The following is a 288,358-nucleotide window of genomic DNA, read 5'->3' as shown; positions in this document are numbered from 1 at the left end:
TTCAATGATGCAGAAAGGAGTGTCTGGGACTTTTCAACCATGTTGAAATACATAATTGTAAACATTTTTTACAAATTAAATAGTTTTGGTTTAAGATGTGGTTAAAGATTTACTTAACCTTTTTTCCAGGTCTTGCTGTGTGTCAATACTGTTATCACCTTTGGTCTTCATATGGGATAATCAAATGAAACAATGCTTTGTTAATTAATCAAAAATATCATCATTACGGACTAAATATTTGTAATACATAATGTATTGTATTGAAATATCGTCCTGAATAAGCATTAAATATTTGCACTGTACTTTAAGCAAGCAACATTTAACTATTAGAAATGTAAATTACAAAATATCAGAATTAACAAGATTGTTGGCGCTTTTTACATGTATGTTCATTGCATTTAATTTCAACACCATACACTACACATACTTGTGACTCTTAAATTGTAGATTGTAAGCAATACACTTCATAAAATATAAACAAGTCTAAATTGAAAACAACGTTCAAACCTATGATTGCGTTGGATAAAAACCGCAATTTCTATACGTGAGCATGTAAAACAAATTTCTTAGTAGAGGGGTCTAAATACAGTACAAACAACATTTTCCAAAAGACCAAAAAAGTGAAAAAGTATATTTTAACAAAACGCATTTGACTAACAGGTCGAACAACTGATGTTCTTAAACCCTGCTGACTGCCATTGGCGATTGCCAAATAAATTGATCACCAGATGTAAAAAATGGATCTTACATCTAACACTTCATACAATATACATTTCAAAAATAAAGACAGCAAAGTATCGTAAGTGATTTACATACAAACAATATTTAATCACGACAAGTAAGAGACATTCTCGTAATTTCATCCTTATTACAGCGTTGTTTAACCCCGCCACATTCTTTATGTGCCTGTCCCAAGTCAGGAGCCTGTAGTTCAGTGGTTATCGTTGGTTCATGTCTATCATATTTGTTTTTTCATAAATTGTTTTGTTATAAATTAGGCCGTTAGTTTTATCAATTGAATTGTTTCATATTTTTCATGTCGGGGCCTTTTATAGCCGACTATACGGTATGGGTTTTTCTCATTGTTGAAGGCCGTACGGTTGCCTATAATTGCTTACTCCACTGCATTTGAACTTTGTTAGATAGTTGTCTCCTTGGCAATCATACCACATCTCCTTATTTTTATATTGGGTTATCTTTAACGGTTAAGTTTCGTCTTTAAAAACTTTTACTTTATAAAGATGATGCAAATCACTGCATAATTCCGTCATTATAGTTTGGTTAATCGGTTGATAGCGTATATACTTTTATTGAAATAAAGGAAAACTGCATTTAAATATTTGTCTGCTTCATCTAGAAATTGGTAGTAGGAGTTGGACGAGAACAAAAAATTACAATCAATTTTTCTTTTGTGAAAATTTAATTTTATGTAGCAGCAGTAGAGAAGCATATTTTTTCTGTGAAGTGTTATTTGGACTGTTGATCTTTGAAGTGTTATTTGGACCGTTGTTTATTTTTTATCGAATTTCATGTTGTTTTACTCCCCCCTTCTTGTCATACCTCTTTCTTTCGAAGCAAATGTAGTAACAAAAAAACCTGTTGTAGATTTGTTTATTTAATCCTGAATCTAATAACATTCTTATTTTTAAAGTTACAGGCGGTTGCTAAGTTCTACTTTTCACATACACAGATTTCAATAATAGCACGTAGAAACAAATGCAAGTGTTTTGCATTGTCAAATATCATTTATAATTTTAAATGAATGTTGCTTTTATGATAAATTATTGTTTTTCACAGCTGTTATTATTGTTAGGGATATATCAAACCAAAATATTCGGTGAAAATATCAATTTTCCATGCTTTTAATACCATTTTATAATCGTGTTTTATCTTGTTTAAATGAATAGAAGATTTATTTAGAAGACAGTTTTAAACACGTTAAGTTATAAATTTCTTCTCTTTGTTATCCTGTTTACATTAAGATCAAACCCCGATATTTAGCATGTACATAAAATGTTACATTTCATTTCAATATAATTTATTTACGTTAGTATATATATATAATTGAAATTTAAAACTGAATGGCGTGTTAATGATGGACCTTTGCTCCCTTACCAGACTTTGTATATCTTAGTTCACTCCGTTTTTTTTTGTGGTTCTAGTTGCTAAATCTTCAGTTGTCTGTGTAGTGTTTCGTTGTCTTTTGAATGTTTTTTTGATGGGGTTCGTGTTGCTCAATCTTCAGTTTTCTGTGTAGTGTTTCGTTGTCTTTTGGACGTTTTTTTGGTGGGGTTCGTGTTGCTCAATCTTCAGATTTCTGTGTGGTGTTTCGTTGTCTTTTGGACGTTTTTTTGGTGGGGTTCGTGTTGCCCAATCTTCAGTTTTCTGTGTAGTGTTTCGTTGTCTTTTGGACGTTTTTTTGGTGGGGTTCGTGTTGCTCAATCTTCAGTTTTCTGTGTAGTGTTTCGTGGTCTTTTGGACGGTTTTTTGGTGGTGTTCGTGTTGCTCAATCTTCAGTTTTCTGTGTAGTGTTTCGTTGTCTTTTGGACGCTTTTTTGGTGGGGTTCGTGATGCTCAATCTTCAGTTTTCTGTGTAGTGTTTTGTTGTCTTTTTTCTTTTGACCATGATGTTGTCTACATTTCTTCTGACTTACAACGTTTTTATTGCCCCCTTGGTATCTTTTCTCCAATGTTTTAGAGTTCGGCTCAAAGTGTTGACACATTCTCACCGTAAAGACTATGATGTTTCATCGATGAAGATTGTTTGTTGACTAGCACGAGGGTTCATCGTTGAAGACTATATGATGACTGGTCGTGAGAGTTCATCGTTGAAGGCTGTATATGATGACTTGCCGTGTAGGTTCATTGTTGAAGGCTGTATATGATGACTAGCCATGAGGGTTCATCGTTGAAGGCTATATGGTAACTAGCTGTGTAGGTTCATTGAAGACTATGATTATTGTTCGTCAAGATTCATTGATGAAGGCTATATGATAACTAGCTGTGTAGGTTCATTGAAGACTGTGATTATTGTTCGTCAAGGTTCATCGTTGAAGGCTGTTTATGATAACTGGCCGATAAGGTTTATCGTTGAAGGCTATATGATGATTTGCCGTAAGGGTTCATCGTTGAAGACTATATGATGACTGGCCGTAAGGGTTCATCGTTGAGGGCTATATGATGACTGACCATAAGGGTTCATCGTTGAAGGCTATATGATGACTGGTCGTTAGGGTTCATCGTTGAAGGCTATATGATGACTGGCCGTTAGGGTTCGTCGTTGAAGGCTATATGATGACTGGCCGTAAGGGTTCATCGTTGAAGGCTATATGACGACTGGCAGTTAGGGTTCATCGTTAAAGGCTATATGATGACTGGCTGTTAGGGTTCATCGTTGAATGCCGTATAATGACTGGACGTAAGGGTTCATCGTTAAATGATATATGATGACTGGTCCCGAGGGTTCATCGTTGAAGGCTGTATGATGACTAGCCTTGAGGTTTCATCGTTGAAGGCTATATGATGACTGGTCGATTGTGAACAAAGACTTGTACCTTATTTGCAATCAAATCTCTTCATTCCATATTCAGTTTTCATTTAACAACGATCATACTCACTTTTTCTATTTAATCCGTTTCATGTAAAAGTGTAGATTTCTGTTTTTTTTTTAAATCTTAAGTGTGGATCGCTGCAAAGTTTTGATTGTTGAACATGACCAAATAAGTAAATTACATTTTGGCGTTAATTTATCTCATTTGCATACATCTTTAAGTTGTTATTATGATAAGTGTTTAATTTTAATTCATATTAAGGAATGAAAAACACTTCTATTCTAGTATTAATGCATACAATCACTCCTTTCTTTCAAGTATAGATACTCGAATACTTAAAGTACATTCACATGTCAGCTACTGCTGCGTGAAAATTAAATGAAAATAGAAAAGATAATTTCCAAAATATGTTGTAAGTAGTAGGTATAGATTAAAATCACAAGGATACTACTTAGTAAAATGTCGATAGAACTTACGATTGATTGTTTTGTTACATAACTTTAATGTCAGACGGTAAAATATTGTATTCTATTACGTAATTTCTGTTGTTTAAATGACCGATTTACCATTTATTTTTTTCTTTTTCAGTTGAATGGATTGCGTGATTACCCTCATGATTACCCCCTTAAAATTTGTATCTTCCCTCTTTTTTTGCAATATTTTTCATGTAACACCTGCTTTAAAGGTTTGCTAGTAAAATGGTTTGTTAGTTGTTTCTAATTTGGAAAATCATTTATGTCGGGACATTAATAGATGACTATAAGCTATGTGTTTTGATCATTGTTGAAGGCCGTGCGATGACCTATAAATGCTAAAAAAATCACATGTTTTGGACTGTTGTATAGTTGATTCATTGGCAATAATACCACATCTCCTTATATTATATATAGGAGTTATTGGTGATGGGGGAAATTTGTTTGGCCTGATTTTTTTTTATCGTTATCGTTATGTTAGCTTTGCATATTGCATCCCAACAAGAAACTTGAAATTTATTTGCAGGCATTTAGAAAATAATCTTCTCAAGTCTCATTTAAAAACATGGGTAATCTCACAAATAATTTTTCCGACACAAACGTTCATTTGTTGTATTGAGTTATCAATACTCTTTCAAGTGTTTGACCATTTTGTTGTCAACATTTCTATGGTAAAAAATAGTATCTTCATCGTCTTATCTAGGTCCAGATAAATACCTTTTCTTGTGGATTTCTTCTTTTGTTAAATTTTATTTTTAAATGGTCAAACATGGAAAATGTTGCATTTTCAAGTATATCGGTACCCTTTGATTGAAAGCTGATTTGTTTATCTTTTATGTAGTTGGTTTATTCTTTTGGTTTAAGTTCTGTCATATTTGTATTTTCGTAAATTGTTTTGTAATAAATTAGGCCGTTTTTGTTCTCGTTTGAATTGTTTCACATTTTCCAAGTCAGTGCCCTTTATAGCCGACTATACAGTTTGGGTTTTTCTCATTGTTGAAGGCCGTACGGTGTCCTTTAATTGATAATATCCACTTCATTCGAAATCTGGTGGATAGTTGTCTCATTGGCAACCATACCACATCTTCTAATTTATATAGTTTACCAGCCACGTGTCCGAAAGTTGAGGAGAGTGAGACAAATGAAATATTATTCACCGCCATAAGATGAAGAATTAAGCTTTTTGTAGATCCTATAATATAATACTCAGTATCAGCATATAAAAACTTATCTGAAAAGTATGAACAGTGTGACATTCTGCTCTTAAAATCAATCAGATTAAATTTAAACATCGGATAACATAAGGTCATTGTCCGGTACAACATAATGATTGTTAATTTAAATGGCGTAAAATAAAATAAAAACGTGTTCCATTTAAAAGTAATATACTAGTATGATATTAATGCTGCAAAATATGGACATGTATTATGTGATTGTAAAATAGAACACGTTATGTCTGGTCTTATTTTTAATGAATAAATTGAAAAATATACCTATAGCAATTTAAATATGACATTATTCATTACAATAAATTGATAACAGGAATTTATGTGTAAACCAACTAACATTTGACATTCAAAAGTTACAATTTGTGAGCGTTATAATAGCATAGCAAAATCACAGGTATTATCTTAATTCGATTTAACATTTAAATGATTTAAAATTTAACTTTTCAGTGTATTTTAAAATCAAACAATTATACTTTAAATATCAAATATAATATAGAGAATAATTCAGCAGCGTCTTGCATTAAAAAAATGTTAATTCACTTTGGTAAAAGCAAAGTCTCGTTAGTTTGTTCATGTTTTGAATGTTTTAAACCACAACGAAATATTTTGTTTTTGATTTCGTGATATGATAAAAATTTATCATGTGTACTTCATAATAATAGTGCTAATATCCACGTCATTTGATCACTGGTGGATAGTTGTCTCATTGGCAATCCTACTACATCTCTTTAAAATTATTTTGAAAATATTTTATGCATACTCAGGACGACAAAATATTAGCAATTAATATCGAATAAGGTTGGTCGACTGGAAAGCATGGCGGGAAATTTAGACTGAAACTCGGAAAAAGAGGGTTTATTGGAGAGGGCAAGATATTTTTTTTTAATATTGAATAAGATTTATCTTTATGAAGACACGCTTTCTTAAAATTGATAGCAGGATTAAAATATTGATTCAAAATAATATAGAAAATGTTTCTTGCACAAAATTGACATGGAAGGAAACAGTGAAAATTTAATGGTTTTAAATAATAATGAGCAATCGGATACTGGGAAAAGTTATCTGGTTAAAAGGTCTTCCTTAATATTTCCTCAATTGACAAAACATATTGTATAATTCCCTAGGAAGATCGTATAAGTGGATAGAAGTATCGTCTGACATACATCAAAGGTTTAGTAATACAGGTCAAGTTCACTTATAGTATTAAACCACAATACGATCCACAATTATTTTAAAAAATAGTCACGTTGTAGTTTTTATTTTTAGACATCAACATATTCATACCGTACTATTCAGGCTTTCTTAGAAATTCAAATAATATCTTTTTGAATTGTTCAATGTAATATAATTACGGTTGTTTCTTTCGCTACAATTTAAATATTTTTTGGGGAAATTTTTAAAACCATTATTAATAACACTCTTTGATATTCGTTTTTTAAATGATTATGTTTATACATTGAAATAATGACACTTTGATAAACGTTATTATGCATTTTTATAAGGACTGATAATTTGGTATTTGTTTCAATAATTTAACTTGAATTAAAAAATTCGGAAGATACAGTTTAGTCTGTCTCATATGTTGACTTACATCTAGAAATTGACAGTAAAGGTTGGCTCAGAACTTTAGAACAAGAGAGATGATACCAGCATTGCCTTCATATGGAGTTAATATCTCCAAGTTGATACAATATTACACGCTTGCGTTATTTGTTTTGATTTCTTTGAAAGAGGATTACTGCTTACAAAGAAGCCATTGAACCAAGGGTTCACAATACCGTCCTTATTTTCTTAGTTGTGACATCTCCGAATTTGTACTTACCGTGAACAACGTGACGGGTGCCAAATATGTAACACTTTACTTACTCTTCCTGAGCACTTGTGATCACCCTATGTTTTGGTTGGTTCTTGTTGATAAGTCTTTGGTTTTCTATGCAGTGTTTTGTAGGATGCTGGTTCTTTTCGTCTTTGTTTTGTTTCATTTTTATCGTATTGTCTGTTTTTCTTTGACTAATGATTTTTGGTTGTCAATTTGATATGTTCTGCTGCTTTTGATGTATGTTCTCAATATTGATAGTTTGGTATACGTCTTGATGCATGTTCTCAATATTGATAGTTTGGTATACGTCTTAATGCATTTATCTCATAAATAATTGTCTTGTACGGTTTTATGTATTTTTCGCAGTACTGAGAGTTTGGTTTAACTTTTATATATTTATATAAATTAATTAATGATAATTTCTGTATTGATAGTTTAGTATTCTTTTGAATTTATCTCAGAGATATTCATCTACCATTAGATTCAGTTTGATAAAAAATATGGCAAAATCTTCCCATTTCATCGAAGACAACAGATATATTATCTTTTTTATTCGTGATGTCAACCAGATCGTAAATTATATCAACCAAAATAAGGTAATCGTTGTTGGATTATATGAACGGAGGCTGCATTGATGACATCAGTAAAAGGAATATGTGTCCACAGAATACCATGTCCAGATCACACTACCACATGTCCATGCTAGTCCAGATCACACTATCACATGTCCATGCTAATCAAGATCACACTACCACATGTCCATGCTACTTAAGATCACACTACCACATGTCCATACTAGTCCAGATCACACTACCACATGTCCATACTAGTCCAGATCACACTACCACATGTCCATGCTAGTCCAGATCACACTACCACATGTCCATGCTAGTCCAGATCACACTACCACATGTCCATGCTCAGTTGAATCAAGTCTGGGTCTAAATTATAATTTCAAAGTTTAAAACTAAATGAAAAAGTGTACTAAGTTCCAAGTTGATATGACATCAACTTCATGGTAAAATAATTTAAACTAAAACCTGATAGTGGAAGGACTGATTGAGACACAGACCGAAAATCATAACGCCCCACTACGATGATCGTAGACAGGACATTAAAAAAGATCTAACAATAACTCTAATATATAAATGGGAAACATATGGGGTTGTCGTTTGTTGCTGTATATCATATTTGTTTTTAGTTTACTGTTTTGAACATGCATCAGGCCGTTAGTTTTTTCGTTTGAATGGCTTAACATTTGTCATTTAGGGACCTTTTATAGCTTACTATTGGTTTTGCTCATCGTTGAAGGCCGTACGGTGACATATAATTGTCAACTTTTATGTCATTTGGCCTCTGGTGGAGCGTTGTCCCATGGCAATCATATCACATCTTCTTATTTTCATATATAAACTAAATGGATTTCGAGTTGCTTTTCATAGTGTGCATTATAGTTTACATCTAATCTGTATTTAAATATTGATTTTATCTGTTTAAACTTTCAAATGTTTCCTTACCTGCTATAAAAATATTTCCCTATTTAGAAGTAAACGCCTTCGCAACACGATATAATTGTGTAAGAAGATAACTATAAAAGGGTAAACAGTCTAAAAATAGTAACATATAGTCAAAAATAACACTTTACTGTAATATGATATTTTATTTTCGTATTTCGTTGTTAGTCTGGTTTTTTTCTTCTTCATTAGTTAATTCTTATTTATTTCCATTTTACTTGTTTTTAAGTGAACCATTGATCTTGTATAAAATTCTATTTGAATCTATCTTGTGTTTAAGAACTGACATGTTCTACTCTTACTCTCATATTTTCGTCTACATGTACATAGAAAACTGCTTATTAAAAGTAAGCGTAGGTCTCTGGTTGTGTATAAAAAAACCGATGGTATATAATCAAGATAAGTCTTTAATGAATTCTTTTGAAAAGATGCACAACTTATTATTTTCCAGGGAGTGAGAGCTTCTAATTTTCGTGTGCATACTTGATGGCTTGTTGTCTAGGTATATTTTATATCGGTATTTTTGAAAGTACAATAACTAAACAGCTGTAAATATATTTGTCATTTCTTCATCCATCCTGCCTTTCATTTTACTTACTAATTGTCGTATAATTATCATATAAAAATCGATCGACGGCTTACCTTCCTTCTGGTATTATTGTCAAAGCTTTAACTAGCTAACACAGACCATAGAATAAAAAACGGTAATATTTACAGGTTATCGTGCGACCTTCAGCGAAAAGAAACGACCCAAATGTACAAGACATTCATAATTCTCATGTTCAAAATGACTGAGTATGAGATAGCTAAATGCTTAACTTTAAATTAAACTGTCAACACAAGGTCAAAGAAAAACTCGAAAAATAAAAAAACTTTAGATTTTGGCAGGCACAAATAAACAATCCTTGACAATGGAGTAACAAAACTCTGAATATAAGTAGTTGGTATCCATTTGCTATAATTGTTTTCGTAGATTTTTAATAGTTAATTTTCTCTTTCAAAATATTCCACGTTGTTATCCCTGGATCTATGGGCTCGCTCGTTGTTGAATGTCTCATGTATTATCTATGGTTTATAGTTCTGACTCTCTTGGCAATCATCTCCTTACTTTTTTACACATCAGATCTTACTTGTACAACATATAAGACATGTAAAGAAAACAGCAAGCGGCACAACATACCGACCTAATGTACTCGTAGTAATTGAAGACTAGATCGAATTCCAAATAAATGTGAAGAATAAGTTCTTTCGTCTTGACTAAAAGTTCGAATAGACTTCGGGAGCAACCATTGGATTCTCGGGGAAAGGGATTTTTACCAAAAGTCATTTTGTTTTATCCAGAACAGAAAACATTCTTTATTTATTTAATTTTCGGTGGAAATCTTTTTCATTTCTTTTTTTAAATCCCCTCCATCCCTCCCCCGCCCCTATTGTTTGCTCCCTTACTGTAAAACATCATTAATAACATTAGCTGATCAAGTCAATAACACAAGACATATCAGTAAAACATACATTGCATATATGCGCAAGGTATAAAAGGTGACATGTGGTGTATACATCATTGAAGCTGAAACCAAACGACAAACTTAATCAAAATATATCTAGAGGGCAACAGATAATTGGTAATTGGTATCTCTTAGTTTTGTTTTGTCAGCGTATGGGTTCTTTTTTTAATTTCCCTTGGAGTTCGATATTTTGTTATTACATATTTACACCTTGTCAGTTTTATTTAATCCTTCGGCAAAGTGTTTGGCTGCTGTTACATTGTTTGTATAGTTTTAAGTGATATATTTTTATGAGCTGCATTTTTGCATATTTTGATTTCATGATTTCATTTTTAGATTGTTTCACCTTTATTATGACATTTTATATATTCCAATAATATTTGCGGCTAATTCATTCATTGTCTTGCCTTTTTTTTACCAAAAGCTTTAAATCTTGTCTTATCATCGTAACGTAACGTCTATGATGTACAATAAACTTTTCAGCGATGACATTAGAATAATGTAATCGGTTATTTATTATTCGAATTTCGGTTTGAGCGTTCCAGGTGAAAGTAACTACAAAAAGCGTTTCGGACGCAACGAATTAATAACGTATTATTTTTATAAAATAAATTGGTTAGATACCTCTGCTGGTCTGATAGTCTCTTTGTGTATTAGTAACCAAGTAGTCAGTGCTTCGCCACTAATATGATTTATAACAAACATTTCTAAAATTTTCCGTTTATAGATGAAATTAAAGAAAAAAGTAGGTTCGAACTCTTTCCTTAGATGGTTTTGGCTATTATTTTAAGGTCCCTTTTGATGAGATAGCTTCTCAAATACTTGTATCGTGGGCATTCAAATTTTTGGTTTAAGCGTTTGTGATGAAGGTTAATCCAGATTTCGGACGCACCAAATTTACAACGATAGTTCTATTTATGCAAATATTTCCTTTTTTCCCCGAAGTGTTAAAGCTATTAAGTATTTATCCAGAATGTTCTTGACACCTACTTTAACCCTACGTGCAATTTTGTTTAACCAAAATTTCAATTGCGGTTGCTAAGTTCTGAACAAAGGGTATAAACAAGTAATCAATAGTAATAAAAGACCTTTTGATACCTTCAATTGTCATCATTTGTCAATTTATATTTTTTATCTGAAATGTTTTATTTTCCTCCTGGTGTTATGTGAATATTTGTTAAATAAAAACAGAAATAATTTCCTTTGAAAAGTATTTTTGTAAACATGTGTTTCAGCCTTGAATGAGATATGGTTTAATTTCCTTATTATTCTCCGTATTGTAAGAACTGTTGTTGTTTGCATGTAATATAAAACGTGTTCGTTAACGTTACGACTCTGCTAAATTAAGACTACAAGAACTATTTCTTAGTAGTCAACAATCTCTATAGCCTTATAAGGTGGGTACAAGGTATGGGTTTTGCTCATTGTTACAGACCAAATGGTGACCTGTAGTCATTGTCCTATTGTCTTTGGTGAATAACTGTCATTGATTATTATACCACATCCCTTTATTTCCTAATAGAAAATGTGCTTGTATCCTTTGTTTTTCTATTGTATGTATACATACAGACATATATCGGAATGAAAAAAACCAACAGAATCGCATTTATTCAAATAGACTGAGACTAGCAGAGTCAAAAAGGTAAGTTTCTCCTGTGATGCATATCTATATGCTGTCATAACATTCCAAGCTCTTATTCTGTGCCAGTTATGTCTTTGTATATTCCAAGGGCGACCTGAAAATGGTGGATTAAACCAGGTTTTATAGCTAGCTAAACCTCTTACTTGTATGGCAGTCGCGTAAAAGATGTGATCTTTAGAATAAATACGTTATAACTGCACAAATTTAAGACTAAACACCTTAAGCACGGGAAAACTTTTTTTCAATCTTCACAGTGACACAGCTCCCTACAATTCTAATCCTTAACTTTATAATAAGTTAATGTATTCTATACCATGTAATTTATTCACATAATGGTAAATATATTTTTCAATGGTTACAGTCTGTATAACATGGTATAGGAACATCTAATACATACGTAACTGTAGGTACATTTAACTGAGGATGGTATTACAAACATCCGATTAATAATTAAGGTACAAACGGGTTGATGTAAAAACAAATATATGTGATAATCAAAATATGTACGTATGATAATTGTTATCATATCACGAAATCAAAAACTAAATGTTTCGATGTGGTTTGCAATATCCAACAAACGAAAAAAACCAAATGAGTCTGCTGTACTTTACAAAGTGACTTTACGAATTTTAAAATTAAAGAAATTTCAAAAGTATTCTCCATTACCTTACAGATAGTTATGTAAAGTACAATTGTATGAATTTGAGATTAAATATTTTAAGGCACACTGAAACGTCGATTTTTTAAAATCATTACAGTGTTTAGAAACTACGTTTGTCATCAACCACTAAATGGTTTAGAATCTTTCCAAGTGATGATGGGAAAATTAAACTTGCCTTTTATTATGCATTTCAATATGATTTATGTGCGTATTAGTCTGATAGAGTAATACAAATATGTACTGTCCAACACTTTGTGGAGAAGATAGTATCTTTTGAAGGTCAAATGGAAGATAGTTTACACTTGAAATCCTTTTACCGATTTATTGTCACTTCTTTATAATAAAAGAGTAAACGATCAATGTCATATTTTAATGTCTATGGGATACATTTTAAATTTCTTCATTTTAAAAAAGCAGACATAAAATGGTCTACTGAATCATCACAGATTGAAATTTCCTTTTATTTAGCAGCATTTGTAAACCTAATTGAGATTTTTTACGTATGAATAATATGTAAGTTATGTATTAGATTCAAGGGAACAAGCTTTAATTTTATTTTACGCAATTGAATTTAAAACTTAGTATGTTGTACCGGACAGTGACTCTCTTTTAATCCTGTGTTTTTATTTGTCCGACTGATATTGCATTGGTTCGAAATGATTATCTGAACTTCTATAAAAAATAGAAGAAAACTACGCCATGAAAAATAGCAACATCTTTTTCTAGAACGTAATAAAGCGTATGTTAAGTGTATAGGGTGACAAGTCTGGGATGTATGGAGCATATGTACGAAGAATAAAACAAAATGTACTCAAGTTGAAGAACTACTATTGAAAAAGATAACGCTGATATGTACATGTTTGATATGTGTTTCAAATCAAACATACAAACAAAATATCCTTTCGATGGCAACAATTGACGGAGAGTTCCATCCTATATACATTTCAAACAAATGTACAAACGTAAACCCATATACTAGTACCCTCTATTTCCACACGAATACGTAACTGCAGAGTAGGTTTCTTGAAAGCAACAATATTTAAAATGTGCGGAAAGTGAGCCATTTTTAGTCATGGAATGTTAGTTTTCATCAACTAAATTTGAAGGCGAAATGCCTAAAAAATGTAAGAAACATTTTTTAAACCAAGAGTTCAAAGTGGTGAAGTTAAAATCATCCCGTTAAAAATTTTACGGACGCCATGACGAGTTGGTTGACCGTTATGGGACATCTGTTTCACAGATGACGACGGATATGTTCCAATTTTCATAACCACAATCCCGTCTCGTTTACCCAAATGTGACCTATCGAATTGACTTATCACCGGGTTTGTACTTGCATGATCAACACGACAAGTGCTTTTGGTGGGGTTCGTGTTGCTCAGTCAATAGGTTTCTATGCTGTGTTTTGTATACTATTGTTTGTCTTTTTGGTCTTTTTCGTATTTTGCTATGTCGTTGTCAGTATATTTTCGACTTATGAGTTCTTATTTCCCTTTGGTATCTTTAATCTCTCTTTTATACATATCACGTCATTTTTTCCAGGCTGATCAATGGGTTGCGTTCAATATAGTAGCCGGCAGTAAAGCCGCTATGTCCTACTGAGATTTCTATCTATGTTGACAGATATGCTTCGTAGGTAGCCTATAAAAATGGCGTCGATAGCAATATAAATCCGGCGCCATTTTGGAATCCCTAGATAACACGATTTTTGTTGGCTTTCTATATCATTTGAGCGGCTAGTCTAGTTATGCGTTCAGTGGTCAAAATCTACGTAGCCCCATGTATAGAGGCTTCGATATTGAACGCAACCCCCTTGACTGAGAACATTTAACTATGAGTGCGCTGATTTCTTTAGCTTTGATATACCAGGGAAAGTAAACTTTTTAAAAAGTCATTACTAAGAAAACATTTAACAAGAATTTGACGAAGCCTAGAATATAAGGTCGTCATTTTACAATTTTTTCACTGAATCGTATAGGACCTAAGAAGACGGAGAAATACCAAGGGAGCAATATATAACAATAAATCGAATAAAAACAGACAAACATACAGCAAAAACAACGACAAAAAGAAATCAAAACACTACACAGAAAACTAAAGATTTAGCAACTCGAACCCCACCCAAAAAGGGGAAGTGCACTCTACTGATCCATCACTTGACTTATTGCAAGTTAACACTGTGACAAGTCGCCTATGATGATGTAACAATCGAGGAAAGAATATTAACGCCGGTTCGACAAAACTCCGATGTTTGCTATGTATCTCCCTGTGACTTTTGCTACTTGGTATGTTTTTCGAACCGCATCATCGGTGATGCATTTTCAAGCATTTTGCTCTAAATGTAAAACACACTTTCATCGTTTATTTAAAACGGATGTTTGATTTTAAAGCAACACGTTTCTTCAGTTCCACCGGTTTTATAAGTTATATTTTATTCATTTTCAATTTTTTTTTCTAAATATCAATGGAAAAAAATCAATGCACATTAACGTGACCTTGATGAGGTAAATACAAATTGCATGAGAAATAACTAATCTGAAGTTATGTGCATCTCTTTAACCTGAAGTGTAAACACGGCATGACAATTTAGGAAAAGGTACGAGTTGGCGCCTTTGTTTAAAAGTCATGCGTTTGTTATGATTATATGTTGCACTTATGTATAAAAACAATTTATGTCTAAAACCTTACCACATATCATGGAATTAAGTTGTTCACATGCATAAATTTCTTACAAAGGTCTAAATATTGGGTAATGTGGCATTTTTCATCATGTATACGCCATTATTTCCTTACAGTTGAACTTTATACTAAAATTGTGTACGACCCTACCTATTCTTTGAGCCTCGATAATTCTTTTTGACCGCTATTCAATTTTATTTCCATATGTAAAATTTCCAAGTCGTGTCTCTATGAGACGAAACACGGGTTTCATATCTTGGAACGAGTATGTAAATAAAACGAAATATCTTATAGGCCACACCAATTTGATGTCTAGTTCTTCTGACAAAAGCTCTAAAAATATGGGTTACTTCATAGAAAAACAAGGGACAACAGATGCTCTAATGCATATATATTTGAATTATTGGTGCCTGTACCATACCAGTAGTTCTCGTCCCACTGTGGTTTTGATAATTTTGGTTATTTTTTTTCAAGTAAGCTTTGAGAGAATTTTTATTTAAATATATATATTTATTTAGGACGCATAGCAGATGCAGTTTTAAAGAGGATTATGTTAGTTATGTAAATGACACATGTTGAATAAATTTAGAATAATTGTATGTATCCCCAAAAAATGCCCCAGGAAGATATTCGATAGAATATATATAAAAAAAGAAGATGTGGTATGATTGCCAATGAGACAACTCTCAACAAGAGACCAAATGACACAGAAATTAACAACTATAGGTCACCGTACGGCCTTCAACAATGAGCAAAGCCCATACCGCACAGTCAGCTATAAAAGGCCCCGAAATGACAATGTAAAACAATTCAAACGAGAAAACTAACGGACTAATTTATGTACAAAAAATGAACGAAAAACAAATATGTAACACATAAACAAACGACAACCACTGAATTACAGGCTCCTGACTTGGGACAGGCACATACATACAGAATGTGGCGGGGTTAAACATGTAATCGGGATCCCAACTTCCCCCCCTAACCTTGGACAGTGGTGTAACAGTAGTTGTTTCATTATAAGGTTATGATTGTTTATTGGCTGCTTGACATCCAGTTAGAACTATTTATCTATATTTAGGATAAAAAAAGTTGATGGGTTGAATATTTTTTGCTTTGTACTAAAACAACACCCTGAGTCAGATAGTTAAATTGCTTTACATGTAGATCCCAATGTATTAAAATATTCCCTTAAAATACCTGTCACCCCATTCACACGCATTATTCTGACTGAGCAAAATACGCTTTGCTTTTGCTCCTTAAAGCTTCAATGCATTTAAAACCCTTTAGCTTAACTAGAAGTGGTTGAACTAATTACACACCTCTAATTATTATGAGCATGCAATTGCAATGCCATATCCTTTGTCTCGTGTGAACTCTTTAAATCACCCCTAACAAAAGATGACTTCTCCTTGCATGCCAAAAGACTAACAAGTGGATATGGGGTTTCATCAAAATCAAATACTTCTTTACTTTTTTAAAAAGTTCATTGGAATTTACAATTTATTTCATTCAATAACAAGGATAGGGGATGACGGTGGTTCTAACAAATATTGATGTGTTTGCGGTCATCGAACGAAATAATTTCAATATTTGCATAATAGAGCAGGTCTTCAAAGGTAAAACGAGAAGCATTTCAGATAACTGTGTGTTAAATAACTACTTTACAAATCGTTTTATCTTACGTTCGTTTGATTGAAGCATTATACATGTATGCAACAGAAAAGCGTCTATTTGAAAAAAAAATCAAGGAGAAACTAATTTTGGAGCGGCATGCGGGCAAAAAATATGCGGAAGAGGTAGTTATTTTTTTTTTTATTGAAAAGTCAATTTCTCCAAAACAGGAGCGGGAAAATCCAAAGAACTAGGAATCAATTTGGTGTGGACTACTGAATAAATAACATCTCTCCAAAAGAGACGGTTTGTGAACCAGCTCTCTGTTTACAAGTGCAACCTCAACCCCGGTCTGTTGACTCCATTTCCTTTTAATCAGTCTACATTGCAGTGCTTGTATATTTTGAATTGTGTTAAATCCCTAAATAACACAAATTGTCACAATTATTATGAAACAAAAATGTTCATGTAGCTATTTTTTATAAGGAGCTAAGTGTTTATAAATTACCGACAACGTCGTGTGTACATTTTATCGTTTGTAACATAATTGATTCAATCAGTTTACTGTGTTTTCAATGTTGTGAGGATCGCCTGCACTTTCTATTCGGGATCGTATTTGTCTAGTGTTCAATTTGCCATAAAAACAACATAATTAAATACCATCGGGACCATGTTAAAACAGACAACACCGCGACAACAAAACATGAGAGAAAAACGAACAACAACCCAGAAAATGCTAAACAGAATACTTAAGACTGAACAGCATAAACACCACCAAATTGTTCATATGTCTGTATTTTTCTTCGATTTTGCAATAGTTAAGACAGTTTTTTATTACCAGCAATGATTGTTCATCTTTAAATTTATTCAAATATACATTGAGTTCTGTATTTTTGGTGTTTTGATTCAGTATAGGCCGATAATAGATGATATATAAAGAAACAAAGAATGTTTTCTGATTTTTATTTAAGATTCTACAAGCTACATAGTAGATACATGTAAAACAACATAGTTGCTACTGGTAAAACAATTACATTTCTTATTTATAAACTAGAACAAGCTGCATAGCAGTTACAGTTAGAGTATGGCCACGTGGTAATATGTTTTCATCATTACTATATAACGATATTTGTCCACGCTTCTCGTCTGTTCAATAGCTATCGATATTAACGTATAGTTGTACATGGTTTAGCAAGCACATAAATACTTTCATAGTGTTCTTTACTCCGAGTCGATCTATTCTCGGCTCTGTAACATCTCGGTTTTGTATTGTCTCTGAAGAAATACTCTATATTGACATACACATTTCGCACACTGTCTTTTCTGGAGGAACAAAGCGATTTCATAATGCTTTGGTGGCATTTGTTCACTTAATTTTCTACTGGTGTTCATCCGGATGCATCCCCAAAGATCCTCACTGCTTTTTTGTGTAGCTTTACATCAAACTCAGGTTCTGTTAATCTAATGACTTCACCGTCACAGTTCAGGTAGAAATCTTTTTGGAGTGTTTTCTTATTTTCAGAAACTGTAGCATTCAGCAATCGGACTTTATAACTAGAGACTTCGTGTTGGCTTACAAATTTGTAATCATACTAAAAAATTAAATATAAATTACTTAATCATTTTTCAACATTTATTCTTAAAAGAGAAAGCAAATGAAATGATTTCCGTTTGTTTAACACGTGTTTCTGGAATAATCTGCATCAGATGTGAGTTTGGAAAGCCAAAAAATACAAAACGTTGTTGAAAAAAAATACTTTGCACGTATAATGTCAACATAAATGCATGCACTGGTAATTTGAATACCAAATGTATCCATTTCATGTAGTGTTTTGTAGATTACTGTTTGTCTTATCGTCGTTTTCTTGTTGTTTATTTTTTGCCATGATTTTGTCAATCACTCTTCGATTGATGAGATTGATTCTCCCTGTAGTATCGTCCTTTAAATCATACCAACAGCCACTTGTTAATTGATTTTTGTTTTAGATTAAACATATCAAGAGTACTATTCGTTTACTTTTCTACATTGGCTAGAGGTATAGGGGGAGGGTTGAGATCTCATAAACATGTTTAACCCCGCCGCATTTTTGCGCCTGTCCCAAGTCAGGAGCCTCTAGCCTTTGTTAGTCTTGTATTATTTTTAATTTTAGTTTCTTGTGTACAATTTTGAGTTTAGTATGGCGTTCATTATCACTGAACTAGTATATATATTTGTTTAGGGGCCAGCTGAAGGACGCCTCCGGGTGCGGGAATTTCTCGCTGCATTGAAGACCTGTTGGTGACCTTCTGCTGTTGTCTGTTCTATGGTCGGGTTGTTGTCTCTTTGACACATTCCCCATTTCCATTCTCAATTTTACTTCTAACTTTTAATAGTTATTCTATGATGTTATACTTCTTTTATTAAAATGAAATTTATAATGTGTTCTTTGTTCAATTCTAAGATTAAAATTGATTATGAATAGTTTTAAAATTGATACCTTTATTCAAGTACTTACACAATCGGGTTTTTCGTTTTTCACTTTGGTTAGCTGTGACACGTGTTCTGACAATGTGCATTTATGAGTGGTGTACACCATAAGTGAATCCTGTCCGAAACGTGGAGTCATTCTTCCTGATTTTTCTTTCATCATAACGGCTTGTGTATCTACTGCATACACACGTCCTTCCTCTTTTTCACATTCTGGAAAGCAATCAAGTATTTATTAAATGATTTGAAACTGCCTTTGTTCAAATTAAACTGAAAAAGTATAACGGGAAGTGTTTTACACAAAATCTATGAATTTCAAGGAATTAATTTTTTTAAGAAAACCCCGTAGTTAAATGGTTGTTTTAATTTTAACTTTAGTTTGATATTAAAAAGTTATTTGTTTTAAATAATCAATCATATAATTAGTTCTATAGTTTCATAGACATACCTTGGACATCTGAACTGTCAAGTACACCTGATGTGGATTTAGTTCGTTGTATTTTTGATTTACATGAAGGTATCATGAAGCCATTTGGAAGGGATATTTGTTTTCCCAATCCTCTAATTCTTTTTGACGTTTTTTCCTTGTTAGCTGAATAATATTCTATCTCCACATCGATTTCCCTTCTCTTTAACATAGAAGCCACAGGGACAACTGTTGAAAAAATAATATATATTGTACAAATTTTATAATCGATAAACTAAACATATGTAAAAACTATTGACAGAAATTTTGGCACTTTTATTTTATTATGATATACCGATGTGTGTATACAGAGACATATAAAACGACTGTATTATATATCTCTGGCGTATATACGCTCATTATAGGTATCCCATTTTTGGCCTTTTCAAAATTGATTTACATTTCTCCTAAACCTTTGCAAAAATTTTATTTTTTATCTAAACTTTAATACAGGAACATTTTCTGCGGTCAAATATTCATAATGATTAAATCAGTATTTAAATTTTCAAAATATACACACCATTATATCTTAACGGTCCCATCCACCGAAACTTTTCACAGTCGTGCATCATATCACCAAACAGTCCAAATCCAAGAATGAGTGCCGAATATGACAAAAGTTTGCCTCCTTCGTGAACACTACACACGTTGGACTCGACGTTGCCACCAAGTAAGATATGCAGAACAGCAGTGCGTGCACATTTAGTCCCATGAAGATATTGAACAATCACGTTACCGGAGCCTGCTGGAATGATGCCAATTGGAAGTGATGCTGACACAATGTCAGTATTGTGACAATTTGCATTCACATTTTTGTCCCGTTGAACACGTGCAATCAGTCCATTCATACACTCACAGTATGAACCATCACCTCCTACTGTTACTATACTATAATTAAAAATGACGTTTATTTCCCACAAGCAACAAGAAATAGTCATGTTACACATATATTATTAATGCTTCGCTTAGTAAAGGTTGTGTAACAATATTTAATAAACATATCAAATAAATGACTATCTGGGTTTTGTTTTTTTTACATGGGATTACGTTTTTTTTATAAGTTTAATGGTATTTACAAGTTTTTATCTTAAACTTATTATTCAAACTTTATTTTGAAAAGATAGAAACATTTTAGAATGTATTTTATCGTCGGTTCAAGTAGATAATCATTAGCTTTTATCAATGAGATGGTAAAAGTAATTTAACCTACCCGTCAATATTCGAAAGGTTGTAGTTTTTCAGGATATCCGTAGGCTCTTTTTGTTTACTAGTTACTGTAATAAAAAAGAAATAAACACTATAGTATTAATTGATTGTTTTTCACCCGCACCCTTTGTAAAACAATGTTAGTCGATTACAATATTAACCTGTTAAATTTGGTTTTACCGAACATAAATGTTTACAGCAAGATATGATTTAAAATGTATGTATTTTTTAAACAAAGGAAGACATTTAACTGTAAATTTTTGCTCAATAATGCATCTAATTATAAGTATTCGGTAAACAGGAAGTTGAAGAGTATAGCATGCTAACATAAAGCCTTTATTCTTAGTTCTTGGGAAAAATGCGACCACAATTTAATGGGATGGGAAACACGGATGGACGGACAAATTTGAACCAGTATACTCCCACTTTTGGAGCGGGAATATAATTGAATCAATTCAAAATTAGTTAAATATTCAAACTAAAAATGTGAAAAAAATAAAATTAACAGAAGTACAAAAAATGTTTCCCCGAAAAATAATTGACTTACCAATGACATCAGCTTTCACGTCACACAGTTGGAATAAAGGAGCTGCAATTTTTTTGTATATTTTTATTCCTTTCTTCTTCCCACTATTTGGGTTGACGATTACTAGAAGCCGCCTCGGACGATCTTAAATGGAAGATTGGAATGATAAGACATTTGAATAAAAGTGATCCAGTATCAGTGCATACGAAATGCTTAAATATCAGCGAGTGTCTATTGTGAAACCAAATAGGTCATATTTATTTATAATCTGTAGAATCCATAGATACCAGTTTAGAAATGATGTTTTTTTTTTCATCAGTAAAGATCAGTTAAATATTTAAAACAGTTTATATATACATCATACAAACATTTTACAAATGTAATGTACAAATAAATAGAATACAAAATAATACAAAAAATATTTAACTTTTGATTTGAATAAAAAAGTAATTAAAATAAATACCTTTTAATGTGTGTTCGATATCACTGTGCAATATTTGTGCATCCTCCTCATCTCCATGAAGGGTCAACGTTTTCATTTTTAGGGTCATATTTGTCTTCTTTATCACATAATGCACAGTTAAATTTGTTCGTTCCAACACAGTCTTTAACAGATAACGTATCTCTATTGACGCTGTAAATAAACAAAAACAAGTCGTTTTTTTAACTGTTCTTTAAAAGAAGGAAATATGCAAAAAAAACATAGTTGTGGATCAACACAGTATACCGTTTCTCTTGAAATTCATAAAAAGAAATACGAAATAAATTAAATAGCTACCATTCGTGCAACAGTGTACAATATAAAAACACTTGCGCACTACTTCGTTAAAGTAATATCAATAGTTGTGAAAGTTTGTTTCGTACCAAGTAAATTATTTTCTTCGCTTGCAACAGTCATCACACCTCCTTCCAAACTAACATTGACACGGTTGTCGTTTAAGAAAAGCATTTTATATTTTTGTATGTGTTTTATCAAAGTTAAACTCATTGAATGATCGTTGTATAGTCGACTTCTCTTATATATATATATATATAGTATGTCATCTACGAAATAACAGGAGTGATAACCGGAAAAAATAATCACTTGAATAACGATCGTTATATCCCCATATGCTGCTTTAACTTCTTTTGATTGGCGTTTAAAAATTTAAATATCGATCTGTTTATTGTTGATGAGATTGAAGTAGGTTCAAGTGTTATCTATTGCAAGACTACTTTACCTTTTATCTTTGATACTTTATAATAATGCACATTATTAAAGAATTTTTCTACGCAAATCAACATCAAAATCTAAAATATTTATAATTTGTTATTATAAATTAAGTTTTTTCAGAGGCAAGTGTCTGGCGATCTGAAATCTGTTTCACACTTGTAGATTACTACCACTGTGTCAGACCCATTACTGGAAGGTTATGAGTCCCAGAGTATACCATGACATACCATCCTCACAGTGCTAAGGGCTTTGACTCTGTAATAATTAAAATGCTACATTTTGACTGTAAATTATTATTTGTATATGATTTCAACTTCCTAAGGCTTGGGTGACCTTAGACATCTTTTGCTGTTCTGTTTTAGTCCGTTTACTTTTTTGTGATTTTAAAACGTATTTTATTTTTCTTCTTTAATTTTTAGTCTTGAGTGTACCTGATGAAGCTTATATCAGAAAAAAGTACTTTGCACATGGAAATTTATATTGTATGAAAAAACTATTGTTCTATGTAAAACATAGTAAAAGTTTGAAGCGACAGTCTTTCTTTTTTTATTTTATGTACCGTTGTATCGTAAATGTACTTAATGGTTCTATTAATTACAAAATATTCTTTCAAAACGTTAATTTCAAGAATAAGGGTAGGCGATTTTGATAAATTTTATTCGTTATCAAGTAAAATTAAAGGTAATATCCATCTGCATTTAGTCATTGATAAAGTCGAGAATGTACCTAATTCATTTGCATGTGAGTTTTATCAGGCATGTTACTGTATTATCCAAAGAAAAGGAAGTTTTAAATAACTTGACTGTAGTTTTTCTGATTTGAGAACAATGGAGTTCAAAATATGACCCATTTCGTGGAAAATACTTACTGTACTTTTTGTATTAAAATTACATTTTCGATTATTCATCTTTTGTCTCCTTGTAGTTCTTCTACGGGGAATTTATTGCCATTTTTTTTTATATAGATGAAATGATAGAAGTAAATAACTACATACAGGTAGATTTTTTTTCAACCCTGATTATTCATCAGAAAAATGTAGATGTAGAAAATCAGGTGTTTTGAAAGTATTTATTGTTTTTCTTATATATAACCACATACGTATAAGTGGTTTATTACAGGTAAGAGAAGAAAGCGACGTTGTTACTTCCATTAAATTCCATTCGAGTTATATTACACGAATTATCTGGGTATTTGGTCGAATCAGATGTCTGCAACACGTATTATCAAAACATATAAATGTCTTTTTCACTTCATCGGTTTGGAAAACGGGTATATTTTTGAAATTGCTCATACATATTAAACAGATAAAACTTAAAACTATCTTAGGTTTAATACAGTAAAATGAATTAGTTTTTAGATTTTTTTGTCCAATTCTTTAGTAATAATTAGTTTAGATGTACTCTGATTCTCTTAATGAATCATCACAAAACTATGAACTACCTGTTATTGAATATTGACAAATGTTCAAATGTTGGTTGTGTATGCATATCTTGATAATATCTATTTTTGGAATGTTCAATTTACCTTTCTATACTGACCTTTTTTACAAAACTAACCCGTTTTTCGAGACGTAAAAAGACGTTGGAATAATGTCACTGAGACTTATTATTTATAACTCATGAATATTAGAAATCATACAATGAAAATGTTTGATGAATACATTATGCAACCTTTTACATATAAAAAAGAACCTTAAAAAAACGACAGCATGAATTACTAAATTTTATAAAAAAAGTAAAGTATTTTGATTTTATTTTAAATAATGCAAGGTTAAAACTAGTGCTCTCTCAGTCCTTTTGCAATTCATTTTCATACCAAATTTTGCAATGCCTCTCGATTGTTGTCTGCCTATCAATTTACGGATTCTTGTGAAACATTCATGTAATGTAATATTATAATGAGTTCTATTTTAACAAGTTACTTTACGAAACAAAAGATGAAGTTTTTTTAAATCATGTTTTTTTTTCTTATGAAGTATAAAATTAACCTTACTCCAGTGAATAAGAAACGCAATCCTCCAATAGTTTCAATTATTTTAGTGGTTTGAATGCAACAAATAACTTAATATTCCCATTAGGACATTTAATCGTTTGTGTTGGAAAATATGTTTTTTCTCGTCTTCCTGTTTGTCTCTAGGATTGTTCATGTATCAATGACATTATTAATACACAAGCAACTAGAATAAAATCTTAAAAATAAATAAACAACACCAGTGAGAGGATACCAAAGGAGCAGTCGAAAAATATGGACAGGAAAATGACAGGAAAGACATAAAGACAAAATATAGCCAACAAAACATTACACCGAAAACTTAGGATTGAGCGACACGAACTAATAGAGAATGCGCGAATGAGTAAAGACGTGTTAACAACTCTACTGATAAATTGGCATATATGAATGTAAAATATACATAATAGAATCCCAAACTTGGCAGAAAATTAAAATGATGTGTTCAGAATTAAGCTGTCAGAGAAACATTCTGAAAGAACGATCAATCGGTCAATCGGACAGGTAAAAAGACGGTGACAATATGGCCACCTCCATGAACATAAACAAAGAGGAAGTAAATAACAGTTTAGTCGCATGTTTACAACCAATTCTTCCTTCACAAACACTAGTAACTCCAACCACACACCAAAAAAAGCGGGAAACCGAAAAGTCCCATTCAACTTTCTGCCACACAAAAACAGGTATTTCGACTTAGACGATGTCGTAATTCCATTGGAGACCTTAGTGAACTTTGTTGCAAAAGAGGCGCATCAAAACTGGGGAAGTCTTGGAGACTCTTAGAAGCCCGGATGTCCTAAATCAAGTCATACCTATAATATCAAATAAAATAAGTGAATCAATCTCGTTCTTGATTGATGACAAAATTCAAACTAGTATTGATAAACATATCCAATCACTAAATGAAAAAGTACAAGACCAGAAAAAGATAAATGATAAAAATACCAAAATATATCTGTATTCAATTCATAAAAAATTAGTGAGATACAGTCTTATGTTTACCAAAAGGCAATAACTGCAGAGGAACAAAATACAGAAATCGGTTTACTATATCAAAAAGTTACAAAATTAGAAGAGAGGATTTTAAAATCAGGAACATTACTCCAGGAGAACAAGTTTAAGATTTAATAAAATATCTGATCAGTAGATGAATGAGGCTGTACACATCATCTATTCAATACAGATGAGTTGGTTTTAAATGTATGCAACAACAAACTCGAGCTTAATCTACATTTAAATGATATAAGTTGCTCTTAAACAATTGGAAAGGCTAGGTATGGAAAATCCCAGGTTATTGTCAGTTTCGTGTGGTATCGCGTGCATTACAAAGTATATAGCAATTCAAAACAAAGCATTTATAGCAGAACCTGAATGCATCTTTATCACGGACAATCTTACGCCTTACAGCACTGATTTGATAACTAGACTTGCGGATAATTCTAACTTTACAATTAAAACTACGAATAGCTTCTTTTCCTCGATATTGACATCACCGAATTTAAATTGTCACCGAATTTTAACTTGCACTAATCATCACGAAGGAGCTTCTTCCTCTCAAGGAGCACCTTGCTCACTATTTAGTAGCTGTGTGGTGTTTTGTAGACTGTTGTTTCTTTTTATGTCATTTTTCTTTTGTAGGATAATATAAAAGAAAGGCGGAAGATACATAGAGGGCATTTAAAAGTCGATAAGAAACTTACAACACAAGTGCTCAAAAAAACGAAACACGACGAAAAGAATAAATAACAAGTTCAAAAACAATGCATAGAAAACTAAAGATTGAGCAACACGAACTCTATTACAATCGGGGTGATATCCGGTGCTCTGGAAGGATGAGCACATTCAGCTCAACATATGTGACACGCTTTATGTTTCTCATGGTAAATACAATTTCTTCGATAAGTCTCATTTGTTGATGTGGCATTCGAAGAAAAGAAGACATGTTTTTCCATTCTCAATTTTATTGTCTTCGATTTTCGAATTATTTTTTGTCCACTTGGTAAAATGTGCTTTTTTCCCTAGTAAGTTACACCTCTCTAGCAGGGAAACACAACCCTTGGAAATTGATATGTCGAAAGTGTAAAGTGATGTTAGGAATATTTGTAGAAACCATAAATCAAATACTGAAATTCAGAAATTATTGCGAGGTTTTCATTATTGCGAAAATTCGACTGGATCATTATGTCAAGAATAAGAACTCGAAATTCTGAAATCCGACACATATATATTTGTATGCAGCTTTTCCTGAAATCGCAATAATTATTCGCACATTTTGGTATGTCATGTCGAAATTGCAACAATTTCTGAATTTACAGTATTTGAAAGTAATAAACAGTAACTGCGCGTCCTCTCAAATATCTACTTGGTGTTTTAATACCTTTTATAGTTGTTGTTTTTAGTTGTCTGTTGATCTGATGAGAAACGTCTTTTCAATTGAGTTTATAAAATTGAGAATGGAAATGGGGAATATGTCAAAGAGACAACAACCCGACCAAAGAGCAGAAAAAAGCCGAAGGCCAACAATGGGTCTTCAACACAGCGAGAAAATCCCGCACCAAGAGGCGGGCTTCAGCTGGCCCCTAAATAAAAATGTGTACTAATTCAGTGAAAATGGACGTCATACTAAACTCCAAAACATATAAATGAACTAAAATTTAAAAAAAACCTACAAGACTAACAAAGGCCAGAGGCTCCTGACTTGGGACAGGCGCAAAAATGCGGCGGGGATAAATATGTTTTGTGAGATCTCAACCCTGCCCCTATACCTCTAGCCAATGTAGAATAAACAAACACATAGCAATACGCACAGTAAAACTCAGTTTAAAAGAAGTCCGAGTCCGATGTCAGAAAAGGTAACAAAAGAAACTAAGCAAAATGACAATGATACATAAACTAACAAAGGACTACTAGCAGTTACTGACATGCCAGCTCCAGACTTCAATCAAACTGATTGAAAGATTATTTCGTCATCATATGAAAATCTTATTTGCTTTCTTGATTTTTTGTTTCAAGTGTACCTGATGAGGCTTATATGTACTATGTGCACGGAAAGCTATGTTGCATAGAAAAGAGTACAATTTTATTTGATTCTATGCATGATGGTAAATAAACTGAATATTCAGTACAAAATATTCAAAACGGGATTTCAAACATTAGGGTCAGCGATTACGATAAACTTGATTCATTTTACGAAAACTGAAGATAACATGCAACTGCATTTAGTCATTTATAAAATCGAAAAATCACCTAACTTATCTATATACGTGCTGAATTATCAATAGAGAAGGTAGCTTTAAATGATGAGGATATCCCATCGACTGCAGTTTCGGACAATCGAGAACAATGAAATGCAAACTATGACCCATTACCTAGAAAGTACTTAGTAAACCCTTTGTATTTTAGTAACATCCAATTCATCTGTTGACTACTTGCAATTCTTATTTTGGGAAAAGGGGGAGGGGGGGGGGAGTGTTATATTAACCATGCATTGTAAAACTAACCTGACACGTTAAATGATGTAGTAAATAACTACTAAGGTACAGAAAAAAATAAACAGGTTAATTGTGTTAAAGTAGTGAAAAGTGACGATTTATCGTATACAAAATACTAAGTATACCTTTTGTATATTCAAGTTACATTTGTTACATTCTATTCACCTGTTGACTTCTTACAATTCTTCTACGGGGGTTCATTGACATTTTCATATTAATCATATATCGTAAAATTGACATAAACTGATCAAAGGGTAGTAGTAAACTAATATCAAAATACTGAAAATTACATAGTATGATTTTGTTAAAGCAGTGATAAGTGAAGGTGTATTGTGTACAAAATCAGTTGTTTTTGAAAGTATCTATTGTTTATTAGATAACCACATACATATATGTGGTTGATTACAGGTGAGCGTAGAAAACGACGTTATTTCCATTAAATTCCAATCGAATTATATTACACGATATTTGGGTATTTGGTTGCGTCTGCCGTCTACCACATATATCAAGAAAACTATTAATGCCATTTTCTCTTCAACGGGTAGAAAACCGGGTATATTGTTGCAATTACTCATTTATATTGAAGAGATAAATCATAAAAATATCTGAGGTTTTATATTGCAGTTTTTTATAATTTAAAATTACTTAGTTATAATTAGTGTCATGCCTTCAATGAATCATTATAAAAGAAAGGCAAAAGATACCAAGACGGTATTCAAACTCATGAGTCGAAAATAAACTGACAATGCCATGGCAAAAAAAAACAGAAATCGACAAACAATAGTACACAAAACACAACATATAAACTAAAGACTGCACAACACGAACCCCACCAAAAACCAGAGGTGATCTCGAGTGCTCCTAATACAATTGTGAATAACCTGCTGCAAAATATTGTTCAGTGTTTAATGGTCGTTGTTACTTTTCTTGAAAGTAATTGTAAAGCGTGTTTTTATTTTCAATTTTATTTTTCTATACTTCTACCCTTTAATGTAAGAAGATAAACAAATAACAGTAGACAAGATATATAAAGACATTGGAATTATGTAACTAAAATGATATTCATCGTAGATAACTCATAAATATCATAAACCATTCTTTGAAAGCATTTAATGAATGCACTGAACATCTTAATACACATAAACTTCACAATAAAGATTTTTAAATCATAAAAAGTAAATTAGTTTAATTTCACTTATCAAAAATTTAAAAACGTATGCTCTAACAGAACTTTTGCAATGGTAAGTCTTTTGTAATAAATATTCCCATGGAAACAGAAAATTGATTACAAAATAAGTTTTTTTTATTAATAAGGCATTTTGAAGGATGAATAAAATTTTGCTTTTAAATCCTGTTATTTCTTTTCGCGTTAAAAATAAATTTAAACGTTATTCCATTTAATCTGAATCACAAGCCTCCAATGGCTTGAATTATTTCAGCGGTTTTCGATACAGCAAATAACTTGACATAATAGTTATTTTTTAAAGGACACTTTTAAATCGGAAAAGATGGTGTTACGTCGTCTTCCTGTTTATCTAGGATTGTTTAAGTATCACTGAAATTATTATTTTACAATCACCACAGTTTTTTTAAGGGTTCATGTTGCTCAGTCTTTAGTTTTCTATGTTGTGTTTTGTGTACTATTGTTTGTTTGTTTTTTTTTCGTTTTTAGCCATGGCATTGTCCGTTAATGTTCGACTTATGAGTTTGAATGTCCCTTTGGAATCCTTCACCTCTCCTTCAAAAGCGACTAAAATGAATTTATTTTTCAATGCTAGTGAGAAGATCACAAAGGAGCAGTCGAACTAGGATAGACAGAACCATGGTAGAAAAAAAAGTATAGCCAACAAAGCATACACAAAAATCTTAATATTGAGCGACACGAACCTTAATCAGGATACATTTCACCAATTTGTCCTAAAAACATGATTTGACGGTTAAAATACATTAAGCGACATGACTTGAATATATCATTGTAAATATTTAAACGAACTTTATGTTTCTATTTCGTACAAAATATTCTTTTTCAAGCATACGGGTCGTCACTTATGATACATTCGATTTATTATAGAAAAAAAGTATATATGTGCAACTGCATTTAGTTAAAGATAAAATCGAGAATGCACCTATCTTTTCAACATATATGTTTTATCAGGCGTTCTTCTGAGTTATTCAAAGATATGGTGTTTTGAAAGAAACTATTGTTTTTGTATAACCACATATATTTTATATGTGAGGATGGAAATATACGTTATACTTTCATTGAATTACAATCGAATTATATTACACGGATTATTCGGGTATTGATCGAGTCAATTGTTTGACACACGCATTATCAAAAATATAAATGTAATTTTCTTTTCATCATTTAGAAAAACGGTTATATAGAGGCTGACTTCATACAGGAACTTCTTAAGAAGAAAGATAAGAAGTTAGCAATATCCTTTAACTTTACGTTCCGCTATATAGACGATGTTCTCTCACTAAATAATACAAAATTTGGTGACTATGTTGAACGAATCTATCCCATCGAACTAGAGATAAAGGATACTATAGATACAGTTACGTCTGCCTCATATCTTGACTTACATCTAGAAATTAACAATGAGGGTCGGTTGAAAACAAAACTTTACGACAAAAGAGATGATTTCAGCTTCCCAATTGTGAACTTTCCATTTCTATGTAGCAACATTCCAGCAGCGCCTGCATACGGAGTATATATCTCCCAATTGATACGATATTCCCGGGCTTGTATTTCCTATCATGATTTCCTTGATAGAGGATTGCTGCTCACAAGGAAGCTATTAAACCAAGAGCTCCAAAAGGTGAAGTTGAAGTCATCCCTTCGTAAATTTTACGGACGCCATCACGAGTTGGTTGACCGTTATGGAACAACCGTTTCACAGATGATATCGGATATGTTCCTTATGTCGTAACTACAATACCCTTCCCTTTTCACGAATGTGACCTACCGAATTTGACTATTTACCGGATTTGTAATAACATAAGCAACACGACGGGTGCAACATGTGGAGCAGGATCTGCTTACCCTTCCGGAGCACCTGAGATCACCCCCAATTTTTGGTGGGGTTCGTGTTACCTAGTCTTTAGTTTTCTATGTTGTGTCATCTGTACTATTATTTTTCTGTTTGTCTTTTTATTTTTGGCTATTGCGGTTTCAGTTTATTTTCAATCTATGAGTTTGACTGTCCCTCTGGTATCTTTCGTCCCTCTTTTATATTGTTGCAGTTGCTCATATATATTAAACGGTTTAATATCGTATGTTGTATTAGTTTTATATTTTTGTATCATTTTCCTCAGTAATAACGAGTGTGGGTGTACTATGATACCCTTAATGAATCATCACAAAACTTTGAATGCTGTAGAATGTTGTCCATTGTTTAATTTGTGGTCGTTGTTACTAATTTATATATCAGTAGTAAACGTAAAACGTACTTTATTTTTCAATACTTATACGGATATTGTTTGATTTAAAAAGCTGGAAAAAATTGGAGCAAATCTCTGATTCCTTGTCCAGTTTGACTATACTTTAGGTCCTTTTTATTTGGCCATTTCTTAAACGTTTATAGAAGGTTTGGATTTTCAAATATTTCGACCTCGAACATCACTTGGGAGACATTTATTGTCGAAATTCGTATCTGGTGCAGTAAAAGTGGTACACTTAATGTTATGATATTAAACTACCTTTTTTAACAAAGCTGAAAATTGGACTAGACGTATTCCCTCAGTTTTTGTTTATACCTTGATTTGTACCTTCTTAATTGATTTATGAGATTGCCTCTAATTTATAAAGACATTGGAATTTGATAAGTGATAGCTTATGCATATCGGAAATCATAAAATAAAACATTTGGTGGATACATTATGTGCTCTATTACAAATCAACAATGATATAACAACATATAAACTAACAACTTTTAAATCATTAAAACAGTAAATGTTTTCATCACGCTTAGCCACGGTTAAAACTAGTTCTCTAACAGTACTTTCGCAAAGATAGTCTTTTTTCACTTATGTCAACTCATGTTAGGACATCATAAGACACCTCTCGTGTATACCTAACTTTACGACCAACTTTAATAGATGTCCTAAGTTAGGACCACTTTGTGAAACCCACTTAGGACTAAGATCTGTCGTAAGACCATCCTAAGACAGCTTTATGAAACTGGCCCCAGTATGGTAGTCTGAAATGTAATTTTATCGAGAGTGTACTATTCCAAAATGTGACATTTTGATTGAGTTTGAATTCGCACGCCGGGTGAGTAATGCATAGCAGGAGAAGCTTACCCCTTCGACGCACCCGTTCTAGGTCTTTTTGGAGTTCATGCGATTCCTTTCAACACATAACGCCAATACGAAAATTTCAAAAGATTCAACAGATGCGTTCATTCAAACACACGACACGACGGATTTTATTGTATACCGTACCATATACAGACTGCGCAGCCATCAAATTCACTCAACAGTCTACAATAATGTGCGACAAAATAAAAAATACTGTGTAGTAAAACAAAACATATCCACACAACAGTCTCCTATACTGTGCGGCAAATCAACATAAATCCACGCAACATTCTACAATACTGTGCGGCAAAACAACACAACACCTCTCAACAGTCTACAATTCTTTGCATAAAAAAGACAAATCCATTCAGCAACAGTCTCCTACACTGTGCGAAAAAAACTCAACGCAACAGCCTCCAATACTGTGCGGGAAACGAGACAAATATTCGCAATAGTCTCCAACACTGCGGCTAAATAAAACAAATGCACGCATCAGTCACAAAAACTGCATGGCAAAAGAGACAAATCCACGCACCAGTGTCCAATACTGTGCGGAAAACCAAGACTAATCCACACAACAACATTATTATATACAGTGTGTACTTAACAAGACAAACAGTCTCCAATACTGTTCGATAAAACGAGACAAAACAACGCAAAAGTCTTAGTACTGTGCGGTAAAACAAGACAATTTCAATCAAGGCGAATCTATGCAACAGTCTCCAATAATGTGCGACAAAACAAGACAAATCCACATATCAGTTTTCTATACTGTGCGACAAAACAAGGCAAATCCGCGCAGCAGTCTCCAATACTTTGCAGACAAAAAAAAAGACACATCGCCGCAACAGTCTCCAAAATTGTGCGATAACTCAATGCAAATCTACGCAACTGTCTCTTACACTGTGCAGACAAAAAACCATGCAACACTTCACAGTAAATGTAGGGTAAATAATTCAAAATATCACTAACACAACTACAATTCCGAACTTCATTTTGAATCTTTCTTAATTCCAGCAGAAATCAAGACACTGTTATATTGAAATGAAAATTAAAAAATAAATATGTGCATATAGTTCAAGAGTGACTTTCGATTAGAGAATTGATTTGAAATATTTAGTGAGAGGACATCATCTATAAACCGGAGCGTGAAGTTAAAGGATAATGCCAGCTTCTTTTCATTCTTCTCAATTGTTTGAAGTCTGTCTCATACATCTGAATGATATAAGGTCCCCTTTAACTTCACGTTCCGCTATATAGATGATGTCCTCTCACTTGATAATTCAAAGTTTGGTTACTATGATGAACGCATCTATTCAATCGAAATAAAGGATACAACTTTACATATCTTGAATTACATCTGTAACGGGAGTGGTGAATATAGTGATCCTAATGTGTCTCTATATACAGTACTCCCGAAGCAATATCGTCACTTGTTTCTAGGATATTTGATTAATTACGCAATCTCTTAAATGAATACTCTTTATAAATGGGTGTAATGAAAATTCATATTTGTGATAGACGTTCTGTATCAGTAGTCGCTAGTTGTTCTTGTTATTTTCTAATGTCTGATGTCTAGTTGGCGTCGTAAGTGACGTAATTGTCCGGGCTATCCACGCGACGTCGGGGATGACTGTATTTATACAACGGTTAGACCCGGCCGGGGTCGGGACACATGAATTACCCGACGGAACGTTAAACATGAGGAATAAGTTATCCGAGCTAATACATGTAATAAGGATAATACGTTGGTACATAATAAGCAATTGTAGGGAAGTAAAATAGAAACGTCCCCCTCCATTAAGACCTAATGTGCACCAGCCAATGTATATAAGTCCTCATGAGAGGACATTTAACATCGAATACTAGTAACAATCAATTTTACATTTTAAAATATTACGATAACTCTCTCAATAAAAGAAAAAAATCACTTCTTTCTTATTAAAGTAAAATCATATCATGAAAAGAAATTAAAAGAACACAAGTTTCCTGTTAATAACAATGACAATTGACTGTCAAACAACCTACTCTTGGAAGGCATCACAAATACACTGTAACGGCTCAGTGATCCTGTCCGCGATAAGTCTTTCCCTTCATTTAATCTCCAATAGGTGTGTGCAGAGCTCTCTGTTTTCGGACTCCGCTCTACTCCATAGCTCACTGTTTTCGGACTCAACTTTCCTCCTGAGATCTGTTTTCGGACTCAGCTTTCCTCCTGAGCTCTCTGTTTTTGGACTCGATTTCGCTACTAAGCTCAGTTTTCTGACTCAGCTTTCCTCTTGAGCTCTCTATTTTCGGATTCAGCTTTCCTCTATAGCTCTCTGTTTTCGGACTCAGCTTTCTTCCTGAGCTCTCTGTTTTCGCACTCGGCTTTCCTCCTGAGCTCTCTGTTTTCGGACTCAGCTTTCCTCCTGAGCTCTCTGTTTTTGGACTCGGTTTTGCTCCTGAACTCTGTTTTCGGACTCAGCTTTCCTCCTGAGTTATCAGTTTTCGGAGTCAGCTTTCTTTCTGAGCTCTATTTTCGGACTCAGCTCTTCTCCATAGCCTTGTTTTCGGACTCGGTTTTCCTCCTGAGCTCTCTGATTTCTGACTCCGCTTCCCTCCTGAGCTCTCTGTTTCTGGACTCAGCTTTCCCTTTGAGCTCCTTCCTTAGCTCCTCTAGCGGGAATTTTGTGGCCTCTCTTTTGTCTCCTGGACTTTTTCAGAAAAATAAAACAAACTCAAATGTTACTCTAGTTTTGGTAGTGTCTATGGTATGATCTAGATCGCGCGGGTTTTTTTGTCTCGCCAACGACTGCGAGACATAGGGATTACTATCCAGCGGCGATGGCGTAAACTATTTGTATAAAGCTTTATATTTCAAAAGGCAGAAGAACTAGATGTTTCATACCTTGTATGAAGATGCCTTATGTTACAAAGTTTCCGTCTGTCATAGTCCTAAGTCAGGCACCTGTTGTTCAGTGGTTGTCGTTTGTTGATGTGGTTTATATGTGTTTCTCGTTTTTTATATAGATTATTTTTGGGGTCCTTTATAGCTTGCTGTTCGGTGTGAGCCAAGGCTCCGTGTTGTAGACCGTACTTTGACCTATAATTGTTTACTTTTACAAATTGTGACTTGGATGGAGAGTTGTCTCATTGGCACTCATACTACATCTCCTTATATCTATAGACCGTTGGTTTTCCTGTTTGAATGGTTTGGAATTTTATGCGACTGTCATACAAGTGAGAAGTTTAGCTAGCTATAAAACCAGGTTTAATCCACCATTTTCTACATAAGAAAATACCTGTACCAAGTCAGGAATATGACAGTTGTTTTCCATTCGTTTGATGTGTTTGAGCTTTTGATTTTGCCATTTGATTAGGTACTTTCCGTTTTGAATTTTCCTCGGAGTTCAGTATTTTTGTGATTTTACTTTTTACACTAGTCATTTTGGGGCCCTTTATAGCTTTTTGTTCTGTATGAGCCAAGGCTCCGTGTTGAAGGCTGTACTTTGACCTATAATGGTTTACTGTTACAAATTGTGTCTTGGATGGAGAGTTGTCTCATTGGCACTCATACCACATCTTCTTATATATATTAACTTAGACCTTATTTTCATGGTTAAGCGACTGCTTGAAACAAATTTAGAGTTTTTGTCATGTGAAGTATTCACTTATAATGAGTTATGGACTATCTATCTTTGGTATATGGGTTACCTGCAAGGTCTACATATCCATCAGATAGGGTTTACCTGACATTGGCCTCATTTCATGGATCAGTGATCAAAGTTACGTTTTTGTGGTAAAGTCCGTATCTCAGATACTATAAGCAATAGGTCAACTATATTTGGTGTGTGGAATGACTGCAAGGTGTACATGTCTATCTGGCAGGTTTCGTCTGATCTTGACCATTTTTCATGGTTCATTGGACACTGTTAATTTTTTCCGATTTGTCCTATTTCTCAGATACTATAAGCAATAGGGTCATTATTATTGAGAATGATATGATATTAAGGTGTCCATGTCTGTCTGACCTTGACCTCGTTTTCATGGTTCATTGTTGAGTTTCATAGATTTTTCTGTATACTATAAGCATATTTGGTGTACAGAGTGATTGTTGGGTGAACATGTTGTGTTGCAGGTCACATCTGACCTTGACTGACCTCATTTAAATGGTTCATTGGTCAATGATCAATTTTCGTATTAAGGCCACACCAAATTAATGTCTAGTTCTTTGGACACTTTCCGTAAAAAAGGGTAGCGAGAGAGCGAAATTTTTTAATTTTTTGGCAGGCGAAAGTTTTTTTTTACTAGCGAGCGATATTATTTTTGAAATATTAAAAAAAAAATCTATGAAAAGCATTTTATGCAAGCGAGCGATCAGAAATTTACACAGTTTTGGTGCTTCATGATTTTATATATCTCATATCCTACTTTTCATATTACCGTACTTTGCTTCTTAATATGTTCTCAGATACCCTGTTGCTGTTGAATCGTTTCACAACATTTCTAGTACAAAAATGGTTAACAAGTAGCAAAGCGTAGACAACTTCATGTAGTCTGCTCAAATAAAGATCCAGCTGAACATGAAATAGTACAACAACATTGAACAGGTAGACATCCATTTTTGATGACAGTTATAATTGATGCATTATAAAAATAAGGAGATGTATGATTGCTAATGCAACAACAATCTTCCCAAGTTCAAATGAAATTGATATTTACAGTTATAGGCAACCATACAGCCTTCAAGAATGAGAAAATCCATACCGTATAGTCGGCTATAAAAGGTCCCGACATTTAAAATATGAAACAATTCATTTGAGAAAACTAACAGCCTAATTCATAACAAAACAATTTACGAAAAACAAATTTGACAGACATAAACCAACAACAAGTGAACTACAGGCTCCTGATTTGGGACAGGCACATATAGAATGTTATGGTTTTTTTTCAAATAAACGTATACAAAGCATATATGCATGTATAAAGCTTTTATATACAACTATACATATTAGTGTATACAACAAGATGAAAATTATTAAGGACTGTCTTTCGAAAACTACATCAATTTATACTGCTACGTATTCAAATGCATCACACCAGATGCTATATATATATATATACTAATTAAACAAAAGAAACATCTCAATACATTCCACGTAATAGTCATGCTTTGCTGAAGAATTTAAAATGATTAATCGATTGTTGGTTGCTTAACATCCAATGGCAAAAATGTCATGCATGTTCAGGACGAGAAAAAATTAACAATAAACACAATGGGTAGGTCCTGCAACAGAGGCGGTCCGGGACAAAGGTCAGTGAAATTTGGACCACTACGGGAAAATGAGGGTAAATTGTACATTGGACAGGGACAGAAATTCAACCTTGCAACAGGCCACCAACTAACCCCTCAGAGTTGCAGCAAGGGTTTTTAATGCGCAAAGAGTTTTGCACTCTCCTTACACAAGGCATCAGATTTAACATCCCAATTTTTACCGGACGTGACTGTGCACTTATAAATCCCGCACAGCCATACGAATGCCCCACTCTGGCGAGGGTTTCACTTCCAGTCTGAGGAAGACCTATGGTGACCATATTTCTATTCCACAGTCACCCTAAGGGAAAAGAAGAATTTTATAGCAATCAGATATTTATGTATATGGGGATATTGCTCTGTGTTGAAGGCCGTACTGTGAACTTTACTGGTTACAAACCTCAACAAATTTGGTTTCTGGTGGAAGTTTGTCTCATTGACAATCATACAAACTCTTATTTTAAGAAGATTTTGTAAATTGTTAAGTTGGATTGATGTGTTATATTCAATTACCAAAAACACTTTCTTGTCAAATTCCATGCTTTATAACTCTGTAATGATACTTGAAAATGTAAAAAAAGTTTCAAGGGAAAAAACTTTTATTATAAAAGATATAAAAAAAGTAAAAAAATATAATAGTATCATCGCGGTGCCATTCCAATGCATGTACCGCCATCTTCGGAATTCTCTCCTCATGCATGTTATATTGTCATCATTCAAATCTTCCAATTCGGAGGTGTTGGTGCTTTGTGGAAATTGTGCCAAATTATGGTCTTGCACGGAGCACTTTAAACATATCGGTAAAAGAATTGTCCAAAATCACATAATTTCCACTGCTGTGTTTGATAGTAAGGCCGTTGCCTGCGTTACCACTGTAATTACACATATTACACAGGCACTCGTGTCTTACGTTGAGAATATATATCATATTTCATTTGTCCATAATACAAAAGAAACGTTGTGAATGTTAGATCTAGATCGTTTCTGATGTCAATTTCCGTGTCTGTATGGCGTTATTTTAAAACGCACAACTGATTAAAATTTTGGTTATATAAATTTAGAGACGGACGCGCGCGGCTCCGTACTGTACGCGGGTTTTTTTTTTAAAAATACTTTTTTCTCGTCGGCCTTTCACAACACGCGGGAAATCCGACGAACGAGGTATTAATTTAGCGTGGCCTTAGGTCTATTTCTCAGATACTATAAGCAATAGTCTAACTATGTTCGGTGTATGGTATGAAATTTTTGTTGTTGTTGTTATTAGCCTTCATTAAAGGCTATAGTCCCGGGATGTTTCTGTATTCCTCTAGGTCTTGGTAACATGAGGATTTTGAAAATTTTACAGCCGTTTCCGAAGTGGTTACTGTGTAAATGTATATGGTGGTGAATTTTTCTTTTTCAAATGGAATTCGCTTATCCAGCAGTAGAATACATGCTTTGAAAGAAGGCGTTCGTCAGGCTATGATAGGTGTGTAAATACGTAGCCGCGTCCGATCTAAACTACATCGTAAAATGTCTCGTCTCATTATCAACATTGCAGAATTTTTTATCTTTTTGATATATTGTTAATTTTTTCTCGTTTTCAATATGCATGAACTGTTTGCTACTGAAACTTAAGTACATTAATCTAACAAAGAGTTCACATTGACCTCATTTTGTATCTAACAATATCACAACAAATAAAACAAGTCTCGCTCCTTTTTGAGTTTATGTAATTTCCTCAGGTTTTTTTTTAATTTTTACCTTGATTTGTAATAGGTTTATTGGATTTTAACATCGGTAAACAGCGGTTGCCTCTAATTTATTGATCGATATATATAAATCAGAGCAAATCGATCTGAATAGTCCAAGCGAAGTCCGATGTGTATTTCCGAATTTTTTTTTAAAGCAAAATTACAGAACCTATCAAAGAGAAAGCTAAATGTATAGTTAAACATGGGGAGCTATTTATCCAAAAGGGTTCTTCGGATATGAAACCTTCCAAGGCAGAGGCAACAGTTGTTTAACGATGTTCACACTTTCTTGGTAATGTTAGCATGTTTCAAAATGTTGGAAATTTGTATAGCATAAATCGGTCATCCATTTTAGAGCATGCAACTCGTAAACCGTATGTGGTAATAGTGACCTAGGGTCTTTTAATTTTGATGTCCTTGGTCCACCAAAAGGAAATTAGGTCAAGGTAATGTTCTAATTTTTAACCTTTGCTTGTGATTGCTACTGATAAAAATCCGTTATAGATATCAGCAAAAGATGTTAAATATATTTTTAGTTGTGACATGTCTCAAAAGATTTATTCGAAATTATACGGTGTCATTAAATAGGTTTTTATCTCTTGGAAGTCTAAATTCTAAAATAAGATGTAAAATAATATAACTTATTAACAACATAATGAAAGTGGGGCTCAACACATTGGCCTGTCCTCAAGCACCTATGATTTACCATACATAGAAAAGACCTATGGTATTTTGGTATGAGGTCTTTTTTGTTTTATGACTCCGAGAAATGAAACCTATTTTGTAAATAGTTGTTTACTTTTGTTTTATATATCATATTTTTAGACAAGTGAATTTAATTTACCGAATTTGAAAGGAGACAAGTTCGTCTGGAATAAGTGAGATACATATTTCATAGTGATAGGAACTGAAGAAATTCTAAATCTCTATGCCACTTCCAAAATTTGTCAATGTATTGGAGTGCAAACAGTATTTTAAAATAACTGCAATCTAAAAGGGTGTAAAATATACCTACAGGATCGATCAAATGTAAATATTTGTAAGTTATGGAACATCAATACTAATTATACAGTTTGAATTTACTATATATTAAGCTGTCTATCTGGATGTACGCAATTTGGATACTAATCTGAGAAGATATGACTCTAAAAAAAAAATCTAATCTAAAATTCGATTTATGGATAAACATTATTTACTAGCTTGTGGTTGAACACCTTACAACAAAGAAAAAAAATCAAAATGTGTTTTATGCTGAAATTAAAGTCATCTATACGTATACAAGTTATTTCGTTTAATCCTATATTACATTCTTGTTAATTTTAGGTGATATAACTGCTTAGATATTTTAACATTTGACCGGACCTTATACACGTCATACAAAGGAATTGCCATATTTTTAGATTTGTGTTAGTAATTTCGCTATAAATTCGACATTTAATCCGAGTTCAAATCAAGATGAAATGGTTTAAAACCTTAAACTAACAAAAACAGCTAACAAAACAAATTTTTATTTTTTTCTGTAACATATTTTCATTATTCGGTTAATGTTTCACGTTTTGTAAGAAATTTGGTGTTTTTCTCTCTAAATGTGTTCTCAAAAGATATATTTTCCCACTTTTTGGTAAAAAATACAAAAATATAATGTATTTCTGAAATCATTAACATGAGTGTCTTTCTGTTGACTGTTACCTTGTGAAATAACATATTAATAATTCGACTCAACGAGGTGTAGTACAAAGCTGGTTTCATAATTATATCCCATCAACATATTTTTTGTCAGCAAATTTATGAAATGTTTCCGCCGAGGTTTCCGATTGAACGTCAAACGAAATCCATCCATCTATCCATCCAATGATCTATGGATATCTCGAACGCGTATGCATATGCATATGTGTCCTCTTATACAAAACATACACAGCAATGAATGCAATTGATATTACCTCCTAGACACTTATTTATTGTCTGCAGTTACTTTTTAAAAAAACTTTTAAAATTATTTTAAATTGACCTCAACAAAAACGCAAAAACATTTCTGGTTACAGGTCATTAAGATTGAGCCATCAATGCCAAACAATAACCACAATTATCCAGTGAAAGTCAAACTATGGAATGATAAATGTAAGCTAGCAAAACAAATAACGGAAAAGGAGACAATTATACTCGTAAACCTTATGGCAGAAAAATACAACTCGATAAATAACTTGGATTCAATGATTAAATTTAATACAGATGATTATGTTATATATAATAAGGAGATGTGGTATGACTATAAAACCATACCGTATAGCAAGCTATAAAAGGCCCCGACATAAAACAAAATGAAAAACTATGTTCAAACTAGAAAACCAACGGCCTGATTTATGTACAAAACAAATATAATAGATAGTTGTTTTCCATTTTGTTGGTTGATAAAATCTAACGCTTCATTTTGTCGATTTTTATGGACCCCCCCCCTTTTTGAATTTACATTGGAGTTCGGTATTATTGCTATACTTGTATGCAACAACAAACAATATTTAACTGAATTATAGCTCTTGACTTGGGACAGGCACTTACAGACTGTGGCGGGGTTAAACACGTATATAGATGCCGTAACCTGGGACAGTAATGTAACAGCAAAATATAAAAACAAACTATTAAAATCAGTTGACAAGGGTTTGACTCATCAGATCGATACAACGCAAAAACAAAATCATTAAAAACAAGTACAATTGTCTAATTCGGTAGGTCATAATCCATTATTTCTAGTTCGATGGGATAGATTCGTTCAACATAGATAAGATCATGTGAAGAATGTTGAGACAAAATCAGAATTTGTTAAGAAGAATTCAGAATGTTAAGAACATGTTGAGACAAAGAAAGACAATATTAATACTTTTCAAAATGTAAAAATAAAATTCACACACATTTTGGTCAATTCAGAATCTAGTGACTTTGTAGTGGTTATGTTCATAAAAGCTTTTCTGTTACCTTTGAAGCGTATGTGTTTTGTATTTGTTTTACGTCTCTTCCGGCTATTCCGTAATGGTGTATCATGCACTTCGTTGTCTATTTTTGTGTTTAAACTTTTGGTTTTGTCCTAACAATTTTAGTCTGCCCGAGGCTGTTGCCAGATTTCCCAACCACAGATATTTTATCATTATCAAAATAGTAAATAACGGTAATGTTTTCTGGATTATGTGTCGGGAAGAACACACCTTTCTAAATTCATTAATTGCCTGGCCACCCTCACCTTAAGCGTAAAAGTAGGCTTTATAAAAAATATATCTTTCATAGGCAGTTCTCTATCAATGTTCATCTGCTTTCCATGCTTTCTTTTCTACTATTTGTTTATTCTCGTACCATTTAGGCCGTGTACATATCAGAAAAAAATGCTATCATGTTCTCTGTTAGAGTTGTCTCGCCTTGGTTGTGTATTTCAGATACAATAATTTTTTTAATTCTGTGTATAGGTGATGTGGTATTGCGCATGCGAGTTAAGCGTGTGTTTTTTTGTTCTGCAAAATGTATATATAAACCTTGTTGCCTCGAGCATTCTTGATTTGCCAATCACTTCCCCCAAGGATGACTTTGGAATAGAAATATGGTCACTCTTGGTTTTCTTCCGACAGGCAGTAAAACCCTTGCCAAAGTGGGGCGTCCGTTTTGCTGTGCGGGATCGTCCGGTCAGAAGGGGACGTTAATCCAAATGCCTCGTGTAACGAGAGTGCCACGCTCTCTGCACGTTACGAACACTTGCAACAACTATTTAGGGGGTTCGTAGGTGGGCTGTTGCAAGGCACAATTCTAGTGGCAGTCTAAATTTCCACGACTTTCATCCCGGACGGCCTCTATTGTATTGTATAGGACCTACCTATTGTATTATTGTTAATTTGTTCTCGTCCTGAACGTGCATGAACTATTTGCCACTGGACGTTAAGCAACAAACAATCAATCAACTTATCAGGAACCTTATCACCCGTTGTGTTTAGTTATATCATAAGAAGTTGCGTTTCCTATCATGATTTCCTTGACAGAGTATTGCTGCTTACTAGGAAATAATCCAAGAATTGACTAGTGTATGTAAATACGGTCATCCCTAGGACTTCTCCCGTTCAAGCAGTAAAGACCCTTCTTACGTTGGCCGTCCGTTTGGTGGTGCGGGATGTATGAATTCGCAGCCACATCCGGTCGAAATTGGACTTTCGTATAAAGAGAGCGCGTAGCCTTTTGCACGTTAAAGAACCCATGTAACAACTATATGAGGGTCGTAGATGGCATGTTGCAAGGCAAAATTTCTGTCCCTAACCACCATACCCTAATTTTCTAGTGGCAGTCTAAATTTCCCCGACTTTCATCCCGGATTGTTAATTTGTTCTCGTCCTGAACGTGCATGAACTAATTGCCACTGGACGTTAAGCAACAAACAATCAATCAACTTATCAGGAACCCCATCACCCGTTCTGTTTAGTTATATCATAAGAAGTTGATTTCCTTCCACCATTCCCCAATTCTCTAGTACGCGGCAGTTCAAATGTTCCGTCCTTGATCCCGGTTAGTACCTACCAATTGTTTTAATTGTTAATTTGTGCATGAAATAGTTGCCAATGGATGTATAGTAAACAACAATCAATCAATCTTACCAGGAAACTAAAATTTATTTGAATATTATCTTATTTGACAACTAGTAAATATGTTTGGAAGACCGTATATTGACCTCCATATATATTTTGTGTTGACATGGTATGATAATTCTATATGTTCGAGTTAACTGTTGTTATGTTCTAAAAATGGCGCCTTGGTAACATTGTCGTATTTCAACGAAAACGTTCTGGACATAGCAAAACGTTTCAAACTGTGATAAATACGTGCTTATAGAAAGTAGTACATAAACCATGTCGACAACAAATGAAATTGATAGTGTCGATGAAAACATTCTATTTCTCTCCTAAAAAAACCCATTCATAACATTGTTTTAAATCTCAAGTCAAATCAAATATGGAATAAAATAATTTACTACTTGAAAGCATTTATATCTCTCTTGAAAACACAAGTTATACCTCAATCGATTCGTTAATTGAAATAGAAATCGTAATGTTTCAATTTATCCCGCGTGATTACGAATATAACCCTCAGGTGATTTTAATGCTACAACAAAATTGATAAATTACTTTCTTATTCCAAACTTGTTGAATATGTAAATGCTTTTGATGATGATGAGACTATGAACTACATTATGATTTCCAAAATATTGTTCAAACGGGAGAGGCAAAGGCTATCAAAATAATTACGGGCATAAATTGATTGATTTCTGCTAAAGATTTAATTTGTATATATGCAATGGTACGTTACCTGGTAATGATTTTGAAATTGGGAAGCCAGCATGCAAAAATGTCTCTTTTGTAGATTATTTTATCATATCGTCTTCTTTTTTTCCACACGTCAAATCTTTTGACGTGATGGATTTTAACCCACTATTTTCTGATGTTCATTGTTGTACTTTTTACAAAAAATAGCCACGATATCAATCTAACACAAATATAACTGAGAAGAAAGAAAACATGCAATGGTTAAATTCAAAGCAGAACTAATTTATTCAATCTATTGGAAAGGAAAAATATGTTGCAAATATTACCGAATTGTTGCAAAATTATCAAGATCTTCCCACTCAAATAGGGGTTAATGAGATTGTAGATAAAATTAGGGAAATATTAGTTAATTATGCTTCAAAAATTGTTTACAAGGCCAAATCGAAAAAAACAACGAGACAGTGAAATCTTCTTTAAATAGGACTGTCGTTAAAGAAGAAAAAAATTCAACATTTTTATTTATATAAAAATAAGAAGGTGTGGTACAAATGCCAATGAGACAACTTTCCACTCGAGTTCAAATGACGTGGATATAAGCAATTTGCTAGTTTAATATTACAAGAAATTATCAAAAAAAAATAAAAGTCAATACGACTGCGAGTTTTGCAAAAAACATAATGTTCCCACTAACAAAAAACATGTATCATTCGTTTATATTACTACAAATGAATGGCAAATATCCGTGGATATTTGTTCAATATCAAATATGCCTGAGATGCACTTGTACTCTTCATAAGTACACGTACCGTGCGCACAGAAACCTCTACAATACGTGTATATAAACACGTGCAGCAATACCATTTATATTTTGATTTGGATTCGCTTTCCTATGTTGGGCCATTTTTTGTATACTTCTGGGTTTGTTTTTTTGTTACAAATAACTGTTTTTGCTTAATACTAAAAGATGAAAACTTTTCATATTTTATTTTCTGAAAAAGTACTGTATAATCAAAAGTGTTTGTGATTATTGTACTCTTTAACGTTTGACGTCTTTCCAATAGTGTATTATACTATGTTACTTGAAAGAATATTCATTACAAGATTATATTTAATTTGCCATAAATTTGTTCATGTTACGTAAGACTTTTGCCCTCAATCAACAACAGAGTTAAAATTCGATTGTACTTGCAGTCTTTGTTTGTTTTGTAATTGATAGCATTTGTCGCTTTTCCAGATTAAGTCCAAAATAATTCAAGCTTTAATAGTTTTATATAGAATACTTCTAAAAAAAAAGCAAACTTTTAATTGAACTAGATCCGAGAAATTAGATATGTAAGGACAGGTATTTTTAACCGCAATTTCTTCTTACCACATTTGAAAAAGTTTCATTGATGTGGAAAACAAACACATATCAAGTTAAGTTGAATATTAATTCAAAACCAAGTCAAGGCACAATTGATTATAAGAACTATGAAACGTCAATTATTGAAATATGTGTATTCATGAACAGTAATATGTTTTGACTCAATTCAAACGTAGGTTGAGTTAGGTGGAAAGTTGAATATCATCATTAGATTAATCGCATTAATTTAGAAAAAAAGTTACTGAAAGGATTGCTGCATTCGTTGATTTGCATCTCCTGCATAAAAGGTGTAAAGGCTATCTTTAGATTCATGTTCTTGCAACCAATCGCAAGTCATATATATTGGCTTGGTTATCCAATGTAGAAAAGAAATCTAAAAGTACAGAGTATAAAAACACACATTTGTGAGATGTTATGAGAAGTAAGGTTTGCGCATATTTTTTCTCGTCTGAACATGTTAACAGCAATAGTAATAGAAAATATTTTGAAAAGTCAAATATAATCGAAACAATAAATTATCTTCTTTTATAAGGTATTGTCCATAGATGATGATTTTTAGTTTAACAATTCAAGCGTTTTTGTTTATTTTCTTAAAACACAAACATGATCATCAAGGCAGGATATACAAATAAGTCGAATGACTGAAACTGTAGATTGAATGTTTATTGGGGCTGTTGCCCTGTAATAATAACTTGAATTTTTTTTAATTTTTTTTTTCCTTGAAATAATAAACTAAAATTGAGAATGGAAATGGGGAATGTGTCAAAGAGACAACAACCCGACCATAGAGCAGACAACTATCTATTTAGTCTTAGATGCATGATTTTTTATATTAGTTAATTGTTTTTGGCTATGAACTAGCTGTCAGTAACTTCGAGTACTCTCAGATCTGTACTTAGTGTCTTTTTGTTGTTGGGATGTACAAGTACCCGGTCACGTCCACGTGTTTTTGTTATATGTATTTCTATTTGTATCCATCTGATGAGTTAAGCCTTTTTCGACTGATTTTTATAGTTCGTTCTTATGTTGTACTGTTACACCACTGTCCCAGGTTAGGGGACGGTTGGGATCCTGCTAACACGTTTACCCCCGCCACATTCTGTATGTATGTGCCTGTCCCAAGTCAGGAGCCTGTAATTCAGTGGTTGTCGTTTGTTGCTGTGTTACATATTTGTTTTTCGTTCATTTTTTGTATATTAATTAGGCCGTTAGTTTTCTCGTTTGAATTGTTTTACATTTGTGATTTCGGGGTTTTTTATAGCTGACTATGCGGTTTGGGTTTTGCTCAAAGTTAAAGGCCGTACGGTGACCTATAGCTGTTTAATTTCTGTGTCATTTGGTCTATTGTGGAGAGTTGTCTCAATGGCAATCATACCACATCTTCTTTTTTTATATATACCAAATTGCTTATATCCATGTCATTAGAACTCTAGTGAATAGTTGTGTTATTGGCAATCATACCACATCTTCTTTTCTTTTAAATAATTCCGGTGGTATGACATATTTTGATGATTGATTATTAGAGGGCCACAATATATATTGAAATAAAAATAGACTACACAAAACATTACCATCTCGAAGCATATGTACACTATGTAATGTGCTCAATCCATAAACAAATACAAATATACAATAAACCATGTACATGTATTGTACTGTAAAGTAGAGAATTAATGTAGTACTACATGTAACTTAACAAGTAATTACATCTAGCATTATGTTTGTTATTCAATGATGCAGAAAGGAGTGTCTGGGACTTTTCAAATTCTCTGACAACCATGTTGAAATACATAATTGTAATCAATCTTTTGCCATACTTACATGACTTAGTATTAAATAGTTTTGGTTGAAGATGTGGTTAATGATTTACTTAACCTTTATTCCAGGTCTTGCTGTGTGTCAATACTGTTATCACCTTTGGTCTTCATAGAGGATTATCAAATGAAATAATGCTTTGTTAATTAGACAAAAAATATCAATCATTACGGACTAAAATATTTGTAATACATAATGTATTTGCTAAGTCATGAACATATTGTTTCAATATGTGATGTGTGGAAATATCGTCCTGAATAAGCATGAAATATTTGCACTGTAGTTTAAGCAAGCAACATTTAACTATTGAAAATTAGAAATGTAAATTACAAAATATCAGAATTAACAAGATTGTTGGCGCTTTTTACATGTACATGTATATTCATTGCATTTAATTTCAACAGCAACTTACCCATACTTGTGACTCTTAAATTGTAAATTGTAAGCAATACACTTCATAAAATATACATTTCAAAAATAAAGACAGCAAAGTATCGTAAGTGATTTACATACAAACAATATTTAATCACGACAAGTAATAGACATTCTCGTAATTTAATCCTTATTACAGCGTTGTTTAACCCCGCCACATTCTTTATATGCCTGTCCCAAGTCAGGAACCTGTAGTTCAGTGGTTGTCGTTGGCTCATGTCTATCAAATTTGGTTTTTCATAAATTGTTTTGTTATAGATTAGGCCGTTAGTTTTATCAATTGAATTGTTTCATATTTTTCATGTCGGGGCCTTTTATAGCCGACTATACGGTATGGGTTTTTCTCATTGTTGAAGGCCGTACGGTTGCCTATAATTGCTTACTCCACTGCATTTGAACTTTGTTAGATAGTTGTCTCCTTGGCACTCATACCACATCTCCTTATTTTTATATTGGTTTATCTTTAACGGTTAAGTTTCGTCTTTAGAAACTTTTACTTTATAAAGACGATGTCCATCACTGCATAATTCCGTCATTATAGTTTGGTTAATCGGTTGATAGCGTATATAACTTTATTGAAATGAAAGAAAACTGCATTTAAATATTTGTCTGCTTCATCTAGAAATTGGCAGTAGGAGTTGGACAAGAACAAAAAATTATTTAATTTTATGTAGCAGCATTAGAGAAGCATATTTTTTCTTTGAAGTGTTATTTGGACTGTTGTTCTGTGAAGTGTTATTTGGACCGTTGTTTTTCTTTCTTCGGATGTTATGCTATTTTACTCCCCCTTCTTGACATACCTCTTTCTTTCGAACCAAATGTAGTAACAAAATAAAACTGTTGTAGGCTTGTTTATATAATCCTGAATCTAATAACATGCTTATTTAAGATTTTTAAAGGTACAGACGGTTGCTAATTTCTACTTTTCACATAAACAGATTTCAATAATACGTAGAAACAAATGCAAGTGTTTTGCATTGTCAAATATCATTTATAATTTTAAATGAATGTTGCTTTTATGATAAATTATAGTATTCCCAGCTGTTGTTATGTTATTATTGTTAGGGATATATCAAGCCAAAATATTCGGTGGAAATATCAATTTTCTATGTGTTTAATACCATTTTGTAATCGTGTTTTATCTCGTTTAAATGAATAGAAGATTTATTTAGAGGACAGTTTTAAACACGTTAAGTTTTAAATTTCTTCTCTTTGTTATCCTCGTATTCCATCTTGTTTACATTAAGATCAAACCCCGATATTTAATATATATATATAATGGAAATTTAAAACTGAATGGCGTGTTAATGATGGACGTTTGCTGTCTTACCAGGCTTTGTGTATCTTAGTTCACCCCGGTTTGTTTAGTGGTTCGTGTAGCTCAATCTTCAGTTTTATGTGTAGTGTTTTGTTGTCGTTTTACCGTTTTTTCGTGGGGTTCGTGATGCTCGATCTTCAGTTTTCTGTGTAGTGTTTTGTTGCCGTTTGACCGTTTTTTCGTGGGGTTCGTGATGCTTAATCTTCAGTTTTCTGTGTAGTGTTTTGTTGTCGTTTGACCGTTTTTTCGCGGGGTTCGTGATGCTCAATCTTCAGTTTCCTGTGTAGTGTTCTGTTGTCGTTTGAACGGTTTTTCGTGGGGTTAATGATACTCGATCTTCAGTTTCCTGTGTAGTGTTTTGTTGTCGTTTGAACGTTTTTTTGTGGGGTTCGTGATGCTCAATCTTCAGTTTTCTGTGTAGTGTTTTGTTGTCTTTTGACCGTTTTTTGTGGGGTTCGTGATGCTCAATCTTCAGATTTCTGTGTAGTGTTTTGTAGTGTTTTGACCGTTTTTTGTGGGGTTCGTGATGCTCAATCTTCAGTTTTCTGTGTAGTGTTTTGTTGTTTTTGGAAGTTTTTCTTTTGATCATATTGTTGTCTATATTTCTTCTGACTTACAACTTTTTTATTGCCTCTTGGTATCTATTCTCCGATGTTTTAGAGTTCGGATCAGAGTGTTGGCACATTCTCACCGTAAAATACAATGATGGTTCCTCAGTGAAGATTGTTTGATGACTAGCCATGATGGTTCATTGTTGAAGGCTAGATGATGATTGGTCGTGAGAGTTCATCGTTGAAGGCTTTATGATAACTAGCTGTGTATGTTCATTGAAGACTGTGATTATTGTTCGTAAAGGTTCATCGTTGAAGGCTGTTTATGATGACTGGCCGCTAAGGTTTATCGTTGAAGGCTATATGATGATTTGCTGTAAGGATTCATCGCTGAAGGCTATATGATGACTGGCCGTAAGGGTTCAATCTAATTAAAATATAGAACTCGGATTTCGTTAAGTAGTATAACGAAATCCGAGTTCTATATTTCAATTGGATTGGTAAGGGTTCATCTTTGACGTCGTTGAAGGCTATATGATAACTGGCCGTAAGGGTTCATCGTTGAAGGCTATATGACTACTGGCCGTTAGAGTTCATCGTTAAAGGCTATATGATGACTGGCCTTTAGGATTCATCGTTGAAGGCCGTATAATGACTGGACGTAAGGGTTCATCGTTAAATACTACATATGATGAGTGGTCTTTAGGGTTCATCGTTGAAGGCTGTATGATGACTAGCCTTGAGGGTTCATCGTTGAAGGCTATATGATGACTGGTCGATTGTGAACAAAGACTTGTACCTTATTTGCAATCAAATCTCTTCATTCTATATTCAGTTTTCATTTAACAACGATCATACTCACTTTTTCTATTTAATCCGTTTCATGTAAAAGTGTAGATGTCTGTTTTTCAAAAATTTTTAAGTGTGGATCGCTGCAAAGTTTTGATTGTTGAACATGACCAAATAAGTAAATTACATTTTGGCGTTTATTTACCTCATTTGCATACATACATCTTTTACATGTTTTCTCCTCTTTGGTCGGGTTGTTGTCTCTTTGACACATTCCCTATTTCCATTCTCAATTTTATCTTTAAGTTGTTATTATGATAAGTGTTTAATTCATATTAAGGAATGAAAAACACTTCTATTCTAGTATTAATGCATAAAATCGCTCCTTTCTTTTAAGTATAGATACTCGAATACTTAAAGTACATTCACATGTCAGCTACTGCTGCGTGAGAATTAAATGAAAATAGAAAAGATAATTTCCAAAAAATGTTGTAAGTAGTGGGTATAGATTAAAATCACAAGGATACTACTTGGTAAAATGTCGATAGAACTTACGATTGTCTTGTTACATAACTTTAATGTCAGACGGTAAAATATTCTATTCTATTACGTAATTTCTGTTGTTTATTAGTGACCGATTTACCAACTTTTTTTCTCTTTTTCAGTTGAATGGAATGCGTGATTACCCTTATGATTACCCCCTTAAAATTTGTTTCTTCTCTCTTTTTTTGCATAATTATTCATGTAACTTATTGACCTGGCACACCTGCTTTAAAGGTTTGCTAGTAAAATGGTTTGTTAGTTGTTTCTAATTTGGAAAATCATTTATGTCGGGACATTAATAGATGACTATACGCTATGTGTTTTGGTCATTGTTGAAGGCCGTGCGATGACCTATAAATGCTAACAAAATCACATTTTTTTACTCTGTTGGATAGTTGTCTCATTGGCAATAATACCCCATTTCCTTATATTATATATAGGATTTATTGGTGATGGGAGAAATTTGTTAAGCCTAATTTTTTATCGTTATCGTTATGTTAGCTTTGCATATTGCATCCCAACAAGAAACTTGAAAATTGTATGCAGGCATTTAGAAAATAATCTTCTCAAGTCTCATGGTTGATCTCACAAATAATTTTCCCGACACAAACGTTCATTTGTTGTATTGAGTTATCAATACTCTTTCAAGTGTTTGACCATTTTGTTATCAATATTTCTATGGTAAAAAATAGTATCTTCATCGTCTAATCTAGGTCCAGATAATTACCTTTTCTTGCGGATCTCTTCTTTTGTTAAATTTTATTTTTAAAGGGTCAAACATGGAAAATGTTGCGTTGTCAAGTATATCGGTACCCTTTGATTGAAAGCTGATTTGTTTATCTTTTATATAGTTGGTTTATTCATGTGGTTTAAGTTTTGTCATATTTGTATTTTCGTAAATTGTTTTGTAATAAATTATGCCGTTTGTTTTCTCGTTTGAATTGTTTCACATTTTTCAAGTCGGTGCCCTTTATAGCCGGCTATACAGTTTGGGTCTTTCTCATTGTTGAAGGCAGTACGGTGTCCTTTAATTGATAATATCCACTTCATTCGAAATCTGGTGGATAGTTGACTCATTGGCAACCATACCACATCTTCTTATTCTATATAGTTTACCAGCCACGTGTCCGATAGTTGAGGAGAGTGAGACAAATGAAGTACTATTTACCACCATAAGATGAAGAATTAAGCTTTTTGTAGATCCTATAATATAATACTCAGTATCAACATATAAAAACTTATCTTAAAAGTATGAACAGCGTGACATTCTAATCTTAAAATCAATCAGATTAAATCTAAACATCGGATAACATAAGGTCATTGTCCGGTAAAACATAATGATTGTAAATTTTAATGGCGTAAAATAAAATAAAAACGTGTTCCATTCATAAGTAATATATGATATTAATGTTGCAAAATATGGACATGTATTATGTGATTGTAAAATAGAACACGTTATGTCTGGTCTTATTTTTAATGAATAAATTGAAAAATACACCTATAGCAATTTAAATATGACATTATTTATTACAATAAATTGATAACAGGAATTTATGTGTAAACCATCTAACATTTGACATTCAAAAGTTACAAATTTCTGAGCGTTATAATAGCAAAGCAAAATCACAGGTATTATCTTAATTCGATTTAACATTTTAATGATTTAAAATTTAACTTTTCAGTGTATCTTAAAATTTTAAAGGTACAATTCTTACTTCTAAAATTAAACAATTATACTTTAATATCAAATAGAATATAGAGAATAATTATGTAGTTTCTTGCATTAAAAAAATGTTAATTCACTTTGGTAAAGTCTCGTTAGTTTGTTCATGTTTTGAATGTTTTAAACCACAACGAAATATTTTGTTTTTGATTTCGTGATATGATAAAAATCTATCATATGTACTTCATAATAATAGTGCTAATATCCACGTCTTTTGATCACTGGTGGATAGTTGTCTCATTGGCAATCCTACTACATCTCTTTAAAATTATTTTGAAAATACCTTTATCACATATATTTTGTGCAGTATCCTGTTTTCACCTTAAATAATGAATCATTTGTTTTAACCAATGGTGGGATAAATAATTATTATGTAAAGTCCAGTGGCAAATATTTTATGCATACTCAGGACGACAAAATATTAGCAATTAATATCGAATAAGGTTGGTCGACTGGAAAGCATGGCGGGAAATTTAGACTGAAACTCGGAAAAAGAGGGTATATTGGAGAGGGCAAGATATTTTTTTTAATATTGAATAATATTTATCTTTATGAAGACACGCTTTCTTAAAATTGATTGCAGGTTAAAATATTGATTCAAAATAATATAGAAAATGTTACTTGCACAAAATTGTCATGGAAGGAAACAGTGAAAATTTAATGGTTTTAAATAATAATGAGCAATCGGATATTGGGAAATTCATCTGGTTAAAAGGTCTTCCATAATATTTCCTCAATTGACAAAACATATTGTATAATCCCCTAGGAAGATCGTATAAGTGGATAGAAGTATCGTCTGACATACATCAAAGGTTTAGTAATACAGGTCAAGTTCACTTATAGTATCAAACCACAATTATTTTAAAAAAATAGTCACGTTGTAGTTTTTATTTTTAGACGTCAACATACTCATACCGTTCTATTCAGGCTTTCTTCGAAATTTAAATAATATCTTTTTAAATTGTTCAATGGAAGAAAATTACGGTCGTTGCTTTCGCTTTATTTTTGTTATTTTTTGGGGAAATTTCTTGAACGAATATTTACAGCACTTTTTGATGTTCATCACTGTTTTAATGATTATGTAAATTTATACATTGAAATAATGATACTTTGATAAACGTTATGATGCATTTTTATAAGGACTGATAATGTTTCAATAATTTAATTTGAATTAAAAGATACGAAAGATACAGTTAAGTCTGTCTCATATGTTGACTTACATCTAGAAATTGACAGTAAAGTTCGGCTCAGAACTAAACTTTAGAATAATAGAGATGATACCAGCATTGCCTTCATATGGAGTTAATATCTCCAAGTTGATACACTATTACACGCTTGCGTTATTTGTTTTGATTTCTTTGATATAGTTTTACTGCTTACAATGAAGCCATTGAACCAAGGGTTCCTAGTGGTAAAGTTTAAGTAATCCCTATGAAAGTTTAACAGAGTCATCACGATTTGGTTGACTGTTATGGAATATCTATGTCACAGATGACCACGGATATGTTCAAATTGTCGTAGCCATAATCCAGTCCTCATTTCATCTCAGAATTTGTACTGACCGTGAGCAACACGACGGGTGCCAAATGTGGAGTAGGATCTGCTTTCCCTTCCGAAGCGCCCAAGTTTACCCCGGTTTTTTGTTTGTTTGAGTTTCTCAGTCTATGGGTTTCTATACAGTGTTAAGTAGAATGTTGGTTCTTTTCGTTTTCATTGTTATATTTTTATCGTATTGTCTGTTTTTCTTTGACTATTGATTTTTGGTTGTCCCTTTGGTATCTTCTGCCTGCTTTTAATATAAATAATAATAAGATGTGGATGATTGCCAATGAGAAAACTCTCCACCAGAGACCAAGTGACATAGAAGGTTACAACTATAGGTCACCGTACGGCCTTCAATAATGAGCAAAACCCATACTGCATAGTTCGCTATAAAAGGCCCCGAAACGACAAATGTAATGTAAAACAATTCAAACGAGAAAAATAACGGCCTGATTTATGTACAAAACAATGAACGATAAACACATATGATATAAAGCAACAAACGACAGCAACTAAATTACAGGCTTCTGACTTGGGACAATCACATACATAATGTGGCGGGATTAAACATGTTTGATGCATATATATTCTCAATAATGATAGTTTGGTATACGTCCTAAATAATTTATCTCACTAATAATTGTTTTTCACGTTTTTATGTATTTTTCGCAGTAATGGTTAATTTTCTATATATTTTGTTCATTAATGATAGTTAATTATACAGTTTACTATCATTTGTGTTGTCTCACTAATGATAGTATGTTATATCTTTTTATCCATTTTTGTTAGTAATAACAGTTTTGTATACGTTTTTTTTTTTGTATTTCTCTCAGTAATAATAAGTTTTCTTTTTATTTTTTTTCTCAGAGGTATACATCTACCATTAGATTCAGTTTGATTTTTAAAAAATGTCAAAATCTTCCCTTTTCATCGAAGAAGACAACAGATATATTATCTTTTTCGTTATGTCAACTAAATCGTTAATTAAATCAACCAAAATAAAGTAATCGTTGTTGGATTATATGAAACGGAGAATGCATTTATGACATCAAGAAAAAGAATATGTGCCCACAGAACACTATGTCAAGATCACATTTCCACGCTCAGTTGAATCAAGTCTGTGTCTAAATCAAAATTTCAAAGTTCAAAACATAATGAAAAAGTGCACTAAGTTCCATGTTGATATGACATCAACTTCATGGTAAAATACTTTAAACTTAAACCTGATAGTGGACGGACTGATTGAGACACAGACCGGAAAACATAATGCCCCACTACGATCGAAGACTGGACATTAAAAAAGATATAACAATAACTCTAATATATAAATGGGAAACATATGGAGTTGTCGCTTGTTGCTGCTATATCATATTAGTTTTTCGTTTACTGTTTTGTACATAAATCATGCCGTTAGTTTTATCGTTTGAATGGTTTAACATTTGTCATTTCGGGACCTTTTACAGCTAACTATGGGTTTTGCATATCGTTGAAAGCCGTACGGTGACCTATTATTGTTAACTTTTACGTCATTTGGCCTCTGGTGGAGCGTTGTCTCATTGCAATCATACCGCATCATAGTTTACATCTCTGAATTTAAATATAGATTTTATTGGTTTACACTTTTAAATGTTTCCTTACCTACTATACAAATATTTCCCTATTTAGAAGTAAACGCCTTCGTAACATGATATAATTGCGTATGAAGATAACTATAAAAGGGTAAACAGTCTAAAAATAGTAACATATAGTCAAAAATAGCACTTTACTGTAATATGATATTGTATTTTCGTATTTCGTTGTTGGTCTGATTTTTATCTTCTTCGTTGGTTCCTATTTATTTCCATTTTACTGGTTATATATCATGAAAACTTGTTTTTTAGTGAACCATTGCTCTTGTGTTTAATCCTTATGTTTAAGAACTGACCTGTTCTACTCTTACTCTCATATTTTCGTCCACATGTACATAGAAAACTGCTTATTAAAAGTAAGCGTAGGTCTCTGGTTGTGTATAAAAGAAGATGGTATATAATCAAGATAAGTCTTTAATAAATTCTTTTGAAAAGATGCACAACTTATTATTTTCCAGGGAGTGGGAGCTTCTAATTTTCGTGTGCATACTTGATGGGTTGTTGTCTAGGTATATTTTATATCGGTATTTTTGAAAGTACAATAACTAAGCAGCTGTAAATATATTTGTCGTTTCTTCATCCATCCTACCTTTCATTTTTACTTACTAATTGTCATATAAAAATCAATCGACGGCTTACCTTCCTTCTGGTATTATTGTCAAAGCTTTAACTAGCTAACACAGACCATAGAATAAAAACGGTAATATTTACAGGTTATCGTGCGACCTTCAGCGAAAAGAAACGACCCAAATGTACATGACATTCATAATTCTCAAGTTCAAAATGACTGGAGTTAACAGCTAACTGCCAAATTTTGAATTAAACAGTACAACAGAAGGGCAACGAAAACCCCGAAAAGCTAAAAGACCTTAGATTTTGACAGGCACAAAACAATGGAATAACACAATTCTGTATATAAGTCGTGAGTTTCCGTTTGCCATAACTGTTTTTCGTTAATCGTTATTTTCTCTTTTAAATTATTTCACGTTGCTACCTATGGTTTCTCTCGTAGATTGCCGCACGGTGCCGATAGTTGTTCACATCATTGTCATATTACCTTATGTACTCGTAGTAAATTCCAAATATATGTGATGAATAAATTTTTCACGGGACTAAAAGTTCGAAGGGACTTCGGGAGCTACCATTCTCGGAGAAAGGGATTTTTACCCAAATTCATTTTTGTTTTACCGAGAAGAGAAAATATTTTTTTTTATTTTATTAAATTTCGTTGCAATTTTTTTTTCATTCTTTTTTTCATTTTTCTAAGCAAACTTGCTTTTTAATTCCCTGACCCCCACCCCATAAAAAAACTTCCCTTGTTTAATTTACCTTGTAATCGGTATTTGTATACGCCCGTTTACGGGACTTATTATGGTATACCGTTGTCCGTCCGTCTGTCCGTCCGTCCGTCCGTCCGTCTGTCCGTCCGTCGTCAACATGTAGGACAATAACTCAAAAACGCTTTAACCAATTTGCATGATCTTTGGTGGTTTGTTTATATCTATTGACGTAAGCTTCCTTTTGATTTTTATAAATTTCAGATTTTACGTTTCCGAGTTATGGGGTTTTATTCATTAAAAAGGGGAATTTTCCAGTTTTCGGACAATAAGTCAAAAATACTTTGAGCAGTTTTCATGAAACTTTGGTGAATTGTTTATATCTGTTGACGTAAGCTGCTTTTCTATGTTTATAAATTTTAGATTTTACGTTTCCGAGTTATGGGATTTTATTCATAAAAAGGGGTGATTTTTCCAGTTTTCAGACAATAACTCAAAAGTGCTTTGAACAGTTTTCATAAAACTTTGGTGACTTGTTTATATCTAATATAATAATCTCCTTTTTGTTTTTTTATTTTATAAATTTCTGATATGACATTGAGGAGTTATGGAACTTTATTCGTTGAAAAAGCGACGGGCGTATTATGCGCTCATGGCGCTGCTCTTTATTGTAATTACTACATGTTTTTACAACTAATCTGTTATATAATGGTATTATATAATACTTCCATGGTTATATCAAATCATTTGACTGCTGTAACATTGTTTGTATAATTTGAGTAATACCTTTTTATTACATGATGTTTGTGCACATTTTAATTTCATTTTTAGATTGGTTCACCTTACATATGTCTGTTTCTGGTACTATATATATTTCGCTGATATTTACGGCTAATTCAATACTTGTCATTCATTTACCAAAAATTTAAAATCGAGTTTTATCTTCGTAATATAATGTCTATGATGTACAATATTTTTTCAGTGACGACATAAGAATAATTCTAATCGATTATTTATGATTTGAATTTTGGTTAGAACGTTCCTGATGAAAGTAAATGCAAAAAAAAAACACGCCAAATTAAAAACGTGTTATTTTTTATAAACTAGCAGTGGGTATATACTGCTGCTGGTCGGCTAGTCCCCTTGGGTATCATAAGTCCGGTAGAAAGTGCTAGTAGTCGCAACTGACATGATTTTAACATACAGTTTTTAAATTTTCCGTTGATAAATTAAGAAATTACTAAAAAAAATAAGGTTCCAACTCTGTCAGGTAAAGTTGACTTCAGATGGTATTGGCTATTATTTTTAAGACCCTTTCGTTCAGATAGCTCCTCGAGTACTTATACATCGTCGGCTTTCAAATATTATGTTTGAGCTTTTCTGAAGAAGGTAAATCCAGAAAAGTCCTTCGAACGCACCAAATTTATAATGTTAGTTCTCTTTAGCAAATATTTCCTTTTTTCCCCGAAGTGTTAAAGCTATTATGTATTTATCCAGAATGCTCTTGACACCTACTCAACCCTACGTGCAATTTTGATAAACCCACATTTCAACTGCGGTTGCTAAGGTCTGAACAAAGGGTTGTAAATACATGATCAGTAGTAATAAACCACCTTTTGAGACTCTCAGTTGTCATTTATAGATTTATATTTAATGAAAAATAATTTATTTTCTTTCTGTTGTTATGTGAATGTTTGAACAAAACAGAAATAATTTCCTTTGAAAAGTATTTTTGTAAACATGTGTTCAGCCTTGACTGAGATATGGTTAAAATTTCCTTATTATTCTTCATATTTTAAGAACTATTTTTGTTTGCATGTAATATAAAACGTGTTCGTTGCGACTCTATTTCTTAGTAGTCAATAATCTCTATAGCCTTATAAGGTGGATACTAAGTATGGGTTTTGCTCATTGTCGCAGACCAAATGGTGACCTGTAGTCATTGTCCTTTTGTCTTTGGTGAATAACTGTGTAATTGGTAATTATACCACATCTTTTTATTTCCTATGTATATAACAGACATATATTGGAGTAAAAACATCAGAATCACATTTATTCAAATTAGACTGAGACTAGCAGAGTCAAAACGATAAGCTTCTACTGTGATGCATATTAATATGCTGTTATAAAATTTCAAGCTCTTATTCTGAGTATTCCTGTACCAGTTAGGTCTTTGTATATTTCAAAGGCATACTGAAATTTTCACTGATATTACAAAATCGGAGCACTTGAGATCATACCCGGTTTTTGGTGGGGTTCGTGTTGCTCATTCTTAGGTTTCTATGTTATGTTCTGTGTACTGTTGTTTGTCTTTTGGTCTTTTTCTTTTTTTGCCAGGGCGTTGTCAGTTTTTTTCGACTTATGTGTTTAAATGTCCCTTTGGTATCTTTCGCCTATCTTTTATAGTTAAGTTTGATCGACAGTAGCGAGCTTCAGTGACGATGGCGACCATTGCACTTGTCAAATGATTACTCTTTCGTTTTTAGATGACTAAAGACTTGTTGGGAAACATTCCGTTTTCTTCATCAAGTATTTTAATGGAATGTACCTATACCATATTCTCAAACATTGTTAAATTCCAAATCTGTGTAATACGTTCAATACAATATCAATGGTTAAAGGTTTATACGGTGTTAATCGACGAAGGAAGACATAATGTTTTAGTAGTATTTCTTCTTATTGTTCTTGTCCCCATACCTCCTTGTCCGGACCAAAACCTTCTTATCTTTTCATATATATATATATGATATTTGGCATGCTTACCATAATCCGGTGTATCGTGTGTCATCTAGACCTTCGTGTGACCTTGAATTTTGACCGCAAGGTCAAAATGATTAAATTTTGGGGACATTTTTCTGTTTGGGTCATAACTTTGATATCCTTTGACATATAGTTCTGAGCTTTTCACATGGGCGCATCACCTCAAGACGGTTGTCGCATAATTACTTTTGGCTTCAATGTCATATTCTTCATTGCCACGGCAAGACCTTTCAGTGCACAAAATTTGATCCTGGGACTATGCCTCGACCCATTCATAAAATGAATTGTTATATATCTCAGAAATGGCCAATATCCCTAACCCTAAACCTTATATTGAGGTTTAGACGTATTTGTGTATTCGTGTACCATATAAAGGTAGTACATCGAAGAAGTTGCTGTATAATTTAGGAATATAAATAAAATTTACATTTTCATACTACTGATTACTTATTTGGTATAAACAAACTAAGTATATGCGCTTCACATATTGAAGTGATACTGTGGTTAATAGATGTAATCCTGTATTCTGATTGGAGGATTACGTGTTCCCATTACAATTAATTTTCAAGTGTTTCAAATGTTTCATTCTTTCATCACAAGTGTTTATATCAAATACAAAGGACACCGCAATATGATTCTACTTGTGTTGTTAAGTCAAAGTTATTAACAGCCAACCTTATTTTTTTAACTTATTAAACAGCTTTTATGGTACAAACTCCAAACGAACAACCGTCTCATGCTTTAGATGAATTAAACGTTCCTTATATGATGCTGGTCATATATTAAGTGAAATACAATTAAAATCACTTTTGTTTAAACAGATAATACTACGTCAATGAGTTATGCATACATTTAGCAATTTACCATCACAAAGTCATGCTAAAAACCGGAAGATATTTTGTACATGTATCGCAAGTAAGGGTTTCCTCATCTTACAGACTATCTGGTTATTTATTTGCAAAACGTAAATGCATACCATAGCTGAATGTCTTAGGATAATATCCTATAGAGTGGCAAAAATATTGTGCAAAAGAAACAAAAAACGACGCTGCTTGCACCTTCAAAACTGGCGAATTTATAGTCCTCTAAAATAAAATTGTCAGTCGGTAAATAAAGGACATATGATATTTTGATTGAAAAAAATAGCTTAGGTGAATTAACTCTACACAAAATATAAAAAAAAAACTCTACACAAAATCACTATGTGCTCTTGCCAAAACCAAAATCAAAGGAGCAGCGTTCTCACTGTAATTTCCAAAATCAAAGGAGCAGCGGTTTAACTGTAATTTCCAAAATCAAAGGAGCAGCGGTTTCACTGTAATTTTCCATTTTAAAGTCACAGAAGGACAATCGGACACACAACTTGAAAGCTCACATCTCACTACAAAGACGGCCTTTAGTACCAGTATGCAGATTCTTTCCTACATGTCAATAGTACTTTATCTATAGAGAGCAGGATACAGATGCGGAGTAATTATAACAAACTACTGACTACAAACGGCAAATCTTACAAACACTGTCATTCGACAATCCAATTGCAAAATGCATTAAAGAATTAATACAAGCATTAGGCCAACACAAGGGGCTCATCAAGATATTCGTTAGATTATTTGGCAGGAACTGATGCATGAATAGACAAATATGCAAATAATTTAAATGGATTCCCTTACAATTTGGAAAACATGTCTTACAGAGAAGAGAAAAAAGGACAGAAATGCACGTAAAAGGTAAAATAACAAAAATACTGAACTCAAAGGAAAATTCAAAATGGAAAGTCCTTTATAAAATGGCAAAATCAAAAGCTCAGACACATCAAAGTAATGGAAAACAACTGTCATATTCCTGACTTGGTACAGGCATTTCCTTATGTAGAAAATGGTTGATTAAATCTAGTTTTATAGCTAGCGAAACTTCTCACTTGTATGACAGTCGTGTAAAAGATGTGATCTGAAGATTAAATACGCTATAACTGCACACGACTAAACACCTAAAGCACGGAAAACTCTTTTTCAACCTTCACACAGCTCCCCGAAATTGTAATACCCGACTTTATAATAAGTTAATGTATGTTTTACCATCTAATTCATTCACATAATGGTAAAGATATGTTTCGATGGTTACTGTCTGTATAACATGATATAGGAACATCCAATACAAAGGTAACTGTTGGTACATATGATATAGGAACATTCAATACAAAGGTAGCTGTAGATACATTTAACTGAGAAAGTATACATGATATAGGAACATCCAATACAAAGGTAACTGTAGTTACATTTAAATGAGGAAGTATACATGATATAGTAACATCCAATACAAAGGTAACTGTTGTTACATATAACTGAGGATGTATACATGATATAGGAACATCCAATACAAAGGTAGCTGTAGATACATTTAACTGAGGATGTATATGTGATATAGGAACATCCAATACAAAGGTAACTGTAGATACATTTAACTGAGGATGTATACATGATATAGGAACATCAAATACAAAGGTAACTGTAGATACATTTAACTGAGGATGTATACATGATATAGGAACATCCAATACAAAGGTAGCTGTAGATACATTTAACTGAGGATGCATACATGATATAGGAACATCCAATACAAAGGTAACTGTAGTTACATTCAACTGAGGATGTATACATGATATAGGAACATCCAATACAAAGGTAGCTGTAGATACATTTAACTGAGGATGTATACATGATATAGTAACATCCAATACAAAGGTAACTGTAGTTACATTTAACTGAGGATGTATACATGATATAGGAACATCCAATACAAAGGTAACTGTAGTTACAATCAACTGAGGAAGTATACATGATATAGGAACATCCAATACAAAGGTAGCTGTAGTTACATTTAACTGAGGATGTATACATGATATAGGAACATCCAATACAAAGGTAACTGTAGTTACATTCAACTGAGGAAGTATACATGATATAGGAACATCCAATACAAAGGTAGCTGTAGATACATTTAACTGAGGATGTATACATGATATAGGAACATCCAATACAAAGGTAACTGTAGTTACATTTAACTGAGGATGTATACATGATATAGGAACATCCAATACAAAGGTAACTGTAGATACTTTTCACTGAGGAAGTATACATGATATAGGAACATCCAATACAAAGGTAACTGTAGTTACATTCAACTGAGGAAGTATACATGATATAGGAACATCCAATACAAAGGTAACTGTAGTTACATTCAACTGAGGATGTATACATGATATAGTAACATCCAATACAAAGGTAACTGTAGTTACATTCAACTGAGGATGTATACATGATATAGTAACATCCAATACAAAGGTAGCTGTAGATACATTTAACTGAGGATGTATACATGATATAGGAACATCCAATACAAAGGTAACTGTAGTTACATTCAACTGAGGAAGTATACATGATATAGGAACATTCAATACAAAGGTAACTGTAGTCACATTCAACAGAGGAAGTATACATGATATAGGAACATCCAATACAAAGGTAACTGTAGTTACATTTAACTGAGGAAGTATACATGATATAGGAACATCCAATACAAAGGTAACTGTAGTTACATTCAACTGAGGAAGTATACATGACATAGGAACATCCAATACAAAGGTAACTGTAGGTACATTTAACTTGGGATGGAATCAATAACATCTGAGTAATAATTGAGGTGAATACTGGTTGCTGTAAAAACAAATATATGTGATAATCAAATTATATACGTATGATAAATTTTATCATATCACGAAATCATAAACTTAGTGTTGCGATGTGGTTTGCAATATCCAACAAACAAACGAAAACAAATGAGTCTGCTGTACTTTTCAAAGTGACTTTACAAATTTTAAAATTCAAGAAATTAATCTCCATTATCTTACAGATTATTATGTAAAGTACAATTGTATGAATTTAAGTGTGAATATTTTATCATCCAAAATTTTGAGACACACTGAAACGTCGATTTTTTTTTAACATTACACTGTTAAGAAAATAGGTTTGTCATCAACCACGAAATGTTTCAGAATCTTTCCGTAAGATTATGCGGAAATTAATATTGTCTTTTATTATGCATTTCCATATGATTTATGTACGTATTAATCTGAGTAATATAAATGTGTACTGTCCAACACTTTGTTGAGAACAAAGTATCTTTTGAAGGTCAAATTGAAGATAGTTTACACTTTAATCCTTTTAACGATTTATTGTAACTTCTTTATAATAAAAGGGTAAATGATAAATGTCATATTTTAATGGTTATGGGATACATTTTCAATTTCCTCCTTTAAAAAAATAGTCATAAAATGGTCTACTGAATGATTACAGATTAAATTTCTCTTATATTTAACAGCATTTGAAAACCTAAATTAGATTTTTTACGTATGAATAATATGTAAGTTATGTATTAGACTTCAAGGGAACACGGTTTTATCTTATTTTACGCAATCCGCATTTAAAACTAGTATGTTGTACCGGACAGCGACCTAACCTATATAATGTAATCCTATGTTTTTATTTGTCCGACTGATTTTGCATTGGTTCGAAATGATTACCATAATTTCTATAAAAGATAGAAGGAAACTTCCCCATGAAAAATAGCAACGTCTTTCTCTAGAACGTAATAAAACGTAACTATGTTTAGTTCATAGGGAGACAAAGTCTGAGATATATGAAGAATATGAACGAAAATAAACAACGCAGAAGAATATAACAAATTTTTATTTAAGTTGAAAAATGACTATTGAAAAAGAGAAGGCTGGTAAGTATAAGCCTGATAAGTATTTCAAATCAAACTTACAGACAAAATATCCCTTCAAAAACCACTAAATATAAAGCGATTCGATGGCAACAATTGACGGGGAGTTCCATCCTATGTACATTTTAAACAAATGTATAAACGTAAACCCATATATCCTCCATTTTCCACATGAATACGAAACTGCAGAGTAGATTTCTTGAAAGCAACCACATTTAATTTGATTTTTGGTGTTTTAACGCCACTTTTAAGCACCGCTTTTGGGCTATTTCGTGGCGGCCAGTTTTTATTGGTGGAGGAAGCCGGAGTGCCCGGAGAAAACCACCGACCTTCGGTAGGAAAAGCAACCACATTTAAAATGTGCGGAAGATAGGCCGTTTTTAGTACTGGATTGTTAGTTTTCATCAACTAGATTGAGGGCAAAAAGCTTAAAAAATGTAAAAAAACATTTATTAAACCAAGATTTTCCAAGTGGTGAAGTTGAAATATTTCCTTCAAAAATTTTACGGACGCCATCACGAGTTGGTTGACCGTTATGGAATATCTGGTGCACAGACGACGACGGATATGTTCCAATTTTCATAACCCCAATCCCGGTGTCTTTTACCCGAATGTGACCTTCCGAATTAGGCTTATCACAGGGTTTGTTACTACATGATCAACACGACGGGTGATTTTGGTTGGGTTTGTTTTATTCAGTCTTTAGTTTTCTATGTTGCGTATTTGTATACTGTTGTTTGTCATTTGGTCCTTTTCGTATTTTTCCATGCCGTTGTCAGTTTATTTTCGACTAATGAGTTCGAATGTCCCTTTGGTATCTTTCGCCTCTCTTTTACACATATCACGTCATTACTCTTAAGTTGATAACTGGGTTGCGTTCAATATTGTAGCAGGTAGTAAAGCCGCTATGTAGTCATTACTACAAAAAGCATTTAAGGTAGATTAGCTGTATACCGCCATCTTGGATGGTAAAATAGCAGTTTACAATTGGTCTAGTTCTTTGCATAAATCTGCAAATTTTAGACAGATTGGCTATTATGTGTTTAGACTGTTTATTGGAATAAAGAAAAATAAGTGATTTATTGCATTATTCAGACTGATTTAACAAATACCAAATATTTGTGTTTGTATGAATCAAATTGTAAACTTGACCATTTAAAGGGAGATAACTCAAATATTATTTATTTTATAAAGGAATGATAGAGAATTTTTTTATTTTTACTTGTAGCAAGAAAACAAGGTCGGTGACACCATTTTTTTTTTTTATTTTCTTAAATCATATTTTAAAACCTATCTTCTTATATTTTATTTCAAAATTCTATCTCATAGATTTCTTTTTATTCACAAATAAGAGTTTTTTCATGAACAATCTATTCAAATTTTGGCCATTTTGCATGACTTGTAGTTTGAAAAATTGCACGGTCACACATACTTTTTATTATGTTTTTGAAAAAAGCATGGAAAAATCTACATTTTTGCAAAGTATTAGAAAATTTTATCTGAGGCAATATATACCAATGATCCACCTTGACAAGGATTTGACGAAGCCTAGAATGTAAAGTCGTCACTTCACAATTTTTTTTTATTGAATCAATCACTGAGTCGTATAAAGGTCCTAGAAAGAGAGAAAAGATACAAAGGGAGCAATTAAAGGTCCTAGAAAGATGGAGAAGATACCAAAGGAGCAATGAAAGGTCCTAGGAAGAGAGAGAAGATACCAAGGGAGTAATTAAAGGTCCGAGGAAGAGGGAGAAGATACCAAGGGAGCAATCAAAGGTCCTAGGAAGAGGGAGAAGATACCAAGGGAGCAATCAAAGTTCCTAGGAAGAGGGAGAAGATACCAAGGGAGCAATCAAAGGTCCTAGGAAGAGGGAGAAGATACCAAGGGAGCAATCAAAGGTCCTAGGAAGAGGGAGAAGATACCAAGAGAGCAATCAAAGGCCCTAGGAAGAGGGAGAAGATACCAAGGGAGCAATCAAAGGTCCTAGGAAGAGGGAGAAGATACCAAGGGAGCAATCAAAGGTCCTAGGAAGAGGGAGAAGATATCAAGGGAGCAATCAAAGGTCCTAGGAAGAGGGAGAAGATACCAAGGGAGCAATCAAAGGTCCTAGGGAATAAGGGAGAAGATACCAAGGGAGCAATCAAAGGTCCTAGGAAGGGGGAGAAGATACCAAGAGAGCAATCAAAGGTCCTAGGAAGAGGGAGAAGATACCAAGAGAGCAATCAAAGGCCCTAGGAAGAGAGAGAAGATACCAAGGGAGCAATCAAAGGTCCTAGGAAGAGGGAGAAGATGACAAGGGAGCAATCAAAGGCCCTAGGAAGAGGGAGAAGATACCAAGAGAGCAATCAAATGTCCTTGGAAGAGGTAGAAGATACCAAGGGAGCTATTAAAGGTCCTAGAAAGAGGGAGAAGAAATTAAGGGAGCAATCAAAGGTCCTAGGAAGAGGGAGAAGATACCAAGGGAGCAATCAAAGGTCCTAGGAAGAGGGAGAAGATACCAAGGGAGCAATCAAAGGTCATAGGAAGAGAAAGAAGATACCAAGGGAGCAATCAAAGGTCCTAGGAAGAGAGAGAAGATACAAAGGGAGAAATCAAAGGTCCTTGGAAGAGAGAGAAGATACCAAGGGAGCAATTAAAGGTCCTAGGAAGAGGGAGAAGATACCAAGGGAGCAATCAAAGGTCCTAGGAAGTGGGAGAATATACCAAGGGAGCAATCAAAGGTCATAGGAAGAGGGAGAATATACCAAGGGAGCGATAAAAGGTCCTAGGAAGAGGGAGAAGATACCAAGGGAGCAATCAAAGGTCCTAGGAAGAAGGAGAAGAAATTAAGGGAGCAATCAAAGGTCATAGGAAGAGAGAGAAGATACCAAGGGAGCAATCAAAGGTCCTAGGAAGAGGGAGAAGATACCAAGGGAGCAATCAAAGGTCACAGGAAGAGAAAGAAGATACCAAGGGAGCAATCAAAGGTCATAGGGAAGAAGGAAAAGGATACCGATGCAGCAATCAATAACAAAAAGTCGAAAAAAAACTGACAACACCACGGCAAAAAAGAAAAACAACAAAAAGACAACAAAACACAGAAAACTAAAGATTTAGCAACTCGAACCCAAGCCAAAAAGGGAGAAGTTGCACTCGGTTGTTCCTTCATTTTACTCATTGCAAGTAAAACACTGTGACAAGTCGCCTATGATGATATCATGATTCCTACCCGTACACCTTATATAGAGTCTTAATCGTCATGATAAGACGAATTTTTACCTAGCTCCGTTCATATCATTAATTGTTTAATACATTAAAAACGCTTAAGATCAAAACCCTCAACTAATATATTATATTCTAAACTGCCACTACCAGTCCTTTACAGGGCACCGTAGGCGTCATGCCTCCCCTCATATAAATTGAAACTTTTGCCGTGGAAATGCAAGAAAATATTTTTCAAAAATAACGTATTAACATTTAGATTTTATCTTTTTTACTCTCTCTCTTTTTTGGTAGGAGAACATAGTTCGTCCTATTTATATGGTACCCTTGTATCATATATAACTACTACCTCGAAGAAATTGCAAAGGTTTCAGGAATGAAAATCAAATTCACTTTTTTTGTTCTATACTGTTTACTTACAAGTCGCCTATGATGATGTCACAATCGCGGAAAGACTATTGACGTCTATTCGACTAAACTCCGGTGTATGCCATGTATCTGCCTGTGACCTTTGCTATTCGTTTTGTTTTTGGAACCGTATGATCGGTGATGCATTTTGAAGTATTTAGCCCTCAATGTAAATCTCACTTTCATCGCCATACACGGTCCACCAGTTTTATAAGTTATGTTTTGTTTAATTTCAATATTTTTAGATATCAATGGAAAAAATCAATGTACATTAACTTGACCGTATAAGGTAAATACAAATTGTATGAAAACTAACGAATCTGAAGTTGTGTGCATCTATTTAACCTGAAGTGTCAAAATGGCATGACGATTTAGGAAAAGGTTCGCGTTAACCCCTTTGTTTTGAAATAATGCATTTTTTTCAGGATTATATGTCGCACTTAAGTATAAACAAAACAAAAAACTCCTTTTAAGTCTAAAACCTTACCACTTTTCTATGAAAATTCATGAAAAATCATATCGTGGAATTGAGTTGTTCACGTGCACAAATTTCTTGCAAAAGTCAAAATAAGATTTGTAGCATTTTTCACCATTTATATGCCTTTATTTTCTTACAGTTGAACTTTGTACTAAAATTGTGTGTTACCCTACATTGTCTTTTATCCCCTGATTATTCATTTTGACTCCTATTCAATTACATTTACATTAGTAAAATTTCCATGTCGTGTCTCTATGAAACGAAGCACGGGGATAATATCTTAAAACAAATAGGTAAATATAACGAAATATCTTATGAATAAATAGTATCTCTCCAAACGAGACGGTTTGTGAACCAGCTCCCAGTTTATGAGTGCAACCTTAACCCCAGTCTGTTGACACCATTTCATTTTCATCAGTCTACAGTGAAGTGTTTGTATATTTTGAATTGTTTTAAAACCCTAAATAACACATATTGTCACAATTATTATGAAACAAAAATGTTCAGGCAGCTAATTTTTTGTAAGGAGCTAAATGTTCATTAACTACTTACAACGTCGTGTGTACATTTTATTAAAATTGAGAATGGAAATGGGGAATGTGTCAAAGAGACAACAACCCGACCATAGAGCAGACAACAGCCGAAGGCTACAAATGGGTCTTCAATGCAGCGAGAAACTCCCGCACCCGGAGGCGTCCTTCAGCTGGCCCCTAAACAAATATGTATACTAGTTCAGTGATAATTGACGTCATACTAAACTCCAAATTATACACAAGAAACTAAAATTAAAAATGATACAAGACTAACAAAGGCCAGAGGCTCCTGACTTGGGACAGGCGCAAAAATGCGGCGGGGTTAAACATGTTTTTTGAGATCTCAACCCTCCCCCTATACATCTAGCCAATGTAGAAAAAACAAACGTACAACAGTACGCACAGTAAAACTCAGTTTAAGAGAAGTCCGAGTCCGATGTCAGAAAAGGAAACAAAAGAAAATAAACAAAATGACAATAATACATAAATAACAACAGACTACTAGCAGTTACTGACCTGCCAGCTCTAGACCTCAATTAAACTGATTGAAAGATTATGTCTTCATCATATGAATATCAGGCACAATCCCTCCTGTTAGGGGTTTAGTATTATACCATCATAAAATATATGAGAAGAACATAACCCGTGTCATGCCAACAACTGGTTTTAGTATTAATATGTTTAATTTCGATGCAAAGACCCTATAAGTGAATCAATATTAAAGCCAAAATATGCAATCTTTAATGACCTGACAACAGTATCGTAACTATATCCCTTCTTAATAAGTCTGTTTAAAGGTTTTGTTAGCTTTTGAGGTGAATACTGACATTTTTTGTTTGTAACATGATTAGTTAAATCAGTTTTCTGTGTTTTTAATGTTGTGATCATCGCCTGCTCGTTCTATTCGGGTTTGATTTTCTTTACTGTTCAATTTGCAATAAGACAACATTATTAAATACCACAGACACCATGTTAAAGCAGACAACACCGTGAGAACCAAAAACGAGAGAAAAACTAACAACAATCCACAGAACACTACACAGAAAACTTAACAACATAAATACCACCAAATTGTTCATATGTATATATTTTTTTATCTTCGATTTTGCAATAGTTCAGACAGTTTTTATTACAAGCAATGATTGTTCATCTTATTTGTTATAGTCTGATAATATATAATATATAAAGAAAACAAAAACAAAATTCTGATATTTATTAAAGATTCTACAAGCTAAATAGTAGATATATGTAGAACAAATTGCAAAACATAGTTGTAACTAGTAAACCAATAACATTTCTTATTTATAAACTAGACCAAGCTGCATAGCAGTTACAGTTAGAGTATGGCCACCTGGTCATATGTTTTCATCATTATCATGTATCGATATTTGTTCACGCTTCTTGTCCGTTTTATAGCTATCGATATCAGCGTATAGTTGTACATAGTTTATCATGCACATCAATACTCTCATAGTGTTCTTCAGTTGATCTCCTCTCGATTCTGTATTTTCTCTACAGAAAAGCGCTATATTGACATACACATTTCCTTCGAGGCTTTCGCACACTGTCTCTTCTGAAGGTACACAGCTGAATCTTTACAGATTTCATAATGCTTTGGTGGCATTTGTTCACTGAATGTTCTACTGATGTTCATCCGGAAGCATCCCCAAAGATTCTTACTGCTTTTTTGTGTAGCTTTACATCAAACTCAGGTTCTGTCAATCGAATGACTTCACCATCACAGTTCAGGTAGAAATCTTTTTGGAGTGTTTTCTTATTTTCAGAAACTGTAGCATTCAGCAATCGGACTTTATAACTAGAAACTTCGTGCTTGCTTACAAATTTGTAATCATACTGAAAAAATTAAAAGTAAATTAATTAATCATTTTTCAACTCGATATATTTACCATTATTACTGACAAATTATGATATATATGAAAACTTTGTTTTATTCTGAAAGCCAAAAATATAAAACGATGTTGAAAAAACATACTTTGCACGTTTAATGTCAACCAAAATTCATGCACTGGAAGTTTGAAGGCAAAATGTATCCTTTTACATAGTGTTTTGTAGATTGTTGTGTGTTTTTTTTTTCTAACCCGTGTTATCTTGTTGTTTATTTTTAGCCATGATTTGTCGGCCTCTTTTTGACTTATGAATATTGATTCCCACTATGGTATCGTCCACCATTTCTTTAAATCATATCAACAACCACTAGTTAATTGATTTTTGTTTTAGATTGAACATATTAAGAGTTCTGCCTCTAACTTGATAGTTATTTTAGGCAGTTATACTTCTTTTGATCAACTATGAAATGTAATTCATAATGTCTTCATCGTTCAATTCTTCAAAAATATAAATTAATTGTGAAAAGTGTTAAAATTGACAAAATTATTTAAGTACTTACACAATCGGGTTGTTCGTTTTTCACTTTAGTTAGCTGTGACACATGGTCTGACAATGTGCATTTATGGGTGGTGTACACCATAAGTGAATCCTGTCCGAAACGTGGAGTCATTCTTCCTGATTTTTCTTTCATCATAACGGCATGTGTATCTACTGCATACACACGTCCTTCCTCTTTTTCACATTCTGTAAAGCAATCAAGTATTTAATAAATAATTTGAAATTACATGTATTTAGATTAAACTTAAAAAGTTTAACGTGAAGTGTTTTAAATAAAATTTATGATTTTCAAGGAATTATTGTTTTAAGAGCAATATTAAGAAAACCCTGTAGAAAGTGATTGACAATGTTTTAAATTTAACTTTAGTTTGATATTCAGAAATTATTTGTTTTAAATAATCAATCATATAATAAGTACTATAGTTTCATAGACATACCTTGGACATCTGAACTGTCGAGTACACCTGGTGTGGATTTAGTTCGTTGTATTTTTGATTTACATGAAGGTATCATGAAGCCATTTGGAAGGGATATTTGTTTTCCAAATCCTCTAATTCTTTTTGTCGCTTTATCCTTGTTAGCTGAATAATATTCTATCTCAACATCAATTTCTCTCCTCTTTAACATTGAAGCCACAGGGACAACTGTTTAAAAAAATATATATATTGTACAAGTTTTTCAACCGGTAAACTAAACACATATAAAAATCATTGATAACGAGAGTTGGTATTAAAAAACATATTTTTATTTGTGAAATTTTAGTAGCTTTTTGATATTATGATATACGAAATACCAATGTGTGTATCACATTTTTGGCTTTCAATTTTGCTTAACCTTTCTCTTAAACGCTTGCAAAAAATGACTATTTTTTAATTGAACTTTAAGATAGGAGCTTTTTCTGTTGTCAAATATTTCTCAACTGAATAAATCAGTATTTTAATTCTCGACATATTGTACATACCATTGTATCTTAACGGTCCCATCCACCGAAACTTCTCACAGTCATGCATCATATCTCCAAATAGTCCAAATCCAAGAATCAGTGCCGAATATGACAAAAGTTTGCCTCCTTCATGAACACTACAAACGTTTGACTCGACGTTGCCACCAAGTAAGATATGCAAAACAGCAGTGCTTGGACATTTAGTCCCATGAAGATATTGAACAATCACGTTACCGGAGCCTGCTGGAATGATGCCAATTGGAAGTGATGCTGACACAATATCAGTATTGTGACAATTTACTTTCACATTGTTGTCCCGTTGAACACGTGCAATTAGTCCATTCATACACTCACAGTATAAACCATCACCACCTACTGTTACTATACTATAATTAAAAATGACGTAAAAATAAATTACAAGTTCATTTACCACAAGCAACAATGAAAAGTTGTGTTACACATATATTATTAATGCATCGCTGAGTAAAGGCTGTGAAACAATATTTAATAAAAAAAATAATTAAATGACTATCTGGGTTTTCTTTTACATTGGATTACGTTTTTTTTTTATTTTATTTTAATGGTGTTTACAAGTTTTTATATTATTTGTTTTAATCCAAAATTTTATTTTGAATCGATAGAAAATTTTATTGTCGTATATAATCATTAGCTTTTATCAATGAGATGTTAAAAGTACTTAACCTACCCGTCAATATTCGAAAGGTTGTAGTTCTTCAGGATATCCGTAGGCTCTTTTTGTTTTCTAGTTACTGCAATAAAAAATAAATAAACACTGTAGTAGTAATTGATTGTTTTTCACCCGCACTCCTTGTAAAACAATGTTAGTCGATTCTACACTTAACCTGTACGATCCTTGTTTTTGTTTTACTGAACATAAATTTTTATAAATTATACAGCAAGATATAAAGTAAAATATATGCTTTTTTGGAACAAAGGAAAGAAATTGAACTGTGAGATTTTGCTCTATAATGCACCCTGCTTTTAAAATTTTGATCCTGGTATCTATGATGAGTTTATCTATAAGTATTCAGTAAACGAGACACAGTATAACATGCTAACATAAAGCTTGATTCAAAATTTTAGAAAGTCTTGATGTGTAGTTCTTAAGAAAAATGCAACCAAAATTTTGAACCACTATACCCACTTTCGGAGTGAGAATATAATTCAATTAATTGAAAATAAGTTCAATAATCAAACAAAGAATATGAAAACATAATTTACAAGTAAAACAAAAATGTTTCCAAATAAAATAACTTACCAATGACATCAGCTTTCACGTCACAGAGTTGAAATAAAGGAGCTGCAATTTTTTGGTATATTTTTAAACCTTTCTTCTTGCCACTATTTGGGTTGACGATTACCAGAAGCCGCCTTGGACGATCTTAAATGGAAGAATGAAATGATAAAACATTTGAATAATCCAGTATGAGTTCATACGAAATGCTTAAATATCAGCGATTGTCTATTGTCATATTTATTTATAATCTGTAGAATCCATGCATATCACTTATGAAATGATATTTCTTTTGTCAGTAAAGATCAATTAAATATCTAAAACAGTTAATATCTACATTAGAAACACATTTTACAAATGTAATGTACAACTAAATGGAATACAATATAATACAAAAAATATTATATTTTGATTTGAAAGAAACCATAGTTAAAATAAATACCTTTTAATGTGTATTCGATATCCCTGTGCAAAATTTGTGCATCCTCTTCATCTCCATGAAGGACCAACGTTTTCACTTTAAGGTTCATATTTTTCTTCTTTATCACATAATGTACAGTTAGATTTGTACGTTCCAACACAGCCTTTAGCAGATAACGTACCTCTATAGACGCTGTAAATAAAAGAAAATAAGTTGTTATTTTCAGCTGTTCTTCAATAGAAGGAAAGATGCAAAAACATAGTTGAGGATAAATACCCGTAATATAGTATGCAGTTTCTCTTGAAATTCAGAAAAAGAAGTAACTTAAATAGATACCATTCGTGCAACAGTGCACAATATAAAAGCTATTAAAAGAACATACACTTGCGCATTACTTCGTTAAAGTAATATCAATAATTGTGAAAGTTTGTTTCGTACCAAGTAAATTATTTTCTTCGCTTGCAACAGTCATCACACCTCCTTCCAAACTCACATTGACACGGTTGTTGTTTAAGTAAAGCATTTTATATTTTTGTATGTGTTTTAACAAAGTTTAATTCATTGAATGATTGTTGTACGAGTCTTCTCTTATATAGTATGTCAGCTACGTAAACAGGTGAAAACCTCTGTTTTATAAATAGAACACTGGGAAAACTGACCTTGGAAGACAGCCTACTACGAAATAACAGGAGTGATAACCGGAAAAAAATGATCATGTGACTTACGATAGGTATATCCCCATTTGCTGCTTTATCTTCTTTTGATTGGCGTTTAAAAATTTGAATATCGATCTGTTTATTGTAATTACTGTAAGTTATTCATGACCATGAATGGAAATTGTTGATGAAATTGTTGTAACCTGAAGTGTTAAACTTTGCACGACTACTTTTCTGATACTTAATGATAATGCAAATTATTAAAATAAACCGAAATATTTATACTATTTTTTTAAATTAAGGTTTTTTCAGAAACAAGTGTCTGGCGATCGGAAATCTGTATCGCACTTGTAGGTTACTACCAGTGTGTCAGAACCACTACTGGTATACTATCAGTCCCCGAGGATACCATCCTCCCAGTGGTAAGTGATTCGGCTCTGGAATAATTAAAATGCTGCATTTTAACTGTAAATTGTCAGTAGTATATGACTGCACTCGAACAATGATTGTAACTTCCTCTTTCAAGGTTGACCTTAAACATTTTTCGCTGTTCTGTTTTAGTCCGTTTACTTTTTTGTGATTTCAAAACGTTTATTTAATTTTTTCCTTTAATTTTGAGTTGAGTGTACTTGATTAAGTTATTCCAGAGGCAAGTTCTGTGCACATGGAAATTTATATTGTGATGGAAAAAAAACCAATTGTGCTATGTAAAATATAATAAAAGATTGAAGCGACAGTCTTTATTTTTTATGTTATGTACCATCGTATCGTAAATGAACTTCACGGTTCTTTTGATTATAAAATATTCTTTCAAAACGTTAATTTCAAGAATAAGGATAGGCGATTTTGATAAAGTTTATTCATAATCAAGTAAAATCGTAGATAATATTCAACTGCATTTAGTCATTGATAAGGTCGAGAATGTACTTAACTAATTTGTATGTGTGTTTTATCAGACGTGTTACTGTATTATCAAAAGAAAGGGAAATTTTAATGTCTTAAATACAGTTTCTCATATTTATGATCAATGTAATTCAAAGTATAACCCATTTCGTAGAAAAATACTTATTGTACCTTTTGTATTCAAATTACATTTTTGATTCATCATTTGACTACTTGTAAATCTTCTATGGGGGATTTATTGACATTTTTTATATAAATGAAATGATAGAAGTAAATTACAACATACAGGTAAATCTTGCTAACATCGAATATTCATCAGAAGAATGCAGATGTAGAAAATAAGGTGTTTTGAAATTATTTATTGTTTTTCCTATATATATCCACATACATAGAAGTTGTTTATTACAGGTAAGAGAAGAAAGCGACGTTACTTTCATTAAATTCCATTCGAGTTATATTACACGAATTGTCTGGATATTTGGTCGAATCTGATGTCTGCCACACGTATTATCAAAACATATAAATGTCATTTTCTCTTCACCGGTTAGGGACCGGGTATATTTTTGAAATTACTCATACATATTGAACAGCTAAACTTAAAACTATCTTACGTTGAATACAGTAAAATGTATTAGTTTTTAGATTTTTGTATCAAGTTCCTTAGTGATAATTAGTCTGGATGTACTCTCTTCATGAATCATCACAAAACTATGAACTACCTGTTGTTGATTATTGACAAATATTCAAGTGTTGGTCGATAATGCTTGATAATAAACGTAAAGCGTACTCTATTTTTTTAATGTTCAATTCACTTTTCTATACTTACATTTTTTACAAAAATAAACCATTTTGCAAGACCTATAAAGACTTTGGAATTAAGTGACTAAATAGAGATTTATCATTGATAGCACATGAATATCAGAAATCATACAATGAAAATGTTTAAAGAATACATTGCGCTATCTACTACATAGCAACTTTAATATGAATACATTAATTACAAAATTTGAACAAAAATAAGAAAATATAAAATTAAGAAGATGTGGTATGATTGCAAATGAGACAATTCTCCTCCACTAGATACCAAATGACGTAGAAGTCAACAACTATAGGTCACCGTTCGGTCTTCAATTAAGTATTTTAATTTCATTTTTAATGTTGTAAGGTTTAAACTAGTGCTCTAACAGTACTTTTGCTATTCATTTTCAAATAATTACATTAGATGTTTGTTTCTTTATAATACGTTATTCTGATTGGCTAACTGCAATCTCACGTTATTCCTTAATCAACTTCATTACACAATGAAATTTATCATTCATGATGACACGAGGTCCCACAATAAAGTGCACAGGTAAATTAATTAAAAACTTGATAAAAATCGTGTTTTCATGATCCTAGCTAAAAAATGTAATTATAAGTATTGAGTGCTTCTTTTTGTAACTTCATAGTGTTGTAAAAGCGTTGACCGTGCGCACATTTTTAGAATGAAGCGCTTCCGCGCTTCATACAAAATGTACTTCGGTCAACGCTTTTACACCCCAATGAAGTTACAAAAAGAAGCATTCAATTCTTAAACCAAATTTTGGAATGCCTCGCGATTGTGGTCTGCCAATCAAAATTATGGTTCCTTGTGAAACATTCATGTAATGTAATATTATAATCAGTTCTGTCTTAAATAAGTTACTTTACGAAACAAAAGATGAAGTATTTTAAAATCCTATTTTTTTTTTTTTCTTTAAAATTAAAAATGATTCTTAATCCAGTGAATCAGAAACATAATCCGCCAATAGTTTCGATTATTTTAGTGGTTTGGATACATCAAATAATTTGACGTAATATCCCCATTAGGACACTTTAAATCCATACATGTCGGAACAAATGTTTTTTTTTTCGTCTTCCTGTTTGTCTCTAGGATTGTACATGTTCAAAGACATTATTAATACACAAGCAACTAGAATAGCAAAATGGTAGAAAAGACAAAAAGACTAAATATAGCCAACAAACCTTTACACCGAATTCTTGGGCGACATGAACTACAATCGAGATTTAAAATCCGTATCTCAATTTTCAAAAGCGATCATGAGTTGACAGCATTACATAAATCAAGTGATCTGACCGAATGGCAAAATTGAGGGAAATTAATTTAAAAAAGATCTACTTTGATAGCAATATGAAAAAAACTAAGATGAAAAGGCAATCAAAATGTACAAAGAAAACGAGAGTTTATTCTTTAATAGAAGAATAACTGACCGACAAATATCATTCTTAACTGACTTAAGACTGAGTATTAGGAACCCAACCGGAAACCAGAGCTGTTTATAGTGCTCACTAAGATTAAGTTATTTCTACTCGACTAGTAACAGCCGTCGTGATACTTATGACAAGTGAATTAGAGGCGACACAAGTTTACCTATGTTTAAATCTCATAAATCAATTAAAAAGATACAAATCAATCAGGGTAAACGTCTTCAAAAGGCCTTTTCTTTTTGACTTTGAAAAGGTTCTGTTTGAGTTATGTTGCGTTAGAGTTCATAAACAGGTTGACCAGTAGAGGTGCTCAATAAATATTCCCGTTTGAATACTGACTGTTTGTTGGAATATAAATCCACGTTACTCAACAAATATGTTGAAACAGTGCTGAGTAGTCTTGGTAAGCTATATAAGGTCCATAAACTTTCGTAGAGATAACTCTAATTTTACGATTAAAAACTACGAGTAGGTTCTTTTCGTCGATATTGACATCACCGAATGCAACTTGTCAACGAATTTTAACTTGCACTGATCATCACAAAGGAGCTACTTCTTCTTCTTCAGGACCACCTGGGATCATCCCCAGGTTTTGGTGGAGTTTGTGGTGATCAATCTTTATTAACTGTGTAGTGGTTTGTAGAATGTTGTTTGTCTTTTCTTCATTTTTATTTTTTTAACTTTGACAATATAAAAGGGAGGCTGAAGATACCTATATGACCATCAAATCTCATAAGTCGATGAGAAACTTACAAGGCCATGGTAAAGAGCCAATGACGACAAAAGACAAACAATACATAGAAAAGTAATACATTAGTAATCTGAGGTGTTCAACATATGGAACCAGTTATGTTGCTCATGGTAAGTACGGTTACGGCGGTGTGTATCATACGGTGATGTCACATTCGAGGAAATGAGGACGTCTGTTTTTTTATCGATTTTTGGTTTTTGATTGTCCCCTTGGTATATTCTGTTTCTTTTTGCCCTAGTAAGTAGCACCTTTCTAGCAGGGAAACACAACCATTGGAAACTGATTTGTCGGATGTGTCAAGTCATGTAAGGATTATTGTAGAAAAGGAGAAACCCGTAAACCGTAAATGAGATATTTGAAAGTAATGTACTGATATCAGCTGAAATATGCTGGTATAAACAGCCACACATTGGTGTATAAATCAATTTGAATCCACTATCATCCAAATGAATCGAGACTAAATGAAACAAGTTTGACATTTTTTCTATGATTTAACATCCGACATTTGGTTCCAACGTTATAAAAAGTAACACTTGTCGAAGTAAGGACTGTGACAAATATTATTTACGATTAGGCATGCGTTATACTAAAGTCTGACATTTTGGTATTGTTGCTCACGTTAAATGCCTTATATTAGTGAGCCAAGCCAGCCCCTTTGATTTTAATTGGAGTATACCATTTAAAAAAAGAAAATATTTAAATACGAGAAAATTTTACCATGGTCTAAATAGCTGTTTTGTTTAAGTCTTTTTTGTTTGTATACTCTCAAAACATTTTACTTTATTTGCTATCTAAATGTTTAGTCTTAAGTGTACCTGATGAGGCTGACACCAAACATTATATGCGCACAGAAATCTATGTTGCATAGAAAATAATACAAGTGCTTGATGTTAAAATTACTAGAAGGTTGTAGTGAAACAATATGCTACTTTTCGACAGTCTCTCTTTTATCTTATTCTATATTTCATGGTACATTTGTAAATGAACTTAATATGTTCCCATACAGTACAAAATATTCAACGCGTGATGATTTCTAGAATTAGGGTCAGCGATTACGATAAACTTGATTAATTTTAAGAAAACTTTAGATACCATGCAACTGCATTTAGTCATTTATAAAATCGAAAAAATCACCTAACTTATCTTTGTACGTGCTGGATTATCAATAGAAAGGTTTCATTAATGAATTTATCCCATCGACTATAATTTCTTACAATTGACAACAATGTAATGCAAAATATGACCCATTACGTAGGAAATACTAAATATACCTTTTGTGTTCAAGTTACATTCTACCTGTAGTCCACTTGCAATTATTCTATGGGGAAAGGGGGGAGGGTCATTGACATTTTTATATCAACCATGTATTGCATAAAAAAAGAACCTGACACATTAAAGGTAGTATTAAATAATTTTTAAGGTACAGAAAAAATAAACAGGTAAACTGTGTTAAAGTAGTGATAAGTGACGATTTATCGTGTACAAAATACTTAGTATACCTTTTGTATTCAAGTTACATTTGTTACATTCTATTCACCTGTTGACTACTTGCAATTCTTCTACGGGGGTTCATTGACATTTTCATATTAATCATATATCGTAAAACTGACCTAAACTGATCAAAGGGTAGTCGTAAACTAATATCAAAATACTGAAAAATTACACAGTATGATTTTGTTAAAGTACTGATAAGTGAAGGTGTATTGTGTACAAAATCAGTTGTTTTGAAAGTATCTATTGTTTATTAGATAACCACGTATGTGGTTTATTACATGTGAGAGTAGAAAACGACGTTATTTCCATTAAATTCCAATTGAATTATATTACACGAATTATTTGGGTATTTGGTTGCGTCTGCCGTCTACCACGGGTATCAAGAAAACTATTAATGCCATTTTCTCTTTAACGGTTAGGAAACCGGGTATAGTGTTGCAATTACTCATATATATTGAACAGTTAAATCATAAAAATATTTGAGGTTTTATATTGCAGTTTTTATAATTTGTATAAAATTACTTAGTTATAATTAGTGTCATTTCTTTAATGAATCATCATAAAAGAGAGGCAAGAGATGCAAAGGGATATTCATACTCATGAGTCGAAGAAAATAAAATGACAATGCCATGGCAAAACACAGAAAACGACGGAAAGACATACAACAGTACACAAAACACAACATATAAACTAAAGACTGAACAACACGAACCCCACCAAAACCAGGGGTGATCTCGAGAGCACCTAATTAAATTGTGAATTAGCTGCTGTAAATTGTTGTACAGTGTATTTTTGAAAGTAATTGTAAAGCGTACTCTGTGTTTTTATTTTCAATTTTATTTTTCTTTACTTACCCTTTAATTTAAGAAGCTAAACAAATACTAGTAGACAAGAGGTTTAAAGACATTGGAATTATGTAACTAAAATGATATTCATCGTCGATACCTCATGAATATAAAAAATCACACTATGAAAGCATTTAAAGAATGCATTAATCCTAATACACATAAACTTCACAATGATAATTTTTAAATCATAAAAAGTGAATAAGTTTAATTTCACTTATCAAAGTTTAAAATGTATGCTCTAACAGAACTTTTGCAATAATAAGTATTTTTTAATTGATATTCCTATGGAAACAGAAAATTGATTACAAAATCTGTTTTTTATTCATAAGGCGCTTTACGAAAAATAAATTAAATGTTGCTTTTAAATCCTGTAAATTCTTTGCATGTTAAAAATAAACTTATGCGTTATTCCATTGAATCTGAATCACAAGCCTCCAATTGCTTCAATTATTTCAGCGGTTTTCGATACAGCAAATAACTTGACATAATAGCTATTTTTTAAAAGGACACTTTTAAATCGGAAAAGATGGTGTTACGTCGTCTTCCTGTTTATCTAGGATTGTTTAAGTATCACTGAAATTATTATTTCACAAGCGACTAAAATAAATTCGTCAATGCAAGTGAGAAGATCACAAAGGAGCAGTCGAACTAGGATAGACAGAACCATGGTAGAAAAAATAAAGTATAGCAAACAAAGCATACACAAAAATCTAAAGATTGAGCGACACGAACCTTAATCAGGATACATTTTATCAATTCGTCCAAAATCATGATTTGACGGTTTTATTACATTAAGCGACTTGACTTTTAGACAATCGCTCTTTTATATAATTGTATATATCATTGTAAATATTCAAACGAACTTTATGTTTCTTTTTCGTACAAAATATTCTTTTTCAAGCATACGGGTAGCCAATTATGATACATTCGATTTATTATAAGAAAAAAAGTAGACATGTACAACTGCATTTAATTAAAGATAAAATCGAGAATGCACCTATCTTTACAACATATATGTTTTATCAGGCGTGCTATTGAGTTATTTAAAGATATTGTAGCTTAAATAACTTGAAAAAATGGGGGTATCCACTTAAATGTGATTTCTGATAATCGAGAACAACGAAATGCAAAATATTACCCATTTCGTAGAAATTACTAACTGTACCTTTTGAATTCAAGTTACACTCAATTAATATATTGACTACTTGGAGTTACTATACGGGTATTTATTCACATTTTTATATTAATGCTGACTTGTCTTGATTAAATGGTAATAGTAAATTACTATACAAATTGAAAAATACGGTACATTCTGTTGAAGCAGTGAACCGTGAATACTCATCATGTAGAAAATACGGTGTTTTGAAAGAAACTGTTGTTTTTGTATAACCACATAAATTGTATAGGTGAGGGTGGACATAGACGTTGCACTTTTATTGAATTCCAATCGAATTATATTACACGGATTATTTTGGTATTGATCGTGTCTTTTGTCTGGCACACGTATTATAAAAACTTTAAATGTCATTTTCTTTTCATCAGTAAGAAAAACGGTTATATTGTTGCAGTTGCTAATATATATTGAACGGATAAAACAAAACTATCTGAGGATTAATATCGTATGTTGTATGAGATTTATATTTTTGTATCATTTTCCTTTGTTATAAGGAGTCTGGGTGTACTATGACGCCCTTAATGAATCTCCACAAAACTTTGAATTACATGCTGTAGAATGTTGTCCATTGTTTAATTTGTGGTCGGTGTTGCTAATTTATATATCAATATCTTATTAATAAACGTTAAACGTACTTCATTTTGAATTTTTGATTTACTCTCAATACTTATACGGATATTGTTGGATTGGAAAATTTGGAAAAAAATTGGAGCAAATCTCTGATTCCTTGTCCAGTTTGACTATACTTTAGGTCCTTTTTATTTGACCATTTCTTCAATATTTATATCAGGTTTGGATTTTCAAATATTTTGACCTCGAACATCACTTAGGAGACATTTATTGTCGAAATGCGTATCTGATGCAGTAAAAGTGGTACAGTTAATGTTATGGTAATTATCTTTTTTACAAAGCTGAAAATTGGACCATACGTATTCCCACAGTTTTTGTGTATACCTTGATTTGTACCTTCTTAATTGATTTATGAGATTCGAACATCGGTAAATTAAAACGACGGGTGTCACATTTGGAGCGGTCTGCTTACATTTTCGGAGCACCTGAGATCACCCCCAGTTTTTGGTGAGGTTCGTGTTGCTTAGTCTTCGGTTTTCTGTGTTGTGTCATCTGTACTGTTGTTTGTCTGTTTGTCTGTTTGTTTTTGGCCATGGCGTAGTCGGTTTGTTTTCGATCTGTGAGTTTGACTGTCCCTCTGGTATCTTTCGTCCCTCTTCTATTGCCTCTAATTTATAAAGACATTGGAATTTGATAAGTGATAGCTTATGCATATCAAAAATCATAAAATAAAACATTTGGTGGATACATTATGTGCTCTATTACAAATCAACTATGATATAACAACATTTAAACTACCAACTTTTAAATCATTAAAACAGTAAATGTTTCATCACGCTTAGCCACGGTTAAAACTAGTTCTCTAACAGAACTTTCGCAAAGATAGTCATTTTTTTTATTTATATCATATCTTAAATGAAACAGAATATTATTACAATGCAAAATCTGTATTAATTAGTTATTTTACAAAATACATTTGTAAATTCTGTCCAAAAAGATAAATTATAAAACAACTTTTATTCGCTATTGCAATAAATCTGAAACACAAGACTCCAATGCCTTGAATAATTTCAGTGGTAAAAATAAAACATGTGACTTGACACAGTATCCCTATCAGGGCACTTAAAAGACATTCATGTCGGAAAAGATGGTTTTTCTTTGTCTTCTTGTTTTTCTATAGGATTGTTCATGCATCACTAAATTATTATTAAATAAGCAACTCAATTAAATTTTAAGATATAAATGAACCAAAATACTAACGAGGAGATAACAAATAAATAGTTGAACAAGAATAAAGCATTGGTAGAAAAAAAACGAGAAATAGCGATCAAAAGAAACACACGAGAGATAACAAAGGAACAGTCGAACAATAATAAACAGTGCTGTGGTAGAAACGATAAAACCCAAATCAATATTAAGGAATCTGGAGTATAATTGTCAAAGCATTAGCAAAAAAACCAACATTATTTTATAAAGCGATCTGACTAGAAACCGTATAGAATTGCAGAAGTAAAATAGTTGTAGCACATCGTTTTTTAATAAAAGGAATCGATCAATAGAAATATACTTTGATACGAACATATAAATATCACGGTGGAAAGAAAACCAAATGTTATAAAGAAAAACTTTATGATTATGTAAAAGAATTACTTGAAAAAACAAATGACATTTCAACACAAAAAATGTTTAGACTGAATATTTGGGAAACAATCGTGATACCTCTGAAAAGGTAAGCAGTTCATATCCCACTAGTAACAACCGTCTTGTTTCTCATGACAAGTTAATTAAAGGCCACAGCGGTTAAGCAATGTTCAAATCATCTCATGGCTCCACTTGTAGATACAAGTTAAGATATAAGCAAAACATCGTATGAACTCAAATAATAGCGAGACCGGGCACGTCGACAGGTTTGGCAACTCGTAAAATGCATGCATATCGGCAAATCTAAGAATAACCTTCTGCAAAATAATGACCAGTGATGAATGTTTATCGTTGTTGCTATCTTTTATATAAATATTTTGAGTATAAAAGTATAGAGTACTCTGAGTTTGACTGTTTAATGTTAGTTTCTATGTTTACCCCTTTTCGAAATGAAAAAATTGGCAGGACACATATGCACATGGGAATTGTGTTTACTAAAAGGAATTTTTAAATAAATATATGGTCGTCAGATGGAGCTGAACTCATTATTTTTATTAACGCATTTGTATACGTTGAGAATTCATCAATTTGTATGTTATAAATCAATATTCTAGTTGAAACATTTTGACACCGTCTATGAAATAATTAAACTAACTTTAGTATCAACCCAGTTGTACTGAATCGTTTGCTGTGATTGATTACCTTTACAGAATTTACCGTCATCAGAAAAAATAAAAGCCAGGTTTTGAAACAGAGATGTATAAATATATATATATTGGAAATCATTCAAACGTGCTGTGAAAAGAATGGACAAAACTACTGGAGATCAATGTTGCATGTCGTCTTAGTATTTTTGAATATAAGTAGGGAGATGTGCGGTATACGTCAATGTTCTCAAAAAAGTTTTTTGTTTGCTGTTTTAGCATAAGCTGTTTCAGACCGTTAGTTTTTTTCCAGGTATTTGCTCATTTTTGAAAGCCTAACTCTGACCTACAATCGGTTTTATCCTCGCCCCTTGGTTTCAGATTAGTAGTTGTCATTGACAATCAGATCACTCCTCCTTACTTTTATATTAGTTCACAGACATTATTTTATTTCATACTTTTAAAAAAAATTACAGTAATTTTGCAACAATATTGATCAATTATCTAAACAATTTCCCGTGAAAAAAGAAGAGTTATTACAAAATAAATTGTCACCGTTAGTTATTTTAGGAAACATAAGATACAATCAATATTTTTTAAATCCTGTTAATTTATTTTGAAGTACAAAAATAGCTTCAATACGTTAAAATAAGCCTCCAATGGTAAGAATTATTTCAGCGGTTTAAAACAGCAAAATACATTCATGTCGGAAAAGATGGTTTGAATTTACCTTCCTGCTTGACTAGGATACATGTATCATTGTGTTGATCATTAACAAACAAATAAAAGTGACCGCCGCCGTAGTAAGTAAAATCAAGCTAATAATGCTGAAAGATAAAAAAAAAAAACAAGTACGAAGATAATACAAGACCAGTCGACGAAGAATTCACAAAATAAGGAAAAACAAAACGTAATTCAGCAAACAAAACATTACATAGAAATCTTCCGATTGAGATACACGAAACCCATTAACATTTATATAGGAGTTGGTTCTCTAACTCATAATTTTGGCCCTACAAGTTAAAAAAATTCACTGTGATAATGTAGTGAAAACTTGATTAAAACATATGATAAAATATACAATTGTTTCAGTTAAAACATATTTTCACCAATTGCGTCATTTGTGACGTAATTGTGACGTCATAAGAAAGGGGAGTTTCGTAAAAACCTGATTTTTTAGCAGAATTCTGCAAAATTTATGACAGTTTTCTGAAAAATTAACAGTGGCGCTACCCTTCGGCTCCTAATATATTTGCTGAAATATTCTTTTTATACCATATTCTTACTTTTCAATAAATATTCCAATGAGCGAGGGTAGGCGCCACATACAAAATCATGAAAAAAGGTTGGAAAATTGATAAATTTCTAAAAAAAAGGACAAAAATTAAATCTATTCCTATTCCGGCTAATGTATTTATAAATATGAAGCAGATATACAATTTTCGTTTTATACTTTTAAATATCATACATTTAGCAATGCATATCCATTATGTTTACTTTAATAATTGAAGTTAAAAAAACCTTTACAGGGCCGTTTTGGGGGCGATTAACGAGAAAACACATCAAACGAATTGACAAGCCCACTCGAAGCCTGACTCTAAATTTCAATAAGACCAGATTTGTAGTTCGGAGCGGGGATATAAAAACCGAAATCAGCAAATGACAGCTAATAACCAAAAATACACAAAAACTTAAGATTGGGCATTTTTGCTAATAGATATAAGAAGATGTGGTATGAGTGCCAATGAGACAACTCTCCATCCAAATCACAATTTATAAAAGTAAACCATTTTAGGTCAAAGTACGGTCTTCAACACGGAGCCTTAGCTCACACCGCACAGCAAGCTATAAAGGGCCCAAAATATTACTAGTGTAAAACCATTCAAACGGGAAACCAACGGCCTAATCTATAAAAAAAACGAGAAACAAGAAACACAATTGCAGCGGGTTTAAACGTTTTAATGGTACCAAATCTTCACCCTTATCTGAAACAATAGTGTAACATCACAACATAGAAAGACACACTATAAAATATCAATTGAAATTGCTTAACTCAATCAAAAGACATATTAACACAAGTGAACATACACTGAACGAATAAATTTGATATGATACAATGTAAATACAAAATCAATAAAAAAAGGGATGAATAATTAAAGTAACAGTATTATACCGCTGTGAAATGTTAAACAATTTCAGAAAAACAACAATAACCTTAAACAAAAATCCGCCATTAACAATAATATTATACACAGGTAAATGAAAATAATTTTGTTGTTAGGTATACAGTTTAAAAGGAGAAAGGAAATATTTTCACAAAATAAATAATTTTGATATTCATTGTTCGAAGAAGTGAAAATTTATAGTACTACCAAACACTTATCAAAGCTGGTATATAGACCAGATATAACCCTGAATAATTAAACATTAAATTACAAAAAAGAATTACAAATAGTATCAACAGGTCAAGTTAATAACCCCACAAAATACTGAAATGATCTTTAGGGTGAAGAGATTCTTCCCAACCAGTGACTCCCGTCGTAACAAGTAAAATAGAGCTAATAATCGGTGGAATTTGAAGAAACATTTACACCATGGCGTTGTCAATTTATTTTCGACTTATGAGTTTGAATGCCCCTTTGGTATCCTTCCCATCTCTTTTACGATGATTTTGTTCTGTATAGAGAGCATAAAAATTGTCTACTAACGATAAAATGGTGCGGGGCATGACCCTTTACGGAAAATATATGGTGTACTGTAACGATATTGTCATGAAAATTAAGAATATATATGGGATATGAACAGTTTCAAAATATTTAACAATTAATGATATGCAGGAGAGGGGTATGTCCCGTGGATAATACATATTCTGAACTAGAAATATCAAATCAGACTATACATGTTTTAAGGGTCGGAATATGAACCATTTTTGAACAATGAGCAAAACCCATACCGCATAGTCAGCTACAAAAGGCCCCGAAGTGACAAATGTAAAACATTTAAAAAAGAAAACTAAAGGCCTTATTTATTTACAAAATAATGAACGAAATACAAATATGTTACACAGCAACAAACGACAACCATTGAATTACAGGCTCATGACTTGGCACAGGCACATTTAAGTCATTTACAAAAGTGCAAGTCACATTGTTGTTGTAAATATTAACTTAAAACTACATTGTATCATTTGTGTAGTACTAATGGTATTCCACGACGTTAACCAGATTATATATGCCTTAGCTTAAACTGTCATCATAATATAAAAGTCTTCCATTTTGAAATTTCAAAAGTGATAGTCTGTTGTGACGTTTTTGATTTTAACGAACGTAATCTATGTATTACTTAAAACCTTTACTAAATTCTTCCACAGATATAAAGATTTGGTTTTGAAGTTTGGTTGTACCTGTAGAAAACTTATTTCAAACAGGATTGCACATCCTCATTTTTACGGTAATATTGTTTACCGTGCCCGGAAATTTAGAAACGATCCTGGTAAACTTATCAATCCTTTAAATAAACTTATTCTAAAAGGTTACCAATTCAACACTGTAATTAGATCATAAAATATCGTTTTTATTGGTATTAATATTGATTTTGTTATCAGTAAATTAAAAGCAAACTAAATAATATTGTTAAATACATGTACACATTCATGGATCTACAATCTGTCGATACCTGTATCTTGGCATTGCACAAGGTCATGTTTTTCTCTGACTGTTTATGACGTCTTTACACTAAATCCATTGGATGTTGGATGTGTACGGATTGATAATTTAGTCTTAGATGCATGAATTTTTTTTATTAGTTGTTAGTGGCTTTGAACTAACTGTCAGTAACTGCGAGTACTCTCAGATCTGTACTTAGTGTCTTTTTGTTGTTTTGGATGTACAAGTACCCGGCCACGTCCACTTGTTTTTGTAGTATTTGTATTTTTATCCATCTGATGAGTTAAGCCTCTTTCAACTGATTTTTATAGTTCGTTCTTATGTTGTACTGTTACACCACCGTCCCCGGTTAGGGGAAGGGTTGGGATCCCGCTAACATGTTTAACCCCGCCACATTCTGTATGTATGTGCCTGTCCCAAGTCAGGAGCCTGTAGTTCAGTGGTTGTCGTTTGTTTATGTGTTACATATTTGGTTTTCGTTCATTTTTTGTACATAAATTAGGCCGTTAGTTTTCTCGTTTGAAATTTTTTACATTGTCATTTCGGGGCCTTTTATAGATGACTGTGCGGTATGGGCTTTGCTCATTGTTGAAGGCCGTACGGTGACCTATAGTTGTTAATTTCTGTGTCATTTGGTCTCTTTCGGAGAGTTGTCTCATTGGCAATCATACCACATCTTCTTTTTTATAAGGAGGCGCCAGAATACTATGGCGAGGTGTATTTCCAAAGCATTAATTGAATTATGTATATATTAATACTCTAAAACATGTGCACATCATACTATGAATAACATTAACGGTACCAATTGTTCTGCACAAGATGTGCATTTCGACAATTCTTGTCTCATCAATGATGCTTAAGGTTAAAATTTTGAAAATCCATAAACTAATACAAACGTTGAAGAGTTGGGAAACAAAAAAGAACCTAACGTATAGCGAAATCGGGACATTAAATCTGATTTATGTGTTTTACTTTTTGATCTTAAGGAAATGTGGTATTATATTGAATGTCATAGTTTATAAGCTGCAAATATGCAATAATTTAGATATAATTTACCAATTTTAAAAGTCAAATACAATGAAACCAATAAAGGTGACGGTACATTTTCAGGGCTTATTTTGGCCCTTTTTATCCACCAAAACTATTTACGATACCATCATTAATTAACCATTTTCGTCTTGAATGCCCGAGTTTCGACTTTTATTATCACTTCAATGGTGTTTTAGTCTTCGCGCTTTGATCATTTTCTCAGTTACTCTTAAAGGTCAACCAAGGTTTTGTATATAATATTCGTGTTCGGTATACAAGTAATTGTCCGTCTGACGGGAGTTAACTGATCTTGACCTCTTTTTAATGTTTAATTATCAACGTTTAGTTTAGCGCTTAGGTCAGTACTGTTTGTAAAAGGTCAATATGACGTCTTTTAAATTGTCTTATTGAGTAATTGTCTGTCTGACAGAGGCCACACAACATTGACCTTAATTCATGGTTAGATTTGTATACTATGTGCTATATATTATCTTTACATATCTATGGGACAAACAATCAAGATTTTGTGTAATTTCACCGACGTTTTTGGTACGTATGCTTCCGTTCATGGTTCAATGATCCAAGGTTTGTTTTCTTGGTTAGTATATATTTTTTTAATCATGCTATTCCTTCATTTTTTTATTATATATTTACTCTTTTTAATGGATTTATGACATTTGGACACCGGTACACTACTGTTGTCTCTAATTGAGGTCAGATACAATGATTAGTACGTCAGTTTAAGATGCTTGAATTTTTGATTGACAACATATTTGTTACGTTTCGAGGACGTGTTTTTCAACAGACTGTCGGAATTCCAATGGGAACCAATTGTGCCCCTCTTCTTGCCGACTTGTTTCTTTATTATTATGAGGCTGACTGCAGGAACTTCTTAGGAAGAAAGATAAGAAGTTAGCAATGTCCTTTAACTTTACGTTTCGCTATATAGATGATGTTCTCTCACTAAATAATACAAAATTTGGTGACTATGTTGAACGAATCTATCCCATCGAACTAAAGATAAAGGATACTACAGATACAGTTAAGTCTGCCTCATATCTTGACTTACATCTAGAAATTGACAATGAGGGTCGGTTGAAAACAAAACTTTACGACAAAAGAGATGATTTCAGCTTCCGAATTGTGAACTTTCCATTTCTATGTAGCAACATTCCAGCAGCGCCTGCATACGGAGTATATATCTCCCAATTGATACGATATTCCCGGGCTTGTATTTCCTATCATGATTTCTTTGATAGAGGATTGCTGCTCACAAGGAAGCTATTAAACCAAGAGTTCCAAATGGTGAAGTTGAAATCATCCCTTCGTAAATTTTACGGACGCCATCACGAATTGGTTGACCGTTATGGAATAACCGTTTCACAGATAATAGCGGATATGTTCCTTATGTCGTAACTACAATACCCTTCCCTTTTCACTAATGTGACTTACCGAATTAGACTATTTACCGGATTTGTAATAACATAAGCAACACGACGAGTGCTACATGTGGAGCAGGATCTGCTTACCCTTTCGGGGCACCTGAGATCACCCCAGTTTTTGGTGGGGTTCGTGTTGCTTAGTCAATTTTCTATGTTGTGTCATCTGTACTATTATTTGTCTGTTTGTCTTTTTATTTTTGTGCATGGCGTTGTCAGTTTGTTTTCGATCTATGAGTTTGACTGTCCCTCTGGTATCTTTCGTCCCTCTTTTAAGTTTGTCTAGAGAAGCAAATGCATGGTGTAAATGTCTTCCTTAAAGGGGTCAACTGATCGTGACCTCAACCTTATTTCCTTGGTCCGACATTTATATTAAGTTTGTTGATAATATGAGCTATATATATATTATCTTTTGATATCTGTGGGTCAAACAATTAAGATTTTTTGAAATTTCTCCAACTATTTTGGTACGTATGATATATGTCAAGTCGGTCATGCTTACTGATGACATACCACTACTTATCCTATTTTAATGGGTTTCCTTTTTTATTGAAAAAATGAAATTAAATAAAAAAATATTTCATTAATAAGTACTATCGTGAGTCTTTACCAAATATATCTAAGGTGCAGAAAAAATAAAAAAATATTCCATCGGGTTATCGTAATGGTGTGCATTTTTCATAGCTTAGATTGCAACCACAGCCTTTACGTCAGTTAAATTATGAAATTTAAGTAATGTAGTAGTACATATCTTTATTATCACATTTTATGAATAGACAATCCGAAAAGTGTTTTTTTTTTTTGTTGCTTTTCGTGACATATTTCCCGGCGGTTTCTCGGTGATAATGTGGAAATGAAATTAATATAATATCTACCTAAATACTAGAACTATTCATGTTTAGTAATGGTTGAGTTAACTATACGACAACTAACAATGACATTAAAGAAATTGAGTAATGAATATTATTTTATGTTATCAGATACCGTTTACATTCATGAATAAAAAGTAAATAAATCACAAATCATCTGTGGTTTATAATTACATGCTGTACCGGTTTCTCTGCCATTATATTTGTAAAACTTTATATTCGATATTTATTGATCTTGTAAAGGAATAATTGAGATTGCCTAGTGATACAGCTAACATCACAGTTGATAATTTTAAATTAGTGTGACACGACAAAGCGGATACTGTACGTATTATACAATCAGAATATAGAATATAACAACTATCTCATTCATACATAATACTTTCCTGAAATTAATCCAAAAAGTATTAATTGAACCTTTAAATAATAATTTGATACGAGTTAATGTAGAACAATTAATTTTTTCGAGTTATTTATGATCGTGATTTTCTACGAACAAACAAATTAACACAGAAAGAGTAAAGAATACAGTCCCAATAGAGGCTAATGCACGAAGGTCAGTTGAAAAGACAAACGACCAGGTCACATGAATGACTTAACAGAAATGATGCATGTATATTCTCATGAAAGTTCAAGAGAATAAGTCAAATTGGTCATAAAAGCAAATGTATTTGATAATTTCTGCAATTTACAGATTTCAACATTTTGGAGCTATGAAATGACAGTAAATTTAGTACAATTTTTTGAAATCCTGGGTGTTTTGTTCATATATTTTGCGAAAAGAGTATTAGGGTGTCATCCGCAATGATATTTTCATCTATAATTCTGGCGAAATAATACTTTGGTTAACGTGTGTGCTGTATGTTAATAAATCCAAAATGCACGTGAATAAGGCAACTGGCTACAAACAGACAATTCTGCCATATGACACCCTTTAACAACAAGGGAAAAAAAAGCTCCTTTACCAAAAAATAAAAATTGATTGAATTATAATTCGATGCTTTCATCCTCTTTCTTTTTTTGGCAAACAATTAGTAAAACGCATGCAGTGTAAATTTCAATAAGATGAGTTTGTTTGTGTATAAACATACAAACATGGGATCGAAACACGCGGAATCTGAATTTTATTACTTCAAATACTGTGTGTAGATATAATATTTCATGTAGTTTGTCAGTTTAAATTATTATTTTAAGGACCCTGAGGAAGATTATTTGTAACTAATGATATAATCCTCTTTAATTAATTATTTCATTTATTTTTTTAAACTGGTAAAGATCAGGTGCTCGACTGGTACAACAGGGGGAACTGAACGATTTTGACTAACCATGAGGTTGGCTGTATAGCTTTGCTTCATACGAGTTCAAACATAAATACGTGGTCTAGCAGGGGGCACAATAGTCCCATTGAGTTACTCACTCTCCGTTGGAAAAGCAATCAGTCAAACAAAAGGTCTATGTATGGTATAGTTATAAAAGAAAAACCAATAAACAATAAAAGCTGTATGCAGAAAATGACGGCAAAATATTCGACCTAAAAGGTTTGTAAAGGGTTGTGAAAAAAGGAATATAAAGTCCAAATGACGAAACGACAGAAAGACTATTGTTTTATAAGTGTTCGTCAAGTCTCAGTTCATGTGATACTCTATGTTTATACTAAATATTTAATTTCTGGAAAGATATAAAAATGTACACTATGAATTGGTCAAATTGATATTATTCCCTAAAATCCAATACTAACAACCCATGTCAAAGAATAAAAAGGTCTAAATATTTTTTAACGCTTATTTATTAGTTTTTTGTTCGGTTAATGTCGCTCAGTCTTTAGTCTTTTATGAAGTGCTTTGTGAACTGTTGTTTGGCTTTTCGTCGTTTTACTTTTCACAAAGTTGTTGTCATTTTACCTCCGATTTATGAGTCTTTATTCTCACTTTGGTATATTCTGTCTCTTATATTGTTTTGTTTTGGTGTTTTACATTATATTTAAGTGGTTGTGCTTGTGATCGTTTCTATTTCTTTATTTTGTTTTGTAACCACTTTGCAACATTTATTTTTATCAATTTAGTGAGCTATGTCCTTTAAAGAATTTGGTGCTGATTGCAAATCTTTGGATGATGTTCATACTTTGTCGAAACCTGGACGATTTACAGCTTTACATAAAGTAAAAACAACTGTATATTACTGAATACATGTCGTGCACCTGATAATTTGGTACATGTATGACTGTGTAAGTGGGTTACTGTCTCATTTACATACCCATATCATCTTATTGTATTCATAATTGTGTTATCATTTATACCCACCTGGGTGATTATCAAATTACATGCTACCACCTCCACTGTTTTGCAAATGTTTTTAATAAAATGTTAAAACGTCACTTAATAATTTTTGTACGTTTATGATTGGTCAAGCTTACATATTTCTGACGACAAACATCTGCTCATCCTATGAAACGGTACACCTAGTGGCTGTTTAAAACATTTATCATCTTTTTTTTTTTTAAATTGTTGTTATAATTTGTGATTTTATTAAATCTGTTTAAAGTGGTATAAATTGTTCCATAACTTGTACTTTAAAACCCAAATTAAAATAGTTCGTCTCATTAATTTATACTAATGACTGCTCTCGGATATTAAGACATTTATTTTGCAAATGAAGATAATGATATAGTAATAGGTTTTGATGTAAATGTATGCGACTAAAACTTTTCTTTCTATATCTATAAAATCCCTGTCTATAATTTTTAAGGTCTTTCCACTCCGTTAGGAAAGACCTTATTGTTTTTCTAATGTTTTTTTTTCTTTTTCTTTTTTTTCTTCCAACATTTTTTTGACATGCCCTCCCATCGTTTCTATTAAAGTTATCAAGACCAAATTTGAACCACCGATAGACCTCATCATGAAGTAATACCAGATGACCTTGTTAAGGATTTCATCATCCCCTTTAGAAGTTATCTCCCTTTTATTGGTTTTTTTTCAACATGGCCCCCTCGTTGTTTTTAAGAATATCATGACCTTATTTGTATTATAGGTAGATCTCATTATGATGTATTACCATATGAGGCTGCGTAGGATTTCATTAACTCCTTTGAGAGTTGCATCCCCTTGAAGCAATTTCTTTTATTTGCATTTTTCTGAAGAAAACGATAAGAGTTTGCTGCATTCATACTGTGTATAAAATGTTCCTCTCGACGAGCTCTACATTTTATTTATTAAGCTCAAAACTGTCCGACCATCTGTTCAAAAGTTACGACGAGATAATTCTTAAAAGTATAGTATTGTGTGTAGATTTTTTTAAAGGTAACAGATATCAACCTACTATAAATTGGAAAAATTATCAGTATTTTAAGACCTTCAATTTGAGGTCAATGTCAGGTCATGATGAAATTTTACCTTGACCTTCAAAGTGTACTATGACCTTGACCTTGAAACATTTGAGAGGTCAAGTTGTCCTGAGTTGAATGGTGGTAGTCCTATGTCTCTACGACTTCCGGTTCTCAAGTTTGGTATTGCATTATATATTTGATGATTCATTGTGACCTTGATGAACTTCGGAATTGTCCCAATTTTTTTATTACAATGTTGTCCTTCAACTACAGATCATTTATCATTTAACAGATTTGAGATATCTATTGTCGTTTTAGAGGTAATGCAGTTTGGAATTATGCAAGCGGAGGCATGTATCAACAACAACAGTTTTCCACCTGAAATTTTCAGAAATTGATGAGTTTAACATGGTAATTACCAAAAACTTTCAATGATAAACTCCAAAAAAAAAATCAATTTGAAATTTTCATCTTTTACATTGACTTTGTAAGTTTCATAAGTTCTATTTATATAATTGATATTGCATCAAATTTGGCTCTTTGCCAAATGCAGTCATAATGTATAACAAATTGAACGTCTAAATGAGCTCTACTCAAAAATGAAAATTTCAAACCCCTTTTTCATCCCAGTGGGAAGGGTGGAGTCATTTAGTGCAAAAAATTCAAACTTCTCAGATGGTTAGGTTGTCGCATATCAAATGAAAGTCCATAAAGCGCACATTTCAAATATCAAATTGACGTCCCCAAAAAATGGGTTGGGTGGGGTCATTGAGTGCAAAACATAAATTTTCTTTAAAGATAAGGTCGTCGTATATCAAATGAAAGGTCATAACGTGTAAATTTTAAATATCAAACTCCTGTTCTCCAAAACCTAGTTGGATGGGGTTATTAAGTGCAAAAATCAAACTTTCTAGAAGATGGCGTTGTCGCATATCAAATTAAAGATCATCAATTCTACATTACATATATTATACTTCCGAACTCGAAAATTAGACGGATGGGGTCATTAAGTGTAAAAAGCGAAAAGTTTCAGAAGGTTATGCTTGACGTATATCTAATGAAAGGTTGTAAAAAGTACATTACGAAAACATCTCTTTTACAGGAAAGACCTTTCAATTGTTATACAAACAATTGAGATACTAGTTTCTCCTTGATATTGCTCAACCATTTAAAAACTCTAATGTCCAATATTCGGGCCATAATCAATGAAAATGTAATGAAGGACTATTTATGTTTCAATTTTAAGACACTTCACCTTCCGTTTATAACTTACCTTGACATATCATGGATCAAAATAGCATAACTGAACTGTAAATATAATTTAAGTGTCATCCTTTAAACTTCTATTTTAAGATTTTTTTAATAAGATAGAAGAAAAAACGTACTTTTATTTGTACTCCGAGAATCAATATCGAGTATGTTATTAGGTATTTACTGGTTCCAGTATTAGGTAGACGCAATTTTAAATCTGTTTGTTTGTTTACATGTCCAAGAAGAAGAAAAAATATCTTTTGTTATTCATCGAATCTAATCTAGATTTCAATTATTTTAAAGAAATTACAATTTTCATTCAAGTATTGAATAAATATATATATACCTTAAGAGCTATTTGGAAAAATGATAGATCGAAGAGGACTGACAGTTGACAATATCATGACTAAAATGAAAAATTTTAAAAAAACCCACAATATATTGCGGAAAAGGTTGAGATACACGAAACCCACCAAATCAGTAGTCCGGGAGCTGACTTATCGTACCCCTGAATTCTTTGTCTTGATGGTTGTTTTCAGTGGTTGTTTAAAATGTAGGCATGACATTTTGTTTTCAACCTTGGATTGTCTGAAATTGTATAACAAAATACGGAATTCTTACGTTAATTCAAAAAGGGGAAATCCATAAAATCTGATAAAATGAAATGTTATCAACCAACGAAACGAGTGAAAAACAACTTTCATATTCCTGACTGGGTACTGGCAATTTCCTAAGAAAATGGTGGGTTAAACCTGGTTTTATAGCTAGCTAAACCTTCCATTTGTATGCCAGTTGTTTATAGTTCCTGAAATGATAACAATGATCCCCAAAACTTTTCTCCACTTTCTTATTGACTGTTGTAGATAAAGATTAATTCATGAACGCGCTAAGAACACAGCAACGCGTTTTGTCGTGATTTACAGCAACAGATTTGAGTATAAAATAGGCTACTTCTGGTTAATATTATGTCACTTCCGATTAACCTTTTAAAAGGTCAAATGTCTTCCAACCAAATGCAAAAGACCTAATGGTTTTAAAATGAACCAGTATGAAATTTTAGAAAAGGTCAAAATCTAGAACGTCAAATTGACCTCAATTTCAAGGTCATAGGTCAGTGATCTCAAATCAAAAGATCCTAGATTATTAACTTGTATGGTTAAGGAGTAATACTGATTCAAATACATAAGGGGAGACACTCCTATAAAGGGTGACCAAAACACTTCGACTTAAAGGGTTGAAGTTGCGCCATATCGTGAACAATTATTTGGCAAAAACATCATATCATGAACATGACCTTGACCTTTGACCTTGACCTCAATTTCCTCCAAATGGAATAAGGACTTCATATCAAAAGACTTTAGGCCTCTATAACTTATGATGTATGAATGTATTCAACATATCACTTATGTTAAATTTTCAAAGGAAAATAACTCCTATAAGATGTGATCGGATCACTTCGGTTAAACTTAATCAAAACATTCTTAAGAGTAAACAAACAATTTGGTAAAAAAGTTTGTTGATATCTTTTATGGTTTCAGAGAAATAAAGATAACAAGAAAAAGGAGACGCAGGGAGATAACTTCCATAAGAATAACTGTTCGGTTACACAGGGTGAATGGGGAAATCCACATCACTGTACGACATCATTGGCTAAATATCCTTTCGATATGTCTTAAAACAAAAAAGCATCTCAGACGGCAGAAGTAAAAATAAATAAAAACCAATTGTTCAGAAAAGAATTGAAGGTCTTTCCACCCCGACTTCGATAATAAAGAATTAAATTTTAAAAAAGAAAATGTCATTTCTGGTTCATATAATTTGTTACTTCAAACTGATTTTAAGAATATAAGATTTCTAGTTACTTTTTCATTGAATTAGTATGAAATAGGCTACTTCCGGTTAATATTATGTCACTTCCGATTAACCTTTTAAACGGTCAAATGTCTTCCAACCAAATGCAAAAGACCTAATGATTTTAAAATGAACCAGTATGAATTTTTAGCAAAGGTCAAAATCTAGAACGTGAAATTGACCTTTGACCTTGACCTCAATTTCAAAGTTATTGGTCAGTGATCTCAAATCAAAAGATCCCAGCTCGTTCACTTGTATGGTTGAGGAGTAATACTGATTTCAAATACATAAGGGGAGAGAACTCTTATAAGGAGTAACCAAAACATTTCGACTTAAATGGGTTGAAGTTGTGCCCTATCGTAAACAATTATTTGGCAAACACATCATATCATTAACTGTTACGGTTTCTTTTGAATAAAGATAACAAGCAAAATTCAAAAATTAAGAACATGACCTTGACCTTTGACCTTGACCTCAATTTCCTCCAAATGGATCAAGGACTTCATATCAAAAGATTTTAGGCGTCTATGACTTATGCTGTATGAATTTATTCAACATATATCTTATGTTTAATTTTCAAAGGGAAATAACTCCCATAAAATGTGATCGAATCACTTCGGTTAAACTTAACCAAAAACTTTTTAAGAGTAGACAAACAATTTGATATCTTTTACGGTTTCAGAGAAATAAAGATAACAAGAAAAGTGGAAAGACCTAATAACCTTAAAAAATATGTTCATACGTATTTCTTACTCTTCAGTAAACACTTTCTTTACATTAAACGTATTAAATTTTTATCATCTTTAACGATATGTGATTTGGTTTTCATCTTTTAATGGATTTTATGCAGATTTACGTTTCATTTATATTCTTATTCTAAATGTAAAAAAAGGTTGAATGGATAGCATGCTGACTTAAATAAAGTCTAGCCATTCTAATAAAACGAATTTTACACATGGCACGACACGTTCGGTCACGGTATAATGAATGACTATGATATGTTTTACTAATTATATTTCAATTCAAAGCAATTTAAGGGGCATAAGCTTCGATTAAGACAACAAATAAAACATGTTTTGTGTTCAAAACATTTAAAATTGGGAATATTGAAATAATATATCGCTGATAACACTCAGGTTGGTTCAGTTTTGATAAAATAAGTTACATTATTACTATTATATTATTAGCTTACAAGTCAATAATTCAACCTCATTTGAATCCGTATTGATTTAACCTTTGTTGGAGATGGGTTGCGCGTGTGCCATCGGCATGTCCAGTGATCGAAACGATGTCCGCTGAAAATGTGAAACTATGATAAGCATCAGCAAGAAGACCGAATTCTTGATTGATTTGACCTGACAAAACATTAGACTTACACAGTATATGAGTAAATGATATACATGTGTTGTCTATGAAATGTGATCAAACAGAACTTTAAAAAAAAATCGGTCTTATACTGTTGCATATGCTTACCTGCCTATTTATATTTATGTTTACCTGTCTGTTCAAAGGGGTCACTTGTCCATCGACAATTGTCTTGGATCATGTCGATAGTCAATTAGATTGCTTCTAGTCAGGAATACACACGAGGTATTTGATACTTTATGACGATTCAAGCCGTTAAATATTGTGTTTACTGAATGTTTTAGTTCTAAATTACGTTTGATTTTTTCAGTTATGAATAAAGTTTCAATATCTTAAGTGACGCTTTTAAACAGACAGGATACAACATAGTATACAAATATCGACACTTCATTAGTTTTACGGTCACTATCACGAATTGGTTGTCTCAACTATATAGCAAAATGTTTTCGCAGTCTTAGATCTTTATATACCAGTATAGTAGTCTGAAATATAATTTTATCGATTCTCGAATGTAACATTTTGATTGAGTTTGAATTCGCATACCGGGGGATGCATACATAACAGGAGAAGCTTGCCCTGTTGACGCACCGGTCTTGTTCCATTTGGAATTCATGCAATTTCTCTCAACACATTACGCTAATACGACAATTTTAAAAGATTCAACAGAAATGTTCATTACAACACACAACACGACACGACAGATTTTATCGTATTAGATGCAGACTGTTCAGCCATTAAATCTACTCAACAATCTACAATAATATGCGACAAAACAAAATATACCGTGCAGTAAAACAAAACATATCTACGTAACAACTTCTATACTGTGCGGCAAAAAAACACAAAACCACGCAACAGTCTCCAATATTATGCGGCAAAACAACACAACACCTCTCAACAATCTACAATAATTTGCAAAAAAAAGACAAATCCATTCAGCAACAGTCTCCTACACTATGCTAAAACAAAAAAAAAACAACTCTAAGCCTCCAAAACTGTGCGGCAAACGAGGCAAATATTCAAAACAGTCCCCAACACTGCGGCAGAATAAGATAAATGCACGCACCAGTCTTAAATACTTCGTGACAATTGAGACACATCCACACACCAGTCTCCAATACTTTAAAATACTTTAAGGAAAACCAAGACAAATCCACACAACAACAGTCTTGTACACTGTGTGGACAAAACAAGACAAATCCAAACAGTCTCAGTTGTTTTCCATTCGTTTAATGTGTCTGAGCTATTGATTTTGCCATTTTATAAAGACTTTCCGTTTTGAATTTCCCTTTGAGTTCGGTATTTTTGTTATTTTCCTTTTTGTCCAATACTGTTCGGTAAAACGAGGCAAAACAACGCAACAGTTTTCAGTACTGTGCGGTAAAACAAGACAAATTGAATCAACAGTCTCCAATACTGTGCGGTAAAAATGACGAATCCATGCAACAGTCTCCAATACTTTGCGAAAAAAAACAAAATAAATCGACATAACTGTCTTCTATATTGTGCGGCAAAACAAGTCAAAACTGCGCAACAGTCACCAATACTGTACGACAAAACAATACAAATCAATGCAATATTCTCTTAAACTGTGTGGACAAAAAACGACACATCGCCGCCAAACAATAGAAATAAAAATAAAAATAACAGTCTCCAAAACTGTGCTAGAAAACAAGGCAAATCCACGCAATTGTCTCCTACACATTGCAGACTAAAAACCACGCAACACTTCACAGTAAAATGCGGGAAAATAACTCAATATATCACTAACACAACTTCAATTCCAAACTTCATTTCGAATCTTACTCAATTTCAACTCTCTCCGATTCTAGAACACAATGCATATCCTTATTTACCTCTTAATCTCAAATTTTCCAGACTAACCAATATTTTTGTTTTCAAATATTCTCCAAGTCATCATTTAAGAAAACAAAACATAAATCATCTAAAAGAATTTACTAAATTTGATTCTATATAAATGCCTGATGTATTTACCATGGAATTATAAATTATAAATGGAATTTTTCGGAACTTGTCTCCAATCTTGATATTTTTCAAACAAATCTATAACACTTTTTCAAACATGGAGCAGCGGTGCTGTTTGTTATTTAATGTATACCGTTTGATATTCATGTAGTTAGTAAAACGTCATTTCTTGTATCTCTTCTCTGCTGTGTTATAATTTGATTTTCAATTTGGTTATGTACCGCCATTATATATATAGAGTACATAGACCCGGATCAAAAGAAATTTAAAAAACCGCAAATAGTAAATATAATACACTCCTTTTATTGAGGATTTTTTTCTATGGTGAAAGTGAACAGAATATAATAGTAAAATTATTTGAATGTATATGGATAAAGCCTTAAGGAGACCCATTGGAGAATATCTAGTCCATTGTTATAACTTGTCCTATTCAAATGTTGTATTGGGCCCGACAAAGTCAGATAGATTGTTTACATTATTGGGATATCCAAGCTCGACCTCCATGTTCATGCTTTATTATGTTTGAACATTTTTTGCAGTTAAATAAACATTCTTATATCAATGAAAAGTATTTTGGATAGAGTACCAAGATTGTGTTTTGTATAAACATAAAGTATTCAGATATCAAAATGTACTAAATTACCTTAATTAGTAAAATATATTCTGCATAGTTTTATATTTACACATATGCGTATGAACTAATTTGTTTTAATTATGTACTACTTTCCAGTATGTTCTCTTTTGACCGGGCCCAATTTAGTGGTGTTACATCTTACACAGTCTACCCAAATTATTTTTTGCAAAAAATCCGCTCAAGCCGGTGCTATGGGCCGTCTAAAACTTGCAGTGAGGTGAGAGTTTTTTCTGCTCCGTGTTAAAGGCCTCATTGTGACTTTGAGATGAAGAACAACAATAAAAGCGCTGTTCCTTTGCTTTTTGTGTGGTGTTTTTTTTTTGCTGTGCATGTACTGAAAAAAGTAAAATCACAAAAATACTGAACTCCGAGGAAAATTCAAAACGGAAAGTCCCTAATCAAATGGCAAAATCAAAAGCTCAAACACATCAAACGAATGATCACCAACTGTCATATTCCTGACTTGGTACAGGCATTTTCTTATGTAGAAAATGGTGGATTAAACCTGGTTTTATAGCTAGCTAAACCTCTCACTGATTTTGTGTCATGAATGGATACACCATATCCTTTGTTTTTCTATTAAATGCAATTATTTCATATATTGTGCCTGTATAAGTTGTGTAATTTCCCCCAGTTTGTATTTCTTACCCTGTTTTGTTTTCTCAGTCGATTTGTGAGATTTGAACATGGTAAACTACTGCTTCCTATATTTGTAATACAAACAAAATGCACAACCATAAAAAATGTGTTGAAGGCCGTACTTTGACCTATAATGGTTTACTTTTAAAAATTGTGACTTGGATGGAGAGTTGTCTCATTGGCACTCATACCACATCTTCTTAAATCTATATATAAGCTTAACGAAAAATAATTTATGGTATTTTTTGTGTCTATCAATGTAAGATTTATTGACACATTTGTATCACAACTATTTTAAACAGCATTGAAAATATTAGCATGTTACTACAATATAGTTTCATGGCACACGTTGTGTACAATTCGAGTAAACTTTCATCAAATTTAGAAAATTGAACAGAAACTTTCAAATCATGGAAAAAAGGAATATAGAAAAGCCCATACCGTGTCTGGACCTGCGTTACTGAATGCAATTGATTACGGCAATGTATACTGAAGCATATCTGATCTGATCAATACGTAAAATCATTAAAGTCATGAAAACTTCGATGAAATTTTCCTTGTACAATGAGTGTTGTAAATTTCAAACTGTCGGCAAACAGGGAATGGTTGCACGTCAGATGAACAAATTGCTTACAGTCTACAATCCAACGTTGGTTTAAACAATATTATTGTCAATAAATCATACATGTAGCACGAAAATGCTGAATATATTTATATGTAAAAGATAATAATTATACTTGTATAATACATTATAATTGTATAATTAATGATCCTATGGTATAATACATTATACAATAGGATCCTTAATTATTACCCCCAGTTTTTGGTGGGGTTCGTGTTGCTCAGTCTTTAATTATCTATGTTGTGTTTTGTGTACTATTGTTTGTCTGTTGGTCTTTTTCTCTCATAACCATGGCGTTGTCAGTTTATTTTCGACTTATGAGTTTGAATGTCCCTCTGGTATCTTTCGCCTCTCTTTTAAACAAGCAACATCTCTTATTTTCATTTGTCTCCAAAAAAAATTGTGACATACAAAATAATGAATACTTGGAACATGCTCTGTCAATTTGAATTAAGAAAGAATAGCAAATACAAAATACAATTATTTATATTGAAATTTGAGAGAGACAAAAAACATGGGAGAAAAAACAAGTGAATGGAATAAAATAAAAGAAATGCAACGTTATCAAGCTCCACACTAAATATAAAATAATTCCTGTCATTAGAAGCCAAGAAAAGAATGTCGAAAAATTGTCCTTGTACAAAGAATGTGTTAAATTATAAACTATTGGCAAGAAGGAAGTGGCAGCACGGTAGATGTTAAAATGCTAACACACTATAAATCAACATTATCAAGCTCCAGATTAAATATAAAATCATTCCTTTTTAAATAAGACTTGAAAACTGACGAAAATTTCTAACCAAGGTCTTTCAGGACTGATAGACAGACGTAGTGGAGCGGTTACTAGACCTTGCTTTTGGGGCTTGCGACGCAGTTAACAAAATGAAACAGAGCTGAAGACCATGAAGGAGAAGGGCCTTATATTAGTAAAAAATTATGTAAATCTATTGTTTAATGTATGTTGAGTCAACAATACCAAAGTTGTTCTTTTATTGTATATGTTCTATTCTGTTCTGAATTTAGAATTGAATCAAATAAATATCAATATCGTACAAAACAGGTACTAAAAGTAATATTTTGTATTGATTTGATAAAATTCTTTTATTAATATTGGTTTTTTTAATTATTATTGTTATCTTAATGATAAGATTATCTTTTTGTTATTTCAAAGATTATGCAATTTATGATTATTTATAAACCTATATATAGTTATTTCCTTATAGAACGACAGGTCTTTCTTTGAAAAAACAACACGAAAGATACCAAGTTTCAATGAAATGTGCTTCAAGGCAAAAAATAATGATTTGTGTAGGGCCAGTATTATCCCTGATTTAATGTAATATACAGTTTTGATCAAACATTTAATTCATTTGATAGCTATCAATTGGAATTGGAATTGTAATTCGTACTTTGACCATTGAATTATGTTTTTCGTGTTACATGCACATTACGATTGTGTGCTATCTTCGTGTCCGTTCTTGATATTTTACATTTATATATACATTTTACTATATCTAATGACAAAATATTTACATTTTTTTTCTGGGGGGGTAACAACCACGTTAGTAGACATAGAGGGGTGTATAATATTTTGTCCTGATTCAAAATTTTTGGAAGCCAGACTAAAGATAGAAAACAATTGTTTTGAACAATTTCCCAAAAAAATGTTGAAATTTTATCTGCTACTTTGCGGCAAACAATATCATTAAACAAAAGAAAAACCATAGCATCCCGCTTTTATAAAGTTGATATAATAAATTACAACACAGTGACTTTATTTTCATTCACCGTAATAATTCATTTCTGTCTTGCTTCATCACTTCTCTTACATTTTTATTGTAACTGGACAGTGATATCAAACGTTTCTATCTATATTAAATAGTGAGTTAAATTTCATATTTTAAATGAGCCGTATGGCGTGGTTATACTTAAATGCATAAGAGAAGAATGATCAATTTTAATGTGCTTGGTAAAAATGATATTGCAGAAAATGATATTGTTTGAAGGTATATAAGTCAGATAATTCATATTTTACGGTTTTTTTTTCTAGTCGTTTAATACACCTTGGGGTGTTATACAAAACACCTTAAAATATGAATAACCTATAACAGATTGATAAGTCACTAATTTGTGCGTATTTTATCATATTAAGAACAAACATGTATTTTACATAACTACTAAAATGAGGACTTCTATCATATTTAAAACTAATGATGATGCTGATCCAAAAAGTTACTGGGGAATCACCTTTGAAAAATGATTGCACTTAGATTTCCGTTTTAAATTACTTTTTTATAAAAGGGCTTATAGCAATAAGCCTCCGACATTAATAATGAAACAGGTTTTTATACATGACTCAAGAAAATCCCCAGTCGGTTATGTTATAATAGAATATTAATAGTATTTGATTCAAAGTTTATAAATGTTAAGATGGCAGTTTGAATTTACATAATTTTCAGTTATAATAATGATCGCTCGAAGTTCTAAACGCTTTAAGAACCAATGAAATTCATAATATTATTTGTATTCATGGGTTCGAGAACGGCTTAAAATTCAAACCTGACAGTTTATAAACAATGCATCATAAATTTGGTCAAAGAAAAAGTAAGATGACGCCATGTTGTAATTTAAAATCAAATGTCGAGGAAAGACAACAACACCACCATGACAAGAACAGAAATAAACATTTCACAGAACACTAAAGTTGGAATAATGCGAACCCTACCCATAATTGGTAATAGGCTATTAACCGAATTAAATTTAAAAACAAAACAATAAGTTAATTCTGCATTGAAAAGACAGCATCTATTTTAGGATTAGAGATCCGTTTAATATAGTTGACCCCGACATCTGCTTTACAAGGTTATCAACATTAATGGATTTATTTTGTTGTTTCTGTTATGGTTTAGGTTGGATAATCTGTTATGTCTTATCGTTTGTAGTCAAAATAATTATTAAATTGCCTTTCAATACCATTATTGTCATGAAAATTGTTTGGACCAATATTGTGAAAAAAATTGTATAAAGTTACATGTTAGTTACGTAAGCGCGTCACTGTTTTTGATATCCTGTGGTGTTTTTCGTTGATGGAGAATGTGTTTGTTGTTGTTCTGTGGTTTGTATGGTGTGTCGACTATTATATTATTTGTTTGTGCGTTTCTCTGTTATGAATGTTCTTGCGTGTGTTTGTGCTGAATTTCTGTCACGTAGTGTTTTAGCCATATTTTTTAACATTGTCATAAAACGGGAGGTTTTGCATGCCATGAAACCAGGTTCAACCCACCATTTTTCTTAAAATGTCCTGTACCAAGTCAGGAATATGGCAGTTGTTATCAAATAGTTCGTTTCTATGTGTGTTGGCGTTTGTTTTTGTTACACTTCGGTGTTCCTGTTGTACCTTTGTTTTCCTCTTATAGTTGATGTGTTTCCCTCGATTTTGGTTTGTAACACGGATTTGTTTTCTCTAAATCGATTTATGACTTTTGAACACCGGTATACTACTTTTGCCTTTATTTACCTCCCCTGTATACACGTCTTTTAATTTACGAAATTTAATGTAATGATCAAACTGTGTACGTTGTCATTTATTAATTTTAAGTCGTTATCTGCACTCTAAAGTTATTGTCATACACTTTATCTCACAAAAGGAAAGTCGCACTCTTATCCAATTGGCCACATGCATCTAAATACACGACGCTTCAAAATAGAATATACATCCTGTATCATGTAACTATAGAAATATATATAAACATATAAGTGAAATACATGCGAGGCCTTGAAAAGTACATTTTTCTGAATGCACCTGAAAATGTCATTTCTAAACTGCCGTCATGCTCCTCCTACGTTATGAAAAAATGATGATGTACCTAAGCTATTGGATATATTTTGTTTTTACCTAAAGGTATAACTTGTTTCTAAATATGATAATGAAAAAATGCATTGTATTTGGGATGGTTTAAAAGATATATACTTGCAAACGAGGTAAACACTGTTACATGTATATCAAATATAAAACAATAAAACGAATAAATGTAAAAACTCAGTAATACTGTAACAACTAGGAAAATACGTTCTTTTCTCCATGTAAATACTGAAAATACTTCTGATACCATTGACACGATGATTTTATTTATGTTGACAGAAAGTATGATATATTGTTAAATTTTCCAGATTTAGAGCATATCTAATACCCGAACATTGTAAATTGTGAACTATGTCCCCTCTCCCCCCCACCCCCAAAAAAAAATTAAAATAGGTTTTGAAGAAAAACCTGAAGATAGATGAAAAAAAGGTTAACACTGTTTTATTTATTTTATAGTTCATAACAAAACAATTTACGAAAAACAAATATGACATACATGAACCAACGACAACCACTAAACTACAAACAGCTCCTGGCTTGGGACAGGCACATAAAGAAGAATGTGGCGGGGTTAAATATGTTTGTGAGCGCTAAACCCTCCCCCTTACACGAGACAGTGATTTAACAGCAGAACAGAGGAACAAACTGTAAAACTGTAAAAATCAGTTGCAATTGGCTTTACTGAAAAGCACGGTACGAGGCACAAAAACAACTAACAGAAAAACAACAGACATAAATTACCGACATATCTCGCAGTTACTGAAAGCTAGTTCAAAGCCATTTACATCTGATAGATGAATCATGTTCTCCCAGACTAAATAGTATTGTTTCGGACAATAAAATCGAGGTCAAGTTCGGTATTGATGATTTTCACTCTTGTAGTAAAGGAATTATGACTCGATTTATTGAAAATGGCGTTTTATGTAGTTTCAATACAATAAATAAGAACCATTCAACATATTATTTTTCAGTATAATGTATAAATACAAAATTAAATTGCATTTGACAATTGACTATGTTGTTCAGAAGATATACGACCACTGATTGCTTTAACGATTAATGCAAGTAAAACCCAGTTTGTCAATTTACACTATCTTGTTAACATTTGAAAGCACCTTTTTGATTTTTAGACATGTAAAATAACCAATCTTTAATCGCTGAGCGTCATTGATGAGAGAAACTGTAGGAAGGGCATGTAACGACTTAAATCTGATACAAAAAGAATTCAGATAAAGATTATATAATCGTTTGTCTATCATTTTACCTTCGCCTCTAGACCACTCCAAGCATAAATTTCATCTTAGATTTGGCAATTAGTTTTTTAAACATCCGTGTTGTCTTCCCCACATCGCTTTCCTTTTTGCTTTTCTTTTTTTAATTATGGTATTATTATTGCTTTTGACTTCATTTATGTTTTTTCCATACAAAAGAATTTCACTTTATCTTACTTAACTGCAGACCACATCCTTAAGCCATTCTTAGTACAAAATAAAGTGTCGGCAATAAAATCTGCGAAATAACTAAATGGATACAAGTGCTTATTTCAAAGCACAACTAGTATATCAATGATTTACTGCATCAAAGATGAAATGCGGAGTACAGTTTAGGTGTATTTATGATCTGCAAATTTATTATCAAAACATTTAACCAAACATACAGATATTATAACTATGACACCTATTGGTACGTCAGCCAAAGTCCGATGTTGTTTTGCAATATTGAGACATACATAAAGCTTTGAGTTGTATTTTTGAGAGAGAGAGAGAGAGAGAGAGAGAGAGAGAGAGAGAGAGAGAGAGTAAAATTTCCGAGCAAGCAGGCGAGAGAAGTTTTTTGCAAATACCCTCAAGAACAATATATATCTGTTTTTAAATTACACCGTATATTGTTTAATTAAAGGTCAAGATTTTTAACATATCGTCATACTATACATGCTGTCATCTGACAGTTTTGTTTATTGTGTATTTGGATCACTTTTTAAAACTTATTAATCATCTGCTTTACAAATGCTTATACTGTACAAATGGTATTGGCCATTGTTATTTTCTCCATGAGTCGTTTCACATTTTTCTTGTCGGTGCCTTTTATAGCTGACAATACGTTATGAGTTTATCTCTCGGCCGTTCGGTGACAAATAATTACTAACAAACACCTCACTTGAAATCTGGTAGATAGTTGTCTCATACGCAATGATACCATATATATCTCCTTTTTTTTGCAGTGGCTTTTCTTTTTTAAAACATTTTGTCATCCCGGGGTCATCAATAGTTACTTTGAATTGATGACAAACAACAGGAAGGGTCGACGGAAAAAGCTGAATAAATCTACTCTTATAGATGTAAAAGTGAATCCCCCATCCCGAAAATTCTAGCATCGTGAATGTATCGATAAGATAGGCAAAATGCAAATAAGGACTAAACAATACTAGTATCTTTAAAGCGTTCAATACTACAATCTTTAAAAACAAAAATGAATTGTCAACAATACAATTAAGCATAGAAAATCAATAATGTCATATATTAATGCCAACGCGTGAGCACTTCTTAAAATAATATAAACGGTACCAATTTTACTGCACCAGATGCGCATTTTGACGACTGATGTCTCCTCAGTGATGCTCATCAAATGCTAAATAAAGGCGACATAAGTTTACAGATGTTCAAATGCTATAAATCGTTTAAGAAGAAATAAATCAATGTAACTTGATATATAGCTCTACAATAGTCATCATTAAAATAAAAATGCAATTTTCTCATAACAATGCAAAAACAAAAGTAAAGAAACGGCTATATTAACTCCAATGACAAACTAGCAGATAGTGAAAAAAGACAAGCTGAGAAAAAATAACGTTTATGCAGGTAAAGCTGACCCAAAGCATAAGCATAAAACAAAATTACCAAATTTATGCATCCTTTTGAACGTCATAAACGCATAAGATTCAATCTCTCCATATTCCAAATTACGTAGATGGTGATGTATGCCATGGATTTGCATTGAAAAAGAACCGATTCGGTATTAAGCCTTATTTCTTTGATTAGTTTTTATTACTTAACTGTAACAAATATTTTGTAAACAACTATTAACTTAACATTGAAAGTTTAACATTCTTTCTTTCAGGTCTTTACGTCTTTTCGAATCTTCCTGAATGAAAAGCATAACTAGAGTGTTTTAACCTAAAGTTCAGAACACTCTAGAGTGTTTAAAACTTAGGTTTATAGCACTCACTAGTGATTATACGATCTGTACGTATACACCAAAGCTAAAATTTAGAGACCATTTATGTTCTGATTTTTAAAATCATTTAGATTTAGTTGAGGATGTGAAGGCGTAAAGTACATATTAGTAAACGATTACCAATTCCATATTATTCCCACGGATTTAAGTGGTTACATGAATTTCCCTCAATGTCTTTCATTCAATAGCTCTTGCTGCCTACATAGTATTAATTTTACATTTGTAACAATCATATGTGCTTTCTATTTGAGAAATTATTGTTGCTCAAAACGTATTTCGTAATACAGGTTATTCAAAGCAGAAAATAAATTTTTAAACAGATTTTCAGACATCCGTGTACTTTTTCCAACTTAATAGATTTTATCGACTTCCCACTCTGCTATTTGGTAGCAAATACTAACAATGATTGGTTTTAATTTTCTTTATGATTATTTTTCTGTACAATAAGAGTTTGCACCTAATCTTAGTTATCTAGAGACCACATCCTTTTTGCGAAATAACCAAAGGGATACAAAAATCTTTACAAATACAGATTCAAACATGACATTCAAAGTAAACATTATTGTGAGTGAAGACAAATTTAAATCAATGCAAAAAAGAAGAAAACTTCATAAGATCATATTTTGTTCTTTTTTAGAATCATGCACTGACTGTTACAGGTGGTACCCAAATTGTACCTATTGTGACTTTTTTCACGTTCATATTTTAGAAACAGACCGTACGGTGACCTATATTTGCTAACCTTCTACGTCATTTGGTCGCTGATGGAGATTTGTCTCATTGGCAATCATACCACATCTTCTTATTGTTATAGGAGTTTCCATTCTGTGTTTATTTGTAGATGTATCCTTATTTACTATATAGTTCTCCAAATTCAATTTTGAATCCATACGTATTCTTAGAAAAATGGGTTTGAACCGACTTCCATACGATCCAAGATTATGTAATGAAGAGTGCCTACATTGCATACATAACATTGACAAAGATAAAAAAAAAATGATCTTTACATTTATTTGAAGGTGAAACCCACTTTCTTGTGGAATGTTTAACATTCAAACAACAACAACAAGTTATGTTACATTTTGAAATATCTATTAACTTCAAAAAATCTGAAAAAAACCAAGATTTATTTGACTTTATTCATGTGAACATGAAGAAATATGCTACACCGTGGCTTTGATTCGTGAAAAAATGTTTTACAATAAGAAATCAACTGCTAAAGTTAACTTCAAATTTTCATTATCATTATTTTTTTATGACTGTTTATAATCACTATTTGTAAAAACCTTTAACAGTCGAAAATTGGTGTAATGAAATATTCGTATTCGGACATAATTAACTACACATTCATAAAAATCGAATAAATGAAGTTTTATTTTATCATTTCTGCATAATTTACTAATAACACTAAGACAATAGTCTATTATAAATTTTGTAAGAAAAAGAAAAGATGCCTGTGAAAAATGTCGATTTTTTCATAGGCAATTGCTTGCGACGTCTCCGTACAATTTCCTTTTCTCACTAGTACGGAGACGTCATCTATTGATATATGTGACCGCTTTGAGTATCTTTATGGTATATTTGAGCAGTGTAGAAAGACTTGCATAAAGACAAACGAAGAAAATACGAATTTTTAAGTCTCTGAGAAAACCTATAAGATTACAGTCTCACATTGGTACAGTAAAGTTATGTGTATGTCATAAACTGCAGTGTTGCACATTGGTACAGTAATGTTATGTGTATGTCATAAACTGCAGTAAGTAAAAGATTATCGTCGGATATTCACGTTAAAGTGAATATATAATTCGTAGTAAATTCGATGATTCAGCACCATTAAGAAATAGAAGTCACTCCCTATATTTAACAGCATTTAACCTCTTGCTGCCTGATTCAACGTTTTAACGTCGTTACGTGCGTCACAATGTTGTTTGACGTTCGATTATTGTTGACGTTTTCGGCAATAGATTGCACATCCTACAGAATTGCGTCGTTGGTTTAGAATTTCAATAAACACTAAATCATTTTTAAGACAAGTATATATGATGAAGGTTGTATTTAGGGGGGAAAAAATAAAGCCACACTTAATAAATTTCATACGTCTGAAGCTCTTTTCTAGATTTACAACTCATCAGGAACGATCAGAGTCGAGTATCTAAAGGCAAGGATTTAAAGGAAATTAAAAATAATAATCTATACATACATTTGTATAGAATTAAAGTAAAATGTGTTGAAGGTATCAAAGTTATACAGAAATGTTGTAATGGTGTAATGTTAGTGCAGGTGATGCGGTTAATCACCGAAAAGTTAGAGACGTTTAAACAGTTACGAGTAGTGTAGATCGTTCATTCTTCTTCATTCAGTCAAAAAATTGAATGCTCTATTGAAGCTTTCATAGCAATTCACTTTTTAAATGATTAATCGTCTTATCTGTACCGATTGTGTCCTATTCCAGATTGTTACGTTGTAACTGATTTACTTGGAGGATGTTGCATGATTAACAGATTGTAACGTTGTAACTGATTTACTTGGAGGGTGTTGCATGCATAACAGAAGACGTTTATTTTGTCGTCGCATTCGGTCTTGCTCCTTTTAGAGTTCATGCGTTTCCCTCGGGGTTTGTTTTTTACAATAGTTTGCCTTGTTGATCTAATCGATTTATGAGATTTGAACATCGATAAACTACTGTTGCCTGTATTTGAAAGCATATATTCAGAAGATAAAAAGCCGATCAATACATGTCAGATAGGTAGTACTTACAGATCTGCATTAGTTCAGTTCAAGGCTTATTTGTGTTACCTCTTCCTAACCATTCTATTTTCTAACTATACCTATCACGAGGTGTTCAACAATGACAGAAGTGGATCTTTGATTTCAACAGAATTTTCAAAACAGGAGGGATAGTGACCAATGTTTGTGAAAACTCAACAAATCAAATGTTTAGGGTTTTGCGTTCCTGAGAAAGATGCTTCGAACATTATTAAGTGTAGTTTTATCACATCTGCCCCCTCCCCCCTTGTCAATTCCTACACCTACAAAGCTGAAAATGGGGAAAAAAACTGATATTTTTATAAATTGTCTGTCCAAATGTCATAATAAATTAAATATTAGGCCAACCGCACATAATCTCATGGGTAATCTGTATTTTATCGCTATACAATTATAGAACATGTATGCTCCATATCTTCAACAGAGGCTAAGTACAGCGGACACAGAAACATTTTCTTGATTGTTTTCCATCCGTAAAAACTCTTCCTGCCCTCCTCAGAGGCAGATCCATTATTTTTAAGAATGGGACGTAATTCCATAAATAAAGGCAACAGTAGTATACCGCTGTTCGAAATTCATAAATCGATTGAGAAAAAAACAAATCTGGATAACAAACTAAAACTGAGGGAAACACATCAAATATAAGAGGAGAACAAAGACACAACAGAAACACTAAAATGCAACACACACAGAAACGAACTATTAGATGACAATAGCCATTTTCCTGACATTTCAAGCAAAAATTGAGGGTTGAACCTGGTTTTGTGGCTAGCCAAACCTCCCGCTTTAATGGCAATGTTAAATATAACACTAAAATGACAACATTACATGACAGGACTACAATACAAATAAATGGAAGAACATACAGGACAGAGAAACACACAAATAAACAATACAATAGAACATTACGACAAGCTAATAGTTATCAAAGGTGCCAGGCCTAAAGATGAAGAGCATTGATGACCCAAAATTCCAAAAAGTTGTGCCAAATACGGCTAGGTTATCTGCCTGGATTAAGAATATATTTAGTATTTAGAATAATCCATATTTTTGCAAACAGTCAATTTATAAATATAAAAATGACCATATAATTGATATACATGTTTACACCGAAGTGGTGACTTACTACAGAATAAAAACGAATACGTAAAACAACCTAGGTCAGCACATAAAAACAGCACAGCCGAACAACGCATTGTATGTCAGCCGAATAGATCAACGCACAATAGTGACGTCACAGGTAAATATCTAAAAATTTCCAAAAAATAGGAAAGAGTTCAAGATTAGGTTTGTAATACTGATATTACATGTATTTAATAACAATGAAAATTACAATACTTATTAATATAAAACTGTGTAGATAATTAATTGTATTATCTAGCTATGTCGGTATTTCTTCTAAATCAAACTGAAAACCAAATACATATTGTAAGTTTAGTTGACCCAAACTAAAATCAAATAAATGAACTGGTTGATAAATTATCTTTACACTCACACACGAATAGAACAGAAAAAAGTAAGAATTACAACTACAAACGATAAGACATTTGACCATTACAAATATATCATCAAAACTAAATACAAGAATTTTGGATAGAAAAATACCGTGACATGTCTTATAGCAATGCAAATTCACACTCAGCAAAACAGTCAAAATCGGAAATAGGTCACGTTCGGTACTTAAAAGATTAGACGATGTAATGGCAAACCACAATCTAAGACGTGGTCAAAATGTCCTTAGTTAGTTTGTACAAAGACTAAAACTAAAAGTGTATATATAAAAATTGTAGACGATTTTATTTTTATAGTAACCAATCAAAAGGGATATACACCCTCTACCCCATCCCCTCCCCTGAATCCGGCACTGCTCCTTCAAAACAAACTCATTTGCACTCTTGTACGAAACTAATTCCTGTATTATATTAGGCAAAATACTCAGTTTCACACTTCCTACGGCAAAGTGTTTTATTTTCAATTATCACCAGCCCAGAATATACATTTCGAAACCCTCCTGTACCCATCCTCCCACATCAAATCGTCTTCCCCTTAGGATAATAAAATAAGATTATTCTACAAAGAATACATAAATAGTATACTATGAAAAATTATCATTGAGTATTCTCTTTCACAAGTCGGCTGTAAGGCTGTACGGCTATATTTTCCCTCGCAAAACAAACTCTTACACTCTTGTACAAAACTAATTCTTTCATTATATTGTTCAGAATACTCAGTTTCACCCTGTCTATGGCAAAGATATTTATTTTCAATTATCACCAGCCCAGAATATTCATTTCCAAATCTTCCTGTGCCCATCCCTCCGTATATCAAATGGTCATCCCATTAGAGAGGCAAAGTAGTAGGTTCACAATTAAGATCCGATCCAAATACTACAAGTTCGCATAGAAATAGTTGTGAAAGAACTATTGATACAAAATAACTTTTTTGGGTACATCACATTATTGATAACGCAGTAATTACCCCTTAAGTATACCTCCGTTTTGGTCCAATGTCATCAAAATGTATACTGTAAACAGGGAAATTTTCGCGGCAGTTTTATTTTCGCTATTTTCGCGGTAAGAATTGAAACGCGAAAATAAAACGACCGCGAAAATTTCAAGAAAACTCTATTCATAAGAAGACGACTATACATAGGATATGTAGAAGACCACCGTATAACACGGATTTTACAGACGACAGATCGATACCTCAAATCATAACTGTATTTCTAAATTATTGAAATCATGACTTTAACTCAAGTTTATCTTATTAACATGGAAGACATCTGAAGCAAGCGGACATTACGGATATTGTTATGTTAACAGCACTCGTTACAAATATGTAAATGACACCTGTCAATCAGTTTTAAAAGTATTACCTCGTTGAATCTGCTACACAGATTATCAGATCAAAAAATCGATAAATTAGCATTAATCTCGACAGAATTTTATTTTAATTCACTCTTAATTAGGCCTTCTTTTCCGTTATAGTGTATGTGTTTTTACAAGCAAACTTTTAATCTCCTTTAACACTAATGAACCGAAAACAAAAGATTTCTGAATGATTTTATCACTTGATTTACTATAAATAGAAATCTGTTCACTTTCTAAATCATTTAAAAAAAAATTTTATATAGGCCACAGGGAAATCGCGAATTCAAAACGGCGCGAATTTATATTGTGTTCATAAATCGCGAAATAAAGACGGCGCGAAAATTTCCCGGTTTACAGTACCAGTTTTTTGCATAATTTACATTGGCATCAACGCCTGATCCAGAAAATGTTTGTGTCGAGGGAAACAACTTAATAATTGGCACCTTTTGGTTAAAGAACATTTTGGATCGTTGGTTGCGGTAAAGGTTTCCCGTGAGCTTTAATCTCCGAAAAAGGGACAAAATCATCGTATTTCGACAATATATTCAAAATGTGCTGATTTTGTGGTCTATAATGTACTCTAATAAGGAAATTAGTTTTATCGAGTAATACGGCTTTTGAAAGGACCAATTAAAGAAAGAAATTATGGCCTTTGTAATGTTTAATGATAAAATTGAAATTCAAGGCCATATTTGGCAAAAAGTGAATCTTGTATTCTATTATTGAGATGCATTTACTTCATAACCATGCATTTTCATTCAAATTATTTGCCAAACAATAGAAATTTGGTTTGAATAAAAAGTTTTGCTACACTGTGGGTTTTGCAGATTAAAATTTTCTTTCTCGTTTTTTCTCAAACGTTTGAAAGGTATTGGATAAGTCATTCACATTGATTTCATTAAAGTTGTCAATTATATTAATTGAGGTAACTAATCATTATAAAACAATGCAAAAAATGTTTCGATATCCCTTTGAGAAGAAGTACAAACTATATTTCCGGTGATTGAGAAATGGTTTGGTTAAAAATTTTAAGGAGTGAAATGCAAAATAAAATAGCTCCGTCACACAATTAAAATTTTTAAGTTAAGGAGATTTCTTATTATGTATCTGTTTTTCACGTAATGCATCTCGTTTATAATTATTATTTATTGATCGTTTTATATAAATATATATGTAAGCCTTAAAAAATGGGAAAAATTATATTTTTGGCTTACAGTTATAAACCTTATTATAAAGTTTTATTTTTAAATTATCGTTAAATAAAAGAAAAAGTTAAATAATGGAAACAGTCAGAATGTTTTAAATTTTTTCTCAATAAAGACACGTATGGTAAGATAGATTTATGTCCTCTGTATTTTTTTATTTTTTATTTTTTTTGTTGAATTGTGTGCTTTGTGCCGATCTAATGATTCTAGCCCTTTCGAACTGATTTGTTTTATCCCCAGGTTAGGGTAGGGTTTAGAATTTCAACCCCGTTGCATTCTATATGTGCCTTTCTCAAGTCACGTCACATTACTAAAAAGCCATCTTTGGAAACATGACACACAAAGGGCCACAGATTTGAGTGTCGTGACATCACAGACACAGATCTGAGGAAAAAGACACAGCTTAGAAGCTGGACAAAATGTCACAGATTTGAGGGTAAAAAAAAACACAGCGTTCAGGCCGTACATAGATTTGTCTCTGACATATGTACACCTAATTATCTGAACAAATCTTGTTGAACATGTTCAAGTATCAATATTTATGCTGTGTAAACGTACATATAATTGTTATAAATAAACATCAAAAATATATCCAGAGGTGACTAGATGATAAATTACATACTATGTCATCGGAATACATTAACCTAGGTAAATAATGGGAAATCCTTTTTTTGTGTGAACACTTATCTAGATTCTATTTATAGAAATTACAATTCATTTACAACATGGTTTTTTTCTTTATCTTATAGTCCCTTAATAAGTATTTTCTTCCATATCTTTTCTGAATGCTATAAAGAAGACTGAGATCGAACACAATGCAAATACATATTGTTTCATAGAGTAAAATCTTTTCAATCAATGATGACGCATTTTGGGGATACTTTATAAAATTCAGCATCTTGCAGGGTGTATCTGTAACTGAATAAATGCAATTAAATCTGATTGAACCCAACATTACATTAAACAAGTGCACAGAATAACACATTGCAGATATTTAAAATAGGTCTTTGGGTCAACTAAACATATGTTTAAAAATGTTGTTTTTTGTAATGTGTTTATTGGCCAAAAAATTTGATGTATTAATATCACATGGAAACATTAGGGCAATGTGCCCATAGTAATATCTGTAAAAGCAAGATTGTGTGTTTTTCCTACTCTATCATTTAATCTTTGATACGTATACATTACTATTAATCAACCTATGTAGTCTGAATTTTGGAGGTATATATTGTTCTGTCAGTTGGGAGCAGTGGTTTTAGTAGGTGTACGTACTCTCCAATACTTTATTTTTATGAAATATGATTTTTTTTTTCAATTAACAAGTTTTCTTTAAGATAATTCGTAAATACTACAATGTTAACATTTTTGTTAAGTATATATGATATTGTGGTTACAACAACAGTACGAGATTTCTTATGTAGTTTCTTTTTCAGTTTTTTCTAAGGTCTCAAATAAAATTGTTTCTAAGTAAAGTGGTAGATCAATTAGCATGTTTGTATATATTCATCTATTAAGTTTTTTCCCATACGTAACATATTTTTGAAAAAGTCCAGAATATGTGTTCTATGGTTTCTATTGAGTCAAAAAGTACAGAAAGTTCATTTATTGTTTTGTACTACTTTTATTTTGTAGAGAAATTCATGTATAAAATAGTATGTGAGTGATCCTGTTTTAACACCACTGTAATTAAACAATTTTAAGCTTGCATTTCCTATCATGATTTCCTTAAAGGATAATTGTAACTATTGAGCCAAGGATTCAAAGTGATAAAGTTGAAATATTCCCTTCGAATGTTTTACGGACGCCATCAAGCTTTTGTTGACCGTTATGGAATATCTGTGTCACAGATGACCACGGATATGTTCCAATTGTCGTTACTACATCCCGTTCTCTTTTCCTCGATTGTAACATTACCGATACTTATCAACGGCATGCGCAACACGACCGGTGTCGCATGTGGAACAGGAACTTCTTACCCTTCCAAACCATATGAGTTTCGTCACAGTTTTTATTTTGTGGGGTTTTTGTTGCTCAATTTTCAATTTTCTATATAGTCTTTTGCGGATTCATCCGTCTTTTCAACATTTTTCGTTTTTTGCCTTGGCGTTGTCAGTTTTTCTTTTGAATGTCTCATTGATATCTTCCGTCTCTTCTATTTAAAGATATTGAATTGATGTCGAGTTGAATCACGGTTATGGAATATCTGTTACACAAATGACGACGGATATGTTAAAACTGTAATAACCACAACCCCGTCCACTCTTCATCGAATGTGAATACCGAATTAGACTTCTCTCCGGGTTTTGATCAAAACGACTGGTGAACATATTGAGCAGGATCTGCTTACCCCTCCCGAAACCCCCGGCTTTTGGTGGGATTCGTGTTGCTCAGTCTTGTGTTTTCTATACTGTTGTTTGTCTTTTGATCGTTTTTCGTTTCTTACCATGGTATTGTCTGTTTGTTGTCGACTTATGAGTTTGAATATCCCTTTCGTATCTTTCGCCTCTCTTTTACTTATGTTATGTATGAACAATTATGCAACATCTTTGCAAATGAAAATAACACTTACTAATTCTTCCGTCTGAAGCTCTTTTCTGGATTTACCTTCATCAGGAACGTTCTAATCCAAACATTTGAAAGCAAAAGATTTATTAGACCTGAACACACGAAGAGCTATATGACCAAATATGGAGCCAAAAATGCCAAATTTATCAAAGGTCAACTTTGCTTGTAGGAGTTGGAACTTTAATAGAGAGGCAAAAGATGCCAACGGAACATTCAAACTCATAACTCGAAAATAAGTTTCTAATAACGTGTGTATTAATCAAAGGAGAATTTAGGAAAAGTTTGTTTATAATCATGTCAGTACCGAAGCACTGAATTCTGAGTTGATAATACCATTTGGTATTTGATGTTTAAAATCCATAATCTGGTCGTAATACACTGCATTGATTTGCGGAAAAATCTCATAGTAGTGGTGCATGTCATAGAATTCCTAACAAGTCATTAAAGTATAACAAACAACGTCTACATAAGACTCTTCAAATGCTCTCAAACCAAAGAATACCAATCTGATCCTGTATCCACGCATCGCTTACAGAGATCTGACAACACCCCTGTCATACTTTCTGTGTTGATAACTTTTATATCAACCAATGAAATGTCTGCCTTCAAATTTGTGAATGTGTGTATCATTAAAAAACCTGAAGAACCCGAAAGATCGTTCAAACAGAAAGTAGAATGAGTGTTTTCAGATCCTTGTAAGCGAAGCGTAGACACAGGATCTGTATTTTAAGCAGATTGTTGGAAGACTGAATTAATTTTAAAGTTGAAGAGCATTAAATACTGAAAATCCCAAGATAGTCTAAATAAAAAAGAGGCTTAAAGCTTTGATACACATGTTTAAATCGGCAGTTTGTTATTGGAAATTATTTCTCCTAATATAATCCTAATAAAAATAAGAATATTGCATTCAAAATGAATGTTTGTGGTCAAGCATAAGAAAAGAAAATGAAAAATTATAATTTGACATTTGGTATTTATAACAGAATCAAAGTACCCCTATTAAGTTGAGAAATTTGACTTAAAGTACGAATAGATGAACAGCTACCAATTGATATGTAATACTTTGTACTGCAAATATTCGGATAACATAAGTTGAATGGAAATTCTTGTGATTGCTATTTTAATGTATTTCTTTTTTTTATTCGAAGTTGTTACTCCTTGTCAATTTCATTAAAAGAAGTACACGTATTAAAACTATCCGTACACAGCTACATTTATGTTCACATGTCCAACAATTAGTTTCGTCGATCACAAACCGCTAGGACTGAAAAATATAATGCACTTATATTTAGATTTTTGATCTGATATCGTATATTTATGTATTGTTTTCCATTCTAAACTATGGTGAGTATGCAGACAAGTGTCGATAAAGATCTACAATTAATCTTTATTAGTTGGGAACGTTATAACTCGAATCTAATTTTCCTATCATGTACTTTTCGTGATTCCACGAAATGTGTATTGAAAAGTGCAGTTCGAATAAATACATAATGATCCTTTCAAGGCATGTCGATGGGGTTTGTTTTTTTTTTGTTGTTGTAAACTTTCATTTCCATGTCATCTGAAGGAATGAATTTTAAAGTAACAGTGGTTAATCTTGCTCCAATGTGTTGATATAGATGAATGGTGAGCTAGGGCCTATAACAATAATCGAGTTTTATGAGTTCATATTATCCGGTGTACTGTGACTTGTGTATTTTTAATAACAGCATTTATCAGTTTATTGTTTCATTACAATAAGCTTTTCAATATCTTAGAGTTGTCGCGAATTAAGAGTTTTGAATTCAGCCCAACAATTTAAGAACTTTTACACTTGCAATCCTTTTCGCTCTTCCAGCAGGGTTCGAACAAGTAGTGATCAAGACATCAACGACATGACTGGCTGCTTTAATGTATCCAAACGTTTCATAAGTTTTAAAAGGAAGTGCCTGAATAGAGTTACACAATTGAAATGTAAGGGAGGATTTTTTGCTACAATTTTATTTAACACTTCATGAAAGTGGTTAAATTTTTAAGTATGAAAAATTTCCAATGGTAATCAACGTCCTGGTTCTGTTGCATCTTGAATAGTTTCAATATCTAAATTAAGATATGATTTAATTCTTTCGAATAATGATTACTAAGTAACATGAGCTGTCTATGCAGTGAACGTAATTGTAAAGAATTTTATACAAAAATGGCGATTTTTAACTTAAAGTGTTCGAATTATTTTATTTCTACAATGAATTTAATCAATTTTGTAAAGTAATGCTGTTTACATGTCATAGACTTACGTCTGGAAAAAATCAACGGAACCGATTTTTGTCCAGGGATGTGTTCATGAAATCGCAGATCGGAACATGACTTGCTTTGTCTTAATTAAGATATGATTTACTTTGTGAAGAACCATGTTGAGTCCAACAACAACAAACACCGAAAAGGATGTAATAAAAATGCTGGACTTGACAGCACTTAGTGGATTGACATTTCAACAGACAGTCGGTAATCATATGGGTACTATTTGTGCACCCCTACTGACGGACTTGTTTTAGCCCTCATATAAAGCAGAATTAATACAGAACCTTGTCAAAGACAAAAAGAAAAAAGCATCTTGCAAAGTTCTTTAATCTCATTTCCAGATATATTGGTGATGTCCTATCATTCAATATCCCACATTTCAGTGAGTGCTTACATTTCATATATCCCAGTGAGCTAACTTAGAATTTAGTATACTACGAAACAAGAAGGTCTGCTTCATATCTTGATCTTTTCCTTGTAGAAAAAAAAATATTTGTGAGATTTAAACATCGGTAAACTACTTTTGCCTCTAATTGATTACTTCGATTTCAGTGTTCATGGTGAAGGTAAATCCAGTTTAGCGCTTTGGACGCTATATATAGTTAAATACAATAGATATTTGTCATAGCATTATAGTATATGACAAAAAGGAAATACACACTGGAAATAGTTATACAAGCTTCTAAAAATGACTCTAATATTTAAATGCATCACATCACCAACACGTACTACAACTAATATTAACGAATGTTTCCCCCTTTTAAGTGTTATCAATAAGTTGCCTTCACCATATAAGAGCATTTATTGTAGGCCTAAATATACTATTAGGTATTTCTAATGATGAATGAATATATATCAAATTATAGTAAAGTGCTGAGTGTATTTATTACAATACTTAATCGCAGAGCAATTCATTTAAATCGCCTAAAATTGTATTGTCTTTCTTAAATTAATATAAATATAAAATCATCACTATACATATAAAAAAAAAAAGACCAATTAATTTAAAACAACTTTCTCTCGCCTGCGACGAATGTTGATGAAGAGAGACTTAGACGTTTTCTTTTTGACGAAGGCGGCAACGACTTCACGATTGTAACAGTTTGTGAAGAGGTTGCACAGGGAGACACATCTCTGTTTTAACATTTTATTGTACATGTTTTAAACCATATAACAATTCTTTATTCAATGATTGATTTTGTCTTAAATACTACACATTTATTACAAATCTGTTTGTCATTTATCATCTTTAAATGATTTATTTCTAGATTTTGTCATATAAATATACAACTATTCCTATATACAAAAAAATATTTTTCTTCGGAAAAAAATTCAGAAGCGTACACCAAAATGTTGTGATTGACTAAAAACGTCCTAAACAATAGATGACGTAACGTTTATTTCAATGTTCCAGGTACGAACATTACATTACTTTTAGTATTCTGAAAACCAAGTGAGACCATTTTCTCTTCGACTAAGTTAGTATCTCCAGCTATACAAGCAGCATCCGTCATACAGTTTCAAAGTCATATTTAGTTATGAGTGTCAAATCTATTCAAGGATATCAGGCTTATAATTTGGTGCGCTAGACGCGCGTTTCCTCTATATAAGACTCTTAAGTGACACTTGAATCAAAATAGTTGGATGTCAAAGTTTGGAAAATCATCAAACTGATAATAAATGAAATGTAAGATGGACGAACGTTGAGATTTTGTGTCTATGACAGAATCAATGTACCCCTATTAAGTTGAAATATTCCCCTTTAAATTAACTAACTAATGAACGTGTACCAATTGATGATTTATATTTTGTATACTGCTAGTATTTGAGTAGCATCAGTTGAATGAAAACCCTTGTCGTTGCTATTTTAATCTTTAAGTTTTTCTTTGTCTTTCGCGGTTGCTACTCTTGCTCAATGATATAAAAAGTGTTTTAATAGCGACAAACTTGATAATAAAATAAATACACGCCAACAAAAGAAATTATAAAGAGATTTTTCTTTTTTGTTTAAACGAAATATTAACATTATCTGTCCACAGCTACTTTATGTTCATATGTCAAACTATCTTAGTCCGTATGACTTTGGACAGAAACATATATAACTATTGCATTATATATCTCTGCTTTGGCCAATCCCAAGCCGCTACGACTATATAAAATTAGATTGAACTTATTGTACGTTATTCCATTCATCTAGCCTTCATTATTCTAAGAAATGTGTATTATAAAGTGCAGTTTAAATAAGTTTAATGATGATCCGTTGAAGGGTTTTTTTTTTTTTTTTTAAATTTTCTTTTCCATTTTACCCGCAGGAACGACCTTTATTAGTACCAGTGGTTAATGTTTTGCTGTTAGGCGTTTGATGCTCTTTATAAAAGTGATAAACAAGTAAATAATGTTAAACAATATACGTTTTGCAATGATATAGATAAATGGTGAGCAAATTAACAAAAATAGGCCTTAAACAATAATCCAGTTTGTATACGAGTTCACATTGTCCGTAGGTATTGTAACTTTATTTTTTTTTAGGTTTACAGTATGTATTGATCGTTTCATTACATTAAGCTTAACAATATCGTAGAGCGGATGCAAGTAAAGAGTTTTGAACTCACTCCAACAATGATAGAAACGCATTTTTACACCTGCAAATTCATATTGCTCCTTCAGCGGGATTCAAACTCAACCTTTTGATACCATCGACAAGACTGTCTGCTATAACAGAACTGATTTTTGTCCAGGGGTGTTGATTTAATCATAATTCCCAGCAAGAAATACTGTTTGTTGTTCCATTTGAACTATTTATTGATAACGTCCTTTCAGTCCCTATTTTTTAGTGATAATAGGTAATGCTTGAAAACTGGTTTGAGAATGGAATTATATGCCAGTCATTTGATGCAACGCACCATTTAGGTCAACGCATAGAATATTTTTTCAGCGATGTACTTACATCTATTCTGAATACAAAACAAAGATGATATAACTCGTTGGTTTTCTTTTTCTTAATCAGGTGGAACAGTGGCAACTGCAATTAACTTGTTCGCACAGAAGTGGTATTTCTATTATTACAAAGAGTTCAGTCGTGTTTATGCTATAGTAATGGAAAGATAATAAAACAATTTATTACATTTTCAAAATAAACAGCATTTTTCCTAAACGAAAGGATGAACTTGTTCCTCAAATTTGTCCAATGTGTTACCAGTTGTTATCTAATAGTTCGTTTCTAAGAATGTTGCATTGTTGTTTGTTTTTTGTTGCACTTCTGTGTTCTGTTATTTCGTTGTTTTCCTCTTATAGTTGATGTTTTTCCCTCGGTTTTAGTTTGTAACCGGATTTGTTTTCTCTCAATCGATTAATGACTTTTAAACAGCGGTATACTACTGCTGCCTTTATTTACATAGCTACAAACACAAAATAAAAGTTAGTGCACATATAAATATGGTGTTCAAATAGAAACATAAAAAACGTAACAAGAGAATTTTTTGTCGTTTACTATTTTGACTTAAATTACTAATAGATGAGGAGCTACCAATTGCTATTTAATACTTTGTACTGCAAGTATTCGATAACATTAGTTGAGTGGAATACATTGTGATTGCTATTTTAATGTTGATCTTTTTTCATTCGAAATTGCTACTCTTTGTCAATGGCAGGTTTTTTCTTTAACGACAACATAAAAATTATAAAGAACTTTTATTTCATTAAAGAAAAGTGCACGTATTAAACCTATCCGTACACAGCTACATTTATGCTCACTTGTCGAACTAACATAGTCCTTATTAGTTTTGTCGATCAGAAGCCTCTAGGACTGTAAAATAGAATGCACTTATTGTTCAGTTATTGAATGATTTTTTGAACTGATATCGTATATTTATGTAATTTTTTCTATTGTAAAATATGATGATTGTGGAGAAAAATGTCGATTAAGATCTACAATTTATCTTTATTAGATGGAAATGTAATAGCTCGAATCTAATTTTCCTGTCATGTACTTTTCATGGTTCCAAGAAATGTGCATTGAAAAATGCAGTTCGAATAAATACATAATGATCCTTTCAAGGGATGTTGATGTTTTTTGGGGTTTTTTTTTTGCTTTTTGTTATTGTTGTAAATTTTCATTTCCATTTCATCTGTAGGAATGAAGTTTAAAGTAACAGTGGTTAATCTTGTTCATTTAATATGTTGATATTGGTGCATGGTGAGCTTATTTCCCAAATGGGCCTAAAACAATAATCAAGTTTTATGAGTTCACATTGTCCAGTGTATTGTAACTTGTGTATTTTTAATTACAATATGTATGAGCTTATTATTCATTACATTTACAATATCTTAGTGTGTCGCATGCAAAGAGTTTTGAATTCAGCCCAACAAGTTTTACACTTGCAATTCTTTTCGCTCCTTCAGCAGGATCGAACAAGCTGCCATCAAGACATCAACAACAAGACCGGCTGCCTTAATTTATCCGAACATGTTATAAGCTTTTAAAGGAAATGCTTGAAAGGTATGTGTGCAATTTTTTTTGCTACAATTTCATGTTACACTTCATGTAAGTGGTTAACTTTGTAAGTATGAAAAAGTTCCAATGGTCATCAACGTCCTGGTTCTCATGCATCTTGAATAGTTTCAATATCTAAATAAAGATATGATTTAATTTCTTCGATTATGGTTAACATGAACTGCAAATGCAGTGAACGAATTCTAGATTTTAATGGCGATTTGTAACTTAAGTGCATGAAATATTTTATTTCTATTCCTTCCGTCGTTTTAACAATGAATTAAATAAATTTTGAAAAGTAATAGTGTTTACATGTCATAAACTCACTTCAGACATGCTAATTCACTTTAAAATACGTTTGCTTCATATCTTGATATTTTCCTTGATATTGACACAAATGGACGACTTGCTCCTGTTGGAACTTATGAGATTGCATCCGGTTTTGTTTGGGTTTTTTTTTACATTGATTTGTATCTTCTCAAAGGATTTGTGAGATTCAAACATCTACTGCTACTTTTGCATCTAACTGATTATTTCGATTTCAGCATTCCTTATGAGGGTGAATCCGGTTAGGCGCTTCGGACGCACGAAATTAAATTACCAAAAATTACACTAATGATCAGAAACTGTAAGTGCAGTGAAAGCACTAGTCAAAGATTTGTAGATTAAAATGGTCTTCAGTGTTCGAGAATATGGCGCATGTTTAAGTGTGAATTCATGGTTTGGTTTATGTATGGGGTCTATTAAAGGGTATTTTGAGGGTTGAAAAGAAGGTCGAGGTTTACTATAGAACCCTATGGAATACTTTATTTTCACGTTTGTCTGGCTATACATTGTGTCTTCAATAATGACCATTGGACTATTTGGCCTTCTGTAAGGCCAAAATGTTAATGGTCACCTACACTCTTGACCTTTGACATTCATTTAACAGTTAAGTATATGGATATTCTTAAAGAACGGAAAATGTTCTACTTGACAGGACAAATCAGATGAAATACTAAGTGAGTCCGCATCTCTGCCATTCATGTGTTTAAATATTTAGTAGACGTTTGAAATCCCAAACCCTAAACCATACATTTTTTTTGTTGGTCATATCGAAATGCATTGAATGATATATAGCTTGAGTCCCAATGGGAATATATTTATGAGGACTTCGTTTGGGAGACTGTTACAGCATCCTGTTACAATCATTACTCGATATTTACTTGATTTTTCGTTCTTTTTGATATAGTTAAATACAGTAGATAGTTGTCATACCATTATAGTATATGACAAAAAAGGAAATACACACTGGTAATAGTTATACAAGCTTCTTAAATACTATTCAAAACATTAAAATTATCACATTACCAACACATATTACAAGTGATAGCCATATCAACAAATAGTTTTTTCTCTTTTAAGTGTTATTCATATATTGCCTTCGCCATATAAGAGCATTTGTTGTGCTCCTAAATATGCTATTTTTATCGTAATTGTATTTCTAATGATGAAAGAATATTTCTCTAATTCTTACTCGATTTATCCTTTTCCTAACCTGTTGATTATTTTTATTTGATCAACGTGCGGTTCGTTTGATCTCAAGTCTTCATTGGTCAAAATTCTATTATGACGTCAAGTTTTCTTGCTTTTCTGTGAAATTTCTACTGTGACGTCATGAAAAAATGCGACCCTTCCTGATGACGTCACATATAAAGAACACATCTTTTTTGCAGATCATTCGAAACGAAGGATTAACTTTGTCTCATATCGTCTAAAAATCATTAGAGAAACTGATTCCACCACCATATCTCGTGTAATACGATATTTATCCACTCTTGACATTTAAATTTCATATATTTGAAACGCTCGGCGAGCCTCGTTTCTTTAATTTGAAAATTTAACTGTCTTGAGTGGATAAATATCGTATCACACTCGATGATGATGATCATGATGATGATGAATGGCTGCTTAACGTCCAGCGGCAAATTAATATGCATATTCAGGACGAGAACATGTTAATGTAATACGAATATTTACTCTACTTTGTACTAGACTGACACGCTGAGCCGGATTTTTAACGTACATGCTAGTTCACAACAGTCCGCAGGAAGACATGTCACCTTACTCGGACCCATTATTCTGACTTCAAGCCGACCAGTCTTTGCTCTTACTCTTTAATGCTGCGTGCTTAGCGGAGAAGCAGCAAATACCAATTTTAAAGTCTTTGGATTGACCCGGCGAGTGTTCGAACCCACGACCTCCCGCACTCGAGGCGAACACGCTACCACGAGACCACCGAGGCGGTTGTATCACACTCGATGCAGTGGTAGAATCTATATATATCAACTTATAGTAAAGTGCTGATTGTATTTATTAATATATTAAGACGCAGAGGAATGCATAAAATTATATTGTCTTTCTTAAATAAATATAAATATATAATTATCACTATGCATATAAAACGATGACAAATTACGCGATTGCTACTCTTGATCAATGTTTTAATAGCGACAAACTTGATAATAAAACAAATACAATGTACATGCAAAATAGGAAATTATAAAGAGGGTTTTCTTTTTTGTTAAAACGAAATATTACCACTATCCGTCCACAGCTACGTAAATGATAATATGTCAAACTAGTTTAGTCCTAACGACTTTGGTCATAGACATATAAAACCATTGCATTATATGTTTCTGATTTAGTCAATCCCAAGCTGATACGACTTATAAAAATAGAATGAACTTCCTGTACGGTTATTTCAATCATCTAGCCTTCATTATTCCCAGAAATGTGTATTATAAAGTGCAGTTTAAATAAGTTTAATAATGATCCGTGAAAGGGATGGTTATGTTTTTTGTAAATTTTCTTTTCAATTTTAGCCGCAAGAACTAACTTCATGAGTACCAGTGGTTAATGCTTTGCTGTAAGGCGTTTTATGCTCTTTAAAAAAAGTGATAAACAAGTAAATAATGTTAAATGGTTTACAGTATAATATATTGCTTGATCTTTTCATTACATTAAGCTTAACAATATCGTAGAGTGGTTGCAAGTACAGAGTTTTAAACTCAGTCCAACGAAGATACAATTGCTTTTTTACACTTGCAAATTCATATTGCTGCATCAGCGGCATTCAAACTCACGCTTTTGATACTCTGCTATTATGCTCCCAAACGTGTCATATATCGTAAGCAAAAAAGTGCTTAAACAGAGTAACACAATTCAAATGTATTTGTGTTTTTTTTAATAACATTTTTCACTTTACGCAACTGGTCGATTTTTAATGTATGAAAAAAATTTCCCATGGTCATCAACGTCCTAGTTCTATGGCATCACAAATAGTTCAAAATCTTAATTAGATTATGATTTGATTCCTTTGAATAATTATTAATAGGAACTGTTAATGCACTGGACGTGTGGACGAATCTTAAACTAACATGAGTATTTTTACTTAAATGTTCGATTGATTTTTATTTCCAGTCCTTCCATCGTTTTTACAATGAATTAAATTAATTTTGTGAAGTAATACTGTTTTTAATCACTTCAGACATGCTAAGTCACTTAAAAAATGTTCCGGAAATAAAAATCGAAAACTTTGATCGAATTAAGGGGGGGGGGGGGGGGAATCAACGGAACTGATTTTTATTCAGCGGTTGTATTGTTCTATTTGAATTATTTATTGAAAACGTCCTTTAACCCGTTTTTTTCAGTGATATTAGGTTATGCTTGAAAACTGGTTTCAAAATGGAATATATGCCAGTCGTTTGATGCCACGCACCATTTAGGTCAACGCATAGAAGATTTTTTCAGCGATGTACTTAAATCTATTATTAATACTATGATGACTAAATGCTTTCTCGTTAAAAATATTTCTGAGGCTAAGTCTCTGCTTTTGTTCAGTTATTTTATTTGAAAATACAAAAAAAGATAATATAACTTCGTTGTTATTTTGTTTTTTTCTTAATTAGGTAGAACAGTTGCAACTACAATGAACTTGTTTGCACAGAAGTGGTATTTCTATAATTACAAAGACTTCAATCGTGTTTATGTTATAGTAATAGAAGGATAATAAAACAGTTTATTGTATTTTCAAAATAAACAGCTTTATCTCTGAACGAAAGGTTGAACTCGTTCCTCTAATTTGTACGATGAGTTACCATAGCTACAAAAACAAAATAATAGCTAATGCATATAAAAATGGTGTTCAAATAGAAACATAAAAAACGTAACAAGAGAATTTTTTGTCATATACTATTTCAAGTTTTTTTTCAATCTATACTTTGACATTACAAAACCCCAATATGTCTCAGAATTAGTTACGTAATTTTTCAAAAGATTATGAAATTGAAAGAGTAAAAATATTCTTGGGACAGAGACAAAAAAACAACTGCAAAAACGAAATATGTCATAGCTATCACTCGGTAATCTAAAATTCACTATTTAGTATTTGTTTCCTTTTATACACTATAAATGCTAAAGACAGTTGTCAGACCATTTTATTATATGACTAAAGGATATACGCATTCACAACATTTAAAGCACCGACACTAATCGTTAAGCAAATGCCAGAAATCTGGCAAACATTTGTGAGATCTGAGAACAATTTTGATGTCGTTGGAAGACAATTACTATGTTTTTTAAAGGGTTACTAAAATACACAATTGACATTACAAATGTAAAATACAAGTGTTTATTTCCTTAATCGCCTGGTTTTATCAATATTAAATGAAACATTAATGATAGTCTCGCGGTTTAACCACAAACCAGTAAGTAGCATGACCCTTGAACTGATTATAAAGAGAACAAAAATAATTTGACTGCCGGTTAAGAACAGATGTCAACACAATCGATACTCTTCTACCGTTCGTAATTAAAAAAAAGAAGGGATATCATGACAAAACATCCATACGCGAATTTCTATGTGTATCAAATCTTATTTTGATCTATAATAGAACGCTTTCCAATAGACCTATTGTCCGTCGCACATTGCAGTTCTTCCACAAGAAATAGCATGAACGATCTTTAAAAAAAACTAATCTGACTTCGACCAAATGTCTACGATATGTTAATCTTTATTTCGCACACTGGGAATATTCTTTTATTGTATTGGTTTTTATATAGCTCACCCTGCATCATTTTACAAACAAAAACATACAAGATTTAGCGAGTCTTCAAGAGGAAGAAAACTTGAACACATTTTCTTTAATTTTTTATCATTGAGTTCTGGAATTTCCCTAATACAACTTTTTAAAGAGCTTCCCAGAAGACACACGTGACACTGAACTGCCCTGATTCATTATCAGCTTACATAGTGTATGGGAAGAATAATAATTATGTTTACCCTTCCGGTGCACGTGGTATCACTCCTAGTTTAGATTGGAGATCGATCGCTTATAACTTTATTATGTTCACTGTACATATGGTATTGTTGTCTTTCCTGCAATTTTTAACATATTTGGTCATTACCTTCTTCCTGTAAGAAATTATCTCTAAATCCTACCAAATCACTTAATACATTAATAAATTAATAAATTTAAAATGACTTTCTTTTTTAAAAAAAAGAAAATAACACTTTAAAATTGGCTTGCGTCCAAAGCGTTTTTCTGGATTTACCTTCACTAGGAATGCCTAAAGTCGAATAAAGAGTTATCGTAAACATGAAACATTGAATTGATGTTATCTATGTTCAGAAGAACAAATCAAATGAAATGAATATGTTAATGTTGAACAGTATTTAACAAGTAATGGGACATTTATAAACACTCGAATATGTGAGTAGCTGTATGACCGGGACATAGAAAGAATAGCCAAATCTACTTAAGGTCACTCAGCTTTGCCTGAGAGTGTTGGAACCTTAGTTTCGTAATAATTTCTAAATTTATCACTCTCATTTCTGTAAAGTTTCTCCTGTATTAGAGTATATCTCTTTCTTACAGGTTCCCGTGGCTATGCAGTCAAAGGCATTTTTCGCATTTACGTGAGCATTTTTAAAATTGTATGTATGACATTCTACCAGCGTTCCTGGTGAGAGTTAATCCAGGAAAGAGCTTCGAACGCTCCTAGATTATAAAGTGCTTAGTTATTTGGGGTCAATAGATTTAACTTTAATTTGGTAAAACATAAATTGTTCCATGAAAATAGATCATGCAGCATCTTTACAAAACAGCTAATGATAAACGTGGAATTCCAAATTACCTATATTACTAACCGTTTCTTGGTAGAGAGGTTTACAGAAAATCATCAACTGAAGGCCACTTTACAATTATATGTAGTTGTTGACATTAATGATCATGGGATGTTTTAAAATAACTTAACAACCAGTATAATATCAAGACTGATTCGTTTTATTTGTATCACAATGTATTAAATAAAAGGTGTATTGAATGTTGCATTGGTTTAAAAGTATAATCTGTGTTGAATAAAACTCATGTGATTATTATGGTATTCTTATAATAAATGGTGCATGATACAACTAGCTTCTCTAATTGTACACTTTTATAGTGTATTCCTCTTATAGTAGAAACCGTTGAGTTAATCATATTTAATAGATATTGGCGATTTTGGTAACCTTCAACATATTTCTAAATTGAAATTATATGTCGCCAAGTAACGATTAACTCTCGTTTTTTTTTTTTTTTTTTTTTTTTTTTTTTTGGCAGGATGATCTTAAAAATGCAATGCAATCTGTGATATGATTTTGACTTCTGTTCATGAATATAAATTGATACACATAAGGTTAAATGACATGTCTTCTTTCAATGTACTTCATCAACTCCAGGGAATGTGTGAGTATTAGTGCAACCGGTGCCCGTGCCTTACATCCTAACCTTTTGTCTATAAGTACATTCTATGAACCAAAATAATGATTCTTTCTCACAATCGTAAAACAAACAAGGCAGTAAACATGCATTGTTGGTATAATCGTAAATGTGTATTTGTGTGTGTGCAAAAAAGTATGCCGATTTCTGTGATGACGAAACGTGAGTCCGGAATACCCTTCTGTCATATTTGGTTTTGTATTGTTGTGTCATAGCACAGGCAGTAAGTTGTTTGAATTGGTTACACTACTTTTTTTGGCTCTCATCCCGCCTGTTAATCTTGATAATTGGGACAATAAAAAAGAAAATATAAGAACATACAAAAAAAAAATCCAAACTGATTAAGCATTAAACTCTTTAATACCGGTACAATAGATAAGATAACAAAAACTCACCAGCACCAGCACACAAGTAATAAAAAGAATAGTGACTGAGAACAAGCTATAAATACTTAACTTACTTATAGAAAACCATGCCATCCTAACTGATCTGCTGAAGAAGTAATAAGTGTATTCCCTTTAAGACAGATTTTTGTTAGCACATTTTATTAAAAGCAACATTTAAAAAAATTTAGATTTGAAAAAAAAGATAGACTTATTATATATATATATAATGAGTTATGCCATTTGCAACTGGCTTTAACAGTGTGTTCTTATGTTGTGTTGTTACACCAATGTGACAGGTTAGGGGAGGGTTGAGCGTTCACAAACATTCTAACTCCGCCACATTCTTTATGTGCCATTCCCATGTCAGAAGACTGTAATTCGTAAATTGTATTCTTAAACATAAGACCGTTTTTTTCTCGTTTGAATTGTTTCACATTTTTCATTTCAGGGCTTTTTATAGCTCACTATACGGTACCACGTCTCCTTATTTTTATATTATTTATACTCAAAATATCTCTACCGTTTTTCCCCCTCATCTTTGTAATGGTATTTATTTGACATAAACTTTCTATAATTGTAAAGAATATTTGTAGCAATAGGAAATACAGTAATACTTTTTGTCTTTCAAAATGGCACAGCCGGTCACAAGTTTTATGAATGAATAAAAAAAACAATCGAAGAGTCATACAACATGAACGTCCTAGTTACAACCGTTCAACTTATGACTTCCGGTAGGTTTTTCGTATTTATTATTTTTATAAATTATTCGGATGAAGGTTTATAATTAAGTATGATACTCGTAAAAACTAAACTGACTATTCAGTATCAGGTTGTGGTATTTTTTCCTTCGTATCAATTGTTACGTGAGGTTCGAATATGAAGCAGATTTTCGTTCGTTGTGGCCTTTATTTCAAGCTTTTTAAGATAGTTGAGATGTAAATTATTTTAAACTTACTAATTTCAAAGAAAGGACATCTTCTTTACAATAGAAAAATGATTTTTAACTGGGCTTAACTTTTTTGGTTCCTATAATATCCATTAAACTAGATTTGCTTCATTCATGTAAAATAAATTAACAGGAAGTGACGTACAATTGTTGTCCATTTGAATGCCAATCGACTGTTTCAAACCTGATCACTGAATTTGACAAAAATGTTACCAGAAATTAAAAGTAAATCATTTTTACAATAATCACTCCTTTTTCAATCGATGTAATTTTTATCCAGTTTTATTGTGGGTTTTTTTACAGTCAGTTTAAAATTAACAAGTAATGATGTGATATTCAAGAATATATGGATAAAAGTGTGAGGGCTTTTTGCACATTGCTTCGTCAGGAATATGTGTAGTTGCCTAAGTTTGAAGGCATGGGATAGTTAGACGCTATGATTGGTTGCTATAACCAAAACTACAAAAAAGAAAAAAAATAAGATTTTTATCTAAATTTCAGACATACCCGAAATATATATTAAAATTGTTAAACCAACTTTTTTTCATCTCAATTGATAGCCTTGTCACCTTAATTATGCATTGATAGACAATAAATGCAAATTGTTCATTTTATCATAACCTGTGGTCTTAATGCTAGGTGAATACGTAATGAATTTTCAAAAATGTTAGACAAAAGAGGAACGCGTTTAATGCAGTCATTAACCAATGAATCATTCATAAACAATTTGTCCAAATATTTTAAAAATTGGGGACAATGATGTCGACAAGTGGCTTTTTTCATGTCTTATATAAGATAACAAGATACCGAATATTATTTATTGCATAACATGCGGATATGAAACATTATTTCTCTTCATTGCTTCTGCGAAAGTTCCAAATGTTAAAGCACTTTATATAACACCAGGAAAGAAAACGGTATAACATCTAAGGAACGTCTGTACATCTTTTCGTTAACTGAACATTTCTATAGTATCAATATCAATGTAGTAGAAAAGCTCTAGTCCTGTTAATGTCTTAGAGGACTAGAAGGTCACCAACATTGACATTGGTCCAATGATATGAATTTACAAGACCACGGCATCGGCCTAGTAAGTCCGCCAAGTGGTTTTAGACTTTGGTTAATTTTTAAGCTTATCATTCCACTGAAAAGTTTGGTTGTAAGAGGTTTTTTTTATATGTGTTTTAAATTTGACGTAAAAACTGCCCTGGCAAGGAAGAATATAAGCTATCTCATTTAAGGTGTGATTTCATAGTGATTTTTTTTTATTCTTAGAAATAATATTTTCTAAGTATATTTTATATTTTTATAGAAAGTCTTATTGTCATTGTTGTGAGATCAATTCATATTCCAATACATGTTTTATAACCTTTCTACGTTTAAAGTTTATCATGACATAAAATTAGTGTGGCCTTTTTGTCATTAACGTATACCTTGCAGATGAAATGTCCCAAGCCTGCATGCAATTCAGTTGTTGTCGTTGGTCGCTGTCTATCAAATGTTTTTTTCTTCGTTTATTGTTTTGTTTTAGATTAGACTGTTGGTATTCTAGTTTGAACTGTTTCACATTTTGTCATCTGAAGAGCCTTTACTTTAGACGAGTAAACGGTATGGGTATTGCTCATTATTGAAGGCCGTACGGTTAGCTATAGTTGCAAACATCCATGTCATTTGGCGGATAGTTGTCTCATTGACAATCATACCACATCTTACATAATTTTGTGAGCTAGATCGAAAGGAGAAAAATTTAGTATAATTTTGTAGAACATTTGAACAGTCATGGCTATTTCACATAACATGGAGTAAGGAAATTCAATCATATTTATATTTTTCCGGTGGGGATTTTGATTATTTGTTCTTTAGTTCAGTTGTGTTCTATTAATAGTTCAGTGTCATTATACTGTTAAATTATCGAGGTAAACAATCTAATAAATATGTGTAAACACTTTAAAGCGGTTCATAGAAAAATAAGGAGCTGTGGCAGGTGGGTAAACAATCAACAATAACCAATACCGTATAGACAGTACCGTATAGTTAGCTATAACAATCAACGTGATGACAAAATGAGAAACAATTCAAAAGAGAATACCAACATCCTGTTTTAAGCTTTTAACATTAAAATAAAAATAATCATGGAAACAGAAACCGACAACTTCTGAACTACAGACTCCAAGCTTGAAACAGGCACATAAGAATGTATATAAGTGCATGTAGAAAATTCTAACGGCGCTAATGGTGTGTGTATGTCGTTATATATAAAAAGCTACAAACTTCTGGCTATTATATTTCGAACGTAAACCCATACAAAATATTATAACACGTTATTATTTTAGACATCACAAACACTTATTGAAAATGAAACCATCTTTGCATTTTAATTGCTCAACTTGTAATGTATACCCTCATTTGCTCAATCCAGAAAAATCAGTCAGTAAACTGACAAATGACTCTGATCGGGAACTAGACATATTTATTTAACACAAATCCTATGAGTATTTGGACCGTACGCGTATGGTCGGACCATATGAGTATATACTCATTTGGTTATTAACGGGCCGGACCATATGAGTATTTCGACCATATAGGTATTTTTCGAATTAATTCAAACTTCCTTAACAGACGTTCTCTGAACCAAAATCGGCACAAGTTATTAACTGAAATCATTTATCTTTGTTACATATTGCCTGAATCTTGGTATATTTGTTGTCTTGTCCTCGCTATCTAGAGTCAATTTTACGAATCTTTATGCTGTCGACAGTTTCGTCCGTACGTGAAACCACAGGTGTTTGGGGCATGGACATTTTTTTTCTTATCCCCGGCGTTTAGATTAAACTTTTTTTAATTTCTTCTATTTTCCACTTATTTTCACTTAACTGATGTGTCATACTCTTATTCGTATGATCTTGCAATAACAGTGGTTTGCACATAAGAATAGAGGGGCAGCGCGTATAAACTACTCACGGTAATTGTAACTCGTATAAAGAGGAGCATGAGCAAATAGAATAGCTGAAAATAATTTGAAATGTTTAAGAAATCTTAATTTACAAATTGAAACACCAAAATAAGGAAAATAGGGGGTTCAATGATCCAATTGATAATGTGTAAAACAGTTGACTTCTTGCTTAACGTGTTTCGTAAAGACAAATTAATAATGACCATGCAAAAATGCTTCTACTATAATTTTAACTTGTGAGTAAAATTCATTTTATTTCATCAATCACGTTACAATGATTACCAAATTGTTATCTAAGTCAAAATTTAATTTTTTGAAAGTCTTAATCTACGACACCTTAAAGGGTTATGCCGTACGCAATAATTGTTCAACGCTCGTCGTATTAATTACCCGGACCATACCCGTATGGTCGGATATATGAGTATATACGCATATGGTCATGACCATACGCGTATGGTCCAAATACTCATATGGTCCGGAACATATACATTTGTTTACTAAAAGTAAAATATGTCGATTTTTTTTTATTAATGATTGGACCCGGTTTCATAGTTTAAAATCATTCAAAGTTGTCGGATCTTCTCTGCTAGAACCGTTCTTTTGATAAAATGATCACTTAGAAGTCATATGTGTCAAAAATACTTTGAGAGCTAAGCAGAAGGCACCAAAATAGAGTCAGAAGGGATAAGGCCTGAAAAAGATATCATAATATTTATGATGTTATTGTTTGATTGCAGAAAATATTTCCTAGATTCGACAAACTATTAGTTATTTACACCCACAATCATTCAGGTCGTCAATTTATGAATGGAGATGTTCTCAAGTTTGGGTTGAATGACCTGCATTGTCTTTTCTCTTTTTATTTCCTATCAGGGTACTTATAAAAACTTGGAATGTAAATGGAATCAACATATATATAATTTCCTTTTTAACAAATAATCAATTTATCTCCAAAACGAGGTAGTAATAATTAAATACCATGACAAATAAGAAAACGTCAATCATTTTAAATTTTTAAACACTAAAGCATGTCTCAAATACAAATGATTATGTCATAACATATATTGGACAAAAGATATATATTTTGAGGGTATTTTTTAAGCAGGTGGATCGATTTTCACAGAAAGAAATTTAATATCATCTAAATTGTTTTTCCAGTTTAACACACTTTCGTTTTGAATATAATTGATTGAATTTGATAGCATTTACATAGTTAAAGGAACATGTATTAATCTTTTCAAATAATTTGTTTGAGGCATTGATTGAAGATTTATTGTATTTTGCATAGTGTTTTTGTCGACTGTACAATAAAGTTGAATGACAAGTTTACCGTCACGTTAATATAAATAGACTACTTCGGGGAGAAGTAAATTTTCTAGGTGACATAGATCTGTCTAGGGCGAAAGACGACTTGAAAATTCGTACATTGAATATTAAGGTTTAATCCATAAGGGGACGACCATTTGCTATTCTTAGGTGGGTTGGGGAGGAAGATGTATTGCGGATTGACTATACATTTTCATCTGTGCTACCCGTTATTTTTCCGCACGAAAATTTATTTTCAGTTTTGTACACAATCATATCCTGCATTTTGTAGGGCAAAATATTCATTTTCATATGGTCTTGTGCAAAGTTGTTTATTTTAATGTCTTACTAGGCCAACTATTCAAATCTCTCTTCCCAAAAAAAAAATCAAACCGAACGGTCGGCCCCTAAATGAAGAGTCCTAAAATTAATAATGATTTATTGCTGATAGCTTACAGAAACACGTGACCTAAGCACATAAAGTGTTTCCTCTGATATTCCACGTGTACATAACAGGGCTTTTTTTGCATGTTGATTAAATAGATGTGAATTATTGATTGTCATTGACCGCATTTCTTTTTGTCCATTTATCTATATTTACGGTTCCCGATCATGAACTCTTGTTATGATCTAATCCACTGCAGTGCCACAGATGACCAATGTCATGTAACTGCATGTATGTCAATTATGACACCTGAGTTTGAAGAAAAAAACGCTGAAAAATAATATGTGCAAATAAATAGATTATAGGACTATGCATTATGTTCCTATTATAGTTTTTTTAAGTTCTCCCTTCCCTGAAAAATTGTTTTACGTATGCGAAAACGGTAAGTAATCTTACTTTTGTTTCGTGAAGGGAAAAACATTAAATTGAACTTCTGACTAGAGGGGAATTATCCATCTCCATTATAAATGATAAAAGGTTGTTCCTCATAATTATGTTTATATATGTCAGACTATATAAATGTTTTACATTGTTTTAAAAGAATCAATGGAATTGGAAAAAAATCATAACTATCTGTGCCGGGTGTACCATCCACATGATTCATAAAATATAGGCTTTTACAAAAATATTTAATTTACATCCTTGACATTTTCATGGTTTTAACCCAATGCTGAAAAGATGAGTAACCAAAATAAACTATTAAGCTGAACAAAATAATATTGACATTTTAATATCTACTTGTGTAGAATAAATAATGTATTTGGACATTTAACAGATCTGTCGACGTTAGTGGGTCGTTATATTAGTGCATCTTTTACATATTTTAATAATAGGCATGTCTTTTGAAGAATGAACGTAAACATATCTTAAAACATTAATGCATAATGATTTAATAGGATTGTAAGAAAATGATGCATATTTCCATTTTATCATCAACAAAGCCACTAGGAAGATTAGTGGTTTAATGACAAACAACGTATAATTATATGGTTTATATTCATAACAATATAATAAAAATTTAATACCTTTTCATTTAGAATATAATTATATCTTTAATTTTCAACCCCTGTCTGTGAAGTATGGTTACTTGGGTTTTTTCCGTTCCGAACGTAAGATTCGTGCTGTTTCGATATGAGGGCTTATAAATATGCAGCAACCGTCCAGCAAGAATAGGGAAATTATATGTCCGGGTAACGCTTTCCCTGCACAGTAAAGTACATAAAGTGCTGAGGGGTCCGTAGATGACCAAGTGTATGGTCAATTTTCTGCCCTTTCACAAAGTCCTCTTTTTCCGGTTCATCTCAAACTGGTCGATCCACTTAGCAGAGACTAACTGAATTATAAAATTTGTTCTTGTCCTAAATATACATATCCTTTGTTTGTCTATTGTAAAACACTTGCCACTCCTGAACTGAACGTTAAGCATATAACGATAAACACGAAAAGAATATTGCGTGACGATGTAGATAGGTATACTTTAATGAGACCATAACTAAACGACAAAAGAAAAACTGAAGAAGACAGTTTCTATAGGGGTCAACATAAGTTCTTAAACAATAGGCAAGTGACGAAATGAAATATGTCATTATTCACTGTCCAATAATGGTTAAACTGACAAAAAAGGTTCTTCTCATATTTGATTGATGGTTGTCCTGATGGCAATCATACCTCGCCTCACCCCACCCCACCCCCAAAAAAATCCTCTGTCCCATATTTCCATATTAAAGGGTTTTTTAAGTTAAAAGATGTCATTTTTTTTCTCCAAATGAACATTCTGCAACACAAAATACAGAAAATAACTATGCGTGAAAAAGCATGCGTTTTGACCGTTGAAAATGAATAGACAATCCGTAAAAAATCCTCCTGCCCCCGTCCCTCCCGGTGAATATCAATTGGTCGTCCCCTTAAGGACCTGGCTCTAAACTAAAAGTCTAAAATTGTTCAAAGCAAACCCTTACAAAACAACTTTGTGAAATAAAAACGTTTAAGATGTTAAATTTCATTTTGAAGAGACTTTACCGTTTTGTAAAATTCATCATATGATCGCTACAACAAAAATCAATCAATCGTAAAGCAAATTTTCAAAGGAAATGACAATGCACATTGATTGATGATTATGACACAAATTTGAATTTGTTGTGTGTGTGGTTTTTTTATCAAACATGTCATGCGAAATTTGAAACACAACGAGCAAAAAACTTGTCAGCAAATAAAGATCATTGGTTGCATCTTTTCCATCATCAACTGTTTTCTAGGTAAAGAAGTTTTACAGAATATTCAAGGTGCAATTGCGTAACACGTTATATTGTCTATTTCTAAAATAATGTTTCTTTTACAACTTCTTGCATGAGTGACTCTCCCTGGATTTGTTTTTCTCGCCACGTTGTTTATTTACTAACACGTCGTTGCTACGAACTGAGATGCGTTCCTCTATCGCCCAACTTTTTGATAGCGTGCACCGCAATTTTCTGTTATTTCTAGATGTTTTTAATCCATTTCAAGAATGAAAAACTGTGAATTTCAGACACCCGCGGGTAAGACTTGCAGACGTTCTCTGACCCAGACAAGCCTCGTCCGTGACTTAAAGTCTCACTTACTCGTTTGTTAGAGATCGTTAGAAGTTGTTTACATGTTGTAATAACCTACATTTAAAGTTTGCAATATAATATTCTAATTACCTTGAGATTAAGAACAGGGAAATATATAAAAAGATACAGTAAAGTGAAGGGAAAGAGGGACCTTTTGGATTTATAGGTACTTTGAATTACTAGTACATGAAATGAAACGGTTAAATAGCGGTATATACAATACGATTGCCTGCATCAATGATTATTATTTCCTAATATAATGACTTTATTTCTCTTCTCTTTTTTCTCAACAACCTTATTCAGATATAATAGTTATATAATTTCCTATTGTAAGAAATTATAACACATGTATATTAAACTGTTAAAATATATCCGGTTTGAACTCCCACGATTACATTCTAAGTATTATGTTTTATGCAGGGTTTCTCGAATTCTATTTTTAAATCTGGAAATCACCGACATGTCAGATATATCTAACGTACATTTTCGTGGCGAAATCATTTTAACACCGTATCTGCTTATAACTGAACAAACAAATAAAAATGTTTCAGTTTGGTGACCAATCCGTCGACGTAAGCTTGTCTGATGGAGTGATGATTGTAGCAACACCAGAGCATCAAATACTCGGTAAGAAGCAAATGAGAACAAAATTAAAACTGAATTACGTTATGAATCTTTTGCATTCTTTTATCTGCTATATTTGATTTTCTACATTTTTTAAACAATTGCATATATTTTTTTTTGCAGTATCAATTGAAATTCGCCACATGTTGAAGATGACACCTAAAGATGGAAATTTGACCGTTTATTATGTGGAGAAGAAAAAAAAGAAAACTTTAAGCGTAAAGACGATCTCTCTGGATGCTGACTTTGACGACATACAAAATCTTTATCGTGATTTGGATGCTAAATTCAGAGGTAATTCAGTCAAAATACACAATACAATGTTGAAAATAAATTAGTTTGTTTTATTAAATATCTGAAATGTTCGATACAATTAAGTTGATAAGAAGGGGTGATGTTTTATTTTTTTTTTTGTGTACTCTAATTCTGTCTAAAATAAATCATCAAAATCAATGTAATTATTTAACTCAAAACTAATATTAGCATTTTTTTCATTATTACAGGTCGTCCGAAAAGTTTATTAGTGATTATTAATCCTAACGCTGGAAAGAAGAAGGGAATCAAAGTGTATGAAAAGATAGCAGATTCTCTGTTTCAACTTTGTGGTGTTAAAGCAGACGTAATTGGTAAGTCTGGTTTTTAGAAACCATTAACAATATTCATACAAGAGTAAATCTCCAAATTTCTCAAAGCAGTAATGTAAAACTAATAATAAATTGTATCCTATTTTATTTTATATATCATTAATATTTTTACGATATGCTTGTCCTCTTGCATGGTTGTTCTTATGTTATGAATATTTTTTTATAGAGACATATTTTTAATTTTTTTTACAATTTTCTTTTAGTGACAAGAAGACAAAATGAGCCCACGGAGATTTTGAAAAACTACGACCTTTCAAAGGTAGATGGGTAAGTGTGACGTATAACATTATCCAAAAGAAATAAATTATATAAAGATACTGCTTGTAAAAACAGATAAGTATATGAAACAAACATTCGATACCAGTTTACATATTTAAGCACGCTACTACTTTATGCAATTTGCATTTAGAACAAATTAAAAGTAATGTAATATTTTTATAGATCAGAAAGGCCGTTATTGTTCAGAAATTTACCTGCAGTTTTCTGTTATGCGATATTTTAATAGATCAGAACAGCCTGTATAGAGATATACCTACATTATTTTATAGGATTGTCACAGTGGGAGGTGATGGATTATATTGTGAGTGTATGAACGGATTGGTCAAGAGGACACAACAAGACAACAATATAAACCTAAATAATCACAACGCTGATATTGTTTCGTCTTCTCTTCCTATTGGTATAATACCAGCAGGCTCCGGTGACGTCATCGTTCAATATCTCCATGGAACAAGATGTGCACGCACTGCTGTTTTGCATATCTTATTAGGACACCATGTTGATTCCAATATCGTTAGTGTTCATGAAGGAAGACATTTATTGTCATACTCAGCCTTAGTGCTTGGATTTGGACTGTTTGGTGATATGATGCACGACTGTGAGAAGTTTCGGTGGATGGGACCTTCCCGATACAACAGTACGTCTTTCTATTGTTTATAGTAAACATTTTTCTGTATTTTTTATCATTATTATTTTATTTTACTGCTATTTTGTATCACAAGTTCAGCTTATCATTTTTGAAAAGAATGTTGTCCCAATTGGAGTTTTATTTAAAGGAACTGACTACAGTGGAGGATCCAGGAGGAAGGGGAGGGGGGACCCCCCCCCCCCCCCCCCTATTTTTTTTTTGACGATCAATGCATTTGTATGGGGACATATAGTTGGAACCCCCCTTTATCCTGGGTTAGGAACCCCCCCCCCCCTTTTTATAAATGGCAGGATCCGCCCCTGGACTAAGACTATAACATGCATGTATAGGCCAAAATTACGGGGGAAATATTCGCTTACATAGAATATGTAGTTTGAAAATAATCAACAGTTGCCTCTCATAGAATGTATTTCCTCCTCTGTAAAAAAATAAAAAAATATTTTGTCTCATCCTCTATAATATCTGTTTCCTTTGTAGTCATTCCATTGGGAAGTATGTTGAAGAGAAGAGAGTTTGATGTAGAAGTGGAATACTATCCTTTAACACAAAATGAAAAGCCCAAAACAGCACGTTTATATGGACGACAGATATCGTTACCAAATGGTTTCTTATCACAGCCAAAATTCCAAAGAAAGCAAAGGACCAAATCCTCTTCCGATTTGATGAAAGAAACTTCTGTTAATGAAGGTATATATGTACATTTTGCGCTATAATAATGAAATTTTGAATTCATAAGGTTAACTTGAAAAAAATATTCTGATATAAAGAAAAACTGTTTACGTTGTTAGAATTATTTAATTTTTGTATATTGAACATCAAAATATAGTGAGAAAAAACGTTTTGCAACATATATAATAATTTAAAAACTTCAAATTCAAAATTTTTCTAAGTTGCGGAAATGGATTTTAAATAAATTTGTTTGTCGAAGTAAAAGGACCTTATGGTTTATTTTCGTTGTTACAATGATTTATTCATTGTTATGTTTAGAAGTATAGTTTATTTTTGAAATATAGAATTAAAAATATTTGTTGCTAAACCTCTTTTTCTCTGTATATAATAAATAAATCCTTATTGATTTTTTTAAATAAGACTATTTTGTTTCCAGATTTGGTCAAAGAAGCAGGCAGGATATATGCAGTCGATTCCCATGCTATTATGATGAAAGAAAAATCCGGCAGAATGACGCCTCATTTTGGTCAAAATTCCCTGATGGTGTATACCACACACAAATGCACATGGTCAGACCACGTGTCACAGCTAACTAAAGTTAAAAATGAAAAACCAGATTGTGTATGTATAATTCATTTAATAGAATAAAATATCACAAATTATTTCGAGAATGTTTGCCTGAAACAAATTATTTTACATGCAGATAGATTATAAAAAATAATTTTATCATACTGTCATTACATGTGTTGATGTAAAGCAATTTAAAAGTAAATGTCATTGTTGAACATATGATGCACTCATTTAAAAAATATCGCATAATTGTCAATTATAAAAAATTAATGTAACTGTTCTTAAAGAATTTTCTCATTTCATTGATAGATAATGTGTCTTATTTTGCAGTATGATTACAAATTCGTAAGAAAACATGAAGTGTCTGGCTACAGAGTAAAGTTACAGAATGTTACTGTAAAAACCACTGGAAACAAAAAGGAACTTCAGAAAGACTATTACATCAACTGTGATGGAGAATGTATCCGATTAAAAGAAACAGTATTCAATGTCAAATTGCACAGAAACGCAGTGAAATTTTTTGGAGACTTTGCAGATTGAAACGACACTCCCATATGTCGTGTGAACTATCAATTTGACATAAACAGTCATATTTGGAACTCTCTTTCACACTGCGTGCAAGTATACTTTGCCCAGGGAAGAGATACCATCGTTAGCTTACACATAACTAGTAAGCATGATAAATGGTGGTTAGTTGATTTACAAGCGTTTGTGTAATTGCTGAAAACATATAAAGGTTATGAGTTTTGTTCTGTTGATGAACTTAGAAATATGACTATGATTACCTTTTTCAAATAAAAAATGTACGAAATGAAGCTTTCTGATCAGTATCAATAGTTTGCATCAATACTCAGATATCATATTCTGTTTGATTTATTTTTGAAGGTGTTCGTTATTGTTTTTCTTTGTAATAATCCAGCTTTTGGGTAAATGGCTATTTACTTCTCCTGCGCACGTAACTGGCTTATTCTCGAATTTTAGTGGTAATCTTGTTACTCGAGTTTTTTTTTGTATAATATCTTTTTGGCAGATTGACCTTTGTTTCTTTTTCTAACCTGTGTAATGTTTTGATTCACTGTCTTTGCCAACCTTAAGTCAATTAAGATTCTGAGATATAGGGTAAACGTCAAGAGATAACAACATTACTACACAAAACTAAAAGTGCATCTTGTTTATGGGGTCATCAAACAGCTTTGTGCAAAAAACAAATATATATACCATATGCTAAGCTCTAAAAATGGGTCTTTGTCTAGAAAGTTTTGAATGGTGAGGGTACTCAATATTCAGCCTTTTTTCATCTGAAGGAAAAAAATATGGTACAGGAAAAAATCTACAAAATAAAAACTTTAGTTATACAATACTAAATAATGCGGTATTAGTACTTATTATGTATTGTTAAGTACATTTCGAACATCAACGCCACAAGCAGCACATAATTATACGATCTAACGCTATGCCTCAAGTATACAGACCAACAAAACAAATGTATACGTCCGCCCAACAACAACAGATTTATACTGTGGACCAACACAAACAGACGTATACTACGGACCAACAAAACAGATGTATACGTCCGGCCAACAAAAACAGATGTATATAACCGACCAAAAAACAGATGTATACGACCGACCAAAAAGAACAGATGTATACGTCCGCCCAACAAAAACAGATGTATGTAACCGACCTAAAAACAGATGTATACGACCGACAAAAAAAACCTTATGTATACGTCCGACCAAAAAGAACAGATGTATACGTTCGACCAAAAAGAACAGATGTATACGTCCGACCAAAAAGAACAGATGTATACGTCCGCCCAACAAAAACAGATGTATATAACCGACCAAAAAAAAAAGATGTATACGACCGACCAAAAAGAACAGATGTATTCGTCCGACCAAAAAGAACAGATGTATACGTCCGACCAAAAAGAACTAAAACTTTGGGTAATGTGAACTTCCATCAAAATTGTCATTGATAGTAACGGAATGGTAATCATACCATGCTTCGCATTTCAATAAGACACATAAAAAGAAAAGAAAATCGTAACTGTGTTCCATGCATTACATGAATAAGTAAATATTTGTTCAAAAATGTTAAATGGTAATTTTAAAGACAACTATTGTATAGTCGTGTCTCAAACTGTAGCTGTAGGTGAAAAGAATTGATAGTAACCCAAAAAAGAAAGATTTGATGGACATTTATTTTACCTTTTTGCCTTTAAGTTCCCGTTAGATGTTTTAAATTACAGGAAGACTGCAACTTGAAAAACCAAAAAATGCAGTATCTATTTTTTTTTTAAACCCGACATTAGTTTATAAGGAAGTGGAATACTTGGTGATTTTTCAAAAAGATTTTCGAAAGCGTAGTTCTATTTAGTATTTCAAACACTTTATTGCTATATATATATATATATATATATAACCACTTAATAATTTGGATTTATCATTATAGACTGAAGTGCTAAACTTATGGAACGCCACAGCTGTCTTATGTGGAACTCTGATATTACTTTATGTTGTTTTATTATTACTTGATGATATTTTGTCTTTACTTAATATGGTTTTGACATTACGTAATGATGTTTTGATATAACTCAATATGGAATAATCATTACTTAATGATATTTCGATATTACACGATATGGTTTCGTATTGACTTGATATAGTTTTGTCATTACTCAATATGGTTTTGTCATTACGCGATGTGGTTTCACCATTATTTAATGTGGTTGTGTCATTAGTCAATGTGGTTTTAACATTACTTGATGTGAATGTGACTTAACGTTATGTAGTTGTTTCATTACATGATGTGGTTTTGTTATTTTGTAATGATGATTTGCCTATTCTTTATATGGTTTTAACATTATGTAATGATGTTTCAAAATTTGACGATTTTACACTACATGATGTGTTTGTTTCATTATTTGATGTGGTCCTGTCATTCTTTGATGTGGTTATCCCATTACTTGATGAGGTAAAATCACGTGACCAATTCGGAAAAACCTGTTCTATTTTTAGATAGATTCCCATGTTGTATGTGCCTTGGATGAGTGTGGCCATCCATCGAATTAGAGTTCGGGTTACTGTTTGAGTTAAACTTTGAGTTAGTCTTTGATTTCGAATTCAAGTCACTTTTAGAATTAAAGTTTTAGTTAGCATTGAGTTTCGAGTTTGAGTCACATTTAAAGGTAGAGTTCTTGTTACAACATTAAATTTGAGTCACTTTTTGAGGTAGAGTTTGAGTAAGATTCGAATTTAAGTCTCATTTAGATTAATTAAGATTATGAGTTGAAATTCGAGCTATCTTATATGGGTTCGTAATTAAATTTTCTATCGCGGAACAAGGACTTTTGCTCGGGCTTCCGAAAAGAGGGCTCCGGGTTATGCGTACAAAAGATAAACAATGTTACAGTATACAAAACGCAACATAGAAGTTGAAATAAAGCTAGATGTGGTGTGATTGGCAATGAGACAACTATCCACCAGAGTTTAAATGCAGTGGATGTAAGAAATCATATATAGGCAACCGTACAGCCTTCAACACACCGTTTAGTCAGCTACAAAAGGCCACCATGCACCATGTGAAAAAATTCAAACGAAAAAACAAACGGTCTTATTTATAAATAAACAATCTACAAAAAAAAATGACACAAATTTATACAACGACAACAATTGAACTTCATGCTCCTGACTTGGGGCAGGTACATAAAGAAAGTGCACGTGGAGGAGTTTAACATGTATGTGAGCGCTAAATCCTAACCTTACATCGGACTGTTACAGTTGTGTAACAGCACAACACGAGAAAAAAAAATGTAAACTAGACAAAGTGATACCCCCGCACTCAACTCATTTAACCGCTTATACCCCAAAAATGACAAAAAAAAAGATCAATTATCTCCCAAAAAGAGCAAAAGATAATAAAAATAAAAACCCTCACCACATGCACACCTTCAATATATGTACAAACAGCCAGCAGAGTGAAAACTTCCTAGCATTCAAACTGTAGGAGGAGTTATCTGGAAACGCTCTTCTTATGCAAGTAAATTTCCCAAAAAAAAGATGATTTGATATTGATATTATTTTTATGCATACAATTTTGAATAAATAGTTCAGTGATTTTGAAAATAGTCACTGTAGATCTCATTTGTTATTACTATAAAGCAATGTATGATAATTATGTACATATGATAGAATAAATGCATGTTCTAAATTTTCCTTTCAAATGTAATTGAAGTAATTAATTACATTTGCCAAGTAATTGGAAAGTAATTGATTACATTGTCAAAAAAAGTCAAATGTAATGTGTAATTTAATTGAAGATTTTGTAATTGTAATTGAATGTAATTAATTACTTTCAAAAGTAATTGACCCCATGTCTGGTTGTTAGAGTTATTTTTCTTGGTACATATTTTTTATAACTTATTGTAACTGTAAAATGTTTTGTTTTTAATAGTTTAAAATTGCACTTAATCATTGATATTATCACTATACTGATAACATACTCAGGAAAGTGCTATGCATAATATTAATATTTTGATAGACTTATAATATTGGTTGTGAATTTTTTTCTCCATGAAGTGTCTAGTCAAACATCTAGTATTTAATTAAATCCATGATATTATTTCATACTGTTATTTCCTACAACACAAATATTTAGTAATTCACTAATGTGGTGACAGCAACAGTATTTGACATCTCTGTTTTTTTTTTATATCTCTACTTGGTATATCTGCTTGATATTCAGTTTTATTGACATGGTGGTGCCAAAATTTTTAGTAAACTATCTCCCAAAAGAGCAAATATTAATAAACATTAAACCCTGACCACATGCACACCTTCAATATATGTACAAACAGACAGTAGAGAGAAAACTTCCTAGGATTCAAACTGTAGGAGGAGTTATGCGGAATAACTATATACCCATAATGGGACGGACAGACGTACGGACGGACGGATGGACAGGGGTAAAACAATATGCCCCCCAACTTTCAGTTGAGGTGGCATACAAAACAGTTTCATTTGGCTGATTCAATAGATCGGTAATATAAATCCATCGGGGTGATCTCGGATGCTCCAGAAAGGCACCCGTCGTGTTATTCGAGAAAGTACAAACCCAGTGATTTGGTTTTATTTGGTAGTTTACATTCAAGGAAAAGATGACGGTATTATGGTTACGACCACTGGAACATGTCCGTCGTCACATGTGAAACAGATATTCCAAAAAGTTTATTTTTCAATTAGTGCGAGGTAGATCAGGGCAAATAAAAGATTGATATTCGTATAAGTTCAAATGATCATTTACGCTAAAAAAAAATTCGGAGAATTCTTATTTTATAGTATTGATGCTTTGTCGCTTAGTCCAAGCCCCTTCTCCCCCGTTTCCCTGTAACTTTAGTGAGTTGATTTGAAGTGTTTCATTTGTTAACAATAAAGTTCAAGTCTTTTGATTTGTTTCGAGCCTGCGACATCAATGTAGCGGCAGTGAGACACAACAAACCTATATTTCGTCGTCGATAGTGGCGTCGGCGTCGGCGTCTCCATCTCAAATTTTTTGTATTTCTATTGAGTTTAACCTTTCATTATACATGTTACTAAACATGTATGCCATCATAATTTTGTACTTTTAGAATATCATACTGTATTTGTTTACCTCGACTATTGTATCTGTATTTATATTGTATGTTTCTCTGTAAACTTGTATTTAGTTTTTAGAGAATAAAGTATATATGTATCTATAGATCGTTAGTTTTCTAGTTTTTTTACATTTTTCATTTCGGGACCTTTTATAGCTTACTATAGGGTATGGGTTTTGCTCATTGTTGAAAACCATACAGTTTTGTTTTAGTTAAATAAAACCGAATTAAACTGTTTTGACTTGATAAATTTGTAAACCTCAATGAAGTGTTTTAAAACTTGTATAGGAGTTATTCCTCAATTTCAAGAAAAAGCATCTACAGAAAAACATTTTTTTTTTTAATTTTTTTTACCGATAAATGTATAGATAAATGTACAGCCGATCAACATGACGCTTTTACACTTACAGCAGCAATATCAGGCGAGACATATGGTTCCGTGGAATATTTTACAAATTTATTACAAAAATACTGCTTCCGTTTGAGAACTTAGGATAAAAACAACAGGACCAAGTGGTTTGGGGATATCCCAATTATGTCCGAAATACTGTAAACTTTTTAATACTTTTTTTCTTATTATTGTCTGCCGTTCCCCTTTTTCATACCAAATAACTCTGAACAACCACTCCAACTTTAATTTGAACTTTAACTCAATGGATAGCGATACCCATCCAAAGCACATTAAACAAACGATATATTGAAATCTGTTTAAAAATAGAACATATCTTTTTCCAAATTGGTCACGTGGTTTTACCTCATCAAGTAATGGGATAACCACATCAAAGAATGACAGGACCACATCAAAGAATGACAGGACCACATCAAATAATGAAACAAACACATCATGTAGTGTAAAATCATCAAATTTTGAAACATCATTGCGTAATGTTAAAGCCATATAAAGAATAGGCAAATCATCATTACGAAATAACAAAACCACATCATGTAATGAAACAACTACATAACGTTAAGTCACATTCACATCAAGTAATGTTAAAACCACATTGACTAATGACACAACCACATTAAATAATGGTGAAACCACATCGAGTAATGACAAAACCATATAGAGTAATGACAAAACTATATCAAGTCAATACGAAACCATATCGTGTAATATCAAAATATCATTAAGTAATGACAATTCCATATTGAGTTATATCAAAACATCATTACGTAATGTCAAAACCATATTAAGTAATGACAAAATATCATCAAGTAATAATAAAACAACATAAAGTAATATCAGAGTTCCACATAAGACAGCTGTGGCGTTCCATAGAAACTTGTAACTACCTTTGAAGTTGTTATTTTTGTATCAATTACTGGAAAACTGGAATTTTCAAACTACCCTGTAATTTTACATTTATTGTTTCCCAAAGAATTTTCTTTCATCAGGTAGACTCGTGACTAAAAAATATTTTAATCAAAGCACTGTAAGCGCTATAGGCAGTTAATCAAAAACATGATGAAAAGTGTGGCAGTGTTGCTAAATTGTTTATCACAGCTTGTTATATCTCATGTTTCAGATTTTTTTTTTTGTCATGTGCTTTACTGATTTCCACTATCCTACACTCTTTTCTCTGACAATATACCTTTGTTTTTTCAAACGCTTATTATTCATTTTTAAATTACTTAAAAATATGTATCCTTTCGATGATTGAATGTCTGAGAAGATGTATGTACAGGGTAAGGGGAAGGTCTGGCGCCAGTAAACATGTTTAACCCTGCCAGATTACGTGTATGTCTGTCCAAAGTCATTCAGTGGTTGTCATTTGTTGCTGTATATCATATTTATTTTTCATTATTGATTTGTACATAAATCAGGACGCTGGTTTTCTTGTTGGAATTGTTTTACATTTGTCATTTCAAGGCCATTTACAGCTTTATACTATGCAGTAAGGGTTTTGCACATTGTTACAGACCGTATGTGACATACAGATGCTTACTTCTATCAACTTCTAAATACACTGATGAATGAATTTTTCTTATGCAGGAATAATATCATCAGAATTAAGGTTTTCCACAGTGGTGTATAGTTTAATTCCACTATGTTCTAAGAGTTTTCATATGCCACATTAGCATTTTTAGTTAGATCAGCAGGTGTCACTCCGTACAAAAACTGATTTAATAATACTGGGAACAATCTGAGGTGTGGTAATTTTATTGTTTATCATGCATGGATCATATTACACAAAAAGATTATGTTGTTGGGCTAGAAATGCTTTTAATTTTCTTTTACATTATTGTACTTCTAAGTGTCCAACCTATTACATTTACATCAAATTTCATACAAATATTTTGTCTGTCTTTTTTAAATATGTTTATATTCATCATTTCTTTCATACTTTATTAAACATATTTCATGTATCTGCACATTGTATCATCATTATGTATTCAAACTATCCTTATATAACTGATACCTGGGTTACTACTTGTATATATATTGATAGTGTGCAATAATACGATGTACATGTATCTCCCACATTTTATAGTAACAGTTGCACAGACATTTCATAGTTCTGATATTATCATTAGACAGCCTCTAAAAATAGCTGGACCGTTACAGTAAACTCCATGACAAATTATATTCATGTGTTGTAACCCCTGGCAATTTTGTAAAAATTCCTGTCAGAATTCTGAACCAAAATTTGTCTGACTAGTCGTCATATGATAAGACCTGGTAAAAATTTTCATATATACATGTACTTTGATGATATCTGTAGATATACATGTAAAACTATATTCAAAACATCAAAAAGGTCTAAAGTTTCATAGCGGTCATGGAACTATTATGATGACTAGCCAATGCAGCTACTAGATAGTATCATATATTGTACATGTATGTCTTGTTACTTATAGGATATTAAAGCCAAGAATTAGAATCTAGCTGAAATAAAAACAAATACAAAAATTCATATTGTTTATTTAGACATACAATCATGATAAAATATATTTACACAAGTTTTGTCCATGAAACTGAAAAGAAATCATTATGGGATCATGGGATATTCTTTTTTTAGGGTCAGATCAAAGTTTGATTTTCGACAAATTAAAAAGATGAGCAGTTTGAGAGTCAGAGAGATAAAATTATGTTAAATTTTATTTCTTTCATTCAATTTTATACATACAATGTACATGTCATTTAATATAGTATGCTCTAGTCTGCATCTGTTGTAAGTTGACTCGTGGTCTCTGATAGGTCTATCAGACAGAATTATATTGTGAATACCAAAATTTAGTAGTTAATGTTTATTTGAGTTGACTTTTAGTGGTATCAGTTGGTTGGCGTGGTACGACTTTGCAATAGTGTGAGTTGACTTGCTTCCCTGTGGAGAACACTGAGTTTGTTCAATTTAAGTTCTACGGTACAATGACACAAATCAGATAATGCCTTACTATTACAGCAATCAAAGGTGAGGTCTGATTGACCTGCCTTTAGTAAATGTAAATAAACTCGCCCCCTCCAAGCCCATGATGTTACTTGAGATCTATACCTAGATTGGAATAAATAAATGGTTGGTCAAACATTCTTGGACTTTACACTTATTGAAAGATATAGCTTCTTTAAAATTAGCCATAAATGAAGATTTTCTTTAGGCCCAGAAATAAAAAAAGTTCTGGTTTAGAAAAAATGTCATAAACATTGAAATGTCAAAGTCGGACCACAGGCACTTGTTTTTGTGCATGGGGAGATCCACTATCAACGTATATTATGAGCTCCTAAATCTTCCCATGGATATAAACAAGTGCCTGAGAGTCGGACACTGGCTTCATGTCACGGGCATGATCAAGATAATGTAGATCGAATTCTTCTATCCGCATATATTTCCCAATTCACATTTGCTCTTTATTGATTTTCGCTGATTTTATACATTTTTCAGACATCCGTACCTGTAAACAGTAATATATGAATGGGTTTTCTACATTTTCGTGTGACTTACTATGATCACACGATGTTCGCATATTTTTGTAACTGATTCCTGTTTTAGGAATGTCTATCTTGCATTGCTCTATGGATTATCAGCATTTTTTTATTTTCTGGAGAAATCAGTTTTGTTCTAGTCTTATCTTGATAACTAGTGAAGGAGGATGATTATGGCCATGGTGTTACCTGTTTTCTATTGGTTTTTGATGGTCCGGACATTGGTCTCTTCTATCTTTTTATTTATACTGTTCTGACGCGAACTGTTGATAAAATTAAATTATACGTGTATCAGATGTTAAATAATTATTGACTTCCATATTTTTATCCACAAGAATTAATATAAGTCCATGTATTTTTTTGTTTAAGTAAATCTAAGTTTGGCTGTAAATCGATCGTTGAAAAAAGATTATAAAGACATGTAAGATTCTTATTACCTAAACACCGTAATTTCAGATTTTTAATTTTCGTATGGGTTTTTCTTATTTATTATAGGTTCTGTTTGTCTGGTGCAATATACCGAACAATCAGGAAATTAGTTTTAAAAAGCAAATCTGACAACACTTGTGGTCACTTGTATGTTAACTACAGCAATATCTTCCCTGTTAGAATATTAACGGTACATCTAAATATGGTAATGATGCATAATAAAGGAAGCAACTTCATATTGTTATTGTCGATTACGACAAACTTATATATAGTTTTGTTTACTTCTGGGTACGTTTTCTTGTACGACCCGCACGTACACCTTAAATTTTAAAAATGAAAGCACTGAAACTATTTTGTTTACAGTTGTTGGTTACTAATATATCTGTTATATATAGTGTTGAGTTTTATTTATGAAATTGCTATCGTGAAATAAACAATTTAATTCACATAAAACCCGTTTTTTTGGGGTTATTTTGGTTATTTACTTTTTCGTTGTTGTTTTTCTCGAAAATACGTGACATATATCATTACATTTCACATGCTCTATAAGAAAAAAGGTATTAAAATGTGCTGTACGACAAAAAATTGTCCCATAGTATAGCAAAATTATCCCAAACGTCTCTTTCTAATGTGCTCATTTCGGGAAATGTTTCAAAAGATTTCAAAACGTGGTTCACAAAAGGCAAAAAGCCCAGGGGTTAGACCATTCTGTAAAAATATATCACTTGGTAGCGTCGTTTTAAAAACTTGTGGTTGCATTTGTTTTTTGAATTTTTTTGTAAGGGGTTCTTATCTTGTTTTTGGTCATTCAGAAATCTATTAAATTCCTTGTATTCCATAAAAAGGTTTCAAAGGGATTTCTAGATTTCGATCAGACTTTTGAGAGCCAGTGCGCTTAAGTGGTAAACATTTTCCATAATATTCAAGGATAGACTGCAGTGGCTATTTGCCCAGTCGTTGCTGTTTCATAAAAGTAAATCGCATGCACATGCTTTAGATTACATTAAACAACACTTTTATTATCGCAAATATTTAGCTGCCATAAGTAAAAAATTCGATTTGCAAATGTGTCATTAGATTATACATGTGTCTTTAAATCATACATGTGTCATTAAATTATACATATGTCATTAAATCATACATGTGTCATTAAATCATACATGTGTCATTAAATTATACATGTGTCATTAAATCATACATGTGTCATTAAATCATACATGTGTCATTAAATTATACATGTGTCAATTACGTCTACTAATGTTTGATATTTTTTATCATTAATATTTTGATCTTTTAATATTTTGTAATAAGGTCAAGATACAGTAAATGGTTCATGTCACCGATTTTTATAAGATGTTATACAAAAGAAACTAAAAATCGACAAATAATGTATTTATCTCTTTTTTAAATAATATTGAATGAAATCCCTCAAAATAAATGTACATCTGTATGGAAAGCACGTAAAATCGTAGAATCTCAATAAACCGATGCATAGATTTTTCTGAAAATTGTGGTGCTGTTGCTACATAAATTTACATTATGGTGATATAATATTAAAAGTAAAATATAGGATTAAAGACATCGTTTTTAATGTATTAACCAATGTTTTATCGTGTTGTTAGGAGAATAATTACACCTTATATAAGAATGCCGGATTTTGATTGGTTGTTAGCCAGTGTATTTTTCGCATATTCTAACATTTTTTTCCTCATTTCAAACGAATTTGCCTGTTTTTCACCACTGCCGGTGAATTTGCCATTTTGGATATTCCTTTTTTACCCTCGCGAGCCAGTTCCCGCCAAAATTATTCTGAACCTTTCTCACTTTATCCCAACAACATGGATAAGCACTATTGATTGAGTTAAACCGAAAACTGTCAGAAATATACATGTAAAGAGGGGGAAAAATGTCTATACAAATGAACGATTTAATGATGGTATAACAATGACGTTAACACATATAGATACCATGACGTTACAAAAAGACAGCACTAACGCGTATAAGTACATGTATAATTCCCGCGGTACTACGATTTCCCTTCACATGTACAGACAGTTTCAATCAAAATCTATTCGGTGTAATTAAACAGATATATCATGTTATGGAGGGGTATTTGCGAAAAATATCAGTCTTGGGACCAAATTTCCCTCGCCTAGCGGCTTGGGAAATTTCAACGTCCCTTGACTGGTATTTTTCGCAAATACCCCTCCATAACATGATATATCTGTTCACAATCCCAAAATTATGTTTTATGCTTTACAACGTTATGCTTATTTCGACCATGTAATTATGTTGCACTCATCATTAAAATTGAAATTTATCTGGCAACAAAATATCTATTTTTAAGTAAAATCTATGCACCTGGGTTAGAGAAAGGAGTTTTACAGATAATTTTGACAAAGTTTTTGATAGATTTTTTGTTCATTCTATACAAATGTTGAACTATTTTAAGGATTTTCATTCAATAAAATTTTAGCAAGTTTAACAGTTCAATTGATTATTAAATATTTTTAAATTTTCAGTTTGAGTTCAACGTGTAAAAGTCGCATGCAAAATTTTAACAGAATCTGTGATCAAGCACCATTTCCTGATGCGTGACCTTAGTTTACCTTTATGTTGTCTTGACATACATGTGTCTTAGTTTGAAATGACATATTGGCTTGACATAAATGTGTCTTAGCTTGTGATGACATGTTGTCTTGACATACATGTCTTAGTTTGAAATGACATATTGGCTTGACATACATGTGTCTTAGCTTGTGATGACATGTTGTCTTGACATACATGTCTTAGTTTATAATGACATGTTGTCTTGACATACATGTCTTAGTTTGTAATGACATGTTGTCTTGGCATACATGTGTCTTTGTTTGTAATGACATGTTTTCTTGACATACATGTGTCTTTGTTTGTAATGACATGTTGTCTTGACATACATGTGTCTTAGTTTGTAATGACATGTTGGCTTGACATACATGTGTCTTTGTTTGTGATCACATTTTGTCTTGACATACATGTTTCTTAGTATGTGATGACATGTTGTCTTGACATACATGTGTCTTAGTTTGAAATGACATGTTGGCTTGACATACATATGTCTTAGCTTGTGATGACATGTTGTCTTGACATACATGTGTCTTTGTTTGTAATGACAGACTAATCAAATAGTCATGATTATCAGATAATTTAGCCAGTTTCTTTTCTTAAATTTATCTCTCAAGACGTTATTTCAGAAGATCTCAAAAGGAGACATTAGAACAATTTTCTTCGTCACTCTGTTTTGAGACTATTGTTGAGGCTATGTTTAACTAATGCTATTCACTTTTTTAAAAAGTACCCGTAAAATCGTCCATTTTAGGGTAACAAGTTTTATCGTTAATTTTACCTGCATGATTACAAGTTATAATAGAAGTCAAACGCGTAAATAAGAAATACAGCCATAATTACTTGTAGTCTTGTTAGTTGGACATAAAGCCAGTTTTTCCTTATCAACGATCAAATTTTAAATGAAATTTTACAAACAGTACGGAACATCTGTATTAGTGAAATAGGAATACGCTACATGTTATATTTTGGAAGGATAAAAAGTCTTTACAATCACACAAAGAGTTAGGGCCAAATTCCCCTCAACTTATTTCATAGAATGCATATTTTTTTAAAAATCTATCAATCTTTACTATCCATCTCGGTGGGCTCGTGGTAGCGTGCTGGCCTTCAGGGAGGAAGGGGCGGCCGGATCAAACCAATAACTTGAAAATTGGTATTTGCTGCCTCTCCGCTAAGCATTTAGGAGCAAGTGCAATGACTGTTCCACTTGGGGTCAGACTATTGTGTTCATGTAGGGTGACATGGGGACTTATGAACTAGGACGTCTTAAGTCCGGATCAACATGTCAGTCAGTGCAGGGTTCCTAATCATATTACATCAACATCTAATTGTCTTAATATGCTTTTATGTTTGCTATTGAGCGTTAAACCCAATTCTATCCGCCGATCAATCAGTCGTAAAATTCACAACTTCACAAAGCTTTCTGTGTATACTTTTTTTGGAATTATTAGTATTTATCAAAAATGTATATTAAGGATATTCTAAACCAAAACCAAAATTTTTATAATGGATATAAGGCTATATGTTGTGTTTAAGATACAAATTAATTTATTTTGGTTAAAGATGTCCTTCGGTGCAAAATGTTACATATACAAATAAAACATGTATTAAAATTGTCTACAACGGCTATGTGTATTGCTGAATAACATTTGGATATCATGGATACATTGTTGAAAAAAATGTGTTTTGGAAGAGTAATTTGGAGAAATATGAGATTTTTATAGATTTTTGTATGCATTGAGAACTTTTGAACTGCATCTTAAAATATTAAAGATATATGTAGCATTAAAACTTTCAGAGATACAATCAGTTAAAATTTCGAAATAGACATATAAATGAATAAAAGGAACATAAAAGTGGCTAAAAAATGGATTTTTTTTTCACTATAAATGACCTATTGATTGAAATTCCGACCACAACATTATACTGTAATAGCTGTGAAATTTTCCGTTTTAAATAAATGAAAATATTAGGGCGTTACAGGATTCGTGTTTAAGTGAAAATAATTTAAGTTAAAGTGCACTGAAAAAAATGCTTATAGTATATGTACTAGCTTACATAGAAGAAATTTTAACTAGCACATTTGTTAATTTACTGGTTAAAGTTACTGGTCTTTCTAGTTAAATCAATAGTCCTTCTAATTTTACTTGCTACCTTGTAAGATTTACTAAAATGGATAGTAATCCCATAGACAGTAAGTAGTAAATACAACTAGGTATATTTCTTTTGAGTGTTTATAGTGTAAGCCAAAACATGAAAACTACATTGTCACGTTACACTATAATTTAACGGTTTTTTAGTCTACATATAGAGATCAAATGATTTCTACAGAAAAAATAAATTCGTTAACCCCGAAATATTTTGACCCTGTAAATTGGAAACTACATGGGGTCCTATCTCTTTATCAATTGTAAATAAGCGAAAATTATCAATGCATCTATTCATGTTTCAAGTTTTAAACACCATGGCTAAATATACATTCTGAAGGATGCAGTTACTGATCAAGGAAGTGATGAAAAAATGTTTCTTCCGAAAAACATAAAATATAGGACTTTTTTATGTAGATGGCGCTGTTTCAATTTTTATTTCTTACCAATGCAATTACACAGAACTATTTTACGAAAATCAGTGCCATCTAAATAAACACTATTGAAAGTAATGGGAACATCTTATATTCTAGTAAATAATACTATTGATATGATGCCAAAGAAAGCTCAACATGTAGTTCTTTAATTGTCTTCATCCCGACATACAAATAAACGAGAACGCGTTCTTCTTAATAAACATTTTCAGGTACACCAGACACAAACAGATTGAGTACACGTACTTTTTGAAGTAACTTTATCATGAACACCAGACATGTCCTTCTTGAAATAGCTTCCTCGGGAGCTCGCAGCATTAAAGTATCGAGAACACGTGCACTTTTATTATCTTCAACAGGAACACCCAACACTAAAACAATGAGAACACGTACTTCCTGATGTAACTTCAGCTGGCACACCAGAAACCCGAACACTGCGAACACATACTTCTTGAATTATCTTAACAAGGAACACCAGACACCAAAATAATGGGAACACATACTTCCTTAAACTAACCCCACCGAGTACACCCACACGAATCAATGAGAATGCGTACTTCTTGAACAATCTTATCGAGAACACTTGATTCTTTATTACTATATATATAATAAAATATTAATTTTCGCGAACCATTTAGGTCACAGAAATTCCAAAAAATGGCATCAGTAAGGAGAGTTGTACAAATGATGTGAATACACAGAACCCGGATCCAATTTATCTTTTACTAAAAGTATTCATCATTTTCTGTTTTGTATGTACTAACAACATTTCATTTTTCTACAATTTCGATTAAAATATTATAAAACCTGCAGTTCAATAGGTCACATGCCCCAAATAAACATTCCCCGATTGGTCGAACCTCGATGTAAAGATCACGCTTCTAAAAATAGAGGTATGTCCCAACTTAACATTCCCCGATTGGTTGAATTGCTGCTCGATGTAAAGCAACGGAAGCCTTGATGCAATGAAGAAAAGGGGTTGACAGGATAAACGTAATCGTTATGAATTTTAACTTCATGGTTCTTATGCAAGCAAATTTAATAAACAATGATTTTATACAGTTGTGTTATTGTTTTCACCTTACATAGGGCTTTATTTCTGATCTTATTTCTGTGTACACAATTCTGAATCTACATATTTCACCTACATCAATATTAGGTAATCCGTTTGGACAATTCCATATACTATTATGTTTTAGGGTTTTATAGCTTTAGTGTCGAGTTGGTGTATAGTATTGAGGGCTATCTGCGAGAAATAAATCCTTTTTTCTGATAGATTAACTAAATTCAAAACCAATATAAAAATAGTTAACACATATATTTTATTTAACTGAGTAAATTGATCGGAATGTGAATGATACATAAACCTAAAATTCGTTTTGGTCTATCCCAGTGATGACATTTGCGCGGGAATTTAGTCCATTGACATCGTAATATAATTTACTTTGGATTGTAATTATCTTTAGATGTAATGTTACAGGATTTAATGTGAAATTATTTGTCTCTTCTTTTATAGTACACGAGTTTGACGTCAGGTTTGTACACATGAAGTCTCTAGTCTAAAAAAGCCAGTGACAGAACGATAAACAGATAAGCAACTGTCTAGGGCCAAGTAAGGGAGGTGAAAAAGCCAGTATTACGCAGAACGATAAACAGTTACATAGACGGATCCAGGGGGTGGGGAAAATTTGTTGATTTTATAGGGAAGCAGGGGCGGATCCAGCCATTTTATAAAAGGGGGGTTCCCAACTCGGGACAAAGGGTGGGGGGGGGGGTGTGTTCCAACTATGTGTCCCCATTCAAATGCATTGATCGTACAAAAAAAGGGGGGGTTCCAACCCTCGGAACCGTCCCCCCGGATCCGCCACTGGGGAAGCATGACGGGAGTGGGCAACCCTTAGGTCAGTCAGCGGCCACCCCCCTTTTATGAAAAGTTGTGGATCCGCCATTGAGATTTATATAAGCATGTTTTCTTTGTGTAGATACCTTAAAATATCACCAACTGTGACTGAGTACACAATTTGATTCATTTTAGCTCATTAGCTGGCCTCACTTGCTAAAAAGGTTCATTGCGGGCCTGCTCACTGGCTAACATTTTACGATATTCATGACTCGTGTAGAAAAGCCGATAATCTATACATGTGTGTGAGGAGTAGTTATCAAGCTTGCTTTCGTCTGTAAAAACTGTCTTAGGCCAAGTTAGGGAGGTGAAAAAGCCAGTAATAGAACGATAAACAGATGATCAGGTTTTCTTCATATAGATCCCTTAAAATATCCCCCACTGAGGACACAATTTGATTCATTTTAGCTCAGCTGCGCTCACTCGCCATAATAGGTTCATTGCATCTTACCGGCTAATATGTGCAGAAAAGCTGATAACCTATACATACATGTACATGTATATAGTCAGATCATATGTTTTCGTTCGTCATATGAATTTGTACTATGCATGCCTTTTCAATGGAAATTGTGACGACAGTATGCATTCTTAATAGCACGAAAAACGATGAGAAGAGGATACATATGTCAACCAAAATTTTTCATCAAAGTCAAAATATGTGAGGACACCCTATCAAGATCTATTAAGCTTGCGTTCATGTTGCGTTAAAACTGTTTTAGGAAGGTGAAAAATACCAACAATATAACAATAAATAGATAATCGATATTGTAAGTGTTGAAAAGCCAATGGTCTACATATATACTTAAATATGTCAACCATAAAATAAAACTGATTTAATTTACACCACAACTGTTGAAAAAACCTTTATGTTTATATAACTTATCTCATTCTAGTCCATTCAACTGACAGAATCAGTGTACATTTCATGAACTCTTTAATAACAATAATCATCATGGACTATTCTTTATAGCAATATCTGTTAGCCATTTAGGGGTCTTTTGCATTCAAAGTTTAGTTTTAGTGGGTTTATTTTGCGAAAAAGAACTCAATTTCCAGATCAAAGTTAACATTTTCTATATATTTTGTTGTGTCAAAATGACCTAATGAATATAAAGGACAGTCCCCATATAGACCCAAAAATGGTATATCACATTCTACACATGACATTTTAGCAGGAAAGACTGCCATTGGAGTATATAACTTTTAACCTGTGTATGTATAATTAAAATATGATAATAAAATTCATATCTTTTTCAGGACTTCTGATCGAACCATGTACATGTAGTATGGCATGTTTGTGAGATATGGTTTTGGTGGATAGGATGTTCATGAAGGACCTGTAGTACAAAGTATATCACTGGATTGAGCTCTTTGTCTAAGTGTATTATTAAAGTGCTTTGCTTTGAGCTCGGTTCATTGTTATGCAATTCATTCTTTGTGAAATAAAGATTTGACAGACAACTCTCATGTACAAGGATTTGTCAGGGTAGTATCCATTCTATGTACAATGTAAGTAATAAGGAGATAAAAGCATTTTATTATGATTTGAACCAAACATTTTTTGTCCTTTAACCAAATTTAAAAAAAAGAACAAATTTACCCGACAATGCTACACTTGCTACTAGCAATATGATGCTAGGTTGTTTTAATACATCTGTACTGCCTGCTGATGACTCGGTCCTGAGTGTAAATGGTCATTCAGTATGTTAAAAAAAAAAAAAAAATTTATAAGGCCTATCTGGCCTAATTGATTTCTAAAACTATATTTCATTGTACATGTTCAACATTTTTCATTCATTTGTTTATTTCTTAATTTGTGTGAATTAACATTGTTACAGTAAATGTTAATAACTACACTTTCATACCACAACAAATACTGTATTGGTATCACTTATATTTCTATCCATACATGTATTACAAAAAAAATTGAAAAGAGAATAATTTTGCAATACCTTTTTCATATTGAATACTATAACTTTTTTGATATTTAGACATATTAAGTAGATTTTCATAATACCCACTTGACATGCTTGAAATTCTATCAGATTACTTTTGGAGCAGTTATGAGTCTTTGAAGCATGCTCACAAAGGTTTTTTTGTTGATATCGTTTTCATATTGGTCAAAACTTTTTTTTGCTTCGGCCAGCTTTGGAGGAGATATTATCAAAGAATTGATAAAAAACAACACAGAAGTTTACTTTCTAGCTCATCTAGCCCCAAGCTTCATGTCAGGCATTTTCATTACTAAAAACCAATAAATGTCATCTAATCTGAGAAATAATTTCGACATTTTAACAAAATATTTTACTAATGATACTGACAATCCACCACAAAGTAATATAAATAGAACCATACAAATAGTGAGCAAATACATATAAAAAAGATGTGGTATGATTGCCAATGAGACAATTCTCCACAACAGACCAAAATGACACAGAAATTAACAACTACGGGTCACCGTACAGCCTTCAACAATGAGCAAAGCCCATAACGCATAGTCATTTATGTTATTTATGTACACAAAATAAACGAAAAACAAATATTATGTAACACATAGACAAACAACAACCACTGAATTGCAGCCTCCTGATATCATGTTCTCAGATATCATCTCCCATTTAAAAAAAAATCACATGAAAAAATGAACCTATTATGTGATGCTCTCCTAGCTACAAAATTTATCCAAAATCAAAGATGTGGAAAATATTCTATCATAATCATTTGGTCATTAATGCAATTAGTGTCTCTTTCATGCCCTCTTGAACATAAAATCTAAATATTAAATAAACAACACTCCTCATGCTCAGGTTGGTTGTCATCGTGCAACACAGTTAATAACACCATATAGGAAAAACATAGAACTCCTTTTGTCATATAAAACACTGTCAAACATCCAAACATACTATCCACATTCATCTGTGTCCACACTTGTTCTAAAGAATGAATATTTCTTGAAGAAACTTCAACAGGTACAATAGACACAAAAACAATGAGAACACGTTCTTATTGAAGTCACTGCATCGGGTACACCTGACACCAAAACAATGAGAACAGGTTCTTCTTGAAGTAACTTCATCGGGGACACCAGACACCAACACAATGAAAACACGTACTTCTTGAAGAAAATTCCTCAAGTACACTAGATACCAAAACAATTAGAACACGTTCTTCTTGCATTAAATTCATAAGATACAAAAGAATGATAGGTCAAATGTATTAAACGTTTGGAAGCAGCAAACCAAAAAGAGGCAAAATATCTTTGATCGAGATAGTTTAAACCTCAGTTTTATAATAACACAATTACATGATTCATGATCTGATTGATTCATACCAGTACTATACACTGGTCATTGTGTAATATACACACCTAGACACCTAGGTGTACCATTAACAGCTACGTATGATCTGATTGATTTTCACTTTTAATTCATACCAGTACCGATACACTGGTCATTGTGTAATATACACACCTATGTGTACCATCAACAGCCACATATAGCTTTGTGACTTAAAATAACATATATGTCTCGAGTGTCTTCATATGCCAACAAATGAAAAGTACTGATATAGTTCCATCTAAAAATGAAAAAAATGTTTCTTAATACGAACAAAAGGAGATATTTGGAGGGCAGCAACTCAACAACACAGAAACAAACGAAATCTAGAGGTCAAAATGTATCTTTGAAGAGCATTAATAGTTATTAAAGTTTATTTGTGTTGGATAATAAGTCATGTTGAAATCAAGTTTATTTCATCATGTGGAAATATGCGAAAATTTCCAATGCACTTTTATAATGTTTTAAGTTTTAAAGTTTACTATAAATAATCTTTAAAGGATGCCTACTGATCAAGGAAGTGATAAAAAAAAAATTCTTCCGAAAAAAATAAACCACAAAACCTTTTAGGTAGATGGCGTTGATTCAATTTTATGTCTTGTAATGCCATTATAAAACTATTGCAGGGAGATCTGGACAATCTCAAAAACCTATTGAAAAAAATGAAGAACATTTAATGTAATTCTTTATCTTCATCTGGTTCACTAGAAACCAAAAAATTCTTGCTACTTGAAGTCACTTCATTAGTAACGCCAGACACAAAAACAATGAGAACACGGACTTCTTACAGAAATTTCATCCCCACACCAAAACAATGAGAACACGTACTACTTGCAGTAATTTCATCGGGTACACCAGACACCAAAACAATGAGAACACGGACTTCTTGAAGCAATATCATGACACCAAAACAATGAGAACATGTACTTCTTGCAGTAATTTCATCGGGTACACAAGACTTCAAAAGAATTAGAACACGTACTTCTTGCAGTAATTTCATCATGTGCATCATGACACCAAAACAATGAGAACATGTACTTCTTGTAGCAATTTCATCGGGTACACCAGACATCAAATCAATTAGAACATGTACTTCTTGCAATAATTTCATCAGGTACATCAGACACCAATACAATAAGAACACGTACTTCTTAAGTAATTTCATCGGGTACAACCGACACCAAAACAATTAGAACATGTACTTCTTGAAGTTACTTCATCAGGAACACTTGATACCAAAACAATAAGAACACGTACTTCTTGGAGCAACTTCATCAGGAACACCAGACACCATAACACTGGGAGCACGTCCTTCTTGAAGTAACTTCATCAGGCACACCAGAAATTAAGTATTTGCAAGTACTCTCAGATCTGTACTTTGTGTATGATGTGTTTTTGTTAGGGGTTTTATGTGCTTTGTATCAATCTGAAGAGTCAAGCCATTTTCAGCTGGTTTTTACAATTTGTTCTAATGTCGTACTGTTACACCACTGTCCCGGGTTAGGGGAATTTTTGGCGCCTGCAAACATGTTTAACCCCGCCATATTCTGTATGTAGATATATGTTGAAGACCGTACTATGACCTATAATGGTTTACTTTTATAAATTGTGACTTGGATGGAGGGTTGTCTCATTGGCACTCATACCACATCTTCTTATATCAATATAAGAAGAAGTGGTATGAGTGCCAATGAGATATAAGAAGATGTGGTATGAGTGCCAATGAGACAACTCTCCATCCAAGTCAAAATTTATAAAAGTAAACCATTATATGTCTTCAACACGGAGCCTTGGTTCACACTGAACAGCAAGCTACAAAGGGCCCCCAAAATTACTAGTGTAAAACCATTCAAACGGGAAAACCAACGGTCTAATCAATATAAAAAATGAGAAACGAGAAACACTTATGAACCACATCAACAAACGACAACTACTGAACATCAGATTCCTGACTTAGGACAGGTGCAAACAATTGCAGCGGGTTTAAACGTTTTAATGGTCCCAAACCTTCACCCTTATCTGAAACAATAGTGTAACATCACAACATAGAAAGACACACTATAAAATATCAATTGAAATGGCTTAACTCAATCAAAAGACATATTAACACCAATGAACATACACTGAACAAATAAATTTGATCTATGATACAATGCAAATACTATGTGCATGTCCCAAGTCAGGAATATGTAATTCAGTGGTTGTTGTTTATTGCTGTATATTTCGGGACCTTACATAGCCTACTTTGCGATATGGGTTTTGCTCATTTTTGAAAGCCGTAAGGTGACCTATAGGTGTTAACTTCTATGTCATTTGGTGTCTGGTGAAAAGTTGTTTGATTGGCAATCATACAAAATCTTTTTATTTTTATATGTACTTCTTGGAGTAACTTCATCGGTAATGCCTGACACCAAAATAATGAGAACACGTACTTCTTGAAGTAACTTTATCAGGAACACCTGACAACAAATCAGTGAGAAGTCAGAAATATATATTAAACGTTTGGGGACAGCAAATCAAAAAGAGGCTAAACATTTGATTAAGGGAGTTGAAACCTTAGTTTAAAATCACAATTACATGATTTAAAAACTGATTGATTTTCCCTTTTAATTCATACCAGTGCCGATACACTAGTACTTTTATCGTTGAAGGAAAAAAATATAATATGAATTTAAGGATTTTTTGGGAGACAGCAAATTAACAACAAAACAAAAAAATCATTATTTGCGTTGGATAATAATTCATGTTGAAATAAAGTAAATTTCATCATAAATTGGTAAAAAGTCAAAATTTTCCAAATCACAACTCGTTTACAAATGTGTGCATAACCATAAAACTGGACTATTAAAAATGAAGTACATGTATTTGTTTACATTTTTTCAAATCACAAAATTCCACGGTGCGTGTTCATGAACATCCTCCAAAGGTGTCCTCTGACAGTCACTAGTTACCACGGTGCGTGTTAATGAAAATCCTACAAAGGTGTCCTCTGACAGTCACTAGGTACGTAGATTAGAGTAATTCGTTTTATTGAAAAATATATAAAGATTGAAAAAGCATTAATATAAAAATTGAACTTCAAGCAAAATGTATTTATTACGCACAAACCTACGTAATAAATAGCCAGATGTGATACAGGATATCAAATTGTGAAATATTTTACCACTTTTGTATAACGTTTTCAAAATACAACTGTTGCCATCGTTTCCAAAACCACGTGACTTGTAATTAGGGAAAACCTGATTAAAAAAATTGCTAAGTTCTGAATTGTTGAATATAATATATTCCAAAACAAAAAAAAATTCCCTCGGCATTAATTAAAGAAATAATGTTTGCAGTTAAATTATTTATCACATATGTTGAAATTCGTCACAAGAGATGAATTACATTTTTAACGACAGTTGTAGTTTTAGCTTGTTTCTAAGTAATAAAGTATGGGGTATGGCTGCTGGACTTAAAGCAACAATATTATAAGAAATCTTAGCAATTAACTGAAAGCAAACATAATTTGTTATTTAGCCATGAAAGTTATACTTCTATCAGAAACGGTGCTTGGTATTAAAAAACTGTGGAAAGGAACGCGTATATGCAAAAATCAATAGTATGAGATATTAAAAACTGGTTAACTTCGAACTAGGAGTGCTATATTTCAGACTAGTCTAATGAAAATCCACACTTAGAGATATTATGTTAGGGAAATCACCACGAATTAATTTTAAACTCACGATAAAAAGATAAATCTATTTTTAATGTATGGTCTTTTATGATCCTTAAGTTAATAATTCTTTACAATTATTTGTTCATCATACTGTTACATTGTACGTAAAACTACGTAAAGAGATTTCAAACAAAGATAATAATTATTTAACAGTAGTAGGATACAAATTTTGCTTTGTTGCAGCTGTGGTTTAAAAACCCTATGGTGTTTATATTGTAATCAAATTCATTGCATGACTAGAGGTATACATTTATTTCATATTCCAATACTTCTAAAAGATGTATACTGATCAAGGAAGTGATAATACAAACATATAGGACTGTTCATGTAGATGGAAGTGTACACAGAATAATTGCATAAAGATCAGGACAACCTAAAAAAAGTTAAAAAAACATTATTGAAAGTAAAATGAACCTCTTAAATTCTAGTTAATGATAATACTATTGTTATGGTCCCAATGATAGCTAAACAAGTCGTTCTTTAATCATCTTCATCAGGTACACCAAAAACAATGAGAACTTGTATAGTACTTCTTACTTCATCAGGTACGCCTGACACCAAAACAATGTGAACTTGTATACATTTGTAGTACTTCTTCTAACCTCATCAGGTACACCAGACACCAAAGCAATGAGAACTTGTATAGTACTTCTTCTAACCTCATTAGGTACACCTGACACCAAAAACAATGAGAACTTGTATAGTACTTCTTCTAACCTCATCAGATACACCTGACACCAAAGCAATGAGAACTTATATAGTACTTGTCTAACTTCATCAGGAACACTAGACACCATAAACAATGAGAATTTGTACAGTACTTCTTCTAACTTCATCAGGTACACCAAACACCAAAACAATGAGAACTTGAATAGTCCTTCTTCTAAATTCATCAGTTACACCAGACACCAAAACAATGAGAACTTGAATAGTCCTTCTTCTAAATTCATCAGGTACACCAGACACCAAAACAATGAGAACATGTACTTTTTGAAGTTACTTCATTAGGTACACTCTACACCAAAAACGCTTAGAACACGTTCTTCTTGAAGTTACTTGAAGAACCTCGTCAGGTACACCCGACACCAAAACAATGAAAACACGTACTTCGTGAAGTAACTTCATCAGGAACACCTGACATCAAAACAATGAAAACACGTACTTCTTCAAGAAGCTTCATCAGACACCAAAACATTCAGAACACCTTCTTCTAGAAAGAACTTCATACGGTACATCAGACACCAAAATAATGAGAACACGTACTTTTTGAAGTAACTTCATCAAGTACACCAGACACCAAAACATTACGAACACGTACTTCTTGAAGTGACTTCATTAGGTACACCAGACATCAAAATGATTAGGACATGTAATTCTTGAAGTAACTTCACTAGGTACATCAGACACCAAAAACAATGAGAACACGGACTTCTTGTAGTAATTTCATCAGATACATCAGTCACCAAAATAATGAGAACACATACTTCTTGAAGTTACTTCATCAAGTACATCTGACACCAAAACAATACGAACACGTACTTCTTGAAATAACTTCATTAGGTAAACCAGACACCAAAATGATGAGGACATGTAGTTCTTGGAGTAACTTCACTAGGCACAACCGATACCAAAAACAATGAGAATATGGACTTCTTGGAGTAACTTCATCAGGTACATCAGACATAAAAACAATGAGAACATGGACTTCTTGAAGTAACTTTATCAGGTACATCAGACACCAACAAGTGAAACTGCGAGCTACTGCTCACTGATGATACCCCCAGCCCAAATACTTGACGGTAAACAGGAAGTTGTTGAGTGATGAATCTGAAAACGCATCACACGGTATAGCTGACTTATATAAACACTGAAACCAAATTTCAGGAATCCTTGTAATGTAGTTCCTGAGAAAAATGTGACGAAAATTTTCAACTTGGATGTGTTGTGTAAAATGATGTAAGTGTTCGGTAAACAGGAAGTTGTTGAGTGATCAATCTGAAAACGCATCACACGGTATAACTGACTTATATAAACCCTGAAACCAAATTTCAGAAATCCTTGTATTGTAGTTCCTGAGAAAGATGTGACGAACAATTTTCATGGGACGGATGGACGGACTGACGGACTGACAGACTGACGGATGGACGGATGGACAGACAGAGGTAAAACAGTATACCCCCACTTTTTTAAAGCGGGGGTATAAAAAATTGAGAACACTTTCTTCTAGAAGTAACTTCATTAGGTACATCAGACACCAAAACAATGAGAACACGGACTTCTTGAAGTAACCTCATCAGGTACACATCAGAGAATCACAAAGTTTTATAACCAAATTAAACTTTCAATATCAAACGCTTTATTGATAACAGAATTTAATGTTCATATATTTAATGCTTTGATCTATTTTCCCTTTTATGGATTTCTTTTCCATCTTTTAACTTGGCATTCAACAACAGTTTTTAACGACAGCAAACTTACAGGTTTTTCAATTATTTCAACAATTTAAAATAAATTTAGAAGACAAAGAAAGAGTCAATTTGGTGGGTTTTTTCCTTGCCCTTTTAGTGCAACAGTCATCACATATTCCAGTCTGGTAATATATTGCGCTAGACACGCATTTCATCTAAATGCAGCGCAAGAATAAAAAAAACAAAGATGGAATGCCAGATCAATAACGCTGAAGAGCTAAAAAATGCCAAAAATTCCAATAGAGTGAAATTGTGGCTACATCTCTGTACTTTTCCTGTTCATTACATTTTATGACTAGAAACAACAATGAAATACCAATCTATTAATCCACTCACCGACGATATACTCAGGTGTAACACGACAATCATTTCAACAAGAAAAGGCCAAAATCAAATTATTTGAATAGAATCTTGACACGTGAATACGCGGTTATGATGGTCGATATCATTAAATGAGCTAAAGAAATAATTTACTGCGTACAATATTTCAAAACATTGAGAAACACTTATATAAAATGACATGGTACGGTTTGTGACCAAATTGGCCTCAAATCAGAAGTATATCAAACTGTTTCTAATTTGTAGAACCAAATGTTGAATCTTTGTACTTGATTGATTGATTGCAGTTTTGGTTTACAATATACCCTTTCCGTGGGTAATACAGACATAAAATGATAGGAAATTCGATTAATTTCAAAGCTGCGAAAAATTTTGACTTTTTGGCCTTCACATGCAATATTTACACAGTATACATTCTATTTTGTCTTTATCTATTCACTGTCAAAAACAATTGTACTGTGCGACGCTTGTTCTCTGTAAAAATATATTTACATATAACGTCGCTTTAATGATGTCACAGTCACATTATATCAACAATGCCTTATATTTACATTTTCTGAAGGCCTTACGTCTGACGCTTAAAAATTTGATTACCTAGAGTGTCACACATTTTTTTCCTGCGAATTTACAGGGCCAAATACACCCCAAGATTTCTTTTCTTCTAAACAAACCTTTCATGACTGAAATAAATATGTATCATTGCGTCCATAGAACTTATAATCTCAGCATTTCCGTGTGTCAAAAAAAAACACGTCTTTTCTACTATTGCCCTTTACGACATTTACCAACAACCATCTAATGAATGAAGAAAATACAAAAAGAACAAACCATGAACAAAATACGGGCTAGATAACCTGGTTTTGCACAGGCAACATGTGGTCGATTTGAACGAGTTTTCCAGCTTTACAAACGATCTCCCTCCTATGCAGGCCATATGTCGTAAAAGTTAACACGAAACATACCTATGCGTCTTAAAAATAAAACACTAATATATCTCTAAAGCTTTCTAACTTAACTAGTTATTCAATGGACAACGAACAAAGAGAGATAATTCTTCACTTATTTGAGAAGTCAAAATTAAATGTACTGTTACATACAATAAACACTTTTGAATGGTGAAACAATCAGGAGACGTTTAACTAACTCAAGGTTCACATAATTGTATGCAAATCGCGTTTAACCATGGAGGCAATGTGTGTTGATGAAGCGGAATAAAATAAGCAAACGTTAATCTGGATACTCTAAAGACCAATATTGTGAAGTTTTATTGAAATGTGTTCATTAGTTTCAGAGAAGAAGATCTTCGAACAAGTTTAAAACGACGGACGACAGACGCAAGGTGTTTGCAATAGATCACACTGGTCATCGGTTATATGAGCTACTATTTGGTGCCGCAGCAGAACGCCTTAACCAACAATAACAAGCTGAGTTCAATGCTAATTTTGATATCTGACGATACGTTAAACAGTTGGACGATAGACAATGGGCGACGGATGGTTGTATTTTGTACAGTTTATAAGGATTCCTAGATTAATTTATTTCAAACGTAAACTGTTTAGATAAAATAAAAAAAAAACCAGACAGTTGTGTTTTGACGACTAGTCATTTTATGTTCATATAAAATTTGTGATGAGTATTGATACAAGTCTTAAAAAACATAAATTTTAATATCATTAGATTAAGACCTCGACAACCATATAAAGACATCCATGTATCAAAACAAACAAAAGAACAATAACAGTGAAGATAAATCTAAGTCGATGCAAACTATGATTAAAATCAGAAATGGTGTTAGTAATAGTAAAAGTTCAATGATAAGTTAATATTGATATTAAAAGACCTTCGAACAAGAAGGGATGTTGAGATCCCCGAGCCCGAAGTGCGAGGGGATTTGAACAGCCCTTTTTGTGAGGAGGTCTTTTAATGTCAATTTTAACTTAATCATTGAATTTTTACTGACTTACAAACCGTCAAAAACATAAGAAAAGTACGCAAAAAAACACTTGCAGAAGGCTAATTCCCATGAATTGGACGAATCTAAATATATTCAACTTAAATGATAGTTAAACAGTACTCAGACTGATATATATAGATTATAACATGGCCTTTTTCATATCAGACCCCTTATCAGCCCTAGATCATGTTATCAGCCCGAGAGCCGACAGGCTCGAGGGATGATTTTGACCATATGGACTGATAAGGGGTCTGATATGAAAAACGACATGTTATGTTCTTTTTATCATACACTTCAGCAGAAGACATACAGACAAAACTATTTTTAAAACTTTGAAACAATGCATTTGTTGTAATATTTGTTTTGTATTTTGAAATAATATATTTTCCTGATTATTAATATTTTCTTTTTCTCCAACTTTGTTATGTTTTACTAAAAAAAAAAACGTACCATTGAGGTACATTTTCCGGAATTTGCCGAATGACGTCGAACTGTCATGCGATAACGTTACAGAAAAATATGCGATAATAACCGGAAGCAGTTGGTATGAAACGGAAGCAGTTGATATAAACCGGAAGCAGTTGATAACAAAAGTCATATCACACGGCTAAGGCAATTCTTCAAATTTAATGAATAAATATATGTACAAATAAGTTTTATCGTGGGGTACAATTATACCATTATTTTCTATAAGTATATGATAAATACAAATAACAGTTACCTAATTGCATTGGAAGGACCGATTAAATGGCAGTACATCATTTAATTATTTAGTTATTATAAATTCTGTAGCTTTAGAATAACACCATAGGACAGTTTTATAAAATTTAGGGGTAAACTTATATTTTTGAATTCTAACTTTTCAAAATAATGATTTTTTATTTTATAAATGAGTAAATTAAAACCCTATACAGACCTCATTTACAACTGACCAATGAATGTTCTGCACAAGAACTTCTTGTTATATATATTTGATGTGTTTAATCTGTCAGTAATCATGAAATAGATTCGTAAAGACCAGGGCTGATATGCATAAAACTACTTAAGTTAAGATTTGTTCCGAACGGACGGATTTTTCTACATGTCCTACGATAGATTAGTACTACGATTGGATATCTTAACTTAAGTGGTTTTATGCATATCAGCCCAGACCATATGAAAACTGTAAGTAAACTCTTCCAACAATTAGTTATTCAAACAGCTTGTTTCACAACTTCTAATCGAACAGACCTAGATCCATAAGGTCCTTCACAATATTCAGGTAAATGTTCATTTTGGTTTTGATTCTGTAATTCCTACACGACGTAACATGTAAATGCAAAAAAATAGTGTTGTCTGTTCAGTCAAATTTTATTAATAAATTTTGTTTTGAAAATATTTTTTACCTTTCTTAGTTTTATAATTACCTGACATAATCATATAGTATAAAGCGTAATAAAACAGTAGATAAGAACCTTAGTAAAAAAAATATTTAAAAAAATGTTTTTATAGTGTTCCGTCATGTAGAAAATTGCAAAATAAATAACAAAAATAAAAACATAAAACATTTTGCAATATTATTGAGTGATTTAAATGGAAATTTTACATTAGAGCATTGTACAAGATCTTGTCTTCGTGTACTATGTACATGGAATAATATATGAAGTTGATTGATTGTTGTTTGTTTTACGTCCAGTGGCAAATATTTCATGCATGTTCATGACGAGAACACATAAATTTTAAATACAATAGGTAGGTCCTGCAATAGGAGGTCGACAGTGAGGTTGGACGTAAAACTTCGATACCACTGGAAAATGAGGGTACATTGGATAAGGACAGAAATTTAGCCTTGCAATAGCTGGCCACATCCGGACCCTTCAAATAATTGGTGCAAGAGTTTTTAATTTGCAGAGAGCGTTGATCCATGAATTCTACTCTGAAGTTGGCCATAGATATTTACGTGAAGTTTCCAATATCATTTAACGTATCTAATTTAGGTTAAATACTTTCAGCTCGCTTTAGTAATTGTGAGAATTCTGTGAAACTGTATTGTTTATTGTAATTGAGTTTTTGGTATGATATTCTATACTACCGACCTCCTAGTTGGTGTCGTGGGAGCGTTTTCGCCTCGAGAGCGGGAGGTCGTTGGTTCAAACCCCGACCGGGTCAAACAAAGACAAAAAAAATGGTATATGCTGTTTCAACGCTCAACACGCGGTATTTAAGAGTGCGAGAAAAGACTGGTCGGCTCTGAGTCATAAATGTGTCCGGGTAGGGTAACTTTTCTTCCTCCGAACTGTTATCTATGAGCTTATTAATCTGATGAGATAATTAAGCCCTTATCAACTGATGTTTATAGTTTGTTCATATGTTATACTGTTACCCACTGTCCCAGGTTAGGGGAGGGTTGGGCGCCCGCTAACATGTTTAACCCCGCCACATTCTGTGTGTGCCTGTCCCACGTCAGGAGCCTGTAATTCAGTGGTTGTCGTTTGTTCCTGTATATCATATTTGTATTTCGTTTATTGTTTTTTTACATAAATCAGGCAGTTAGTTTTCTCGTTTGAATTGTTTTACATTTGTCATTTCGGGGCTTTTTATAGCTGACTATGCGGTATGGGTTTTGCTCATTGTTGGAGGCCGTACGGTGACCTATGGTTATTAACTTCTATGTCATTTGATCTCTAGTGGAGACGTGTCTCATTGGCAATTATACCACATCTTCTTATTTTTATATTTACACGTTAAACGTGTCGGTCTAGTACAAAGCTGGGTTAATATTCATTAGATATTTACATGTTCCTGTCCTGAAATGCTTTTAATGTGCCGCTGGACGTTAGGCAGCCATCCATTATCATCATTTATTTTACCGTTACTATATAGTGAAGTGTTTTTCTCCTAGTGGTTTATATTACACCTTCTTTGATATCCAGATTAAATTAAAAAGGGCAGGTGATATTTTACAACCACACACTTGTGTCTGTTTGGATATTTTGACGGTAAATAATATCAAATTTACTCCGTATTTTTATCATGGGGCGGTTTTGAGCTTATTATTATATATAGACATCTTTATATTACAAAAGACTGTATATTGACTCTTAATGTTTTGATTTATCTGTGTCGTTGGATTGCTGTCGCATTCATGTATACCTTTATCTCCTTTTATTCAAAACCAACGGATTGACTTGGGTATAGAAATATTGACATTTCTGGACTTCTACCGGCCGACAGTAAACACTTGCTAAAAGAGTGCGTCCGTTTTGCTGTGCGGATCTATGAATACGCAGCTACGTCCGGTCGAATAGAAATGTCGTATATCCGATGCCTCGTGTAGAGATAGTTTCAAGCTATCTATACATTAAAGAACCATTTGAATAACTCTTTGAGGGGGAAATACGATCTACGCACAAGTTAAATGATTGAAATCTTTAAACAACAAGAAAGGTTAGCTAAATCTTCAGATAAGTCGCATGGCTGATTTAAACACATTTTTTGTGCGCCTTTTGCAAAGACAATAATTATTGAAGATGGAGAAAAACTTTAAATAACAAAACCGATCAGTAAGACAATATCTAAAAAATAAATGAAACGGCCAAAATAAGTTGAATCCTTATATAAATTGTTGCCCTTTAAACATGTTTTATCCATTTTTGCTTTTATGACAACTATACCAGAAAAAAATAACTTGAAACAACAAATTTTGTTACCTAGGCATGACTGTCATCGTTGTACGCTTCAATATATGAGTTATTGCCACTCAATGAAGATTTTTTTTCCTGTTCTACTCCCCTCCCCTAGTTTGGCTTGATAGGATACAATGTAACCCCTCATGTGGACTACTTTATTTAATGTTAAAACATTAAAATTAAATGGAAAGAGAAAAATGAGGAAAGAAATTCTAAAATTTACGTTTATTGCAGATCTTCTTGCTATTGGTGGAAAAAAATCTTAAATAAAATCATGAAAATCATAAAACATCCAAAGTCCTTACACTATTTAATTATGATTCTATTCTTGTTCTTCAAACATCATATTATAAATCAATCCCATTGTTTGTCGCCCTTTTACCATCGACATTTGTATTTTAGCATTGGTATAATTGAAAATTCGAACTAAAGTTAACATTTATTGAGTTGTTTGTAATATCTTTTATTTCAGATAAAACCGAATCTATTTGCAAAAAATATTCAACATATTTTTCATATGTAGCATCCCCTATTATAGACGTTTTCAAACCTATCCATATAAATGCAAATTCAAAAATGTCATTTCTATTGAAATCCTCGCTTAAAAAATCAAATATATAAAAATTGGAAAACGGTTTGAGATAATTATCAACTGAAGACTAATGATAAATTAATACATCACTTGATGAAGCTGATTAATTGATTGCTCCCTTAACGTCCAGTGGGAAATATGTCATGCATATTCACGACGAGATGCAAAGTGGAACGACCTGAAGCAAATGTTAACAATGTTAGAGTGACAGTTTAAGAAGACAGATCGTTGGCTTGAGGTAAAATGTATGCCGTACAAGAATAAAGTTAAACCATGATCAAAATTGCAAGTTAAGCTATTAGCCCCCCTCCCTTTTCTCTTTTCGGACAGGTTTGTATTTCCACTCAAATACCGTCTGATTATTGGCCGGAGATAATCAGCCAAAAGCACTTTGATTCTCTGAAATTGTAAATAATGGTATTTGGCTGGCTGTTTTTTTCCCCGATCCTATTTTGCCCGATTAACTTTTAGTAAATAGAACCTCAACTTAAAGACCTACGTTCGGTTTATTCCCGATTGTCCCACTTTTTAAAATTTTAGAGTTCTGATTGTCCCACATGAAAAGTTCTGATTGTCCCACATTATTTTATGAAGTAAAATGTTCTTAGATAAACAATGTAACTGTTGTTTGTTTTGCTAAATAAACAAGAATTAATTTATTGCACATTTAATATTAATTTTATAGAAGTATAAAAAAAAATGTTTTTTAAATCATTAGATTAATGCACTTTTGATTAAAAAAAATTTATTTCTGATTTATGAAATATATCTACAATGTTACGTTATTTATAAAACAAATTTCAATACCGTAATTTTAATGACATTTTCTCTATAAAGTTTTTGAATAAATAATGTATGCAATTTAAAAAAAAAGGTATAAACTCATTTACATTCTACACTTTACACGTACTTGTTGATGGAGAGATTTTTCCAGAAGTCTTTACAATTTTACTAGGGAAGTCAGAGGACATTAATACAACATTCTCTGCACTATTGAAGACTGCTAACACCCAACGTCAGATTCACCTGAACCCAACAACTTCCTTTTTTTGATAACGAAGCTGTTGTCTAGAATTCTGCCAGATCAGCCTTTCTAAGAATCAATATCAAAGGTTGTTTTTCCAATATTCCCAGTGTCTTTGCCATAAAGTGCAGTCAACAGGACTCGTCACCAACTATAAAGAAGAACCAGACTTCCATAAAAAAAAAGATGTGGTATGATTGCCAATGAGACAACTCTCCAAAAAAGACTAAATGACACAGAAATTAACAACTATAGGTCACAATACGGCCTTCAACAATGAGCAAAGCCCATACAGCAGAGTCAGCTTTAAAGGTCCCATATTAAAAATGTAAAAAAATTCAAACTAGAAAAACTAACGACCTAATTTATGTACAAAATAATGAACGAAAAACAAATGTGTACACAGTAACAAACGACAACCACTGAATTACAGGCTCCTGACTTTGGACAGACACATACAGAACGTGGCGGGGTTAAACTTATTTGAAGGCGCCAATCCTCCCACTAACCTGGGACAGTGTTGTAACAGTACAACATAAGAATAAACTAAAAAAAATAAGTTGAAAAAGGCTTATCTCATCAGATGGGTACAGACAGAAATACATCTAACAAATCACAGAGTGGACATGGACCGTCCCAGGTATCTTAGATAATTATTTTGCGTTGAATAACAATGAAAAATGCACGAACAGGTTTGTAAGATTCGTTAATTCCTGTATCAGACAATTTCGATTTCAAATAACTCATAGATTTCAAATTGTTTTCTCCAGAATAAATGTTCACGAACAAGTACCACAGTCTAATTGTCTTTTGTAACTATCTTTCATCTTCTGTTCACTCTTATCGTTTCGACGTCTACTCTTTTAAAGTTATATTTAAGTAATGAAACATACAAGTAAACACATGCTACTTAAAAACAAAGATACGAGTAGTTGGAATAAATATCAATGTCTTTAAACCTGGAAAATAATAATAAGATTTGACATTCCAAAGACTGGTATCATTAATAAGATGACATAATAATCAAACTTGTCATTCTAAAGACTGATATAATTTTAGATAAAATAACATAATAATATTAATGCAAGAATGCAAAACAATAACATTTTTGATAAAAAGAAATCAATGTGTGTTGGATGTTTATACCACAGAAGAGAACATTTTAGTAGATTCGAGTGAAATATCGTAATATATGACTTTGTTTTCTTAAGTATAAGCTTCGAGCTCCCTGTTTAGTGACCTATGTTAGTCTGACCGCGTCTGCATTATCATTAAATGTGTGTGTTTTGCAACCGACAATGTTTTTTTTTAAAACTGATAATGAATCTAAATATTTAGAGCTTACAGTTACGTACATGTTTTGCTAATGATACGGGCATGTTTATACCCCTTTGATTTTGTGTTCCTATCTTTTAGTAGTAAAACTGATGTGGTTAATTAAGGAAACGAGCATCGTTAGTAGTCGGCTTTGATTGATTGATTGATTGATTGTTGATTGCTTAACGTCCAGTGGCAAATATTTCATGTTCAGAACGATAGTCGATTTTGAGTTCGCGTGTTTATTGCTATTTGATGCTGGATTGATAACCACGGTATCGTAAGAACTTCGGCATTTGCATGATTAAAACTTCTGTCCTTTTCGCATATACTTTGTTCAAGTGTAGCAATGTTCAGGTTTCGGAAATCTTGTTGTTTTTTTATTAATTATTTCATCAATTTTTATTTTTATTTTCTATCATATTGGCATCAATTAGTCTATAAAATAAACGACAGCGAACAGTCTTTTATACTTGGTGCATTGAGAGTTGCTAAAAATGAACGTAGAAACGATTCATAAACTAGCATAGTGTGTTGAAGCCCTTAAATAGTCATATGTTGTCTCTGACGCATAATTAAGAAAGTATGACGACTTCTTAATGTCAATTTGCTTAACTGTTGTTTTTTGTTGCTTGCTTTCTTTTGACATTTATAACCAAAATCTCTTTGCAGTGAATTGAATGAATAACTAAACTAGTTTCGTACGTATAGTGTTGTATCATGCAGTTATGTAAGCCTGAGATATGATCGCAGTAATCTGGACACACAACTTATAATTAATCAATGTATAATTTTGGTTATTTAAATTTTTGAAATTGAGAGTACATGGTAACGTTGATTTATGAAAACGCGGAGAATACAATTATTGGAATTGAATTTTGTATTTTTTTTCTGATATATCTATAACTTACATTTCCATTTACTTTGTTGTCATCAGTTTTCTGAACCTCGTCTTGGAATTCTAATCTACTTAGAAGTTCTGGTTCTAATCGTCTGTAAGCAAATCTTGCTAATATTGAAACTAGAAACGCTTCGTAAACTAGCATAGTGTGGTGAAGCCCTGGAATAGTCATGCATATGTCTGCAATATGGGGATAAACAACAACTCGGGCATCACTGAAGATATTTTAATTTGTCGAAATGCTCGTACGGCAAGTAAAATTGTTACCGTGTAATATATATTATGATTTCTATTTTGTTATTATTATTATTGTTGTTATTATTATTATTTATCACAATCGTCAATATTCATCTATTTTATTTGCTTATTTAATGGTGAAACAAAACAAAAAAAATGATCTGATGACTCAAACATACTATGATATTATCTACACAGCAACATCTCTCCCCATCCCCTTGAAAAAAATAAAAAAATCATATATGTAAATCGACAACAACAAACATTTTGGACAATGCCATATGTTATTACTAACTTTTGATGATAATCTCCTATTTAGCTGTGCAGGATGTATATATACGCAGTCACGTCTGGTCAGAATGAGGACGTTACAAACTAAGTCTGGTATAAAGGAGAACGCTTCACTCTCTGTGCGCTAAAGAACCCTTGCATCATCTCTTTGAGGTGTCCGTTACTGGCCTGTTGCAAGGCAAAATGTCTGCCCCTATCGAACATACCTTTTTCAAATGGCAGTCTAAATTGTCCACCCTTCATCCCGGTCGACCCACTTTGCATGTCTTATTGCTTGTTTCAGCTTTGTGACATCCATACCTTTTATGTTTGCGATTGTTGTATGTGGTTTTTTTTTCGTTCCCTTTTTGTTCGTTATGTAATAACAAGACTGGAAAAGTCGTCCTGTTTATCAGAAATTTTTGAACGAAGATTACTAGATGAATTCTAGTATAAAAAAATAACGCTTTATAACGTATTTATAGTAACACAGCGGTTGTCACTATTTGAGGAAACCTGAAGACCTTAATGGAGCACACGGATTTTGGTGGGCTCGTGCTGCTCAAACCTTAGTGTTATGTGTGTTCATTTTGGTTTTTTTTGGGTCTTGGTGTTGTCTGGTTTACTGGACTTATGGTTACACCTTGGTGGTGTTGTCTGGTTTACTGGACTTATGGTTACACCTTGGTGGTGTTGTCTGGTTTACTGGACTTATGGTTACAAATTGGTGGTGTTGTCTGGTTTACTGGACTTATGGTTACACCTTGGTGGTGTTGTCTGGTTTACTGGACTTATGGTTACACCTTGGTGGTGTTGTCTGGTTTACTGGACTTATGGTTACACCTTGGTGGTGTTGTCTGGTTTACTGGACTTATGGTTACACCTTGGTGGTGTTGTCTGGTTTACTGGACTTATGGTTACACATTGGTATCTTCTCTCCTTTAATCAATCTTTGATTTAGCAAGAAAAAGTTAAAGTGAATAAAGAGGTAGGGCCATTTTCCCGTGAATTTTTTTTCATTTGATTAGCTAGGTAAATCATGTTTTTAAATAGCCCGATAGATACTAAATATAGAATATGAAAACACGTCACATCATCTATTTTCATACCTTGAACATGTAGTCCTACAATAATCAAGGCCAAGACTATTGATTTTTTTTGTTTATCAAAACCAATTTTGAATTTGTTTGTAAATGCTCCTGAGGAGCATTAAAATATGAATTATCAACTAATAGATATTCAAAATTAGTTTTGTATTAAAAAAACATGGTGCTTCAGTTAGCGTGTTAATGTTGGTAGGTGATTTGTAGCGTACACGTATTTCACAGCTTTGTTTAACTTAAAACTAACAAAATATTAAACAAGAATGTGTCCATAGTACACGGATGCCCCACTCGTACTATCATTTTCTATGTTCAGTGAACTATGAAATTGGGATAAAAACTGTAATCTAGCATTTAATTGAGAAAGATCATATCATAGGGATCATGTGTACTAAGTTTCAAGTTGGTTGGACTTCCACTTAATCAAAAACTGCCTTGACCAAAACTTTAACCTAAAACGGGACAGACGGACGAACGAACAGACGGACAAACGAAGGGACGCACGGACACACGAACGAACGGACGCACAGACCGAAAAACTGAATGCCCCTAAGTGGCGCCTAAAAAAGGGGGTTAAATATAAATACAAGAAACATTAATGAACTTATTATTTGATATTAATCAGCTAATCTAATTCAAGATCGGTCTCTGTTTTAATGCCAAGAAGCCAAAAAATATCGGACGCATTTAACTGGGATGTTGTTTTCCTCAATCTGGATGTATCTATATCTATACATTGTAGAGTTAAAGGATATTGCTAACTTCTTATTTTTCTTCCTAAGAAGTTCCTGTATGAAGTCAGCCTCATAATAATAAAGAAACAAGTCGGCAAGAAGAGGGGCACAATTGGTTCCCATTGGAATTCCGACAGTCTGTCGAAAAACACGTCCTCCAAACGTAACAAATATGTTGTCAATCAAGAAATCAAGCATCTTGATAATGTCAGTTTCAGAGAAGTTTTTGTTTGAATCAGAGTGATTCTTTATAAAGTAGGATTTATCCCTCCCCAAGACAAGATACTTGTATCTACGTTCGCCATTCTTTTTAATGAAACAAAGTAATACCAACTCTTTCAATTTGTCTTTTAGTTTGGAATAAGGAATACTTGTGTAAAGTGTAGAAAAGTCAAATGTTTTAATACTATTGCAAGATGAGAGAGTCTTAGATTGTATGTACTCTAAAAGATCTTTGGAATATTTAGTATCCACATCTGATTCACGCCACCTCTAGAATAGGCAGTTTCACAATAACTTTGGAGCCCGGTTTTGATTGCTGATAAAATAGATGTTAATAATTTAGAAAGAGGTTTCGTGGAGCACTTGGAAGACCCAGCAATATACCGTTGTTTGTAAGGACACTTATGTAGTTTAGGTATCCAATACAGTGATGGAAGATCCAGTTCTTCATCTTTGGTTGAAATTTCAAAGGAACATAGAACAGACCTATGATTATCCAGGATTTCCTCTTTGGTAAGTGTCGTGAGTGTATATGTTGAGTTTCCAAGTGAATTGTCAATACCTAATTCATTTATCAAGCAGTCTATGTAATGATATTTACACACAAAAACGATGTTGTTTGGGGCTTTATCTGCGGGGACAACAACATATTTGTCATGGAGGTAGGACAAGTGTTTTGCAACATTTGGGTCTTTAAAAATTGACGTAGCGTGGGTATTGATATGCCCATTTAGTTTCTTAATTCGGATTTGTATCAACGACCTCACAGCCTTAATCCATTCGGAAAGAGTATCTACGTCTTCTTTCTCGCGTTTAGCCCATTGCCTGGCATAATCCTCGACTGAATCCATCAGTATTTTGAAGTTGTGTTTCCAATTGATGGATTTAGGCTCACGATATTTCGGACCTTTGGATAACAAATTTCGCAGGGAAGTGTTATTGACAATGTTGAGGTCTCCGGTAATAACGTGGACAGCCGGATTATATGTGAATTGGGAACTAGCACAGGTGCAATCAGGAGGTTTAGACTTGAAGTCGTCAATGTTGAGATCCTGCAAAACGTGTTTGTAATTGAAAATTTTAGTTGCAATTGGTTTGGTATAGGTATAAGAAATTATTGGTACAGACTGATCTTTAAAATAAGGTGGTATTTTCGACTGAACTAATTTATGACGAAGGATATTGCCTAAGTTGACGCCATCGAGACCTTTGTTGGCAAAGGAAAGTTTAAGAAAAGATCTTTTCTCTTTTTCATCTTTTCCAATGCGAACTGGTTTGAAAAGTCTGTGACTTGCAATATCCGAAATGATAGCTGTAAGTTTGTATTGGTTTGAATGAGGGTTTGTAACAGTGGTTTCCAAACATAATTTAAACAGAATTAAGTTTTGAAAGGGGTAATGAATACAGTTTCGTGTGAATGTGATGAATGCCTAATGGCTTTTGTATAAATGGCAGCAAGTCATTAATAGAGACATCATGCAAAGTAGGTGATGTATATTGACGATGACCATGACTGCGTCTACGTCGAGGAGTAGAGTTGAAAATATTCATTACATTCACCGAGCTACAGGAAGGACTAGATAGAATACCTATACCATCAATTTTGTCATTGCAACCATATGGTGTCGCAGTTCCCAATTGTCGAATCCAGTAGTCCTCTTTTTGTCTACGGAGAGGCGTTGCAAGTTGAGGATTGTTTGTCTTGTGGTATATTTTTTCGATTATACGAACTGTCATAGAAACGATGGAATGATCAGGCTGATTAAAATGCTAGTACAGAATGTCGTTTGCATTGAGGTTGATATCTGATCTATGGCCGCACATACGTTTGTTTAGCCTTCCTTTCGTTTCACCGACGTATACCAATCCACAAAGGTTACACTCTAATCCGTAGACGACATTTATAGATTTACAATTCAGATCATCGTAACTTCTAGTAAAGTAAGACTTTTTAGTTAAATTGCTAGTGAATTGAGCGTATGTTATTAAAATTTCACAAGTTTTGCAGCCATTAGTTCCACATTTCGAAATGAGACAGTGTTGTTCAGAGTCATCAAAATCCAAAATGTCTTATTGCTATTGTCACTAGTATGATGATCTGAATGAGTCATGTTTGTGATATTTGTCATGTCTGGTGATGAGGGGACACCTGCCTTATCAGACGACACCGTGTCCATGGTGACGTCTGTTTCGGACCTTTTTATACTGGGCGACGTCCGAGCCAGTATCCTGTTAGATCTTCGTAAATTCATGCAATTTTGCTACTGAGCGAATGATGTCCTCGGGGACAAAATGTCCACCAGCAGAGACATCGACAAAGTGGTTAAAAGAGGGACGAAAGATACCAGAGGGACAGTCAAACTCACAGATCGAAAACAAACCGACAACGCCATGGCCAAAAATAAAAAGACAAACAGACAAACAACAGACAGATGACACAACATAGAAAACAAAAAACTAAGCAACACGAACCCCACCAAAAACTGGGGGTGACCTTAGGTGCTCCGGAAGGGTAAGCAGATCCCGCCGTGTTGCTTATGTTGTTACAAATCCGGTAAATAGTTTAATTCGGTAAGTCACATGACTTAGGTTCCGGTGTAGGGACTGTGGTACAATGTAACAATGCCAGTACTAGTATCACACAGTTGGTGGATTGGCGATAAAATTACTGTCTGCATTTGTTACATATCATACCATTTTCTAAAACGTTCTTGTTTAAGATTTAGAAAAAATATTTTTGTTGTTTTGAATTTTACTGCTATGGCCTTTTTTCGTTATGTGTATAACATACACAACATTTGGGCTTCATTGCTATATAATCAATTCTCTTGTTATTGGTTGAATTAAACAAACATCCGAAAAAATGTGATAGAAACATAACATTTTAATATTTCAACATAAAAAAATGAAAAAAATTAGCGTGAGATTTGAACCCCATCTTAAAAACAATCCATTATTTACAGTTTTAAGCGCTTTTTTTTTATCTTTACAGTTTTAAGCGCTACAGATGGAGCCACGGCGACTCTTGATAACAAAGTCGATATTTAGCATCTATATAGGTAAAATTTAGTGATGTTCCACTTTTTATTAAAAAAGTTGTTTTTTTAGTTATTAAGGACACACTAAACCAATTTCATTTTTGAGGGGAAAAGTTGTACATAACTTTGTTTTGGTTTGAAGTGTTCTTCTAGGGGGATTCCCTGTTTTTCCAACCTAAAAACACGGTAAATTCCGCATATTTGACTTTCATCCTTTTTTGGAGGTTAAATTAACTATTTTCCAGACATAACATAATACATAAAAATCGAGATATTGACCAAAAAACATTTTTATTTCATGTTTTTATCGTAAATTTTATTCTTTCAGCACTTTTTGAAATTGGCCCTTCTGTGAAAAAAATTCAGGGGAAATTGGCCCTACCTCTTTCATAATTATATTTGAAAAATCTGGATTGTTCTCAGAGAATATATTGTTTACAGGTATTGATTAATTATGGCAACAGTATTTTACCGATGTTCAAATCTAATAACGTTCAAACTGAGATTGGTTTTCTTCCATGTTTCAAAATTTCTCATTAAAACAAATGCGAAATAAATGGTTATTGTCACATTGACCTATTATGTGAGTTTTGGTTGCTCACCCAATTTTGTCAATATAACGAAACTATAAACAAGTGTCATACACGGTTTATCTGGCTATAAAACCTGGTTTAGTCCACTATTTTCTTCGGAAAAAGCATGTACCAAGTCAGGAATATGACAGTTAGGTTTCACTCGTTCCGTTTGTTTTGTTTTGTCAGTTTTTATAGACTCCCCTCCCCTTTTTTTAATTTACCTTGGAATTCGGTATTTTTGTTATACTTTATTTCTCGTTCCGATCTTTTGAGTTAAGCCAATTGCAATTGAATTTGTCCTGTTTGTCCTTATGGTGTGCTGTTAAACCATGACCCAGGTTAAGGGAAGACTTCAGAGCTCACAGACATGTTTATCAGCCTGTCCAAAGTCAGGAACCTGTATTTCAGTGGTTGTCGTTTGTTTTTGTCTGTCATATGTGTTTTTCGTAAATTGTTTTGTTATAAATTAGGCCGTTAGTTTTCTAGTTTGAATTGTTTCACATTTTTCATGTCGGGACTTTTATAGCCGACTATAAGATATGGATTTTTCTCATTGTTGAAGGCCGTACGGATGACTATAATTGCATACATTTACTTCATTTGACATCTGGTGGATAGTTGTCTCATTGGCAATCATACCACATCTTCTTATTTTTAGATTAATTGAAAATACTAAATTCAGCTTTGGTAGGAGTAATTTTAGCTAAAGCCATCGTCTTTCTTCAAAAGAGACATTTAAACATTGAATATTCCGTTCGTCATTGTGTACTTTACGTTTGACATTCGTAGTTATGATTTTTTATACGAAGTCAAGGAGACATCGTAAATCTTAAGCGAATTCGTAAATGTGGAAGAAAAGGGAGCTTAGAATACACACACACACAACAATCGTAGAGATAGAGGTATAAATGTCATATAGACGAAAAACATGCGAGTTATTAGTAGATGAAATAATTTACAATTGATAAACCGATTTAAGAAAAGCGAGCAACACATTTTGGCGGTAATAGCTTTCCATTTAGATAAACCTCAAAACGTTATTTTTTTTAAATATTTCCCAAAAAAAATAAAACTATTTCAAAACTAGAGGCTCTCAAGAGCCTGTGTCGCGCACCTGTATCTACTGTGATTTTGGAAATCATGTTTAATAAGGTTAAAATCATAATAAATAGTATTAGATACCCTAATAATGATTGAGGCCAAGTTTGGTTTAATTTGGCCCAGTAGTTAAATTAAATGCAGAAGATTTTTGAAAAAAGTTTACGAAAATTACCAAAAAATTGCAGAAAATGACTTTAAAGGACAATAACTCCAATAAGATGTTAATTGACGATTTTGGTCATGTTGACTTATTTGTAGATCTTACTTTGCTGAACATTATTGCTGTTTTCAGTTTATCTCTATCTAAAATAATATTCAAAATAACCAAAAACCATGAAAATTGCAAAGTTTCCTTAAAATTACCAATTCAGGGCAGCAACCCAACAACGAGTTGTCTGATTTGTCTGAACATTTAATGGGCAGATAGATCTAAACCTGATGAACATTTTTTTGCTCTTAATGCTTTAGTTTCAGAGATACAAGCCAAAAACTGTATTTTACCCCTATGTTCTGTTTTTAGCCATGTAGGTCATGTTGGTTAGAAGGCGGGGTCATCAGACGCATTTTTTAAACTAGATACCCGAATGATGATTGTGGCCAAGTTTGGTAAAATTTGTCTCAGTAGTTTCAGAGGAGAAGTTTTTTGTAAAAGTTAACGACGACGGACGCCAAGTGATGAGAAAAGCTCACTTGGCCCTTCGAGCCAGATGAGCTAAAAAATAAAAACCGTAGAAAATATAATGCATGCATAAACAAAGTGTCTTACGGTATCCTCTGACAAGAGAGTCCCTGGTACCTGCACATCCTGGTATATCATTCCTTGCTAGGAGGCTAATTATACTAAACTGCAGATTAAGAAATATCAGAACAAGCTGAAGACTTATAAACTTTATACCAATCCTATAGGCTGGAAGTTTCGACCTGGTTGATCGATATATAATAGCGATTCCCCAGATTCCAGACACTGTAGATATTATACTAGTCAAGTTTGTGTAAAACACACCATTCTTTGGAGCGCTCTGAAATAACATAAACTTTACTTGAGTTTGGAAACAAAAAATATGCATTTTTTTTTATTAAAAATGATCCTTGTATCCAATGCCTTAAATATACAGACCTTTTAAGATCACTTAAATTACAAATAAATCTATGTAATTGTGTCATTCATAGAACGAAGTTTTCCTCGTTTAGACGAACATATATAAAAAAGAAGATGTGGAATGATTGCCAATGAGACAACTCTCCACAAGAGACCAAATGACACAGAAATTAACAACTATAGGTCACCGTACGGCCTTCAACAATGAGCAAAGCCCATAACACATTTTTGGAGCTGAAGCTATGAAATATAAGTTTGTTTGTAAAAGATTTCCAAAATATCGTGTTATATATAAATGGACAAATGACACACTGTTTAATAGAAGGCACAACTCGTGTTGATTAATATAAAAAAATAAGATGTGGCATAATTGCCAATGATACAACTATTCACCGGAGATCAAAGGACGAGGATGTTAACTACTACAGGTCACCGTAAGGCCTTCAACAATGAGCAAAACACATACTCTGTGGTAAGCTAGTAAGCTATAAAAGGCCCAGGGACGACAAAATTTTACATAATCCGAAAGAGAAAAATAACGGCTTGATTTATGCTTACTACAGTAAACGAAAAACAATTATAGTAGTTAGCAACCAACGACAACCACTGGTTTACAAACTTCTGACTTCGGAAATGGAAATATAGAAGTTGAGGGGATTAAAAATGTATGAAAGCGGTAAACCCTCCCCTAACCTTGGTTCACACCATAAGAACAAGATATCTCGTCGCCTGGTGTATACTGATTATCGGTCCACAAGACTGCTGCTATAAACAGGGACAATGGTTTGACCGAAACCCTCCCCCCAACCTTGGTTCACACCATAAGAACAAGATACCTCGTCGCCTGGTGAATACTGATTATCGGTCCACAAGACAGCTGCTATAAACAGGGACAATGGTTTGATGATTGTAATCTGTAGTACCATGATGGTCGCTATCCGCAGGTGTTTCCTGTGTAGACAAAACTTCCGATAAACAATAATACAGATCAGAGATTCTTTCCTAATGTCAAATAGTTTTATGATGTTTATTTTAAAACTTTAACTCTATCCTTGCAATTTAAAATATCTTTTAATAGTGTTTAATTTTTAATGAATTGTATTAGTCACAGTCCGACAAATATTTGTCTCTTTTTTTTTTCTTTGATGTTCTGAATTTTTTTTTTAATTCTTCGATCATTATTATTTTCACCAAAAATCCATTTAATGTGTAGAATTAATTTGAAATAAATGAATTAAGGCTTAACAAAACATCATTATACCACTGAAACCATGTTTGCCATGGCTTACAAAGAGGACGTATATCAAGTTTGACTTTTATTGAGAAAATTGAAACAAAAATGTATCCTTGCCATTGTTTTTGATAAACTGATTTTTTTTAGTAATATATATAATTTATATATAATGAAAACTAAAAACTTAAAAACTTAAAGAAATTTAATCACAACTTATGAACCATAACTTTATGTTAAATCGTTGGACGAGTTACCTATTGAATGAAATGGTATCCATGTTTTACTCATGTGACTATTACTTTATTAAAATATACCCTTTGTATTCTCATTTCGCAATTAAAAAAAAAGGAAAAGAAAAACTTTAAACAGCAAAATTGACCAGCAAGACAATTTCTACAAATAAATGAAAATGGCCGACATCGTCAATCGACTCTTAATGTGAGTTATTGCACTCTTTGCAGATTTTTTTTTTGCTATAATGTTAGAAATTACAATAGGTAGAGAAACCCCTATACGACCAAAAATGATCAGCTAGAAAAGATCTACACATTATTCAATATAACTGAAATTGTAAGTCAACACCTTTTTATAACTAATATATATTATCACCATACACAGGTATTGTCGTTTTATTACTAGAAGAAGTGTTAATCTAATCCGCTTATCCCTCCGTGTTAATCTAATCCGCTTATCTCTCCGTGTTAATCTAATCCGCTTATCTCTCCGTGTTAATCTAATCCGCTTATCTCTCCGTGTTAATCTAATCCGCTTATCTCTCAGTGTTAATCTAATCCGCTTATCTCTCCGTGTTAATCTAATCCGCTTATCTCTCCGTGTTAAACTAATCCGCTTATCTCTCCGTGTTAATCTAATCCGCTTATCTCTCCGTGTTAATCTAATCCGCTTATCTCTCCGTGTTAATCTAATCCGCTTATCTCTCCGATTGCCGCCATTCATTTGACTTTACTGTTCAACTTTTTCTATCATTAAATGTTGAGCAATTTACTATCAGTCAATTTGTAACAAATTCCTGTTTAGGTAGAAAATTAAACAAACCTGTTAAAAGGTAACTTGTTGAAACAAACCAAACAACAGCAAGGTGGTACTCCAAATGGCATCTTTTCGTCCGTCATCACATGTAGAAGGTTTTTTGTACCTCCAAAGTAGGAAACCATCATGTTGACAAACAATAGAATGCAAAACGACAAATATCTACAATGTAGTATAACCAGTTACCTTAGAAACAATTAGGAATTTCGAATTGCTAAATAATTTTGGTATTTTAATATTTTTAACATATGGATATGAGTTTGTGCTTTTTATCGGCGAAACGCTCTATCGTGAACTGTTATAGTGTTACATACCTAATCTTTCGCTCATTTAGATCGAAGTGAAAACTGCATATCTGAATCCAATATTATTTTTATATTGTATGTATGCATCTAAAAATTGTTTACGGACTAGAAAGCCACAGATTCATTAATACATAAGGATTTTTTAATATATTACCATTAATGACTGCGAAATCTCTCTAAAATTGACTTGAAGGGAGTTTCAACTTGGTTTTTCCGGGAAGTTATACAACATTTATTGTTTGCGAAGTTATTTAAGTGTTGATAATAAACCACGCCGAAACACTGGCTCATTCACGGTTGTGTCGTGTTGGGATCGTTTCAGAAAACATGTACTAACTTTTTTAATAATTATTTTTTTTTTTTATCTTGACAATGACTAAATAAACCGTATTCTAATTTTTACACCTAATATTCTGAGGATGCAGTATGAATGTTCAACGAAGGAATGTTTGTAACGCCTCACGCTAGGATAATCTCTGCTGCACACGAATACAAATATTATAACAAATTTTAATTTAAAAAAAGTGATGCACAATTAGTTCCTTTATTTTTATGTAAAATAGAAACATACATAAGTTGAGTCATTCAGTAATAGGTTTATACTTACGTGGCCGCCACAAGTTCGCAAAGAAATGTCGCCCTTGGTATTAAAACAGCAAATGATGAGGTAATACATACTACCTAAATATAAATCATACCATGTAAAGGGTACTCGAACAAGAGAATAATGTAAATCCTACCATGTAAAGGATACTCGAACAAGAGAATAATGTAAATCATACCATGTAAAGGGTACTCGAACAAGAGAATAATGTAAATCATACCATGTAAAGAATACTCGAACAAGAGAATAATGTAAATCATACCATGTAAAGGGTAACCCGAACAAGAGAATAATGTAAATCATACCATGTAAAGGGTACTCGAACAAGAGAATAATGTAAATCATACCATGTAAAGGGTACTCGAACAAGAGAATAATGTAAATCATACCATGTAAAGAATACTCGAACAAGAGAATAATGTAAATCATACCATGTAAAGGGTAACCCGAACAAGAGAATAATGTAAATCATACCATGTAAAGGGTACTCGAACAAGAGAATAATGTAAATCATACCATGTAAAGGGTACTCGAACAAGAGAATAATGTAAATCATACCATGTAAAGGGAAACCCGAACAAGAGAATAATGTAAATCATACCATGTAAAGGGAAACCCGAACAAGAGAATAATGTAAATCATACCATGTAAAGGGTAACCCTAACAAGCGAATAATGTAAATCATACCATGTAAAGGGTACTCGAACAAGAGAATAATGTAAATCATACCATGTAAAGGAAAACCCGAACAAGAGAATAATGTAAATCATATCATGTAAAGGGTAACCCGAACAAGAGAATAATGTAAATCATACCATGTAAAGGGTACTCGAACAAGAGAATAATGTAAATCATACCATGTAAAGGATATTCGAACAAGAGAATAATGTAAATCATACCATGTAAAGGGTAACCCGAACAAGAGAATAATGTAAATCATACCATGTAAAGGGTACCCGAACAAGAGAATAATGTAAATCATACCATGTAAAGGGAAACCCGAACAAGAGAATAATGTAAATCATACCATGTAAAGGGTACCCGAACAAGAGAATAATGTAAATCATACCATGTAAAGGGTAACCAGAACAAGAGAATAATGTAAATCATACTATGTAAAGGATACTCGAACAAGAGAATAATGTAAATCATACCATGTAAAGGGTACTCGAACAAGAGAATAATGTAAATCATACCATGTAAAGGGTAACCAGAACAAGAGAATAATGTAAATCATACTATGTAAAGGATACTCGAACAAGAGAATAATGTAAATCATACCATGTAAAGGGTACTCGAACAAGAGAATAATGTAAATCATACCATGTAAAGGAAAACCCGAACAAGAGAATAATGTAAATCATACCATGTAAAGGGTACTCGAACAAGAGAATAATGTAAATCATACCATGTAAAGGAAAACCCGAACAAGAGAATAATGTAAATCATACCATGTAAAGGGTAACTCGAACAAGAGAATAATGTAAATCATACCATGTAAAGGGTAACTCGAACAAGAGAATAATGTAAATCATACCATGTAAAGGGTAACCCGAACAAGAGAATAATGTAAATCATACCATGTAAAGGGTAACTCGAACAAGAGAATAATGTAAATTATACCATGTAAAGGGTACTCGAACAAGAGAATAATGTAAATCATACCATTTAAAGGGTACTCGAACAAGAGAATAATGTAAATTATACCATGTAAAGGATACTCGAACAAGAGAATAATGTAAATCATACCATGTAAAGGGTAACCCGAACAAGAGAATAATGTAAATCATACCATGTAAAGGGTAATCCGAACAAGAGAATAATGTAAATCATACCATGTAAAGGGTACACGAACAAGAGAATAATGTAAAGCATACCATGTAAATGGTACTCGAACAAGAGAATAATGTAAATCATACTATGTAAAGGATACTCGAACAAGAGAATAATGTAAATCATACCATGTAAAGGGAAACCCGAACAAGAGAATAATGTAAATCATACCATGTAAAGGGTAACCCTAACAAGCGAATAATGTAAATCATACCATGTAAAGGGTACTCGAACAAGAGAATAATGTAAATCATACCATGTAAAGGAAAACCCGAACAAGAGAATAATGTAAATCATATCATGTAAAGGGTAACCCGAACAAGAGAATAATGTAAATCATACCATGTAAAGGGTACTCGAACATGAGAATAATGTAAATCATACCATGTAAAGGATATTCGAACAAGAGAATAATGTAAATCATACCATGTAAAGGGTAACCCGAACAAGAGAATAATGTAAATCATACCATGTAAAGGGTACCCGAACAAGAGAATAATGTAAATCATACCATGTAAAGGGAAACCCGAACAAGAGAATAATGTAAATCATACCATGTAAAGGGTACCCGAACAAGAGAATAATGTAAATCATACCATGTAAAGGGTAACCAGAACAAGAGAATAATGTAAATCATACTATGTAAAGGATACTCGAACAAGAGAATAATGTAAATCATACCATGTAAAGGGTACTCGAACAAGAGAATAATGTAAATCATACCATGTAAAGGAAAACCCGAACAAGAGAATAATGTAAATCATACCATGTAAAGGGTACTCGAACAAGAGAATAATGTAAATCATACCATGTAAAGGAAAACCCGAACAAGAGAATAATGTAAATCATACCATGTAAAGGGTAACTCGAACAAGAGAATAATGTAAATCATACCATGTAAAGGGTAACTCGAACAAGAGAATAATGTAAATCATACCATGTAAAGGGTAACCCGAACAAGAGAATAATGTAAATCATACCATGTAAAGGGTAACTCGAACAAGAGAATAATGTAAATTATACCATGTAAAGGGTACTCGAACAAGAGAATAATGTAAATCATACCATTTAAAGGGTACTCGAACAAGAGAATAATGTAAATTATACCATGTAAAGGATACTCGAACAAGAGAATAATGTAAATCATACCATGTAAAGGGTAACCCGAACAAGAGAATAATGTAAATCATACCATGTAAAGGGTAATCCGAACAAGAGAATAATGTAAATCATACCATGTAAAGGGTACACGAACAAGAGAATAATGTAAAGCATACCATGTAAATGGTACTCGAACAAGAGAATAATGTAAATCATACTATGTAAAGGATACTCGAACAAGAGAATAATGTAAATCATACCATGTAAAGGGTACTCGAACAAGAGAATAATGTAAATCATACCATGTAAAGGATATTCGAACAAGAGAATAATGTAAATCATACCATGTAAAGGGTAACCCGAACAAGAGAATAATGTAAATCATACCATGTAAAGGGAAACCCGAACAAGAGAATAATGTAAATCATACCATGTAAAGGGTAACCCGAACAAGAGAATAATGTAAATCATACTATGTAAAGGATACTCGAACAAGAGAATAATGTAAATCATACCATGTAAAGGGTACTCGAACAAGAGAATAATGTAAATCATACCATGTAAAGGAAAACCCGAACAAGAGAATAATGTAAATCATACCATGTAAAGGGTACTCGAACAAGAGAATAATGTAAATCATACCATGTAAAGGAAAACCAGAACAAGAGAATAATGTAAATCATACCATGTAAAGGGTAACCCGAACAAGAGAATAATGTAAATCCTACCATGTAAAGGGTAACTCGAACAAGAGAATAATGTAAATCATACCATGTAAAGGGTAACTCGAACAAGAGAATAATGTAAATCATACCATGTAAAGGGTAACCCGAACAAGAGAATAATGTAAATCATACCATGTAAAGGGTAACTCGAACAAGAGAATAATGTAAATCATACCATGTAAAGGGTACTCGAACAAGAGAATAATGTAAATCATACCATGTAAAGGGTACTCGAACAAGAGAATAATGTAAATTATACCATGTAAAGGATACTCGAACAAGAGAATAATGTAAATCATACCATGTAAAGGGTAACCCGAACAAGAGAATAATGTAAATAATACCATGTAAAGGGTAACCCGAACAAGAGAATAATGTAAATCATACCATGTAAAGGGTACACGAACAAGAGAATAATGTAAATCATACCATGTAAAGGGTACTCGAACAAGAGAATAATGTAAATCATACTATGTAAAGGATACTCGAACAAGAGAATAATGTAAATCATACCATGTAAAGGGTACTCGAACAAGAGAATAATGTAAATCATACCATGTAAAGGATATTCGAACAAGAGAATAATGTAAATCATACCATGTAAAGGGTAACCCGAACAAGAGAATAATGTAAATCATACCATGTAAAGGGAAACCCGAACAAGAGAATAATGTAAATCATACCATGTAAAGGGTACTCGAACAAGAGAATAATGTAAATCATACCATGTAAAGGGTACTCGAACAAGAGAATAATGTAAATCATACTATGTAAAGGATACTCGAACAAGAGAATAATGTAAATCATACCATGTAAAGGGTACTCGAACAAGAGAATAATGTAAATCATACCATGTAAAGGGTACTCGAACAAGAGAATAATGTAAATCATACTATGTAAAGGATACTCGAACAAGAGAATAATGTAAATCATACCATGTAAAGGGTACTCGAACAAGAGAATAATGTAAATCCTACCATGTAAAGGGTACTCGAACAAGAGAATAATGTATATCATACTATGTAAAGGATACTCGAACAAGAGAATAATGTAATTCATACCATGAAAAGGTTACTCGAACAAGAGAATAATGTAAATCATACCATGTAAAGGATATTCGAACAAGAGAATAATGTAAATCATACCATGTAAAGGGTAACCCGAACAAGAGAATAATGTAAATCATACTATGTAGAGGAAAACCCGAACAAGAGAATAATGTAAATCATACCATGTAAAGGATACTCGAACAAGAGAATAATGTAAATCATATCATGTAAAGGGTAACCCGAACAAGAGAATAATGTAAATCATAATATGTAAAGGGTACCCGAACAAGAGAATAATGTAAATCATACCATGTAAAGGGAAACCCGAACAAGAGAATAATGTAAATCATACCATGTAAAGGGTACCCGAACAAGAGAATAATGTAAATCATACCATGTAAAGGATACTCGAACAAGAGAATAATGTAAATCATACCATGTAAAGGGTAACCCGAACAAGAGAATAATGTAAATCATACCATGTAAAGGGTACCCGAACAAGAGAATAATGTAAATCATACCATGTAAAGGGTAACCCGAACAAAAGAATAATGTAAATCATACTATGTAAAGGATATTCGAACAAGAGAATAATGTAAATCATACCATGTAAAGGGTACTCAAACAAGAGAATAATGTAAATCATACCATGTAAAGGAAAACCCGAACAAGAGAATAATGTAAATCATACCATGTAAAGGGTAACCCGAACAAGAGAATAATGTAAATCATACCATGTAAAGGGTACCCGAACAAGAGAATAATGTAAATCATACCATGTAAAGGGAAACCCGAACAAGAGAATAATGTAAATCCTACCATGTAAAGGATACTCGAACAAGAGAATAATGTAAATCCTACCATGTAAAGGATACTCGAACAAGAGAATAATGTAAATCCTACCATGTAAAGGATACTCGAACAAGAGAATAATGTAAATCCTACCATGTAAAGGATACTCGAACAAAAGAATAATGTAAATCATACCATGTAAAGGAAATCCCGAACAAGAGAATAATGTAAATCATACCATGTAAAGGGAAACCCGAACATGAGAATAATGTAAATCGTACCATGTAAAGGGTACTCGAACAAGAGAATAATGTAAATCATACCATGTAAAGGGAAACCCGAACAAGAGAATAATGTAAATCGTACCATGTAAAGGGTACTCGAACAAGAGAATAATATAAATCCTACCATGTAAAGGATACTCGAACAAGAGAATAATGTAAATCATACCATGTAAAGGAAAACCCGAACAAGAGAATAATGTAAATCATACCATGTAAAGGGTAACCCGAACAAGAGAATAATGTAAATCATACCATGTAAAGGAAAACCCGAACAAGAGAATAATGTAAATCATACCATGTAAAGGGAAACCCGAACAAGAGAATAATGTAAATCATACCATGTAAAGGGTAACCCGAACAAGAGAATAATGTAAATCATACCATGTAAAGGGTACTCGAACAAGAAAATAATGTAAATCCTACCATGTAAAGGATACTCGAACAAGAGAATAATGTAAATCATACCATGTAAAGGGTACCCGAACAAGAGAATAATGTAAATCATACCATTTAAAGGGAAACCCGAACAAGAGAATAATGTAAATCCTACCATGTAAAGGGTACTCGAACAAGAGAATAATGTAAATCCTACCATGTAAAGGATACTCGAACAAGAGAATAATGTAAATCCTACCATGTAAAGGATACTCGAACAAGAGAATAATGTAAATCATACCATGTAAAGGGTAACCCGAACAAGAGTATAATGTAAATCATACTATGTAAAGGATACTCGAACAAAAGAATAATGTAAATCATACCATGTAAAGGGTACTCGAACAAGAGAATAATGTAAATCCTACCATGTAAAGGATACTCGAACAAGAGAATAATGTAAATCATACCATGTAAAGGGTACCCGAACAAGAGAATAATGTAAATCATACCATTTAAAGGGAAACCCGAACAAGAGAATAATGTAAATCCTACCATGTAAAGGGTACTCGAACAAGAGAATAATGTAAATCCTACCATGTAAAGGGTACTCGAACAAGAGAATAATGTAAATCCTACCATGTAAATGATACTCGAACAAGAGAATAATGTAAATCATACCATGTAAAGGGTAACCCGAACAAGAGAATAATGTAAATCATACTATGTAAAGGATACTCGAACAAGAGAATAATGTAAATCATACCATGTAAAGGGTACTCGAACAAGAGAATAATGTAAATCATACCATGTAAAGGATATTCGAACAAGAGAATAATGTAAATCATACCATGTAAAGGGTAACCCGAACAAGAGAATAATGTAAATCATACCATGTAAAGGGTACTCGAACAAGAGAATAATGTAAATCATACCATGTAAAGGGTACTCGAACAAGAGAATAATGTAAATCATACTATGTAAAGGATACTCGAACAAGAGAATAATGTAAATCATACCATGTAAAGGGTACTCGAACAAGAGAATAATGTAAATCATACCATGTAAAGGATATTCGAACAAGAGAATAATGTAAATCATACCATGTAAAGGGTAACCCGAACAAGAGAATAATGTAAATCATACCATGTAAAGGGTACTCGAACAAGAGAATAATGTAAATCCTACCATGTAAAGGGTACTCGAACAAGAGAATAATGTAAATCATACCATGTAAAGGGTACTCGAACAAGAGAATAATGTAAATCATACCATGTTAAGGGTACTCGAACAAGAGAATAATGTAAATCATACCATGTAAAGGATATTCGAACAAGAGAATAATGTAAATCATAATATGTAAAGGGTACCCGAACAAGAGAATAATGTAAATCATACCATGTAAAGGGAAACCCGAACAAGAGAATAATGTAAATCCTACCATGTAAAGGGTACTCGAACAAGAGAATAATGTAAATCATACCATGTAAAGGGTACTGGAACAAGAGAATAATGTAAATCCTACCATGTTAAGGATACTCGAACAAGAGAATAATGTAAATCCTACCATGTAAAGGATACTCGAACAAGAGAATAATGTAAATCATACCATGTAAAGGGTAACCCGAACAAGAGAATAATATAAATCATACTATGTAAAGGATACTCGAACAAGAGAATAATAATATAAATTATATTATGTAAAGGGTAACTCTAACAAGAGCATGTATTTTAATTCATTTTCTAAATCACATAAATTTTTAAAATGGCCAGACTCGATCCGTAGCTATCGACTTGTAAATGAAAATATATTCTTCGCTATCGAATAGGAAATCTAACAATAAATAAACGTCTTAGCTCGTTATACATATCAAGATGGAATATGTGATCTATGTTATAGTAAAGTAGAAGATGAGGTTCACTTCTTATTTGAGTGTCCTTGTCTCCATAATATGAGAAATGATTATTTAAATTTTTTCAGCAAAAATTGTAAAAAATGTTCTCATTTGTCCTCTGATCATACATTAATTTGGTAATTCAGTAATGAAGATAAAAATATAATTTTGAAATTAAAGTTGTATGTTGCAAACTTTATTTGACAACAAATTAATGTGCATAACTATTTTAATTTTTTTTTTTTAAATTAGAACTTAAGGCTACTTTGGAGTAGAATTCTCCCCTTCCACAGGTAGAGATGCCCAGAAACTAGACAATTATATTGTACTGTAATTGTAGTTAGTTATGTTGGGTTTTTTTTCTGCTCCATTCTGTTAAATATTCAATTATAAAAATCACTTTTCTAGTTTATTTATGAATCTGTTTATTTAGTTATGTATGATTGTACTGCTCTATTTAGGGCACCATGATTGGAAATAATTAAATATGCCTATGTCTATGTCTATGTCTATACATGGTTTCTTTTTTTCGGACGCAAATCTCACGTGAAATACTTTCACATGAAATTCACCCCACTAAATTGAGATATAATAAGACAAATATATTTCAACTTTCTGTGGAACAAAATTCTTTCAAACTTTCAAGTTTTGATGAACACTATTTGTTACGAACATCGCCGAAATACTTATTCTGGAAGAAACCATGTTAAAATTCAGCAAGCTTGAGTGGTTTCCATTTTAATGGGTGTCTATACTGTCATTTAATGACTTATACATATCTAAATCATGTCACATTCTTATTATTACTGTATGTTCGTAAAAACGTTAATATTCTCCAAAAGTAAAACTTTCATTCTCACGTATTAAAAAACTTGACTGTATATGTATGTATGAATATATCAAAAACAATAAATACACTTGGGCTGTTTATTTTTATCGCAGCACCTTTAACTCTAGGTATTAAGAGTTTGGCGTATAGCATAGACACGTCTGTTGTTGGTGATCTCTAAATGCCTTTAGGATTTTTTTTATTGATATTACTAACATGGACTACAGAAGAATATGACAACTTACTGGATAAAGTCCAAGTAAACAAATAAATTTTGTTCTCTGTGTTTTGTGTGGGTAGTGATGTAAAATAAACCATATCTCTTCTATATATATACCAATAACAACAAAAGCAAGGGCGCATCCAATCAGTCCAGGTACCAATGCCCCAACACTTAGCTCTGTAATATAATTATAACAATATGTATTAAACAGTGTGGAGATCATTGTTATTGTTAACTTACAAAACTCTTGTGAGTTATTTTGTTGCATAGTGTTCCATAATTGGGACATGGCTGTATCTACTAAAGCCTTTCTTAATCTTCTTTTTGTAAATACTTTAAACCAAATTACACTGTGTTTAGCGGATACCATGCCCACTTTTGTGGCGTTGTCATGGCCTCGCATTCATATATATATATTCATAATTTTAATGTTTCCTTCCATGCATCATTCATATTACTTCAGCATACTTGTACGATAAAGAAACTGTTTATACTAAAAGAGAAATAAAAAATCGAAATTCAGAAGAAGATAAACAAACGATATACACGAAAGGCAATGAAACATGTGTACAAATAAACTGTTGACACAAAGGTATGTCTCGCCTGTCGGCATAAAATTCAGAAAAAGACTATCTGATGGACAGCAACATTGCTAATTAATTCAAAGTCGCTGGACCAACTAGTGGGAAGGGCCACGAAATGGTTGACAAACTGAGATGTACAGACAGCAATGTAACTTTATAGAAATATTGTCTATTGTAAGTTGTTCCTATCAAACTAACTTAATCAGAAAACTTAACATTGAAAATTGTTAATTGATTGAAAGTAACTGGACCATGACCTAGGGAACAGGGCCTCGAAATAGTCGTCAAACTGATATGTACTGAAAGCAATGCAACTTCACACAAAATATCAATAATCCATCACCAGTAGTTCCTATCAATTTAACATAATCAGAAAACTTAACATTTAAAATTGATAATTAATTCAAAGTCACTGGACCATGGCCTAGGGGACAGGGCCTCAAAATAATCGTCAAACTGATATGTACTGATAGTAATGCATTTCATACAAAATATCATTGATCTATCACAAGTAGTTCCTATCAAACTAACTTAAGCCGAAAACTCAACATTGAAAATGGCTAATTAATTCACTGCACCATGGCCTAGGAGGCAGGGCCTCAAAATTGTCGTCAAACTGATATGTACTGAGAGTAATGCAACTCCATACAAAATATCATTGATCTATCACAAGTAGTTCCTATCAATCTAACTTAAGCAGAAAACTTAACATTTAAAATTGCTATTTAATTCAAAGTCAATGGACCATAGCCTAGGTGGCAGGGTCTCAAAATTGTCGTCAAACTGATATGTATTGATAGTAATGCATCTTCATACAAAATAGCAATGATCTATCACAAGTAGTTCCTATCAAACTAACTTAAGCAGAAAACTTAACAATTGTTGACGCCGTCACCGCAGCCGTCGCCGGAAAAGCAATCCCTATGTCTTGCTTTCCGCGACTTTCTTCGCAGGCGAGACAAAAACAAGAGTGAAATTATGAATTCATTTTATTGTTCCAAACATGCAAAATGTTTTACGTAAAATATGCTTGATGGATGAAAACTTAATTAGAAATTGAGTATTGTCATGTGAACTACATGAGTATTATTGCTTTCAATTGTAGCATTTCCAGTAATAATTATATCCAATCTATGATTTACAGTCAGGCCTACATTGCCTAGTGTTTTCATTTCAATCCTTTCTTATAAATCGCCTGTTTCGGATTAAGTCCAGTGAAACGTACCGTTCAAAACATACTTCAAGCTAGGTGCATATACACCCTTTGTAACTTCTTCCAAGGAAATTTCCGTCATGTACCATTTGGAAAATAGTCTGGACATTACTGTAGGACATTACTGTATTACAAGGAACTGGACATTACTGTATTACAAGGAACTGGACATTACTATTACAAGGAACTAGACATTACTGTATTACAAGGAACTGGACATTTCTGTATTACAAGGAACTGGACATTACTGTATTACAAGGAACTGGACATTACAGTATTACTGGGAACTGGACATTACTGTATTACAAGGAACTGGACATTATAGTATTACAAGGAACTGGACACCATGAATGGATTATTTGTAAAATCTTTGAAATTAATTTGTTAAACGTAATTAAAAAAACGGAAATGTGGTGAATATGCCATTTTTTTTTATTAAATTGATTGTTACATATTGGAATTTTCCAATCCAATTGATGAAACCCACTTTGTAGTAAAGCCTAGAACAATTTTGTTTAAGTCCGAACCAGATTTCACACGGTTAGCTGAATTGTTCGTAAATAATAAGGATAATATTAACACGTAAAAATAGTTACTCACCATCGTATAAAACTCCAGTGGTGGGAAACTCGTTAGAACAATTTGACATCCTGCTTTATCTGCCCCTGAAACCACATTATGTGTTACATGTTAGATACTATAAAGACTTACGGGTGCATTAAAATATTTATTCCAAATGAAATATTTCAAATCGTTCTAATAGAAGTTACAATTTCAAGGCCTTACAATGATTAAGCTTTACCGAGCGAAGATTTAGAAAATATATATAATTATAACAAATAAAATGGCGTGGTGAAACTAAATCGTGCATTGTAATTTTATGGAACTATATATACAGTATGTATTTTTTTCATTTATTTCAATTTGATTCGAGCTTAAACATGGTACAGGGGAACATCTTTCTTTGTTTTATATGGAAATTATCGTTAAACTGTTGCCATTCGTTTGTGGATGCCATGTTGATCTTACACTGTCTTTTTGTGTTGTTCGGTTGCTGTTTCGTTGACAGTACATTAGCTTCAGTTTTGTTTCAGTATTAATTTGCTCATTACTGTCTTGGTATTGACTTATAGTCATGATTTTGTAATTGAAATTCACAAAAACTTTATTTGGAGTAAATAAAACAGCTGTCAATTTAGCAGTTTTGGCTGAACTAGGTGTGCACCCTTTTATCAAAGAAACCTATGGCATCTGGTAGCACGTGATAAAATCTAATTGTTGACTCAGAGATTTATATAATTCGAACCCGCAATTACACAATGGGTTTCGAAGAACATCCAACAGTTACTTGCTATATCAAGTTAAATTTTACCCAAGTTTAGGAAAATCAGAACACTTTTTATTCGAAAAGGTATCTAAATTAGTAATATATATTTGAATTATTGGAAAGAATATACTTTTGTTATAAAAAATCAGTGAACGGTAATAAGCTAAGAACACATAGGCTATTTAAAGACAATTACAAATAAGAAATCTACCTTCTGTTAAACATGTAAAAAAAATGTAATAGTCGCCTTAAAATTTAACAAGTTTGGCAAAACACAACTTCTTTAGAAGAACTAATGTGTACCTTATATCATTCAGAAGTAGAAGACAAATTTCATTGCACACTTAAATGTACAAACCTAGACACAATTGGAAAACAATTATTTTCTGGAATTATTGAAATAGTCCCCTCTTTTATGAATATGCCTGATGAAGCTAGATTTAAATTTATGTATACTAGTGTTGAGAATGATATCATTAGAATTATTGTTAAACTCATTTAAGATATGTATTTAACAGTAGAAATGCTTTGTTGAGTAATAAATAACTGTTGATATCACCTTGTTCGTGTGAATCCTGATAAATACAAATATCTAATTGATTGATTGTTGTTTGCTCAATTTCCAGTGGCAAATATTTCATGCATGTTCAGTACGATAACAAATGAACAATAAATACAATAGGTAGGTCCTGTAATCTGGGTATAGCATACTAACCAATATGTTATTTCCCAACTGTAATAGGGATTCGACAAAGATGATTGGCGGGAATTTTTTAATGCAGCAGACTACATACGGACCTCTTACAGAGTTGTTCCCAGGGTTCCTTAACATGCAGAGAGCGCGACACTCTCTCTTCATGGGGCATCGGATTTAACGTCCGCATTCTGGCCGAAAGCCCCACTTTAGCAAAGGTTTTACTGCCGGTCGGAAGAAGACCAAAGGATGCCCATATTTCAATACCCCAGTAAACCCTTCGGGTTAAAAGTATATTACTGTTACAATATTTCCATGTTATCTTAATCTTGGCGGGGATATACATGTATAGATATATAAATATAACTGTATAAGTGTTGATAATATGTACTTGTGTGTTTATGTTTATCTTATATTGTGCAATGTTTGTTACAATCCGGTAATTATGTATAAGAAACCAATAAAACATTCGATTCGTATTGTATAACCGATGATCCCTTCCCCCGACCGTGCGAGACCCTCATGGGTAGTCAAGGTAGTCTCGTCCTCGTCGTATAACCCTGGGTATCAGCCCTACATTCTTTTTAAACAAATATATGCAATAGCCAGCTCTTTTTTTTTTGCTAGTCTTAAGTTTCTCTAGTGTTTTAGTTATTAATGAATGTATATTCAGTATCCCACACAAATTTCCGTTTATTTTGTTTGTGTTCTATTCTAATTTTCTCAATTAGCTAACTAATAAATAGTATTTGGAGTGAACTGGCCTCGAGGAACTAGCATGGGTTCACTCGTAATTATTTCTTATATATGCCTACACAGTAAAAATTTCAAGAAGGGATATTGCCTCCCCTGACTCTCTGCAATAATGAATGATCTATGAACTATCAAAAATATATTAAATAGTATCAGATAAATTAATCCATGTTGTATAAGCTTTGCAATTTGTCCGACTCCTTTTTTTAAATGTACGTTTTATTTGAACAACAAAATACTATGAATTGAATTGAATTGAATAATTTTCCAATGGAAAACTTAAAAATAAATAACTTCTTACCCCACTGTTATCATTGGTTTGATAGCCTAGAATGACAAGATATAAATATCCCAAAGCGTTTTATGTGTAATGTCCAACATTCCACATTGTCACCTATAAACTACAACCAAATCGAACATGCTAATTTTTAAATGGAAACCAGTTATTAATGAACGTTATAGGGTCAATAAATGGAGTTTGTTTTTTATATTTAATAGAAACCTTTAACTATTTAAACTTTGTGCTGAATAGATTTTTACACAATATTTACTTGATCTAGTCACATATGTTGTTTTTTTTTTTAAGTGAACTAATATTTATTTTATATTTAAACTTTTTGTTTTTTGTTTGCATCCTATTTAAAATTTTCTTAATTAGCAAACATACTACATAGTATTTTTGAGTGATATGGTAAGGGTTCACTGATAATTATTTATCATATATGCCTACATAATCAAAAAACCTTTCATATTGAACCTTTAATTATTTAAACTTTTTGCTAGATAGATTTTCAACAAAATATTTTTGTAATCTAGTCACACATGTATGTGTCAATTGAACTGGTTGATTCGTGATCAGGTGTTACATGTGAAACGGGACGAAGTCCGTATAAATTATTTTTTTAATTAAACTTAAAGCATATTTTAACTCCAGAATCTGTAAAAAAGGAAACGGAAATACGAAAACGTTTCCGATGTTAGGGATTTAAGTTGTGACGTCAAATTCCTTGGCGAGTTCTTTTAGCTTATGTTTGATACGAGAAACTTGGCTATTATGGTTGATGTTGAATACGTATATCAACTATGTTCATTACCGAATTAAAAAAAGAATCTAATGATTTCTTGTTCATTTAGAGCAGTAAGTACGGAGTGAGTCGTGGATGATGTTACGACACTCATTCCAATTAATAATTGACGGGGGAATGATTTCAACTCTCGGTCACGAACGATGTTAAGGTCTCCTGTTATAACATGGGAACTGGGGCCATAAATGTATTCGGAATTACTGCAATTTCATGAGGTAGGTGCATTGTCACTGATATAAGTTACATTTGCATGAGAAAACAAAAATAGTCCTGCATTTCTATACATAATATACTATTAATAACTGCTTTAAATAATTAAAATATAGGCGTGCAATTTTTTAGACGAACGAAAGGCGGAAATGTGCATGTTTATAAGCAAGTAAAAACCGAAAAACTCAGATGCAAAAGAAAATAGATATATTATCCCGCTGAGGGAAGAACAAAAAATTGCGTTAGCAAATTTGCAGATCTAACATTGTTGGGCTAAATTTGAAACGAATTATACATAATATCATGGTGCATGTTTAGACGTATATAATAACATTATAATTTGATGTGACGGCATGGTAATTACATTATCGTCCATTACGACGGACAAAACATAGCTGATCTAAAAGATATACCATCCTATTTGCCACTACACACCATGTACTGTGTTGCAGTGTAACAACCCTAGATAAAGCAGACGAGGAAAGACATTTCTCAACTAACAAAAGCTATATTTCTATAGTCTATAGCCTAGTTGGTAAAGTGGTTTAGGGCTAGACACAGTACAGGCGGTGTTGCGACGATGTCACAGAAGCAGGGGTTCGAATTCCACTTAGCGAAGAACAAAAAGATGAAACAAATTTGCAGATCTAACATTGTTGGGCTAAATTTGAGAGAATGGAAACGAGGAATGTGTCAAAGAGACAACAACCCGACCAAAGAGCAGAAAACAGCCCAAGGCCACTAATGGGTCTTCAACGCAGCGAGAATATATATATATATATATGATTTTCAACGCACTGGTATTTCTTAATCATAAGAAATCCGATGGACAAGGTATAATTTGCAGTTGTCACTTCACATAGGCAGACATTCATAGTGATTGTATGCTTCTAAAAAAAGAATAGCGTCCTGCAATTATACTAAAGAGATGAGTAGATGATCATTCATGTACACTTAAAAATACTTATTGTATTGTGATAAGTCGTTAATGTTTAATACCTACGAGAAGGTAACACCTCCCGAAACGAAAGCTAGAGGAGGGGATAAGGCGTCTGCGGCTAGGCGGTGTTGCCGTAGAAGTGAGAAGTACAAAGTACAGATTCCAGCAACGGTTGGGAAGGAGTAAACAATTTGTAAGGGGTTCCGCGAATGTCTCGCCTGCGATTGCTGCTGTCAGTGTAAAGGTGTAATGTTGACTTAAAAAGTGAGTCCATCTATCAGTAAAACACTGAATTTAAATTAAAAAAAAATCAAACTTTTTCTTTAGATGCTTTTTCATGGTCTTGAAGATTAGCTTCTGTCCAAGTTTCAAAACAATCCATGAAGGTTTACAAATTTATCATGTTCAAAAAGTTTAATGTTAACTGTAAAAAACTAAGTCCATCTATCAGAAAAATACTGAAAATGAAAACAATATATTTTCAAAAGTTTGCTTCAGACATTATCTCTTAATCATAAAAAAGCTTCTGCCAGGGTTTCATAAAATTCTATGAAGGTTTGTCAAAGTAATTGATGTGTAACAAACTTTAGTCTGTAGTGATGTTTTGGATTTCAATGAGCGTAATCTATGTATTACTAGTAAATTATTAAGTAAGGGATTTCGTTACCACAAATTACTTAAAACATTTACTAAATTCTTCCAAAGATACAAAGATTTGGTTTGCAAGTTTGGCAGTACCTGTAGAGCACATCCTAAAATTTTACGTGATGTTGTTAACCGAGCCCGGAAATTTAGATCCGATCCAGGTAAACTTATCAATTCTTTGAATAAACTTATTTTGAAAGGTTACCAATTCAACACTGTAATTAAATCTTTGAATATTGTTTTTATTGGTATAATTATTGATTTTGTTAGCAGTAAATTAAAACCATACTAAATATTATTGTCATACACATATGTTATTTCATGGTACTACAATCTGTCAAGACCTATATTTTGGCATTGCACAAGGTCATGTTTTTCTCTGACTGTTAATGACGTCTTTACACTAAATCCATGATTTTTTTCATTAGTTGTTATTGGCTTTGAACTAGCTGTCAGTAACCGCGACAACTCTCTGATCTGTACCTAGTGTCTTTTTTGTTGTTAGGGATGAGGGATGGATAAATACCCTGCCACGTCCGGTCTGTGTTTTTGTTTGATGTTTTTCTGCTCTATATCGATCTGATGAGTTAAGCCTTTTTCAACTGATTTTTATAGTTTGTTCTTATGTTTTGCTGTTACACAACTGTCCCAGGTTATGGGAGTGTTGAGTGCTCACAAACATATTTAACCCCGGAACATTATGTATGTGCCTGTCCCAAGTCAGGAGCCTGTAGTTCAGTGGTTGTCGTTGGTTCATGTCATATTTTTTTTTCGTAAATTGTATTGTTATAAATTAGGCCGTTAGTTTTCTCAATTGAATTGTTTCATATTTTTCATGTCGGGGAATTTTATAGCCGAATATACAGTATGGGTTTTTCTCATTGTTGAAGGCCGTACGGTTGCCTATAATTGCTTGCATCCACTTAATTTGAACTTTGGTGGATAGTTGTCTCATTGGCAATCATACCACATCTCCTTATTTTTATATTTAACCCCAGACTGTATCTACTTGTTAAATGTAAACAAATTAAGTCCATTTATCAGTTAAATACGGAAAAATGAAAACAAATATTTTCAAAATTTTGCTCTGAATACTGTATTTTGGTCATACTAGTAACTAAGCTTATGTCCAAATTTCATAAAATTCCATGAAGGTTTGACAAAGTTATTGATGACTGAAAAACTTTAACCTCAGACTGATTCTACTTGTTAACTGTAAAAAAAACTAAGTCCATTTATCAGTAAAATACGGAAAAATGAAAATAAATGTTTTCAAAATTTTGCTGTGGATACTGTATTTTGGTCATAAACAAGCTTCTGTCCAAATTTCATTAACTTCATGAAGGTTTGACAAAGTTATTGATGTCTAAAAAAAACTTTAACCACAGACTTATCCTAAATGTTGACGTCGCCGCCGCTGACGCCGACGACGGAATCTAGGATTGCTATGTCTCGCTTTCGCGACATTAATGTCACAGGCTCGACAAAAATCAAATCTACTCAAACATTGTTAGGATGATTTTCTAGGCATACAGTTTTCTATAATATTTCACGAAGATTGCTTTGTAAAATTTTTACTGTTTTTTTTTTTTGTTTTTTGTTACTAAAAATACCTTAAATAAAAGTAAAGCATTTCCAATGAGTTAAAATATTCCATCTTGATCATTCCACATTTTCTCCTTAATGTTTGGTATGCACTGGAGAGGTTCCGTGTAAAACGATGTTTGCATGCCAACAGAAGAGAGATGAACAAAATGGCGGTGCGTCCTTATTGCAGGCATCAGCTGCAGGAATTAGACGAAGTGTCGTCAATGTTGCTGAAATATTTGGTATTATATCATAAAAGGTATTGAACTAGTCTTTGGATCCCTCAGTATTAGTGCAAGAACCCTATAGTATTCAAAGATCTAAAGAATCATTAACGATCAAGAAAAAATGTTTTGCATTTAAATTGGCTTTAATTCACAAGAAGTTAAGCAAATCCATATAGAAATTCTTTTACGACTGAAATAGGACAGTTTCATTGTTGAACCATAATTGACACCGACATAGTTTCACGGAAATTATTATACCACCACTATTAAAGTGGGAACTATATTACAATCACCTAGTCCGTACGTCAATTCATCCAACAAACATTTTCGTCAAACTTTTTTAAGAAACTAATCAACAGAATGCACTCATATTTGGCCAGCAGCTTGACAGTGATGAGTTGTAGACTGGTATCTGTCCGTTATTTGTATATTGCGAAGGCATACGGAACATTTTTCCGAAGGAAACCATTCTAGATGAGTTGAAACGTTCGAGCATTTTTTGGATCTGTCAGATACCTGCTTCCTTGAATATTTCCATATTGTAAATGAACTTTCATTTTTTCGTCACGCCTTTCTAAGAAACTAATGAACAGAATGAGTTGTACTGTGTGAACACTTTTCGGATCTGTCAGATAGCTACTTCCTGTTTGTCGATGCTATGAATTTTTCCATATTTGGGAATGAACTTAAAAAATTTTGCCACGCTTTTCTAAGAAACGATTGTACAAAATTACTTCATATTTGGTCAGCAACTCAACAGCCATGCGCTGTAATGTGTCAACATTTTTCGAATTTGTCAGATACCGTCACACTTTTCTCAGAAAGTACTCAAGACATGCATTCATATTTGGTCAGTAGCTACATAGCGAAAGGTTGTAACGTGTGTGCGCTTTTCGGATTTGTCAAAATACATATAACGTATATATTCTTGTTGATATTTAACTCTTGTAGTGTTTTTTTTAATGAGTTTATCTGAATAACTAATATGCAGAAGTGACTAAAAGTCTATCACACAACAATATATCAGAACTAAATATTAACAGAAAAAATTAAAGGTTTCGTTTCTCTTTTGATTTTGTTATTAGGTGACTGTCTCACTGAAGTATACTGTACAGCTCTTTTTATTCATACTATTTGGAAACTAAAATCATTTGTTAATGTGTTCCAACGTTTGTTTGTGTCGATTGATTGTGTAAATGCAGGTATGAACCTATTAGTCCCGTAGTACCCTTAATGTCTATATCTTTTGGGATAGATGGGAGCCAGATTTACTTTAAAACTAAAATCTCGGATGCTATCTTTTCATTTTATTTCATAACTCTCAAACAAACTCTGCTTCATACGTGTAAAGAAATAAACCTGCAAGGTTGTTTAGTTATGCATCAAACTATCCAAAATAAAATCAATGTTAGTACCGATGAAGACAATTTTTTTTCGGGTTCGTACCAATTTTCTGGGATTTGAAGAGCAATGCAAAATTTCTAAAGTCAAACAGTTTACGCTATACTACCAAATAGAAAAACAATTACTACATATATATGACTTTACAATCTAACCCGAACTTGGCAAATTAAACTGTCTAAAACCCTTTCAGTCTGATACTTGTTAAAAACCAAGTGTTTGGAACTAGACAGAAACCTAAATGTATGAAACTGGGCTGAAACCTAAATGTATGGAACCTATTAGAAAACTAATGTATGAAATAAATTTGAACTGATGTAAACTTTCGTATGAAACCTTATGGAAATATATGTCTATAACTGTCGGAACAACAGGGTAGCACTAAGGCATGGTATATTAGCAAAAACTCACATCAATAGTGAGAGATGTGAAACGCAAAACCTAAGCACCAGTCCTGTTTGGACAATTTGTACCGAACAAACTGTCTCAGCCTATCTATATCCTGTCAGCAGGTTTCAAACACTTCACTTTGTTAAACTAAACCTTCGTCCTGCTTTAAACTATTTCCTTTCCAACCTTTCTGATCTGCTTCGTTCAATGTCTTCGGTACAAATGACAATTTTAGCTTAGTAGCTACCAACTATTTATACTAGGAACGCGGACCTCGAAGAGAGCACCCTAGCAACAACTGTATAGGTAAAGCGTCTTATATCAACCACGGGTAAAGTTAATGAATTTCGATTCTGTTTTCAACGATAAGAAGATCAAAGGGGTAAATTCCGAGAGAAATAGGAAAATACATGACTGAAGAAATATTATAATATTCATAAACTGTAAATTCGTAACATAAGTTTACATGTAAGGTATCTAAATTTACGGGCTCTATAAACAACATCATCGTAAGAATTAATATGTGATATCCAGTTTGTAATAAGATTTATACATGTACAGCGGAACTTTCAAACCAACTATTAACCAGTTATTTAACAGTCACTACAGACATGGGAAAAGCGAACGAGTTTGGGAAATATACACACAGTAAGAAGGGGCCAAGGGAACATCGCTGTCCCCCCAAAAAAGTAGGTATCTCTAAAGGAAAACTCCATACTAAAATTTACGACAAAAGAGACGACTTTTCATTCCCTATTGTTAATTTTCCTTTTTTAGACGGCGATGTTCCTTTGGCTCCATCATACGGTGTTTATATATCCCAACTCGTTCGTTATGCCCGTGTGTGTAGTGATGTCATAGATTTTAACGAACGTAATCAAAGCATCACTGGTAAATAACTCATCGAACCTTTAAACAAACTTATTAGTAAAGGTTATCTTACTAATGTTGTAATTAGATCTTTGAATATAGTTTACATTGGCATTAATATCGATTTTGCCATCAGCAAATTAAAACAAAACTAAATTTGTATTCTTTTCAAACGGGATGTATAAAGACACACCCACGTTCATTTTGATCTATTAAGAGGTTAACTCCTAACTATCCTACTGCCTATCGATACATTTATTTTTGGCATTGCACAAGTCATGTCTTCTTTGACTGTCCATGACGTTAAAATACTAAATCCCTGGGATGTGTTTTAGTTGATTTTAGTCTCTGGTGCATGATTTTTTATTATTAATTGTTTTTGGCTTTTAACTAGCTGTCAGTAACTGCGAGTACTCTCAAATCGTACTTTCTTGTTTATTTGACCTGTTGATACTAATTGTAATGCTTTTCTGTTATTTAATGTTTACTTATTCAGGGTTATATCTGGTCTATATACCAGCTTTGATGAGTGTTTGGTATTACTATGAATTTTCACTTCTTCGTACTATGAACATCAAAATTATTTATTTTGTAAAAATATTTCCTTTCTCCATTTGAACTGTACACGTATACCTAACAACAAAATTATTTTCATTTACCTGTGTTTAAAGTTATTGCAAATGGCTGATATTTTTGTTCAAGCATATTGTTTTTCTTAATTTGTTTAACATTTCACAGCGGTATAACATGTTACTTTAGTTATTCTTCCCTTAGTTTATTTATTTTGTATTTATATTGTATCATAGATCAAATTTATTTGTTCAGTGTATGTTCACTGGTGTTAATATGTCTTTTGATTGAGTTAAGCCATTTCAGTTGATATTTTATAGTGTGTCTTTCTATGTTGTGATGTTACACTATTGTTTCAGATAAGGGTGAAGGTTTGGTACCATTAAAACGTTTAAACCCGCTGCAATTGTTTGCACCTGTCCTAAGTCAGGAATCTGATGTTCAGTAGTTGTCGTTTGTTGATGTGGTTCATAAGTGTTTCTCGTTTCTCGTTTTTATATAGATTAGACCGTTGGTTTTCCCGTTTGAATGGTTTTACACTTGTAATTTTTGGGGCCCTTTATAGCTTGCAGTTCGGTGTGAGCCAAGGCTCCGTGTTGAAGACCGTACTTTGACCTATAATGGTTTACTTTTATAAATTTTGACTTGGATGGAGAGTTATCTCATTGGCACTCATACCACATCTTCTTATATCTACATAAGTAATAGAAAACGAAAAATCGCCTTTTTTGTCGTAGATTTTAGTATAGAAATTCCAGTGTAAAACTGAAATATCCGAAGCAAGGAAAGAATAACTATTTTTGTTCATATTAGATTTATTCAGACAGTTGGGTAAAATTTCCGCAGTTAGCTCAAAATCAATAGGGTTCTCCGTCTCTCCATTGTGCCATTACCAAAGTAATAGCAATAACGGTACTAGTATCACTGCACCAGATGAGCAAGTTTGGTAAATATATTGTGTACGGTCAAAAGATTTTGCCCGGTAACCGAAACTGGACGCTCAGACGGCATTTATCATATTATAAGCCAATTCAAACTTCGATGCAACCCTATTGACCGACCTAATAATGCAGTAAAATCTAATGCAATAACTTTTCATTTTTTTTTCATTTTTTTTTGCTTGTCACTTATCATTTTTTGTTCAAAAAAAATCTTTCAAACTATTTTTTTTTGTACAACCATTCTCCAAAACTTAAGCTCCCCCAACAGCTTTGTTCTTATAAATAGTGTCTTTTGTGCGGACATACAACTTTGATCGATAAAAGGCACCACTTTTTATCTGTAAGATGAATTTCTTAAAAATATCTGTAATACAAATTATTCTGGGGTGTCTTTCATATTTAGTTACAAATGACCTGCATTTGGTGTGTGAACAAGGATATTCTTAATACCCACAATTTTTAAATTTACTGACTGCCTAAATTAGCATTCATTTACATACATAATTCCGTATTATTTTCGTGCACATGCACTTTAAAACCGGTGAACCTCATGAACTTTTTTAACTTCCCAAACAAACAATGTATCATCAATATACAAACCAAAATCGATTGTTTGAATTGCTTCAATAGGACAATTCAATAATGCTCTGTTTTAAGTTGTACTGTTTGGCTGTTGCGATGCAACAATAAGTGCGCCATTTGCAATAGAAGTCTGATTTCAAAATAAAATTACGTTATTAATCTTTAATTGCTTTTAAAAAGAAAATTTGACAGATTCAACAGTTTTGTTCTTAATCTGGATATTTGTGATAGAAATGTTTCAAACATTGATAAATTGCTTTAGTTACACCTATCGCAGTTACATGAACATTTCGTTGCAAGTTGAAAACTTCCTCGACATCGTTGGTTGCTGAAAGCTAGAAATTTTAGTCTAAAAGCGATGAAAACTAACATTTACCGGATACTCATTTAAAACCTATCAAGTAAATAAATTTCCTACAAACAACTATAACTGATATCCACCAATGACAATACTTTCAAAAATAACCAAACTGCACATTTCTTCAAAAAGAAAGAAACAAAACAAATAAATGATATTTTACATGAATCCAAATGGCAAAACAAGGTCGAGGAACTCTAATATCATAGGAGGATCCCTGTAAAACCTGAATTCCGGGTGTACAATATACACTGGGTCTTAATGTGACAATTTTATATCTTGTTATTGGCATGAACATTAAGGAAACTAAGTTCTTCTTTGTCCTTATTTGATACTCAAATTAAATTAATGGGGTTGGACAGGGTAATGGGAGACTGAGGAAAGGAGAGAAAAGGCAAAAGAAGAGAGAGAGGAAGTGAAAAAAGGGAAGACTAGCGACTCCTATGAGCTTGAATCGCTCACTTGGCCAAATAGGACATCTTAATATCTATGTTAACCTTTTTTCGAGATCTAAACATTTTTTTTTGACACAAATAATTTAAGAATACACAGCTTTTCGAGTGCGTTCGAATGGTGATATGAAGGCCAATGAATTATATTTTTTCTTTACTGCCAGATCACACTATTCATTTACGTAAAAATCGCGATAAAATCTTCTTTAGAAAATCTTGCAAGCCCCCAATTATCAAAAAAATAAAATCAAACCAAATGGCACTCCCTTAGACAGTCATCAAATATTAACGAACTATGAAATGATTTATAGATCTATATTTTCTCTTTTAATCAAGTTTGCTGTGTACCCTCTATACCAATTGTAGTCTTTCGGATATATATATAAAATAAAACGCTGAAACTAGCTATAATAATCACAACTCAACAACAATAACCTAAATAAGAAAGTTATGATTGTACTGTACCACTAGCTTGTCAACACTGAGGTTGTGAGTTCGAACCCCGCTCGACTCCAATCTTAATTGACTAGGATTTGTCAGTTTTTCTACCGAACGTCGGTGGTTCTCTTCGGTCACTCTTGGCTTCCTGGAAAGTGCTGAAAGTGGACGTATTAAAACACCTAAAATCAATTAATTGTTATGGTTATAGCTTCTGTAGATTTTGACTTTTTATTCATTTTGTCATAGTTTCACTAATTACTACAGTTTTCAAGGTATAATGTTATATATTTAGGCATTGCTGTCCTGTTGGTTGATAGACAGGAATATAATTCATACATTAAAACCTAGATAATTTATTTTTAAGTTTAGCTTAAATTGGTTCAGTTGATTCACAAGTGAGGATCGTTGGAACAAACACTCAAATAATAGGTAAAACAGTCATTTAATCAAGGGCAACAACTCTAATAAACGTCTATTCAGCAGAATGGTTATTACCTTTTCATATCAATTACATGATCTGAACCCCGATTTATGACAATTTTATCTATGATGTTTGTTTGTCTTGCTCACATTGTTGTCAATATAATGGAATTCTATGCGACTGTCATACAAGTGAGAGGTTTAGCTAGCTATAAAACTAGGTTAAATCCACCATTTTCTACATAAGTAAATGCCTGTACCAAGTCAGGAATATGACAGTTGTTTTCCATTCGTTTGATGTGTTTGAGCTTTTGATTTTGCCATTTGATAAAGGACTTTCCGTCTTGAATTTTCCTTGGAGTTCGCTATTTTTGCTATTTCACTTTTTACAGCTTTGAAACAGCAAAATGCACGGGAACTAATCATTATAACATACAGCAATAGCCAAATAAGATTATGTCATTTACTTTCTCTGGTAAAACAATATTTTGGTCATCCCTGGGAACAACAAAACTAGTAGATGTTTTCACAGTTTATCCTTATTATTTGCTCTGTAGTTGTTAAATACCCCCCTCCCCCCCCCCCCAAAAAAAAAAACAACAACAACAAAAAAACAAAAAAACAAATAACGACTGACTATAAAATGTATTTATGTTATTAATAGAAGTAAACAGTAAATATGAGGTAAGTAAACATGTTTGAATTTGAGCATATAAGTGTTCAATATCAATAATATCATCCGGTTTTTTAATATCACTGTTGGTATCTGTATAATCTAGAGCCATCATCCTGAAGGTATAAAACATGTTTTTATTTGTCTACTGTTATTTCCAAGTTGATGAAAAGATACTCATGTTTGTACGTTTTCATAAAAATAAATGTAAAACGTAATAAAATATGAAATACCAGACAGTTATACATATATACCACCGTTGATAACTACAGAAACAATCTTTATTTAATATTCAAAAGAAATGTAGCATAAAACTGTCCGGAAGCAGAAACATGAACCTGAAAAGGGGATAACAAAACTGGAGTAAGATAAAAAAAAAAATAACCTTAAAAAGTGGGAACAGGTGCGTTGATGTGGTAAGTTTCTGTTGCTGTTCTTACGTCGCCGTTGTATGTTTTCATTTCAACAAGTAATAACCAATATTTGTAGAAGACAATTTTCCACTACATACTGCTGGGGTATAGAGACTTTCAAATAGTTTATAAAATTTGGTGCGGGAGGCAAAAGTGCGGATGCAAAATTCATCTTGCTGTATGGAATTTTTGTCTAAGACATTTTTTTACCGTCAAATGCTTACTCAAAATTTGCTGTTACAAGAAATGAAACAAGAGGCTCTAAAGAGCCTGTGTCGCTCACCTGCATCTTCAACAACGGCCACTTTTTAGTAAAAATCATCATTGAAGTGGGATAACTCTATAAAGAGTTAACTGATAATTTCAGTCATGTTGACATATTTGTAGATCTTATCCTGCTGATAATTATTCCTTTTTAAAGTTTCTATCTATCTATTATAATTTTCAAGATTATAGGCAAAAAATGCTAAAACATGTTAAAAATTATCATTAAAGGGCAATAATTCCAATAACGAGTCGACTGAATATTTTGTCCATTATGGTTTATTTGTAGATCATGTCTTGCGGATCATAAGTTCTTTTTAAAGTTTCTATCCATCTATTACAGTTTTCAAGATAATAGGCAAAAATGGGAATATTATAGTCGTCATTTAAGGACAATCACTTCAATAAGGAGTCAACTTATTTGTAGATCTTGTCTTGCTGATCATTTTTGATAATTAAAGTTTCTGTCTATCTATTATAATTTTCAAGATAATAGGCAAATATTAAAAAAAATTGGTAAAATTCATCATTTAAGGGCAATAACTCCTATAAGAAGTCGTCTAACAGATTTGATGTAAATGAACAATAGGAAGAGCTCAACAATCTGAACATTTAAGCTCATGTCAGATTTTCTCTATTTATATTTTTCAAAATAAAAGGCAAAACTTGCATTTTACCCCCATCTTCTATTTTAACCATGTCGGCCATCATGGTTGGCAGACGGGGTCTTCGGACAATTTTATTAAACTAGATACCCCAATGATGATTGTTGCCAAGTTTGGTTAAATTTGGCCCAGTAATTTCAGAGGAGATGATTTTTATAAAAGTTAACAGACGACGACGGACGACGGACGCCAAGTGGTGAGAAAAGCTCACTTTCCCTTTTAGGCCACGTGAGCTAAAAAGCGTATACAAATTGTTGGAACACCATATACCAATTGATATTGTCGATAGTCTGGGTGAAAATTGAATCCTGCAAATCAACAAATACGATTAAAAACCTATTATTTCTAAAAAAATAAGTCTACAGCATGGTATGTTTCTTCTAGTCTCAACATTACCATATGTACGTACTATAACCACAACAGAAGAAACAGACATGACAATGTCACATTGTGTGATATTGCTGTATAAACTATTGAAACTTTAATGGACTATATCATCACAAGAAGTGGCATATGAACATTTAAGAAGTTCTTTAGATCTTTTGATTACACATTTAAATTACACCACTCGCTACTTGTGGTATCAAACAATTGGATAGTGATATTCTGTTGTATTATATGATAATAACGGCAGGGAAACATAACATATAAGTGATGTTTTTCATAAAGGTTAATTTATATAAAATTACTAGAGACATGAGTATTGTTACACATACAATTTAAAAAGAAACTATAAAGACAATAACAACTAACTATAATAAAAGTGTGTTTGAAGTTTCACCGGATATATCATAATCATAATTGCTTCAGTAAATAATGATATATGTAAATATGAACGATATAGTTACAAAATATTTGTTTAAATATCCTCTTTGGTATATTTATTAGTTATAGCCGTCATCCTGTAAATGTATTGCATTAGCTTACAGTAGTTTTTTTTATGTAAACCTTGTCGATGTAATTCGAATAATACAGTATTTTGTTTTCAAGGTCAGTTTATTGCAACTTTAAAAAAAAAATCTGCATCCATCGTCCTTCCTCTAAGGGTACTTCTGTAGATAATCTTTGCTGCATGACACTTACTTACGTTTATAAATGCTGTAACAACAAAAATGTAATTTTACAACAGTAGCAATTAAGTATTACCGTATAACTTTAAAATATACCTTTGGTAGTTAAAATCTACTTTGAATGAAATTCAATCTAATTAAAATTAATTCCTTTAATTACTCCTGTTCTGATATGTCGCGCATCAAGCCTTGAATCAAGTTGCTCCTGTTCTGATGTGTCGCGCATCTAACCTTGATGCGCGACGTATCAGAATGGGTGCAATTAAAGAATTTTCTTTTAATAAGATTGAATGTAATTATCACTGAATCGTTAGTCATCATAAACAACAAGTTATATTTCACTTAGTATGATATTGAAGTAATACACGTCAAAATAAACAAGATTCATTAACAAGATTCGCACAAATTTCCCAAGACATTAGCTGTAGAACTTCCTGCAACTATTGACATTAATGCGTTACAGATAATTAAAATCAACATAAGTATTTATACCTTAACCAAAATTTAAACAAGAATGATTATATACAGAGAGAAAATATATATATATATTTATAAGTTTACATAGCTTAAAATAAGTGTATAATGAAAATAAACAAAAGGTACAAAATCTAAACATAGTTTTAAAACAGGTCGATACCACTAGAATTCTGACGTCAGACTACATTTGCATAGTAATTTCCGAAACACAAAATGTAAACACGTCCCTGAGAAATTGACCAACAGACAGAATGAACCACAATGAACTGTGGGCTACTACGAGTTTACTCATGATTGCCTAACACACGTGGAATTTAGTAGAAAAATGCCTTTTTGTATTGTATCTCGGAATCTCTTGCTTAATTTTTGTTTATCTATTCGTAAAATTAGTTTTTATTGTTTGGAATATTTTAAACACATTTTACAATTATTCGTTAATCTGAGCCGGCCAGATCTGAGCATAGAACTTATACTTTTTATCATGGTTTGTAAATATAATCACATAACATGAGATCTTTTTCCGGCATTCTGTGGAAAATTTGTATGTCGGTAAAATCACGTGTTCTCTGTAAAGCGTAAACACGCATTAGTCCATTATGCATTACAACTCGTTCGCTGGATTGTTCAATTACCCTTGTAAAAAATTTGAGTATTAAAAAACAATTGTGGTTGGTGGGAACATTAGTATATATGCTAAATTATGCATATCAGTGTAAGGTAGTGTACCCGACCTGTTAAAATAGATTATGAAGAAAATTAAATGCATATGGCACATGTGAACAATATAAATGTATGTCTTGTATAAAATGTGTTAAACAATATTGAGAGACACACGTTACACACTTGGCTTATTTGTATCCGACAACATATAATAAAGATGTATATACAATTGATATAGCTAACTATATATGGCACATACAGTAGTATAAGGACATATCAAAAATACACCAGAAAGATAAGTGATCACGTGTAAGGGTATGTCAAGGACACGACAGGAAGATAGAGGATTATCATGGATAAACCAGGCAGATAAAGGATAAAGTCTTAGGGCATATCAAGGATACACCAGGGAGATAAAGGATCACGGATAAGGACAGATCAAGGACATGTCAGGGAGATCAGGGATCAAGTGTAAGGGCAGATCAGGGATCAAGTGTAAGGGCAGATCAAGGATATGCGAGGGTGATAAGGATGACGTGTAAAGACAGATCAAGGATACACCACGGAGATAAAGTATCACGTGATAGGGCAGACCAAGGACACACCGTGGAGATAAGGACCCCCTTGTGTAAAGCTGATAAAGGCCACGCAAGAGAGACGAAGGATCAAGTTGAAGGGAGATCAAGGCCACGTCAGGGAGATGAAGGAGCATGTGTGAGGGCATGTCCAGGATACACAAGGGAGATAAAGGATTATATGGAAAAGCAGATCTACAGTTTTTTAACAAAGGTATTAAAGCAACTGGATTTATAATAATTTACTTAAAAATAAATATAATTAATCGTCATTGACAATTCTCGATATTTCAACTAGAAAAGTATAATGATAAATTGTTATGGACATCTGATTAATCAATACGGTTTATAAGTGATAATGCTACATAGAACGATTTTGGTTACCTTGTATTATTAAGTATTATCAGTCTTGTGCATTTCAATAAAATTCCAAATCAAACCAGAAAGCACGCTTAAACATTCAATAATGATTGAAATACTTTACTTTTAGGGACAAAAATCAGGTCTTTATCGCAACCACTTAAAGGATGATCAGATTAAATCAGAAATCTGTGTGAGGTAGTTATAGTTGTTGACAATATATCGTCAATGTTTAAAACAATAAACTGTTATCACAGAGATATGTCTCGCCTTTTTGTAATTTTGATAATGCAAATGTTGAAATTAAAATAGCAATACTTTAACATGTACGTTATGCAAATATTCAAAGTCGATAAACCATGACTGAAGGTACATGGCTGAACAATCTCCATTGAATGAGATGTGCCAATGCTAATACAACTGCATACCAAATACCATTGACTTATTATAAGTCGTTCCCTTTAAACAAACCTAAACACAAACATTAACTTGTAAACTATGTAAAAGTTTCAAAGTCAATGAACCATGATCAGGGGTGGGGCTATATAATCTCCATGGAAACGATACTTGCAAATGACAATAAATTTGTATACCAAATATCATTGACTTGAGGTAAATAAGTTGTTGACAACATATCGTCAATTCTTAACCGTGAGAAACCGAGAGCTAACATGATTACTGATGTGTTACCCTGATAGAAATATAAGAAATCATATAAATATTACATTGGAGAAACTAGCATGCATACAAATACTAAAATGACAACAGAGGTGTACACTCAGTGACCGTGTTTATACATAGTGAACAATAAGAATACAACCAGTTCAATTTCTGTTGAAACAGGACAAATACGATGATTCACTTGCTACTGACTTCTTATACTTAAAAACAAATCTTTATAAGTGTGATCATTTGATTATCATTTCTTGTTGAGACGTTTATTACTTCAATTTGTGTCATCTCTTAAATGCCAAAATGCATCATATCTTGTCCTGTATCATTTACCCTTATACCATCTATGAACTAGCTGGGAACAAGAATCTAGCTTACAGTTGCTACATCAACAAAGTTATCAACGCCATTTACTTCTTTGTCGCTGGAATCTTTAATACTGGATGCCACGCCCTCCATACTATACTCCTGTATGTTTTTTGCCTCCTGTCGACGATAGGCGAATCGTGATAAAATGCAGAGCAGAAACATTTCTACCACCAACAAATAGTGATTCAGTCCTGAAAAAAAAGCAGAAATTGTTTAAACCCGTTACTGTCGCAGGCTTTGAACTAGCTTTCAATATCTGTGAGTACTCTCAGATCAGTACTTTGTATCTTTTGTGTTTCTATCTGATGAGTTAAAGAGCATTGTTCAACTGTTTTTTATAGTTTGTTCTTGTGTTGTGCTGTTACACGACTGTACAAGGTTAGGGTGAGAGTTGGCGCGCCCGCAAACATGTTTAACCCCGCCACATTCTGTATGTGCCTTTCCCAAGGTATTCAATGGTTGTCATTTGTTGCTGTAAATCATATTGTTTTTCGTGTATTGTTTTGTACATTAATCGTTAGTTTTCTCATTGGAATTGTTTTAAATTTGTCATTTCGGGGCCTTTAATAGCTTGCTATGCGGTTTGGGTTTTGCTCATGGTTGTAGGCCGTACGGTGACCTGTAGTTGCTAACCTTCTATGTCCTTTGGTCCCTGTTGGGGACTTGTCTCACTTGCTATCATACACCATTTTCTTATTTTTACATTAGATATGTTTTAAGCTATTAAAAAAATCAATTTCAGATGAAGACAATATTGAAAGTTGTTACTACAACGTTAAATTGATACACCTTTCGGATAAGTTAATTCAAAGTACCAATGAGTTTACATGGATCGATTCTTAATTTAAGAGCTCTATAAACAACATTGCCGTAAAATTAGTATGTTCAATTTCGTTTGTAAAAAGATATCAACAGGTACAAACGAACTTCCAGATAAAATCTTTGCATCTATGAAAGAATTTTGTAAAAGTTTTAAATACCTTGGGGTTAGTTTTTTAGTTACTAGTATTTGATGGTGGAACAGTTTTCTGAGTTCTTATAATATACCGAGATATTTTATATGAATGATTATTTCTACCATGAAATGATTGAACAATGAAAAAATCGAGTACAATTCTTTAGTTAAAAATAATATTTTGTTGAACATCGGTTGTGACGGAGACAACTGATATATTAATGCACTTACTTGAACCACGCATTAAAGGTCCTCTACTACCTTTGCAAGCCGGTATTCCGTTTCTTCCTAAAATTGCTAATATAAAGTTTTGTAGGTTGACTATCGCGAAAGTTAGCTGGAATGATGCAAATTTTAAATTAACTTTAAACATGGATAATCTGTCTCTTGTGGCCCGGTAGACTATTTGAAGTCCCCAGACTCCCAAAATCGTTGACACTCCACTAAAAACCTGGATGGGAAAGGTAATGCTCGACTGTTCTCCCTGTGAAAAGTATTTTTAAATGTTGGAGGAATAAATGTTATGCTTCAATGCTATTATCATATTGTAATATTTATCTGCTGAGTATAATTTTCATCATATTTAGACAATTGTTATAAATCAATCTTTATTTTCTTCGTTACTAGTAATACGTGTGTCATTATATGCGGGTACTATATATGATACAGTATACATGTTGCCATGTTTATATAATATCAAATATTATGGTAATACTTTATTTAATTCTCGTTTGAAAAAAAAATTATCTGTTTTTTGTTTATCAAAAACTCGTGCGATATTGACCTTAACATATTGAATAGGCCCTTGTATGTAGTTGTTTTTGTTGGTGTTTTTTTGTCGTAGGGTTACTGTCTGGTTGACGTGCACACCACATTTTCTTTTATGCATAATTCCTTGAACACTATGTATAATTTAGTAAATCTAAAATCAAAACAAGATGGAAAAAAGACAACTGTTATCTATACCAAATTTCAGTATGATTGATTGATTGATTGTTGGTTGCTTAAGTCCAGTGGCAGATTTCAGTATGAAGATAATGGTATCTTTCAGATCTTCGTTGTTGATGACTGATTCAGAAAATAATTTCAAACACAGAAAGTTCGTTATAAACACCATTTGGGTTGATGGCAATGTCAGTTGAATGTTTCAACTGCGAAGATTCACACGATGAGTAGTCCTAACTTTGACATTCGTCATGGTATTATATACTTTTTGAAAAAAATCGATTAAAAAATGTTGTTTCAACAAAAAATGAGTGAACGTGGTATATTAATTAGTTGAAATTGGGCGTTCGACTAATTTTCAGTAACTGATAGTACTCTAAAATTGGTACTATATGTCTTTTTTTTTTATTTATCTTTGTTCTTAGTATCGATTTGATGAGTTATACCCTTTCCATACGATTTTTACATTGTGTCCTTATGTTGTGATGTTACACCTCTGTTTCAGGCTAGCAGGGGGTTTCAAAAGCGCTCACAAAATTGTTTAAATGCACCGCATTTTTTATGAACCTTTCCAAAGCCAGGAGCTTGTAATCCAGTGGTTGTCGTTGGTTGCTATCGGCTATAATGGGCTTTTTTCATTTATTGTTGTAGTATAAATAAGACCGTTGGTTTTCTCCTTTGAACCATTTCACATTTTGTCATCGAGGGGCCTTTGATAGTTTACTGTACAATATGGGTTGTGCTCATTGTTGAAGGCTGGACGTTGACCTGTAATTGTTCATATAATTGTCCTTTGGTCTTTATAGATAGTTATATCATTGGCAATCAATCATACCACAAATTATAATTTTCAAAATTAAAACAACTCCTTCAGGCAAAGCTGACTACAATATGTGGTTTTCCTTTTCAGGCTTCTTTTATTATCAATGCTATCCGTTTAACTATACATCTTTTTCATTTTAAAGTCTAAGCTTTTAAATCTGAGCGTTTCTGATAAGGTTTATCTACAAAAAAGTTTCGATAGCTACAACTCCATGCTTTTCTTCCATAAAAGATTATTTCCAAAATATGTAAGAGAGTATTATGATAAATAAAAATAGTTTGATTTCTTTTGAATTTTGTTTTACCAAAAAAAATAAAACAAAGGCAAAAATATAAAGAATGTACCTCGTCTCCTGATGCGTATTTGCCATCTGTCCACAGCACTGCCGCTACAAACAATACAATAGGTCGAACTATTGCAATCTGTAGGGTAAATATTGATGCAATTCGTAAGGTCTTCCTGCAATGGTTAATATGGATACAAAATTAGACATTTCAACAATAATTATCTATATGATAAGAAGGAAATAAGAATTTCGTACTTGGATTTATGCATACTTTTACTGAAATAATGAAACTACCATCTAAAATATCCTCAGTTGAGGTAATTTTCTGATTAGGTGCGAAACATCACCGGAGAATGATCGCCAACAAAAGTTGAATAATGAATAAGAAATGAGTAACTTAAGGTGACAGTTGTATTGATTGATTGTTGGTTGCTTAACATCCAGTGGCAAATAGTTCATGCATGTTCAGTGCATGTTCAGGACGATAAACTGAAGAACCACGAAAAAAAGATCATTCGTTGCAATTTTTGATTATTTGTCCGTGTTTCTGAGAGAATTTTAGTGTTGACTTTTTATTCTAATTGAAAAGCTCGAGGTCAATCATTACTTACTTATTAAAAGGAAATCTACAGCATTTACAGCACATACAGCAACAACAACAAGGAGGAGTTCCGAATGATAACGTCTGATCAGACATGTCGGCTAACAGTTGTGTAGTCCCACCGAGATACTCCAATAACATGTTTAGAAAAACTACTATACAGACACCAACGTATCTAAAATCGAAATAAAATGAAATAAAGTACTAATGGAATTATTACAGACAAGTATTTTAACTCATAAGGAACATTTTGTGAAATGTAACTTTGAACAAAATATTTGAGGTATATAAGTCAACGTGAAAGTGGTAACTTCAAAAATCAAAATGAATTACAGTCTATAGTCTTAAACAAGTCGGTAATCACAGTCTATAGTCTTTAACAAGTCGGTAATTACAGTCTATAGTCTTAAACAAGTCGTTAATTACAGTCTATAGTCTTAAACAAGTCGGTCGGAATTACAGTCTATAGTCTTAAACAAGTCGGTAATTACAGTCTATAGTCTTAAACAAGTCGGTAATTACAGTCTATAGTCTTAAACAAGTCGGTGGCAAGTAGCACTTATAATTATGTGCTTTAGAATTTTAATGAAGAATAATTATTGTTATTAATGAACATGGATGGCCAGAAAATGGAAAAGAAGTGTAATGTCAATAATTCGATGGAACTACTGGTCCCCGAAGGCATTATCAACCCAGTAGTCCTTTGGCATTGACATGGTTCATAACATACGTTTTAAAACTTTCAGTTGATTAATTTAGAAATTATTAGAAATCAAGGTTCCAACTTCATTAGGCAAAGTTGACCTTAGATGGATTTGGTTGGTTTTTTTTAGGACACTTTAAGTTATATAGCTCGTCAAATATTCATACATCCTTGGCTTTCTAATTTTTGGATTTGAGCGTTCCGGATGGAGGTGAATCAAGAAAAGCTTTTCAAAAGCGCAAAAGTTTATTAAGTGGAATTGTCATTTTACTATCAACGAAGGTTATCTTGTGAAACACGCACATTTGTTGAATAGCATTACAGTTACATAAGAGGACTGTTGATTGTGAAGGGTTTTGGCTCAAAGTCTGATTTCGCAGTCACTCAAACATAAAATATAAGAAATAGAACGGGAAGTTTTGATGAACGATTCTGTATTTTTGTAAAAGGACTGTAAAAATTAAACAAACCACTTACATATTACCAGAGTTTAATGAAACTACCTAATCAAAACATTTACCCAATTTGGGGCGTACTCAAAGACAAATGTATGAGTGAATATTCAATGTCAAGTTTATATGCCAAACTCAATTCACTGTCTCCTCTTTTGTTTTGTGTCATTGGGTTTCTGTCTCATTGAAGTATACCCATTAATGGCATTATCTCCTTTCGTTCATAATTAAATACCATGCAAGTAGTATAAATGAACAAAGTTATTGTGTAAGATATAGTATTGTACTCTTAAAGACAGGTGGACAAAAGGAAAACGGAGTAAAAACATCAAAATGCTACAATAAAGCACAATTTCCTATGATCACATTAAAGAGTAAGACGGACTACTGTTGTCTCAAGTCAGCAAAATATTTTGTTGTTGTCTTTGTTTATATATTACTGTTTTTGTTCTTTTAAGAATGTGTTGCTGATCCAAGACCTTTGGAAGTCGCTGTTTAAAATATTATTTTCTGGACAGGACTGTTAAGAGGTATGAAGTAGACACTTATCTATTGTTAAGCCGAATATGTTGACCTCTAGAATGTGTTTAGATTTTGTGTGTTGTTGTCATAGTTACTTCAGTAACTTCGAACCCGGAAAACTTTGAAAATTTCCGAACATAAACTAACAGTAACCATGGTTACAGACAATGGAGTTTTTTTTTGGAGGTTCTGTTATATTTTATGTAACTTTTCTCACTGCATATATTCAACGTCCCACAGGTTGTTTTTTTTTTGCTTCAAGATAGCCTTATTGGTGTTATATACTAGTATGTGTATTGGACTTAGAAAAACAATACTACATACATTGAGGCAGTAAATTCGCTAAGTAATGTTGCAGTTGGTACTAGAATTGCTAACAATGAAGTCCATCCAATGATCTGAAAAAGTTGTAAATTACATAAAATAACTATTATACAGCTTTATCCGCTAAATGAATGTTAATATAAGAACAGTGTTCCAATGTCTCATCAGTTGCTTATATAATATTTGTGAAAGGGCAATAACTCAAAACAAACTTTTTTTTTAAACCTTTAAATAAATATCTTACAAGATATAAACTTTTGATATAAATTTCATGAAATCTAGCAAGAATTGTACACGCGAGAGCGCTTACAAGACCGGACGGACAGCAGAACAGTCAGGCGGAGGGACGGACGCACACAAGCACGCACGCCAATTATGTACATGTATGTGTATCACGCATCGTGTTGCGCGGGGAGACCAAAATAACGCTGTTAGTCATAACCGTCCTTAAATTCATCAGGTCATGAATCTACTCTTTTAAAAGTGTAATGAAACTGTATCTCATACCTTGTTGCTTTATTTTAGTACTAAGTATGGCCTATTTCATCAACTATCATTGTAAATAAACATAACATCATGTAAAAAAACATGCTACTTTTATAACATTATCCGAATGCTTTATACGTTGACATATATGTCAATAAATAAACTGCCTTATTGCTTTATATTGTAAAGTATGCCTTATTGCTTTATATTGTAAAGTATGCCTTATTGCTTTATATTGTAAAGTATGCCTTATTGCTTTATATTGTAAAGTATGTTTTATTGCTTTATATTGTAAAGTATGCCTTATTGCTTTATATTGTAAAGTATGTCTTATTGCTTTATATTGTAAAGTATGTCTTATTGCTTTATATTGTAAAGTATGTCTTATTGCTTTATATTGTAAAGTATGTCTTATTGCTTTATATTGTAAAGTATGCCGTACTGCTTTATATTGTAAAGTATGTTTTATTGCTTTATATTGTAAAGTATGTCTTATTGCTTTATATTGTAAAGTATGTCTTATCTAATTTACCTTAATTTACATACAAACTAACACCATGTAAAATAATATACGTTTAATTCATAAGACGGAACGCTACTTAAAATAACATTATTTTAATGATTTATAAGTTGATATATGTCCATAAATAAACCACCTTCTTGCACTACAAAGCAATTGAGAGTCCTTATTTTAGTTGCAATTAGCGTTATTTAAAAGCAATTAAGACAATGTCCATATCGCTTCCGTCTTGTTATGCCCCCGTCGATAGGCGAAGGGGTAATAAAGGTTCTCCCTTGCCCGTACGTCCCAAAATTGGTTTTATGTTCTCTAACTTTATTTTGTCTCAACAAATTATGCTATGACACTTATACACAACCCTTATTACTCCCAAACACAGATTTAAATCGAATTTGGGAGGCGTCACATTCGCCGTTCTCGAGTTATTAGATATAAAAAGATATGGTATGAGTGCCAATGAGACAACTCTCCATCCAAGTCAAAATTTATAAAAGTAAACCATTATAGGTCAAAGTACGATCTTCAACACGGAGCCTTGGCTCACACCGAACTGTAAGCTATAAAGGGCCCCAAAAAATTACTAGTGTAAAACCATTCAAACGGGAAAACCAACGGTCTAATCTATATAAAACACGGGAAACGAGAAACACTTATGAACCACATCAACAAACGACAACTACTGAACATCAGATTCCTGTTTCTTTATAAATGGAAAATTGATGAATTTGACCATTTCCGTACTCTAACTTTACTTTGCTTCAACCAAATGTTATGAAACTTTTACATTATACTTATTACCACCAAACACAGATCGAGTTCGAAATTCGGTGGCGCCAAATTCACTGTTCTCGAGTTATGTCTCTTTATAAATGGGAAAATTGCTGAATTTGCCGTTTCCGCACTTTAACTTTACTTTGCCTCACTCAACCAAATGTTCTGATACTGATACACAATGCTTATTACCACCAAACATAGAATAAAAAATAAATGTCAGCAGGGCCGTAACTACTGATGAGGCAGATGAGGCAATTCCTCGTCTGAATTTCTGGCAAAAAAAAATAAGAAGAAGAAAAAAAAAAGAAAATGGAGAAAGCTAAGCATGCATGCAGGTGTAGAACACATCCTTGCGTTTTCATATCAAGAATTAAGTAATGCATAGTACTTCGAAAAGTAATTAATGTTGACGTGCAGCTTCTGTGCTTTTATTTCAACGTTAGGTATCGAACTCTCTGCCTGATTACCACCGCCAGTAAACCGGCATTTGGTTCTGCAATTATTTATTTCCCGCGAAAATGAATTATTTATAATGGATTTTTTCCCCACATTATCAGCGCGCAAAGTAAATCAAAATTTAAATAATTCGAATTCTTCAACTTGCTAGGTCAATATTATTAAAGAAGCATTCACATCTAAAGCAGGAGTAATAAAACACCCCACAAGAAACTCAGTACTTTCAAAGAAAACAAAACGTCAATAAGTTTAAATTAGTACGTTGACCCTTGCATATTTACAAGCGGGGACATCTGTGTCTCATGGACACATTCCTCATTTTATTATAATGGGATTAAGACATTTTCATATAGCTATATCAAAACAATCTGATGAAAATCCAATGTAATGATTCGCTACGCTCCCTTAGGGTGGATAACGTATCATAACATCGGATTTAATCAGATTATTCTCAAGATACCTGTATGTCTTTAAAATAATAATTACGGTAATATAAAAATAAAACAAAAATAAAAACGGTGTCAGTGTTGTCTAAAAGACGGTGCGAATTTAAACGACTGATTCAACCAGTCTATAATACTGCTTATCAAAAAGACGTGCAACTTTTCAGTACGTTTAACGACTCCTATCGAACAAAAACATTATAAAATAATCAGGTTATCTGTTTAAAATAGCAGAAACAAATGTTTCTCTAATTTATGCATGTATTTGGGTAAATATTAAATATCTAATGTAAAGTCACACGACATAAAGCTAGTGAGAACATGATCCTTATTCATATTTAATGTAAACTTACAAGACTTAGAGCTAGTGGGAACATGATCCTTATCTATATATAATGTAAACTTACAAGACTTAGAGCTAGTGAGAACATGATCCTTATTCATATGTAATGTAAACTTACAGGACATAGAGCTAGTAAGAACATGATCTTTATTTATATCTGATGTAAACTTACAGGACTTAGAGCTAGTGAGAACATAATCCTTATTTATATGTAATGTAAACTTACAAGACTTAGAGCTAGTGAGAACATGATCCTTATTTATATGTAATGTAAACTTACAGGACATAGAGCTAGTAAGAACGTGATCCTTATGTATATCTTATGTAAACTTACAGGACATAGAGCTATTGAGAACATAATCCTTATTCATATGTAATGTAAACTTACAAGACATAGAGCTAGTGAGAACATGATCCTTATTTATATGTAATGTAAACTTACAAGACTTAGAGCTAGTGAGAACATGATCCTTATTTATATGTAATGTAAACTTACAGGACATAGAGCTAGTAAGAACATAATCCTTATTCATAATGTTAACTTACAAGACTAAGAGCTAGTGAGAACATGATCCGTATGTATATCTAATGTTAACTTACAGAAAATAGAGCTAGTAAGAATATGATCCTTATTTATATCTAATGTTAACATAGAGCTAGTTAGAACATGATCCTTATTTATATCTAATGTAAACTTACAGGACATAGCGCTAGTAAGATTATGATCCTTATTCATATCTTATTTAAACTTACAGGGCTTAGAGCTAGTAAGAATATGATCCTTATTTATATCTATTGTTAACATAGAGCTAGTTAGAAGATGATCCTTATGTATATCTTATGTAAACTTACAGGACATAGAGCTAGTAAGAACACGATCCTCATCTATATCTGATGTAAACTTACAGGACATAGAGCTAGTAAGAACATGATCCTTATTCATATCTAATGTGAACTTACAGGACATAGAGCTAGTAAGAACACGATCCTTATTTATATGTAATGTAAACTTACAGGAAATAGAGCTAGTACGAACATGATCCTTATTTATATCTTATGTAAACTTACAGGACATAGAGCTAGTGAGAACATGATCCTTATTTATACCTAATGTAAACTTACAGGACTTAGAGCAAGTAAGAACATGACATAAAGCTAGTAAGAACATGTTCCTTATTCATATGTAATGTAAATTTACAGGACATAGAGCTAGTAAGAACGTGATCCGTATGTATATCTTATGTAAACTTACAGGACATAGAGCTAGTGAGAACATAATCCTTATTCATATGTAATGTAAACTTACAGGACATAGAGCTAGAAAGAACATGATCCTTATTTATATCTAATGTTAACTTACAGGAAATAGAGCTAGAAAGAACATGATCCTTATTTATATCTAATGTAAACTTACAGGAAATAGAGCTAGTAAGAACATGATCCTTATTTATATCTAATGTAAATTTACAGGACAGTGAGCTAGTGAGAACATAATCCTTATTCATATGTAATGTAAACTTACAGGACAAAGAGCTAGTAAGAACATGATCCTTATTTATATCTGATGTAAACTTACAGGAAATAGAGCTAGTAAGAACGTGATCCTTATGTTTGTCTTATGTAAACTTAAAGGACATAGAGCTAGTAAGAACATAATCCTTTTTTATATCTTATGTAAACTTAAAGGATATAGCTAGTGAGAACATAATCCTTATTCATATGTAATGTAAACTTACAGGACAAAGAGCTAGTAAGAACATGATCCTTATTTATATCTGATGTAAACTTACAGGAAATAGAGCTAGTAAGAACGTGATCCTTATGTTTGTCTTATGTAAACTTACAGGTCATAAAGCTAGTAAGAACATAATCCTTATTTATATCTAATGTATACTTACAGGACATAGAGCTAGTAAGAACATGATCCTTATTTATATCTAATGTAAATTTACAGGACATAGAGCTAGTGAGAACATAATCCTTATTCATATGTAATGTAAACTTACAGGACATAGAGCTAGTAAGAACATGATCCTTATTTATATCTGATGTAAACTTACAGGACATAGAGCTAGTTAGAACATGATCCTTATTTATATCTAATGTAAACTTACAGGACATAGAGCTAGTAAGAACATGATCCTTATTTATATCTGATGTAAACTTACAGGACATAGAGCTAGTACGAACATGATCCTTATTTATATCTAATGTAAACTTACAGGACATTGAGCTAGTAAGAACATGATCATTATTTATATCTGATGTAAACTTACAGGACATAAAGCTAGTAAGAACATGATCCTTATTCATATGTAATGTAAACTTACAGGACATAGAGCTAGTAAGAACGTGATCCTTATGTATATCTTATGTAAACTTACAGGACATAGAGCTAGTGAGAATATAATCCTTATTCATATGCAATATAAACTTACAAGACATAGAGCTAGTAAGAACATGATCCTTATTTATATCTAATGTAAACTTACAGGACATATAGAGCTAGTAAGAACATGATCCTTATTTATATCTGATGTATACTTACAGGACATAGAGCTAGTAAGAACATGATCCTTATTTATATCTAATGTAAACTTACAGGAAATAGAGCTAGTAAGAACATGATCCTTATTTATATCTAATGTAAATTTACAGAACATAGAGCTAGTGAGAACATAATCCTTATTCATATGTAATGTAAACTTACAGGACATAGAGCTAGTAAGAACATGATCCTTATTTATATCTGATGTAAACTTACAGGACATAGAGCTAGTGAGAACATGATCCTTATTCATATGTAATGTAAACTTACAGGACATAGAGCTAGTAAGAACATGATCCTTATTGTCTGTCGTTTGTTGCTGTGAAATCTGAACACAAAGTATACTGCCTCTATGTATATTATTACCATCGCCACACATAATATACAACATATTGTCAAAGTCACGATCACGTCAGGCCACTGGTTTTCTTTCAGATCTGAAATACATATAAACTGTAACTATGCTCAACGCTCGCAAACATTATGTGTGTACAGGTCCCAAGAAGGTAACCTGTTATAGAGTCGTAGGTCGCTGTCTGTCATATTTTTGTTATTATTATTATTGTGTTGTCCATAAATAATGCCGTTTGTTTTCTCGTTTGAATTGTTTTGTACATTTTAATCATGTTGCGACCTTTTACAGTTGAGTAGACGGTATTTGTGTTGCTCATTTCTGAAGGTTGTGTGATGGCCTTAATATATAGTTGCTTACATCTACGTCATATTGTGTCTAGTGAATAGATGTCTCATTGGCAATCATATCTCATCTTCTTATCTTTATATTAACTTGTGTTTTAGGTTTGTTTCATTTGAAGTATTAGTTTTTACTGCCATCATCGATGGTAGAATGGTGTCATCCAACATTTGATATTACAGAGTGATCAGGTTCATCGATCAACACATTCTGATTTATTTGTAAGGTGAAGGTTGAATTGGTCATATTTCAGAGAAAATGTGGGTTTTTTTTTTAAGTTAAAGGATGACGACAAATGATCGATGTCATAAAATAGCAATAGTGCGTATATATAACTGTGACATTGTGAATAAAACAAATATTAGATTATTTGAAACTGAAAGTTTCGACACAAATATATTATCAATTGGTTTATTGGCATACCAAAGAATGCATAGTCGTTCACAAAATGTGGATTTCCATCTCCTGAACGAATGGGGGAAAAGACTGTCAGATATATATATATATATATATATCTATGGTGGATAAAACCAGCTACCAAATATCTGCATATCTTCCTTATTGGTCCTGTATGTAAAACTTACACAAATTGTCACACTGTAGATTAGCACTCACAATATATTTCGCTAATGTCCAGTGATTGATGATTGTTAGATGCTTTAATGTCCAGTGGCAAATATTTCATGCATGTTCAGGACGATCAATAATGTCCAGTGAAGACAGTCACATATTAAATCAAATGTGTTATTCGATAATTTAAACATTGTTAGAAAACAAATTTTAGAAACTTGGTAAATTTCTTAATTTTACTGGTAAGAAGACACATTTTTTATGAATATATTCATAATTTATCTACTTTGTATTTACAATTGTGATCGTTATTACGTGTTTATGACAGCCCCAGGCATAACAGAATATTTTATTTAGTATTCAGGATTATCATTCTCTTACATATACTAAGATCACAGTATTTGTTAATGTTTAAACACACACATATATATATATATACGAGGGCGCTGGATCGGATCGTTACGAGTAACGATTCCTGTATTCAATTAATAAATTATATAAACGTCTAAAAAGTGTACAAAACAACACCAATATAAATAGATATTATTGTGTTATTTCCCTTTTCTTATCATTTTATTCTGAAGTATAATTGTAACCAAATCAATGGAATCATTTGTACGAAATTTAACTTGATTATTCTGTCTCTTTAATTGACAATAAAAAAATTTAAAAAAAACTTGAACTTGCGTATATTGCTGCATCAAATTTTGTTGTTATTGTTGTGATAATTATAGAAAAGAGTGCATCATTTAGTACCATAGATCTGTAGACATGAGAAATATATATGAAAAAGACCGATGCAAAAGTAATGGTCTTGCAGTCTTTGTAGTATTTATGGTGTAAGCTTATGTCATTGAAACATTGGGGAAAGAGATATACTTTCAACAATACTAAATAGGACTTTATTTGATTATTTATGCCAATCTTAAAGGTAAACTTGCTTATCATGACAGATTGAAAATTACCTCTGTACAAAACTTCGGTCCGTGGATATTCATTGGAACAGTTCAGCATGATGACGGTACTGAAAGTGCAAGAGTATACTGTAGCATGCGTGAAAGCAAGTGCATAACTACTTCAAAAACACAGGCGCTTGGGTACAGGATTTGGATAATTTTTTTCATAGTTTGCAATGCATATTCAATATTCAATTTTATACCACATACTAGTACTTATCCTATAAAAATAAGGAGATTGGTATGATTGCCAATGAGACAACTATCCACCAAAGTTCAAATGAAGTGGGTGTAAGCGATTATAGGCAACGTATGGCCTTCAACAATGAGAAAAACCCATACCGTATAGTCGGTTATAAACAGAAAAGGCCCCGACATGAAAAATATGAAACGATTAAATTGAGAAAACTAATGGCCTAATTTATAACAAAGTAAAACAATTTACGAAAAACAAATATGACCGACATGAACCAACGACAACAACCGAACTACAGGCTCCTGACTTGGGACAGGCACATAAAGGGTACAGTGGTGTTACAACACAACATAAGAACAAACTATAAAAATCAGTTGAAAAGGGCTCAACTCATCAAATCGATAAAAAGCAGAAAAGCATCTAACAAAAACACAGACCGGACGTGACAGGGTATTTATACACCCCTAACAACAAAAAAGACACAAAAGTACAGATCTGCGAGTACTCGCAGTTACTGGTAGCAAGTTCAAATCCAATAACAACTAATAAAAAAATCATGTATCTAAGACTAAAATATCAATCAGTACACATCAAACGGATTTAGTGTAAAGACAGATTGTAGTACCGTGAAAGTGCATATGTGTATAACAATAATATTTAATATGGTTTTGATTTACTGATAACAAAATCAATATTTATACCAATAAAAACAATATTTAAAGATTTGATTACAGTGTTGAATTGGTAACCTTTCAGAATAAGTTTACAACTATTATTGTCTTACGTTGTTTTGGTTGAATTTATTAACTCATATACAATTGCTTTAATATTGTATACTATACAGTTGTTTTAAGTATGAATATTAAAATCAGGGATTGTATCAGAGTTGATAAATTCAACCAAATCATGGTGAGACAAGCATAGCAGGTTAAGTGTGTGGTATAAAAATAGAAATTTGAATATGCATTGCAAACAATGAAAATAAAATATCTAAATCCTGTGCCCAATTATAAGCACTTGTAAAAAACTATACAAAGTAAAATTAATGAAAGAAATAATAAAAAAACAAATAACCACACCAATAAATTATTTTTAAAATGTTAGCTTATCTCAACTGTTCTTGTTTTTGTCTGTTCAGCTGCCGCGTGCATTGTAATATATATGCATTTAAAAGTGTTGTAATAATTAAGCTTACCTTCTCATGTGTTGGTCACTGATAGGTATAACTGGTCATACGTACTAGAGTGTAAATTTCATATAGTGTATACACTATTATGTATAGGTAAAATCTTCTACTATTTAAAGATTAAATGTACACGAGTAAATATTGACAAAATAAGTTTAATCACGTGATCAAAGTCTTCACAATAGAAAAGTCATAGTCGGTCAAAATGGCGAAGAAAAAAGAAAGACTGAAACCCTCTGCCTTAAGTTTGTTTATATATGTATTCGTGCCTACAAGTGTTGTAACATTATCCATCATATCAGACCCGAGGATTGCTTCTAAAGTAGAATACACATCTGGTAAGTCAGTATAACTATTGGTTGATATAACTTTGTGGTTTGTTTCCATGGAAAATATTATGCTTTAAGGTTCATCATAACCTTTTAGCAAATATATGGTCGTATTTACAACACAAATTTCACTCCGAGTACAGACAAACCTGTGCATCTGGACAAATTTTAGAGCATGGCTGGACCTAGCCGTATAAAATTTAAATGCATTTAAAGTTTCAGAATATTAAAAACTTAACTGGATTTCGCTATTCATTTTTTTCATTCCTGCAGAAGGTGCCAAAATAAACTAAGTTGGGAAAGAGGTTTGAGAAGCTCCCCTCATATAATAAATTTGTGAGTTATATTAATTTAAATGGACAATAGATATCTGCAAACAATAGGTCATTTAAACTGTGTAGCTGAGTGGACCGTACTCGAGGACCGTATCAAATGAAACTCAAGTGTTTGTTTATTTGCTATCTTCTGCAGATTGGAAAAAAATGCACTTCAAAATCCAGGCAAGTTTTTAATTTTCTATAACTTTTATATATCTAGGTCCAGTCATGCCTTAAAACTTTCCTAGATGCATCGGTTTGTCTGTACTCAAGAGTAGATTTTGTTGTGTACATGGTGTAAAAACGGTCATATTTTTCAATTCCTTTCGGTTAAGAAATCACTTCATTCGCATGGAAAATAGTATGCTTTAAGAAATCACTTCATTCGTAAATATGAGACAGGTGCCATTCAAAGATATCAACTGCAATGAATTGTTTATTTTGCTTTTGATTTTTATTAACTAGGAGACACAAGGATTTTGAATCATTGATACACTACAGTATAGGCATATATCATGCTGTATATTCTCGTAGTTTATTTTAATATTAAGAAATGTGTGTTTATTTGCCATCAATATTTCATTTGTTTCTTGATTTCAGACTTTTTAAACTTGCTTCTGTTAAAGAAAAAAATCACGTCACTGACTTTTAATCAGGAGAACTAAGGATTTGTGTATTACCGTATAGAAATCCTTGACAAACGTGACAAATTTACAGTTTGTTTTTTATATTCCTTGCAAACGATGGATCGATTTCTATGAAAGATAATTATTGATAATGTTATGAAGATTATTAATAACACGTCTTGGTTATTAATCTAAGTCATAAAGATACATGAATGTTTTATTGTGCTGCTTGTTTTATACATGTTACTGACGTCTACCCAACATCTTTTGTTGAAAATGCCAAAAAAATATTTTAAATACACACACTGTGTTCTATAATGGGTAATTTTTCCAAAGAGAGCACAGGTTGCTGTATTTTAAATATTTATTACAAATAGCTGCATAAATTTTAGATACCCTCCCTACCTTTTGAAATTGATTACATCCCTGTTGAAATAAGATCCATGAACTCATTAATTTTGTTAAGAAAAGATACTGCATACTGTTAAATTCTTCAGTCATTCATGAAGTTAACATGATATTTCTTTTCTTTAACAGATTGTATTGATGACTTGGGTACGACCAGAGCTCATAACGATGTATGGGAGACAACTGGTGGATGTGATAGAAACAGGTGCTGGCATGGTACACTCAAGAACTATTTAATCAAACACAGGTAACAACAAAAGATTCATAGATTCAAATTTGTGAAATATTATTATATCTTTTAAAATAAATGATTTGAATTTTAACCATTTATTTAACTTAAATTGTTTTTAAATGTAAGAACAAACGTATCAGTACTCAGAGAACTCAGTTTTTTTCTGTAAATTTGTACATCTAATAAGTTAATATATCATTCACATACTAAAGTAACATGGTTTCTACAATGTAAGATGAAGACCCAATATCATAAACCAAAATGAAAAATTCACCTAGTAAGAGAAAAGAGTTTCGATAATCAAAAGTATCGAATAATTATAATTATTAAAGTTACAAAATCAACTCATATAATTGAATTAAAGAGAAAAATCAGTAAAATTAATTATATAATGGGGTAACTGTTCAACTAACTTTCTTGTTTGATTACCAGATTTATTGTAGCAACAATAGCACTAATAAAAACTTCAGTTAATCTATAGCTGTCCAAATATGGTTGATTACATTAGTTTTATCTGCTTATTTTCGCAAACAGTGGTTGCCTTTAATGACTTTCATCCTAATTCAGGTGTAAAGACACATTTTACAAAAAGCTACTAAGTCACCCATATTATTTTAACAATGAGCTCAGCAACACGGTATTGACATAAAACGCCAAAAATTCACAACATGTAAACTTAACTACATCTTTTCTTCAAAATCCACCAAACTATATGGGGAATTTCGATGAAGCTGTAAGACAGGCTGAAAAATCACTTACAAGTTGTAAAGCCTAATTATAAAGTAATTCCTTACCACCAAATCCGTAAGTGTGCTATTGCATGTGTATATGAATTTAAGTATTGAAGTGTGCAGTCACCATTATTGAATTATCATCTTCATTTTAATTCTTAATTGTGATTTAATTCCATTAATGCACTTATGTTCAATAATTTAAGTTCTGTTTCATGCAAAGTTATTCTATTACAGTTGTACAGAGATAACAGATAGTTATAATCCTGACAGCCCTAATTGCCTACCTGTAGCAAATACTACCCTGTCATTTCCTGGATGTTGTCCCGTACTGTCATGTGCTACAGCCAGTCCAGTCACAACTATCTCACCCACAGGTAAGTTTGTCCCATTATATGTTATCATGTATTACAGCCAGTCCAGTCACAACTATCTCACCCACAGGTAAGTTTGTCCCATTATATGTTATCATGTATTACAGTCAGTCCAGTCACAACTATCTCACCCACAGGTAAGTTTGTCCCATTATATGTTATCATGTATTACAGTCAGTCCAGTCACAACTATCTCACCCACAGGTAAGTTTGTCCCATTATATGTTATCATGTATTACAGCCAGTCCAGTCACAACTATCTCACCCACAGGTAAGTTTGTCCCATTATATGTTATCATGTATTACAGTCAGTCCAGTCACAACTATCTCACCCACAGGTAAGGTTGTCCCATTATATGTTATCATGTATTACAGTCAGTCCAGTCACAACTATCTCACCCACAGGTAAGTTTGTCCCATTATATGTTATCATGTATTACAGTCAGTCCAGTCACAACTATCTCACCCACATGTTAGTTTGTCCCATTATATGTTATCATGTATTACAGTCAGTCCAGTCACAACTATCTCACCCACAGGTAAGTTTGTCCCATTATATGTTATCGTGTATTACAGCCAGTCCAGTCACAACTATCTCACCCACAGGTAAGTTTGTCCCATTATATGTTATCATGTATTACAGTCAGTCCAGTCACAACTATCTCACCCACAGGTAAGGTTGTCCCATTATATGTTATCATGTATTACAGTCAGTCCAGTCACAACTATCTCACCCACAGGTAAGTTTGTCCCATTATATGTTATCATGTATTACAGTCAGTCCAGTCACAACTATCTCACCCACAGGTAAGTTTGTCCCATTATATGTTATCATGTATTACAGTCAGTCCAGTCACAACTATCTCACCCACAGGTAAGTTTGTCCCATTATATGTTATCATGTATTACAGCCAGTCCAGTCACAACTATCTCACCCACAGGTAAGTTTGTCCCATTATATGTTATCATGTATTACAGTCAGTCCAGTCACAACTATCTCACCCACAGGTAAGGTTGTCCCATTATATGTTATCATGTATTACAGTCAGTCCAGTCACAACTATCTCACCCACAGGTAAGTTTGTCCCATTATATGTTATCATGTATTACAGCCAGTCCAGTCACAACTATCTCACCCACAGGTAAGTTTGTCCCATTATATGTTATCATGTATTACAGCCAGTCCAGTCACAACTATCTCACCCACAGGTAAGGTTGTCCCATTATATGTTATCATGTATTACAGTCAGTCCAGTCACAACTATCTCACCCACAGGTAAGTTTGTCCCATTATATGTTATCATGTATTACAGCCAGTCCAGTCACAACTATCTCACCCACAGGTAAGTTTGTCCCATTATATGTTATCATGTATTACAGCCAGTCCAGTCACAACTATCTCACCCACATGTTAGTTTGTCCCATTATATGTTATCATGTATTACAGTCAGTCCAGTCACAACTATCTCACCCACAGGTAAGTTTGTCCCATTATATGTTATCATGTATTACAGCCAGTCCAGTCACAACTATCTCACCCACATGTTAGTTTGTCCCATTATATGTTATCATGTATTACAGTCAGTCCAGTCACAACTATCTCACCCACAGGTAAGGTTGTCCCAATATACGTTTTCATGTGCTAGAGTCAGTCTTCACCACTATCTCACCTACAGGTAAGTTTGTCCTTTAATATTTTATGTGCTAAACCCAGTCCAGTCACAACTACCTCACCCACAGGTAAGTTTGTCCCATTATATGCTTTCATGTGCTACAGTTAGTCCATCAACACCCACAGATAGGTTTTTCCTATGATATGTTGTGGTGAGATCTATCTAGTCCATTGACAGCAATATTATTACCAATATTGTTTGAATCATTGTTTTCTATAACTGGTCCACTGACAGAAGAATTTATATAAAAGTGTTTACTGATATACTAATTATTTGTATGTGCCTATGAAGAAGTAAATACACATGCTATGTCTGATAATGGTGGATGCTTAATGACCAGTGGCAAATATTACATGCATATTAAGTTTGAAAACTGAAGTTTGACTTAAGACCTTCTGAACTAAAGTCAAGATGGTTCAAGTTTTAGGTAGCTGTATAAGTTATAAGCTGTAAACATACATAACCTGTACCAATACATAATGCCACAGATTTTCCTGATACTGTTTACACTTGTATAGAGTGAAAATAGTTCAGCAATGTCAGTACAAAAACATTTTCATTCCCAGACATGGGAACAAAATACAGTGTATAGGAATGATTTCAAGCACACGATACTCTCCTCCAACAGAAGAAGCTTCAAGCAAATGAAGTAAATAAGTAAATCTGGACATTTTTCTTTGAGCTTCTGTAGATGTTTTAGATATTGTTTTGTAACACTTTTTGTTTGTAGCGTGTTATGACAGATCGTCAGCCTTTGCCTGCTCTTTTTGGTACAATATGACTGGTGGTTGTCAGCCTGGTGTGGATACTTACAATGATAGACTGTATAACTATACACTGATAGGATGCAGGCAACTTTGTGGGTAGGTTCATTTTAAATTGAGACAGATTTTCAAAACATTATATTGGATTTGAATTTTTAATTTGGTGTACATAAAATTCCCATTATTTGATCTCAACTTTGTATTAGTATTTTACTATTTTTTAGGGGGTTTTATGTAGGGGCCGTACAACAAAAAAGTGAAATAAACTTCTTTTTTTAGCATTCACCTTTTTTGTTCTCATTCAATGAAATAACAAAAGTAATATATCAAAAAAAAAATACAAAAATAGTACAGAAAAATGCCTTAATCTACAATATTGATCTCTCATTGATATATACTACACATCTCCTTTAATTCATGTTTTATCTTTTATACTTTCAGGCACTGTTGATCATGACAGCCAGACATAATGGCATTCCAATCATCTAGTTAATTATTTTTGTTAATCACTGTGATATCTATATTTATATACATGGGCTGGTCCCATTTTTGTTTTTAAAAATTTTAATGCATTTTGGTACATACATTTAATTTTACACATGCATATATTCCGTCCTTCAGACATTTCAATGATTGTAGCTGATCTGTCCTATATCTGCTTGATATTGGTACATTTTTCAGATAACTAACAAATATATAGACTTTATATTATTGTCAAATACAATGTGGGTGGTTTTTTTTAAAATGATGACCATATTTTTATTTGAATAAAAAAAGAAGGTACAATTTTGAGTACATGTATTTTAATAAAACACTGCTCATTTGGTTGAAAATATATCCTTCTCATGGGTTATATAGTTATATAATGTAAGCTAATTCATTAAAATGATGAGATTACACAAAATCCTGACTTTTTGACCCTTAAATGTTGTGAACTAATATAAAGCACAACCCGTGCTCCAAAGAGATATTCACACCTATGTTGTTTTTTTTTCTAAACACTGGAAAATCTCAATTATGACATCAGATTAATAACATCAGTCAAAGTGTGTCAGTATGCCTTACCTCATAATTACATTTTCTGAAATCTTTTTTTCTGAAGTTTAAAAAAGTGAGACAAATAATAGCATTGTGTTTTATTTTTGGTAAATTTTCAGAGGTAAAATCCCCAAATGTATCTTCTCCTTTTATGTTTGAAAAGTAAAATAACATTCTAGCACTTTTAATTTGATTTACAAAATTAATCATAAGAAACAACTGAAAGTAAGTAATTTCTATCAAAAATTTGGTAGATATATTGTTTTTATAATTTTAAAATAAAAGATTTTATACACCTTCATTACTGGCTTGTCGTTCCTTAGGGAAGGGTTGAGCACTTGCAAACCCATTATGTATGTGCCATGCCAAAATCAGGAGCCTGTATTGAACAAAAACCCACATCACATACATTGTTGTAGCAAGCTATACAAGACCCTGACATGATAAAATGTAAAATGTAAAATTATTCAAACAAGAAAACCAACAGCCTGATTTATTTACAAAACAATAAATGAAAGACAAATATGATAGTTACACTATATATTGTTGACAAATCAGGCATAGTTACTGAGTCAAAACCTGAAATCTTGGGACCAAGAAAACAACATCGTTGCAACAACTTAACATACTGTACATGTGTCATATATTACAGACTTGTCGCTCATTGTAAATGAGGAACAAACTTAACCATTAACAGCGTTATTGTTTTTTTTATTCTTGTCTTATCATTGAAGACCTTATGTTGACCTCTAGATGTCTTTTGGAATTGATGTGTTGTTGGACTGCTGTCTGATTGACTGGTTTGGTTATTAAGTCTTACTTCAGTCAAAACAAATGAAATATGAAAATATGCTATAATTAAACTTTTAGACTGCAACTAATAACTACTATCACAACTTCCATTACACATGTCCCAGGACCCAAGGAAGACAATAAACTGTCCAAGTTATTTTAACACCTGCCAAAACAAACAATCAAAGTGCTTGTTTTGTCAATTTTTAAATAAAACATTGAATTGTATTTTGCTAGGAAAAAAAAAAATTTGAGTTGGAGTTATCTTCTTTTGTTCATGATTGTACATTTGTAGTTGAACCTATTTTTATAACAGATTGATAGACCATGCATTACTTATGTAATTTTTAATAAAAAAAAGTATGGTACCGGTACTTGAAATACACATCATATTGTAACTTAAATATCAAAGTATAACATATCATCAATAAATTGCATGACATTGATTGGCTAAGAACAAAATAATGATCACTTCACTGCACTATTTTGTTTGAACTATCAAAGGTAGTTATCAACCTTGGAAGATATAGATATCAAGTCAGTACCATAGGGTTTTGATTGCATTTCATGCAATCTTTACCCAAAAATGTAAATGCTGCAGCTGTTGATTAGAGTGAATAATGAATCTATTACTCATCTGGCTGGAAAAATGTTTTCCGAAATACAAGGACAGTGTCAGTCAAACAGTAGCTTTTGCTGCCATCATCAATGACTCATTGGGTTGCTGGATAAAAATTTGAAAGGGTCACAACAGAATGATTTTCAACAGTTGTAGACTATATTTGGAAAAGTGCCAAATGCTCTGAAGTTTGTAGTAAAGTAAAGATGATGTTTACAGAGGCATAAGACATGTGATACCTAATGATGACAATAGCTCACTTTAAGTCTTCTTCCAGTTAATGTACCAGCTCCACTAAATTGTGTTGCTATGGACCATTAAAATTCTTAAATGACTAATAAAATATACACATGAAAACAAATGAATATGATAAAACTTTATGATACAATTTTACTCTTTGGCCTTAACCTTCTGTTTGAAATTGTCAGTCTTCATATATCTCAGTTTCTTGGGATTAATTCCATATGCTTTAAGTCTCTCATCAGATAATATAGGAAGTTTCTTCTTCTTCTTCTTTTTCTTTTTCTTCTTTTTTGTTTTAGTTTCACTATTCTTTACATCCTGACTGATTTCCAATGATTTACTGGTCCCTTCTTGAGGTGTATTACTGCTCTCACCTGCATCTGTGTGGTCTGTTGAACCAGTCAACAATTGTTTCTTTTTAATTTTCTTTTCCTTTACTGTGACTTTTTCGTCTGATAAATTAATATCTTCCGCTATGACAGACTGTCCTTCCTTTAAATGTAGTTTCTTTTTCTTCTTCTTAGCATTATTCTGTTGGTCCATTAACTTTCTCTTATTCCCACCTGACAGGTTCTCAGTTGCATTCAAGTTCAATATTTCATTTTTGTCACTCTTAATTACATCACTGACATTTACTGTAGAATCTGACCGCACCTCAGCAACATTGCTATCCCCTTTTTCTTCATTACTTCCCTTGTTCTTTTTCTTTCTTTTATTCTTCTGACTTCCTGCAATCTTTTCTCTTAAATAAAAATAGCAGATATAAGTACTTGACTCCTCCAAGAAAGTAAAACTTGTTTTTTTGCTTGAATTGACGAAGTGTTTACCAGCATGTTTTTTTTTGTTATTTGTATTGTTCAGTTGCTATCTCATTGACATATATTCCACATCTCCATATATGCATAATAGAATATAGCAATGCAATGGACTATATTGAAAATAGATAGGATTTGGGTGGAAATCTCAGGAGAAACTTTGCACAAGGAACATTGATTTTATTGTTCTTATTAAATAAATAGGATTGACAGCTTTCCTCCAGAAGGTCATGGTTTTCTCTAGGCACCTCAGCTTCCCCCAGAATGTCATGGTTTTCTCTAGGCACCTCAGCTTCCGCCAACAATAAAAACTGGCCACCATGATATAGTCATGAAAGTGGTATTAAACACCAAATATCAATCAATCATTGAGCTTTGCCATGATTGTGCTGGAAGGTCTTCAGTGATGGGTTGCAGTGCTCACATATCCTGAGCAAGATCAAGACAGCTTCTTGCAGTGACTTTAGCCATATTCATATTAAAATGCTATATTTGTAATAGAACATATATATGCCACAGTAATCAATAAATTGTATATAACAACTGGCAGTCTTTCTGTATAACTATGGATGTGATTCTATAATTTCTAGAATCAAGATGATATTTCAAAATTCACTATTTAACAGGATGCTATATGTAATTTGTGGGGAGAATACTACTGCCATAAGCTGTTAGAAAAAGGACACTGCTAATCTTGCTTTCCATTCACTTATTAAAGAGATGCTTCAGACAGAAAATAAATGTACCCTCAGATAAAATATATTGCATATAATAAATTTGCTAAGTCAATTTTTTTGTTAAAGCTAATTAAAGAAATCTACCCAGTAATTGAAAAATAGAACAGAAGACCACATCATTTATTGAATGAAAACTGGAGGCAACCCACTCATGCAGATGTAGAAAGACCGATGAGTAGATATCTGTTTTATCGTTTAACTTTTCTCCTTGCATTGAAAGAACTTTCTGCTTTCCATTGAAAAGGGACTATAAGATAATGAGTTTTAACATTGCAAATAGAAATATTAGTTCTGACCTTTTACCTATCTTGTCTTCACATTTCAATTCAAAACACTTCAAATGTTGGTTAGATGTAGTAACATAAAGTCTATAAATATCTCACAAAATATACAAACTTAGTAGGTTGCCTTAGTAACTTCATTTGAACTTTGGGTCCCTCTCCTTATTTTTATATTAGTAACTTACTTGTCACTTTTTTCATGAAGACTTGGTAACATTTTTGCCTTTTTTTCAGTATTCTTTGACTTATGAGAATATATCTTTAAATCATCCATTTCTTCTTCCTCTGTCCTGAAATAAAAGTATTTTTAAGAATGAACTTTATCGTGGATAGTTGTCTCATTGGCAATCACAAGCCAACTATACGGTATGGGTTTTTTTTCAAAGATGAAGGCCTTACGGTTGCCTACAATTATATCCACTTCATTTGATTTCAAGCATTTGTCTCTTTGGCATTCATACCACATCTCCTTATTTTCATGTTTATGTTTTTTTTTCTGAATTTATGACACTGACATGATACACATAAGTCATTTCAACTTTTCTATATCAATTGAAATTAACCAAGACGATGTAAATCTAATACCAAACATAAATTTTGCAGATGGTGAACATTTTCACAATGAACACTGTAAAGTTAGTAAACTTTTGACTTCCGGACCCTAATGATTCAGTAACAAAGACAGCAAAAACAAATGCAATGACTTTTAGAACAATTAGTCTATATATAATGGACAGTATTCATACTCCTTAGAAGAAAAGGTTAAAAGAGTCTTATATAATTCCTCTTGATTGATAACAATAATTCTTTTCTTTGGAAAACTAAACAAATTAAACAATTTGTATGTTAAACGAGTATAGAGTAATGGTATACTGACATAAGAGGTCTCTAAACACAGTAGCTCCAAATGGAACTTTTGTTAGTGGAAGCCATAATAATTATGTGTATCAGCGGGAAAAAATTCTGACAAATAAAAAATATATGGTATATGCCGTATACCGCATCTATATAAATCGGGTGCAACTATTAACCCACCATTCTGCCTTTGAGGAAGGTCTGTAAAGGACCGAAACTGGTCAGGCTATGGATCACCACCAGGCACTGTTAATTATACTTAACCGCCGGATACCGGATCTATATAAATAGGGTGCAACTATTAATCTACCATTCTGACTCTGAGGAAGGTCTGTAAAGGACCGAAACTGGTCAGGCTATGAATCACCACCAGGCACTGTTAATTATACTTATCCGCCGGAAACCAGATCTATATAAATAGGGTGCAACTATTAATCTACCATTCTGCCTCTGAGGAAGGTCTGTAAAGGACCGAAACTGGTCAGGCTATGGATCACCACCAGGCACTGTTAATTATACTTATCCGCCAATACCGGATCTATATAAATAGGGTGCAACTATTAATCTACCATTCTGCCTCTGAGGAAGGTCTGTAAAGGACCGAAACTGGTCAGGCTATGGATCGCCACTAGGCACTGTTAATTATACTTATCTGCTGGATACCGGATCTATATAAATAGGGTGCAACTATTAATCCACCATTCTGCCTCTCGGAAGGTCCCTGAAGGACCGAAACCTGTCAGGCTATGGATCATCACAAGGTGCTGTTAATTATGTGTTTTGGCATATACTATATTTTTTAATATGTATGTTAAAATCTAATTAAGATAACCTTGTTTTTACCTATATTGGCTCATTTTCTTTAGTGAGGCCCATGCATTTAATTCTTTGTCTCTTGCTGTCAAAACCTGCAGAAAAGTTAACAAATGTTTATAACTTGACATAACCAAAATCATTGATAGCAACAAATATCACATCAATGACGATATAAAAAATTGGAATACATCAAACATAAGAGTGGACACACTTAAAAGTCTCACCTGATTTACTGATTATGATTGAATTTTATCAATGATCCTTGAAAATAAGGTCAAGGTCTATTAGATGTACATTTACAACAATTCAATAACTCTAATATAGAGACCTATCACTTGTAGTATCTGTGAAACTGACCTATTCACGAAAACTTAAAGTTTACCAATAAACCATGCAAACAAGATCAAGGTTATTCACCTGAGAAGCAGAACTAAGACCTGTGACATAAAATTTTTTTTGTCATAATGTCAAAATTTCCATAAAAAAATAGATTTACCAAATTATCATCGGAAAATATAGTTATGCATTTCTTCAATTTAAATCAAAACCTTTTTCCGTTTTGTAAATTTTCAGTAAAATCTATTGCAGTAAGAAATGAATACACTTGTCCCCATTGCTTAACTTTATTGAATATATATTTTCTAGATTCCTGTACCTCATCTACTGACAGTCCATAATCATTGGAAAGAACTGTTCTGTATTTAAATCTACATGGTTTGTCATCTATGATGTCTTCATAGTCCAAACTGTAGTAATCATTATAGTACTCCTCAAACGTCTTCTTATCTACAAGTTATAATTTATTGTATTATTGACAAATTTTAAATTGAAGAATTTTCATAATGGGTTTCCCTTTAAAAAAAAATTAACAAAGTTTAGTACATACTGGCAAGGTTATTTTAAATAAGAAGACAAACATGTGATTTCATATAGATTTCATCAAAATATAAAAGAAGGTGGCTTTTGTACTTGCTTCTTTCTAGAAGCGCTTGAAATATAGCTAATTACTGACCAAATTATGAAGAAGACATAGTGTTTTGCCTATTTTGAAAGTTATATTACGATAGTTATTTAAACAATCTTAGATGTAATGTATTCAAACTGTCAAATATGGTAACCTCCCTCTGCACAATATTTTTTGACAAGAGATTAAAAAGCTTTAAGAAAATATCAAATTACTTGGGCATACCGATACTTGGTTTCAATTTTTCATAAACCCCAAATGTTAATTTTTTATTTAAAAAAAAAGTACATTTTAGTTTTATAAATTAAATTGTAAAGATTAGTTTTTTTATAGTATTTGCTGTAACATTTAACTTTTCATTAATCTTTGTAAGTCATACTTGGATCAAACACTGGTTTCTTTTTAGCAAGTGCTTGCTTGAACTTTGACTTTTTCTTCTTTTTACCAGTTTTCTCAACAACTTTTGTTGGGTCATAATCAGCATCCATCTATATCAAAAATAAAATATATCTACTAAGCTCTAAGAAATCATTTTCAAAAATAGATTAATTTTACATAAAAAAGTCAATTACTGTATGTTGAAATAAAAGAATTGTAAACTTTACCTCCACCCCAAAATATAACCCCAAATCAATCAGTGAAATACAAAGATATATCTGTAGCTATTTGTTTCTTAACACTGGTCGCTGATCCATGAAAAAAGGTCAAGGTCAAGTGAGCCCTTATGCTCATCATTTTCATCCAAATTCATACCCATGCTTCCCTATTTATTTATATATGGCAACAATAGTAAACCCAATTAAAAATTATATGGATAAAATAATGAACAAAAAGCACAACACCATTTTATAATTGAAATTTTCCATGACTTTAAAGCAACTAAAATGACATGGTGGAATGATAAAGCTATAACTAGTGTTGATAACTTTCATTTATATATAGAGATGTTGATGTTATGTATGCCTTACAATAAAGTTTGGATCATCCATGTGGGGTTCTGTTTCATCTATGTCTTCTGGCTCTGGTCCAGTCCAGTTGTCCCAGTTCTCTGTCAATCAAAACAGATACACTTTTATATACTATTAGAAAAAAACATGTAAAGACAATTCTAATCAAATAAAATTTTATTTTTTTCTTTGATCATACATGTCTATTCTCCAAATATCAGTGAGAGCTTTTCAATATATTTTCATTAATCTCCCTCTGAAAACTAGCCTCTTGAAAAATCTCCCCTCTTTTACCATAATTTCATTAAAAGATTTTTTTTCTTTCTTTTAAAAATGATCAAATTACAGTCGACTCTACTGAATCCCATAAGGCTTAAGAAATACCACTTCTTCCATAGCTTATTTATCATTGCTAAATCTTCTCCCCAAGGATTAAATCCTTGTTAGTAAAATATTATTACCAGGAATTAAATCTTCATTGTCTTCATCAGCAAACACTGGTTTTATATCCTCTTCTTCTCCTCCATAAAAATCATCATTAAAACAACTCTGCAATTATATGAGACATTTCATTAATTTAAAAATAAACACAAGTTTATCTGCAACTACCATTTTACCTCTAGAATTCAAAAGAGAAAGTTAATTCCTTAATTCTTTCAAAGTTATTTTCCATTGTTGAAAAATGATTACTACAAATCTAAAGTAGGTAAAGCCAAAATACATAATTAACAGTGCCTGGTGATGATTCATAGACTGAGTGGTCATTCTAGTGTGAAAAACAATGTACAATTAACATTGCCTGGTGATGATTCAGAGACTGAGTGGTCATTCTAGTGTGAAAAACAATGTACAATTAACATTGCCTGGTGATGATTCAGAGCCTGAGTGGTCATTCTAGTATGAAAAACAATGTACAATTAACAGTGCCTGGTGATGATTCAGAGCCTGAGTGGTCATTCTAGTATGAAAAACAATGTACAATTAACAGTGCCTGGTGATGATTCAGAGCCTGAGTGGTCATTCTAGTATGAAAAACAATGTACAATTAACAGTGCCTGGTGATGATTCAGAGCCTGAGTGGTCATTCTAGTATGAAAAACAATGAACAATAAAATATGTTGAGGGTTAAGTCCCCACTAAACATAATGTTGATGACACAATTCCTATTAAACATATTTAAATTGAATTATTTCTGCCTGACATTTTCTTGAAGATACTGTTCCTAATAAACAATAGTGAACTATAGTGGCTTAAATCCACATCATTTGGTCTCTGATGAATAGTTGTCTCATTGGCAATCCTACAATATCTCCTTATTTTATATAGTTGCTTAAATCCACAGCATTTGGTCTCTGGTAGATAGTTGTCTCATTAACAATCTTACCATATCTCCTTATTTCATAAAAGTAGGATAGATCTGTTCCCCTAATACAATAATTAATTACTTTCATCATTTGATCGTGTTTGTCAGGATCAAAATCACCCTCTAGATCCTCTGTATTCAAACCAAGTGACTGGTTCCCTGCTATTTCCTTTAGCTTATCAATCTTATCCATTATCTCCTGTTTCTTCATATTCTTAAGCTGTTTTATTTCTTCTTTCCTTCTATCTTTTTCCTTTAATAAAAATAAAGAAAACAACAAAACTCATAAAATGTTTTTTTTGTCTGAAAAAAAATATACAATAAGCTTTGCCATTATCTTAAATAAATGGATTCAATAAATAATTAACTATCATTTCTAACATTAATAACAATTTTGACAAATACAATTATCATAAAACTATGGACAACTTTCATCCTTTGAAAAATAATTATCAATATAATTATGAAAAGTATTTTGAAAAAGTTCATGCTAAATACTAAACAAGGCGGCATATTTTGAGGGGTCAAAATTCTATTTCAGTTGAATTATCACGGTGCATTTTCTGGAAAGCTGATGTAAACATTTAATGGTGATGTCATAGTAAAATATAAACATTTAATGGTGATGTCATAGTAAAATATAAACATTTAATGGTGATGTCATAGTAAAATGTAAACATTTAATGGTGATGTCATAGTAAAATATAAACATTTAATAGTGATGTCATAGTAAAATGTAAACATTTAATGGTGATGTCACAGTAAAATGTAAACATTTAATGGTGATGTCACAGTAAAATGTAAACATCAAATGGTGATGTCATAGTAAAATGTAAACATTTAATGGTGATGTCACAGTAAAATGTAAACATTTAATGGTGATGTCATAGAAAAAGGTAAACATTTAATGGTGATGTCACAGTAAAATGTAAACATTTAATGGTGATGTCATAGTAAAATGTAAACATTTAATGGTGATGTCATAGTAAAATGAAAACAATCTGCAAAAGACATTTTCATTATATTAAATGTAAGACTTTGAAACTAATGATACAGAAAGTAACATTGATCTTTAAAATTTGGAGATGCCCTTTTCAGTGCAACTAATATGAAAATGCATAAATTAGTAGCTTTTTAAGATTTTTACCAACTTGTAAATTATAATGACATCATGTGCTGCCATCAAACCATTTTAATTTATTTTATTAAAATAGATATTTACTGTATTGGTAAAAATAAACTAAAAACTTTCAAATTTTGAAACCTTCATCTTAGTTCTGTTTTGTAAATATTCAGTCATTAAAATTCTAATTTAAACATAGTTACATAAACTATTTAGAAATGAGGTACACATAAACATTTTCACATGTATTCATTAGCATATAACTTTTTCAAAAAACACATTTAGTTCTTGTACCATTTTCTTTCTGTCTCTCAGTTGTTTTCTTCTTTCTGCTCTTTTACTTTCTTTCCTCCTGACAGAATCATCTATTGTTCGTGGGAAGGATTTGATCTGTAAACAATAACAAATTACTATAAGATCTAAGTGGAGTGTTTGAATAGTGGCATACCCTTTGCATATTAGGTGGCTTGTTGTAATAGTTTATTTTCTCTCAGCTTTTAGAACCTATAAATTTCCCAATTCAAAATGTGAAGCATTCTGGGAAGTATTTTCAAACAGGCACATGCAAACTTGTGATTAGTTAAAAATCAAAATAATGTAAATTTAACCTATAAAACAGAACTTTCTTTTCACTAATTTATGAACAATTTATGAACATTTTTATTCCTCAAAGTCCTTAAGATTCTGTAACAGTGTTGAAACTTATTCTTGTCTTAAAAATCCATGCATATTTGTAACTGAATTTAAGCAACCAATCAAAATTCAATTACAGTCGACTCTCGTTAGGAATATTTTGAGTAACCCGTAGTTTGACTCAAACAAATACAGGAAGTTTGACAGACCAAGGGACACAACTATTGCTTAGCTTGGTAAGGTTAAAATAAATCAGGAAATATGGATAAGGGATCTATATTCTGGTCTGAGATCGATGTATCTGTATGCAATGATCTTTTCTTATTATAATAAAATTATATATTTTTTTTGTCTCTTAGTTATATCTTGGTACAGTAACATTTTGTTCATGTGGATTTAAGCCTAGAGAATATTTTCTAATTGATCCTAGCGTGATTTCAAGTTGACAAAGCTGTTCATTCTGGTATACAAGAGAATTGAGAAAATTAAGATTTCTTTTCATTTTCTTTAATTTCTATCTTTTTCAGCAAGCGACAATACAAGAGATTACAGACACTGATTGAGTAATTTAGGTAAACACTCATGGGAAAAGAATGTCATAAATCAATACAGTGGTTAGTGACTGGAATTTAAATTACATGTGCAATGTCAGATTAACTCTTCAATCCATTTAAATCCCCAAGGTCATGTTTTGACATATATGTATTGGTTTGAGATAATTGACATAATTTGAATGCTTTTAGTAACCTTGGAAGTGTAATTTTGGTTCAACTCATTAGGAGTGGAAATACATATATTTATATGGAACAAAGTTCGAGACCACAGGAAAATTTTGACTCATCCGAAATTTCGAGTCAGGCGAGTTTGAGACGAGAGTTAACTGTATTCTTCATTAATTCTAATTCCACCATTACATTTGGATTAAAATTGACCAGGTGATAATTATCACCTCAGTATAGGAGATCATTGATTCGTTCACCACTGTTTACAATAATTCAATCTTAATAAAAACCTCTGAAATACAACATACAAAATCTTGGTCAGGCTCCTCATATCTGAAGTTGTATTTCCTTTCAAATTCCTCCTGCTTTTCTACATTTTCTTCATCATCTGTCAGTCCATCGCCATCATTTATAATCTCATCATATGATGGTATTCTGAAATAAATCAGGACATATTGACTACTACATGGGAAACTTGTAAAACTAGAAGCTGAGTCTTTCACATATGTATGCCTTAAATATACGTGGGTGAAAGACACACCTTCTACAGTTACAGATATGCATTATTTACCAAGATTTGGTCAAGCATAAAATGTAGGTCATGATGACTGCACATACAAGCACACACTGCATCATAGTGGAGTGTAGGAGTACATATTGTTGATACACTACAATAAACTTGAAATAGAAGTCAAAATGGGTCTAACTTGCTAAAATATGAAATGAAGGACTTGGTGATGTAAATACGTGTACTGCAAAAGAAGATTCAAGCATTGAAATCTTATCTACCCAAAGGATTTTACATTAAGATAGTATATGGTAGATCTGAGCAATTTGTGACAAACTTATTATACAGAAACACCTCACCTGTCTGCATCTTTTTCAAGGTACTGTTGCTTTACTATAAAATCTCTCAAAAATTTCTCTCCTTCCTCCAGATTTGGGTCATTCCAATATTGTTTTAATGAACCCTGCAATAACATAATAAAGTATATTCATTTATTGATACAATAGAGAATGGAAACGGGGAATGTGTCAAAGAAACAACAACCAAAAGGGAGAAACAGCCCAAGGCCACCAATGGGTCTTCAATGTAGCGAGAAAATCCTGCACCCGGAGGCAGGCTTCAGCTGGCCCTAAACATTGATTAAGCATTGATAAAGGAAATTTAGTTAAAATCAACAATACTGAAATTGACAAGAATCTTTCATTGTTTCATGGCATTAAAAAATCTAAAAATCAAACTTAAAGAAGAAAATATATTAAACCCAACAAGAAAACATTCTTTTTCTTCATACATTTCTAAATTAACGAAATTCATGTTATATTATCTAAACCAATGAAATCATTTAAATAAATAATAATATATTTTGTGCATTTAACTTAATTTACCATTTCAAAAAAATTACCGTAAAAAGATTTATTTTAACTTCATATTACAGTATTAAACAAGTTTTTTAAAACACCAGTACAAATTAGTAACCTTTTATAGCTTGCTATGCAGTACAGGTTTTGCTCATTGTTGAACACCGAATGTGACCTATCGTTGCTTACCTCCTACGTCATTTGGTCACTGGTGGAGTGTTGTCTCATTGGCAATCATACTACATCTTCTTATTTTTATATTTACCTTCAAAATATATATATTGGTGATTGGCCAGCATTACAGAATGACTTGTGTTGAAGCTAGTAGTACAAAATATGCTTCAGACAAGTCAATTCAAGGCATATATCAGCTGTGACCTTCAACTTATAAAGATATGATCTTACATCAAGGTTTTAACCTACTCTAAGGTTAAGGGTAATGAAATATGAACTATGACTAGAATCCAAGCAGTCATTTTTTTACGACCGCAAAAATTTTGCGTTCGTATATTGCTATCATGTCATCGTCATTTGGTTTCTGGACAATAACTTTAGTATAAGTGAATGGATCTTGCCATCGTATCCAGCTACTCAAGGCGGAGCGCATTTTTTAAAGTTATAATCCAGACACAAAATAAGGAAAGGACATTAAAGATTTTCAAATATCCCTAACTTAACTTATTTTAACCTGATAAAAAGAGGATTTACAATAAATATACACAAGACTTTTCCCCCAAGCAAAACCATTCAACAGATAAACCATGGTAATATTTAATTTACCAATTCTATTCCAAACTTTTTGTCTTCCTTTTTTCCCTTCTTTTCCTCTTTCACCCATGACATGAAATCTGTGTCTTCCTCATCCTAAAACAAGAACAGTAGTTATAACAAATCCAATGTTTTATAACATATTAGTGTACAATGGCTAAGGTACACTACAAATCCAATGTGTTATAACATATTAGTGTACAATGGCTAAGGTACACTACAAATCCAATGTGTTATACCATATTAGTGTACAATGGCTAAGGTACACTACAAATCCAATGTGTTATACCATATTAGTGTACAATGGCTAAGGTACACTACAAATCCAATTTGTTATACCATATTAGTGTACAATGGCTAAGGTACACTACAAATCCAATGTGTTATACCATATTAGTGTACAATGGCTAAGGTACACTACATATTCAATGTTTTATAACATAGTAGTGTACAATGGCTAAGGTACACTACAAATCCAATGTGTTATAACATATTAGTGTACAATGGCTAAGGTACACTACATATCCAATGTGTTATAACATATTAGTGTACAATGGCTAAGGTACACTACATATCCAATGTGTTATAACATAGTAGTGTACAATGGCTAAGGTACACTACATATCCAATGTGTTATAACATAGTAGTGTACAATGGCTAAGGTACACTACAAATCCAATGTTTTATAACATATTAGTGTACAATGGCTAAGGTACACTACAAATCCAATGTGTTATACCATATTAGTGTACAATGGCTAAGGTACACTACAAATCCAATGTGTTATACCATATTAGTGTACAACGGCTAAGGTACACTACATATCCAATGTGTTATACCATATTAGTGTACAATGGCTAAGGTACACTACAAATCCAATGTGTTATAACATATTAGTGTACAATGGCTTAGGTACACTACAAATCCAATGTGTTATACCATATTAGTGTACAATGGCTAAGGTACACTACATATCAAACTTTCAAACCTTCTGAACATTGTGTTATAATGTGCTAAATCAAGAGTAGATCTTGTAGACATATTCTAATATTTTCATCTTTTGTTTTTAACTTTCCTGCTATTTGACTGTCCTTCATACACCTTTAAATCAGCCTCTAACAATGGAGTTTATAATCTAAAGTAAAAGCTAAACAGTATACATACACTGTTCTTCAAACTGACATTAATGTTTTAATAAATGTATGCATTATCACAAATGAAGAACTTCCCTTTTCTATTTCAGTTTTCAGTTTATGATCAATTCCCCTTTTCTCTTTCAGTTTTCACCTTACGATGAATTCCCCTTTTCCTATTAGTTTTAACCTTATGATGAATTCTCCTTTTCTCTTTTCGTTTTCACCTTTTTTTTCCAGTTTTCTCCTTATGATGATAAATGCCTAAACCTTGAGTATTTTCTTAATTATTCAAAAGATTCTGCATGTCTGGTTTAGGTGTTATTATATCTAGACATTTATAGAAAGACACAGCTTTGTCTGGCAAATAATGACTGTTTTGAAAGCCCTGTGATGAACCCACCTTTTCTTTTTCAGTTTTCACTTTTTTGGTAAGAAATTCTGGATCACTTGATTCACTGCCTGAATCCTCAAAAGCTGACTTGAAACTAAAATATTCAAGAATGTAAAATAATAACTAAACTAGTACATACATGTGATGGTATCTGCAGTTTAGTTTACAAAACATATCATTAACTGTGTCATCTTTTCCCTTTTGGTGTATGCTGATAAATTTTCTTCTTAATTTGACTATTTTAAAGATTGATTGATTGTTGGTGTTTAGTGCCCCTTTCAGCACACATGGCTATGTCAGCCATTCTTTATTAATGGAGTACCTGGAAGGAACCACCGACCTTCTGCAGGAAAACTTGCAATGCATGACCTTCTGCAGGAAAACTTGCAATGCAATGAAGTTGAAAATGTAAAGTTAGTATAAAGGATGGTATTAAGTGTTATTTTTATTAGATAAATAGTTTTCATAGATTTTGTGAGACTAATACTTCTAGGAGCAAGATCATCACATTTACAATATTTGTAAATGTCGAAGTTCCACCAATATTTTCAGTACTTTTTATTCCTTATTTTCAGACTTATTATCCTATAATTGAAAATAAATAGTTCATGGCTCCTCTAATTCAGCAATAATTCAAATAATATTTGGATACTATAAAATTCAGAAAAATATTTCAGATGATTTAAATCTTCTTTAAGCTATACTGCTGTCTGTTGCCATTTATTCTTTGTCTTTTTTCATTTATATGATATTGAAAAGTACTACAATAGTAATAAATAATTTCATTAAATATATGATGATTTCATAAATAGATGTGATATGATCATTTATTAAATTTATTGCATTTTTATAATTGGTCTTATTGTTTTTGTGCTTTATTAAAGCAGTAGTAAGAACATGTCACCTTTGTTTAATTTCATCCTGTTCTTCATAATAACTTGGTTTCTGTGGAAAGTCTTCTTCTTCACCACTGTCACTTTCATCAATCAGTTTACTACAAAGGTGGTAATAAAATGTTGCATACATTGTAGAATAACATGAAAAAAAGATATTTTAACAAGATTGTGTCCATAGTACAGGGATGCCCCACTCGCACTATCATTTTCTATGTTCAGTGGACCATGAAATTGGGATCAAAACTCTAATTTGGCATTAAAATTAGAAAGATCATATTATAGGGAACATGTGTACTAAGTTTCAAGTTGATTGGACTTCAACTTCATCAAAAACTACCTTGACCAAAAACTTTAACCTGAAGCAGGACAGACGGACGGACAGACAGACAGACGGACGGACGGACGGACGGACGGACGGACGGACGAACGAACGGACGCACAGACCGAAAAACATAATGCCCCTCTACTATTGTAGGTGGGGCATAAAAATGTTAACAAGACAGAAATTCAAGAAGAAATAAATGGAGAATGTGTCCATGGGTCACAGATGATGCCCCTGCTTGCATATAACATTATAAAGGGGCATAACTCGAGAACGATAAAAGTGACGCCACCCAAATTCGAAATGATCTGTGTTTTGTGGTAATAGGCATTGTGTATAAGTTTCATAACATTTGGTTGAGGCAAACTAAAGTAAGAGAATGGAAACCAATTTTAGGACGTACGTACGGACAGACGGACGGCCAAGGTTAACACTTAATGCCCCGTCAAGTGACAGCGGGGGCATAAAAATGAACATCAACGTCACAATATGGCACCAACAAGGAGCTCTGAATGTACTTAAGAAATGAACATTGTCTTTACATTTCAAGCATAAAAGATTAAAATATCAGATACATGTTATCATAATAATAATAATAAATTCTTTATTCAAAGAGGGTAATTCAATTAGAACTTGTCTTATTTTCATTGAGGCCCACATGTTAAAGGTAAACAAGACAGAAATTCAATAAGAATCAAAGCATCATCTATGCTGTAATCCAGCCAATTATTTAGCTAGTCAGACATTTTTTCTGATCTCATTTTCAATATTTTTTTCTTTAATACATCAACTCCTGCGAAACATTTCAAGACAGCCATCAAAACTAGGTAAAAGTGAATTTGGCTCAAAATGTAAATTTATGTTTGGACATAATTTCTATTGAAAACCAGAGAGAGAGAGAAGATACAGACGGACGATCTAAATTCATACGTCTAATAATAAAATCTGACAACAAAAGTATTGAAACCTAGATGTTGTTTTAATATTTTTTTTTACTTAAAAAAAAATGTCAGAATTTTTTTCCTTTTTTAATCACCACTTTCAGGTCACTAAACTTTGAGAAGAAAGAATATTTCTCCTTACAATCAAAGAATACTTCTCCTTACAATCAAAGAATACTTCTCCTTACAATCGAAGAATACTTCTCCTTACAATCAAAGAATACTTCTCCTTACAATCAAAGAATACTTCTCCTTACAATCAAAGTGATCAAAATCATTGATGCAAAGATTAGAAGAGTTGTGTGCATAACTTCAAATCATATTCTCAAGTATGGTGGTGGTGAAAAAAAAACTTTACTACTGCATAAAGTTTAGAAAGATAATTATTTTTTGTCAAATAATAAAACAAGCTTGGTTTTTTTCAGGAGTATTTCAATGTTCAAACATAGGTATAGTCTTTTTTTCTGACTCATTTTAGGATCCTTTATTGATTTTTGGATATAAATTATATCTCACTTTTTTTAAACTTTTTTTTATTTAAACAATTTTCAATTTATTATGGATGGAAAGAAGTATCTTCAAAGAAAGGTGAAATGTATTTTTAATTGAAGTTTGACTTAATAAATTCCTGAACGAGGCATTGCAAAATGCACTTTTCAACAATAACAAAATGTGAAAGTGAAGTAACTAATTTTTATTTAAATTGATGTTCATAACCATTCTTCATTGGGAAAAATATGTTTCCTGTTTACAAATATACATGTACAAATACCTTACACTTTTAAATAGCAATATAATGGGGAATATAAACAATTAATTTATTACAGAAAATGCTCAGGTTAGAGTTATGCAATTTTGTTTATTGTTTCAATCAAATTACTGTACCTTACATTTACATAAATTATAGGCTCATATATGATGATAATACATTGATTTAACTAGTAAAATAGACCATGCTTGCATTTTCTTATTCATATTTTATTTGTTGTCTTTTCTTTGAAAAAAAAAATCCATCTGATAAATCCTCAATCATTCATCTTTGACACATAATTTACAGGATCATTTTAAGTAGTGTAGATCAAAAGTATTTATAGGTACAGAATTGAGGTCAAGAAAAGTTAATATTGATAAAGTATCTATTCAATTATGTAATACAAGAAATATAATCTGTGGTCACTTAAGATTGGCATAAAAGTGGAAGTGATTCCAATTAATCCACAAACCTTTGATTGGCATTATTTGTAAATCAATCAACCAATCAATCAAGGTCCCACAGGAAGTATTTACAAGCAACAATGATAAAATAGATACATACACAATATAAACACAAATATAGTACAGTATACAGTTTAAAATGACGTGAGAGATATTGTAATAGATATAAATAAAATGCAAAACAAGTAATATTGGATTGTTATGTACAGCAATGCACCTTTTTTTTTAACTTTTTATATATATATTGTTCTTCCCTCGCCGGGATTCGAACTCATGCTACTGAGATATCATGACACCAAATCACCTGCACTGTATCCGACGCGCTAGACCACTCGACCACCTAGGCTTCACTAGGTGATCATGACACCAAATCGGTGTCATGATAGTGAAGCCTAGGTGGTTGATTGGTCTAGTGGTCAGATATCGAATCCCGGCGAGGGAAGAACAAAAAATTTGCGAAAGCAAATTTACAGATCTAACATTGTTGGGCTGATGTTTAGACGAGTTGTATATACAGAATGTACACAGCCATGTATCACCATCACTGCTGGTGATCCGATGGATAAATCTGTTGTAGAGTTGTCACTGGTTCAGACGTATTTATATATATACAGCATTTATGCCACATCTTCTTATTTTTATATTTACTGCAAGGTTTGTTGATCGTGCTGTGTGGATGCAGTAGAATGTGTCCCTGTGCCTGTAGTGTATGCCCTTATATTTTACACTTATGGTTTTTTGCTTGTGAGAAGGCTGTCTACATATTCCATTATATTAATGTTCTATTTCTTTGGTCTCTGGGTGGAGAGTTGTCTCATTGGCAATTATACCACATCTTCTCATATATATATATATATATATATATACATTTATACTTTATTCTGATAAACCACTGACGATACAAAGGTACACAGAAGAACATAGACAGTATACAATAAAACAAAGGTCCATTTGTTGAGGAAATAAACAATCAATACAATAGAGATATATAAATATGTTTGCATGTTAAAAATGTGCAGTGTAACCTTAAAATATGGGGGAGGAGGGAGGAGGTTAATTGAGAGAATCCACTTCATCGTTTATAAACTTACACAAATTTCTAAGCTTAAATTGTTTTGATCATGTATTCATAAGTTCCCTGAACTTAAGAATATTACAATTTTTTGTGATTCTTTCTGTTGTAAAAAATTGCATTTGAGGAGATAATGGTTCTGGGTTCATATCAACTATACTATGATTGAAGTTTTTAATCTCCTTATTATATTGAGGTCAAAAATTATGTCAGTAGGTTTAACTAAAAAAAACCTTGATACTACAAAATAGGAAAACCAATTTAATATCAATTAGATCTAAAATAAAACTTGAATTTTATTAGCAAAAACATGTTTCAACATATATCTAAAATAGTATTATTAAAAATGTTCATCAAAATGTAGAATTAACCACATTTTAGCCCAAATTGAATCAATTTAAATTAATCCTAAAAATAAACAAACACATGACTTTAAGTATTCCTTTTATTGCTTTGGATAGATACTGGCATATTCTTGAATTAGCATTTTATTTTATATAATATATCATAATATTATTGATATGACTTTTAAACAGCTGAAATTCTTTCATTTTCAATTTTTATTAAATGTATGTTGACCAAAAGGACATATCATAAACAGGAAATAAAACCAAATCAAATAATTGGATCAACATAGAAACTGATTTGATAATGACCATATGACAATCTAGGTGGACATAAACAAAAACTAGATTTACTCAAAAAGACGTGAAGGAAGAAATTAGTAAATGCACACAAAGTTCATTGGAAAAAAGTATGAAGTTTGTACAGAGAGTATCATCTCTGGCAGTTTTTTGGGTATTCATACTCTTCTTTCTTAATATTAAGACAATGATAATTTCTTTTTCAACATATCATCAAACAATGTACAACAGCTTTGGCAAAAAGTTACAATACACTACGAAGAATTTACAAGACGTTACGAAGAATTTACAATGCGTTACTGAGAATTTACAATACGTTACAGAGAATTTTCAAAATGTTACGCAGGAATTTCAATATACTACAAAGAAAACACAATCAGATGATACGCAGAAACTACAAATATTTCATGGAAGAAACATATCGACACAGTTTGAGAGCTATTACATCAATGCTTCTGATAATGAACTTATGGACCCATTTATCCATCAACATCGCTACAAATTAATACTTAATCAAAATGTGAAATGCAAAGGGAAAAATGTTTTTCTTTTAGTTTTTATACATATGGCACTGGGCAATTTTGCTGGACGAAGCTTGATTAGATCCACGTTTGGAACCACTTTTAGTTTTCACAATAAACGCATTGAACATGTATTTGTGCTTGGCAAAACAGAAAATGCAACACTTCAACAAGATATCGAACACGAAAGTAAAAGATACATGGACATTATTCAAGGTAATTTCATAGATTCATACAGGAATTTAACATACAAACTTGTATTTAGTTTGTTTTGGGTGAATAATTTCTGCAACAATGCTAAATTCGTTATCAAGATGGACGATGACATTATAGTCAATATCCCACTAGTAGTACCTTACTTGGCAAAGAAGTTAAAGGCTGGACAAACAGTTAATGTTCTAGAATGCAGAACCATAACAGAAAATATTCCGGTTCGTGAAAGGAACAATAAATGGTTTATAACACCGGAAGAATATCCATTCACAAAGTTTCTTCCGTATTGTGCTGGACATAGTTCAATAATGTCAATTGACGTTGTAAGAAAAATGTACAGAGCATCAAAAAAAGTACCATATTTATGGTTAGAGGATGTTTATGGAAGTGGATTTTTATCTTTGTTCTTAAAGATAAATATGTTTATGCCAAAATTCTACTTTGAACCTGTGATAAGTAGTTTATATGATAAGCCATGCAGTTTATTTTATTTGAATATTTTAAAAAATTACACCAATTCATTAGAAATGTGGAAAACTATAACACAATATGAAAACAGACTTGACTGTTCATTTTGAATTTAAATATGAATGTATGTAATTATATATAATATCTATTGGACTTAAAGCAAACAATCTGAACCAGAATTTTAACTTGTTTTTCCATGTTTAGTGAACCACGAAACCTGGATAAAATCCTGATTTGACATATATTTTAAAAAGGTCTTATCAATATGAACAAATGAACTTAGTTTCAAGTTTGTACGACCACAATTTAATGGTAAGCCATCTTAAACTAAAATTTTAACCTAATACGGATCATACTTGTCCTATATATAGCATATGACTTTCAATTTTTAACGTTTTCATACTGCTTTTTTCATTATTCATTTTTTTGAAATGTTCGGGCAGAATTTGATAGTAAAACAGCAAATACAAAATAAAATGTAACAAATAGCAAAATAATTCAATGGAAAAATCTCAGAAAACAAAAAAGAAACAGTAAATATTGCCCCAAGTCCATATGCTATATGACTAAAGTTGACCCAAAAACAGATTGAAGAACTTATGATATCAAATTTATACAGCTTTTTATACTCTGGTGGTGGGAGATTTAAGAGATAGCATGTGTGTAATTGTTTGTTAATGATGACATTTGTCAATCATACTAGTATTGTATCAGTACTCTTACTTGGAAGGAAATGGAACTAGAGGCTCTAAAGAGCCTGTGTCACTCACCTTGGTCTATGTGCATATTAAACAAAGGACACAGATGGATTCATGACAAAATTGTGTTTTGGTGATGGTGATGTGTTTGTAGATCTTACTTTACTGAACATTCTTGCTCCTTACTATTATCTCTATCTATAATGAACTTGGCCCAGTAGTTACAGTGGAAAATATTTTGAATTTATGAAAATTGTAAAAAATTGACTATAAAGGGCAATAACTCCTTAAAGGGGTCAATTGACAATTTTGGTCATGTTGACTTATTTGTAGATCCTACTTTGCTGTACATTATTGCTGTTTACAGTTTATCTCTATCTATAATAATATTCAAGATAACCAAAAGCTGCAAAATTTTCTTAAAATTACCATTCAGGGGCAGCAACCCAACAATGTGTTGCCTGATTGGTCTGAAAATTTCAGGGCAGATAGATCTTGACCTAATGAACAATTTTTTCTCGTCAGATTTGCTCTAAATGCTTTGGTTTCAGAGATATGAGCCAAAAACTGCATTTTACCCTATGCTATTTTTTAGCCATGTCGGCCATCTTGGTTCGCGGGCAGGGTCATCGGACACATTTTTTAAACTAGATACCCTAATGATGATTGTGGACAAGTTTGGTTAAATTTGTCTTAGTAGTTTCAGAGGAGAAGATTTTTGTAAAAGATTACAAAAATTTACGAAAAATGGTTAAAAATTGACTATAAAGGGCAATAACTCCTTAAGGGGTCAACTGACCATTTTGGTCAAGTTGACTTATTTGTAGATCTTACTTTGCTGAACATTATTGCTGTTTACAGTTTATCTCTATCTATAATAATGTTCAAGATAATAACCAAAAACTGCAAAATTTCCTTAAAATTACCAATTCAGGGGCAGCAAACCAACAACGGGTTGTACGATTCATCTGAAAATTTCAGGGCATATAGATCTTGACCTGATAAACAATTTTACCCTATGTCAGATTTGCTCTAATTGCTTTGGTTTCAGAGATATAAGCCAAAATCTACATTTTACCCCTATGTTCTATTTTTAGCCTTGGTGGCCATCTTGGTTGGTTGGCCGGGTCACCGGACACATTTTTTAAACTAGATACCCCAATAATGATTGTGGCTAAGTTTGGTTTAATTTGGACAAGTAGTTTCAGAGGAGAAGATTTTTGTAAAAGTTAACGACGACAACGGACGACGACGACGGACGACAAGTGATGAGAAAAGCTCACTTGGCCCTTTGGGCCAGGTGAGCTAAAAATAGTATTTGAAAAAAGTGTGGGAATGCTATTTGGTATCAATACACAGCTTGTGCCAAAATTTTATTCAATTACTTAACCAAGCAAAAGATAATGATAAAATACAATCATAATGTTTATATACTGCTTAAATATGATATCTTAACTTTCACATAAATTTATAAATAGAAGTATTTTATAAATTTTGATTTACCAAGGAACTTTATGCAAGTGCATATTCAAAACATTTAGTAGCTGTCCCACCTCTCTTTTCTTTTTCAAGGGCAAACTACATGTCAAAAGTTGGTGGTGAATGATTAAAAATGTTGTATTAACTTTCTGCAAGTCATAAAAACACATCATCAGATCATGATATGTTCATGATATGTCTTCAATTTAGAGATATATCTTAAAATCAGTAGTGGTCACATAGATCCACAATGCCTGGATAAAACATGAACATCAACATCACAATATGGCACCAACAACAAGCTCTAAATGTACTTGAAGACAAACTATCGTCTTTACATCCTTAATTCCATTAATATATAAATTACACACAGGAAAAAGTTATTCCTTGTTTCACTTAACAACAAACACTATCAAATCTAATACAAACCCTCCTTTCTCTAAAATAACTTTTCTTTCATAATCTTTTAAGTATACTGGTTTTTTTCCTTTCACCTTGGAGGAGGAGGGCCCTTCATTGGAATCAGTATCATCTACAATAAAATTATATATTACAGTATAAACAATTAAAAGAAGAAAATTGGTAGGACTCCTTTGTTCACAAAAATTATGAAATCATAAAATTTACCAGGATGCTTTCTACAAAGCTTCCAAACATATAAATGTGATTTAAATATCTTTTTTACTCAGATGTGCCATTATAACAGGTTTATGACCATACTCAGATATCAGAATAAAATAAAAGAAGAATGTGTCTGAGGATACAAATACCCCTGCTCAAGCTTAGCAATTTTCCAAGTTAAAAAGGGGCATAACTCTAGAATGGTTAATGGCTCACTGCCCAAATTTAAACTCTGTCTGCAAGGTTTGGTTCTTAGCAATATGTATGAGTTTTATAAAATTTGGACGAGTAAAACTTAAGTTAGAGTGCGGAAACTAAAATGGGACGGACAGAAAGACAGACGGTCAAGGGTAACACTTAATGCCCCAGTTGCCTAAGGCGGGGGCATAAAAATTGTCATAATGTGGACAGCTAATATTTCTGGGTTCAAATAAAACAAAATGAAAATAGTTTGTTAAGGATTTGGAAATTATATAATGACCTTGGTGACCTTGGATATGTTTTAAATTTTCTAGTTCTTTCCTTGTTCATGACTTCTTAACGAATAAGACTAATTAGAGGATTTTCATTGGTTACGCAGCATGACAAATCTAACTAGTGATTCATGAACCGCCTACCACTCCAGTACTAACAAGTTCACCATCTGCTCTAAGTGGGGTTAGTATTACTCAATCACTAGTCTTCAGGCAACGTTTTGTCTTTTCATAAACTTTCTTATAGGCTATGGTGTTGTGTGTGTTCTTTGATGCCTTCAAGGTATCTTCATACTCTTTATATTAGAGGGATATCTCCCTGAACACTTTCAAGGTATTATCAGTATGGCTTTAAAACATAGACCATACCATAAAGGATACTAAATTCTTTATACAACAAAGCGTTTTTGCAAGGCATATTATGAAAACCTGAAAATTAACATTCAAGACATGACCACATTTAATTAGAATTTTAAAAATATTCACAAGTGTCTTGCCAATGGTAAATAAAAGTAAATAAAATATTACTCTTACCATCACTGTGATAAAATTTGACATCTTTCTGATAAATTTTTGGATCTCTCTTTTTCAAAGCAGCATAAGTTCTCAGCCAATCTCTTTCTACTAAAGCTGTAAGACCCTGTAAAATTCACATACTTAAATTACAGAATAATCTTAAGTGAGGAAAATTGGTACTACATAAAAAGGCAGGATGTATAAAAGGATTAAACATGGGTGGACAGCATAACTGAATATGTTGATAGTCTTTGAGATTAAGGTCTCACTACAAGTTTTACAAACATTAATATCAACTTAAATCCCTAAAATTGAGGTCAATGTTGGATCTACCTTGTCAGACAGACTTTCAATTACACCTTACCACAATTCAATAGACACAGTTTACATACATGTATTACTTACAGTAACTGAGAAACCAACCTAATCAGAAAAATAAACCATGAAAATGAAGTCAAAGTAAAATGAACCCTATCAGATGGACATGAACACATTCCAATTATTATATACACCAAGTCTAGTTGACCTATTAGTCTATAACTTACAATAACTGAGAAGCCAACCTAATCAGGAAACTGAGAAACTTAATCATGAAAACTTAGATAACCATAAACCATGAAAAAGAGGTCAAGGAGATTTAACAATGATATATTGACAATGAAATAAGGTCAATATGTCAAGTGAACCCCATCTTACAGACATGTATACCCTTGTTTGATTATATACCAAATATAGTTGACCTTGTGACACATATACTGCCATTCATGTTAAGTAGTGATGAAATAAAGCTGCCGTGCGAGACCCTCATGGGTTGTCAAGGTCGTTAAACACCTAGTATAAGGCTGGGAATACACCATGACTAAGCAGTTTATTTGACAGTTATTGTGCTCCTCATTGTGGACACAAGCTCCTAAGAAACAAACTAAAACAAAAGTATAAACTAGAAAAACAGAAATATTGCAATTCAGAAAAAGGAAGTTCATTGGCTATCATGATTTACCAGTGGAAGTTCATTGGCTATCATGGTTAACCAGTGGAAGTTCATTGGCTATGGTGGATAACCAGTGGAATCATTGGACACAATTGTAAAAACAAATACTCTATGAAAGGATGATCGTGGCCAACTTTGGATGCAATTGGCTAAGCAGTTTAAGAGGAAAACATTTTTGTAAAAAGTTCAAATTCACTATATAATTCACAACTAGTTATAAACAAATTTATAAGCAGGAAAGATCAGTGTGTTATTTCTAGATGCCGTATTTCTCATGCTAGAATAACACACGAGTATCTTTTAAAAAATGAAATTCAACCAGTTAGTATACCTTACGATTGCAAGTATACTGATAAACATATTTTAGTTGAATGTATTGACTTTTCCGATATCTGTAAAAACATTTTAATGTAAATAATATGTATGATTTATTCAATAATATTTCTGTTGAAATAATTGTTTCTTTTTAAAAAGAAATTGGAATATATTCAAAAATATGAATTTGTTGTATTAGTTTAAAAGGATTTTAAGTTTTTTATCATGTTATCTTATTGATGAATTTTTATTTGTAAATAAGTATTTTCACTTTAAACTAAAGTTTTAGTAAATTGACCGACTTTTTGTCTGATTTAAAAAATAAACGGCTTGTTATTATATCTGAAATAGCTCTCACTGCGATATAGCCTTTTTGTGCTGATATGGCGTAAAGCAATAACAAATCAATAAATCAATCACAACTAGTTACTTCCGGCATGAGATATGGTATTGACACTTAAACACTAGTAAACCTAAAAATGTCTTTTCTGGCTTTACATTGTTAAATCCCACATCTACTTTTAGCTATATCTTTAAAATAAAACGTTCTTTCTCAGTAAAATTTTTTAAATGCCAGAAGAACGTTATGGTGTGGATCATGAAGGTTCATTTTAACCTTTCTTCAAATGTGGCCGTATTTTCACCACAGATTTGTACTGAGAACAGAAAAACCTGTGCATCTGGAAATTTTTTTAGACATGGCTGGACCTAGAAAAATAAAATTTAAATGCATTTTAAGTTTCAAAATATTAAAACTATCACTGAATTTTGCTATACGTTTTTATTGTTCCTGCAGAAGGTGCCAAAACAAACTAAGTTGTGAAAGATGTTTGAGAAGCTCCCCTCATATACCTTTACAGTTGTGGAGGCAAAAAATGTAGCAGGCAGGAAAAGAAAGCCCTTATTTTGAATATTGAGCAAATCATAGAATGTGAAAATTATTATAATATAAAAGCTTTTCTCAAGACAAGGATACACAAGTAATGAATCTGTACTTCATCATGTTCATGTGTATCAGTAACTTTCTAGATATAATACATACCTCAGCATTTTCATCCTCAGACTCTGATGTACTTGATTCTGAATCCAAATCACTTACATCTCCATATTTATCTTTCACTGCAAAAATATGTATCTTGAAAAGGTATCAACATGTCAGAAATACATGTAACATCAAATGGTATAGAAAAACTTCTAAAAAATCTAGATCCATCTAAAGCTACAGGTCCAGATGAAATACCAGCACGCATACTGACACAATTTGCACCACATCTCACTTTCATTTTTAACACTTCTTTTTTGAAAGGGGATGTACCTCAGACTGGCGACAGGCAAATGTAATTCCTATTTTCAAAAAAGACAAAAAAATACCTAGCCAATAACTACAGGCCTGTCTCCTTAACCTGTATATGCTGCAAACTCTTAGAACACATCTTAGTAAGTAACATTCTAAAACATCTGGACACACTTAACATACTAGTAGACAATCAACATGGTTTCAGAGCAAAACGCAGCTGTGAAACACAACTTCTTATTACAATTTAAATTAAGTCATGAATTACTTAGTAACCTTCATAATGGCATACAAACTGATCTTATTATTTTAGACTTCTCCAAGGCATTTGACAAGGTACCTCACAAAAAATTATTACGGAAGATGGATAATTATGGCATAAGGGGAAATACCTGGAAATGGGTATCAGCCTTCCTTAATAATAGAACACAACAGGTTGTCCTTGATGGGGAGGTATCTAGTCAAATGCCTGTGGTCAGTTTGGGTGCCTCAAGGCTCAGTCTTGGGCCCACTTCTATTCCTGATATATATAAATGACTTCCCTGCAACAGTAACATCAAAAACATGCTTGTTTGCAGATGACTGTATTTTATACAGAACAATGAAAAATCAGCAAGATTGTACCATCCTACAAAATGACCTAAACAGCCTAGCCAAATGGGAACAAACTTGGGGTATGCAATTCCATTCAGAAAAATGCAACTCCCTCACTGTAACAAAATTACAGTTACCATACCAACACGATTATGTACTAAAAGGCCACATTTTAGAATCTGTCAACACAGCAAAATATCTTGGTATCACCTTATCCAACAACATGTCATGGGATACCTATATTAACAACATCACTGCAAAAGCGAACAAGATCTTAGGCTTTTTACAAAGAAACCTAAAAATAAATCAGGAAGAAACAAAAAGTTTGGCTTACAAATCTATGGTACGATCAAACCTAGAATACTGCTCTTCAGTTTGGTCTCCTAACACCCAAAAACAAGAAAATAACATTGATAAAGTACAAAGAAGGGCAGCACGCTACAACGTCACCAACAGGTACCATAACACCAGTAGTGTCACTTCCATGATTGACCATCTAATATGGAAATCACTTGAAACTCGCAGAAACATCAATCGAGTTACAATGATGTAAAAAATCACACACAAACTTATAGCAATCGATCCAAACTTTTACCTTTCACCACAGCCAGTAAAAACACCAGATTCACCAATTAATTACAACATCAGACATTCAGCACCAGAACAGATTACTTTAAGTACAGCTTTTTCCCATTGACAGTTGTACTGTAGAATTCACTTCCACAAAACTTCATCAGCATTAACTCTGTGGATCAGTTTAAAATACTGATCCAAAGTCAGTACATTTAGACATCTACTCTGTTTGTAAATATGTAAATGTGTTTATTTTTTAAATTTTTGCACAAAATTATTTTTGATTATTGCACTCATAGAATTGTTATCTTTTAATAAGTTTCTGTTTGCGATGCGCCGACGTATAGTAACCAATGGGCTGATGGATCGCCATGTAGATGTAATACATAGGCGTATCCAGGGGGCCTGGCCCCCCCCTTTCTTTGGAAAAATTTGGTTGATTATATAGGGAATCACTGAAGCATGACTGGAGCGGGCCCCCCTTAGGTCAGTCAGCACCCCCCCTCCTTATGAAAAGTTCTGGATCCGCCACTGTAATATCATTTATATGTAGAACATCTTGACCTAGTATTATACTCATAGTATTTTCACAATTTTATACGATAGGTACATGCAAATAAATAAACCAAGTTAGAAGAGATCGAGGTCAATATGCTTACGTTTCTGAAGTTCTTCTTTCTTTCGCCATACGTTATAATTTTCTGCATATGCTTTGTTGATTTTTAACTCCTCTGACATGCTTGTGAGTTCAGGTAAAGTCTAGGGAAGAGAAACTCGTTTTAATATAGTTTATGTTAATAATTTACTTGGTATGTACCTCCTTTATTGGAGCACCATTCAGCTCCTGTTCAAATTAAATCTGATATGTTGTGTTTTGTTTACTGTTGTTTGTCTTTTGATCTTTTTTTATTTTTGCCATGATATAATCAGTTTGTTTTCGATTTATAAGTTTGAATATCCCTTTGGTATATTTCGCCTCTCTTATATATGCAAAAAAATCCATTTGCTAATACCAGAGACATATAATACAACACAGAGACATATAATACATTGTATTATATGTCTCTGCTAATACGTTTCTTGCAAGAGAATTCCCAGTTCTTTAACACGATACTTTTATATCAAACATTGTCATAATGTCAATGAAACTTGTATTGAAAATGTCCATTCTTTCAAATTACTTGGAAATGACATTGATGAAAATTTAAGCTGGGAGGATCATGTTGATCGTATATGCAAGATTATCTCATCTAAAATATCACTTTTGTTTAAAATTAAAGTATATTTGCCTATACACAAAAGACAACTATTTTATAATGCATATATTCTACCATATATAGACTATTGTAGTTCAGTTTGGGGAAATTTATTACAAAAAGATTCAGATAGAATCATAAAACTTCAAAAAAGAGTAGCAAGAATTATACTTGAATGCGATATTTCTGTTCCATCTAATTTTATGTTTTCATATTTAAAATGGCTATCTTTTACAAAAAGAATAAAATACCAACAATCAATTCTAATGTATAAAATTGTAAATGGACTAACACCTGATTACTTAACAATGCTAAATATTAATGATGTGCAACATGTACACCACAACTTACGATCTGTCTCTAATAATGATCTATTTGTTCCAAGACCAAATACAAATTTTTATAAAAAATCTTTTCATTATTCTGCAAAAAAAGGCATGGAATAATTTACCACGCAAAATAAAAAAATTGTCGAAATGTGGAATTATTTAAGAAACATTGTCATAATCATTTTCTTGAAAATTCTATGCAAGTCGAATAATTTGTTTTCTTTCTTTTATTGTAAGAATAAGAAAATTTAATCAAAACTTTACCAATTATTGCCATTTATTGCCATTTGTATGTTTGAATGATTGAATTGTGTATATACTAGTAATATATATTGTATTTTAATGTATGAATGTATGAATGTTAACTGTATACATGTATTTTGTTTGAGGGCCTCAATGAAAATTAGACTACTTCTAATTGAGTTACCCTCTTTAAATAACGAATTTATTATTATTATTACTATGTTTAAATGTTTTGTAAGAGGTGAGACTTAAATATTATATTGTCTTGTCTTGTCTTCTAATTACGTGTCGCACGTATGCCAAAAATCACTGATGAAAAGGACTATTTCAAACTGAGTAGTACAGGTTTTAAGAATTATCTCCCTTGTACCAGGGCTATACCCCATTGTGTGATCAGTAGAAATAAGATTGAATCATTCACGGCACACTGTTGAGAAATTGGAAAAAGTTAAGGTAATCATTAACGAGAATTAGAGAATTGGTGCCACAATTTCATTTTTGTCTTTAAAAGAGAGGCGCAAGATACCTGAAAGGGATATTCAAACTCCTCAATCGAAAACAAACTGGCAATGCCACATGCAAAAAAATGAAAAAGGACCAAAAAATAAACAACAGTATACAAAACACAACATAGAAAAGTAAAGACTAAAGCAACACGAGCCCCACCAAAAACGGGGTGAAATCAGGTGCCCCAGAAAGATCCTGCTCCACATGTGGCACCCGTCGTGTTTCTAATGTAAATACAAACCCGGTGATAAGTTTACTTCAGTAGGTCACATTTGAGTGAAAGAGGACGTAAAATTTTCGAAGAGATGATTTCAACTTCACCACTTGGAACTCTTGGTTTAATACCTTCCTTGTAAGCAGCAACCCTCTATTAAGGAAATCGTGATAGGAAATACAAGCTCTAGAATATCGGATCAACTGAGAGATATATACTCCATATGCAAGCGCTGCTGGAATGTGGCTACATAGAAATGGAAAGTCCACAATTGGGAAGCTGACGTCATCTCTTTTGTCGTAAAGTTTTGTTCTCAATCGACCCTCATTTTCTAGATGTAAGTTTAGGGTGGAAAGAAATGAGCTCCATTGGCATATTTTGAAAGATTTTTTTGCATTTTTTTAGAAAATTTTTAAAAGGTAGCGCGCCTGGTAGAACCATTGAATCGTACGTAGAATGACTAATAATTGCTGTCTACGAAGTTCACATGCAAACACATACAACTGGAAGTGAAGATAAACCAGATTGCAAAGTCATCCATCATAATCTCTGTATTATATATAACCCTTGTATCAGGTTACGTTTGATGTCTGTCTAATTATCTTCCTTTTATTTTGTGTTGCTGATGATAGTGTTGCGATGCAAGTCAGGTAAGATCGTTTCTATTTTCTATTCTGTGTAAATTTCAAAACAAAAGAATGTAAAATGTGAGAAAAAGTTACTTGAACTGATTTCTTTTCTCTGAATCAAATAATAACAGATTCGTTTATTTTCCAAGCTTGATCTAATTGTGTGAATGTCTCGATTTATATTACACGTCCGTGTGCATGCATGTGTACTTTTGGCAATCACACACTGCTAGGGATTTAGAAAGTAAGTCAATAAACTGTCAATAGATATGAACCACGACAAGTAACTGATGTAATGCCAAGGAAATCATAACTAATTATGCATAAATTACAAGTTGGAATCATGCCTGGAAGACGTAGAAGTAATTGGCTTCCTATCTGTTAGTGTCTCTTAGTCATCGTATGTAAACAATCATAAACCATCATTATTATATGAAACAAAGACGAAACAAGAAGGTAAGAAAGAGTTGTGAGTTGTGTGAAGTCTTGATATATGAAATGGACATTTAGACTTGATATGAGATGGACATTTAGACTTGATATATGAGATGGACCTTTAGATTTTTGTTAGGTTAATAATTAAGAACTCCTTATCTAACATTTCTTAAAATATAAATACAATTGAGGGCATACGCGCACACGGCGGCTGCACGTTGACATTATGTTAACACTGCAATTGCCTTACAATTGCACAAAGCGTAACACATAACTTTTTTTAAATTTTGGAATTTTGTTCGTGTCACAATTGCATAGGAAATCTGGTATAAACACATGGCTTGTCTCCGGCGAACACATTATTTGATGTTGAAAAGAAAAAACGGATTGTTATAACATATATGATAAGGAAGATATTTTCAATATTCAAAATATCTGAAAAAGTAGTGAAGTACCAGACATGTAAGCTGTTCACCACTACCATGACTACCACAGAAACATTGAGGATTAATAATCTTGAGGAATATTTGCCATTAAGCAAAAGAAACGTCGTGTTTACATTGATTATATGATACATCATATTTTTTTTGGACAAAAAATAGACCTACAGCTATGTTACTATTTCAAACGTTACATAACCATTCCATAATAATTATGTTTCGTGTATACACACTGTTTACATAATGTTGATTATACGCACATGTCAGAATAATCGGATTACTAGCACATTATTGCTATAGGGTCAGTAGAAAAGCATGGGAATTGTTTAGATAATTATGATATATAATCAAGCACGTTGATAACATTAACCATATACTTTTTAAAATTTCTCGCCCTTACCATGTGTAATGAAGCTTGAAATGGGGACTTATTCTGCATATGTGGCCGGATCTTCCTTATCACTCATTACATAGTATAAGTGCCCTCGGGATATTAGGGGTTGTCAGTATATATGGGAAATGAATTTAACGTTTTAACGCTCACACTGCAATATGTAGAAGTAAAATTTTCAACGTTTGATGTCGTTTTATTTTTTCATTATTTTTTTTTACTGAAGATGAATTATGTATTTTTTTTATAAAACAAATTTCTGTTCTAACGTCATGTTCTCTACCATGACTTTCTTCGTGTATATATATATACTCGACCATGGAAGTAAAATGAGATATATAATACTTCCATGACTCGACCAACACAGTTTGGAAAGTCAAACATATGAAACGTCTGAGAGCATAACATCAAAAAAGACTTGAGCAGAACTGCTAAAGAAGTAGCATTAATTTATTTAAAACGAATAAATGAAGACTTTAATTGTTATGCTTTTTTTTACAGGAGAATGACTCTGAATGGCGAAAACCAGCCTGGTTGGGAGGATTTGCCTGAGATAATTTTTGAGGAAATATACAGTTATCTAACTCCAAAACAAAGACATTTAGCATCCCAAGTATGTTCCACGTGGTATGCTGCATTTTACTCTCCGAGAGTATGGGAAACATTCATTTTAGAGAAAAAATCTTTGACAAGGAGAAGGTTTAACTTCTTTAAAGGTATCCAACGAGAATTGTGTCCTAGAAAAACTCAGATGTGCCTTTACCAAGTTGGAAGATATTTCAAGAAAATGAAAATTGTACCAACAATTGACTACTTCAACGTGTACGAATTTCTCCGAATTTTACAAGCATTTTTATCGTTTTATGAAGACTATCCGATGCCTTTGTTAAAGACATTTCATTTCACATTTGCATGTGAAAGTTTTGATATAAGTGGACGACAGATTCACGGCACAGGAGGAAAGATGCTTGAAGGTCTAAAATCTTTAATGGAAGCTCTTAAGGGTGTTAAGTATTTTACAGTTAATCAGCTCATGTTGGCAAACGACGACCTTGATGGAGTTCTTGAATCGGTCAGTAAACAATGCTCACAATCTATCACACGTCTTGAAATCTTAGATTTTAGTAGTAGTCCTTACCCTCTGACAGCAATAGTCAATTGCTTTGAGAATTTGCAGACATTAGTTCTGGGACCCCATAATGTGGATGACGAAGTTGTGCTTTTACTGGCAGGGACTGTGTTGAATGAGCTTCAACTTGTCCAAGATAGGTATACATGTGATGCTTTACCTGTTTCTGCAGATGCTTGGAGATTGGTCAGAGAAATGGCACCACATTTGAAAGTGTCGCTTGAAATAAGAGGCAGGACAAAGGATGAACTGTTGCTACAGCCTCATGCACCTGTATATAAGATCGTTCTAGCAACTCCAACTTACAGAATTACAGACCTCTTAATGACCTCTGTCATCTACAATTATCAATCAACACTTGAAATATTTGCTCAAAAGGTATTCGTTCGTGGTTCTAGGTCATTTCACGATCGATGTGATACCTCGGTGTTGTCACTTGTTAGACATTGTCCAAAACTGCACACATTAATCGTCAGTGAACGTATGTCAACAATGACTGTCATCCTTCTTGCAGAAGAAGGCAACTTAGAAAATCTTTACGTTCGACGCTATGCCCTCATTAAAAAAGCGGATTGGCCACGATGCAGCAACTGGACTATGGAGTTTTATAGAGGTGTTAAATACAGTGCATGGAGTTATGGAAGAACAAGGGAACGAATAGAAAAGATTTATGACAAAAGATGGTCTTTTCTCAGAGACAAACAATTTTCTGCATTGTAAACTTGTTACTGATTGTCGTATATTTATCCAGTATTTGATCTCTGCTTGCCCTTTTTATACAGTTGTTGTCTGTTTATTAAGAAAAAATGTTGTCGATACTATTTTGTTATCATTAGATATATAGTCTAAGTTGACACCATGCCCAGTCCTCAAACAAAATTTTCGTTGAATATGCACACTTTTAATCAGAGTTACTTCGGTTTAAAATGTAAGTAAAGATGACCAAAGTAATTGATTTTTAGCGTTATAGTAGTATACAGTAAAGCATGTATTAAAAAAACCACTCCCTGGATTTCAGAAAATTAATACGGACTTAAACCAGATTTAAAATTGCGATGTCGATCCCACCACTATCTGATTGAAATACAGAACCTGTGTCCAACCTTCGCTGACAAGGATAGCAAAGCGTGGACACAGTATCAGTAACCCGGACTTTTCTTAAATAAGATGATTTTCGTTCAATTTTTAACACCGCCGGAAGTATTTTGATTTTGCCGAATGATATTCCTTTTTATTCTCTGTCGTGGTATTTTCCAACACGTATAAATTGTTTTTTCCTACCCCTTCACGAAAACGCTTGATGATTTTTGTGCTTTATCATGTTCATTTAGTGCGGCTGTTTTTTGCTAACGTTTTGACAGTTTTGCTAGGCAAAAGAATCATGATATTTAATTTCGAATGATTTTATTGATACCTATACGGTATATACGCGTTTTGTTCATTGTTGGAGGCCTTACGGTTACCTATCGTTGCCAACATCCAATTCATTTGGACTCTGGTTGACAGATATCTCTTTACCACTCATACAACATCTCCTTACTTTTATATCTATAGTGTTAACTAAATGTATTCCAGTTACTTCATCTCCTCCGAACAGATGATCTTTTTGACGCTTTTACAAATAATGTTGTATTCCTCACTAAACTGCTTCGGAAGGCATATGGTTCTCTGGTACTAATCACAAATTAATTGATTGTATCAATATTTAAATGTTTACGCTTTCATATAGTCTGCTATTCCTTTATCGAACACATAACCTTTTCAACGGACAATCAATTTGCGCTCAAACTGGTTTGATTGGAGCACCACTTAAGAATTTTATGGAGATGAAACGCGCTTCGGGCGTACCAAATTGTAGACCTGGTATCTTACAAACACCAAGTCGTTTACACTGCTGGTGGAAATTCGTTTGATGTGTTTGAGCTTTTGATTTTGCCATTTGATAAGGGACTTTCCGTTTTGAATTTTCCTTGGAGTTCGGGATTTTTGTTATTTTATTTTTTCCTCCCCGAAGGTATCACCAGCCAAGAAGTAAGCACTTTGGACTTTTGTGCTGACATGAAATATCATACAATCATGTTTTAAAAACTCTTCAATTTCTGAAAATTTCAGTTGGCTAGCTGTTGTTGATTAAGAAATACATGCCCCCGCTCGAAAAATTTCAAACTGCATTATCTCTAAAACGACAACAGATATCTCAAATCTGCTAAATAAAAAATGATCTGCAGTTGAAGTACAACATTGTAACATGCAAATATGGGACAATTCCAAAGTTCATCAAGGTCACAATGAATAATCAAATTCATGATGCAATACCAAACTTTTGAACCGGAAGTTGTAGAGACATGGGCTACCACCATTCAACTCAGGCCCCACTTGACCTTTCAAATGTCACAAGGTCAAGGGCATAGTACACTTTGAAGGTCAAGGTAAAATTTCATCATGACCTTGACATTGACCTCAAATTGAAGGTCTTGAAATACTGACCATTTTGCAATTTATAGTAGGTTGATATCTGTTACCTTTTCAAAAATATACACAAAATACTATTTTTTATACACGGTATTTATGGAGCAATCCCTTATCGTTTTCCTAATATGTAAGCTTGAAATTTGAGCGTTAAAATTTTTTTGCACTCAGTGACCTTTGACCGTGGGTGCAAATTAATGGTCACATGAACTAAAGATTATTGGTGAAGGTCCAATGTCTCCACGACTTCCGGTTCTCGAAATAATTGTTTTTTTTAAAATTGTGTATATTAATACAAAGGAAATGACTCATATAAGGGTTGATAACAAAAATAATGTTTATGTTTATTAACATTGCCATCTGTTCCTGTACATGTTGCCATTTTCAAATCGATTCTATCTGTAATGATTTTTAAGAAAAATGCAAATAAAAGAAATTGTTTCAAGGGGATGTAACTCTCAAAGGGGATGATGAAATCCTACGCAGCCTCACCTGGTAATACTTCATGATGAGATCTATCTTTTGTCCAAATAAGGTAATGATATCTTAAAAAAAAACGAGGGGGGAGCATGTAGAAAAAAAACAATAAAAGGGAGATAACTTCTAAAGGGGATGATGAAATCCTGCACCGAGTGAAATAATCAGTAATAACAAGGATGTTTCAAGAAGTAAAATCACAAAATCAAAAGCGCAAACACATCAAACGAATGGAAAAAAAACCTGCCATATTCCTGACTCGGTACAGGCATTTCCTCATGTAGAAAACCATCTTTCGATTTTTCAAATGTTAAGAATTCCATGCATACAAGTTCCATCGATTGCTTGGTTTCGATGCTAATGAGTGGTGCACGATTGTTAAGTGGCTTGTATAAATTTTATTTTGTCGAAATTGTTGAAGATAAAGAGATGTTGAGGTGGTGATTTTACTACTTCGGCTCATCTCAGACGTGGTCTTTGTTGTATGTTGGTAAACCATGATTTCAATACTGGGTCGCTACGTATGTCAATATTACATCCTGAATTCAGTTATGCCGCTTCGGGTTATATTTCAAGTGTATCAAGCAGTTGATGTATGGTACATGTTGTATGGCGTCGCAAATGGCTTTAATAGATTCGCTTTTCATCGACAATTTTAGTAAATAAAGATTCTCACTTATCATTTAAATTAAGATGCAAACCTTTGCCATCAATAGGAAACAGCGACCATGACATTGTACTTCTAGATATGACATGTAAACCACTAAAACCACTGAAACTAGCCAGAAGGTAAAAAGCCGAAATACACAAAATAAAGAAAGATATTCAAACTTTCATAACAAAATTCAAAAACATCAGATCCAAAAAAGTTGAATCTTTGTGACAGGCATTCAAAACGGTCATGCAAACCACCACAGAGAAGAGAGTACCGTAAAAAATTACTCAAGGAAGACACACCCATCCGCCCAACTATTAGACACAAAATAATCCAGAAACAAAAAGCACACAGGAAGGCCAGGAAAACTTAAAATAAAAGAGACATAGATAGGTATAAAAGACTAAAACAAGAAGTACAATGGGAAATCAGGCAAGTTAATAAGAAGTATATGGAAGAAGTCAGCTCTGATTATAAAGACAACACAAAGAGAGTTTGATCATACATCAACAGCAAAGACCAAAAATGGCCAGGAGTAGCATTGTTAAAAAATAAAATGTGATTTCTTTAAAGTGAAAGCATGAGCAAAGCTGACATCCTTAATGATCATTTTCAGGCAGTATTTACCAAACAAAACCTTGATAACTTCCAAAACAAAGGGAATATTTTTATGAAGGATATGAACACTAGCACTAATGCATGGAGTCCACAAATTGTGAAAAAAAGTCTTAAACCACATAAAGTCACTGGTCCTGATTCAAAACCATCTTTTACACCGTAAGCAGCAGCAAACCAACTTGATCCCGTTCTTACAGACCTGTATTAAACATCACTGAACACTGGCGAATTCCCACAAGAATGGACAGATAAACACGAAGTTCCACTTAAAAAAAAAAACCAAAAAAAAACCGAAAGGCACTAGCATCTTCTTTCAAACCAGTATCTATCTCTTACATCTATCACATACAAGGTCTTAGAACATATTGTACATAGAAACATAATGAACTACTTCGACAGAATTAAAATTCTTTATAATGCATAACAAAAGACGATCTTGGGAATCCTAACTTATCGTAACCATCAACGACATTGCATCAAAATCAAAACAAAACTGTCAAGTAGTTATCATCCTTCTTGATTTTACAAAAGCATTTGACAAGGTGCCACATCATAGCCTACTACACAAGTTGGAATATTGCGGCGTCAATCCCAAAACCAACAGATGGATTCACTATTTCCTACTTAAGAGAAAGCAGAGCGTTATGCTAGATAGAGCTGTCTCAGCGCAAGTACCAGTACTCTCTGGTGTACCATAGACTGTTCTTTGCCTACATCAATGACATGATAGAAACAGCAACTACATCACAGACCACATTATTTGCCGATGACAGCTTACTCTTTCGAACCATCACCAACCAAGCAGACAGTTACTTTCTTCAGAAAGACTTATCATCATTGGAAGATTGAGAAAACAAATGGCGAATAAGTTTCAACGCCAAAAAATACCGCTTGTTACAAGAATATCACAGAAAAATCGACCAGTGATACAAACAACTTACAAACTCCACGGTCATACAACAGATAGTCGAAGCCAGCAAATACCTAGGAATAACAATCAGTAACCACCTAACCTGTGATAAACACATCGACAATACAGTTGGCAAAGGCAATAGGGCCGTAGTATTTATCCGCAGAAATCTCAAAAGTCTGCACAAAACCTTCAAAGGCAGCTGCATATGTATCCATGGTAAGACCTGCAGTGGAATTTGCATGCACAGTATGGTTTTCAACAAACAAAATAAGATCAAGGCAAAAGAGCAGGTACAGAAAAGAAGAGAAAGATTTGTGCACAACAACTACACAGACCGAACAGCTGTGTCACAAATATGGTTAAAACATAAAAATGGGAAAGCCTTGAAGAACGGAGGAAAAACAAACAGATTATGCATGCTTTGCAAGATATAGCATGATCTAATCGACATAGATCGTCAACAATATCCGACCCAGAATGAGAACCGGACCAGAGGTAAAAACCACTTCTTCAAGAAAAGAACAAGTACAGATGCCTACGGCAAAACTTTCTTTCCAAGGACCATCAGGGATTGGAATAATCTACCAACATCAGTATCGTCGGTCAACACAGTTGAGATATTCAGAGCTGCCTTGATGGCATGAATGAAGTAGGCAACACCAACATGTACATTGTTTTGATTGTAAAATATTGCGATCCTTTTTAAATGTAAGTATCCAAGAGAACTTTCTGTGTGTAAACAATGATTAAAAAATATTAAAACTTGATATCTGATAAAATTTTCAACATTGTTCCTACGGAAATTCGTTTTTGTGTGTTTGACAAATAAAACCTGGAAAATGATGATGTATAAATTAAGGCCTTCTTAAATGTATTCTATAACTAAACAAAAACAAAAAAATACAAATTTCAATAGGAACAATGCTATAATTTTGTCAGAAATCAACTTTTTATGATTTAATCAGTGTTTATACTGAACAGATTGAAAATATGTTTTTGGTATTGAATAAATACAACATTACATGCAGCTTTTTGAGTTGAAACATGTATTTTCATCTATTTAGAAGATAATTTTTTTACTCAGGTAAATTAATCAAAGAGTGATGGATTTCTCTTAGAAGAAATGTAAAGGTCCAGTGAATAAACTGCACAGAGAACAAAAGCTATTGTGTATTTATTCAATGGGACAATAGAACTGACAAAAATTTATATTGACCAATAGGAGATAACTCTGTGGAAAAGTTTCATTTGGTTTGCAATAATAAAAAATAAAATAGGAATTTTTTTTGTTCAATCATTAATTTAAGTGAAATAACAATTCGCTTTTATCAGCCAGTTTGGTTCATTTTTTTGTCAAAATAAGCTAAGAAACATAGCTGATGAATTATTCAATAATTCGACCTCATTGAATCCCTATTCATGTCACCTTCAATTTAACCTCCTTGCTGGAGATGGGTTACACATGTATTCAGCTATCAAAAGTAAACGAATGTCAAAATTGAAAGTGAAACAAGGATGAACCATTTGTTTGCTCCAAACTTGATGAAACTTCACAGAAATGTTGACTAGCATGTGTAGATATGGCATATGACTTTGGAATTTCCAAAATGGCTGCCGTTACCATGGAAACAATGCAAAAAAGGTCAAAATGCTTTAAAAACCTTTCTAAAAACCTTTCAAGTAGCATTTACACTCTTACAATGGTAGGTTAAATCCAGTAAAACTTTGATGGTGTGTTCCCTCTTATTTACAAATGTGGCATCTGTCATTAAAATTTTAGAAATGGTCACCGTTACCATGGAAATAGCAAAAATGTCAAAAATTTCAAAATTCTCCAAACTTTATGGAACTTAATATCAATGTTAACTGGCAAGTATAGATGAGACTTTTGACTTTGGAATTTCCAAAATGGCTACCGTTGCCATGGAAACAGCAAAAATGTCAAAATTTTCAAAGTGCTCCAAACTTTATGGAACTTAAGATAAATGTTTACTGGCAAGTGAAGATAAGACTTTTGCGATTTGAATTTCCAAAATGGCCACTGTTGCCATGGAAACAGCAAAAATGTGAAATATTTCAAACTGCTCCAAAAGTTCTGAAAATTTATAGAAAGATGTTTAGCCATTCATATATGTGCATTGACTGTTTAAAATTTTTGAAATGGCTGCTTCTTAGTGGCAATGGGGGAAGGGTGACATCCGCTATTGCTTGCAATAGCAATTCTAGTTATATTTATGTTTATATCGGGGTTAAATGACCGTCGGCTGTCTTCTTGATGGTTAATTACACACCAAATATTATCGATAATCAATGTTATTAATCTAATAGAATTTGACAGGTAATGCCCCTTTGAAAAGATACACAGATCGCCCTGGTGGTCTCGTGGTAGTGTGGTCGCCTCAAGTGTGGGAGTTCGTTGG

At 32.5% G+C, this 288,358-nt stretch overlaps 8 protein-coding genes across 19 annotated transcripts; 3 read left to right on the top strand and 5 right to left on the bottom strand.

Moving 5' to 3' along the window:
- Positions 1-17,635: 17,635 nt before the first annotated feature.
- On the bottom strand, positions 17,636-22,369 carry LOC127727149 (ceramide kinase-like). The gene is made up of 8 exons (XM_052234596.1): positions 22,217-22,369; positions 21,816-21,986; positions 21,374-21,496; positions 20,831-20,894; positions 20,141-20,508; positions 19,603-19,809; positions 19,183-19,367; positions 17,636-18,279 (listed from the first exon to the last, which is right to left on the bottom strand). Exons 1-8 carry the CDS (start codon positions 22,338-22,340, stop codon positions 18,076-18,078), a joined length of 1,446 nt encoding a protein of 481 aa, XP_052090556.1. The 5' UTR covers positions 22,341-22,369; the 3' UTR covers positions 17,636-18,075.
- A 48,658-nt stretch (positions 22,370-71,027) lies between these two features.
- On the bottom strand, positions 71,028-75,417 carry LOC127727151 (ceramide kinase-like). The gene is made up of 8 exons (XM_052234597.1): positions 75,293-75,417; positions 74,876-75,046; positions 74,458-74,580; positions 73,885-73,948; positions 73,197-73,564; positions 72,673-72,879; positions 72,237-72,421; positions 71,028-71,683 (listed from the first exon to the last, which is right to left on the bottom strand). The coding sequence occupies exons 1-8, from the start codon at positions 75,375-75,377 to the stop codon at positions 71,480-71,482; spliced, it is 1,407 nt and encodes a 468-aa protein (XP_052090557.1). The 5' UTR covers positions 75,378-75,417; the 3' UTR covers positions 71,028-71,479.
- A 48,258-nt stretch (positions 75,418-123,675) lies between these two features.
- On the top strand, positions 123,676-281,627 carry LOC127727144 (uncharacterized). Of its 3 annotated transcripts, none has more exons than XM_052234583.1 (2): positions 123,676-123,682; positions 280,179-281,627. In XM_052234583.1, exon 2 carries the CDS (start codon positions 280,183-280,185, stop codon positions 281,524-281,526), a length of 1,344 nt encoding a protein of 447 aa, XP_052090543.1. In that variant the 5' UTR covers positions 123,676-123,682; positions 280,179-280,182; the 3' UTR covers positions 281,527-281,627. The 3 variants fall into 3 exon arrangements, with proteins under 3 accessions (XP_052090543.1, XP_052090541.1, XP_052090542.1); XM_052234581.1 differs by lacking the exon at positions 123,676-123,682 and adding an exon at positions 278,375-278,432; XM_052234582.1 differs by lacking the exon at positions 123,676-123,682 and adding an exon at positions 278,797-278,867.
- Positions 143,628-147,398, top strand: LOC127727143 (ceramide kinase-like). The gene is made up of 8 exons (XM_052234580.1): positions 143,628-143,775; positions 143,896-144,066; positions 144,276-144,398; positions 144,620-144,683; positions 144,965-145,332; positions 145,822-146,031; positions 146,450-146,634; positions 146,914-147,398. Exons 1-8 carry the CDS (start codon positions 143,691-143,693, stop codon positions 147,121-147,123), a joined length of 1,416 nt encoding a protein of 471 aa, XP_052090540.1. The 5' UTR covers positions 143,628-143,690; the 3' UTR covers positions 147,124-147,398.
- Positions 175,105-208,637, bottom strand: LOC127727147 (organic solute transporter subunit alpha-like). The gene is made up of 9 exons (XM_052234594.1): positions 208,527-208,637; positions 206,052-206,116; positions 203,677-203,831; positions 194,552-194,625; positions 193,646-193,801; positions 192,192-192,306; positions 191,023-191,275; positions 182,987-183,135; positions 175,105-181,717 (listed from the first exon to the last, which is right to left on the bottom strand). The coding sequence occupies exons 2-9, from the start codon at positions 206,098-206,100 to the stop codon at positions 181,712-181,714; spliced, it is 957 nt and encodes a 318-aa protein (XP_052090554.1). The 5' UTR covers positions 206,101-206,116; positions 208,527-208,637; the 3' UTR covers positions 175,105-181,711.
- On the bottom strand, positions 219,978-240,462 carry LOC127727145 (organic solute transporter subunit alpha-like). 10 transcript variants are annotated; one of them, XM_052234585.1, is made up of 9 exons: positions 240,335-240,462; positions 238,953-239,011; positions 236,994-237,160; positions 231,154-231,227; positions 229,163-229,327; positions 228,610-228,724; positions 226,729-226,981; positions 225,588-225,733; positions 219,978-220,133 (listed from the first exon to the last, which is right to left on the bottom strand). In XM_052234585.1, the coding sequence occupies exons 1-9, from the start codon at positions 240,340-240,342 to the stop codon at positions 220,098-220,100; spliced, it is 1,023 nt and encodes a 340-aa protein (XP_052090545.1). In that variant the 5' UTR covers positions 240,343-240,462; the 3' UTR covers positions 219,978-220,097. The 10 variants fall into 10 exon arrangements, with proteins under 10 accessions (XP_052090545.1, XP_052090544.1, XP_052090547.1 ...); XM_052234584.1 differs by having other exon boundaries at positions 225,552-225,733; positions 240,335-240,461; XM_052234587.1 differs by lacking the exons at positions 236,994-237,160; positions 238,953-239,011; positions 240,335-240,462 and adding an exon at positions 236,886-236,977 and having other exon boundaries at positions 225,552-225,733.
- Positions 240,490-247,118, top strand: LOC127727148 (uncharacterized). Its single transcript, XM_052234595.1, has 5 exons — positions 240,490-240,663; positions 242,135-242,252; positions 243,206-243,345; positions 245,746-245,878; positions 246,221-247,118. Exons 1-5 carry the CDS (start codon positions 240,531-240,533, stop codon positions 246,228-246,230), a joined length of 534 nt encoding a protein of 177 aa, XP_052090555.1. The 5' UTR covers positions 240,490-240,530; the 3' UTR covers positions 246,231-247,118.
- Positions 247,942-275,987, bottom strand: LOC127727141 (protein KRI1 homolog). The gene is made up of 18 exons (XM_052234579.1): positions 275,893-275,987; positions 273,815-273,891; positions 271,485-271,590; positions 270,286-270,388; positions 262,292-262,381; positions 261,397-261,481; positions 259,873-259,956; positions 258,595-258,698; positions 258,036-258,162; positions 256,667-256,762; positions 255,332-255,502; positions 254,348-254,435; positions 253,908-253,987; positions 253,319-253,427; positions 252,631-252,761; positions 252,003-252,067; positions 250,490-250,594; positions 247,942-249,213 (listed from the first exon to the last, which is right to left on the bottom strand). The coding sequence occupies exons 1-18, from the start codon at positions 275,969-275,971 to the stop codon at positions 248,619-248,621; spliced, it is 2,295 nt and encodes a 764-aa protein (XP_052090539.1). The 5' UTR covers positions 275,972-275,987; the 3' UTR covers positions 247,942-248,618.
- Positions 281,628-288,358: the final 6,731 nt, after the last annotated feature.

This window comes from Mytilus californianus, unplaced genomic scaffold (genome assembly GCF_021869535.1).
Source record: "Mytilus californianus isolate M0D057914Y unplaced genomic scaffold, xbMytCali1.0.p SCAF_19, whole genome shotgun sequence".
In the NCBI taxonomy this organism is placed as follows: domain Eukaryota; kingdom Metazoa; phylum Mollusca; class Bivalvia; order Mytilida; family Mytilidae; genus Mytilus; species Mytilus californianus.
The sequence above is the reverse complement of the archived record's forward strand: the minus strand, read 5'-3'. Positions and strand labels throughout refer to the sequence as shown.

Excerpts from the sequence above, each read along its gene's own strand:
- LOC127727149 (XM_052234596.1), bottom strand. The coding sequence starts at position 22,340 with ATGAGTTTAACTTTGATAAAACACATACAAAAATATAAAATGCTTTTC. Across the intron at positions 19,810-20,140 it reads GGGACCGTTAAGATATAATG|TTGTCCCTGTGGCTTCTATG; the intron begins GTGTGTATATTT and ends TTTTTTCAACAG. Across the intron at positions 19,368-19,602 it reads TGACAGTTCAGATGTCCAAG|AATGTGAAAAAGAGGAAGGA; the intron begins GTATGTCTATGA and ends ATTGCTTTCCAG.
- LOC127727151 (XM_052234597.1), bottom strand. The coding sequence starts at position 75,377 with ATGCTTTACTTAAACAACAACCGTGTCAATGTGAGTTTGGAAGGAGGT. Across the intron at positions 75,047-75,292 it reads CGAAGAAAATAATTTACTTG|CGTCTATAGAGGTACGTTAT; the intron begins GTACGAAACAAA and ends TTTTATTTACAG. Across the intron at positions 73,565-73,884 it reads AACCTTTCGAATATTGACGG|TATAGTAACAGTAGGTGGTG; the intron begins GTAGGTTAAGTA and ends TTTTAATTATAG.
- LOC127727143 (XM_052234580.1), top strand. The coding sequence starts at position 143,691 with ATGTTTCAGTTTGGTGACCAATCCGTCGACGTAAGCTTGTCTGATGGA. Across the intron at positions 143,776-143,895 it reads ACCAGAGCATCAAATACTCG|TATCAATTGAAATTCGCCAC; the intron begins GTAAGAAGCAAA and ends TTTTTTTTGCAG. Across the intron at positions 144,684-144,964 it reads GACCTTTCAAAGGTAGATGG|GATTGTCACAGTGGGAGGTG; the intron begins GTAAGTGTGACG and ends ATTATTTTATAG.
- LOC127727147 (XM_052234594.1), bottom strand. The coding sequence starts at position 206,100 with ATGTCAAATTGTTCTAACGAGTTTCCCACCACTGGAGTTTTATACGAT. Across the intron at positions 192,307-193,645 it reads AACAAGTTACCTTTTAACAG|GAAACACCTGCGGATAGCGA; the intron begins GTTTGTTTAATT and ends TTGTCTACACAG. Across the intron at positions 183,136-191,022 it reads CTCTCTTGTCAGAGGATACC|GGCTTCACCACACTATGCTA; the intron begins GTAAGACACTTT and ends TGACTATTCCAG.
- LOC127727145 (XM_052234584.1), bottom strand. Across the intron at positions 228,725-229,162 it reads TGTAGATTTCCTTTTAATAA|GAAGACCTTACGAATTGCAT; the intron begins GTAAGTAATGAT and ends TAACCATTGCAG. Across the intron at positions 220,134-225,551 it reads ACTTTGTTGATGTAGCAACT|GATGATGGCTCTAGATTATA; the intron begins GTAAGCTAGATT and ends TTATACCTTCAG.
- LOC127727148 (XM_052234595.1), top strand. The coding sequence starts at position 240,531 with ATGGCGAAGAAAAAAGAAAGACTGAAACCCTCTGCCTTAAGTTTGTTT. Across the intron at positions 240,664-242,134 it reads TAAAGTAGAATACACATCTG|ATTGTATTGATGACTTGGGT; the intron begins GTAAGTCAGTAT and ends TTTCTTTAACAG. Across the intron at positions 242,253-243,205 it reads AACTATTTAATCAAACACAG|TTGTACAGAGATAACAGATA; the intron begins GTAACAACAAAA and ends ATTCTATTACAG.
- LOC127727141 (XM_052234579.1), bottom strand. The coding sequence starts at position 275,971 with ATGTCAGAGGAGTTAAAAATCAACAAAGCATATGCAGAAAATTATAAC. Across the intron at positions 261,482-262,291 it reads CAGGATGAAATTAAACAAAG|TTTCAAGTCAGCTTTTGAGG; the intron begins GTGACATGTTCT and ends TGAATATTTTAG. Across the intron at positions 256,763-258,035 it reads AGGAGCCTGACCAAGATTTT|ATCAAATCCTTCCCACGAAC; the intron begins GTATGTTGTATT and ends TATTGTTTACAG.